The sequence below is a fragment of the Coregonus lavaretus genome (genome assembly GCF_964263955.1).
Source record: "Coregonus lavaretus genome assembly, chromosome: 34".
In the NCBI taxonomy this organism is placed as follows: Eukaryota; Metazoa; Chordata; class Actinopteri; order Salmoniformes; family Salmonidae; genus Coregonus; species Coregonus lavaretus.
Window position 1 is genome coordinate 18,041,817 of NC_140021.1, and position 264,650 is coordinate 18,306,466.

General features: G+C 42.7%; 2 protein-coding genes across 3 annotated transcripts; one reads left to right on the forward strand and one right to left on the reverse strand.

Annotated features, from left to right (window-relative positions):
* The first annotated feature begins 64,185 nt into the window (after positions 1-64,185).
* On the forward strand, positions 64,186-101,469 carry snx7 (sorting nexin 7). Of its 2 annotated transcripts, XM_084152045.1 has the most exons (10): positions 64,186-64,419; positions 68,608-68,796; positions 68,956-69,066; positions 69,170-69,334; positions 72,013-72,211; positions 72,797-72,996; positions 73,324-73,410; positions 74,680-74,781; positions 78,711-78,863; positions 100,931-101,469. In XM_084152045.1, exons 1-10 carry the CDS (start codon positions 64,303-64,305, stop codon positions 101,009-101,011), a joined length of 1,404 nt encoding a protein of 467 aa, XP_084008171.1. In that variant the 5' UTR covers positions 64,186-64,302; the 3' UTR covers positions 101,012-101,469. The 2 variants fall into 2 exon arrangements, with proteins under 2 accessions (XP_084008171.1, XP_084008172.1); XM_084152046.1 differs by lacking the exon at positions 74,680-74,781.
* A 27,995-nt stretch (positions 101,470-129,464) lies between these two features.
* Positions 129,465-220,733, reverse strand: plppr5b (phospholipid phosphatase related 5b; the record flags this gene model as incomplete). Its single annotated transcript, XM_084151890.1, has 6 exons — positions 129,465-129,494; positions 133,672-133,806; positions 150,149-150,325; positions 176,372-176,622; positions 196,277-196,409; positions 220,503-220,733. 6 exons carry the CDS (start codon positions 220,731-220,733, stop codon positions 129,465-129,467), a joined length of 957 nt encoding a protein of 318 aa, XP_084008016.1.
* Between the last annotated feature and the right edge of the window lie 43,917 nt (positions 220,734-264,650).

Genomic DNA, 264,650 nt, shown 5'->3' on the forward strand with positions numbered 1-264,650 from the left:
ATGTCACATGAAACAGAATATTAGATAAAAGTCTTTATTTTTCCACATAACATTTATTTGGGTGAAAGTGTGAAACATATTTTTCTCACAAAATAATTTGGGTGGTGGTGGTGGTTGCAGTGATTAGGATAAATAATAGTCTAATGTATGCAGAAATAGGCAAAATGTCTTACAAAACAAACAAACGATTATCAAAAATGATTTTCTCCAAAGAAATCAAATTCAAAATGAACTCAAGCCCAAATCAGGATTTGGCCTAAAATTAGGCTATGGGTTGGCTACTGTGAAGACAAAATAGGCCTACAGCCTACCTACAAGGACACCCTCCCCAACATAATTTACAGAACACTAGCAAAGCCGGGTACAATCATCTTGAGCCACTCACTGGACAAAACCAATTGCCTCAACAAGCAGGGGTGCACATTACCTCCTGATTCAAAATGACAGAACCCACGGAAAAAAGTGGTGTGCGCTTCTCAAGCATCTGTGGTCGAATATCTGGGCAACTTAGTAGTGTGTGTGTGTCACGTGACTTCCGTCTCGCTTCCGCATTGTCTCCGTGCTGCTCTGCTGTTTGTTGCTACTTGGCTACCTGCCAAACTATTCACGTTTTACTTTTAATAAACGTTTAATCAATCTCTGTGTTCAACAAATTTACCAACTTTTTAGTTTTGTCCTCACTCATCTTTTTTCGTTAAACTTTTTCACCCCGGACGTTTATCCCGAGACAGAAGAGTCATTTTCCTGTGCGTTTTAGCTGCCAACTTTACGTTATTTTCCTTTTTTCCATCGCAACTTTTTTCCCTTATTCAACTTTTTCACTCCGGACGCTTTATCTGGACATGGTTCATCAACATCTTCAACAGCCGAAGCTAAGTAGTAATATTAACATGATGTCTTCTAATTGCAGTCGCTGTACTCATAATATACAGGAGAATTCTCGCCTTACGGCGAGAATAGCTGTGCTACAAGCCCAGCTTCAGACGCAATCGTTAGGCAAGGGTAATATCAGTGTAGGAAAGGAAGAAACAGCGTCTGTGCCACCAGTAAGTACAGACAGTAACGTTAGTATAAATCCCCCCGCACAGTCCCCGCAGCCGGACAACTTTCTCATGGCTTCTGGAGGGAAATACTGTTGGAATGCTCAACCGGTGTCGCTCATTCAGCCGACAGAAACCTTCAACCGGTTTTCCCCATTATGTAGCGAGTCGGAGTCTGAGTCTGAGTCTTCTCTTGTCTCTACTCCTCCCGTTACGGGGTCTGAGACTCCGAAGGCTCCCACCATTAGCTCTGACAAATTGAAAACCCTAGTCATTGGCGACTCCATTACCCGCAGTATTAGACTTAAAACGAATCACCCAGCGATCATACACTGTTTACCAGGGGGCAGGGCTACCGACGTTAAGGCTAATCTAAAGATGGTGCTGGCTAAAGCTAAAACTGGCGAGTGTAGAGAGTATAGAGATATTGTTATCCACGTCGGCACCAACGATGTTAGGATGAAACAGTCAGAGGTCACCAAGTGCAACATAGCTTCAGCGTGTAAATCAGCTAGAAAGATGTGTCGGCATCGAGTAATTGTCTCTGGCCCCCTCCCAGTTAGGGGAAGTGACGAGCTCTACAGCAGAGTCTCAGCACTCAATCGCTGGTTGAAAACTGTTTTCTGCCCCTCCCAAAAGATAACATTTGTGGATAATTGGCCCTCTTTCTGGGACTCACCCACAAACAGGACCAAGCCTGACCTGCTGAGGAGTGACGGACTCCATCCTAGCCGGAGGGGTGCTCTCCTCTTATCTACCAACATAGATAGGGCTCTAACTCCTCTAGCCCCACAGTGAAATAGGGTGCAGGCCAGGCAGCAGGCTGTTAGCCAACCTGCCAGCTTAGTGGAGTCTGCCAATAGCATAGTCAGTGTAGTCAGCTCAGCCATACCCATTGAGACTGTGTCTGTGCCTCGACCTAGGTTGGGCAAAACTAAACATGGCGGTGTTCACCCTAGCAATCTTATTAGGATAAAGACCTCCTCCATTCCTGCCATTATTGAAAGAGATCGTGATACCTCACATCTCAAAATAGGGTTACTTAATGTTAGATCCCTCACTTCAAAGGCAGTCATAGTCAATGAACTAATCACTGATCATAATCTTGATGTGATTGGCCTGACTGAAACATGGCTTAAGCCTGATGAATTTGCTGTGTTAAATGAGGCCTCACCTCCTGGTTACACTAGTGACCATATTCCCCGTGCATCCCGCAAAGGCGGAGGTGTTGCTAACATTTACGATAGCAAATTTCAATTTACAAAAAAAAAAATGGCGTTTTCATCTTTTGAGCTTCTAGTCATGAAATCTATGCAGCCTACTCAATCACTTTTTATAGCTACTGTTTACAGGCCTCCTGGGCCATATACAGCGTTCCTCTCTGAGTTTCCTGAATTCCTATCAGACCTTGTAGTCATAGCAGATCATATTCTAATTTTTGGTGATTTTAATATTCACATGGAGAAGTCCACAGACCCACTCCAAAAGTCTTTCGGAGCCATTATCGACTCAGTGGGTTTTGTCCAACATGTCTCTGGACCTACTCACTGCCACAGTCATACTCTGGACCTAGTTTTGTCCCATGGAATAAATGTTGTAGATCTTAATGTTTTTCCACAAAATCCTGGACTATCGGACCACCATTTTATTACGTTTGCAATCGCAACAAATAATCTGCTCAGACCCCAACCAAGGAGCATCAAAAGTCGTGCTATAAATTCTCAGACAACACAAAAATTCATTGATGCCCTTCCAGACTCCTTCTGCCTACCCAAGGACGTCAGAGGACAAAAATCAGTTAACCACTTAACTGAGGAACTCAATTTAACCTTGCGCAATACCCTAGATGCAGTTGCACCCCTAAAAACGAAAAACATTTGTCATAAGAAACTAGCTCCCTGGTATACAGAAAATACCCGAGCTTTGAAGCAAGCTTCCAGGAAATTGGAACGGAAATGGCGCCACACCAAACTGGAAGTCTTCCGACTAGCTTGGAAAGACAGTACCGTGCAGTACCGAAGAGCCCTCACTGCTGCTCGATCATCCTACTTTTCCAAATTAATCGAGGAAAATAAGAACAATCCAAAATTTCTTTTTGATACTGTTGCAAAGCTAACTAAAAAGCAGCATTCCCCAAGAGAGGATGGTTTTCACTTCAGCAGTGATAAATTCATGAACTTCTTTGAGGAAAAGATCATGACCATTAGAAAGCAAATTACGGACTCCTCTTTGAATCTGCGTATTCCTCCAGGGCTTAGCTGTCCTGGATCTGCACAGCTCTGCGAGGGCCTGGGATCGGGAGAGACACTTAAGTGTTTTAGTACTATATCTCTTGACACAATGATGAAAATAATCATGGCCTCTAAACCTTCAAGCTGCATACTGGATCCTATTCCTACTAAACTGCTGAAGGAGCTGCTTCCTGTGCTTGGCCCTCCTATGTTGAACATAATAAACAGCTCTCTATCCACCGGATGTGTACCAAACTCACTAAAAGTGGCAGTGATAAAGCCTCTCTTGAAAAAGCCAAACCTTGACCCGGAAAATATAAAAAACTATCGGCCTATATCGAATCTTCCATTCCTCTCAAAAATTTTAGAAAAAGCTGTTGCGCAGCAACTCACTGCCTTTCTGAAGACAAACAATGTATACGAAATGCTTCAGTCTGGTTTTAGACCCCATCATAGCACTGAGACTGCACTTGTGAAGGTGGTAAATGACCTTTTAATGGCGTCAGACCGAGGCTCTGCATCTGTCCTCGTGCTACTAGACCTTAGTGCTGCCTTTGACACCATCGATCACCACATTCTTTTGGAGAGACTGGAAACCCAAATTGGTCTACACGGACAAGTTCTGGCCTGGTTTAGATCCTACCTGTCGGAAAGATATCAGTTTGTCTCTGTGAATGGTCTGTCCTCCGACAAATCAACTGTACATTTCGGTGTTCCTCAAGGTTCCGTTTTAGGACCACTATTGTTTTCACTATATATTTTACCTCTTGGGGATGTTATTCGAAAACATAATGTTAACTTTCACTGCTATGCGGATGACACACAGCTGTACATTTCAATGAAGCATGGTGAAGCCCCAAAATTGCCCTCGCTAGAAGCCTGTGTTTCAGACATAAGGAAGTGGATGGCTGAAAACTTTTTACTTTTAAACTCGGACAAAACAGAGATGCTTGTTCTAGGTCCCAAGAAACAAAGAGATCTTCTGTTAAATCTGACAATTCCTCTTGATGGTTGTAAAGTCGTCTCAAATAAAACTGTGAAGGACCTAGGCGTTACTCTTGACCCTGATCTCTCTTTTGACGAACATATCAAGACTGTTTCAAGGACAGCTTTTTTCCATCTACGTAACATTGCAAAAATCAGAAATTTTCTGTCCAAAAATGATGCAGAAAAATTAATCCATGCATTTGTTACTTCTAGGTTAGACTACTGCAATGCTCTATTTTCCGGCTACCCGGATAAAGCACTAAATAAACTTCAGTTAGTGCTAAATACGGCTGCTAGAATCCTGACTAGAACCAAGAAATTTGATCATATTACTCCAGTGCTAGCTTCCCTACACTGGCTTCCTGTTAAGGCAAGGGCTGATTTCAAGGTTTTACTGTTAACCTATAAAGCGTTACATGGGCTTGCTCCTACCTATCTTTCCGAGTTGGTCCTGCCGTACATACCAATACGTACGCTACGGTCACAAGACGCAGGCCTCCTAATTGTCCCTAGAATTTCTAAGCAAACAGCGGGAGGCAGGGCTTTCTCCTATAGATCTCCATTTTTATGGAACAGTCTGCCTACCCATGTGAGAGACGCAGACTCGGTCTCAACCTTTAAGTCTTTACTGAAGACTTATCTCTTCAGTAGGTCATATGATTGAGTGTAGTCTGGCCCAGGAGTGTGAAGGTGAACGGAAAGGCTGGAGCAACGAACAGCCCTTGCTGTCTCTGCCAGGCCGGTTCCCCTCTCCACTGGGGTTCTCTGCCTCTAACCCTGTTGCAGGGGCTGAGTCACTGGCTTGCTGGTGCTCTTTCATGCCGTCCCTGGGAGGGGTGCGTCACTTGAGTGGGTTGAGTTACTGACGTGATCTTCCTGTCTGGGTTGGCGCCCCCCCCTTGGTTTGTGCTGTGGTGGAGACCTCTGTGGGCTATACTCGGCCTTGTCTCAGGATTGTAAGTTGGTGGTTGGGGATATCCCTCTAGTGGTGCGGGGGCTGTGCTTTGGCGGAGTGGGTGGGGTTATATCCTTCCTGTTTGGCCCTGTCCGGGGGTTTCTTCGGATGGGGCCACAGTGTCTCCGGACCGCTCCTGTCTCAGCCTCCAGTATTTATGCTGCAGTAGTTTATGTGTCGGGGGGCTGGGGTTAGTTGGTTATACCTGGAGTACTTCTCCTGTCTTATCCAGTGTCCTGTGTGAATTTAAGTATGCTCTCTCTAATTCTCTCGTTCTCTCTTTCTCTCTGAGAACCTGAGCCCTAGGACCATACGTCAGGACTACCGGGCATGATGACACCTTGCTGTCCCCAGTCCGCCTGGCCTTGCTGCTATTCCAGTTTCAACTGTTCTGCCTGCGGCTACGAAACCCCTACCTGTCCCAGACCTGCTGTTTTCAACTCTAAATGATCGGCTATGAAAAGCCAACTGAGAGACCTGAGCCCTAGGACCATACGTCGGGACTACCGGCCGTGGTGACTCCTTGCTGTCCCCAGTCCGCCTGGCCTTGCTGCTATTCCAGTTTAAACTGTTCTGCCTGCGGTTATGGAACCCCTACCTGTCCCAGACCTGCTGTTTTAAACTCTAATGATCGGCTATGAAAAGCCAACTGAGATTTATTCCTGATTATTATTTGACCATGCTTGTCACTTATGAACATTTTTGAACATCTTGGCATGGTTCTGTTATAATCTCCACCCGGCACAGCCAGAAGAGGACTGGCCACCCCTCATAGCCTGGTTCCTCTCTAGGTTTCTTCCTAGGTTTTGCCTTTCTAGGGAGTTTTTCCTAGCCACCGTGCTTCTACACCTGCATTACTAGCTGTTTGGGGTTTTAGGCTGGGTTTCTGTACAGCACTTCGAGATATTAGCTGATGTAAGAAGGGCTATATAAAATAAAATTGATTGATTGATTGACTTGCAAAGTCATAAACCCCGCCCATTTCTACCATTTATCTTCTTAAAATCTGATTATAAACCTAACCCTGACCTTAACCACACGGCTAACCTTATGCCTAACCCTAACCTTAAATTAAGACCAAAAAGCACATTTTTGTAAAAAATAAATAATGTTTTCTTCATTTCTACGATATAGCCAATTTTGACTTTGCCGGTTGCCAATCTAGTAAGAACCAGCATCTGTTGATGTACACGCACACTTCTGTGTTGAAAATGTGTGTTACTTTACCCAGAGCCTTCTGTTTACAATAAAGTTACCAGATTTTGGAAATGAAAATCCAGGATTTTTTTTATTCTGCAAGAAAATAAAAAAACAATGGCATGGAACTATATGTCTTCCAGCAAGTGCTATAGTAGTTGGGTGTTACCCATTGGCCCTCTAGTGCCTACCACCCAGAGTCTCAAGGTGCTCTGGGGAGATTTCATCAGACTTTGAAGTCTTTGTTGAGAGCCTACTGCTTTGAGTTTGAGAAAGACTGGGATGAAGGGTCCCTCTTGTGCTGTTTGCAGCGCGGGAGGCTGTTCAGAAATCTCTCGGTTTTAGTCCGAATGAGCTCATGTTTGGAAATCATGTCCGAGGTCCTTTGAGTTTGCTGAGAGAGAGGTTGTTGCAGGGCGACACCTTAAATACAAAAACAAATCTGTTGGAGCACATTAGTGCTTTTCGATATAGATTGTACCGTGCCTGTGAGTTTGCCAGTGAGAATCTAGAGAAGGCACAAATTAAAATGAAAGTATGGTACAATCGAAAGGCCCAAAGCCGCACTTTCGATGTGGGTGACCAAGTACTGGTTTTGTTGCCCGTTCCGGGGTTACCATTGCAAGCTCGTTTTCCAGGCCCTTGCCCCATAGTGACATTTTTTAAATAATCTGGATTACATCATAGCCACACCGGAGCGTAGGAAAAAATCCTGTCTGTGTCATGTCAACATGTTGAAACCATACTTCACCCGCTATGATTGGGCAGAGAAGTCGGTGGAAACCGGTAGTGATGTTCTTCCTGTAGCCTCTGCTGTCACCGTTGGCTATAATCTTCCCTAAGAGCACGAGGAAAGCCCAATACACCCTGTGCCTGTGGGACGGCTGAGTAACTCAGAGATTTTAAAAAAACTTGATGTCTTTGTGACACACCTACCTCCGGAGGAAAAAGGCGACATTGTTGCACTACTTTTAGAATATCAGGGTTCATCCATAGATGTGCCACCTCAGACAAATGCACTAGAGCATGACATTGACATTGGGGACTCTGCCCCAATCAAACAACATGCCTATCGAGTGAATCCTGAAAAGAGAGAGAAACTCAGCAGTGAGGTGGAGTTCATGCTTGAGCACGGCATTGCACAACATGGCAAAAGTCAGTGGAGTTCGCTCGGTATATTAGTACTGAAGGCGGATGGGTCTTCGCGGTTTTGTTCCGATTTTCAGAAACTCAATGCCATTACTAAGTCGGACTTGTACCCGATTGTTGAAGCCCCCATTTCAATTATTGCATTAATTATAACACAGAAGTAGATAACTGCTCCACAACGTTCTTAATCTTAGTCTATCTAGTCATTTTAGAATCCCCAAGTTTGGTAGCCTATGCTGTTGGATGCACTTTCTGGCCATGGGCATGGTTGTTCATGCGGTGGTATCACTGATCAAACATTCTCATAAACAAGTTTGGTATAGGGATATACATATTTTTTACATGCACATCTAATTAGATACAGCATTTGATTATTGAAATATCAGCCTCAATTTAACTTCAGAGTAGCTTTTTTCATTTTGAGGGCTAATTGGGGGGGCCAGCTCTAGCCAGGGACAGGCCATCAAAATCGGGGATGTCTGGTCACCCTAATTTACCATAAAGTGCATTAAATGGCTATACTTTTACCTAGCTAGCCAAATACCATTATGGGGAATTCACATGGTCGTGGGAAGTGGGAAACTGTGAGGTGGGAAGTTATGAATCCAACATGATTGTGTTCAAGTGCTTTTGAAGTTGGAACAATTCTTCATTGAGTAAGATTTTAGGTAGCTTGATAAGCTAGCATACATTGCTAATAATAAAGTTAGCTAGCTTGCTTAACATTGACAATATGGTCAAACTAGCTACATTATTCATATTGATAGCTAAGTTTGTAATTGTCAAAAACTGATTTGTTGTCATCGTTTGGTTTAAAAGGTTAAAGGTCAGTGGTGAAATGTCACAACTCGGCAACTTGGGTAACAACATTTCCCACTTGTAATTCTGACTTGGAGGGTCATTCAAGTGAAACTTCCCAGTCAGAACTATGAACTTCCGATAACTCCGATAGCACGTGAACACCCCAGTAGTGTCCACTGTCCAACCTCGAGACAAAATCCATTATGTTTTCACTTTGACTATTGCTGCGTTCACATGCTCGTCGGATCTTCCTATTTCCTAGTTGTGATGTCGGGAATATTACTTTGTTTCATTCATGTACTTTTTGGTTGGAACAATTCTTCAACTACTAAGATTTTAGCTTGATAAGCTAGCTAACATTGCTTATAATAATAAAGTAAGCTAGCTTGCTTAACATTGACAATATGGTCAAACTAGCTTCATTACCCATATTGTAGTTGTCAAAAATGGATGTGTTGTCATCTTTTGGTTGAAAATGTAAAAGGTCAGTGGTGAAATGTCACAACTCAGCAACTCAGGCCACATCATTTTCTCAGAGTTTCCCTCTTGTAATTCTGACTTGGAGGGTCCTTCAATTGATAGCACGTGAATGCAGCATATTACCAGCTAGCTAGTAAAAAATGTCTAGCTAACGCTTAGCTGAGTTTGCACACATTCATATAAACACGAAACTATGGTGAGTAATGTAATAATTTTCTTTAGAAGATAATATATTTAGTTAAGTAAATGTAGGCCTATGATATGTGATCATTTTAAAATCTGAAACTATTAGAGATTGCTTTTCCCAACTCCGTTCATAAACAAAATGTCAATGCCTGACTTATCTTGGTTAACCCAGAACTAAAGTCTGCTGAATTACGTTCTGGGTCCACACATATTAAAAGAAGGGATGAAGAGATACTAGAACGAGGAGCTCCACTCCCTCTCTTTGCAAGTTACAGGCCTAATGTCCCCTCCCCTTCCAGAATTCGAAAGATGCTAACACCTGCGAATATGTCCAAATAACCAGTGATGAAAAACCCAAACACCGGAACTACTGCTCATTATCCCACGCATCCTATACCTCCCGAAAGATTCCATGGTACCAATTATATTTACGTAGATCTGTCCACAAAAGAGTAATGCCTGATATATACTTGGACAAAGATGTCAATCTATTTGGAATACATTTTGTATAACAGGACACATTTCAATGTATTTTCTTTCCATATGGGTAGTGATACATCTGCAAACTACAGTACAGCACACTGGGCAAATCCCCTGTTTGAATGGTTAATGCAGTGCAGGAAGTGGAACTCCCCAGTCAGAGCAGCGAGAGAGTGAGTGCACCACCCTTTCTAGATGATAAATGTGTTCCATCAAAGGGTAGAAACTAGAAATAAGCATGAATCTGTAAGATGGGGGATCAGGACAGTAGTCTTACAAGCAGACTACACACACACACACACACACACACCATCACAAGCAACCAGATTAGAGTGTGTGCCCCGTGCTGACACAAAGCTTTTTTTCTCTATCATTATGCCCATGGTGGTTGTTCTGCTGGTTGTTGGAGGTGTCAGTGCTTGTTAGGGGGTGAACTGTGCAGTAGGAGTGTACAGAGAGGAAACAGTGTATTTGAACTAGACTGTGAAAGCACAACAAGGTCTTCCATATGTCTTTGAAATGGGTGATTGAAGCCTGGCAGAAGCTCTAGCTGTTGAATATACTGTGATGGGATGTGATGTTCTTAGCCTCCCCTAGGCTACATAGCATTTTCGTTTCATGGTACATATTGTAATTTATAAAAGGCAGAAGCTGCGGTTCTGAAGGTAACAGCCCCGTTCAGCCCCCTGAAAGCCTCTTCCCCAGAGCAAAAAATCAGTGTTCTTTGCACATGTTTCTTTACCTCTACATTATGCCACGTTTTTGTGGTAACCCATCCCTTCACATTTCTCACTGTCAATCCTGAATGCTATATATTTTTTTACCGAATACCTGTGTTTTGTTTCAATCAAAGCACATATTTTGCCTAGTGGAGCGCGTTGTTGAGTTTTGGCCACATGAGAGAGAAATGCGACCAGTCACACAATCATCCTAAAATCTCAACAGAAATGCATTGGTTTTTTTTTGTCTTACAGTAATTAAGCAATAATGAACGAGGAGTTGTGGTATACGGCTAAGGTCAGTTCATACCCACGACGCAACACGGAGTGCCTGGACACAGCACTTAGCCGTGGTATATCAGCCATATACCACAAACCTCAGAGGTGCCTTATTGCTATTATAAACTAGTTACCAACATAATTAGAGCAGTAAAAATAAATGTTTTGTTATACCCGTGGTATACAGACTGATATACCACAGCTCTAAGCCAATCAGCATTCAAGGCTCGAACCACGCAGTTTATGATGTTATGCACTACCAGTAAGTTTTAGAACACCTACTCAAGGGTTTTTCTTTATTTTGACTATTTTCTACATTGTAGAATAATAGTGAAGACATCAAAACTATGAAATAACACATATGGAATCATGTAGAAAATAATACAAATAAAGAAAAACCCTTGAATGAGTAGGTGTTCTAGAACTGTTGACCGGTAGTGTGTATACTATGCTATTATATTTGGTTCTGTTAGGTACAATACTATCTATGTGATCTTGCAGACATTGATTCAGCTTTGAAATTCGCCAGAGTAGCCTGTTCTCTGGGCAGCCGAAGGAGTTAAGCAGAGACTGTGTGTAAAGTAGCGAATCCCGCACATGCGCAGAAGCTTCGGATCTTTAGCTATCAGGAAGAGGGAACCACAGCCACTCCATTTATAAAATGGGTAGTTTAGGTCCTGGATGCTGATTGGTCGATAGGTGTTAGGTATTGATGATAATCCACGGCAAATGCCTTTCAACAGTTCCATTTCAATTACCACTGCCTGCTCTTTGGGGACTAGGCTGGGTCATCTTATTACTGAAAATCACATTTTGATTACAACTTATGTAAAAAAAGGCTTTATAAATACATTTGATTGATTGTTTGATCTCATTCTGAAATGAATTTGGCTGGTGTAAAGAACATTAGGAGTTCAAAGACATGTCACTGAAGCCATCTGAATGTCTACGGTTCTTTAGAAAATCAGAGATAGGCCTACTAATAGCAGTGAACATAAGTCTAATCAATAATAGATGGTATTTACTGGTTGGTGAGGGGTAGAGACTAGAGAGGTAGAAACGTGTTCAGGGAGTTGTCTGTCTTCCCACTTCATCTGGCTGTGTCAGACACACACACACATACACACACACACATACACACACACACACACACACACATACACACACATACAAACACACACACACAATCTGTGTGTGTGACAGGAACCATAACCTGCCCTGAAACCCATCAAGCGATGTGGGATGAAGTGTCATCTCTCTTCCAGACACTTTTCAGAAGTTTCATCTCTGCAGGGAACTGTCATCATCAACTTCCTCTCCCTCTTTTTGTTCCTCCCTCCTTTCTGTCCGTCATGTGGTTTCCTGACACTCTGGCCAGGTCCATCAGATCTCTGCCCAGATCAGAAGCTAATTTCCTGGCTCTCAGCTCAGCAGGTGAGGGGCTCTAAGGCTCGGCTCCAGACCCCCTCCTCGGCTCCTCCAAGACAGGCTTTGTCCTAGGCCACCTGAGTAGTGTCTTAGCCCCAGGCCCTGGGTCCTTCTGGGCCCTCTCAGCTCAGTTCACTGCTCTCCCCCCTCCGTTCCCTGTTCAGAACACAAAGAGAAGAGACACCTTACCTCACACTTATAAAACACGGCACACATACACGGACACACAAACACACACACACACACAGAGCACGCCCATGCATGAACACACACACACACGCACACGCATACACACACACACACTTTTGTTCTTCCTCTCAAGTACATATCTGTGTGTCTAAACAGAAGCCTAAAGGCACATGGTGACCTTGAAGAAGAGAATCATTCTTTAAACAGATTGAATATATAACAATATAATAGAATATGTAGTTGCATGCACTATAGCCCAATGGTAGAGTATGGAGAGGAGGTCATACAGTGCCTCAAGGCGTTTTACCCAATAGTCTTGATATTGACTTTACTTTAGAAATTAATTTGATCTTTGTAGTATAGCCTACCAATTTCTTGATACAATGTTTGAATTGCTGATACATGCACCAGTTCCTTCATTGATTTTGTAATTAGTTGTCCCTGTAGCTTTGACTGTATTGTCTAATATATTTCCAAGACAAATCACAGACCATGGCTAGGTCTTATAATGTTTACAAAGTAAACATACTGTAATCATGGAACAAAGCCAAATATATTAATATCCAAAATATTGCTCATAATAAAACAAATCAGATATGCTAATAAAGAAACTCCAATTGGCTTGTTTGGTTTATCTTTTTATATTTCCATCCTCAGCATTACCACTAACGTTGGGATTTTTTCCTCACAAATCAATTATTGTTTTGTCCTAACTTATCCATCTCTTTCTCTGTGGTTACTGAGATGTTCAACCCTTTACAAGATTAAATGTTATCACAGCGATCTCCCCTCTGCCTGCCACGGAACAGATGTTGGGTCTCAGAGAGTAATCACTCATCGACCCTCCCTGTCCCTCAGTCAATCACAATTACCTGGAAGTCTATAGGCCAGGGCCCTGTAGTCACAAATCGTCTCAGAGTAGGAGTGCTGATCTAGGTTCAGGTCCGTCCATGTAATCTTATTCATTATGATCTAAAACGCTAAACTGATCATATATCAGCACCTACTCTGAGACCCAGAGCTCTGTCCTCTGTCCTCCATGTACCACTGCTGGGTCCTGGATCCAACTGTATGGATCAATACTCACCTCCATGGTGGCTGGTGTTCCATATAGGAGCCTCGTCAATACCTTTGATCAGGTACTGGCCTAGTCTGGGATGAGAGAGGCTGCTAGTAGATCACTGATACCTCAATGTCATGTAGCATACTGTCATGTAATCGTTGGTGGTGTCCCACAGTGTATGAGACATTTGGATTCTTATGCTCAGTATAGTGTCAAAGGGAAGCCAGTACACATATATACTTACAAAGAAGTGTCACATTACTCGCTTGCTAGCTACATAGTTAATAAAATGCACCTCTCCTGATGAACAGCAGGATGAGGCTGTTCATCAGGCTACACATAGCCGAGTAAAGATGATTGCTTGAATTTCAGGAAAGTTGTGTTGTGAATCACCATTTGTTGAATTTTAGATTACAGTGAAGGAACACACAGACTATGTCCATAGTAGCTTTCTAAGACTTTCTTTGTAATAGATAAATAGTATTAAAAGTAGAAACATAATATTTTTTTTTTTCTTTACATTCAACTGAAATCACACACAATCACCTTAATAATCTTGTTTTTTTCCCTATTTAGATTCAAATATTACAACCATTCAATGACAGTTTTAGGCAGCAGTCTGTCATACTAGTTGAATGAAGGATCACTTTCAGCACGTGGCTAAACAAGATTATTTGGCAGATCAATTTAACAAACGCACTTTAATTGTGTAGTGTGGAAATGTAATATCCCCACCATATTGTTTCCCACCAGTGAATAGTTAATAACTGTCTATGCAAATGAGCCCCAACCTCAAATCGAATCAGTGTTATTATAGCTAGAGATAGATTTATCTCACCTTGAATATACTGTGCAGTACGTTACATACACACCTATAAAACCACATACAATAATAATATGTTGCAGTGCTTTGTATAGCCATGAAACATGCAACTGGATACTCAAGGTGCTTTATTCTAAATATAAAGAGAATTAAATGGCTGTTTGATGTACTTTTAATTAAGCTTATATTTGTAGCATGTTGCATTTATTAATTCATTAGCATATAAAGGGGTGGAACTTTTGCTTTTTTGTGATTGCAGCCTTGTGCCTCTGTTCAGGTTCAGATAAATGATCATTAAGGGTGTGGATTGATGTTGCCCAGTGTATAAAAGGTTACTTTTCTATGTCATTGGGGGGATCCCCTTTGCCATGTGAAGATTGGTGTGCCTAGGGAGAATGGAAGCAGTGTTGATGGTTTTAACGAAGGTAGGTATGAAAACTATGAAAGAATTGTAGGCCTAAATGTAGGCTGAATTACTGTTGCATCACTATATCTTTGTCTTATTCCCATACTTCCCTCCCTGATTGTAAAAACCTGTGTGTGTGTTTTAGTTTAGTCCCAAGGACCTCATCTCGTATCAAAAAGGTGGCATAGATTGACTACAGTAGGAATGTTTATTTATGGCTAAATCCCCCACTTTACAAGCAGCATTGAGGAAATAAAAAAAGGTACATTTATAATTTATCAATGTCTCAATGATCCAAGTGCAGAATTAGTGAATGGATAAATGGTAAAAGCAATGGAAAAATTGTTGGAATTCAATTAATTGCTGGAAAGTAAAGACAAACAGAAATATCACTTGTGGAAACACCAAACCTTACAGTGTGGGATTTCAGTGTTCTCTTTTGGTAGTTTTCCCTGTGCAAACAGAAGCAATCCACTATAACAGATTGACACACACTGTGTGTGTGTGTTTGTACAAACACGTGTCAAACATGTCTTTCGCCCTTTTCTCCACTGTTGTATTTGAATAGAGGAAAGCCATCTTCAGGGTAGCAATATAGTCCTCTGACGTCACAGAGTATGTGTCACATACATGTTAGAAATAACTTCCCTTTCCTCCATCTGTCTTCCATCTCCATCATTTCACAAGCTTCTCAGATTCCACCTGCACACTGGGCTGGCAGGTACCACAACACCTCTAAAACACTTACCAAGATAATACTAATTAAAACACAAGTAGCTCAACAGTAGCTCCGCTGCGCCGGGGAAGACAGGTATAGCCCAGCCTAGCTCCTGTACCTACTCCAAAATGAAGTATTAGTGTTAATTGCAGGTCAGTGTGAAACGGATGTGTCAGCTGCCATAACTGCTTATTCATTCGCCAGCTCGGAAAGAAGCGTGTGGTGACACACACACACACACACACTCCGTCTGTTTGTATTTAATCTGCTAGCGAGAGCTGTGCTGCTCGGCCGCGGTCCCATTATGACCGACGGTGTGTGGCTTTAATTAACACTTGTGTATGCAACAAGAGGGAAGCAGATACTTTTATGTTGATGTGAGACGTTAACCTTTTCCCTACTTTGATATAACATTTTATAGAGTTGATAAATAATTGTTATTTTTCTGTAGCCACCAGCATAATGAAGAGTAGACACTTGTTAACATGTGAACAGTGGTGTAAAGTATTACTTAAGTAGTTTTTGGGGTATCTGTACTTTACTATTTCTATTTTTGACAACTTTTACTTTTACTTCACTACATTCCTAAAGGAAATATTGTACTTTTTACTCCATACATTTTCCCTGACAACCAAAAGTACTCGTTACGTTTTGAATGCTTAGCAGGACAGGAAAATTGTCAAATTCACGCACTTATCAAGATAACACTTGGTCATCCCTAATGCCTCTGGGGTGGCGGACTCACTAAACACAAATGCATCTTTTATAAATAATGTCAGAGTGTTGGAGTGTGCCCCTGGCTCTCCGTAAATGTAAAAAACAAGAAAATGGTGCTGTCTGCTTTGCTTAATAGAATGAATTTTTAATTATTTATACTTGTACTTTTACTTTTGATACTTAAGTATATTTTAGCAATTACATTTACTTTTGATACTTAAGTATATTTAAAACCAAATATTTTTAGACTTTTACTCAAGTAGTATTTTACTGGCTGACTTTCACTTTTACTTGAATACGTTTCTATTAAGCTATGTATACTTTTACTCAAGTATGACAATTGGGTACGTTTTCCACCACTGCATGTGAACAAGTATCTTCCGACAGGTGGCGTCACTCAGCGCGAGGCTCGTCCCTCAACCAACAGTGCAGGCGGATCTTCGCATGATCACGTTCATGATTAACAATCAGCAGTTTTTCTTTATCTGTTAATGATTGAAGTGGGCATACCTTCCCTCTAATACCTGCTCATGGACAGTCGTATCAGTATCAGTGACTATGTCAGCGGGGACTCAAACCAAACTGCTAAGTTTGTAGAATAGATCATCCCTCTCCTTGTCAATGCATACACCCTCAGAGCAGACGTCTCATTAAATCCCTCCCACTGAATTCCTCCTCCAGGTCAGCTCAATGAGTCACTCCTTGATCCAGAAAATGCCCACACATCACATGACAACCTGGATGTACTGGAATAAAGGTAACGCCTGGAGCACTCAGTACTGCAGTGAAACCCCATTCAAAGACAGGCTGCATCCCAAATGGCACCCTATTCCCTATGTAGTACACTCCTTTCTACCAGGGCCCATAGGGAATAGGATATCATTTGAGATGTAGCCATAGCCACGAGAGGCTGAGTGGTGCTGTACTGTAGACTGCAGAGGGGAGGTGCAGTGTATTCACTACAGGGTGTAAGTTTACACACTAGTAGGGTTTAGAGGGTTGTTGGTGACTCCGGGTGCTTAGGAAGTACAGTAGACCAGTCCATCCACTACAGGAGAGAGGCTCACCATACTCAATACATGAGTAGGGCCAAAGGAATGGCTAATGTGCCATGTGTCCAGAGAGTGGGTTGGTTGAATTACAGAGATAATCATTATGTATGAGTGGTGCTGGTGATACACAGGAGAATAACCTCAAATAATTCTGTCAAATAAAAGAAAAACGTCTAAATTCTAAGTCTACAGTATATTAGAGCTCTGTGTATAAGCAATGGAGCAGAATATCAATGTATGATTTATGCTTTAGCAGACCTCGCACTCAGCAAAAAAGATAAACATACGTTGCAGCATTATTCTTTGAATAACACGTTTATTAATAACGTTTTATGTTCCAAATACAGTAATAGACTGAACAAATGTAATTTCTATTTTGTTTTGTTTTACAGAAACACTTAAATCTGACCACGCATAACTGAGTACAATACCTTAACAGATTTAAAACAAACACCAACTGAATAAAACAGAAACACACCAAGTGAAGAGGATACAAGAGTCTCACTATCAACATCTTTGTCATGCTTTCCTTACGAACATTCGGTATTAATGATGACATTTCCTTAAATGATTAGAATCGGGATTTCTGAAGGTTTGGTGGTAGCAGATGGCAGCTACTCTACATATACAAAAGTATGTGGACACCCATTGCTGACAGGTGTATAAAATCAAGCACACAGCCATGCAATCTCCAAAGACAAACATTGGCAGTAAAATGGCCTTACTGAAGAGCTCAGTGACTTTCAATGTGGCACTGTCATAGGATGCTACCTTTCCAACAAGTTCAAATGTCTGCCCTGCTAGAGCTGCCCTGGTCAACTGTAAGTGCTACGTCTAGGAGAAACAACTGCTCAGACGCGAAGTGGTAGGCCTCACAAGCTCACAGAACGGGACCGCCGAGTGCTGAAGCGCATGGCACGTAAAAATAATCTGTCCTCGGTTGGAACACACACTACAGAGTTCCAAACTGCCTCTCAAAGCAACATCAGCACAATAAATGTTTGTTGGGAGCTTCATGAAATGGGTTTCCTTGGCCGAGCAGCTGCACACAAGCCTAAGATCACCATGTGCAATGCCAAGGTACTACTGGAATGGTGTAAAGCTCGCCGCCATTGGACTCCGGAGCAGTAGAAATGCATTCTCTGGTGTGATGAATCACGCTTCACCATCCGACGGACGAATCTGGGTTTGGCGGACGCCAGGAGAACGCTAACTGCCACAATGCATAGTGCCAACTGTAAAGTTTGGTGGATGAGAAATAATGGTCTAGGGCTGGTTTTCATGGTTCCCTCTAGGCCCCTTAATTCCACTGAAGGGAAATCTTAACGCTACAGCAAACAATGACATTCAAGACGATTCTGTGCTTCCAACTAAGTGGCAACAGTTTGGGGAAGGTCCTTTCCTGTTTCAGCATGACAATGCCCCCATACACAAAGCGAGGTCCATACAGAAATGGAAGAACTTGACTGACCTGCACAGAGCCCTGACCTCAACCCCATCGAACACCTTTGGGATGAATTGGAACGCCGACTGCGAGCCAGACCTAATCGCCCAACATCAGTGCCCGACCTCACTAATGCTCTTGTGGCTGAATGGAAGCAAGTCCCCGCAGCAATGTTCCAATATCTAGTGGAAAGCCTTCCCAGAAGAGTGGAGGCTGTTATAGCAGTAAAGGGGGGACCAACTTCATATTATGATTTTGGAATGACATGTTCAACGAGCAGGTGTCCACATACTTTTGGTCATGTAGCGTATATTCACACCTCCAGTGAGTGGCCTGGCTGGTGTATAGGGACTCTATACACTCTTAGAAAAAAGTATTATTTGGCTGTCCCCATAGGAGAACCCTTTTTGGTTCCATGTAGAACCCTCTGTGGAAAGGGGTCTACATGGAACCCAAAAGGGCTCTGCCTGGAACCAAAAGGTTTCTACCTGGAACCAAAAAGGGCTCTTCAAAGAGTTATCCTATGGGGACAGCCGAAGAACCCATTTAGGTTCTAGATGGCACTTTTTTTTTCAAAGAGTGTAGATGGCTTTTCTAAGGCTAAGTGGCCTTGCTGGTGTCTAGGGACTTTATAGATGGCCTCTCTAAGGCCAAGTACTGTTGCAAAACATTTTGCAACAGAAACCGTTTACCATTTACTCTAGAAACCATATGAAAGCAAACCTAACGAAACAAGGCACCGAAGCTGATGCACAAGCTAACCTGCAATGACTCACCAACGCTGTTCATTAATCTAACGTTAGATTAATACCAATCAATATCTCCTTTCAACTATCAGATTTGTGGCATACATGGAAATGTATGTACTTCGACCAGACCAGTTTATACACTGTAGCAGACCAGCAGAAAAATATTTTCATATTTTCACAGGATGAATAGGAATGATTATGTTCACCACATGACATAATTTATTGTGATAGACAAAGAGTGCAAAATGATACAACCTAATTAAAATAGAAATGATGGGGAACACATCTCAGCAACAGCACAGGTAGTGTGAGTGGCAAGATGATGACTTGTCATGAGATGCAAAACATGACACTAATCTGCTACCAAAATTGCCACTTCAGATACAAATGTATCACCAAGCAAGGAGTGCTATGTGTAGCTAAGTGTAACCACATGTAGCTACCCCAGAATGTTTGTTTTTAGTGACAACGGTGATTTTACCATGATGGAGAACTCTGAACCAATTGGGAACGAGGGCTAAGAACTTTGATCTACACTCAAATGTTCTCTCAGGAGAAAAAAGTGGTGTATTGAATATCAAATTCACCATCAACTGCTTCCATATTTTCTACCTCCCTCTACTTTCCCTGAGACAACCCCATCATGCCGCTGGTCCTCCCCTCTTCCCCTCCTCCTTTCTTCTGCTCCTTCCTTCGATCCACTGTGTTAGAGGAGTGGGGGTTGTTGCTAGACATTAGACCACCTCCTCCTTGTTAGCCATGCGTCCAGAGTGACGCAGGTTCTCCCCGCTCTGTTGTCATCATGGAAGATGATTGCTGAAACTGGCAATTAACACCCACTGGTCTACGCCACCACAGAGTAGCCAAGCATCTCAGCATCTGACCTGGGTTTGCACTGTCCAACCATTTAGGGAAGAAATATACATTTTATATGTATCTAATATATCTTTCTTACTTTTTTTAAAGATTGAAATTGTAATAAACGGACGATTGCATTAACCATAAATGTATATTAATGAAATCTAATACAAGATTGAAGCATTATTAATGTCGGGTTTATGAGGCTTATTGCCTTTGTTTTTAATCGTCTTTTGGATTATTTATTTGAATTGAATGCGGCGAGAAAGGTTTTTTATTTCAGCTGCTCTCCAAAGAATATTAGTCACAAGAGTTTGTGAAGTGGGGAGCGATAAAGAACTCGAGAGAGTACAATTGCATTTCAGGAATGGGATGAGGGGGTGTCCACTGAGGATCGGACTCCCCCATTCAATCTGTGCAATCTCCAATAGGCTACACTGAGAAATAAATTGCTTTTTAAATAGATTGCTTAGCTCCTATCAGGAAGCCACTGATGTGGATACATTTCATGTCGCCTGTATTTAAACGAGCCGCAGTGAATTTGATAGTGTCCCATTATTAAAGATACTGGTAAGTAAGACTACTTGTTCTGTTGCCCCTCTTGACACCTGAAATGAATCCCCATGAAATAAAAGGTGAAATATTACCGTCACATAAATCAATTAAAAAACACTTGTTCAGAGAGAAAAGTGTCTGAGAAGTGTATGGGTTATTCATCTAACGGTATTTGGTCTATAAGCTCGGCTCTGTTTTTTATTAGAGTCAATAGACCCCAGGAAAATATCTGAATATATGCCTGCCTCGCTGTCTTCATCTCTGTGAGAGGCCCAGGCAGGCAAACGGAAATGCAGCACATTTCCTATTGCAGCACATTTCCAATTGATTAATACTGCAGATCTTGTTTGAGGAAACCACATTATGTTCCTGGAGGAAGGGAGGGGAGGAAAGAGGATGGGGAGTCGTTACCATAATGCACTAGACCAGAGGGAGAAAAAAGGAAAGAAGAAAAAGATGTCTAAAGATCCTTTTCAGGATATGATTATACAATAACCATCATTATTTTCATATCTTATATAATACATTAAATATTGTCTCTGCCTTTAGAGCCATAACAATTTTAGTCAATCCAATTAAATGACTAGAGGTCCTCAGTCTTATATATCCACCTGTAAATTAGAGGGAAGCCTTGTTCCTCTGGCATTTCAACCAGATGAACCAGTACTGTTTCCTGTCGTTAAAGTCCATTTCCTTAATAGTGTGTTAAATAAATAATGAGCGAGAGAGAGAGAGAGAGAGAGAGAGAGAGAGAGAGAGAGAGAGAGAGAGAGAGAGAGAGAGAGAGAGAGAGAGGAGAAAATACAGAGAGAGAAAAGGAGAAAGAGAGGGACCACAAGCCCAATGCATTTCCCTGGAATAAAGGAGAGAGAAAAAACTAATGCACCTCATTTCTTTCAGGCTTGAGCGAGAGAGAGAGAGAGAGAGAGAGAGAGAGAGAGAGAGAGAGAGAGAGAGAGAGAGAGAGAGAGAGAGAGAGAGAGAGAGAGAGAGAGAGAGAGAGAGAGAGAGAGAGAGAGAGAGAGAGAGAGAGAGAGAGAGAGAGAGAGAGAGAGAGAGAGAGAGAGAGAGAGAGAAAGGGAGGCCTGGCTTAAAAAAGGTCTGACAAATATCTAGGTGGGTCCCCTCATCAAACTGCTAACTCTGTAGAAATAGTATGGACTGGACAGGACATTTTAGAGACAGAGAAACTCAATATAGTTCCCATTATTTAGCATCCAAATAAACTAGATCTCATACTTACCTAAAACACAAACGTTAGTTCTATGAATTTAATCATGTTCTGTACATACGTATCTAGCAATGCAATTCCAATAGTTAATGTACAATGGTAATAGAATATATCCCTGTACAATACATCCCTGACCATAATACAATACATTCCTGACCATAATACAATACATCCCTGACCATAATACAATACATCCCTGACCATAATGCAATACATCCCTGACCATAATACAATACATCCCTGATCATAATACAATACATCCCTGATCATACCATCAAATCTATCTTTGGGTATTTCGCATGTAAGGCCATAAAAGAAGGGTTCTACTGGTTAGGGCCCTAGAAAGCATTAAGCGTTTGGCTCTAGTGTAAGTTGTGTACTGGTTAGTGCCCTAGAAAGCATAAAGCGTTTGGCTCTAGTGTGAGGTGTGTACTGGTCAGGGCCCTAGAAAGCATTAAGCGTTTGGCTCTAATGTAAGGTGTGTACTCCAATTACCCTGCTTTAACAGGATTACAACAGATAAAACATACTAAGATGCCCTACGGCTGGGTGCAGAAATGAAATAGGATGTAATAAGGTAATCTGGTGAAGGGTGATAAGAGGATCTAAACAGAAAAGCAACCAACAGTAGATAAGCTATCACTGAACAGGGAACAGGGATGGGCTCTGTCTGAAGGACTGCAAGACAGCACTGGGTTGATGTGATGTCAAGAATGTACATAAACAATGTTGTGTATCTTTTCTGAAATTTTATTTATAGAATAAGGCACTTTTACAATACATGGGTCATTGGCATTGTAGCTTACATTGCAGCTGTGTTTGTGTAATACATTACCACTAAAATAATGATATGCTATGAATTAAACACACCTGAATTAAAAAGGAAAGAATGTAAACTATCAGATAGATATTGGGTTTAATGTAATTGGATTTCCAATGTATATGACTGTAACATATTTAGTGAATTTAAAGGATGTTAATAATTTGTTAGTAATTTTTTAAGATGTTATAAACGTCATATTTGTATGCAAGTATACTTTGTAGGAAAGAAGAACATTGATAGAATATATGAACAGTTAATAGATCCATTTCTAATACTATTCTTGTAAATCAATATGTGCTAAATAAAGGTAATGCTCAATTCACTGAATCTATACATTTTACTATTGTCTATGATATTCTTACTGTCTTTCAGTATAATTGACATTGTCTACTATAATGTAACCGTGACAAGAGAAAATCCCAAAAGCAGGCAGAGGTATTGATCAGGACCATACCACGTGATCATGGTTAAGAGGATTGTGTCAGCAGAAAGGGCCTGGTTTGTTTCAAAACAGTAAATACAGAGATTCATTGAAGCACAACATATTAGACATATGTCCCCCCCCCTCGAGCGAGCCAAGCAGTTAACATATAATTCTGTTCTTTTAAATATCTGAAATGGTGTTAGAATAGCTAGTTTAATTAATTTGTATGATAGTAATCAAGAGCATTTGTTTAGCTGTTGATTTTTTTTTTTTTCTTGTCAATTCCTAAAAGACAAAGAATACTTGTACAAAATAAAAAAAATAAAAAGCTGAAACATTTTAAATATAAATACCATACATTTGGTTTTTTATGCCTTGTATAAATAGGCATACAATTATTTTTTTCTGGGGGGGAATCTTGAGTGTGGCTCTATAAGTTAAGATGTTCCTATTATGGTGTTTAAATGGATTTTACATGGGTGTTAGGGTTCAGAATGCACCACGCATCTGACCAGGGAGACTGACTGATACATATTCATGGAATATACTATACATATGATAACTCGGTTATAGTCCATTTGAGCCTGTGGTAATTGTTATCTAGACCCACTCTCCTCCAATGCATAAATTGAGCTCTCACTAGAGCGGTGGACATTTTGTTGTCTGGGCCCCGGTGTGGCAGCTCTTTCGTGTGGAAAACCCAACGCGATAAATGTCATTTCGAAATCAATTTGCATAAAAAAGGAAAAGGAGGAAAAGAGTGCTTGGTCTGGAGGACTGATAATAAATAGACTGGAGAGATTTGCATGAGAGAGGGCCAGGGCCATGCAGCCTAACCTCTGCTATCACTGCACAACAACACTATCCTGTTGTATCAGAAGCCTATGAAATACACACTCACTGTAGCATTTCTACCACACAATACAAATACATAATGCAGCATGAATATATGCAAATACACTTTCATATACTGGACATGATAATGGTCAAATAAACATGTGACATCTGAAACATCTGGGACAAAACGACAATAACACGGTATAAAAAAAATGATCTGTGAAAAAGGGTGAGGGGGAAAAAAACGCAGACGAGAGTGGTTGGTTGACACTATCTCAAGACTGGACAGCACAATCATCACTGAAACAGATAGGCAGCCGGCAGTGCTCTGTCTGCTTGCTTGATAAATGGGCCTGGATGTCAGTCAGTCTCTAAGATTTGTGTTTCTGTGTGCCAGCCACAACTCCTCAGTATTAAAAGGAAACAGGTAGTGGGGGTACTTTGAGCTGCTTCGATCTGATCAATAGTCCTCAGCTGCAGACGAAGGCAGACGAAGAAGAAGAGGAGGACTCTCCTCGACTACGCGTATTCTTAAGCAATAACAACGTGATCCGTATTATACACCCAAGAATACCCGTCACCGAAGAGAATCTTTAACACAGAGAGGCAATAATAGGAATCGCAAGCAAGCGTGACCGCATCATCAAGTTCCTCAGTCGGTCCCAATGGCAAGCAACACAGAGAGAGACACTGTATCAACATAATTGATTGAAGACGCCTTGAAGCACAACACAAGGCCCCGTCAAAGGTTTTTCTGCAAATAGAAATTAACAACAGAGCATTTTTCAATCCAAAGCCAAAAGAACAAAGTGGTGTAAACTACCTTCTCTTCCAAGTGTCTGCATCTCTCTCTCACACACTCCCTCTCGCATTCTCTCTCTCACACAGGCCAGTGGTCAAATAAATGGAGCTCCATAAGAGAGGAGAGGTAAAGGGGTGGTGTGTGGGGACGCTTGCCCCCTCAGCATGCTCTTACCTGGGCTAGAGGTGGTCTGAAGCCCTGCCCTCCTTGGAAGTCCTGGTGGTCCTGTCCTCCAGGAGCGATCCATAAGGAGAAGGAGATTCCCATTTTAGCCCTGTCCTGCTCTCTCTCTTTTGCTCTCACTCTACACCAGCATATCCACACATAATGAAACCTCCTGGAAACACAGAGATGTAGAGGTTAAGGGACACAACCACAACCACCCATGGCCTTTTAAACCATACATAATACCATAGCCCTAGTACATCCCATTAACATCCCACGGTCAACCCAACCCCCTCCTCCTAAAGAATCTGGTCAAATCAAACAAACTGAGAGAATACCAGGAGGCAGGTATAAAATGGGATTATTTGAAGATAATTTTGTCCTGAATGTCAGACTAACAGAGACAACAAGAGTCACTTGAGATTTTATTCCAAAACATACACCAACTATTCCTATATTTAACATAATCAATTAAATTATATATTTGTATTGGAAAATGTAATCTGCACAAATTTACCAGAATCTAAATAATCTCATTTTTTAAATGATTCTGTATAAAATAAAATTTGAAATGTGTTGTTGATATAAAATGTGAGGTGTGTTGTAGTGAAATGTTAATTCACCAAAGGTCCTGAATTTTTGAAGATAATTTTCCAAATTAAAGTTATAATTAAATGCCGCTATGAAGAAATAAATAATGTATGATAAGTCAAAGCTATTTAATTCCAACCCCATTCTAATTGATTTGCTCACATGAATGCAAATAACAGGCTCCAACTAAGCCTATCCAAAATCATTCCATTGATTTGATGTTTAAAAAAAATAATCTAATCAAGATCTACAATTACTTCATGGATCGTTTTGTAAAAGGAAAATACTTAATCTGCACCTCAATAACCTCCAGATATATTAAGAAACTGTTATTCCCGACTTCACCCTTCAAACCTTAAAAAATGGTATGTCTGTGAATGACATTATGCTTGACTACCTGGATGAAAGTCATACCAGAACTAACGATGGAAAAAGGAAAGCATTTTGGCAGTTTTCCAATGAAATAATCAAAGCAAACAATTTAAAGATAAAAAATAGATCATTACAATCCAGTCTTGGTTGGACCTGAAAGAAAACGCCCTAAAAATATTTTTTTTAAACAGAAATTGGGAAATCACCCTACAGTACTATACTGCTATACCTAATATTCCAAGACAAAATAAATCCTGGACAAACTAACAGGATGGACACAATGAAAACCATGCAGCAATTTGTTCAGCTTACCTAAACCACAATTTAGCCCCCACACAGAGGAAAACAGGGAGATGGAGACAAACAGACAGAGAATGAACGAAAGAAAAAAGAAAGAGGGGGAAAGAGGTGCTAATCCTTAAGTCTCTCATTCTCTCTTCTATCCAGCAGTTTGACCAGGAAGCTGAGGCACGGGGCACAACAATAGCAGCTCTCCAGCATCCCCTCTCCCCTCTTAGGCTGGACCACTTCTCTCTGCTCTCTAAAGCAGCCTGAAAGACCCCCTCCCCTCCCCCTGTGCTGTTGAGAGCTGGGACATACCCCCCACACACCAGCCTTTGTACCCCCCCCCCCGTGCTGTTGAGAGCTGGGACATACCCCCCACACACCAGCCTTTGTACCCCACACCCCCCACACACCCCCCCCCCCCCCCCTAACCCCCCCACCCCCCTCCCCCGCCCCCCACACACACAAGCCCATATCCGGGTGGATAACCCCGTCCATCCACCCCCATCAATCCACCCTCCAGCCCTATGGGTGTTTCCACCCATCTTAGATATACACAGAATAAACTTACCAGGATCATTGATTCACCTATAGAAAATTGAACCAAGAGTGTCTTTACTTAGAAATGATGCTCATCAAAGAATAATTCTAAGGTTAATTTTCACTAACAGATGGATATTCTGTGCTTTTTTTCTACATTATTCAAAGTTCTGCTAGGTATCTTTGGTTTGAACCACATTTTTCAGCTGATTTATTTCAATACTCACAGATGTATACCACTGTACTTAGACCACCATACGTTGGAAGCAGAGATGAAAAGATGAGTAGGAGAACAGAGGGAGAAGAAGAGTGGAAATCTGTGCCGATTTTTTTTTCTGCTGTGGTTGGCCGGAGTCTCTCTGGATGAATCTGTATTCTCTTCCTCACTCCTCGTCCTCTTCGGTCTGAGAGGCTCTCGCCTCGCGCCTCCGCCAGATGAAACCCCCCTTACTTGCTGGACCCATTTTCTTATTGCAATTTAATTGCGGGAGTCCCATAAATATGGTAATACCTCACACCACAGGAGACGAATCCAATGAAAAAAAGAAAGCCACCAGACAGTCAAACACACCAATACACACAACGGGACGACAAAGCACACAAAAAACAAACACCAAGAAAAATGAACACCAAACTCCTTTTGTATGTACATCAATTTTGTACACTGTTGGTCAGTATACAGCAGAGAGAAAAAAAAACATTTCTGCACAAAAAAATCAAGAAAATAAAAATTGATCACAATTTTTACTTCTTTTTGGGATGAAAAAGGAAGAAGAGGGAATTGTGGCACATCCACTTGTGTTGAAGCTCTTACCCTGTGAGTGTTGGTCCAGGCACAGCCTTCCACAGAGCTACTAGCCAGGCTGGTGTCTGATCCCCTGCCTCAGAGCAGATATGCCGTGATTGTAAGGTATACCACCTTGTTTTGGTGTTGTCCACAGTGGAGAGTGGTGGATTTCTATGGGGTTAGCAGCGTGCGCGTCGAACAGCAGCGGTTGTTCACAGGCAGGTGTTCCCCATGCGCAGGCAGCCTCCTCGCAGTCCCAGCATGTAGCAGTAGCGCCTAACGTGTCAGCCAGCCAGCCAGCCAGCCATGGGGTTGTGCAGGTGGATGATGCAGCAGTAGCAGCAGCATCAGCAGCAGCCTCTCAGGGAGGGACGACGCTCAACAAAAGGACCCGACCTCCTCTTTACACCGGAGAGAGACAGTTGTTGCTCGCCACAGCGAATGAACTTACAGCTAGAGAGAGAGCGAGAGGCAGAGAGAGACAGAGAGAGACAGAGAGAGAAAGAGAGGAAAGAGAGAGGGATGGGAGAGAGAGTGACAGAGAGAGGAGAGACTGAGAGAGTGTGCGAGTGGTGTGATGTGTGTGTGAGAGAGAGAGGAGGAGAGAGAGAGGTAGAAAGAGGAGGGAGTGGAGGGAGAGGTGGGGTTGGAGAGGGAGAGAAAGGAGGAGGGAGATAGAGAGAGGGGAGAAATCGCAGCAAACCCACAGCTACAAGTCTGTGGATTGACACTGGATCCTCTCTCCTGCTCCGAGGAAGGGAAAGGAGAGAATAATTAGATTTGAGCTTCACATATGGTTCCAGGAGGCAGGCAGTAAGTCGTGGTGGGTCGCGGATCTCAGGCACCTAATGGTGGATTAATTGAGGGACATGCTGCATGCTCAATGGGCCCCACGTTGACTGCTTCCCAAACAGGGGTAGGGGTGCACGAGGGGCCATGTAACCCCCTGGGGACCAATGTTAGTACAATGAGCTGAAAAAATGCCATCATGAAAATGGTTCTATGTACTGTGTTCTTTCCCTCTCCATCACCAGCATGTGTTGGCTGACAATGTTCAGTTGGATATTTTTTAAAAACAGAGGGATGAAAAGCAGGCCCTTTTCTCTGGGGAGAAGTCAAATGTGTGCTACTGTCATCAGTTGAAGAGGAAAGGAGAGTATTAAAGACGTCCTCAGTGTGATGACGAGTCATTGGATCTTATGAGAGAGAGAGAGAGAGAGAGAGAGAGAGAGAGAGAGAGAGAGAGAGAGAGAGAGAGAGAGAGAGAGAGAGAGAGAGAAGAAAATACAGAGAGAGAAAAGGAGAAAGAGAGGGACCACAAGCCCAATGCATTTCCCTGGAATAAAGGAGAGAGAAAAAACTAATGCACCTCATTTCTTTCAGGCTGATGTAAGGTTGTCTTAATGCCAACAAGCCTTTTAACTTCCCGCAATGGGGCTGACTTTTGAAGCTGACATTTTCAATTACGAAGTCCTGAAATTATTTGAAGAGGGAGTTTTTTTTCTTGGTAATGGTCTGATCAGAGATGATTCCCTGGTGATCAAAGATAAGATCTGTAAACACTCAAGCTGATCAATGGAAAAGTAATTTTGATGTGGCACTGTTCTTAATCTTCTCTCAAAGACAACTTTTCATGTACTTTATTTAGGCTTTCCCATTGTCATACTCACTGTTCTGAAAATCAGTGGCACATATAAATGATTGTTATATTATACACAAAACCTTGTAAAGCTACAATTCAGTCTTAGGTGAGTAAATAAAAAAATCCAGATCTTAATTTAGATAAATTCCTCTTACATTTCACACACAAACAAACACACAAGCTTTAGCCTAACTCTACAAAAACACTTTGTGTGAGGCTAAAATTATTCACCAATCTTAAAGATATGTGGAAAAATTGTATATGCATTATCTTCTAGTATGATTCCAATACAAAGCAGACAAAAGAATCAAATGGGCAGAGTTCCACTCAGAGCACAGCCCTTTACTGCCCCCTATTGACCACTGTGGGTCTCGCATCACAGACCCAGCAGCACCAGGCTCCACTCATTGATATGTCATTTTGAAGGCATTCTACAATTAGAGCTGAATGACAAATAATTCTTTATGAGACAAAAAAACAGCACACAAATGAAACAAAGGAAAGGCATGCAGAAGGTTTTCTCTCTTCTACTGGAAAGGTAAGGAGTGGAAAGGAGAGAGAGGGGGCAGATAGAGAGAGAGAGGGGGCAGATAGAGAGAGAGGGGGCAGATAGATAGAGAGAGGGGGCAGATAGAGAGAGAGGGGGCAGATAGATAGAGAGAGGGGGCAGATAGAGAGAGAGAGGGGGCAGATAGAGAGAGAGAGGGGGCAGATAGATAGAGTTAGAGGAGAGAATGAGAGGGGCAGAGAGCGAGAGAGATGGAAGGAGAGAGATGGTGAGGAGAAGGTTTGAGGTAAGAGTGACTTTTGAGATGTTTCATGGTGGAATGAGTGAGTCAAAATAATAAGTCATTCAGATTTGAAGCGCTGCAAGCTGCAATGCCAAGTCTCTACTCAGCACAACGTGAGCCTTACATCCACACAAAAAAATCCATAAGGCACTTTTTTTTAAAGCAAGGTCGCAATTAATGTGAGTGTGTATGGGTCTACTGGGGGAATGTAAGGGGTTAAATCCTGCTCTCTGTTGTTGTAGCGAACCCCTTGTTTGCTCTCGTTAAGGTAATTGAAATCGACTGTTCTTCATCGATTAGGAAGATACTTATATAATATAATACAACAGGTAAGTCTGCAGCACCTTGGTGTATTTTCATACGCAGCCTTTACTGTTCAGAAATACCACTATGCATACCAACTCAGTGGCCTTGTGTTTGGAATGTACACCCTGAGATTTAGTGACTGTCATAAGCAGTGGTGTAGTGAGGGTAAAAGTAAGTAAAAACAGTCGACCCACCCTTCGCTGAAAAATTATATTGAAAATATAGACCAGGTGCTCGGTGCTATCTAGAACCTAAAAGGGTTATTCGGCTGTCCCTTTTTTGGTTCCAGGTAGAACCCTTTTGAGTTCCATGTATAACCCTTTCCACAGAGGGTTCTACATGGAACCAAAAATAGTTACACCTGGAACCAAAAAGTGTTCTCCTATGGGGACAGCCGAAGAACCCTTTTGGAACCCTTTTCTTCTAAGAGTGTAGTTAGGAATGGCGATCAGAGTTTATCCACCTATTTTTTTTTTACCACTACATCACTGGTCATTAGGCAACAACTTCTATTATCACAATCAGTCAGTCCATCTCTATTTACTCTCTCTGATATATTATTATTAATAATGTAATGGCCTGTTATATTATTAATAATACATATTACTAGATTACCTGTATTTACAGCTTACTATTACTACTTATGACATATGACTTGTTACATGACCACTTTTAGCACCTGTACAGATCCCCTGACTACTGTGTAAGGAGAAGTTCCTTGAGTATAAGGAAGAAATGATATATTCAAATTTGATTCACTCAATTAATTCACCTCATGGACCATGATAGCTGCAGGGATGTTCGCCTACCACTACTCCTGCAAAGCATACTGTAGGGACTTGGCAACGTTTCAATTTAACACCCAACATGAGCACAAATGCTACCAATGCGTATCGACACAGATAAACGGTTTGAAATTACTTACAAAGGACACATACAAACACCACACACACCCAGGCACACGCATCCAGGCTCACACACGGGCATACACACACACAGACACACACACAGACACACACACAGACACACACAGACACACACACAGTCTTGTACAACTAACCTTGTGGGGACACACAATTCAGTCCCATTCAAAATCCTATTTTCCCTTAACCCTAAACCTAAACCTAAACCTAAACCTAAACCTAAACCTAACCCTAACCCGTACCCTAACCCTAGCTCCTACCCCTAAACCTGATTCTAACCCTAGCACTTATTCTAACCTTAACCCCCTAGAAATAGCATTTGACCTTGTGGGGACCAACAAAATGTCCCCAGTTTGTCAAAAAAAAATATATATAGTTAAACACGTCCACACATACACACACACACACACACAAATCTGAACCATTGCAGGTCCAGTACATAGCCTTCGCTCCACATATTTAAACGGACACAAGGGATAGAGAGATGAGAAGGATATGCCGCAAAGGCTAAACACAATGCAGCTGTAACATAATGGCCTTACATTCGTTCCATTGCATTATTAAAGAGAGAGAGAAAGAATGCCTCAGGCTATGGCTGAGGGGAGAGGTAACAACAAACAAGAGAAAATGCACACACTTGAAAACAGACACTTAGAACATTTACCAGTGCAGCAGGTGAATATGCAGCCTGCAGTAGGTAGTGGGTATGATGACACAATAGATAGATAGGCCTACCTGACATTACCCCACAGATACTAGTGCAAAAGGCTCATGGCAACAAAGCACTGGGTACCCCTGTCTAACATGGCAATATCCTGCATAGCAACATCAACACACACTGCACTACACTACACTCTATTCTGCATCTCAAATGGCACCTTACTCCCTATATACAGTATTGCACTACTTTTGACCAGGACCAAATGTAGTGCACTATGTAGGGAATATGGTGCCATTTGGGCTGCAGTCTATCTCCCTCTGACCTTTGACCTGTAGAAGGAGAGCTAGATTAAGTCACGGCACATCTGGTGCCATAGAACGACATTAGACCTCAGCACACAGTTGTAGCAGGAAGCCAGCAATATATAGAAGAGGGTGTACTCACCTCGGGTAGTAGTTGGAGAGAGGAGAGAGACAGTCCTTTGTTTCATATACCACTATCAAGTAGAACCAGGAGAAAATGAAGTTTTCACACACACACACACACACACACACACACACAAACACAAACACACACACACAAATTAGGAATGTAAATTGGTCGCTCTCTCATGCAAATTATTTGCGAGTTATGAAAAGAGACTGGGAGACACTCCTCCCTCTTTATTAGATTACACTGGCAGAGAATATGAAGGCTTTTAACAGAGAAGATGGAGGAAAACCTCACAACCAAATACAGAAATATATTGCTTTTATTTGACTCAGTTTAGAATTCCCATGGTGAAACTGTGCCAAATAATCCATTCTATTAGTCTATTTTTTACCTCTCAGGTACGTCAAATAAAACCTCAAGAATCAAGTAGAATCTTTCCTTCAAAATGTCTCTGTCTGGTGTTGTAACCTATCAGTCGTGTGTCCGACAGCGCCCAGCGACGGTCGTCAGGGCGAGCCAACCAATCTCATCCCCCGGTTCCGTCTGTCAATACTGACAAAGAAGAATTATGACATGTCACCAAATATTTATGTCCAGAGAGCTTTAAGCATACAGGATTGTTCCATATTATTTGCGTCTACTGTCCATAAATTGACCCGTGGATTGACCCCTGCCAGCTGCCATAAGTCCTGCTGCCTCAGACATGTCGTAACTCTGGTGTCGGTGGGGCGATAACAGCCATAAATCATCAGCCATATAAAAGGCTCCAACCTGACGCCATACTTAGAGAGCCAGCCGCCACAGCAGCAGAAGTATTGTGTGTGTTTGCGTACATGTGTGTACTGTGTACCCAGACAAGTGCTAGGACCCAGCATAGAGAATATAGTGTCATTATCTAATGAGGCACACCAATGGGGAAACGTATGCATGCATTTCATAATCATTCTGCCATTTGTTACAGTCTCAGTGTGGCCTGCAGAAAGCCCTTCTTTGATTGATGCTATGTTTTCTCTCTGCATGGATGAGATGCTGTGTGAGTGAATGTGCTAATCAAGATTTGTGTCAGGGTGAGGTCAGTCAAACACAATAGCATGCTGTGTGCGTGCGTGTGTGTGTGGTGTGTGTTTATTTTTGAGCATCCATGCAAAGGTGTGTGTAACGGTTCTGTAGATACATGTGCAGGAGTAGGGTTTTCATACATGCATAGGCACACGTGGGATGTAAATATCTTCTTATGCATGGCTTAGCTGGAATGAGAATATATTGCCTTGATTGGCATGCATTGCTATTGTATGTTTGCCATTGAATGTTATTGCTAGAATTCTGTTTACAAAAAAGTTGTTTAGGCATTTTGAAAAGGTAAACCGTCAAATTTAGCTAACTAACCATTGCATAGAGCTGCATCACCCAGTCAGTCAGTGTCTGCTATCTGCATTGTGTCGTCAGTCTCTCCATGGCTCATTACTGCAGTACCGGAGCCAGACTATCATACTGTGTGAAACCCAGAAACCAGGATGACATTTTCTCAAGACGGACAAGCAAGAAATGAGCTCTGCCAACTCCATGTTGTAGATAGAGAAGGGTGCGTCCCAAATGGCACCACATTCCTTATTTAGTGCACTACTTTTGACCAGAGCCCATAAAAAGTAGTGCACTATACAGGGAATAGGGTGCCATTTGGGCCGCACACAAGGTGTAACTCTAACTCTGGCTAGAACTTGTGAAGCTTCTTTGTATGGTTGTACTTACTGACTCAGTTGTCGACTGGATTCAGGAATCTGTCCCTGAAGATGATATAACAGAGAAAACTCAAACTCACTCATTGGCTCTGATTGCTTAACACTAGAGTTAATTAACTGTCACAGTCCCTGCAATTCTTTCATTATTTTTGTTTTTTATTTTTTGCCTTTACTGCATGATTTCTGTCTTATTATTTGTTGACACATTTACTCGTCATGTTTATACCCATGAACGATAAATTATCAATCGTGCAGGAGTAAGAAAATGGAGTTGAAGTGCAACCAATTTCTTGACTCGTCTTTGATATGTGCTGGCGGTTGGGGTGACATGATGCGATGTCACCAAGCAAAGCATCAACATCTAAACTATGTCTTAAACATTTCCAAAACATGTCCAAAACATGAAACTATCCCTTAGTATTAAGATTGGAAAAAGTTAAATGGCAGCTGAGCACAAACTGAATGGCAGTCTTGAAATGCTTACATACTTTAATGAAATTTGCATACACATGGCATTTCACGTTTCATGTGTAACCTCATATTACCCAAATATATTTTGGCCTACTGTTGGTGTCACGCCCTGACTCAGGGGGTGTATTTTCTGTGTTGTGTTCTGCTATGTTGATTTTCTATGTTTAGATCTAGAATGTGTAGATCTATGTTGGCCGGGGTGGTTCCCAATCAGAGGCAGCTGTAGCTCGTTGTCTCTGATTGGGGACCATACTTAGGCAGCCTATTGGCACTAGTGGGTTGTGGGATCTTGTTCCGTGTTAAGGTATGTTGTGTTGTGCTGCCTTGGCCTTCACGTATCGTTTGTTTATTGTTTTGTCGTTGTGTTTATTCATTAATAAACATGTATGCATATCACGCTGCGCCTTGGTCCGTCCCGTTCGTCAACGATCGTGACAGAAGATCCCACCAAACGAGGACCAAGCAGCGTGCCCAGGAAGAGCGTATAGCGATGTCACAGGTGGGCAAATGGTGGTCATGGGAGGAGATATTCACGGGGAAAGGGCCATGGGCGAAGGTAAATGCCCAGGCAGGAGAGGAACGATGGCAACACGGAAGCCGGCCGAGGAGGAGGCCCGAGAAGCAGCCCCAAGATAATTTTTTTGGGGGGCTAAAGGAGTGGTCGGGGAGCGATAGAGAAGAGCCCTGACCACTGCACCCGGTTGGGTTTCGGATTGGGTCCCTACGACCTTGGGAAGAGGAGTGGGAACAGTACTACACTGAGGAGTCGGAGGATGACGACGAGTGTCTGTTCCCTAACTCGTGGGGGCTCCCGGAGGAGTCCTCACGGGAAGAGGAGTGCCGACGACGGAGACCCGAGAGGCAACCCCAAGAAAAACTTTTTTTGGGGGGGGCACACGGTGTGGACGACGAGGCAGCAGGAGGCAGCGACAGGGCGGATCTGCAGGTTGTGAGAGGAGGCCACCAGGTTACGGGGGCTGTTGGTTCAGAGGGAGCAGGAGTTATTAGGTCAGAGGGAGGCGTTACAGGAGGCTATAAGGGAGAAGGAGAGTGTAGAGGCACGGCGAGAGGAGCTGGTTAGGCAGAAGAAGAAGAACCAAGCAAGTGGTGCGTGTCGTCAGTCCGGTCCGGCCTGTTCCTGCTCCCTGCACTAAGCCAGTGGTGTGTGTTCCCAGTACGGTTCGGTCCGTTCCTGCTCCTCGCATCAAGCCAGTGGTGCGCGTCGCCAGCCCGGCCCGGCCTGTTCCTGCCCCTCGCACCAAGCCAGTGGTGCGCGTCGCCAGCCCGGTCCGGCCTGTTCCTGCCCCTCGCACCAAGCCAGTGGTGCGCGTCGCCAGCCCGGTCCGGCCTGTTCCTGTCCCTCGCACCAAGCCAGTGGTGCACGTCGCCAGCCCGGTCCGGCCTGTTCCTGTCCCTCGCACCAAGCCAGTGGTGCGTGTCGCCAGCCCGGCCCGGCCTGTTCCTGCCCCTCGCACCAAGCCAGTGGTGCGTGTGTCCAGTCCGGCACGGCCCGTGCCTGGTCAGCTGCTCCACTCCGGAGCCAGAGCAATCCGCTCCACCGGGGTCCAGTCCAGCTCCGGTCAGCTGCTCCACTCCGGAGCCAGAGCAATCCGCTCCACCGGTGCCTGGTCCAGCTCCGGTCAGCGGCTCCACTCCGGAGCCAGAGCAGTTCGATCCACCGTCGTTGGGTCCAGCTCCAGTCAGCGGTTCCAGTCCAGACCCAGACGTTAGCCCCTCTCCAGGTTCGGGGTCTCCCACACCAGGGTCCAGACAGGGCTTGGTACGTCGTGGGAGGAAGGAGAGGGGAAGCAGCGCGCCGAGGTCCAGACCAGACCAGGGGCGCAACAGGGAGGTGGAGAGTAAGTGGTGGTCACGCCCGGAGCCGGATCCGCCTCCGAGGCGGAATGCCCACCCGGCCCCTACCCTGTTATGTTTATGTGGCGCGGTCGGAGTCCGCACCTTTGGGGGGGGGGGGGGGGGGTACTGTCACGCCCTGACTCAGGGGACTCGTATTTGTTGAGTCAGGGTGTGTATTTTCTGTGTTGTGTTCTGCTATGTATGATTTTCTATGTTTAGATCTAGAATGTGTAGATCTATGTTGGCCGGGGTGGTTCCCAATCAGAGGCAGCTGTAGCTCGTTGTCTCTGATTGGGGACCATACTTAGGCAGCCTATTGGCACTAGTGGGTGGTGGGATCTTGTTCCGTGTTAAGGTATGGTGTGTTGTGCTGCCTTGGACTTCACGTATCGTTTGTTTATTGTTTTGTCGTTGTGTTTATTCGATATCACGCTGCGCCTTGGTCCGTCCCGTTCTTCAACGATCGTGACAGTTGGGTTTGGCTGTGCAGTCAATGCCCTGGAGGTAGCCTACCTAAGCATGCCAAAGAAATGACAATAGCTGCTCTATCCATTTGAAATGAGACACTGAACAGTGAGGCAGCTTCTGCATTTGGACTGATGAGTTCACTTCTCCCTGTTTGTGTCCCAAATGGCACCCTATTCCCTATATAGTGCACAACTTTTGACCAGGGCGCATATAGCTCTGGTCAAAAGAAGTGCACTATGTAGGGAATAGGGTGCCATTTGGGATGTACCCTATCTAACTTGACCTCTCTCTCCGCCCTGCCGGCAGATTGTGCTGACACAACATTAAAATCACAATGACCTAATTTGACATCATCATGTCATCCTGTCTGTGGACTAATACCTACTCAGAGTACAGACATGTGTAATCCAGCTATACAGTCTATCCTACCTGCACATACTGTACCTCCCTGCTTGTATCTTGCTAGACTCTTCACATCAGTGTCCATTTGAGTCTAATACCATTTTCACACTACTGAGTCGAGTCAGGCTGAACCAAGCTGAGCCACACAGTAGTTGCTGGAAATGTGCTGAAAAGGACAATGTGAAGAGAAGGTATTTGAGCCAGTACAGTATCGTATGGTTAGGTTCGGCACGATAGTGTGAACATGATTTTGTGGGCCATGGTATAACCTCTCTCCTAATTGATGCTGTGACTGTGAGGCACGGTGAATCACGGTGATATCAGTGAGAGAGTGCATGGTGACGCCGGTGTGACGGCATCTTCCCGGAACACAGCCGTGACTCACCCAGAAGATGGCTGACAGAAACATGGCACCCTGGAGGATTACACAGAAAGCCATCTCCACAACTCCCTGATGTAACAGGCCCTGCCTGCCTGCCTGCCTGCCTGCCTGCCTGCCTGCCTGCCTGCCTGCCTGCCTGCCTGCCTGCCTGCCTGCCTGTCTGTCTGTCTGTCTGTCTGTCTGTCTGTCTGTCTGTCTGTCTATCTTCCTGTCTGCCTGTCTGCCTGCCTTTCTGTCTACCTGCTGTAACAAGTATTTCCATACTAGACCTGCTCTACTCCCTCCAACATTCTTAGGTACTTTCTCACCTTCCTTTCTCTCTCAGTATTTCTGCCATATTAATATTTTGAATGTTCTAGATGTACTGTAAGTATTTCAAGCCAATACAGGTACAAGCATCTTTGCAACGTCACTACAGCCCTGTGCTACTGGTGAAAGGGAGTAAGAAGACTGCAACTATATACAGTACCCTCTCTCTCTCTCTCTCTCTCTCTCTCTCTCTCTCTCTCTCTCTCTCTCTCTCTCTCTCTCTCTCTCTCTCTCTCTCTCTCTCTCTCTCTCTCTCTCTCTCTCTCTCTCTCTCTCTCTCTCTCTCTCTCTCTCTCTCTCTCTCTCTCTCGCTCCTTCTCTCTCTCTCTCTCCCCCACTCTCATTCTCCCATTTCTCTCTTTTTATCTCTCAGCCTCTCTCTCTCTCAGCCCCTTTTCGCTAGTCGTGATTGATCCCCTTGTGTTTATCAACTCTAATTAAACATTTAGAGCCATGGGCTCCCTGTTGTTCAATGTAATTTCCTCTAAATTCAAAAGTGGAGCAGCCCGAGAAATCTTTATTATTGGCAATGAAGGCTGAGCGATAATGAGCGAATGGGATGAAACGCCCAGTTTAGCGAGACTCCAGCCGGCACTGTCTGAGAGAGCACTGATGAGAGAGGGAGAAGGAGGAGGGAGATGGGGAAGGGAAGAGGAGGAGGATGGGAGGAGATGGGATGGGGAGGTGTGGAGGGGTAGTGAAGGAAGAAGAAGAGACGAGTCACAGATGTGACTCCCTTATCACTCAGAGAGAAGATCAGAGAGAGGAAGAGCCCAGTCGATGACACCCTACATAGCAGGGAACATTTACATTCATGCAGATATCACTACTCTATGTGCCTTACATCATATCAAGTCATTCACATATAGAATAACATGGCTTGTTTCAGGCTAACAGTGTTACACCGAAATACCTTGGTATGATGTGGCTATCAAGCAAACAACAAAAAATCCTATGTCCAGATTAGGGTTAGAATATCCTAGAATCTGATAGAGGGTAGATGTTGTATGTAACATAAAACCTCAGAGTATTGCTCAGCTTTTGGGACCTTCTCCTGGGATTTTGGCAATCTCCTATTGGGCCAGACAACACAGACCAATAAACCACGAAACTTTTGGAGATGTGGAAATGTGATCAATAATGATCAGAGTGTTATTCAATTGGTCGTAGATAATCTAGACTGCCATTTTCAACGTCTGGTGGGTCTCCCCAGTCTCCAGACATAGCCGGCTGCAACTTACAAACAAGAGTAACAGAATGGAACAGAATGCATTTCAAACAGATGTCCGATTTGTTAAGCAAACTTGAACAAACAATGTTATGGCCATTTTACTGGAACAGATCTGATTAATCATTCTAGGAAAAGACGGACTATGACCCATCTCTTTGCATGTTGGTCTGAGCTATAAACCGGTATTAGACTGAAAACAATGGATACAATAATGAATAAAACATGTATCACAATAATACACACACGTATATACGCTATATATACACAAATGTGGACACTCCTTCAAATTAATGGATTTGGCTACTTCAGCCACACCCGTTGCTGACAGGTGCATAAAATTGTCTACACAGCCATGCAATTTCCATAGATAAACACTGGCAGTAGAATGACCTTACTGAAGAGCTCAGTGACTTTGAACGTGGCCCCGTCACAGGATGCCACCTTTTCAACAAGTCAGTTGGTCAAATTTCTGCCCTGCTAGAGCTGCCCTGGTAAACTGTAAGTGCTGTTATTGTGAAGTGGAAACGTCTAGGAGCAACAACGGCTCAGACTGCGACCGCTGAGTGCTTGTGATGAGGTGTGAATGAAGGAGTCAGGCGCAGGAGGTAAAACACCGAAGTCCAGAGTTTATACCATTTACATAAATAAAAACGTGCCAAGCGTCAAAACGAAACTATCACAAGGGAAACATTCCACCTTGGCAATAACAAATGGAAGAGTAGCTCAACTGAGCTACTCGCTCTCACAATGAAACAATCACTCACAAAGACAAGGGAACAGAGGGAACACTTATACACATACTAATTAGGGGAATGAGCACTAGGTGTGTGTGATTGACAAGACAAGACATGACAAGTGGAGTGATGAGAATGGGATCGGCAGTAGCTAGTAAGCCGGTGACGACAAACGCCGAAACCTGCCCGAACAAGGAGGGGAGGCAGCCTCGGCGGAAGTCGTGACAGTGCTGAAGCGGGTAGCGCGTAACAATAGTCTCTCCTTGGTTGCAACACTCACTACAGAGTTCCAAACTGCCTCTGGATGAAACGTCAGCACAATAACTGCTCGTCGGGAGCTTCATGAAATGGGTTTCCATGGCCGAGCAGCCGCACACAAGGCTAAGATTACCATGTGCAATGCCAAGCGTCAGCTGGAGTGGTGTAAAGCTTGCCGCCATTGGACTCTGGACCAGTGGAAACGCGTTCTCTGGAGTGATGAATCACGCTTTACCATCTGGCAGTCTGACGGAGGAATCTGGGTTTGGCGGATGCCAGGAGAATTCTACCTGCCTGAATGCATAGTGCCAACTGTAAAATTTGGTGGAGGAGGAATAATGGTCTGAGGCTGTTTTTCATGGTTCGGGCTAGGCCCCTTAATTCCAGCATACAATTACATTTTTGATGATTCTGTGCTTCCAACTTTGTGGCAACAGTTTGGGGAAGGTCCTTTCCTGTTTCAGCATGACATTCCCCCCATACACAAAGCGAGGTCCATACAGAAATGATTTGTCGAGATGGGTGTGGAAGAATTTGACTGGCCTGCACAGAGCCCTGACTTCAACCCCATATTACACCTTTGGGATTAATTGGAATGCCGACTGCGAGCCAGGCCTAATCGCCAACATCAGTGCCCGACCTCACTAATGCTCTTGGCGCTGAATGGAAGTAAGTCCCTGCAGCAATGTTTCACCATCTAGTGGAAAGCCTTCCCAGAAGAGTGGAGGCTGTTATAGCAGCAAAGGGGTGGACCAACTCCATATTAATATCCATGATTTTGGAATGAGATGTTTGACGAGCAGGTGTCCACATACTTTTGGTCATGTAGTGTATATACTGTATATACATATTGTCAAACAACATGCAAAATACTATAAGGCTTGCCACTTGTCTTCCTTCTAAGTAACGTTGAGATGGCAACACCATCACCCCTACTGTATTCTGCTGTTATTACCATGGGGACATTTTATCAAATGCATATGTGTGTCTGCAGCCAATTTCACGAATCCAACACCAGAGCAGCCTCCTCCAGCCTTCTTCCCCTAGTTTTCCCATTAATATTATTAAAGTCAATCTGATGGTTGGAGGGGTTAGCAGGAGGATGAGCACGGGACTATCTGTCTTTATCTCTCCCAGTGTGGGGCCTAATGGCTCTGATTGGCCTCCAAATTAAATTTAGACAGGATATTACTGTTACATGAGCTCTTTTCAACAATGCCATTTCCTTTTGCTTACACAGTACATTACCCAGCTCTCTCTACACTGCTCCCTGCTCTTCAGCGTCCTCTCTCTCTCTCTCTCTCTCTCTCTCTCTCTCTCTCTCTCTCTCTCTCTCTCTCTCTCTCTCTCTCTCTCTCTCTCTCTCTCTCTCTCTCTCCGTCTCTCTGCTAAAACAAAAACAGGTCCAGAGCAATCTTACAGCCTCATGAACAATGGTGCAATGATTGGTGATATGAAACTGAATTTAAGAGCGTTTAAAATTTAAATTCCTGTCGCAAAGCATGCTGAATTGATTTGAGTTTGACGCATTTGCATCATTCAAACATGAAACTAATTAAATAGTGGTAAGAATGACATTTCAGGAGGGGTGGAAATATGAGAAGAGAAAGAGGATGTCCTAGAATACACATAATATTAATCAAAAACACACTTGTTAATGAACGAGAGAGAGAATGAGAGAATGAGAGTGAGGGTGAATGAAACACTTCACACTTCATAGTCGCCAGGGTCCATTGTGATTGGTCCTGGTGCTGCACAGGCAGAACACAAGTTGCCTAGGCGAACCAGCCATTTGCCAGGCACCAGGTACTGATTGCATTAACAAATAGCATTCCTATTCAAGTCAACAGAAAGGTTTTCAATGACAGCGCGCAGGACAAAAGGTCAGGGGAAGGCTTTGCGCCGTTAATTAAGTAAAATTGGTGAATGTCAGATCCACAAAGGTCACCACTAATCTCCTCATATTGTCATTCCTTCCTTGCTCATACGATGTGGGTTGCCAGATAATTTCATTCCTTCCTAGATCATGCCATGTGGGTTGCCAGATGTTTCTCAATCCTTCCAACATCATACAATGTGGGTTGCCAGATACTGTCAATCCTTCAGGTATCATACAATGTAGTTGCCATGCAGGGTGGTCGAAGCTACAACTTTATATCATTGAAATGATTACACATGGCATCCACGTTCACTGACTATTTAAAGATGAATGCAGCTAGAACAACTAAATCACCTGCAATGCAAGGAAAGAAAGACCTCTGTTAACAGTAATACATTCAGACATCATGGATACAGATAAGCACTGTACAGATGTTAAAGGGTATATATTTTCTCATTATATCAAACCAACATGTGGAGTTCCTCCGTGATCCATAACCAACATCATAATTATACAGTCGTACGGGATCTATCTATCTTTATCCAGAACTGAAGATAGATCATCTCTATATTATTATTGATAACAAAATAATACTGTCCAATTTAGGAGCCATATTAGAGAGCGTGAGAGACAGTCCTGGGACTACAGGGATAGGTGGTGATTGGTTAGTGATGGTGATGGTGATGTATGTTGGCATCCTGTTTGATTATTGAGCCCCTCAGGGGACGCGGTGACATCGTGAGCCACATGTAGTTTATAATGAGACACAGAGCAGCTCTCTACTGGGATCTGTTATTGATCATTATCCTTCTGGGCAACACTGGTTGCGTCCCAAATTGCACACTATTCAATAAATAGAGCATTTCTTTTGATTACTGCACTATATAGGGAATAAGCTGCCATTTGGTACGCTGCCACTGTCATTTCTTATAGGATAAGATTGCTTGCTATCTCTCTCTTCAGAATGGTAACTATCTCCATGTCGGTCGAGTTAGCAGATACCAGTGTTTGAGTTTGCGGTTCATCTAGGTGTAAATTCATGAGTAACAAGAAGGAGCAGGTGACCTTTGAACTTCTCATTAGTTGTCTGGTGGCGTATTATGATTCAAAAGTTCAAATCTAAATCGGGGAATTGCTGTATGTTTGTAGGTGTTATAATTTGAGGATTCATGCTGCCTTTGTCTTCTTCCTTGTTGCAGTTTTTATGAGGGACAGACAGACAGACATTGAGAGAGTGTGTCCATGGTATAGTATTTTGTCAAGGGCTTTCAGTGTGTTCTCAGTCAGACATTACCCCTGTATTGGTTGTGAGTGGAGTTGTATTGTATTGGTGGTGAGTGGGTTTGTATTGTATTGGTGGTGAGTGGGCTTGTTTGTATTGGTTGTAAGTGGGGCTGTCTTAGGTCTGAGAAGGTATTGTTGTGCTCGACAGCTGGGGGCCTGTGTAGCACTGTGTTGCCTCGGTTTCCTCAGTGCAGAGCGGAAAGTGCATTAACTCATCAGGAGATCTGACAATCACACAATGGCTGACTACCAGCTGCTGGCCACAACCTAACCGCTAGCTCCACACTTGTACAAACCTACTTTACATCACAATCAAAACAAATGGATTCAGGAGGATGTTTGCACTGCAGGGGTCTAATGTTGCATCCCTCCTGGTCTCATATTGTGGTTATATAGGTGGCCACGTCCTTGTCCACCACCCACCTGTCCTCCTACACGTGTGTGTGTGTGTGTTGTCCCTGTGGTTGTATGTTTTCTGCATTTTCTGCATTCATTGAAATGCTCTTGCAGCATTGGAGCGTGAAGCTACGCTATGCATTCATATAGATGAACATGTTACTAGGTGTGGGCGCTCGTTAACCTCTATGGGATTGGTGTCCCGTATACGGGACGGTTGAGCTAACGTGCGCTAATGTGATTAGCATGACTGTTGTAAGTAACAGCAAACTTTCCAGGACATAGACATGTCTTATATGGGCAGAACGCTTAAAGTCTTGTTCATCTAACTGCACTGTCCAATTTACAGTAGCTAATACAGTGAAAAAATACCATGCTATTGTTTGAGGAGAGTGCACAACAACAAAAAACGTATCACGGCAACTGATGGCAACAATGATAACACTGCCTCACTCTCCCTAATGAGGCTTTTGTAGCACAGTTTTGCTTGATAAAATCAATTTTTATATTCAGATGTAGGAACTGGGTTCTACAGTTTGAACCCCTGCTGTCTCTGGCTCCACACCCACCCCGCCCGGCCATCTAGATGTGTGAAAGTTAGTGTATAAGCTAATGATCCATCATGTATGACATTCCTGGGAGTGTGTAAACTTACATTTTGTATTACCATATCATTTTTGTATGTTCTCTATAGTTATGTACTTGAAAATGTATCAATTGACCAATTCGGCACATTTGGGCAGACTTGATACAAAATAGTCCAGTATTGCAATGCTTCACTGGATCAATCTGAAACTTTGCACACACACCGCTAAATCTAAATTGCGCCTAAACTGCAATATTATATTGTGGCCTTTCTCTTGCATTTCAAAGATTTTTTGTTTGTATTATCTTTTACCAGATCTAATGTGTTATATTCTCCTACATTCATTTCACATTTCCAAAAACTTCAAAGTGTTCCCTTTCAAATGGTATCAAGAATATGCATATCCTTGCTTCAGGTCCTGAGCTACAGGCAGTTAGATTGTCATTTTAGGCGAAAATTGAAAAAAAAGGGTCCAATCCTTAAGAGGTTAACAGCTCTTTGTGGTCACCAACAAGGACAACGTAAGCTTACAACACTTCCATTTCTCTCAAATCCACACTATCAATGTCCTCTGATCAGTCAAACACAGCTGGAGAACACCATCCAGCCTCCAACCAGTCTGTTCTCAACCCAAACCACTCTGGCGCAGAATAGCAACATACAGAGCAGAGCTCATATATTTGGATGGTTGGATGGGCTGACGCTCAACAACAGCTTGGCCCTTCACTGCCTATGGACGCCATCCCAGATCTGTATTCTCTTAATCTACAATACAGTGAGAGAGAGAAAGAGCGAGGGAGAGGGAGTATGAGAGAGAGAGAGAGAGAGAGAGAGAGAGAGAGAGAGAGAGAGGTTATTTACAATTATGCTGGTCTACAACCCCGGGGACAAGGCCAGTCAATGTGAACGAACTAACATCCTTTATGATCCTGGGCCACGTGCGTTGGTTGCAGTAATTTCGAAAAACGTGTTTTTCTCTCACTCAGCATTTAAGCATGCATTATTTAAGCAGGTGCCCCAATGTATTTTTAATAATTAGACACATTTAACATTGAACAGGGCTCCTTTCATTAATTACTGTCTGCAGGGAGAATATTTCCTTTACTCCTGTGTACATTTGACTCCAAACTGTAATTGCTCATTTTTGCAGCCAATGATTAGAGGCCCTTGCTCCCAGTACACTACAGGAACAGGAGGAATGTGGAGAAAATAAAATGATTAGTACTGCATTGCAAATCTAATTTGGGAAGCAATACAGAGAGAGTTATCTTAGCCAGGGAGGGAACAGAACACTGCATGTGTTTCTGTGTTGATTAAGTCAGGTTTTTCAGACCTTTAGCATTCCATGAAGTGACTCTGGTCATTAGGGGTATTTTTTATGGGAAACAGACAGAACCCTAATGGTAAAACTAGCAAAATGTGATCTTGTTCTATACCTTTAAATCAGAAGAAAATAGGAAGGAAATGTCCCGTTCGTTTTTTTACGATAACAACATGTACACAAAGGCAAGCATTATTCTACTGGGAGTTAGAAACAGCTGTGATGTGTCTGCTGTTGGAAATGCTAGTTTTAGACGGTGTGTTTGGACAGTGTGTGTGTTCGTTTTGGATGAGGTGTGTGAGCGAGATGTTTATTCTCAGATGGGCTGCCAAACACTTTTCTGCCCTCCCTCTCGCACCTCCCACCTTCCTCTCCACCCTCCGTCCGTTCATAAATAATGCACCGGGTGCTCTGCTCATCTCCATCCAAGACAGCACCAATGTTATGAAGTGCAAGTTAATGGATGAACTAATTTCAATAAACAGGAGTGGTTTTTAATGCGCCTGGGCACTCTAATAGTGAAAACAGCACTAATTAGGGAGTGTTAGTGGTGTGACAGGGGGTGAGGGCGAGAGGGGGACGAGGGGTGTGGGGAGGGATGAGGGGGGGGTGTCAGTGGAGAGAGGGGAGACATGGTAGCCTCTCTGCTAATCTTCTTCATCGACAGACAGAACTGGGTGCATCTCTCAAAGGGCTCTCATTTTCTCTTTCCCATTGATCGGCTCTTAGCGTACCCAACACCCGCCAGGGACAAGACAGATAGGTGCAGCCCGCCATTGTCATAAAAGTGCTTTGACCTCTCCGTCACTCCCACAACACACACATAAGCACTCATACGGTACACACACACACACACACACACACGCACACACAATACAAAGTACACACACGAAAGCCAGTACAAGTACTAATGATATTGACCTCTCCATACACTCTCATTGCTTTTTGATGAGGGATTCGTTCAGAAAGCTAGCTTCTGTGATGTGGTCTCACTACGCTGGTCCTTATTTGCATTAGGACCATCCAGGTACTGTAGCCTGGGTAATGGCTTTGTGGTTCAGGAGCAACACAAGTCTTTGATGTTAGAGATTCAATGAGCCTCTTCACAACATCATACCCTCACAGAGAAGACTTCTGGGCCCATTTAGGCCAGGGCCATGAAACACACATAAAAGTAAGAGAGAACAAAATAAAGCAGGGAAGAATACAGCCTTGGGTATTTTCTTCTCTCCCGAGGTCGACTACAACACATTCTGTTTCTCATTGGGATTCAATATTGTGCATGTGGGATGCAATAACAGTTATCATCAATGTGTTTTAGGTCAATTTTAGAGAGGAACTATAATTGTAAATAAGACCTTAACAACTGATCCATAAACGACACAATCTCAATTGCACTCAACACTGCCCTCACCCACCTACAGTAGATAAAAGGAATACCTATGTGAGAATGCTGTTCACTGACTACAGCTCAGTGTTCAACACTACTGTCCCCTGCAAGCTCGTCACCAAGCTTAGGACCCTGGTACTGAACACCTCCCTCTGCAACTGGATCCTGAACTTCCTGATGGGCCGACCCAAGGTGGTGAGGGTAGGCAACATCACCTCTGCCATGTTGACCCTCCAGGGGTGTGTGCTTAGTCCCCTCCTGTACTCTAGATGCTTAGAGTTGGAAGATTGCACACCTCTCAATGGATTCAAGGACTTGGAGATGGACTGAAGTGGTTCTGGTTGCTGTATTTATTTGTAAACATGTACTACACATCTAACAGTGAATGCTAACTTCTTCCTTGACCCACTGACTAAGATACCACTTTCTTTGAGATAGTTTGAAGCAGAGTTTAGTTTAAAGTGTTACAAAGATATGAATGGTTTCATCATTGTATTAAATTATGATATTATCACATGATGAATGTAGAGAAGTGGTTGTATGAAAATGTATGCACTCACTAACTGTAAGTCGCTCTGGATAAGAGCGTCTGCTAAATGACTAAAATGTAAAATGTAAAATGTACTCCCTGTTTACCTACGGCTGCGTGGCCACGCACGACTCCAACAACATCATCAAGATTGCTGATGACACAACGGTGGTAGGCCTGATCACCAGCGACGATGAGACAGCTAACAGGGAGGAGGTCAGAGACCTGGCAGTGTGATGCCAGGACAACAACCTCTCCCTCAACGTCAATAATACCAAGGAGCTGATCATGGACTATCAAAATTATCCAAATCACTAAGGTCTTAAGTCCCCTGTAGCTCAGTTGGTAGAGCATGGCACTTGCAACGCCAGGGTTGTGGGTTCGTTTCCCACGGGGGGCCAGTATGAAAATGTATGCACTCACTAACTGTAAGTCGCTCTGGATAAGATCGTCTGCTAAATGACTAAAATGTAAATGTTAACAAATCCAGAGCCTACTGACAAGCTAATGTAAAAGCTTCTCTTTTGGGAGAGGTTGTTCATGTTTAACTGTGGCTAAAGGGACAATTTGTATAAAAGCACTGAGCTCCCCAGCACATCCCCAGACCCTCAGCACTAGCCCTAACCCCATCGCTAGGTCCTGCCCAGACTCAGACCAAGAGCCAGCCTTGTCTGTATGCTAATGCTACAGTGTCTTGACTTTGTCATCAGTTCATTGCTAGCCCCAAATGTCTTTAGATTAGGAGGCAGGTTATGTAGCATCTTAAAGCTGGGAGAGAGCTAAGGCAGGCCCCAGTGGATGTGTTGGTGTCAGAGCACCCTGCACCAGATTAACATAACTGGGATGACATGCCAACACCGAGCTAACATCAGGCCCTGTTCCTAGGGAGGCTAATTACACATCCACAGACGCTTGCACACATGCACATGCACACGCACACACACAGTTTAGATCAATCCCACTGAGAGAACTCTGCTGCGCCACTACAAAAATCCACCCAAATTACACAGGGCTCTTTTCTCTTCCAAAAGCCTCATTAGGGAGAGTGAGGCAGTGTTATCATTGTTGCCATCAGTGCCTCTCTCTTTCTCTCTGACTCTCTCTGTCTATCTCTGTCTCTCTCTCTCTCTCTTCTTATTATCTCTTTACGCTGTGTCTAATGCCACCCAATTTGCTCGTTGTCTCAGCCGCGGCCCTCCTCTCCTTCCTAATACGCTGCTTTACATTTTAATGCTTTGGAGTTGATACTGGAGGGTTGGGGAGGTTGGGACGGGCCCCATAAAGGCAGAGAGCAGGAGCCAGATGCCCATCATCAGTGCCCCCAGAAGGATGTGGAAGTATTACATTAGATGGTAAATCAACACCGGCCTTGTTAATTATTTAGGGAAACAAAGTGCTGCAGTCCTAGACACTCTGCTGTGAGCCTGGCAATGTTTAATCCACATAATGTATCTGGAGGAAGAAAAAAGAGGAGGTAGGGAAGGAGGGAGAGAGGGAAAGAGGGAGAGAGAAGAGGGAGGTAGCAGCCAGAGGGAAGGGATATGGGGGCAAAAGAGTGATAAGAGAGAGAAGTGCAATAGGGGGCAGTAGAGGAGTAACATGCGGTAAAAGGATGAAGTGAAAGAGGGAGATGAGCAATGACATGGTAAAGAGGGAAGAAAAACAGTGGGAAGAGAAAGGATGGAGGGATAGATACAATCTATGGAGAAGAGGTTTTAAAAGAGGAAAGAGAGGGGCAAAAAAGGAGACAAGATACAGTTGTTTTATGAGGGAGAGAGAGCACGTGAAGGGCAGTTAAAACCTCTTCATAAAGCCACAAACCACAGAATACTTTCTTGTCTTTAATCCTACTATTGTGTTAAAAGCCCTCTATGCCTTGCTTCACTGAACACAGACATGTAATTGGCAATATGTTTAACAGTCACTGTAATAACATAGAAAACAAAGAAAACTATCATAATCAGACATTTTAGGATTTGCCATTCTTTACTGCTTTCTGTAGCGTAGCTACTTTATGTCTTAAAATAAGTTGGGTCGAGTTAGTCTCTCAGTTCAATGGCTCTGTGTGCTGTATGAGGAATGCATAACTTACGAATACAGATAATGCCTCTCACTTCAGCAATATATTGAAGGAATCATATTTTGCAAAATCACACTACCGCATAGGCAAAGACATTACACCCAGACTGGACATACTGGTACTGTAGAATAGATGACCACCATCATGCGTATCCCAATATGCAGAATCTAGTGTGTGTTAAATTAGAGCGAGAGAGAGAGAGAGAGAGAGAGAGAGAGAGAGAGAGAGAGAGAGAGAGAGAGAGAGAGAGAGAGAGAGAGTGTGTAGTGGAAGGATAATTTGTCTCATGGTCTAGAAAATGACTAAATATAGGAAAGGACAAAGAGAGGTGTGCAGTGTAGAAGCCATATTCCAAATCTTTGAAATAATCTCTCTCTCTCTCTCTCTCTCTCTCTCTCTCTCTCTCTCTCTCTCTCTCTCTCTCTCTCTCTCTCTCTCTCTCTCTCTCTCTCTCTCTCTCTCTCTCCAGCCCTGTGTGTCTGGTTACATGTAGCTACTATCTGCCTTCTGTTGACTGCATTCGTCTCGTCAACTCACTGTGACCCCTCCGTCTGTCTGCCACTTCAACTAAGTTTGGAGAGGAAAAATAAAACCAAAGGGAAAAATGGTCTGTTGGGATAACTATTTACCATGTTGCATATCTATTGTGCCAGTCAATGGTATTTCTTTCTTTCAGAACTAGTTCACTGGTTTTGTAGTGATTTTGAATAGTGAGCTGCAATTTCAGTTATGGTTAATCTCGTTTTCTGTTATTTTCTTTTCGACACCATGCTTATTCCAACCTGAACAATTTATTATATAACCAATTTTACTGTCTACCTGATGAACTTCACGTGTAGGATAATTCTAAATAATTCCACATGGTGAGTGCTGCACTCTGGTGCATGTTATGCTTTCTGTTATCTCTCCAGTTCAGCTCTCAATCATTGCATTTGCTATTTTAATTTATCTTATTTCTGCCTGATTGATTAGTAATGCTGTTTTTGTTTGTTTCTTCAGGAGCCTTAATTAGATTTGGCAGGTTAAAGGTCTACGTACTGAAAGTTCAAGATAATTATTTCTCTTTTAATTGGGAGGCTGTCGTTGTTTTTATTTCATTTTCAAAACTGAACAGATCAGAGCCTTTCATTGGTGTGTGTCCCTGCTATCTGTGTGTGTGATGGAGGGAGGGAGCCGAGGTGGTAGGTGTATGTGTACGTGTGTGTTTCAGTCCTGCACTATGAATAGCCAAAACAATGTTTGAAAAACAATGTTTGAAAAGTCCCAAGAAAGGCAGACACCATTTTACTCACCTCACACAGGCCACGAGGGAAAGAACAGAAGAATAGGAAGCCTTATTTAGACTATTGGAATACAGCCACAGACAGAATCATAGTGAAACTAGTGGAATGAGAGCAGTGCACTGTGACTGATCATTTACATGACATAAGTATAAGCTATAAATGTTCATAATGACAATGATAATCATGCCACACTTACTGCATTGGACACCTGGCAGGAATATAGGAATTTAGATGTCTTCCCATTTAAAACACATTTAGCTCCTCAATCGCCTGTAATGGTCCTCGCCTGAATTCTGTGCACCATATATAATAATGAAACCAGGTAAACAATGGGTGGAAAATGTGATAATCAGAATAAAACAGAAACACAGATATGAAACAATGCTTGGAACAACAGTGTGCCCTCAGAAAAACAGAGCAGTCCCACTGGCTCCAATGCAGATTTAATTGGAAAGAAAAGCTTTTTTGACAGTAAATATATTTTTTATTGTTCACATCCCGCATTCGTCCAGGTGGCCAAGTCTACGATTTGTTATATGTCTCTCCCCCCCACCCCCACCCCCCTCTCTCTCTCTGTATTTTTTTTATTATTCTTTTTCCACTTTATTTAATGCAACATATTTGGAGCTGAGACAGAGGCAGAGTAATATATTTAACATTGGGAGGAGGGTAGGGGAAAAGAAAGAAGAGGAAGCAGAAAAATAAGAGTTTGGGCCTAATTGTCTGCAATGCTTTTTGCGTTACCCATTTTAGGACAGCACAGAGAAAACAGCCGAGCAGATTTTTTCTAAAGACACTCTGGTCGGACACACTAATGGCCCTTTCAGGGGGTAAATGCAATTTGAAAGAGCTGATCTATGTAAACCATTGTTGAGGAGGAGGAGGAGGAGTGGTGTGTGTGTGTGTTTGTGCCAGTGTGTGTGTGCCAAGGTTATTATAGTAAACGAAAACTGAAACTAAAATAAAAACTACAATTGAAAAGACGATTTAGACAACTGAACTAAAAAACGGTTCAAAAACTAAAACTATACAGAAACTGCTATCGATGACTGCAAAACGAACTAAAATAAAATAAAAACCATCATAAATTATGTTTGGTTTTAGTTATTTATCAAGCATTTTTTTTATGGGGTTTTTGAGCTTCTAAATCGGGCGGGTAAATGCTGCCAGCAGATGCCGATGTTTCAAATAGGACTATGGAGCCGTTCGCAATCCACACTGACTAACTTGCTGACAAGTGACTGGGCCAAGCTATAGCAGCTTGTGAAGTTGCCACACTGACGAACTTCAAACTGACAGCCAGTCGCTGTCTGATGTGGTGCCGTGCCTTCTCAACCTTGAGGCACACATGCAGTCAACTACTGTTGCAAAACAGTTGCATGCATACTGAATCCTCTGGCAGCCAACTTCAATAAATGCAGAAAATCAGCAATCAAAATAAAATGCTCTACCACAGCGACCATATTATTTTGGGGAAGTTCGTATGTGATTTTTTTTATTTTTATACTATATACTGTGAGGGAAAAAAGTATTTGATCCCCTGCTGATTTTGTACGTTTTCCCACTGACAAAGAAATGATCAGTCTATAATTTTAATGGTAGGTTTATTTGAACAGTGAGAGACAGAATAACAACAACAAAAAATCCAGAAAAACGCATGTCAAAAATGTTATAAATTAATTTGCATTTTAATGAGGGAAATAAGTATTTGACCCCCTCTCAATCAGAAAGATTTCTGGCTCCCAGGTGTCTTTTATACAGGTAACTCTTAAAGGGAGTGCTCCTAATCTCAGCTTGTTACCTGTATAAAAGACACCTGTCCACAGAAGCAATCAATCAATCAGATTCCAAACTCTCCACCATGGCCAAGACCAAAGAGCTCTCCAAGGATGTCAGGGACAAGATTGTAGACCTACACAAGGCTGGAATGGGCTACAAGACCATCGCCAAGCAGCTTGGTGAGAAGGTGACAACAGTTGGTGCGATTATTCGCAAATGGAAGAAACACAAAATAACTGTCAATCTCCCTCGGCCTGGGGCTCCATGCAAGATCTCACCTCGTGGAGTTGCAATGATCATGAGAATGGTGAGGAATCAGCCCAGAACTACATGGAAGGATCGTGTCAATGATCTCAAGGCAGCTGGGACCATAGTCACCAAGAAAACTATTGGTAACACACTACGCCGTGAAGGACTGAAATCCTGCAGTGCCCGCAAGGTCCCCCTGCTCAAGAAAGCACATATACAGGCCCGTCTGAAGTTTGAATCTGAATGATTCAGAGGAGAACTGGGTGAAAGTGTTGTGGTCAGATGAGACCAAAATCGAGCTCTTTGGCATCAACTCAACTCGCCGTGTTTGGAGGAGGAGGAATGCTGCCTATGACCCCAAGAACACCATCCCCACCGTCAAACATGGAGGTGGAAACATTATGCTTTGGGGGTGTTTTTCTGCTAAGGGGACAGGACAACTTCACCGCATCAAAGGGACGATAGACAGGGCCATGTACCGTCAAATCTTGGGTGAGAACCTCCTTCCCTCAGCCAGGGCATTGAAAATGGGTCGTGGATGGGTATTCCAGCATGACAATGACCCAAAACACACGGCCAAGGCAACAAAGGAGTGGCTCAAGAAGCTGGTAGAGCACGGCGCTTGTAACTTCAGGGTAGTGGGTTCGATCCCCGGGACCACCCATACACAAAAATGTATGCACGCATGACTGTAAGTCGCTTTGGATAAAAGCGTCTGCTAAATGGCATATTATTATTATTATAAGCACATTAAGGTCCTGGATTGGCCTAGCCAGTCTCCAGACCTTAATCCCATAGAAAATCTGTGGAGGGAGCTGAAAGTTCGAGTTGCCAAACGTCAGCCTCGAAACCTTAATGACATGGAGAAGATCTGCAAAGAGGAGTGGGACAAAATCCCTCCTGAGATGTGTGCAAACCTGGTGGCCAACTGCAAGAAACGTCTGACCTCTGTGATTGCCAACAAGGGTTTTGCCACCAAGTACTAAGTCATGTTTTGCAGAGGGGTCAAATACTTATTTCCCTCATTAAAATGCAAATCAATTTATAACATTTTTGACATGCGTTTTTCTGGATTGTTTTGTTGTTATTCTGTCTCTCACTGTTCAAATAAACCTACCATTATAATTATAGACTGATCATGTCTTTGTCAGTGAGCAAACGTACAACATCAGCAGGGGATCAAATACTTTTTTCCCTCACTGTATATATATATATATATATACACTACCGTTGAAAAGTTTGGGGTCACTTAGAAATGTCCTTGTTTTTGAAAGAAAAGCACTTTTTTTGTCCATTAAAATAACATCAAATTGATCAGAAATACAGTGTAGACATTGTTAATGTTGTAAATGGCTATTGTAGCTGGAAACGGCTGATTTTTTATGGAATATCTATATAGGCGTATAAAGGCCCATTATCAACAACCATCAGTCCTGTGTTCCAATGGCATGTTGTGTTTGCTAATCCAAGTTTATCCTTTTAAAAGGCTAATTGATCATTAGAAAACCCTTTTGCAATTATGTTAGCACAGCTGAAAACTGTTGTGCTGATTAAAGAAGCAATAAAACTGGCCTTCTTGAGACTAGTTGAGTATCTGGAGCATCAGCAATTGTGGGTTCAATTACAGGCTCAAAATGGCCAGAAACAAATAACTTTGTTCTGAAACTCGTCAGTCTATTCTTGTTCTGAGAAATTAAGGCTATTCCATGCAAGAAATTGCCATGCTATTTCAATATTTCAATAATAAATCACTAAATTTCTCCATTGTGTTAATGATGGCGCATTGAATGATTTCCAAGTTTTTAGTATACGTTTTTTCAAGATTAGTGATGAGAAGAGAATCGTCCAGCCCATTGGGTATCTGACTACACCCCTATATGCCATGTCTATGTGAAAACGACTTCTAAGACGCATACATTCAAGTGTTCCGAACTCACTTCACTCGCGCTTAAGAGGGAGGCTCGCTCGGTTTGTGCTTGCACATGCGCAGATCAAATACTCAGCTGGAACACCGATTAAGGTGTTTACATGTCCTAATAATTAAAAAGATTGCTCAGAAAATCGGCATATGCTTACTTCAATTTTGATCTTATGCCGATTAAGATAAGCAGAGTAAGGTGTTACATGCCTATTGCATAATCTGCCTACTGCCATAATCAGTTTACCATTGAATAATTAGTGTGCATGTTATCTTACTCACTGATGAGGGAAGAAGAGTATTTTGTACTTCAGCAAATTAGAGAGTACAGCAGTGAAGCAGCCGGATCCCCCGCAAGATGCCAGCACGTTGAATCCAGCAAGCATCTCGACCACAGTTCTTCAGAAATATAGCTTCCTTGCGTCGAAGATTGTGTCTGAGGTTACTGTCCTGCCAGAGGGTCAACCTGGCAGGGTATTAAGTGCCCCGTGTGAGCTGCGGAAATACCTGGAAGAGGTAATGGGGGGCATGTTACAGAGTCACTTCTCCAGTTCTGGCAGGCAAGGATGGCTGTTTATCCAAAGCTGTGCCCTGTGGCACTGGATCTGGTTTCTGCCCTTGCATCCCAAGCCTTCGTGGAGAGAATATTCAGCCTGTCATCAGGCTTGAGAAACCAAACAACCGCCTCTCTGGAACAAAGAGTCTTCTTGAAGATAAACCAAAAAATCTTGTTTGGTTTAACAGAAACACAAACATACACAAGCTGCCTGGCTGTGAACTTATATATTTGTGAAGAAGTGTTGTATTGCTTATGTTTTTGCTGTTGTTGCAGCTGTTTCTATTAACCCTATTTGAAGGGGTTAGTCAGTGATACATGTTTAATACTACATAAACATAACACGTCAAATGTGCCATGAATTTTTCCTCTCTCTTGCTGTCAGATAAAAGTAAAGGTTCTTGATTCTTCTTAATTATACTACTAAAGCAATAGCAATAAAAAACAATAACATTGGAGTGGTGTAAACATGGGCAAGAGAGTTTCCTTACACCATATTTCTTGCACCAGTCTAGGTGCTTATCCTTTCTTAAATCCAAGTCACATTAGGATTTTTTTGTAATTTAAACCTAACCAAACCTATGTCCTGGCCATGGAGTTGTATGGAGTCCCCTAGTGGCCAAAAGTCTGTGTTAGCATGGGCAGCGTCATTGAGGACTTTCACCATTTTGGTTTAGTCAACTGGGCGGGACTTCCAACTTGATTGGCTGATCCCTCCTGATGACCCAGTTGGCATGACCTAATGACCTGATTGGATTCGTGACACCCGGGTCATCATGAGGGATCAGCCAATTAATTTTACTTGTGAAGAAGAAAATGTTATATTTCAAGATGGAGATGGCCTCAATGGCACTGCCCATGCTCTCACAGACACCATTATGAAACAGATACAGAGATGTTATGTCTAGGGTCAATAAATTCCAGGAACTTTCAACAAATTCCCTGGTTTTCCAGAAATCCTGGTTGGAGGCTTTTGGATTTCCTGCTTGTTCCCTCCTGATTCCAGGAATCCTCCAAATGGGATTTTATTTAAAGTTCCCAGAATTTTGCAACCCTAGTTATATCATATCTATTGAAGTCTATGGTCCTGGCCCATAACCTTATGTATTACTGCCCTCCAGTGGCAAGAATTGACAACATAAATGGCTCCTAGCCTCCCATGCATAGGCTACTTTCTATCCCTAACACTCAAACTAAAACTGAAACTAAATAATATAAAAATGAAATAGAAATGTTTCTATCAAACTGAAACTAAATACAAACTAGTAAATCAAGTATGAAAACGAACTGAAGCTAAACTGAATTTCAAATAAAAATATAAAAACTAATAAAAACTAAAAAAAAATATTAAATCACAAAACTATAATAACCTTGGTGTGTGCACTTACTAGTGTGTGTGAGTGTGCATGCCATTGTGTGTATCAGTGTGTGTGTGCATGTGCAGAGGGTAATGCTGATCTAATTATTTCATGCTGCTGATGGAGCTGCAGCTACCTCTCTACTAGGAGATGAGAGCTGTGGAGTGGGCACGCTTTGGGACAGGGCCAAGACGGGGACAATGGGGCATCTCTTTAGGCTTCCAAGTTAGTAGGGGGCCAGTGGTGAATGGGTGTCAGGATGGGTGCCAGCCCAGCCTAGTCAGGGGTTTGTCTTAAATGGCACCCTATTCGCCAACCAGGCGATCAAAAACTATAGACTTACTTAACATTAGATATCGCGCACCAGCTATTGTTAGCAAAGAGACACACCTCTTCCCCTCTCAGTTTACCCGACTGATCTAGACGATGCATGGAAAAGTCAGCGAGGTGTATATTTTTCATGTCCTTGTTCACCCATGACTCAGTGAAACATATGCTACTACAGTTCTTCAAGTCTCGTTGATAGGATAGTCTCAAACAAAGCCCGTCCAGTTTGTTCTCTAGTGATTTTACATTCGCCAACAAAACAGAGGGCAATGGCGGTCTAGATGCTCGACTGACGTAGTGTAATCATGACGCCGCCTAGCTTGCCATTCTTTTGCCGCCGCTTCCTCTTTTGAATCCTCTTTCTCTTTTGGCCCAGGTGGTGAAGGTAGGCAACATTACCTCCTCTACACTGATTCTCAAGACGGGGGCCCCTCAAGGGTGCATCCTCAGTCCCCTCCTGTATTCCCTGTATACCCATGACTGCGTGGCCTCACACAGTTCCAACTCCATCATCAAGTTTGCTAATGACACAACAGTAGTAGGCCTGATTACCAACAACGACGAGACAGCGCAGTGGTCTAAGGCACTGCATCGCAGTGCTAACTGTGCCACTAGAGATCCTGGTTCGAATCCAGGCTCTGTCGCCGCCGGCCGCGACTGGGAGACTCATGGGCGGCGCACAATTGGCCCAGCGTCGTCCAGGGTAGGGGAGGGAATGGCCGGCAGGGATGTCGCTCAGTTGATAGAGCATGGCGTTTGCAACGCCAGGGTTGTGGGTTCGATTCCCACGGGGGGCCAGTATAAAAAAAATATGTATTCACTAACTGTAAGTCGCTCTGGATAAGAGCGTCTGCTAAATGACTAAAATGTAAATGTAAAATGTACAGGGAGGAGGTAGGCACTCTGACGGCGTGGTGCCAGGTAAACAACCTCTCCTTCAACGTTAGCAAAACAAAGGAGCTGACTGTGGACTACAACACCAGGTGTCGCAGGAAGCCCAAGAAGATCATCAGGGACCCCAGCCACCCAAGCCATGCCCTGTTCTCCCCCACTTCAATCACTCAGACGTGGGCAGTACAAGGGCATCATGACAAAAACTGGAAGACTGGCCAATAGTTTCTACCCTCAGACCATCAGGCTGCTGAATAGCCACCAGTAGTCAGCTACCTCCTCCCCCTCCCAGTCCCCCTATGGACATTTCCCCCCCGCTACTCCCCCTATGGACATTTCCCCCCCGCTACTCCCCCTATGGACATTTCTCCCCCACACCCACTCAACGGTCACTTACCTTAAACGCTGCTCCCCCTATGGACATTTCCCCCCCAATTGATTTTTACTCTGCCTCCACCCCAACGACATGCATCACTGTTGCAGTATTTATATTATAATAATTTTTTATAATAATTTGTATTGTTTTTATTTTACTTGGTCATTCCCCCCCACCCCCTCAACAGTCTTTACTCTGCCTCCATCCCAACTGACATGTATTTATTGATCACTGCTACAGTTATGATGTATATAGTGATATTTCTATTTCTATTGTTGTTGTTTATAATTACCATTTTCATGCTTTTATTTCACTTGGAGCTCGGACCTTAAGATTTTCACTGTACCCTGCAATCACACCTGCAACCCTGTACATGTGACTATTAAACACTCTGAATCTGAATCTGAATCCCGGGGATCAGGGTCTGGTCCGGGGTAAGCATAACATCCAGAGCTGCCGACTCGTTGAAGTAGAAATGTTCATCCAAATCGAGGTTAGTGATCGCTGTTCTGATGTCCAGAAGCTGTTTTCGTCATGGCGGGAACATTATGTAAAACATTTTTTTTTTATCAGTGTAAAAAAACACTGCAGCTATCCACTGCAGTGCCATCTTTATGTGTCAGCATGTCACCTGTGCAACTAGAGGCAACACAACTCTAGATCACCTTTACTCCACACACAGAAACACATACAAGGCACTACCTCGCCCTCCATTTGGCAAATCTGACCATAAGTCTATCCTCCTGATTCCTGCTACAAGCAAAAACTCAAACAGGAAGTACCAGTGACACGCTCAATTAGGAAGTTGTCAAATGAAGTGAACGCTAAGCTACAGGACTGCTTCGCTAGCACAGACTGAATATGTTCCGGGATTCATCCGATGACATTTAAGAGTTTACAACATCAGTCACCGGCTTCATTAATAAATGCATCGACAACATCGTCCCCACAGTGACCATACGTACATATCCCAACAAAAAGGCATGGATTACAGGCAACATCCACACTGAGTTAAAGGCTAGAGCTGCTGCCCAGTGACGCGAGCCTACCAGACGAGCTAAAGGACTTTCTCTGCTCACTTTGAGGAAAGCAAAACTGAACAATGCATGAGAGCACCAGCTGTTCCAGATGACTATGTGATTTTGCTCTCCGTAGCCGATGTGAGTAAGACCTTTAAAAAAGGTTAAAATTCACAAGGCCGTGGGGACAGACGGTTTACCAGAACGTGTGCTCAGAGCATGCTCTGACCAGCTGGTGGGTGTCTTTGCTGACATTTTCAACCTCTCCCTGACCCAGTCTGTAATACCTACAGTACGTTTCAAGCAGATCACCATAGTCCCTATGCACAAGAACGTCTAATTGACTATCGCCCCATATCACTCATATCTGTAGCCATGAAATGCTTTGAAAGGCTGGTCATGGTTCACATCAACACCATCATCCCAGACACCCTGGACCGACTCCAATTCGCACACCGCCCCAACAGATCCAAAGATGATGCAATCTCTATTGCACTCCACACTGCCTTCTCCCACCGGGACAAGAGGAACACCTATGTGAGAATACTGTTCATTGACTACAGCTCAGCGTTCAACACCATAGTGCCCTCCAAGCTCATCACTAACCTCGGACCCTGGGACTGAACACCTCTGCAACTGGATCCTGGACTTCCTGATGGACCGCCCCCATGTGGTGAGGGTAGGCAACAACACATCCACCACGCTGACCCTCAACACGGGGGCCCATCAGGGGTGCGTGCTTAGTCCCCTCCTGTACTCCCTGTTCACCCACGACTGCCTGGCAGTGTACGACTCCAACACCATCATTAAGTTTGCTGACAACACGACAGTGTTAGGCCTGATCTCTGACGGTGATGAGACCGCCTATAGAAAGGAGGGCAATGTGGTGCCACGACAACAAACTTTTCTCAACGTCAGCAAGACAAAGGAGCTGATCATAGACTACAGGAAATGGAGGGCAGAGCACGCCCCCATCCACATTGACAGGGCTGTAGTGGAGCAGGTCGAGAGCTTCAAGTTTTTCGGTGTCCATATCACTAAAAGGAATTAACATGGACCACAGGAGGCTGAAAAGATTTGGCATGGGCCCTCAGATCCTCAACAAGTTCTACATCTGCACCATTGAGAGCATCTTGACTGGCTGCATCACCGCTTGGTATGGCAACTGCTTGGCATCCGACCGCAAGGCGCTACAGAGGGTAAGCGTGTGGCCTAGTACATCACTGGGGCCGAGCTCCTTGCCTTCCAGGAGCTCTATACAAGGCGGTGTCAGAGGAATGCCCTAAAAATTGTCAAAGACACCAGCCACCAAAGTCATAGACTGTTCTCTCTGCTACCGCACAGCAAGCGGTAGCGATGCACCAAGTCTGGAACCAATAGGACCCTGAACAGCTTCTACCCCCAAGCAATAAGACAACTAAATAGTTAACCAAATAGCTACCCGGACTATCTGCATTCTTGCACTATAACTCTTTTGACTTATCACATACGCTGTTGCTACTGTTTATTATCTATCCCATTGCCTAGTCACTTTACCCCTACCTATATGTACATATCTACCTCAATTACCTCATACCCCTGCACATCGGTACTGGTACCCTGTGTATATAGCCAAGTGATCGTTACTCATTGTGTATTTATTCCTCATGTTATTATTTTTCTATATTTTCCTCTTTCGTAAGAAAGCATTTCACCTGTTGTTTACAAAGCATGTAACAAATAAAATTTGATTTGGAATAGGGTGTCATTTGGGACGCAGCGAGGATGTATTTGTTTGACCGTCTCGTACCGTACAGTCACAGTGTCATGCCACTGGCATGATGGCATCTCTAGTATTAAGCACTCTCTGTTAAATGTTGACGGATGAAAATGCACTTTCATAGCGTAATATTATTAAGGTCCTTATTATTCTGTATCTGCATTAGATAAGAGCCCAAGCGTCCCATGTTCTATTTTACTAAAATGTCACCATATTTTGCAAAGATATTGAATCAACACAGCATTATATTCATCCATTTCAGCCACTTTACTCTGGAAAAATAGTAACATACTGTAATGGCCTATTTCCTACACTTTTTGTCATCATGTCTCAATACACATTCTTCACATGCAGCTGGAAATCAATCAGCGATAAACAGAAATGATATGAAATATAAAATGGCAGCCGCCATTGAGATAATATGAATGTGCTGCCTGTATGTGCTCTAACTGTCTAGATTCCACCCAGCAAAACCCTGACCTTTGTAGAATCATTATAATACCTTCTAATCTGAATAGTTGCTGTGGATATGGCCTTCCCTTTCCTGCTTGGTGGAAAGGGTACGCAGGATGATAATGGGAACATTTCAAGGGCTTCCTGCCTCTCTCTCTGCCTGCATGTGGGAATTAATGCCCGCCGGAATGAAATTGACACAATATTTGAGTGTCACCCAGCATCATTATCATGTACATTTCAAAATGTACAGATAAGAGAGAGCATTTGAATATGCTTTTTTTCTCACTAGACCCATAGTAGTGTGTTGGTGTCATCATGCGTTCAGCATGCAAACATTCTGTTTAAAGCTAAAGAGGCTGTTGTATGTAGTGATTACAGTCATGGCTATAGTCCATGCCATCATTGTAAATACAGTGTCTTGTGAAAGTATTCACCCCCCTTGGCATTTTTCCTATTTTGTTGCCTTACAACCTGGAATTAAAATAGATTTTTGGTGGTGTGTATCATTTGATTTACACAACATGCCTACCACTTTGAAGATGCAAAATATTTTTTATTGTGAAACAAACAAGAAATAAGACAAAAAAACAGAAAACTTGAGCGTGCATAACTATTCGGGATGATGAGAGGTGTTGGGTTTGCGCTAGACATAGCGTTTTCCTTGATGTCCAAAAAGCTCAATTTTAGTCTCATCTGACCAGAGTACCTTCTTCCATATGTTTGGGGAGTCTCCCACATGCCTTTTGGCGAACACCAAACGTGTTTGCTTATTTTTTTCTTTAAGCAATGGCTTTTTTCTGGCCACTCTTCCGTAAAACCCAGCTCTGTGGAGTGTACGGCTTGAAGTGGTCCTATAGACAGATACTCCAATCTCCGCTGTGGAGCTTTGCAGCTCCTTCAGGGTTATCTTTGGTCTCTTTGTTGCCTCTCTGATTAATGTCCTTGCCTGGTCTGTGAGTTTTGGTGGGCGGCCCTCTCTTGGCAGGCTTGTTGTGGTGCCATATTCTTTCCATTTTTTAATAATGGATTAAATGGTGCTCCGTGGGATGTTCAAAGTTTCAGATATTTTCTATAACCCAACCCTGATCTGTATAACCCAACCCTGATCTGTACTTCTCCACAACTTTGACCTGTTTGGAGAGCTCCTTGGTCTTCATGGTTCTGCTTGCTTGGTGGTGCCCCTTGCTTAGTGGTGTTGCAGACTCTGGGGCCTTTCAGAACATGTGTATATATACTGAGATCATGTGACAGATCATGTGACACTTAGATTGCACACAGGTGGACTTTATTTAACTAATTATGTGACTTCTGAAGGTAATTGGTTGCACCAGACCTTATTTAGGGGCTTCATAGCAAAGGGGGTGAATACATATGCACACACCACTTTTCCGTTATTTATTTTAAATTACAGGTTGTAATGTAACAAAATAGGAAAAACGCAAAGGGGGATGAATACTTTTGCAAGGCACTGTAAGAATTTGTTCTTAATTAACCTTTCTGGTAAAATAATGATAAAATAAATAAAATAAAATAAATAGGTTGTTGTTAAGCACAAGGTGAAGAAGCTGTGGTGTGTTTTGCTGCATAAACCTACCATTAATTAACAACTTTGAAATTATCCATGAATTTGGAATGATCAACACAAGTAGTTGGGATAGAAACGTAGCCTACATCTTGTGGCCATTGAAAACGATCATTGACACATTCCATTAAATGTTTTATCTTCGTGAAATGGACAACATTTCAGAAACAAGATCAATTTTCGTAATAATAATAAAGTCCTGACACCTTGGTATCAGATAGCCAATGCCTCTCTTGCTCTGTATCGCTTTCGGTTTCGGCCACATAGCCTATCCCTCAGAGAAAAATAAAGAATATCCTTTGTGCAACAGTGACATCTTTTGGTTAAATATATCCCTGCTTGGAGTTGTGGAGAATGTGTGAGGTCCAGGTCCACAAATCATCAATAATATTCTGTATTAGGCTATTATGCTTTTATTTAGACACCAAATTTTGATCTAAAGATACATAACTAATCATAGAGAAATAAGAAACACCAATGCATCCAGTAGCCTTTAAAATAAATTGTTACCTGTGTAATAATTGCACTGTAATTTCTATAGTAACAATATTGTAATAACTAGGGTAAATGAAGTGTAATCTATTCTAGCCTAATCTCGGTTAACCCAGAACTCAAATCTCGCGTGATTGGTCAACTACCTTTTATGTTTTGGTGGTCTGCCCACCGTTTCCACAAGCTACCACAGCCACAAAGTCAAAATGGGCTATATCGTAATAATTCATGAAAATAGAAATGAGCTTTTTGGGTTTAATTTAAAGTTAGGGTTAGGTATAAGGTTAGCAGTGGGGTTAGGGTTAGGTTTAAAGTCAAATTTTAAAGAAAATACATTGTAGAAATAGGCGGGGTTTATGACTTTGTGGCTGTGGTAACTAGTATCTGCCCACAATAAAACTTGGTTTGAAAGACTATAGACGTAAATCCATTGCTATTCAAATGAAGGCTATTCAAATGAAGGCTAGTGCTTCATCCTTCACACAGATCACGGTCATGACATGTAGGCCTCCTCTCCTACTATGGACAAAGGCTACATTTAGTTGCTTCTTCTATTCATAACAGTGACACGTAGCTATGTCCTCTGGCATATAACATTTATGTCACATACTTCTACAGATATAATCTGAGATGTCAGCTATCCATATCCTGACCTATCCTATTCAATTAATCCGTGGCCAACCCTCTCCTTTTCCCAGTGGTACTTCCGTTTCTGCGCAGTAAATTGAATTCACTCAAATTCTGAAGTTATACTGAGTTTCAGCAGCAGCGACTGCTGATGATATCCCCGTAGCCTACGTTGTCGGTGTAAATCTGGGCAGCTATGAGCGGAACTATCGACGGTGTTGTGTCCCCCACCCAAACAATTACAATACCTGCCGACATCTCCGGACAGATGTTAGATCTAGACGAGGATGACGATTTAGAAGTTTTCAGCAAGGTAAAAAGAACACTAGCCTAGCCTACTAATGTGGAACGTACGGGGAAGTTTAGAAACTGAGTTGGCGCAGGGGGTTGATGCGATATGTCTGTGCTACGTGGATAGCCTACATTTGACACTCAGTTCTGAGTTAATCGTTTAGGGAAGGTTGCATTGCTTTTGTAAATCCAATTAACTTCAGGCAGAAACGTGCATTGTTACGGTGCGTGCCACTTGGATAGTCTAAAATGTATCTTTTACCAGTTTAAATCACAGTATTTTACGTAGTCTACATTAATGCACCATAACTACATCTTAAAAGTATATTTTATATCAGACATTGGCTCGAAAAAAGTATTGACGTATCACCCTTTTCAATTATCTGCTGATGTTAGGCATGTTTTTGTCCGTTTCAAAGGTCACTCGATCAGGTGCTGTCATGCAAATAGTATTAGGACTAATGCCGCGTTCAAACAACTGGGAACTCGGAAAAATACGGGGTCAAATCATGACGTCAGTGATCTTCTGCTCGGAAAGTCGGAGCTCTAGAAAGTGGCCCGAGTTCCCGAATTGGAATTCCGAGTTGGATCACCGTTCAAATCGATTTTTCCCAGTCGAAGCTCGTTTTTTTCCCGCGTTCCCAGTTGTTTTGAACGCAATGAAGTCTGAAGTCGGAGATTTCTGAGTTCCAAGCGACCAGTTGTTTTGAACACGGCATACTTAATCTCGTTGCCATACACAGAGGCGTCATGCCCATAGGGGGCACGTGCCCCCTTAAATTAGTCCTGTAATTTTTATTTTATTTTTTACAAATGTTGTTTCTCTGTGATACTACTAGCCATCTAGCAATTTTATGAAGTTGGCTTTAGCTAGCCCAGATAGGTTCCCAACGTCATAACTAGCTACCAAGAAGCCATTTCAGGCAATCAATGAAGATAGAGTAGCTTTCTTGTCTACCATAGCTGGCATGGCTGCTGGCAAGATTGGTAGACTTTAGAAAAGCAAACAATTACTAAATGTTAGTGCTGAGCGATTAACTGAAATGTCAGTTATTTTTTTATTTTTAAAGAACTAATTGACCGAAGTCCGTTAAATTATTTGAATTTCATTTAGTTCGTTTTTTTCTGTGAACTCAATGCGCACATTGCGCTGCAATTTCTCTAGAGCTAAATCAGATCAAGCACGAACTGTGCGATCTTGTAGGGAGTTGTAGTTTCCAATGTTCCACATAGTTTAGTGCAGAAAATCTGGTAATTAACTACAAAGACCATAATCCATTGCGCGCCTATTTGTCCGGTCTGTTTCTTTTACACCTGCTACGTAAAAGAGAGAAGAATGTGCGATCAAGAGGGATAGAAAGCAGTTGCTTCGCGACGTATCTCTACCTGAACATATACTTTTTTCTTCTTCATAGAATTAAGCATAATGATTATGACTAGATTGAAGGAAAACGGTGTTTGAAAAATGCAAAATGCTCCAATTTACAGACGTGGGCCTAAACCCGATTTTCCCCAGCCATCTTCACTTTTGTACCCCCTCAGATTGTTGGGGTGCATGATGCCCCTGTTGCCTAATGTAGCAATGTTTTTGATACTCTGTCACATTTTGTTGCCAAATCTGATTGTTGCATTATCATTGCTGGATGAAAGTTGTGGCCGCCAAGATCTCACAACTAAGTTACAGGGTTTTTGAAGTTCTTTCATCTGTCAGACTAGCAGAAGAAACAGACACATTTTGCAATGAACTTTCTGCCTTTCAGCAAGAAAGCCGCTCATGGTGCCAACTAAAACTGCCATGAGGGGACAGGAAATCAAATCAAGTGCATATTTGATCTAAATCGAATTGTTTATTTGTAGCCTATTATTTTTGCAACATCACAGAGAAAGCAGTTAAAATAGTTACATCGTTGTTGTTTCAGGTTGTGCTGTTCCCATTGTTTTGCGGTGCATATCGCAGCCAGGGGAGTAGCCTAGGCAGCAGGCTATGCATTCTGCTGACTACAGTAGCCTCTCAGTTCAGTGTTATTACAGGAAGCGTCATGAAAGGACAATGATAAAAGAGTGTCATGCTGCTCCCTGTGAACAATGGCACATCAGTTCAAGTCCGCTGAAACGTTTGTATGTTGTAGATGGCCTGTCCATGATTTGACTATGACACTACCATGGGTTGTTGACATCGGATTGTGGAAAGGTGAATAAATGATTTGCAAATGGTGCCATATATTTCTTGACAAACTGCATATGGAGAGGAAGTTCAGGGACCATTAAATACAACTGACAGTTGAAAGTTCCTTATCACAAACAAACTCGGTAGGATAGCCTACAGGTAGGTAGGACTGTTAGCCATTTTATAGGATCTGAGGACATCCCTCAGATGATAAATGCATTAAACTTACCTGACCCATCACATGTGACCTGTTGGACAAAAATGTGATGAATGCACAAATTGTCACAAATGATGTGCTACCTTGTCCCGGACCTGCTGTCTCGACCTCGGAATGGTCGGCTATGAAAAGCCAACTGACATTTACTCCTGAGGTGCTGACCTGTTACACTCTCTATAAACACCATTACTATTATTTGACCCTGCTGGTCATCGATGAACGTTTGAACAACTTGAGGAACGATCTGACCTAAATGGCCATGTACTCTTATCGCCACCCGGCACTGCCAGAAGAGGACTGGCCACCCCTCAGAGCCTAGATCCTCTCTAGGTTTCTCCCTAGGTTCCTGCCTTTCTAGGGAGTTTTTCCTAGCCACTGTGCTTCTACAACTGCATTGCTTGCTCTTTGGGGTTTTAGGCTGGGTATCTGTATAAGCACTTTGTGACAACTGTTGATGTAAAAAGGGCTTTATAAAATACATTTGATAAGGGTTGACCAAGCAGGCAATGAGAGAACTGAGTAGGGTGATAATATACATTTACATTTACATTTTAGTCATTTAGCAGACGCTCTTATCCAGAGCGACTTACAGTTAGTGAATACATATTTTTTTTATACTGGCCCCCCGTGGGAATCGAACCCACAACCCTGGCGTTGCAAACGCCATGCTCTATCAACTGAGCTACATCCCTGCCGGCCATTCCCTCCCCTACCCTGGACAACGCTGGGCCAATTGTGCGCCGCCCATGAGTCTCCCGGTCGCGGCCGGCTGCGACAGAGCCTGGATTTGAACCAGAATCTCTAGTGGCACAGTTAGCACTGCGATGCAGTGCCTTAGACCACTGCGCCACTCAGGAGCCTCAGGAGCCCCCCAAACTTGAAGTTTTTTACAGATTAAGAGAAATAAAAAAAACAGTGCATAAAAAGGGTACTTAAAGGTCTGTAAATTAATTAAAGTAAAACTGTTTCAACACCTCAAACATAGATACATGTATAAGTGAGGTCTACATGGCATAACAGGAGCAACTCCAAGGGTTAACTCCAGCCATAATGTTAGAGCACAGAATATAAAGGGATGGCCAGTTCCAAATATCTGAGGCAGGATGCACATAAATGCACACAAAAGATGCACATAAATGATCAAGGATCTGTTCTTAAATGTTTTAGCATAAACATGATTTTAAGCATACATATTATTATTGTATTTTTTATGATGCATTTTAAATATATGCATTTTGAATAGAAAATTCTAGCATAACATTTTAAACTGGGGAACTCCATTTCCCCTATGCTGGACAGCGGTGGTATCAGCTGACACGCCCCTCAATTTCAGGATAATAGGACGTGCCAATTAGCAGCATGCCCTCTAACAAGCGCACCTGGCCTTCATGCTGCAGACAAGGCACCCGAAAAGATCTGCAGAAACTCAAATGGTAAAACCTAGAAATAATTGCTGGATTTAGATGTTACAAATATAAATCAAAGAGCGTGCACTCAACTTAAAATTAATATATGCAACAATTCAATAAAGATGTCTTTGATATTTGAAATGGAAACCACGTGTTGGGTCATTATTTGATTGGACACAATGTTTGGTGCAAATGAATGTTAAAGTGCAAAGGAAAGGGCTTCTTAGCTGTGTGGCTACATGTGGCCGTCACATCACAAGATGGTGCCGCGTAACAATCTCATACACTATGTACTGTATGGTATTTACTGTAGTCTGTTGTGACAGAAGTAACTGGCCAGCGCATGTGAGTTTTGGTTCTGGGTTCCTCCTCCAGATTATTTAAATCAGTTCTGCCCTTCATGATTTGTTTTTCTAGGATGCGACCCTTGCGGACGGGAGTATGTTCAACGCCTCCATGCAAACATCCCCAGGCTCCATGGTCAACCAGTATAAGTTTGAGGAGGACGAGGAGGGTGACTCTAAAGACATTTTCATTACCGTGGACAACCCAGAAAGTCATGTGACTGCCATTGAGACCTTCATCACCTACAGAGTTCTGACCAAGGTGGGGGGGGGTGTCCTCATTGTGGGCATGTGTAATGTACTGTATGTCCTCTAGAAATTGAATTGCATCGATTGTACAGTATATACCAGATTGTGTATTTGCCAATAGGATTGAGTTAATCGGGTTCTAACTGTGTTTCTCTCCCTCGGCCTCCCTCAGACCACACGGAGTGAGTTTGACAACTCTGAGTATGAAGTCCGCAGGCGCTACCAAGACTTCCTCTGGCTCAAAGGGAAACTGGAGGAGGCCCACTCCACTCTCATTGTTCATGTATGTAGTGTCTGACCTGTGAAGGAATTGAGAATTTGGTTAAACTCCACACTATCGATCCACTGTATATATTTCTGAGCTTAATCCTCCTTCCTGTCCTCAGCCTCTGCCAGAGAAGTTTGTGGTGAAGGGGATGGTGGAGAGGTTCAATGGTGATTTCATCGAGACACGGAGGAAAGCTCTCCACAAGTTCCTTAACCGTATCGCTGATCACCCCATTCTGTCCTGCAGCGACGACTTCAAAGTCTTCCTTACTGCTCAAGCCTGGGTAAGCAAGCATATACCAAACTCGTACATAACAAACCACACCAAACACATACTCCATAAAAACTTTCAGAGAGCACACAAAAGACATACACGTTACGCAGTCAGACTACACACACCTGCTACGTCAAGCTAGTCTAATAACTCGCACATGGTGTAGTCACGCTGCCCTACCACAACCTGATTAGCCTACTAGTTTAATGCCTAGACTTTAACTCTGTGAATGAATGCTTCCCTTGTGTCCCAGTGTCTTTTTAGAATGTTATCAGTTCACAGATCAAATCAAATCGTATTGGTCACATGCGCCGAATACAACAGGTGCAGACATTACAGTGAAATGCTTACTTACAGCCCTTAACCAACAGTGCATTTATTTTAAACAAAAAAGTAAGAATAAAACAACAACAAAAAAAAGTGTTGAGAAAAAAAGAGCAGAAGTAAAATAAAGTGACAGTAGGGAGGCTATATATACAGGGGGGTACCGTTGCAGAGTCAATGTGCGGGGGCACCGGCTAGTTGAGGTAATATGTACATGTGGGTAGAGTTAAAGTGACTATGCATAAATACTTAACAGAGTAGCAGCAGCGTAAAAAGGATGGGGTGGGGGGGCAGTGCAAATAGTCCGGGTAGCCATGATTAGCTGTTCAGGAGTCTTATGGCTTGGGGGTAGAAGCTGTTGAGAAGTCTTTTGGACCTAGACTTGGCACTCCGGTACCGCTTGCCGTGCGGTAGCAGAGAGAACAGTCTATGACTAGGGTGGCTGGAGTCTTTGACAATTTTGAGGGCCTTCCTCTGACACCGCCTGGTATAGAGGTCCTGGATGGCAGGAAGCTTTGCCCCAGTGATGTACTGGGCCGTACGCACTACCCTCTGTAGTGCCTTGCGGTCGGAGGCCAAGCAGTTGCCATACCAGGCGGTGATGCAACCAGTCAGGATGCTCTCGATGGTGCAGCTGTAGAATTTTTTGAGGATCTGAGGACCCATGCCAAATCTTTTTAGTCTCCTGAGGGGGAATAGGCTTTGTCGTGCCCTCTTCACGACTGTCTTGGTGTGTTTGGACCATGATAGTTCGTTGGTGATGTGGACACCAAGGAACTTGAAGCTCTCAACCTGTTCCACTACAGCCCCGTCGATGAGAATGGGGGCGTGCTCAGTCCTATTTTTTTTTCCTGTAGTCCACAATCATCTCCTTTGTCTTGGTCACGTTGAGGGAGAGGTTGTTGTCCTGGCACCACACGGCCAGATCTCTGACCTCCTCCCTATAGGCTGTCTCATCGTTGTCGGTGATCAGGCCTACCACTGTTGTGTCGTCGGCAAACTTAATGATGGTGTTGGAGTCGTGCCTGGCCATGCAGTCATGGGTGAACAGAGAGTACAGGAGGGGACTGAGCACGCACCCCTGAGGGGCCCCCGTGTTGAGGATCAGTGTGGCAGATGTGTTGTTACCTACCCTTACCACCTGGGGGCGGCCCGTCAGGAAGTCCAGGATCCAGTTGCAGAGGGAGGTGTTTAGTCCCAGGATCCTTAGCTTAGTGATGAGCTTAGAGGGCACTATGGTGTTGAATGCTGAGCTGTAGTCAATGAATAGCATTCTCACGTAGGTGTTCCTCTTGTCCAGGTGGGAAAGGGCAGTGTGGAGTGCGATAGAGATTGCATCATCTGTGGATCTGTTGGGGCGGTATGCAAATTGGAGTGGGTCTAGGGTTTCTGGGATAATGCTGTTGATGTGAGCCATGACCAGCCTTTCAAAGCACTTCATGGCTACAGACGTCAGTGCTACGGGTCGATAGTCATTTAGGCAGGTTATCTTAGAGTCCTTGGGCACGGGGACTATGGTGGTCTGCTTGAAACATGTTGGTATTACAGACTCAGTCAGGGACATGTTGAAAATGTCAGTGAAGACACTTGCCAGTTGGTCAGCACATGCTCGGAGTACACGTCCTGGTAATCCGTCTGGCCCCGCGGCCTTGTGAATGTTGACCTGCTTAAAAGTCTTACTCACATCGGCTACGGAGAGCGTGATCACATAGTCATCCGGAACAGCTGGTGCTCTCATGCATGCTTCAGTGTTGCTTGCCTCGAAGCGAGCATAGAAGTGGTTTAGCTCGTCTGGTAGGCTTGTGTCACTGGGCAGCTCGCGGCTGTGCTTCCCTTTGTAGTCTGTAATAGTTTTCAAGCCCTGCCACATCCGACGAGTTCTTAAGAGGATCAAGTTTAGACAACGCATATTATACTCTGTCATTTCAATGAGAACAGGGATACAACCACTGGATTGTAGTTTAGGTTGAAGGGGAATTTTCTCATCTTATCAGGCACTTGGTGTGTGGTTTGAGTTTGTAGAACATAACATTTAATTCAAGGTCAATTTGACATGAAAGCCATTTCTGTAACTTGATGACAGTGGAATGTTCTAATCTAGAGCACATGTTATTGTAGGAATGAAAGGATAGGATACAGTATCTGTCTCTGACATACTTAATTTATGTCTATCGATATTATGTAAATCTCACTCCTTCCAATGTAAAGCATAAGTAAGATCAATGAATATAATTTGCTGCAATCTGCCATACTACAGGATGGGACTTTGTCAAAGATCATTTATTGTTCTAAAGCCTTTATTTGACCCCTGTTTGTGTGCATGCATGCTTGCGCATGTGTCTGTCCATCCGTCTGTCCCTGTAGGAGCTGACAACCTATAAGAAGCAAGGACCGGGGTTCTTGAGCAGGATGGGGGAGACGGTGCGAGCGGTGGCTAACTCCGTCAGAGGGGTGAAGAACCGGCCAGAGGAGTTTACTGCCATCCAAGAGTACGTAGAGGATTTCAGCAACAAGATCACCTCCCTGGACAAAGTCACCCAAAGGATCGTCAAAGAACAGAAAGGTAAGACCACAGAGTTAAATAGAACTCTATAAACGTACCACCACCTCACTGGATTACATGGGAATGTAGCGTTTTCAATCAGACTTGTACATTATGGGTAGTTGACCGTACATCTCTTCGTTTCAAACATGGAGAATGATAGAGGACTCTTGTTCTTTGTATCTGTACCATTATGGTGTCTGTGAGCGCACGTGCAGCGACATTGAGGCAATCTCCATTTTGAAGTAGTACATTTTCTTCTACTACTTCTGAGTTGGTAAACAAACTGCAAGGGTGCATACAACCACCTGGAGTGTGTTTGAACAGGTATAAAGCCAAGCTTGGATATTTACTGCCACCTCCAGTTATGGAATATTTGCTCACAAGGATAATTCATTGGCTGATGACCCCGATGGAATTATGTGATCCTTTATTAACCCATAGGAAGTCCCACCCAGTTGACTACTTAAAAATTGTGAAAGTCCTCAATGCCGCTGCCCATGCTAGAACAGAGTCCTCTATGGTCTCAAAGTACCTGGAGGAGCTGAAAGGTAGTGCATTGTGGGTAGTGTAGTTGACAGTACATATCCCTGTTTGTGTCGCAAGAGTATCTGGAGGAGCTAAAGGAGTATGGTCCCACGTACACCCTGTGGTCGGGCTCAGAGGAGGAGCTAGTGGAGCAGTTAAAAGGTGTAGCCGGCTGCATAGAAAGGTGCTGTAAAGAGACAGAGGAACAGGTCGGCCATCTCTCAGACACCCTGGTGCCTGCTTTACACGAGTACGTCCTGTGTGCTGAGACACTCAAGGTAAGACCACTCCTCTGCAGTAAGACAGTAAAGGAAGTCGTTTAAGCGGCTGTTAAGTGGCGTTTAAGACGTCATGACAGCCCAGCACTGTGCAGTTGGCAAAATGACAGCCCAGCACTGTGCAGTACTTGCTAAACCTGTATTATGTTGATGAAACCATGAAAGGCTTTGACTTAACTTGCCCCCATCACCCACACATATTTACATAGTCTACATACACAAACATACTTACTGCGTAGATAATATCAAGCCTAATGCATCGTTTTGTTGGTGTTTCAGGAATAAGCAATGATCACTGCTAGATTATTTTATTTTCCTTTTCTCTAGGCAGTATTGAGACGGAGGGATAACATCCAGGCAGAATTTGAGGCCAAGAATGAAGCTCTGGCCACCAAGAAAGTCGACCGAGATGCAGTAAGTGCAATACTGACTCTTTGTAAATGTAACATGGTCAGTAAGCTAGTCAGTGGGGGGGGGGGGGGTTCAAGTGAGTGTTAGTTTAGGAAAGGCAATTTTTTATTCTAGAATTTTTTTTATATGCACCTTCTATAAGCCACCAGTCGGCCTACCTGATGCTTCAGTGCAATTTCCCAGAGATTAGGAGTAATAAAGCTGTGCTGTCTGAACTGCCTCCTCGTCACCTCTCATTTGAAATCAAGCGGTCTTAAGCCAGAGGAGGAGCTTTGGCGATATTGGAAAAGGCCTCCTCTGAGGATTATCTAAATATCTCCGGATAGTTCAGGATGTCCCTCTTGAGCTCCTGGCAGACTTCAGGAAACTGGGTGGTAAATATTGTCTAATATAGCCTTGATAATCACTGCGTAATGAAAACTCCCACATCTATCGACGTCTTACATCGAAATGCCACTGACTGGTGGTAAGATCTGATATGGATGGAGAATGAAGAATGGAAAGGGATTGAGAGGACAGAACTGTTTGGGATAATTGCTGTTCAAATCCTGTGGGTGTCCCTGGTTCCTTCCTAGCTTAGCAGTGACCTTTTACCCTGAGATTTTAATTAGGTTGCTGGCTGAGAAATCACCTGTGGATTTCCAACAATGCACTGTAGTAGCGTGTGTTTAAACAATGGGATCTAGAGTTCTAGAACAATGAAGGACTGTGAGGATGAGGTTTACAGTGCTTTGTGAATGAGTCAATGTCAAATGTATGCCTTTGTAGCAGGTCCCAGTGTTTCACCAAACACAATAACTGAGTAAGATCTTTCATGTAGTTTCACCTGGAAAGACTATATGCAAAATAAGATTAGGCTACATTCATGTGACAGTCCAACGCAGTGTGACACGTACATTTATGTCATACAGACAATTCTGAAATATTCAGCTAGGCATGTACAAATGTTGACAACTTGAATATTTTGTCATTAGTAATAACATAGTTGTAACTATTGTCTGTGAAAATGAGACAGCAGAGGGGCACAGCATACAGGCCCAAACTACAACACCTACTAGTGTTTCCCCTAGGTACAGATCTGGGATCAGCTTCCCCTTCTCCAATCCTAACCTTAACATTTTAGCTGAGAAAAGGACAAAACTGATCCAAGATCAGCATCTAAGGGCAACGTCATCCTACACCATGCAGACATGAGCATTCATTCCTGTTCCTGTTGTGGCTTTTGCCCTCTGACCTCTGTGACATCTTGAACTCCCTGTGATGTGACTGGAGGAGTCTAGTGATCTAGGTTTTGTGTGGGGGAGCCTGCTGGGTAAAAACCCCGAAGAAGCCAGACATCAGAGGCAGGAGAGACTTGATGTGGAGATTGAAGAGGTACAGCGAACTGTGGACCATGCAACTGTAGTAAACAGCTTCTGCTTAACTTTGCTTTGAGTGGAGCTTTTAGCTTTCCCTTTGCTGAATGGACATGTTTGAGATGTTAACGTTTTCAAAATGAGCAAAAATATAAAGCTAGAAAGTCAAATGGGCTTAACATTATTTTGTTTGTCTTTTTAGTAATTTTGTATTAACACAAATTAAAATGCTACCAACTATCGACTTGTCCATTCAAGCAAGCAGTGGTTGAGCAAGTCCCACCTTTCTAACAGCTTGTTTGTGCTGTACATAGTTCGCTGGATGGTAGTTCTAGATTATCCTGACCCTAACCTCTAACACTTTGGCTGGGTTTGCTGGATGTTGTTTATCTGGCCTAACTCATAGATAGTGCATTTAACATTGACTGGCTGTGGTTTGAAGCAGAATGTCATGTTTCCATTTCCCAGCACAACCGGTCTGGAGATGGGATGTTGAATTGTGCTTTTCTCACGGCCTTGCCAAGGTGTGGGTCCCGTGTAGCTCAGTTGGTAGAGCAAAAATGTATGCACTCACTAACTGTAAGTCGCTCTGGATAAGAGCGTCTGCTAAATGACTAAAATGTGCATGAAACTGGGAAACGACTGGACATACAATTGTAATGTAGTATTTGAACCAGTAGATGGCAGAGATGCTTCAATCAAGAAACAAAGCCCAGAAAAAAACAATGAAACGTCTTCTGTCAATTGTTCACGTTCCACCCAACTTGTAATGATTTGAGAAGAGAAGGGAATCTTTTGGGTTGCAATTATGGAAAAGGTTAACATAAGTGTGTGTGTGTGCGACCCTGTGTGTGTGTGTGTGCGACCCTGTGTGTGTGTGCGCGACCCTGTGTGTGTGTGCGACCCTGTGTGTCAAATCAAAATCAAATCATATTTTATTTGTCACATACATGTGTTTAGCAGATGTTATAGCGGGTGTAGCGAAATGCTTGTAAAATTAGTTTTCCCCGGCTGTATGTAACGATACAAAACACTTTCTGAGCTAATAATGTAAAAAGTAATACATAAAAAAACAAAATACTGCAAAGTTTCCTAAGAGCTAGTCGCGAGGCCGCCATCTTCATCTGCGCCGGTACTGTGCATCCCTGTGTGTGTGCGCGACCGTGTGCAACCCTGTGCGTGTGTGTGTGTGCGACCCTGTGTGTGTGGTAATGACAGTGAGGATGAGTCCACATTGTCACCTGGGAGATAGTTGCTGGTCCAGACAGCCAGCCAGACATAGCAGCTAAGCCTTTACCCACGGTCTGTTGGTCTCCCCAACCACCCTCTTGTTACACATGACAAGCTCTCCTAATCAACACACAGCCCGTCAAGTCTCGCGTCGATCCCCTTCTAAACAGGACCAGAGCGCTAACGCCGCACAACCCTTATCAGCTCCACCTGTCAATATCCACCTCGTCTCAAATGGAGCCATGCATATCTGAGCACTGCTAATTTGAGACCAAGGTCTCCCTCAGGACCCTGTATTATCTTATCCCTGTGTATCTGATTAATTATTCAATAAGTTCCTCTCTGTGTGTGTTCTGACAGACAGTCATATGTTTGGGGGCAACGGACTGAGACTGTTGTACTCCAGAGGGAGCGCTTGTTTAAATGAGAGACAGGCATTGGGCTGGTTAGGTAGGACCATGAGGTAGCTGATGAATCAATAACACTGCAGTAACCTTACAAACAGGACCATTGAGAGAGATGGCTCTCCAGAGGGGTGTATGTATCACAAAGTAGCAGGAACAGCAAAGTTGACCAGCTAACTTTGATAAACATTTACTGGATCACAAAGCAGTAGCATCTAACTTGGATAAACATTTACTGGATCACAAAGCAGTAGCAGCTAACTTGGATACACTGATGTATAGTCTCTTTTCATATGTTTTACATGTCAACTGTCAGACCAGGATTAGTAAGTTAGCTAACTTTGATAAACATTCACATAAAGGTCTTGATCATTAGGCTATATCACACGTGTACACACAACCATAGGATATGCCAAATAATAAACCACAAGCTTAATGGTTTTCGTTTTTATGTCAATGAAATGACAACACAAATGTATTAACATTGGAAGGCCTGATATGGGTGCTATCCAAGGAGGAAATCCTCTTAATTAGCCTTGCCTATGAATCAGTTAGTTTATAACGCTATGTTACATTTACTACTACTGTCCCTGCGTGGTGAGACGATTTAATGCTTCCATCAGACCAGAAATTATTTATCAGCAGTTTTCAGGGGCACAGTGGTCGTGTCCGAATAACCATACTAGCGTACTACATACTTAAACTACATACTACACTGAAAAATATAAATGCAAAATGCAACAATTTCAAAGATTTTACTGAGTTACAGTTCATATAAGGAAATCAGTTAATTGAAATAAATTAATTTGGCTCTAATCTATGTATTTCACATGACTGGGAATACAGATATGCATATGTTGGTCATAGATACCTTTTAAAAAAATTTTAGGGACATGGATCAGAAAACCTATCAGTATCTGGTGTGATCACCATTTGCCTCATGCAGCGCAAGACATCTCCTTCACATATAATTGATCAGGCTGTTGATTGTGGAATGTTGTCCCACTCCTCTTCAATGGCTGTGCGAAGTTGCTGGATATTGGCGGGAACTGGAACAGGCTGACGTACACATCGATCCAGAGCATCCCAAACAAGCTCAATGGTTGACATGTCTGGTGAGTATCGAGGCCATTGAAGAACTGGGACATTTTCAGCTTCCAGGAATTGTGTACAGATTCTTGCGACATGGGGCTATGCATTATCATGCTGAAACATGAGGTGATTGCGGCGGATTAATGGCATGTCAATGGGCCTCAGGATCTCGTCACAGTATCTCTGTGCATTCAAATCACCATCGATAAAATGCAATTGTGTTTGTTGGTCGCAAACCCACAGTTTCATCAGGTGTCTGGGTAGCTGGTCTCAGACGATCCTGCAGATGAAGAAGCCGGATGTGGAGAGATTAATCCGTGAAGAGCACACTTCTCCAGCGTGCCGGTGGCCATCGTAGGTGAGCATTTGCCCACTGAAATCGGTTATGATGCAAAACTGCAGTCAGGTCAAGACCTGATGAGCACGCAGATGAGCTTCCCTGAGACGTTTTCTGACAGTTTGCAGAAATGTTTTGGTTGTGCAAACCCACAGTTTCATCAGCTGTCCGGGTGGCTGGTCTCAGACGATTCCGCAGGTGAAGAAGCTGGATGTGGAGGTCCTGGGTTGGCGTGGTTACACGTGAGGCCGGTTGGATGTACTTCCAAATTCTCTAAAATGACGTTGGGAGGCGGCTTATGGTGGAGAAATGAACATTCAATTCTCTGGCAACAGCTCTGGTAAACATTCCTGTAGTCAGCATGCCAATTGCACGCTCCCTCAAAACATGATCTGTGGCGTTGACAGAACTGCATGATCATTACACAGGTGCACCTTGTGCTGGGGACAAAAGGCTGCTAAAATGTGCAGTTCTGTCACACAACACAATGCTACAGATGCCTCAAGTTTTGAGGGAGCGTTCAATTGGCATGCAGACTGCAGGAATGGCCACCAGAGCTGTTGCCAGAATACTTTATTTCAATTGACTTATTTCCTTATGTACCGTAACTCAATAAAATCTTCTGAAGTTGTTGCATGTTGTGTTTTTTATTTTTGTTCAGTATATTTAGGACTTAAGTATGGATATTCGGACATGGCCACTGTCTTAAATAAAACTGGCCCCATCACGTGATTTCTTTGTGTGAAGGTCTTCTTGCTTTAAGTGTTCTGTATGTCCAGGTTGTTGTGGTTGATGTGAAGGGATATTGCACTGTAATATGTAATGTTGGTAAGAGGAGGCGGATGATGATGATGATGATGATGGTTGTGTGTGTGTGTGTGTTAGCTGAAGGAGGAGATTGATAAACTGGAGGACCGTGTGGAATGGGCCAACAATGCACTGAAGGGTGACTGGGGCCGATGGCAGAGGAGCATGAGAGGAGACCTCAAATCAGCCTTTCTCTCCACCGCAGAGAAGAACGTAGACTACTACGAGAAGGTGAGATACTCTGACTGGTTAGCGGGATGGATGGAGGGAGGGAAATTTGGATAGAGACACTATTGATATGGGAGATAGTTGGAGACTGGAGTCAAATAAGAAAGAGAAGCATGTGGGTGGGGGTGGGGCGCAGAGTGGGAGTTGGAGGCAATGGAAGAGAATAAGAAAATATTAAATTAGAGAGCCAGAAAAGCACTTGGAGAGAATGTGAGAGAGACTATATAAATTGTGTCAGGGAGAGAACTCCCGAGAACCAAAACTAAAATGGTTATAGTGGTAATTTACGATGTCATCTTTTATAGTTTTGGGATGGATTATAACCGTAAGTCCTTCAATGCAATTTGGGCAGAAATATGGTTGTCTGTGCTGTGTATTTCTAGTCACTGTCTGGACAACTGCCAGTAGAGGGGGTAGTACTTCATCTTTATTCATACTCACAAATTACTGTCAGTTCATAGAGGTTGTCAATGCAGATAATTGCAGTATAAATTGATGCTTCATCTTATGGATACCTTAAATACACTGCTCAAAAAAATAAAGGGAACACTTAAACAACACAATGTAACTCCAAGTCAATCACACTTCTGTGAAATCAAACCACTGTCCACTTAGGAAGCAACACTGATTGACAATAAATTTCACATGCTGTTGTGCAAATGGAATAGACAACAATAAATGACTGGTTTTGCAGGTGGTGACCACAGACCACTTCTCAGTTCCTATGCTTCCTGGCTGATGTTTTGGTCACTTTTGAATGCTGGCGGTGCTTTCACTCTAGTGGTAGCATGAGACGGAGTCTACAACCCACACAAGTGGCTCAGGTAGTGCAGCTCATCCAGGATGGCACATCAATGCGAGCTGTGGCAAGAAGGTTTGCTGTGTCTGACAGTGTAGTGTCCAGAGCATGGAGGCGCTACCAGGAAACAGGCCAGTACATCAGGAGACGTGGAGGAGGCCGTAGGAGGGCAGCAACCCAGCAGCAGGACTGCTACCTCCGCCTTTGTGCAAGGAGGAGCAGGAAGAGCACTGCCAGAGCCCTGCAAAATGACCTCTAGCAGGCCACATATGTGCATGTGTCTGCTCAAACGGTCAGAAACAGACTCCATGAGGGTGGTATGAGGGCCCGACGTCCACAGGTGGGGGTTGGACGTTTGGCATTTGCCAGAGAACACCAAGATTGGCAAATTCGCCACTGGCGCCCTGTGCTCTTCACAGATGAAAGCAGGTTCACACTGAGCACGTGACAGAGTCTGGAGACGCCGTGGAGAACGTTCTGCTGCCTGCAACATCCTCCAGCATGACTGGTTTGGCGGTGGGTCAGTCATGGTGTGGGGTGGCATTTCTTTGGGGGGCCGCACAGCCCTCCATGTGCTCGCCAGAGGTAGCCTGACTGCCATTAGGTACAGAGATGAGATCCTCAGACCCCTTGTGAGACCATATGCTGGTGCGGTTGGCCCTGGGTTCCTCCTAATGCAAGACAATGCTAGACCTCATGTGGCTGGAGTGTGTCAGCAGTTCCTGCAAGAGGAAGGCATTGATGCTACGGACTGGCCTGCCCGTTCCCCAGACCTGAATCCAATTGAGCACATCTGGGACATCATGTCTCGCTCCATCCACCAACGCCACATTGCACCACAGACTGTCCAGGAGTTGGCGGATGCTTTAGTCCAGGTCTGGGAGGAGATCCCTCAGGAGACCATTCGCCACCTCATCAGGAGCATGCCCAGGCGTTGTAGGGAGGTCATACAGGCAAGTGGAGGCCACACACACTACTGAGCCTCATTTTGACTTGTTTTAAGGACATTACATCAAAGTTGGATCAGTCTGTAGTGTGGTTTTCCACTTTAATTTTGAGGGTGACTCCAAAAAATGAGCATGGCCTTATTTCTATTAAAACATATTGGATGACTGTCATTCATATTTCATTCACCCAGCTCTATGTAACATTGATAGGTTTAGGCTACTACGTGATATAAAAAATGTCCTGATACCCATCATGAGGTTGCTACAACCTAGCCTGTAAATGAAAGTTTACAACGTAGGTGCGCAGGTCGAGAGAAATCTGAGTAATCAAGGTGACAGACATTGACAAATTCAATACCGCCTTGCACAATCTTGCCTGCATCTAATTTAGCTGATCTCGAGTGTAATTATTAGTCCAACAGTTGCAAATTAGAGTTTCAAGTGGACAAATTCAGGTATGTTTATCCCAGTTTTGTTCCGTTTGCTTCCGTTTTAAGAAATGTTTTTCAACAGAATCGGCGGAATGAATTCACCCCTAATAACACGCAAACACAGTTCACTTTCATAGCAGCCACATACGAACAGCATGATCCCTTCTACAATGATTTTTGTTGTTGTTGATGCGACACGATTTGGGCGTCCGCATGGTCCTAAAGCACACCGCTGCCTCGTTTTATATCACATTCCAATGATAAAACTGGGGGGGACAAAAATGCAATTTCAGAATGTGGGGGGTATATGTCCCCCGTCCCCAGTGAAAGTTGCACCCCTGATTATTACCCTGCAAGAAAGGAGTCTTGTCTAGACAAGCCTGTCAAGATCCATATCCGATAAGCCCATCGCTCATATGTTTTCTTGTATGGCCTGAAGTTCGCATCATTGTTTAATGCAATAACATAGTGTGGGGGGAAAAACACTTCCATTATGGGATACTTTGAGACAGAGCAGACGATTTAAGTCCTCAGCTGGTTATAATACATACAGTTGAAGTCGGAAGTTTACATACACTTTCTTGTTAACAAACTATAGTTTTGGCAAGTCGGTTAGGACATCTACTTTGTGCATGACACAAGTAATTTTTCCAACAGTTGTTTACAGACAGATTATTTCACTTATAATTCACTGTATCACAATTCCAGTGGGTCAGAAGTTTACATACACTAAGTTGACTGTGCCTTTTAAACAGCTTGTAAAATTCCAGAAAATTATGTCATGGCTTTAGAAGCTTCTGATAGGCTAATTGACATAATTTGAGTCAATTGGAGGTGTACCTGTGGATGTATTTCAAGGCCTACCTTCAAACTCAGTGCCTCTTTGCTTGACATCATGGGAAAATCAAAAGAAATCAGCCAAGACCTCAGAAAAGAAAATGTAGACCTCCACAAGTCTGGTTCATCCTTGGGAGCAATTTCCAAACGCCTGAAGGTACCACGTTCATCTGTACAAACAATAGTACGCAAGTATAAACACCATGGGACCACGCAGTGTGAAGATGCTGGAGGAAACGGGTACAAAAGTATCTATATCCACAGTAAAACGAGTCCTATATCGACAACCTGAAAGGCCGCTCAGCAAGGAAGAAGCCACTGCTCCAAAACCGCCATAAAAAAGCTAGACTACGGTTTGCAACTGCACATGGGGACAAAGATTGTACTTGTTGGAGAAATGTCCTCTGGTCTGATGAAACAAAAATAGAACTGTTTGGCCATAATGACCATTTATGCTTGGAGGAAAAAGGGGGAGCGCTTGCAAGCCGAAGAACACCATCCCAACCGTGAAGCACGGGGGTGGCAGCATCATGTTGTGGGGGTGCTTTGCTGCAGGAGGGACTGGTGCACTTCACAAAATAGATTGCATTATGAGGAAGGGAAATTATGTGGATATATTGAAGCAACATCTCAAGACATCAGTCAGGAAGTTGAAGCTTGGTCGCAAACGGGTCTTCCAAATGGACAATGACCCCAAGTATACTTCCAAAGTTGTGGCAAAATGGCTTAAGGACAACAAAGCCAAGGTATTGGAGTGGCCATCACAAAGCCCTGACCTCAATCCTATAGAAAATTTGTGGGCAGAACTGAAAAAGTGTGTGCGCGCAAGGAGACCTACAAACCTGACTCAGTTACACCAGCTCTGTCAGGAGGAATGCGCCAAAATTCACCCAACTTATTGTGGGAAGCTTGTGGAAGGCTACACAAAACGTTTGACCCAAGTTAAACAATTTAAAGGCAATGCTACCAAATACTAATTGAGTGTATGTAAACTTCTGACCCACTGGGAATGTGATGAAAGAAATAAAAGCTGAAATAAATCATTCTTTCTACTATTATTCTGACATTTCACATTCTTAAAATAAAGTGGTGATCCTAACTGACCTAAGACAGGGAATTTTTACTAGGATTAAACGTGAGGAATTGTGATAAACTGAGTTTAAATGTATTTGGCTAAGGTGTATGTAAACTTCCGACTTCAACTGTAAATGTATCTTTAAACAGTGCAATGGGTTTGTTGTGTAGCAGAAACGGAGGTAATTTGTCTTGACTGGTTCTCGCTGGTGAATTGGTGCACCAAGTAAAGACTCCACCTGCGTCCCAAATGGCACCCTATTCCACTTATAGTGCACTACTTTTGACTAGGATCCATAGGGCTCTGATCAAAAGTAGTGCACTATATAGAGAATACGGTGCCATTTGGGACGCATCCTTTGTCAGGGATTGAAGTGGTGGGACTTTGAATAAATTGGAAACAGCATATCCTGAGGCCGCATTCGTTGTAGCTGGGGATTTTAACAAAGGAAATGTAAGAAATTCTCCCGAATTTCCACCAACACATCTTGCCCCACTCATGGGAGAAATCATTTACATCGGAACATTGTTATTCTCCATTCCGAGACCGATTTAAAAGAGGACTGGTTGATTCAAGTAGGAAAATGTGTTCCAACAACGAGCTGCAGTTTTTGAATAATGGTGTCCGTCTATTGTTTTTTGCTGAATGAATGAATGAATTACATGTTATTTTTGTGTCAAATCGCAAGTTGGCAACCCATCCCTTACGGGATTAATTGACACATTAACAAACATTTTAAATAATTCAGTAATAATTATTCCGGTGTTCTGTGCAGTGCACATCGCATAAAGGGTGAAAAATAAATCAATACATAATAGTAAATACGTTTATCCAAGCAATAATTATAACCCTAGAGCTGTCAAAATAATAAAAATACGTAGATAAATGAACCCAGTCTGGCACTAAGAGAAGGTTCAAGTGTGAGACAAGCCTACACACAGTCTATATACAGTGGGGGGAAAAAAGGATTTAGTCAGACACCAATTGTGCAAGTTCTCCCACTTAAAAAGATGAGAGGCCTGTAATTTTCATCATAGGTACACGTCAACTATGACAGACAAATTGAGAATTTTTTTCTCCAGAAAATCACATTGTAGGATTTTTTATGAATTTATTTGCAAATTATGGTGGAAAATAAGTATTTGGTCAATAACAAACAAGCAAGATTTCTGTCTCTCACAGACCTGTAACTTCTTCTTTAAGAGGCTCCTCTGTCCTCCACTCGTTACCTGTATTAATGGCACCTGTTTGAACTTGTTATCAGTATAAAAGACACCTGTCCACAACCTCACACAGTCACACTCCAAACTCCACTATGGCCAAGACCAAAGAGCTGTCAAAGGACACCAGAAACAAAATTGTAGACCTGCACCAGGCTGGGAAGACTGAATCTGCAATAGGTAAGCAGCTTGGCAATTATTAGGAAATGGAAGACATACAAGACCACTGATAATCTCCCTCGATCTGGGGCTCCACGCAAGATCTCACCCCGTGGAGTCAACATGATCACAAGAACGGTGAGCAAAAATCCCAGAACCACACGGGGGGACCTAGTGAATGACCTGCAGAGAGCTGGGACCAAAGTAACAAAGCCTACCATCAGTAACACACTACGCCGCCAGGGACTCAAATCCTGCAGTGCGAGATGTCCCCCTGCTTAAGCCAGTACATGTCCAGGCCCGTCTGAAGTTTGCTAGAGTGCATTTGGATGATCCAGAAGAGGATTGGGAGAATGTCATATGGTTAGATTAAACCAAAATAGAACTTTTTGGTAAAAACTCAACTCGTCGTGTTTGGAGGACAAAGAATGCTGAGTTGTATCCAAAGAACACCATACCTACTGTGAAGCATGGGGGTGGAAACATCATGCTTTGGGGCTGTTTTTCTGCAAAGGGACCAGGACGACTGATCCGTGTAAAGGAAAGAATGAATGGGGCCATGTATCGTGTGATTTTGAGTGAAAACCTCCTTCCATCAGCAAGGGCATTGAAGATGAAACGTGGCTGGGTCTTTCAGCATGACAATGATCCCAAACACACTGCCCGGGCAACGAAGGAATGGCTTCGTAAGAAGCATTTCAAGGTCCTGGAGTGGCCTAGCCAGTCTCCAGAACTCAACCCCATAGAAAATCTTTGGAGGGAGTTGAAAGTCCGTGTTGCCCAGCGACAGCCCCAAAACATCACTGCTCTAGAGGAGATCTGCATGGAGGAATGGGCCAAAATACCAGCAACAGTGTGTGAAAACCTTGTGAAGACTTACAGAAAACGTTTGACCTGTGTCATTGCCAACAAAGGGTATCTAACCAAGTATTGAGAATCTTTTGTTATTGACCAAATACTTATTTTCCACCATAATTTGCAAATAAATTCATTAAAAATCCTACAATGTGATTTTCTGGATTTTTCTTTTCTCATTTTGTCTGTCATAGTTGACGTGTACCTATGATGAAAATTACAGGCCTCTCAACTTTTTAAGTGGGAGAACTTGCACAATTGGTGGCTGACTAAATACTTTTTTCCCCACTGTACTGTACACACATGCCATTTGCTATATATATATTTCTTATAATTTAATTATAGGTCGCCCATTTTCTTTTATTCCAGGCTTTATCTTAAAATTCCGCGAACGGAAATACACAATGGACAAAAAAACGATTTCAGTTTCTCCTCATGGCTCAGCCACATAATGCCAGGTTATATCTGGTGGGCTTTCTGGAATAAGGACAAGCATATAATGTGGTAGAAAGGGCAATAGAGGATAAAATTAATTTATTTTTCGATTTATTTGAGGTCACAATAGTTACATAGTCTTTCCTCTTCCATTTCACCATTATACCAACCTGTTTTGATATGCAGGGATAATATCCCTGATCTTCCCTGTGCACTTAGCGATATCTTGCTTTTAGGTAGGTTATACATAATACACACTACATAGCTGAAAGTATGTGGACACCCTTTAAAAGCGAGGTCCATACAGAAATGGTTTGTTGATAGGTGTGGAAGAACTTGACTGGCCTGCACAGAGCCCTGACCTCAACCCCATTGAACACCTTCGGGATGAATTTGAATGCGAGCCTGGCCTAATCACCGAACATAAGTGCCCGACCTCACTAATGCTATTGTAGCTGACTGGAAGCAAATCCCCGCAGCAATGTTCCAACATCTAGTGGAAAGCCTTCCCAGAAGAGTGGATGCTGTTATAGCAGCAAAGGAGGGACCAACTCCATATTAATGCCCATGATTTTGGAATTAAATGTTTGAGCAGGTATCCACATACTTTTGGCCATGTAGTGTATCGCTCGCACACATTCACCCTTAATCAAAAGGTTTTGAATTTGGGTTTATGATTAATCTCCTCCACCAATTTATTTTCATATTTTGTCTGTTTTTTAATAGCGCCTATGTCTCCCTTAATTTGGTTTTCGTTCAATTGTTCAGTCACTGTTGGAAAAGGTCAGACATTTCTGTGGCCCAGGCCCTTATGGAGAGATCCCATTAAAAACTTTGCTGACTGTTCTGCCAATTGGCATATCCAACAGTCTATTCCAAAGTCTCACCATACACGCCTTCCATCTCACCTCACAGGGTTCCCAGTCCATGTCCCCAGTTATTACCAGTATAGGTGCAAACTTGTTGATACCTAAAAAATAACGTACTGCTCTGTTATGGATGTGTTTGTTTCTTAGATACATCTTAGCACCCCACACTCCTGCTGAGAAGTCCAGAACAGGACACGCATGTCTGATACAGTTTGGAATACGTGGCATAACCAATATCTTTGTGTGTTTTGGTTTTGCACCAATTGACTGTACATAAAACAGAGGCAGTGGTAAGGCGTCTCCTTGTTTTACACCTCAAGGTGTGAGAAACCAATCTGTACCATATTCATTAACACGCTCACAGGCAGTTGGTGCTTTGTGGAGACTGGATTGCGTGATAACATTTCCTATTACAAAATCGAAGGTGTTCTGGAAATCAATGAAACATACAAAAGTAGGCTTATCTTCCTGTAATATATTTCTGACTATTGTGAAGATATGATCTATACAGGCTCTGGATTTACAAAAACCATTTTGTTCTTCCACCAGAATGTTTTGATCCTCCAAAAAGATTATTAGCCTACTGTTGAGGATGGATGACTAATTTTATAGACCGTACTTCGTAAACGTATGCCTCTACAGTCGTGGTCAAAAGTTTTGAGAATGACACAAGTATTGGTCTTCACAAAGTTTGCTGCTATGGTATACTGAAGTATAATTACAAGCATTCCATAAGTGTCAAAGGCTTTTATTGACAATTACATTAAGTTTATGCAGAGTCAATATTTGCAGTGTTGACCCTTCTTTTTCAAGACCTCTGTAATCCGCCCTGGCATGCTGTCAATTAACTTCTGGGCCACATCCTGACTGATGGCAGCCCATTCTTGCATAATCAATGCTTGGAGTTTGTCAGAATTTGTGGGTTTTTGTTTGTCCACCCGCCTCTTGAGGATTGACCACAAGTTCTCAATGGGATTTAGGTCTGGGGAGTTTCCTGGCCATGGACCCAAAATGTCAATGTTTTGTTCCCCGAGCCACTTAGTTATCACTTTTGCCTTATGGCAAGGTGCTCCATCATGCTGGAAAAGGCATTGTTCGTCACCAAACTGTTCTTGGATGGTTGGGAGAAGTTGCTCTCGGAGGATGTGTTGGTACCATTCTTTATTCATGGCTGTGTTCTTAGGCAAAATTGTGAGTGAGCCCACTCCCTTGGCTGAGAAGCAACCCCACACATGAATGGTCTTAGGATGCTTTACTGTTGTTTTTCCTGGAGAGAAGTGGCTTCCTCGCTGCCCTTCTTGACTCCAGGCCATCCTCAAATTCTTCGCCTCACTGTGCGTGCAGATGGGGCGGCAGGTAGCTTAGTGGTTAAGAGCGTTGTGCCAGTAACCGAAAGGTTGCTGGTTCTAATCCCTGAGCCGACTAGGTGAGAAATCTGTCGGTGCCCTTGAGCAAGGCACTTAACCCTTATTTCTCCTGTAAGTGGCTCTGGATAAGAGCATCTGCTAAATGACTAAAATGTAAAATGCACTCACACCTGCCTGCTGCCATTCCGGAGCAAGCTCTGCACTGGTGGTGCCCCAATCCCGCAGCTGAATCAACTTTAGGAGACGGTCCTGGCGTTTGCTGGACTTTCTTGGGCACCCTGAAGCCTTCTTCACAATTGAACCTCTCTCCTTGAAGTTCCTGATGATCCGATAAATGGTTGATTTAGGTGCAATCTTACTAGCAGCAATATCCTTGCCTGTGAAGCCCTTTTTGTGCAAAGCAATGATGACGGCACGCGTATCCTTGCAGGTAACCATGGTTAACAGAGGAAGAACAATGATTTCAAGCACCACCCTCCTTTTAAAGCTTCCAGTCTGTTATTCTAACTCAATCAGCATGACAGTGATCTCCAGCCTTGTCCTCGTCAACACTCTCACCTGTGTTAACGAGAGAATCACTGACATGATGTCAGCTGGTCCTTTTGTGGCAGGGCTGAAATGCAGTGGAAATGTTTTTGGGGGATTAAGTTCATTTTCATGGCAGAGTGTGACTTTGCAATTAATTGCAATTCATCTGATCACTCTTCATAACATTCTGGAGTATATGAAAATTGCCATCATAAAAACTGAGGCAGCAGACTTTGAAAATTAATATTTGTCATTCTCAACCTTTGACCACGACTGTACAGTTCAGTGGCATTTTTTAAAAAGATTTGGGAATGGGATTCATTATATACTTATACCAAGTGGATGACGGTATACTGTACTCAAAACAAATTTGTAGCGAATCTTGTAGAACTTCAGTTAATTTAGGTGATTTTAACACTTCATTACAGTAAATCAATGCCAAATGCTTTCCCATTTTTTGCAGCGTCAATCACCTTAGCTTCTGCCACAGACAGCACCTCATTTAGTTATAGGTTACATATACAGTTGAAGTCAGAAGTTTACATACACCTTAGCCAAATACATTTAAACTCAGTTTTTCTCAATTCCTGACATTTAATCCTAGTAAGAAGTCTTAGGTCAGTTAGGATCACCACTTTATTTTAAGAATGTGAAATATCAGAATAATAGTAGAAAGATTTATTTCAGCTTCTATTTCTTTCATCACATTCCCAGTGGGTCAGAAGTTTACATCCACTCAATTAGTATTTGGTAGCATTGCCTTTTAAATTGTTTAACTTGGGTCAAACGTTTCGGGTAGCCTTCCACAAGCTTCCCACAATAAGTTGGGTGAATTTTGGCCCATTCATCCTGACAGAGCTGGTGTAACTGAGTCAGGTTTGTAGGCCTCCTTGCACGCACACGCTTTTTCAGTTCTGCCCACACATTTTCTATAGGATTGAGGTCAGGGCTTTGTGATGACCACTGCAATACCTTGACTTTGTTGTCCTTAAGCCATTTTGCCACAACTTTGGAAGTATGCTTGGGGTCATTGTCCTTTTGGAAGACCCATTTGCAACCAAGCTTGAACTTCCTGACTTGTTTTGAGAGGTTGCTTCAATATATCCACATAATTTTCCTTCCTCATGATGCCATCTATTTTGTGAAGTGCACCAGTCCCTCCTGCCGCAAAGCACCCCCACAGCATGATACTGCCACCCCCGTACTTCACGGTTGGGATGATGTTCTTCGGCTTGCAAGCAACCCCCTTTTTCCTCCAAACATAACGATGGGCATTTTGGCCAAACAGTTCTATTTTTGTTACATCAGACCAGAGGACATTTCTCCAAAGAGTACGATCTTTGTCCCCATGTGCAGTTGCAAACCGTAGTCTGGCTTTTTTATGGCGGTTTTGGAGCAGTGGCTTCTTCCTTGCTGAGCGGCCTTTCAGGTTATGTCGATATATGACTCGTTTTACTGTGGATATAGATACTTTTGTACCTGTTTCCTCCAGCATCTTCACAAGGTTCTTTGCTGCTGTTCTGGGATAGATTTGCACTTTTCGCACCAAAGTACGTTAATCTCTAGGATACAGAACGCGTCTCCTTCCTCAGCGGTATGACGGCTGCGTGGTACCAAGGTGTTCACACTTGCATACTATTGGAAATTGCTCCCAAGGATGAGCCAGACTTGTGGAGGTCTACAATTTGTTTTGAGGTCTTGGCTGATTTCTTTTGATTTTCCCATGATGTCAAGCAAAGAGGCACTGAGTTTGAAGGTAAGCCTTGAAATACATCCATAGGTACACCTCCACAACCTAAGTGTATGTAAACTTCCGACTTCAGTGTGTGTGTTTATATATCGATAAGTCACTTATTAAATCATTCAATCATAGTCTCATTCTGAACGTCGCATACTCCTTGATATCTGCAAGAACCCTGTCCTTATGAGTCAGCAATACACAAATTGGCTTAATTATTTGAGTGTCCTATCCCACTTCGGTGAGACTCGGCTTGTCTTCGAGTGGAGTGTTCGTTAGAATAGATACTTCAGATGTACCAACGGTTGTCTGAGATGGGTTTGTCCTTCCCAACTCGTGTCTTTAGTAAGCGTTCTAGACTACTTTACTTGCCAGCTGCAGACTGGTAATTCTACGGTCTAGTAAGTTTCTTGTGTAGAGTTTGAGTTTCTCACCATTTCAAACGTGTGGACTAACGTCTCACGTTTCCTGGTCTTTGTGTCAACCATTTGTAACGTTCAGCTCCCGCTGCACTTCGGCTGGTCTTTTTGGTCAAACCATTTTAAGCCGTGTAGCCACAGCTCCACGCTTCTTGGTCTTTCTCATTCAAAGTTCTAACCATTCTAAACGTGCAGTCGCCACTCTCGTTTTCTAGTCTAAATGTACATTTCGTTACAAAGGCTTTTATCCTCGGGTAAAAAGGGGGCGTTCGATCATGCCGACCGAATGTCTGTGCTCACTTGGGCGTGGTTACTGACTGGGCAAAAGTTTATATAGAACAATTATCTCATTAGAAGAATAAAATCACATTGCAATCTTCACAAAAGTACTCTCATAGTTAATCATATAGTTGATCAACATTTAGATGTAAACTTGATAAATGGAACGTGTACACTTTCAGAGTTAGTTATTCCGTTATACCATCCTTAATGACATCACAAACTAATAAACAATATGACATGATTATTCTTTAGGTCCACACTGACCATTCCAAACATTTGGAGGTCAGGAATAATGTTCCAATGTCCACTTTTATTGACGTAAGAGTTTTTAGGCAGCAAAGAGTCTCTGGAACAAAGAAAATCTCAGTCTTCCCATTCTAGAGACCTATTTATGACCGGCTATTAAGTCATACAACTGGCCCAACTCCCCCTTCTCCTCTCCTGTGGTAGAGCTGGGGGTCTGGCTATCTGTCAGCCATTTGCCAAAAGTCTGGAACCTTTGATCCTCACCAAGGAGAGAGTCATGACACATTAAATGATCTGGCAACAGCTTTGGTGGACATTCCTGCGGTCAGCATGGTAATTGCATAATCACTCAACTTGAGACATCTGTGACATTGTGTTGTGTGACAAAACTGCACAATTTAGTGGCCTTTTATTGTCCCCAGCACAAGGTGCACTTGTGTAATGATCATGCTGTTTAATCAGCTTCTTGAAATACCACACCTGTCAGTTGGCTGGATTTTCTTGGCAAAGGAGAACAGCTCTCTACAGGGATGTAAACAAATTTGTGCACAAAATTTTAGATAAATAAGCTGTTTGTGTGTATGGAACATTTCTATGATCTTTTATTTCAGCTCATGAAAAATGGGACCAACACTTTACAGGTTGCGTTTATATTTTTGTTCAGTATGTGTCGGTCGGTCGGAATGCCTCCCTGTGCAACTGGATCCTAGATTTCCTGACGGCCCGACCTCAGGTGGTGAGGGTAGGCAACAACACCTCCGCCACACTGATCCTCAACACGGTCCTGTACTCCCTGTTCACCTATGACTACGACTCCAACTCAATCATCAAGTTTGCTGACCACACGAGAGTGGTAGGCCTGATTTACCAACATCGACGAGACAGCCGACAGAGGATGTCAGAGCCCTGGCGGAATGGTCTCACCACACCTTGGTGAAGGCGCAACAGCGCCTCTACAACCTGAGGCAGCTGAAGAAATTCGGCAAGAGCCCTAAGACCCTCATAAACCTCTACAGATGCACTATTGAGAGCATTCTGATTGACTGCATCACCGCCTGCTACGGAAACTGCACCTCCCTCAACCGCATGGCTCTCCAGAGGGTGGTGCGGTCAGCCCAACGTATCATCTGGGGCCCGCTACCTGCCCTCCAGGATATTTACAGCACTTACAGTCGTGGTCAAAAGTTTAGAGAGACAAATATTAATTTTCACAAAGTCTGCTGCCTCAGTTTTTATGATGGTAATTTGCATATACTCCAGAATGTTATGAAGAGTGATCAGATGAATTGCAATTAATTGCAAAGTCCCTCTTTGCCATGAAAAATGAATTTAATCACAAAAAAACATTTCCACTGCATTTCAGCCCTGCCACAAAAGGACCAGCTGCCATAATGTCAGTGATTCTCTCGTTAACACAGGTGAGAGTGTTGACGAGGACAAGGCTGGAGATCACTGTCATGTTGATTTGAGTTAGAATAACAGACTGGAAGCTTTAAAAGGAGGGTGGTGCTTGAAATCATTGTTCTTCCTCTGTTAACCATGGTTACCTGCAAGGAAACACGTGCCGTCATCATTGCTTTGCACAAAAAGGGCTTCACAGGCAAGGATATTGCTGCTAGTAAGATTGCACCTAAATCAACCATTTATCGGATCTTCAATGAGAGAGGTTCAATTGTTGTGAAGAAGGCTTCAGGGTGCCCAAGAAAGTCCAGCAAGCGCCAGGACCGTCTCCTAAAGTTGATTCAGCTGCGGGATCGGGACACCACCAGTGCAGAGCTTGCTCGGGAATGGCAGCAGGCAGGTGTGAGTGCATCTGCACGCACAATGAGGTGAAGACTTTTGGAGGATGGCCTGGTGTCAAGAAGGGCAGCGAGGAAGCCACTTCTCTCCAGGAAAAACATCAGGGACAGACTGATATTCTGCAAAAGGTACAGGGATTGGACTGCTGAGGACTGGGGTTAAGTCGTTTTCTCTGATGAATCCCCTTTCCGATTGTTTGGGACATCTGGAAAAAAGCTTGTCCAGAGAAGACAAGGTGAGCGCCACCATCAGTCCTGTGTCACTTCTCCCAACCATCCAAGAACAGTTTGGTGACGAACAATGCCTTTTCCAGCATGATGGAGCACCTTGCCATAAGGCAAAAGTGATAACTAAGTGGCTCTGGGAACAAAACATCGACATTTTGGGTCCATGGCCAGGAAACTCCCCAAACCTTAATCCCATTGAGAACTTGTGGTCGATCCTCAAAAGGCGGGTGGACAAACAAAAACCCACAAATTCTGACAAACTCCAAGCATTGATTATGCAAGAATGGGCTGCCATCAGTCAGGATGTGGCCCAGAAGTTAATTGACAGCATGCCAGGGTGGATTGCAGAGGTCTTGAAAAAGAAGGGTCAACACTGCAAATATTGACTCTTTGCACAAACTTAATGTAATTGTCAATAAAAGCCTTTGACACTTATGGAATGCTTGTAATTATACTTCAGTATACCATAGTAACAGCTGACAAAAGTATCTAAAAACACTGAAGCAGCAAACTTTGAAGACCAATACTTGTGTAATTCTCAAAACTTTTGACCACGACTGTAGTATCAAAAGAAGTCCAAGAAGATCATTAAGGACCTCAGTCACCCGAGCCATGGACTGTTTACTTGGCAACCGTCTAGCAGACAGTCAGTACAGATGCATCAGTGCCAAGACAGGGAGACTAAGAAACCGCTTCTATTTCCAGGCCATCAGACTGTTGGACAGACAATCACTAGCAGTCTACCAGGTGATGCTCACTCGCACAAAACGCCCAGAATGTTTTTTGTGTTATTACATACAGCTGGAAATAACTTTTTACAAGCATTTTGCTACACTCGCAATAACATCTGCTAAATTTGTATGCGACCAATACAATTAGATTAGAAACCTCATAGTCACAAACGCGCGCACACACACTCACAAATACTGTATTCCCGACATGGCTCATTCTAATATTTCTACTACTATACTTTGTATTTAGTTACACTGTTTATATACATCACATATTTTTTGATATACTCTCTTCTTGACATAGCTCACTAATACATCTGCTGCTGTACGTATCATTCTTAGTATATCTTGTGGAAATGATTTTCGGTGTACATAGTGCCTTCAGAAAGTATTCACACCCCTTGACTTTTTCTTACTGCCTGAATTTCAAATGGATTAAATTGAGATTTTGTCATTGGCTTACACACAATACCCCATAATTTCAAAATGAAATTATGTTTTTAGAAATGTTTAGAAATTAAAAATGAAAAGCTGAAATGTCTTGAGTCAAGTATTCAACTCCTTTTGTTATGGCAAGCTTAAATAAGTTCAGGAGTAAAAATGCGCTTAGGTTGCATGGAATCACTCTGTGCAATAATAGTGTTTAACATGATTTTTTTTTATGACTACCTCATCTCTGTACCCCACACATACAATTATCTGTAAGGTCCCTCAGTCGAGCAGTGATTTTCAAACACAGATTCAACAACTAAGACCAGGGAGGTTTTCCAATGCCTCGGAAAGAAGGGCACCTATTGGTAGATGGGTAAAATAAAAAAGCAGACATTGAATATCCCTTTGAGCATGGTGAATGTATTAATTACACTTTGGATGGTGTATCAATACACCCAGTCACTACAAAGATACAGGAGTCCTTCCTAACCACTCAGGGATTTCACCGTGAGGCCAATGGTGACTTTAAAACAGTTTGAGTTTAGTGTCTGTGATATGAGAACTGAGGATGGATCAACAACATTGTAGTTTCTCCAGAATACTAACCTAAATGACAGTGAACAGAAGGAAGCCTGTACAGAAACCTTTTTATTCCAAAACATGCATCCTGTTTGCAATAAGGCACTAAAGTAAAACTGCATAACATGTGGCAAATAAATTAACTTTATGTCCTGAATACAAAGTGTTATGTTTGGGGGAAAATCTAACACCACATTATTGTGTACCACTCTTCATATTTTCAAGCATGGTGGTGGCTGCATCGTTATGCTTTTCATCAGCAAGGACTAGGGAGTGTTTTTGGGATAAAAATAAACTGAGCTAAGCACAGGCAAAATCCTAGAGGAAAACCTGGTTGTCTTTCCAACAGACACTCGGAGACATTCACCTTTCAGCAGGACAATAACCTAAAACACAAGGCAAAATATACATAAGTTGCTTACCAAAACGACATTGAATGTTCCTGAGTGGCCTAGTTACAGTTTTGACTTAAATCTATGACAATACTTGAAAATGGCTGTCTAGCAATGATCAACAACCAACTTGACAGCGCTTGAATCGTTTTTAAAAGAATGTGCAAGTATTGTACAATCTAGGTGCGCAAAGCTCTTAGACTTACCCAGCAAGATTCACAGCTGTAACCGCTGACAAAGGTGACTCTAACATGAATTGACTCAGGGGTGTGAATACTTATGTAAATTAGATTTTTGTATGTAATTTTCAATACATTTGCAAACATTTCTAGAAACATATTTTCACTGTCATTATGGGGTATTGTGTGTAGATCAATTTAATCCATTTTGAATTCGGGCTATAACACAACAATATGTATGAATACTTTCTGCAGGCACCGTGTATAAATTGCATTTTGATTACTCTTAGTGCTATTTGGGTTAATTGGATTCGTCCCGACTATCTTGATCTCTTGTTTTTTTGTACTAATTTTACTTGTTACTTATTTGTGTACTTTACTGCATTCTTAAGAGCTAGGAACATAAGCATTTCTCTGCAGCCACTATAACATCTGCTAAGCTGTGTACGCAACCAATAAACTTTAATTAGATTTTATTCAGGTGTTGAAGGTGGCTGGATGATGAGTGTGCCGTGGGCTTTGTGAAAGATTTATGTAAGACCTTTAATAAGAGAAGAGTCTCGGAGGTCCACAATGGACACTGATAATCCAGAATGAGAGGTGTGAGGGGTGGCAGCAGTAAGCCTGGGAGGGAATGCTCTGTGCTCCCCATCTCCCTCTCATCACCACTCTACCGCATTCTTCACCCTGTGGTACCGTCAATGCAATAACCTGGCCCTACTGCCGAGACTGCAAAGGAGAGCAGGGATGGATGCGTGACCGTGAGAGAGCGGTAGATAAAGGGAGGAGTGAGATGGAGGAACTGGGTGAAGGAAGAGGGGATGAATGGAGGTTCAGACTGGGGAAGGGTGGGGAGAGATTGGGTTGTACTCTGTGGACACTGAGGTGTTTGCTATTCCTGAGATGGAATATTAACATCAATTATGAGCTTGGATAAATCTCAGGGTGCATGCTTGTCTGTGAATCATCAGTTTGCCTGGAGGGCATAGACCCATTTGCCATACTTTATTCCATACCTGTCACATTCCGTCTTATGACTGGAACCATACTGAGATACACAGAGCTGCAGAGCTAGGTCACACAGTTTGATCCTTAGAAAGGTGATGGTGGAGGTCATAGTTCAATTCTCCAACTATTACTGTACTGTAATATAGACATATTATTACTAGAATGTGAAAAGCCCCTCAGACCAGGGATTCTATTTCTATGACTGTAATCACCTTGTACCTTTTATTTCCAATCCAATGCCCTCTCAAATTGTGTATATAACCAGGATTCATTTTTTCCTACAGATATCGTGTTTATGCGTACACGCTGATGGAGAACCATGAATAGTTTAGATATGTATCTATTCTAATCGTAATGGTCCTTTGGTGTAATACACTGCTCAAAAAAATAAAGGGAACACTTAAACAATACATCCTAGATCTGAATGAATGAAATAATCTTATTAAATACTTTTTTCTTTACATAGTTGAATGTGCTGACAACAAAATCACACAAAAATGATCAATGGAAATCAAATTTATCAACCCATGGAGGTCTGGATTTGGAGTCACCCTCAAAATTAAAGTGGAAAACCACACTACAGGCTGATCCAACTTTGATGTAATGTCCTTAAAACAAGTCAAAATGAGGCTCAGTAGTGTGTGTGGCCTCCACGTGCCTGTATGACCTCCCTACAACGCCTGGGCATGCTCCTGATGAGATGGTGGATGGTCTCCTGAGGGATCTCCTCCCAGACCTGGACTAAAGCATCCGCCAACTCCTGGACAGTCTGTGGTGCAACGTGGCGTTGGTGGATGGAGCGAGACATGATGTCCCAGATGTGCTCAATTGGATTCAGGTCTGGGGAACGGGCGGGCCAGTCCATAGCATAAATGCCTTCCTCTTGCAGGAACTGCTGACACACTCCAGCCACATGAGGTCTAGCATTGTCTTGCGTTAGGAGGAACCCAGGGCCAACCGCACCAGCATATGGTCTCACAAGGGGTCTGAGGATCTCATCTCTGTACCTAATGGCAGTCGGGCTACCTCTGGCGAGCACATGGAGGGCTGTGCGGCCCCCCAAATAAATGCCACCCCACACCATGACTGACCCACCGCCAAACCGGTCATGCTAGAGGATGTTGCAGGCAGCAGAACGTTCTCCACGGCGTCTCCAGACTCTGTCACGTCTGTCACATGTGCTCAGTGTGAACCTGCTTTCATCTGTGAAGAGCACAGGGCGCCAGTGGCGAATTTGCCAATCTTTGTGTTCTCTGGCAAATGCCAAATGTCCTGCACGGTGTTGGGCTGTAAGCACAACCCCCACCTGTGGACGTCGGGCCCTCATACCACCCTCATGGAGTCTGTTTCTGACCGTTTGAGCAGACACATGCACATTTGTGGCCTGCTGGAGGTCATTTTGCAGGGCTCTGGCAGTGCTCCTCCTTGCACAAAGGCGGAGGTAGCGGTCCTGCTGCTGGGTTGTTGCCCTCCTACGGCCTCCTCCACGTCTCCTGATGTACTGGCCTGTCTCCTGGTAGCGCCTCCATGCTCTGGACACTACGCTGACAGACACAGCAAACCTTCTTGCCACAGCTCGCATTGATGTACCATCCTGGATGAGCTGCACTACCTGAGCCACTTGTGTGGGTTGTAGACTCCGTCTCATGCTACCACTAGAGTGAAAGCACCGCCAGCATTCAAAAGTGACCAAAACATCAGCCAGGAAGCATAGGAACTGAGAAATGGTCTGTGGTCACCACCTGCAAAACCAGTCCTTTATTGGGGGTGTCTTGCTAATTGCCTATAATTCCCACCTGTTGTCTATTCCATTTGCACAACAGCATGTGCAATGTATTGTCAATCAGTGTTGCTTCCTAAGTGGACAGTTTGATTTCACAGAAGTGTGATTGACTTGGAGTTTTGAGCAGTGTATGAATTCTATATGCATTCGATTTAGAATCTGCCTGTTCCTCACTGTGTACCCTCTCTGCATACAGCACAGCAGCTGTGCATCGTACTGTTAGGTGGCAACATCAGAGGATCGCCATGGTTACTCCATAGCAATTACTGTTTCTTCATGATATTGTTATAAACTAGACATGGTTTTACTAACAAGGCGGTGTTCTAGATTCACAATAATTATCAACCTTGTTCTTGTCACCGCTCTTGTGCATAAAGACGTGACTACGTATGCGTGTGCCAGTTTGCTTGTGCATGCGTTTTTGCAACCCCTGGTGTTCATATGTAATGCTGCCTGATTATCTCTGTTTACCTGTCCTCCGGCTAAACCACTGGAACCTAGAGGAAGAAAAAGAGGATTGTTAACGAGGCTAGCCGTCTCTTCCCCCCCCTTAACAATCTCCTTAATTAGCACGTTAGCCACCGCTGCTACGCAGGTCCCATTACCTCAGCTGGTGCTGTCACAGGCCGTGTCAGGAACACAGCACTGATGGAGCACCTCCACAGATAAACACACACACACACACACACACACACAGAGGCACTCCCCCGTTGGTGGCAGAGTGTGTATTGACATTTGCCTGTTTGGTAATGCACCGATAGCCACCCCTGATTGGACGGCGACTTATCATCCCCGTGGAGCTCTACGTCAGTGCACACGTCAGTCCAGACGGGCTGGAACCAAGGACAGATTACCCTTCGATTTTGGGTCCAATTATTCACTTCGTTATAGTTCAGGTCCCTGTACCTGTTGGTCATGTCATATTAAAGATACACAGGGTATTATTTGTGAAGGTGAAAGTTATGAAACGAGACACACCATAATGAACATCGGTCGTGCGCAGTAGATCACCTGCTGGGTGTCGACAAACTGTGATTATTCAACGTGACCGCCGACGTTCTGTGGTCAGAGGTGATAGGATTGCCAACCGCTGCACACGGTCAATGTTCGTTATGTGTCTTGTCCTTTTAGTTGTGCTCAGGTGTGAAGTTCCTCTCTCTGCCTCACACTGTACTGCCACAGGTGTTTTAGGCTGCAGAGCAGACTAGTGTTGCTTTAATCAGACCGTCATCCTCACAGCTCCAGTGCAAGGTATGAACTTAAAGGACTTTGTTGTCGATCTTTGGAGTCTCCGGGAAGAATGCTGTGTTGGCAGCAGGGTTGTAGCTCCCTACCAGTCGGGTCCTTAAATGGATTTAGCCGTCCCCTGATTCTCCTGAATGTTTTATTCAACAGTCTGTTGTCTTATCTGTGTTTTGAGGGCTTAAACACCATCCGTCTGGAAGGAAGGATGTTGCACTAAGTATGTATCGCTTTCTTCAACCACAATCTTCAACACATGTAGTCTGTTATCTTGATAAGTACTATTCAAACCTGTTGATTGATCCCAAAACATGCTATATCATTAAGAATATGCTTTCAAGTTTGAATAAACTCTACTCCAAGAAGGAGTTAGCTGTCAAAGTGAATGGAACGTTTTAATTTTTTTATTTTATTTTAAGTTCAGCCAACGTTGTTTCACCTCTTTCCTCTGTCTGTCTTGGTCTTTCCTGTGATCAGCTCTGTGCATCTGCTCTCATTTAGTATTCTAGCCAGCTGCTGAGTCATACAGACAAATCTACTTATATTCGCAATGTTTTCCCTCTGCTCGTGTGTTCTGTATACCCTGTGTAGCTCACAGCAGCTCTGTCCCTGTGCAGCTTGTGGCCCCTGGTCTAGTCTACGGTAACTCTTCCAGGCCCCTCGCTTCTCGCCCCTCTCCCTGTGCTGTAGTTGGCACTGCTCTGCTCTCTCTGTCCCTGTCCTTGTATAACCATGGCCTCTGGTGTACAGCAACTCTGTCCCGGTTCTCTGGTTAGCTCTGTCCCTGTATAACCTATTGTCCATACTCTGGTTAGCGCTGCGCTCTCTGTAGTGCCCTGTCAGTGATGGGTAAAGATCAGACTGGGTCTGTGTCCCATGGTGAAGGTGTCATCATGATTAAGCACTAGTGACATGGCAGTCAGCTGGCTACCCACCGAGAGCCTCCTGCCACTGTCTTGTTGGCTAAGTTTGAAGAGGAGAGAAGGGTGGAGTGAAGGGGTGGTTTGGGTGTGTGTGGAAGATTGGGGAGAGAGGAGAGGAGGCATGGTGAGAGTGGGAAGGGGATGTTTAGGTGTTGGCTGGAGGGGGAGGATTGAGACAGGGAATTGTGCTGTTTGGGTGGGTGCTTTGCTCTGTTTGGGTCAGAACATTAATCACAACCTTGTCAAGTGACATAGATGAGACCGGAGTCCAGGGAGCAGCCGGAGCCTGTGAACGAAATTGTCTGCTGAATTGAGGCATGCCATGTGTGTCTGACTTACGGCGGCCATTAAACGGACAGCTATTACTTTGGAAGTTTAGATGACAGCGCGGAAGGTTTTATTGATGTGTGGAAACATACTGTGGAAACATACTGACTTGCTCGGAAGTTCAGACCTGCCATTTCAACTGAATGATTGTGTGCTCTCGTGTCTGGTGTGTGTGTGTGTGTGTGTGTCTTACCGGTCTGTCATAACCTGATGACGTGGGTGTTCTCTCCTCTCCTCCAGTGTCTGGCAGTGTGGGAGACCTTCCTTCTCTCCCAGAGAACAGAACCCAGCGAGGAGACTGACAGAGACGACACCTCCTAACCCCCACGATGCACCTATTCCACAACCCTCTGCCCACCACCCCTACCCTACCCAGGGGGCACAGCCAAAGACACTTTTCAACACAACCCGGAGGACTCCTGGAATTTAACCCTAATCATTCCAATGAAGCTTCACTTTAAAGTCACTTTAGCACAGACCGTGATAAATCGGAGAGATCTTTAAATATGCATGATCAGCCAGCTTCTGTTTAGTACAGCCATAGGATCTGAGGGTAGATATACTGAAAACACTATGATGGATCCACCATGATGACTTTCACAGCGATACGATGACATACTTGTTTACCTGTTTTACAATGACTCACTATGGTATTTTGATAACAGAAAATAAACTAAAGAGTGTCACTTTTTTTTAATACTATACACTTATTTTTCTCTTTGTAAAGCTTTAAATTGGGTTTTTAAGATGTTGGCATAATAAAATGGATTGATACGTTGCGCTTGCTCAGTACATGGTGTTTTATGAAAGCCTAAGCTATTGGCTTGTAGTTAGTCTTAAGAGCGTGCAGCAGCAGTCTCTAGTACTTCTCTTTTGGACATCAATATGTTCTTTTCATGTAGGTGCTTTTCATGATATTACGATCCGCAATGCTTATGACGGAACACTACTGTCTGAAAAGAAAACCATACTAAACTCTTGAGAAAGAAATGCCATCTTTTCCATTGATCCCAAAATATAATGCATAATACATTTTCACATCAATGTCTCATTACATCAAACCAGAATCGCTCTACTCTAAACACCATAGTGCGAATTGTAATCAGAAATAATTTTTGTGGCATACGTTTTGTTTTTGTCGGTTGGGGGATTTTCATGCTGTACGTGTGTGAGAACGGACAGAGTAGAGATGCATGTTCCCTGCTTAACTAGGTTACCCACTAAAGGCCTAATCACATGAAACATTAAAGAACCCTCTTAAAATAACAGTGCCCTGAAATTAGGCCCTTTATCTGCATTTTATTGAATGTAGAATGAGCAGCGAGAGGAAAGAAAAACACATTATGCTTGTTAACCAAGACCTGAGCTATAACCAGATATGTGTCTCAAATGGCACCAAATTCCCTACATAGTGCACTACTTATGACATAGGGCTGTGGTCAAAAGTCGACCTACAGTTGAAGTCGGAAGTTTACATACACTTAGGTTGGAGTCATTAAAACACGTTTTTCAACCACTCCACAAATGTCTTGTTAACAAACTATAGTTTTGGCAAGTCGGGTAGGACATCTACTTTGTGCATGACAATTGTTTACAGACAGATTATTTCACTTATAATTCACTGTATCACAATTCCAGTGGGTGAGAGGTTTACATACACTAAGTTGACTGTGCCTTTAAACAAATTTCCAGAAAATGATGTCATGGCTTTAGAAGCTTCTGATAGGCTAATTGACATCATTTGAGTCAATTGGAGGTGTACCTGTGGATGTATTTCAAGGCCTACCTTCAAACTCAGTGCCTCTTTGCTTGGTGTCATGGGAAAATCTAAAGAAATCAGCCAAGACCTCAGAAAATAAATTATAGACCTCCACAAGTCTGGTTCATCCTTGGGAGAAATTTCCAATAGTATGCAAGTGTGAACACCATGGTACCACGCAGCCGTCATACCGCTGAGGAAGGAGACGCGTTCTGTATCCTAGAGATGAACGTACTTTGGTGTGAAAAGTGCAAATCAATCCCAGAACAACAGCAAAGGACCTTGTGAAGATGCTGGAGGAAACAGGTACAAAATAATCTATATCCATAGTAAAACGAGTCCTATATCGACATAACCTGAAAGGCCGCTCAGTAAGGAAGAAGCCACTGCTCCGAAACCGCCATAAAAAAGCCAGACTACGGTTTGCAACTGCACATGAGGACAAAGATTGTACTTTCTTGGAGAAATGTCCTCTGGTTTGATGAAACAAAAATAGAACTGTTTGGCCATAATGACCATCGTTATGTTTGGAGGAAAAAGGGGGTGGCTTGCAAGCCGAAGAACACCATCCCAACCGTGAAGCACGGGGGTGACAGCATCATGCTGTGGGGATGCTTTGTCTGGGCACTTCACAAAATAGATGGCATCATGAGGAAGGAAAATTATGTGGATATATTAAGGCAACATCTCAAGACATCAGTCAGGAAGTTAAAGCTTGGTCGCAAATGGGTCTTCCAAATGGACAATGACCCCAAGCATACTTCCAAAGTTGTGGCAAAATGGCTTAAGGACAACAAAGTCAAGGTATCTGAGTGGCCATCACAAAGCCCTGACCTCAATCCTATAGAAAATGTGTGGGCAGAACTGAAAAAGTGTGTGCGAGCAAGGAGGCCTACAAACCTGACTCAGTTACACCAGCTCTGTTATGAGAAATGGGCCAAAATTCACCCAATTTTTTGTGGGAAGCTTGTGGAAGGCTACCCGAAACGTTTGACCCAAGTTAAACAATTTAAAGGCAATGCTACCAAATACTAATTGAGTGTATGTAAACTTCTGACCCACTGGGAATGTGATGAAATGAATAAAAGCTTAAATAAATCATTCTTTCTACTATTATTCTGACATTTCACATTCTTAAAATAAAGTGGTGATCCTAACTGACCTAAGACAGGGAATTTTTACTAGGATTAAATGTCAGGAATTGTGAAAAACTTGAGTTTAAATGTATTTGGCTAAGGTGTGTGTAAACCTCCGACTTCAACTGTATATAGGGAGCCATTTGGGACAGATCAGAACTGGCTTCAATACAGTGTTAAAAAGCATCCAGTTAGAATATAATATTAGATTGCATATGTCTGTTAATCAAGTTTAAACAATGGACCATGTTTGGTTGTTTCTCACTGACTCCTCTACCTTATCCACAGTTCCAACCCATTCCTTTTGATCATGCTGATTGTTCTGAAAAACTAATAGTATAGACTGGGTGGTTCGAGCCCTGAATGCTGATTGGCTGACAGCCGTGGTATATCAGACCGTATACCACGGGTATGACAAAATATTTATTTTTACTGCTCTAATTACGTTGGTAACCAGTTTATAATAGCAATAAGGCACCTCGGATGTTTGTGGTATATAGCCAATATACCACGGCTAAGGGCTGTATCCAGGCACTCTACATTGCATTGTGCGTAAGAACAGCCCTTAGCCATGGTATATTGGCCATATACCACACCTCCTCGTGCCTTATTGCTTAGGTATACCCTTGAGGTGAGGAGGATACAGTGGGGGAAAAGAAGTATTTAGTCAGCCACCAATTGTGCAAGTTCTCCCACTTACAAAGATGAGAGAGGCCTGTAATTTTCATCATAGGTACACGTCAACTATGACAGACAAATTGAGAAAAAAAATTCCAGAAAATCACATTGTAGGATATTTAATGAATTTATTTGCAAATTATGGTGGAAAATAAGTATTTGGTCACCTACAAACAAGCAAGATTTCTGGCTCTCACAGACCTGTAACTTCTTCTTTAAGAGGCTCCTCTGTCCTCCACTCGTTACCTGTATTAATGGCACCTGTTTGAACTTGTTATCAGTATAAAAGACACCTGTCCACAACCTCAAACAGTCACACTCCAAACTCCACTATGGCCAAGACCAAAGAGCTGTCAAAGGACACCAGAAATAAAATTGTAGACCTGCACCAGGCTGGGAAGACTGAATCTGCAATAGGTAAGCAGCTTGGTTTGAAGAAATCAACTGTGGGAGCAATTATTAGGAAATGGAAGACATACAAGACCACTGATAATCTCCCTCGATCTGGGGCTCTACACAAGATTTCACCCCGTGGGGTCAAAATGATCAAAAATGATCACAAAAATCCCAGAACCACACGGGGGTCCTAGTGAATGACCTGCAGAGAGCTGGGACCAAAGTAACAAAGCCTACCATCAGTAACACACTACGCCGCCAGGGACTCAAATCCTGCAGTGCCAGACGTGTCCCCCTGCTTAAGCCAGTACATGTCCAGGCCCGTCTGAAGTTTGCTAGAGTGCATTTGGATGATCCAGAAGAGGATTGGGAGAATGTCATATTGTCAGATTAAACCAAAATATAACTTTTTGGTAAAAACTCAACTCGTCGTGTTTGGAGGACAAAGAATGCTGAGTTGCATCCAAAGAACACCATACCTACTGTGAAGCATGGGGGTGGAAACATCATGCTTTGGGGCTGTTTTTCTGCAAAGGGACCAGGACGACTGATCCGTGTAAAGGAAAGAATGAATGGGGTCATGTATCGTGAGATTTTTTGTGAAAACCTCCTTCCATCAGCAAGGGCATTGAAGATGAAACGTGGCTGGGTCTTTCAGCATGACAATGATCCCAAACACACCGCCCGGGCAACGAAGGAGTGGCTTCGTAAGAAGCATTTCAAGGTCCTGGAGTGTCCTAGCCAGTCTCCAGATCTCAACCCCATAGAAAATCTTTGGAGGGAGTTGAAAGTCCGTGTTGCCCAGCGACAGCCACAAAACATCACTGCTCTAGAGGAGATCTGCATGGAGGAATGGGCCAAAATACCAGCAACAGTGTGTGAAAACCTTGTGAAGACTTACAGAAAACGTTTGACCTGTGTCATTGCCAACAAAGGGTATATAACAAAGTATTGAGAAACTTTTGTTATTGACCAAATACTTATTTTCCACCATAATTTGCAAATATATTAATTAAAAATCCTACAATGTGATTTTCTGGAGAAAAAAAATCTCATTTTGTCTGTCATAGTTGACGTGTACCTATGATGAAAATTACAGGCCTCTCTCATCTTTTTAAGTGGGAGAACTTGCACAATTGGTGGCTGACTAAATACATTTTTTCCCCACTGTACATTTACTACCTCAGCAGACAACCTGCACCTGAAATGGCACCCTATTCCCTTTTTAGTGCACTACTTTTGACCAGGACCCATAGGACTCTGGTCGAAAGTAGCGCACTATATAAGGGATTGGGTGCTATAAGGGACACATTTAACCAGATTTCTCTTTCTGTGGCTATACTGTAGTGAACGCTGGCCCTGTCCCTGCCATGTGGGTATGAATATTCCAGTAGCTCAGATGAACTTCCATGCGATGCGAGGCTGTGAGCAGCCAAGCCAAGCATGGCAGTATGGCAGGGCTTTCCAGGATGCCCGCCTGCCTGCCCCACTGCCGGGTTAAGGAGGAGGGGTGAAGGGGGCGTCTTCCTCCATTCGCCATCTGATTTAACATTAGTCAAGCTGGAGACAGGAAGCTGATGAATGAATGGAGATGGTGAGGTTTAGCTCTATTAGGATGCATCCATAATGGCACCCTATTCCATTTATAGTGCACTACTTTTGACCAGGGCCCATAGGGCTCTGGTTTAATATAGGGAACTATAAAGGGAATCGGCTGCCATTAGACTCTGCTAATGACTACCTGAGGGATGGATGTGTTCAAGTGTCTTTGCCATGTGTAATGGATACATTGAAAATCTTACTCATGCAATGCTCACACAACAACCATAAGAAATATAGGCTATAAATATACCAGTGCAACAACCAGCAATGAAATCAGTAATAAAAACCAACCAGCAAAATAATAAAACTGATATAAATCAAACAATGCATTGACTGGAGGGCTTTCTCACAGAGACGGTGTTCAATAAACAATACTTTATCTTTTTGACATATACTCCTCTCAGAAGTCATCATCTGTGTTTACACAATACAAACATTGACATTTTTGCTTTGGGGAGAGCAGAGATGGGCACATGAACACGCTGTTTTAGACAGTTGGTGCCCAAAACAGTCACCGTAGTTACTCCTAGTGAAAACATTTGCATTTGATTAATACAAGAGGGCTATAATGGCAACAGAAGTGCCTATCATCATCAGCATTAAGTGTGCTCCAGTAAGGCTGCTGAGGGGAGGACTGCTCATAATAATGCCTGGAATGGAGCAAATGGAATGGCATCAAACTATTGTTCCATTTCATTTTTTGTCTTATTAAAATACCTGCACCAGCTCCTTTCCTCTCGCTCTCTGATCCCTCTGGCTCGGAGCGTCAAGCCAACTGTAACTGTGGCTAACTTCCTGGTTTCTGTTGTGTGTTGCGGTAATTAGAGTGGTGGGTGTGAAATTGATGCGTGGCGGTGGCAGGCGCTGGCAGGCATCGTGGTCATGTCAAATCCCTGGAATGCTCCAATGTGCAGACAGCAGGAGACTGTTATGACAGAGAGACAGAGATGGGCTCTGGTAAAGGACAGCCTAAAGGGGGGGAAAGGTAGAAGCTTATATTTTCTTATTATTTATTTGTCTATTGTTGTCTCTGGGTGTGATTTTTTCAATATGTCAAAATATGCCTGTATACAACATGATGAAGCAATGGAAAAATTCACTTCTAGGAACTAATCAGTTAGTAATTGACCTTATCTAATCCTGCTATCGAAATAAATCAGAAAATAAATGTGTGCTTATCATTCAGTGCTGACATGGATAAATATAACAGATGTTCTAATGTAATCAGAATATTAAATCCTGGTCAGTGTACAGAGTTTGTCCTAAAGGCAGAAGACCAGACTCCTGACATAATAGGACATAATGAACTGGACCCACTAGGCCCATGATGAAGCACTGCTGTATTTCCACTGTCATTGGTGTCGCTCTGATCTTCTTCAATGAGCTTCTATTAGACAGTGGTTGCGTTCCGAACGACACCCTATTCTCTATAGTGCCATTTGGGACGAGCCCACTGAGTCTGGGTAATGCTGCCTTCCACAATCTGATATCCTCACAGATTGCGGGTCTTCTCTAACCATTTAGTACAAATATCAACCCCAGGAGAAAACTACTGGTAGCCTATTTAGCATTATAAACAGCTTTTTGCTGTTTATAACTAACTTCCTTAGAATGGCAGTCAGCCAGTTCGCCATTGGTGTAGACCAGAGGAGCTGTTACCAACACAATGGTACAACCTGACACCAGTGGTAGCCATTGTGAGGACAATAGAGAAAGTTTGGCATACACACAGTACACGTACCTTCTATACATCTACTGTTAACATTCAAGTTTAAATTCATACAGCCTGTTGAGGAGCTGGATAGAATGAATGAGCAAGGACTTACAAGGGATAAAGATAGTATTTTCTCACATCATGAAAATAAGCTTCTGAGTGTTCAATTCTTGAGGTGTTTCCTGATAGGCATTAGAATGTTTCATAGTACTATTTACAACAGCATCATCTTGTGTAAAACAATGTGTTGTTCACTTGACACACTTAAGGACTAACTGCTGTGGTGATTTGAAACCTAATTGACAGGGATTTTCCGAATGCATTTCTCCATATCCATCTTCTCAGAAAATATGAAAAGAGAGAAGGAGACTCCTCTGTGCAGCGCTTGGGAGGGCTCCGAGCCAGATAATGGACCCAGTGGTAAGTAATCAGACTTTTTCAGTCAGTCACCATCATTCAGTCTCAGAGCCTAACAAACCTCATAATCCTTATTCCTGCCTTTCCTGGAAGCGAAGCTGAACATTGGATAATGCAAAGCTCCATAACACCAGAATAAAAGGTAAACACATCATCGTGTTCAGTAAATGTAACATGAATGGCTCATAAAGGTAGTCAACAGATGTCCCCATGGTTCTTTTTAGCATGGCTGTGTGTGTGTGTGTGTGTGTGTGTGTGTGTGTGTGTGTGTGTGTGTGTGTGTGTGTGTGTGTGTGTGTGTGTGTGTGTGTGTGTGTGTGTGTGTGTGTGTGTGTGTGTGTGTGTGTGTGTGTGTGTGTGTGTGCGCTTGTTGACTGACTGACGTCCTCATGGCACTCTTATTTAGCGTAGCTCTGTGTATGAACAGCGGGAGAAAGTGTAATATCCAATACAGTGTGTGTGTGTGGCTAGGCCCAACTTCAGCATGACACTGTAATTACACTGTGGGATGGTTCGCCTGCTGGGATAAATTATACCTTGGAACCAGGACACAGCTATTATGAACAGAAACACCCATATTACCGATGCAGCTTCAGCCACCCAGCAAAACCAATCTTGACCTTCCAGAATACAACAAACACGTTTTCCACTGCCAAGGAGGCTCAAGACTTCTTCAGATAAGCACATCAAGCACAATACACAAGGGGACGAGCTGACAGATCTAGGGTAACCCCAATTTGACTGGCTCAATATTCAGGTATGCTATCCACGCACAATCACGCAGCCTAGCTTATGGCTGTGATGCTTCCCTCAGCATAAGACAATGATGAGAAAACCCCCTCAATGGGGTAAAATTATTAGTATTATTGTTGTTGCTGAACATTGGACTTTGTTATTATTATATTGCCTATGTTCCAGGACATTTAGACAATGATGACCCCACGCCAGTTAATGAACAATGGACAATATATTGAAGTGCCATACAGACTGGGGTTGCTTCCTTGTGGGGCTACAGCACATTGCATCCCTATGGGCTAAACTGTTTAGGATAGATCGCCAGTCCCCTATGGGCTTCCACACAATTCGTTTATTTTATTTTTATGTTTAACTTAATTTAGACCATATTGCTAATAATAATTAGGATATTTGTGACCCACCACCTGGATTCAGTCCTATGTAGAAAAATTTGAAATTGTGTTTTTTACATTGGATAAAAGACACAGAGCTAGAAAATTGTAGATCATACACTGCAGTTGAGGAACAATGGGAAAGTAATTCTGCTTTGAAAGTTGATAAAACTTGTAGCCCCACTTTTGAGAAAATGACCCGTGAATGTTCTGGTACACCAACTGGAGAGCTCTTTGTCTACACCCATTCAGCATCGTTCACACCTTCTTAAGCCTTAGCCCCACCCATCTCTTTAAGGATTCACATGTGAGGCCATGTGCTAAACAGAGTGAATACGGTAGTGTAGCAAACAACCAAAGATTTCAAGACTAAAAATGGTGAAAGTAGTAGCAAAAAGTAGTAGTAAAAATACACTTGATCTAGTCCTTGGCCTATATACTAATCTGACTTTGGTGCAGGTCATGTTGTTCTTCACATTACTGTCTCTGGTAAACACACACTATATCAAATAAAATCAATGTTTATTTGACACATGCACAGGATGCAGAAGGTGTAAACGGTATAGTGAAATGATTACTTGCATAGTCAAGTCTTTAGCTAGCAACAACTCATACTACCATGCACCTTGCATGAATCTGCAGGTAGCTAAAGCTAACCAACTGAACAAAAGTATAAACGTAACATGCAACAATTTCAAAGATTTTACTAAGTTACAGTTCATATAAAGAAATCAGTCAATTGAAATAAATTAATTAGGCCCTATCTGTTAGCCACAGATACCTTTTTTAAAAAGGTAGGGGCGTGGATCAGAAAACCAGTCAGTATCTGGTGTGACCACGATTTGCCTCATGCAGTGCGACACATCTCCTTAGCATAGAGTTGATCAGGCTGTTGATTTTGGCCTGTGGAATGTTGTCCCACTCCTCTTCAATGGCTGTGCAAAGTTGCTGGATATTGGCTGGAACTGGAACACGCTGTCGTACATGTCGATCCAGAGCATCCCAAACATGGTCAATGGGTGACATGTCTGGTGAGTATGCAGACCATGGAAGAACTGGGACATTTTCAGCTTCAAGGAATTGTGTACAGATCCTTGCGACAATGGGCCTCAGGATCTCGTCACGGTATCTCTGTGCATTCAAATTGCCATAGATAAAATGCAATTGTGTTCGTTGTCCGTAGCTTATGCCTGCCCATACCATAACCCCACAGCCACCATGGGGCACTCTGTTCACAAAATGACATCAGCATCATTCTGCCATCTGCCCGGTACAGTTGAAACTGGGATTCATCCGTGAAGAGCACACTTCTCCAGCGTGCCAGTGGCCATCGAAGGTGAGCATTTGCCCACTGAAATCAGTTAAAATGTCAAGACCCTGATGAGAACGATGAGCACGCAGATGAGCTTCCCTGAGATGGTTTCTGACAGTTTTGCAGAAATCCTTTGGTTGCGCAAACCCACAGTTTCATCAGCTGTCCAGGTGGCTGGTCTCAGACGATCCCGCAGGTGAAGAAGCCGGATGTGGAGGTCCTGGGTTGGCGTGGTTACACATGGTCTGCGGTTGTGAGGCCAGTTGGACGTACTGCCAAATTCAAAAAAACGACGTTGGAGGCAGCTTATGATAGAGAAATGAACATTAATTTCTCAGGCAACAGCTCTGGTGGACATTCCTGCATTCAGCATGCCAATTGCACGCTCCCTCAAAACTTGAGACATCTGTGGCATTGTGTTTTGTGACAAAACTGCACATTTTAGAGTAGCTTTTTATTGTCCCCAGCACAAGGTGCACCTTTGTAATGATTATGCTGTTTAATCAGCTTCTTGATATGCCAGAACTGTCAGGTGGAAGGATTATCTTGGCAAATAAGAAATGCTCACTAACAGGGATGTAAACAAATGTGTGCACAAAATTAGAGAGAAATAAGCTTTTTGTGCATATGGAAAATGTCTGGGATATTTTATTTCAGCTCATGAAACATGTGATCAAAACTTTACATGTTGCATTTATATTTTTGTTCAGTGTAGTTGAACATTTGTGCCGCAAATATAAATTGTGTGATCAATAATAGGACCAAAGCGTAGTTTACTTTGTTCAAATCAAATCCAATTTTATTTGTCACATACACGTGTTTAGCAGATGTTATTGCGGGTGTAGCGAAATGCTTGTGCTTCTAGCTCCGACAGTGCAGTAATATCTAACAAAAAAGATCTAACAATTTCACAACATATACCCAATACACACAAATCTAAGTAAGGAATGGAATTAAGAATATATACATATATGGACAAGCAATGACAGAGTGGCATGGACTAAGATACAGTAGAATATTATAGAATACAGTATATACATATGAGATGAGTAATGCAAGATATGTAAACATTGTTAAAGTGACTAGTGTTCCATTTCTTAAAGTCGCCAGTGATTTCAATAGGCAGCAGCAGCCTCTAATGTGCTAGTGATGGCTATTTAACAGTCTGATGGCCTTGAGATAGAAGCTGTTTTTCATTCTTTCGGTCCCAGCTTTGATGCACCTGTACTGACTTCGCCTTCTGGATGATAGCGGGGTGAACAGGCAGTGGCTCGGGTGGTTGATGTCCTTGATGATCTTTTTGGCCTTCCTGTGACATCGGGTGCTGTAGGTGTCTTGGAGGGCGGGATGTTTACCCCCGGTAATGCGTTCGGCAGACAGCACCACCCTCTGGAGAGCCCTGCGGTTGCGGGCGGTGCAGTTGCCATACCAGGCGGTGATACAGCCTGACAGGATGCTCTCAATTGTGCATCTGTAAAAGTTTGTGAGGGTTTTAGGTGCCAAGCCAAATTTCTTCAGCCTCCTGAAATTGAAAAGGCTCTGTTGCGCCTTCTTCACCACACTGTCTGCGTGGACCATTTCAGTTTGTCAGTGAACTGGATATACAGTTGAAGTCAGAAGTTTACATAAACCTTAGCCAAATACATTTAAACTCAGTTTTTCACAATTCCTGACATTTAATCCTAGTAAAAAAAAATCCTGTCTTAGGTCAGTTAGGATCACCACTTTATTTTAAGAATGTGAAATGTCAGAATATTAGTAGAGAGAATGATTTATCACCTTTTATTTCTTTCATCACATTCCCAGTGGGTCAGAAGTTTACATATACTCAGTTAGTATTTGGTAGCGTTGCCTTTAAATTGTTTAACTTGGGTCAAACGTTTCGGGTAGCCTTCCACAAGCTCCTGACAGAGCTGGTGTAACAGAGTCAGGTTTGTAGGCCTCCTTGCTCACACACGCCTTTTCAGTTCTGCCCACACATTTTCTGTAGGATTGAGGTCAGGGCTTTGTGATGGCCACTCCAATACCTTGACTTTGTTGTCCTTAAGCCATTTTGCCACAACTTTGGAAGTATGTTTGGGGTCATTGTCCATTTGGAAGACCCATTTGTGACCAAGCTTTAACTTCCTGACTGTTGTCTTGAGATGTTGCTTCAATATATCCACATAATTTTCCTTCCTCATGATGCCATCTATTTTGTGAAGTGCACCAGTCTCTCCTGCAGCAAAGCACCCCAACAGCATGATGCTGCCACCCCCGTGCTTCATGGTTGAGATGGTGTTCTTCGGCTTGCAAGCACCCCCTTTTTCCTCCAAACATAACGATGGTCATTATGGCCAAACAGTTCTATATTTGTTTCATCAGACCAGAGTACATTTCTCCAAAAAGTACGATCTTTGTCCCCATGTGCAGTTGCAAACCGTAGTCTGGCTTTTTTATGGCGGTTTTGGAGCAGTGGCTTCTTCCTTACTGAGCGGCCTTTCAGGTTATGTCGATATAGGACTAGTTTTACTGTGGATATAGATACTTTTGTACCTGTTTCTTCCAGCATCTTCACAAGGTCCTTTGCTGTTGTTCTGGGATTGATTTGCACTTTTCACACCAAAGTACGGTCATCTCTAGGAGACAGAACACGTCTCCATCCTGAGCGGTATGACGGCTGCGTGGTCCCATGGTGTTTATACTTGCGTACTATTGTTTGTACACAGGGGCGGTGTGTTCAATAGGGCGATATGGGCGACGCACTGCCAAACGGGAAAAGGAAGGGATTTTTTTTCTAATCAATTATATCACGGCAACAGTAGTTATCAGTGTTGTAATCTAGACGTCTGATCTGCCACAGTGCCACTAAATGTCCAATCAGGCTAAAGTCGTGCTTCAAATGCCCCCCCCCCCCCTTTTGGGGCGATTTCAGTCAGGTTGAAAATCGCCCAGAAGTCTGTCATAGACTCCCATGTAAAATCTATTTTTTTCAAATATCAGAGCTTTCAATACAATCTCTATGGGTTTCTGAGGGCTTGCACTTACGCGCTTTCGTCATACGTAACATAACCATGAACGTAACTAAGAAAAGAGCGGGTAGCATCGTCAATCAATTCACTACTACTATCAAAATGGCTAGGCTTCAGTGCAACTCGATTGTGTCTTTGAAAGAAGTTCCTTTTTGTCGGCGAACAAATGAAGATAAATTGGCAACGAAACAATTAGGACCTCCCAGACCAAATTTAATAATTCAACAGGTTTCTACTAAAGGGGGGAAGTCCTACACCCGAGGATTTTCCAAAAATTGGTACGAACGAAAAACCTGGCTAGCAGGCTGCGATGTAGCTAATGCAGTCTTCTGCTACCCCCTGCTTACTCTTTCACCCTGAAGGCGGCACGGCAGACAGCACCGCTTGGACAGCGACTGGTGTGTAACGGACATGCACCATCTTTCAGGAAAGATTAAGAAACATGAGCTGTCAAAGACCCACATGGATAGCTGTTTGAGATTGTCTGCTTTGGGGAGAGTGAACATTCCCACTCAACTGGATGAGGGATACAGGCTAGCTGTCCGCCGCCACAACGATGAGGTTAGTGTTGATAATCACAAGTTTACTGGAGAACTGAAACTGACAAGGCTGACAAGATAGGACCCTTTTGTCCATTGTTATTGGATAGGAACAGAACTTATAACCAGCTCCTGACCTAAATAGATCTTAGCACAACATTTTACTCAACATATCATATTCCATATTCACTATAACAAATATATTTACTACGACATTAGCAAGAACCGCCACATCCTCAGCCGGCTAATCCAGTGTGTGAAGTTTTGCGGAGTGTTTGAGTTAGCTTTGCGAGGCAAAGATGAAACTGAGGGCTCCACCAACCCTGGTAAGCCAACACTTTTGAGTTCAGTCAATAAATGCTTCTGGTATTGACTTATATGCTGCCCCTGTCTTCATGTTGTTGCTGGACATATCTTTTTTAAAATGTGTGTAGGTCACCTAAATCATCAGAAAAATTGCCCCCCCTGAGAATTTTTTCAGGAGCCGCCACTGTTTGTACAGATGAACGTGGTACCTTCAGGCGTTGATTTATTTTGATTTTCCCATGATGTCAAGCAAAGAGGCACTGCATTTGAAGATAGGCCTTGAAATACATCCACAGGTACACCTCCAATTGACTAAAATGATGTCAATTAGCCTATCAGAAGCTTCTAAAGCCAGTAATTTTCTGGAGATTTCCAAGTTGTTTAAAGGCACAGTCAACTTAGTGTATGTAAACTTCTGACCCACTGGAATTGTGATACAGTGAATTATAAGTGAAATAATCTGTCTGTAAACAATTGTTGGAAAAATTACTTGTGTCATGCACAAATTAGATGTCCTAACCGACTTGCCAAAACTATAGTTTGTTAACAAGAAATTTGTGGAGTGGTTGAAAAACTAGCTTTAATGACCTAAGTGTATGTAAACGTTCAACTTCAACTGTATAAGTGAGGGATATATAAGTGAAGACCACCTCTTCCAGGGCAATAGGAGACACCATATGTCTCTCTACACTCAGCCAGGGGGCTGAGGAATCATGTCTAAACCAATTTATGATGGAGCGAAATGCTATTGCCTGGAAAATTAAAGTTAGGTACAGATAGTCCTCCTACATCTTTCCCACTTTCTACATTTTATCCAGGATCGTTTACCTTGCCATATATATTTTTAAACTGCACTATGAATTTTATCTCAATAGCCAGGAGGGGGAGTCATGGGAAGCATTGAACTATATGAAATTCAGACGTGGCAATATATTCATTTTGACAATAGATATTCTGCCAGTTAAAGGAACTGGGATATTATTCCATCTACTGAGGTCGGATTGAATTGATTTGAGCGTTCTGTTAAAGTTTCTGGCAATGGTTTTATCTAAAAAGGGAATTGTATCTACTTCCAAATATTTAAAATGGGAAACGATTGGGATTCCATAAGTAGAGATGGGGTCCTCCAACGGGGTATTGAGAGGCACTAGGGCTGATTTGGTTAGATTCATTTTATAACTTGAGATGAAGCTAAATGTATCTATGAGCTTCAATGCGTTTGGGAGTGATTGAGATACATTGTCTAGATATATAAAAATATTGCTCTGCGTATAATGAGATGAATTCATCAGTAGATTTTTGAGAAATTGGTGTTATTTCCTTCAATTTACGAATTGCATGGGCCAGGGGTTCCATGGATAAAAAGAATAGCAGAGGCAAAATTGGATCGCCTTCTGAATGGAGCAGAGCAGATATTGCCTGTTATAACTATGGCTGAGGGATTAGCATATAGTATTTTAATTATATTAATGAAATTGGAGCCAATTCCCATATGTTCCAAGACAGACCAGAAATATGACCAATTTAGGTGTATCAAAAGCTTTTTCTGCATTCAGATAGCTGTTGTTTCTGATTAACCATCTAAGGTATGTAATAGACGACGGAGGTTATCCGAGGATAATGTTTTTTAACAAACCCGCTTTGGTCAGTGTGGATCAATTTGGGTAAGTATGTCTCGAGACAGGACGACAACATTTTGGAAAACAGTTTAATATCTGTGTTTATCAAAGATAGGGGGCGATAGTGAGAACACTGGGTGGCATCCTTACCTATTTTGAATAAAAGCTAAATTAGTGCTGTAATCACATCTCTCCCAAATGAACCTTTGTGGATGGCTGTATTATTGATTTCGAGTGATAGTGGACCTAATTGATTCCAACATTTTAAATAGACAGGAGGAATACCGTTCCATCCAGGTGATTTCCTGTTATTCATTCATTCACTGTAACTTGTTGCATGATGCATTTATATTTTTGTTCAGTATATGTAATTGGGAATCAAAATGGCATGCCCATACTCCAATATGTCACAATAATGCCTTGCGATCTGGAGGGTGGCCATTTGCATCCCCCCAATGGTCCAGATGTGGAATCCGTACCCATACCGATATAATGGACAGTAATGGTTTGTAAATTATCTGGGCTCCCGAAAGGACTGATCTCTATAATATATAAACAACTTTTTGGAAAGCTCATATTCTGAGCTAGCCATTAAAAAAGTATGGTCCACAGATCTAATTGATTCTGAACCACCCTTTAACTGGAACAGAATATGGAAAAATATGACCTTGGCATCCCGTAATCCGAACCACCAATTTAAACATTTTAAGTTTGTTCACAGACTGTATTTAACACCAAGGAAATGTTTTACGATGAAATTGGCATCAACTCCCAACTGTTCACTGTGTCCCCTAAATCAGGTAGGCACATTCCTTCACATGATGTGGGAGTGCCCTGTAGTTAAATGCTTCAGAGGCAAAGTTACAAAATTAATTTAGAAGTGCATGAATTTAAAGTGGAACGGACAGCGTTTTAACTACTTTGCAGATATGAAACAAACAGACAATCATAATATCAGTCAAAAAGATTAAATTCCCAGTTTATGCTACAAAACCAACTTTATAAGAGGTTTTAAAATAGGTTCTATTCGGCTCAAAATTCAATGACGTACAGTATGGCAGAATTGTTGTCAGAATATATGGATGCATTTCAATGCATGATTAATATAATTAAAAAAATATTGCTATCAGGTTGTAAAGCACAGCTGGCCTGGTACATTGTTTGCTTCCTCCACCCATAAATTCACTCTGGCTTACTCCAATTTCAGAGCACTTTTCTGAGTGTGCCAGAGCGCAGAATAATTGATGAATTTATGAACATGCAACACCCGCTGATTATGACTGGCATAAAAAGTTATTAAATTGTTGCCAGCAGCACAGTTAGTCCCTCACGCTCTAGATAACATGAAAACAGCCTAACCAGGTCTGCTAGGCCGTGTAAAATGTTCAGAGTGAGGTGTTCTCTCATTTGTGTCTGGAAATAGCTAGCAAGCTAGCCAACTTTAGCCAGTTAGTTTGGGTGCTTGACTGCCAACACTGTGAGGAACACTCGGATCAACCCTACTCCTCGGCCAGAGAGTCCAGTGTCAATAGTGCAGTGGGTACCTGAACGCTCGGAGAGCGGAACGCTCTGAATTTAACAACAGACATCTGACAATGCTCTGAATTAGGAACGACTCAGAGCGTACTCTGACACACTGGATTTACGCACCCTTAGTTGTCAATCATATGTATTTGGCATCGATCAAATGAGTGGGCAGGCAGGCAAGTTCCCATTCAGTTGTCAAAATGTGGGTTGTGACAAGCATGCAATGGCAGGCAAGCTGCAGAAGGATGAGCAGGCTGCTATTCCCATCGTTTATCAGTGCAATTTTGATGGCCAACTAGCTGAAAAAGTTTGAGAGGGTTTAATGTTCCCTCATTAGATTTTAGCTCATCTCACTCTGGCCAGCATTAGTTGTTGATCTTGTTGTTGTTGGTGTGCATAACTGAGGGAGAGAGCCTACCTTTTCATGGTTGTTTGAGCAATAGGACTGTAAAGTTCCCAAATCTAAGAGGACTCCCGTGGTATTGACATATTTGCAGAAATCCATTCAGGTGTATTCTGTGGCTTTTGGTGAATGCGTTCTGATGATCTAAAGTTGTGCTGTTGCTACTGCCTGTAAACACACAGTCCAGTTGAAAGTGAAGGATGGCAGGCCCGTGTGGAAAATGGCTTATTTGCATAAAGGCCTACTGTAGCTCTGATTGGCTATGGCGCACCGGTCTGCGTTAACTCCGGTCCTGGACTAGACAGATGTTTTTCTTAGGTTTTATTTACTACAGTGTCTATCAATTGTCCGAACGCACGGCCGCTTTCCCACTCTATATTGCTATATCATTTTTACAAATACAGTGGGGAAAAAAAGTATTTAGTCAGCCACCAATTGTGCAAGTTCTCCCACTTAAAAATATGAGAGAGGCCTGTAATTTTCATCATAGGTACACGTCAACAATGACAGACAAATTGAGAAAAAAAATTCCAGAAAATCCCATTGTAGGATTTTTTATGAATTTATTTGCAAATTATGGTGGAAAATAAGTATTTGGTCACCTACAAACAAGCAAGATTTCTGGCTCTCACAGACCTGTAACTTCTTCTTTAAGAGGCTCCTCTGTCCTCCACTCGTTACCTGTATTAATGGCACCTGTTTGAACTTGTTATCAGTATAAAAGACACCTGTCCACAACCTCAAACAGTCACACTCCAAACTCCACAATGGCCAAGACCAAAGAGCTGTCAAAGGACACCAAAAACAAAATTGTAGACCTGCACCAGGCTGGGAAGACTGAATCTGCAATAGGTAAGCAGCTTGGTTTGAAGAAATCAACTGTGGGAGCAATTATTAGGAAATGGAAGACATACAAGACCACTGATAATCTCCCTCGATCTGGGGCTCCACGCAAGATCTCACCCCGTGGGGTCAAAATGATCACAAGAACGGTGAGCAAAAATCCCAGAACCACACAGGGGGACCTAGTGAATGACCTGCAGAGAGCTGGGACCAAAGTAACAAAGCCTACCATCAGTAACACACTACGCCGCCAGGCACTCAAATCCTGCAGTGCGAGACGTGTCCCCCTGCTTAAGCCAGTACATGTCCAGGCCCGTCTGAAGTGCATTTGGATGATCCAGAAGAGGATTGGGAGAATGTCATATGGTCAGATGAAACCAAAATATAACTTTTTGGTAAAAACTCAACTCGTCATGTTTGGAGGACAAAGAATGCTGAGTTGCATCCAAAGAACACCATACCTACTGTGAAGCATGGGGTTGGAAACATCATGCTTTGGGGCTGTTTTTCTGCAAAGGGACCAGGACGACTGATCCGTGTAAAGGAAAGAATGAATGGGGCCATGTATCGTGAGATTTTGAGTGAAACCCTCCTTCCATCAGCAAGGGCATTGAAGATGAAACGTGGCTGGGTCTTTCAGCATGACAATGATCCCAAACACACTGCCCGGGCAACGAAGGAGTGGCTTCGTAAGAAGCATTTCAAGGTCCTGGAGTGGCCTAGCCAGTCTCCAGATCTCAACCCCATAGAAAATCTTTGGAGGGAGTTTAAAGTCTGTGTTGCCCAGCGACAGCCCCAAAACATCACTGCTCTAGAGGAGATCTGCATGGAGGAATGGGCCAAAATACCAGCAACAGTGTGTGAAAACCTTGTGAAGACTTACAGAAAACGTTTGACCTGTGTCATTGCCAACAAAGGATGTATAACAAAGTATTGAGAAACTTTTGTTATTGACCAAATACTTATTTTCCACCATCATATGCCAATAAATTCATTAAAAATCCTACAATGTGATTTTCTGGATTTTTTTCTCATTTTGTCTGTCATAGTTGACGTGTACCTATGATGAAAATTACAGGCCTCTCTCATCTTTTTAAGTGGGAGAACTTGCACAATTGGTGGCTGACTAAATACTTTTTTTCCCCACTGTATCTTACTCTACGTGATTCCCAAACATTCTATGAATTTATGAAAACCTGAAAATGACCATATCTAAGTGCTCGCTTGTCAGAAAATGTAAAAAAGGTGTCATATTCTTCCTGGGGGTGTATATTAACAGATTTTAATTAGATTTAATGCTGCTAAAACGCTGTCAGTTCCTCTTTAAATATTCAATGCATTCCATCTATTATGTTACTTGATGATAATGATGATAGACCCTTGAATCTCTTAATCAATCAGAGAAGATTACTGCTGACAGGCAGCACTGCTGCGATAAAAAGCATGGTTTCCTGGTGGGGAGGGAGGATGCGGGTGGGTGGATGGGGACTGAGGTTTAACTTTGTATGCATTTATTTGATTGTTTCTGTACATGTAACCCCCCTCTGAAAAAGAAAAATGACAAAACTGAATAAAAAGTTGGTCACAAAAAAAAAGATACACCAATATTACTGGGCCTGTACATGTCGCTATGTTCAGAAACACTGTACCTTATATTACTGTCCCAATATTACACCTTTGTACCTAAAAGTACTGTTCCATATTACACCTTTGTACCAAAAAGTACTGTCCCATATTACACCGTTGTACCAAAAAGTACTGTCCCTATAGGATCCTAACAGTAACCCTCACCTGCACTGCAGCAGGTGAAGGGTTAAATAGAGTGTGCCGTTGTCTATAAAACACTCCTAATTTATTATCCTGTGGTGGGATGGGAGCTTTAAGAGCTGTCTTGTCCAGAGCCTTCTGTGGTGGACCAACCAGGCTACTGTTCCAGATGAAGGCCTTTGGCTTGAGTAAGTCATCGATCAGTGTTTGGGCCTGTGTGGACACAGCACTGTAATTATAGCCAGGCTCAGTGATTCATCATGACTGCAACAGGACCAGGTTGTCTCAGCCATTCAAATGGGGCTCTCTCACTCTGTAGCTGGATCCAGTCAGTGGGGGAGGAAATAAGGTTATGGGAAAAGACCCACTGCTCTTATGATGTAATAGAATAAAAAATGAAGAGAGCAATAATTAGGGGAAATTATTTCGATCAAGGTTGCAAGCCCTTATGGAAAAAGCACATGATTTCACGAGACTTTGGGATTTTCTCGTGGTCAAATAACCTTTCATATGTGAAATCATGTGAAGCCATGTGGTTTTGGAACACTTCACATGCGATGATATTTCACATGAAGTTTCACGTGGATATTTTTCACATGAGATTTCACAGGTGATGCCCAGCAAACAAAAATGAGTCGTTAAGATGTCCCCGGAACGTCACGCAGTCGCAGTGTTTTCAATTTACATACACTATATATACAAAAGTATGTGGACACAACTTCAAATGAGTGGATTCGGCTATTTCAGCCACACCCATTCCTGACAAGTGTATAAAATCAAGCTCACAGCCATGCAATCTCCATAGAAACATTGACAGTAGAATGTCCCGTACTGAAGAGCACAGTGACTTACAACATGGCACTGTCATAGGATGCAAACTTTCCAACAAGTCAGTGCGTCACATTTCTGCCCTGCTAGAGCTGCCCTGGTCAACTAAGTGCTGTTATTGTGAAGTGGAAACGTCTAGGAGCAACAACGTCTCAGCCGTGAAGTGGTAGGCTACACAAGCTCACAAAACGGGACCGCCGAGTGCTGAAGCGCGTAGCGCGTAAGAATCATCGGTCCTCAGTTGCAACTGTCACTACAGAGTTCCAAACTGCCTCTGGAAGCAACGTTAGCACAATAACTGTTAGTCAGGAGCTTCATGAAATGGGTTTCCATGGCCGAGCAGCCGCACACAAGCCTAAGATCACCATGCACAATGCCAAGCGTCGGCTGGAGTGATGTAAAGCTCGCCACCATTGGACTCTGGAGCAGTGGAAATGCGTTCTCTGGAGTGATGAATCACGCTTCACCATCTGGCAGTCTGACGGACAAATCTGGGTTTGGCGGATGCCAGGAGAACGTTTTTCATGGTTCGGGCTAGGCCCCTTAGTTCCAGTGAAGGGAAATCTTAATGCTACATCATACAATGACATTCTAGATGATTCTGTGCTTCCAACTTTGTGGCAACAGTTTGGGGAAGGTCCTTTCCTGTTACAGCTTGACAATGCCCCAATGCACAAAGCGAGGTCCATACAGAAATGGTTTGTCAAGATTGGTGTGAAAGAACTTGACTGGCCTGCACAGAGCCCTGACCTCAACCCCGTCGAAGACCTTTGGGATGAATTGGAACACCAATGAATTGGCCTAATTGCCAGCATCAGTGCCCGACCTCACTAAAGCTCTTGTGGCTGAATGGAAGCAAGGTCCCACAGCAATGTTCCAACATCTAGTGGAAAGCCTTCCCAGAAGAGTGGAGTCTGTTATAGCAGCAAAGGGGGGACCAACTCCATATTAATGCCCATGATTTTGGAATGAGATGTTCGACATGCAGATGACCACATACTTTTGGTCATGTAGTGTATTTGACACACTGACATACATTGTGTATGTTTATTTATACAGTAATTATTATTCAACATGTCCTCATCTGGGATTTGAAATCACAACCTCTTGGTTGACGGCATTTCGATCTTCCTGCTACACCACCATGTCTGTGTCAATAACAGACTTCACTTGGATTCCTACACTTTAGACTTCAAAGTAAATCTCAGCTTTGTTAAAAATACACTCAAGAAAAACGATTACATTTATCATAGTGATTCAGGAGTAACATTAAAACAGAATCATATGCCCCACCAACATTAGACAATTATACAGAAAACCCTCAAATTACTGAAATAAGTAAATTAAATCAATGATGAGAGAATAGTCAGATTAACTGATAACTAAAATAGCAGTGCAGATGGCACTATTTTGCTAAGAGATGTAGTATAGGTAATGAATCTGTAGGTGACTTCTGAGAATGCTACAGAGTTTGTGGCACAGGAGAAAGATCAGCATACTCCAAATTATTTTGAACAGTCAGCACTAAGTGATGTCAAATGTAATCATATTGATTAAAGATGTTTACACTATTTTAGCTGAACAGCGTACCACCTACCTTAAAACCCCCATACCATTTTATCATATTTTCACATGTGAAATAGCTGTTTTCACATGTTGAGCTGAAATGTTCACATGTGAAACCATATATTCACATGTATTACATTTAGAGTTCACATGTTAGCACCACCTTTTCACATGTGAGGAGAGTAACATGTTTTCACCATTTCAAAAACATTCACATGTGAAAATCTTACTCTCACATGTGGAATTGCATTTTCACATTTGAAAAACATTCACGTGAAAACTTTCAGATGTTGGTGAAATATTGCATCCCCATGTTGTCACATTTCTTTCACGAGATCATGTTTTCACGTGTAGCTTCATGTTATCACATTAACTTCACATGAGATCACGTGAAATTCATGTGTTTTTTCCGTAAGGGTGGTAACACTCATTTGGCTTTTGGGTCTGTTTGCTTGAGGGTATTTTTTTTCTATGCTATTTTTATGTTATTCTTTCTAAAGAATGTTTGCGATCAGCTAAAAAGCTGAGGGTAAACGTCACTGACATTGGTGTCAAGGCTTTGTAGTATGGCTGAGAATAAACATACCTATCCTGTCTTATCATTAAATCCCTAATGATGTCATTTTCTCCATGTAAATTATTCACTTTGACTTCTATGCCTTTTACATATATAATGAACTGATTTCAACATGTTGGTTTGAGGGCTCGCGCTGTAGTCTAACACACTGCCACAGCTGAGTAGCGTGACAAGATTAGAGCCGTAAACATGAACATTCTCCCATACTTTTTTCTCCCCCAGATGATAATGAATTTCACGGACGCCAGAGGGCTAGAAGTGAGTTCAATCTGAACTGCAGATGTTTGGATGTGAGGAATATCGTAGCGTCGTCCCATTTGATAACTGAGCCATGGTCCTATGCAGTAGAAGAAGTGGGGGATGGGATGGAGATAGTGGAGAAGCTCACTGCCGATCTCGTTCCTCTCCCAGTGAAATCTCCCAGACAGCTCCAAACCAACCCCTGCTGGGAGAGATTTAACACGTCCAATTCCAACTGTGCTCAGATGCATTCCCAAACGGGCGCCGATGATCCTCCGCCTCAGAAGAACAGAAACGTTGCTCAAAGCCCAAAATGTTCTTCAGCGCAGTCTGAACAAAAAAACATCAAACAACAGAGACTGAAGCAGCGACCGCTACCACTGACCAGGTCCCATTGGGGCCCAGCCTCTTCATCTGTTTCACTGACCAGGTCCCATTGGGGCCCAGCCTCTTCATGTGTTTCATGTGTAGAGCAATCTGCAGAGGAACAGGAATTAGCAGTGCCATGGCGGTGTAGGGCGATGGTGGCACAGAACCCTGAACCATCTCGGCTCCCTTCCAGAATCTTGCCAAACCTTCAGAATACAGTCGAAGCATCTGGCTGTGAGATACTGGAGCTGTGCCAACGTATGTCCTCTAGGATGAACTATATGAACCATGTGAGCCCGACCACATCTGGAGCTGGACACAGACCGGTGGGTTGGAGGTTGCTGGGGAAGCCCGTCGGTGACAGGGGAGCACAGGTGCGGGTCGGTCAACCAAAACACCACTCCAGGAAAGTGACAAAGTTCTCTGGGGCATCAGTTGACAGCCACAGTCTCACCAGCCTTAGGCATAATAGTGATTGGGGTTCTGGTGTATCCAGGGGCAGCCAGACCCAGACACATCATCCAGATACTGGGCTCTCTGGCTGGGCTAAAGACAGCAAAGGAGCCAGCCAACAGCATGGATGGAAGGTCAGTGGCTCCAGGAGGGACCAGAGAGGTGGAGGTGGGGTTGGAAAAGGGAGACAGATGCCCAGAGAAGAATCCTTGCGGTGGGGTGAAAAATCAACATGGCCCTGGGTGAGTATTTCCACGGCGACTCTCTCTGTCACTCCACTCAGAGTGTACACATTAAGTACTGCCACCACTAGTTGTATGTGCATAACAGAAGCTGCCCATCTGTCAACCACTCCTGTATTCTTCACCTCCAAATCAAATTGGAATGTAATTATCGCTGGAAAATCTCAATTCTAAATTGAGACATCACATTGATACATTCTAATTTCTGTCGTCTATGTAAATGGCTGTGAATAGAAACATAATGACACCCTACTTTACTGTAATAATGCTACTATTCTTCCAGCTTCCTCGTCGAACATTAAGTATTCTCAGCAGCACCCTTTACAAAACGTTTCCCTCTCAATTGAAACAGGTGCTTTCAGCTCGCAACAAAGATCACAAGGACATTGTTTAACTTAGAACTGCTTCAAGTGAACACGATTCAAGACCAGAATATGAATTTCTTTCTTTCTGTAGTATATTTTCATAGGTTTGTAATAACTCTATAGGATTTTTAGAAACACCAGGATCCATTTGGTCCAATACATAATTAATTTCCATGGCAACACAAAGTGGATCAAGTGGATCAAACCGCACATATGGTTGGAAAGTCTGAAGATTTGAAGTTCACATGTGGATGAATGTTCGCATAGAGATTGAATGGGTGCGATTTTTTAAATTGAAGACATTGTATTCAGAACGACAGGGAAACTTCCAAGTCATGCAGAGGGGCTGTATGTATCAAATGTCTCAGAGTAGGAGTGCTGATCTAGGATCAGATCCCCACATCTATGTAGTCTTATTAATTGTGATCTAACAGGAAAAACTGATCATAAATCAGCACTCCTTCGAGACACTTGATACATCCCACAGGGGACAGATAAGACAGATCAGTGTGCCAGGAGATTCTATAGAATCAAATGAGGGAAACTTGTATGTCCCAAATGACAACCTATATCCTATTTAGTGCACTACTTTTGACCAAATCCCATAAGGGTTTTGGTGTCATTTGGGAGGCAGACAACAGCTTCAGAAATGCTCTGTCCTACAGCATGTCCCTCTACTCTGGTGATTGACTGTTATAAATGAATCTCTGCCGCTCGTTCCCTCTTGTGATGGATGGCTTGTTTGTTTGTTTGTTTGTCTTCCATAGGACTCCGAGAGTCAGTCAAGGAACCAGCGGCAGAACGAGTCCCCAACAGACTGGGATGTCACCCTACTGCACATTGTGCATCTTTTACAGTGTAGGTCAGTCAATCTGTCTCAGGGAGGAAGTACAATGTGGAGATGATTTTCAACACATAATTCACAACAGACAAACATGACTCAAGCAAATAGCAATATATTTAGTATTCAGAGTAGGTTAGTGAATGCATAGGAGGAGCGAGCAATTTTGATTGAATAATATTTTATTCCAAGACTGTAAACTTCATTTTGTCTACAGTGTAAAAGGTCATGATAAAAAGACAAAGGAATTAAATAGAAGTATGGTAAAACAACTGGGTGACCAGAATATTAACAACATCCATACAAAATTATTCACTATTCTAAATAATGACAATGTAACAGTCTGACTTCAAAACAGGGAACAATAAGAAGAATTATCAGTCATTTAAAACAAAAAACAGTAGCTAGGTTGCATGAAAGTCTTGTCTATCGACCAAAAGTTTAAGAAAAAGGTATGAATATAATATGCCATTTAGCAGACGCTTTTATCCAAAGCGACTTACAGTCATGTGTGCATACATTTTTACGTATGGGTGGTCCCGGGGATTGAACCCACTACCCTGGCGTTACAAGCGCCATGCTCTACCAATTGAGCTATAGAGGACCACTATATAATATATAACTATATAATATGTAGTTTAACAAAAAGGTATGAATGTGTAGTACAACAAAAAGTTCTGAGTATGTAGTAGAGGTTGTAAAACAACATAAATAGAGGAAATATTAACTCTATTCACAAGTCAGAGTATAAAAAAATCGGAACATAGTCATGTGTACTTTTATAACATGGTATAGCTATGTAAAAGTAATAATAGTCCGTTGATCAAATAAACATGTAACACATGTACTGTACTTTTTGTGAACAAACACACACATACATACAGTGCACAACCATAAGAAAATAGACAGCCATAATGTTTGACAGAAGGATATTGACCTACATTTTATACAGTTCATTTTCATCATTTGAATATAATAACACTAACAGTTAGGTCTTGCAATGCACATGTTAGCAGATTTTACAAATCCTGAATGTTCTAGATATAATTATGTATATTTTCCAAGCAGCAGCGGTATGGGCGGCCATCTTGCCTGCGTTTTTGAGTTAAGCTTGATTTTAAAGTGCTGCTGTTGTCATGTTCCTGTGTCGTTGTGTCCTTTATGATAATTAAGTGCTTTAGTGATCATTACAAAAATATAGATTTCAGGGGCAACATAATGGGGACATCAATATTATGCTCTGCTCTTCTCTACTCATGGGCAAAACAGTCACAAAATGAATGTTATTGCTCCTCTTAAAACTATTTTCGCATTGACTGGGGTTGGTCGATCGAATTGCAGCTTGCATCCCAAAGTGCAATTTTTTTTCTGCATACTCTGAGGTGTCTTAGGTCGAAAGACTCTTTTCAGATTTCACCACACGCTTGAACAAACAAAAGTGACAGATGCGGTATTGTTGAACCTAAGTTACATACATTCATATCTGAGAGATAGTAAGACAATGACGTTTTGACCATAACACAACAAATCTCAATATTGGCCTGTGAGACAGTGACACAGTCCCCTGTCACATGCATTCATATGTATCAACAATAGACTTAAACTAATTCTTAAACGATTAGCGACATTGTGCTCCTTTCGCTGTATCACTTCCACACCAGAGAGAGAGAGTTGAATAAAGAGTGTGTGTGTGTGTGTGTGTGTGTGTGTGTGTGTGTGTGTGTGTGTGTGTGTGTGTGTGTGTGTGTGTGTGTGTGTGTGTGTGTGTGTGTGTGTGGGTGTATGTGTGTGTGTGTGTGTGTGTGTGTGTGTGTGTGTGTGTGTGTGTGTGTGTGTGTGTGTGTGTGTGTGTGTGAGAGAGAGAGAGTGAGTGAGTGAAAGTGAGTGAGAGAGGAGCTGGTGATTGTCTGCTGCAGTTTATCTACCCTTTATGGATTTGTGAGTGTGGCAGAAAGGGTAAAAGGGGATACCTAGTCAGTTGCACAACTGAATGCATTAAACCGAAATGTGTCTTCCGCATTTAACCCAACCCCTCTGAATCAGAGAGGTGCGGGGGGCTGCCTTAAACGACATCCACGTCAATACACACAGCTCAAGGCTTCACAACTCGCACACACACACGCAAACACAAACACACGCTGACACACAGATGATAACCAACCCCTCTTCGAGCTCCAGCTGATGGCGCATCGGCTTTAGGAACTACCACATGAAGCAACATGAATAAAAGTGAAGCAACATGAAGCAACATTAATAAAAGTGAAGCAACATGAAACAACATGAATCAAAGTGAAGCAACATGAAGCAACATGAATAAAAGTGAAGCAACATGAAGCAACATGAATAAAAGTGAAGCAACATGAAGCAACATGAATAAAAGTGAAGCAACATGAAGCAACATGAATCAAAGTGAAGCAACATGAAGCAATATGAATAAAAGTGAAGCAACATGAAGCAACATGAATCAAAGTCTAACCAACATCATAGGTATGGATTTCTCATAATCTGGGGTTGAAATATATGTCCCTGTATGTGGCAACAGGGCCATTTTGAATCTACAAATCTACAAATTCAACACAACATAGGCTACCTATCGTCCCATTATTTAGGATACTGATTCTTACAATGTAACAATGCTTATTGGAAGTGTACACAAAAACGAGTCCAATGATGAAATATAATTGACATGAAGCGATGGCAGAATGAATAAGAACATATCTGACCAACATTGTGGGAAAATGGATCAGTCACTTCCATGATGAAGTCCTCTCTTCTACAGTATAAAGTGGCATCTGGGTCACAGCGTGTCAGCATTTCTGCTTATAATGACAAGTCAAGTTAATTCAAGTTGAATCAGGTCGATTTTCTTCATTTGGGGATTAAGTCCAAAAATAGATCAAATAAATGCAGTAAATAGATGGAGAAACACAGTAAAGGACCTTCCATCAAGCTATTGAGGAGTTTTTACATGACTGCGGCATAGGATTGGATACAGGGACCGACAAGACAACAACACAGACAGACCTTATACAGTAGCCGTACATAATGAGTTAGCGTTGCACCCCGACTATTAGATTTTTGATTGGACGGTGAAGAGCGTTGATGTCCAATGGGTTTGCAAAACGGCCGATTCAACGTCATGTGACTTCAGCGAAGGTGATGTGATTCTAAAAGGAGGAAAGAAAAAAACAATGATGTAAGACGAGTTACACAAAGATTATTGTCTTTTTTATCTCAGAAGAAATGAAAGCTTTTGAAACGAGGCAGGGTTAAGTAAGTCGTTAAGAAGCTGAACATCATCTGCTCTAGATTCTAGTTGCTCTGTTCTAGTAGTATAAAGCCCATGTTTTCCCCCATGTGGATATGGGAAACAACATGTCAGTTTATTTCCTGGTTCTTTCATGAAACGTTAATGCATTATGATAGATACTGCTTCTGCTGCTTTCATCAATGAAGACTAGGGATGCTGTACTCTATGCCTATAAGCAGGGAGGGAGTCATCATCAGGCAGCTTTTCTCAAAACAGCTCTGGCAGTAAAGCAAGGGAGAGGGGGAATCCGAGTGTATTTTAGTGGTCATACAGTACGCTTTCAAAAGTAGCCAAAAGTGGCACTTCAAGATTAATGTGAGAGCCTTAGAATGACCCATACTAACGCAAGAGGGTGGGGGTGGGATGGTGGGGGAGGGGGAGGGGGGGGCGCCATGCAGCAACAGGCAGGGCAGCTGTGGGTAAATAGGGGGGTGCAGGGATGTACTGTAGCTATGTGCTACCTTGATAATGTGGTTCAACTGCCATATAACCCCTGTACCCTCCTGCCCAGATCTGAAACCAACGAAACGAAATTAATGTGTCAGATGCAGTGGTCTCATTTTAAGCAAACTACAACTTGTAAAGGCTTCATATGGCATTCATAAAGTCTTCATAAGCGCCTTATAGAAGTTTTATGAAGGCTTCATTAAGCCTTAAAAGTTGTAGTTTGTTTAAAATGGGACTGATGCTGTTTTTTGTCAGTGTTGCTGGGTAAAGAGATGGTGGAAGAATTACCCCACCTGCTGTAGTTGAACAGGCTGGTAATACGTCACATCACATTATCCATAGCGCTGCTCACTAGCTAGTCGCTAGAATTTGCAGATGTTTTTTTCTTCCAAAAAGGTTTCTTTGGCATACATTTGTGCACGCTGAGGTTGTTGTCAGATGTCTTGAGGCTATGTTTAGAAGAGGTAATTTTCCTGCTGAGGGTGTCATTGGTAATGATGAGACATTGCTAGCTATTTTATGGCATACCAAATTGAAGATGTGGATTCAATCAACACCCATAAAACAGTGTTAATGTTGACTTCTGCAAGTGTTAATTATTCAAGTACAACAACCTGTCATAGCAGCTGATTGAATATACACTACATGGCCAAAAGTATGTGGACACACCTTCAAATGAGTGGATTCTACTATTTCAGCCACACCCATGGCTAACAGGTGTGTAAAATCAAGCACACAGCCATGCAATCTCCATAACTAAACATTGGCAATAGAATGTCCCATGCTGAAGAGCTCAGTGACTTTCAATGTGGCACATTCATAGGATGCCACCTTTCCAACAAGTCAGTTTGTGCAGCATGTAAAAATCGTCTGTCCTCGGTTGCAACACTAACTGCTGAGTTCCAAACTCCAATCTAGGTTTGGCGGATGCCAGGAGAATGCTACCTGCCCCAATGCATAGTGCCAACTGTAAAGTTTGGTGGAGGAGGCATAATGGTCTGCGGCTGTTTTTCATGGTTCGGGCTAGGCTCCTTAATTCCAGTGAAGGGGAAATCTTAACAGTACAGCATACAATGTCATTCTAGACGATTCTGTGCTTCCAACTTTTGGGGAAGGCCCTTTGCTGTTTCAGCATGACAATGCCCCCGTGCACAAAGCAAGGTCCATACAGAAATGATTTGTTGAGATCGGTGTGGAAGAACTTGACTGGCCTGCACAGAGCCCTGACCTCAACCCCATCTAACAACTTTGGGATTAATTGGAATGCCGACTGCGAGCCAGGCCTAATCGCCCAACATCAGTGCCTGACCTCACTAATGCTCTTGTGGCTGAATGGAAGCAAGTCCCCTCAGCAATGTTCCAATGTGCCATCTATAAATCACTGCTAGGCAAATCCCCGTCTTATCTTAGCTCACTGGTCACCATAGCAACACCCACCCATAGTCTGCACTCTAGCAGGTATATCTCACTGGTCATCCCCAAAGCCAACACCTCCTTTGGCCGCCGTTCCTTCCAGTTCTCTGCTGCCAATGACTGGAACGAACTGCAAAAATCTCTGAAGCTGGAGACTCTTATCTCCCTCACTAACTTTAAGCGTCAGTTGTCAGAGCAGCTTACCGATCACTGCACCTGTACACAGCCATTCTGAAATTAGCCCACCCAACTACCTCATCCCCATATTATTATTTATTTTGCTAATTTGCACCCCAGTATCTCTATTTGCACATCATATTTTGCACATCTATCATTCCAGTGTTAATACGAAATTGTAACTATTTTGGACTATGGCCTATTTATTGCCTTACCTCCATAACTTACTATATTCGCACACACTGTATATATATTTTCTGTTGTATTTTTTTACTTTATGTTTTGTTTACCCCATATGTAACTCTGTGTTGTTGTTTTTATCGCACTGCTTTGCTTTATCTTGGCCAGGTCGCAGTTGTAAATGAGAACTTGTTCTCAACTGGCTTACCTGGTTAAATAAAGGTTAAAAAAAATAAAAATAATAATAATAATCTAGTAGAAAACCTTCCCAGAAGAGTAGAGGCCGTTAACGCAGCAAAGAAGGGAACAACTCCATATTAATGCCCATGATTTTGGAATGAGATGTTTGACGAGCAGGTGTCCACATACTTTTGGCCATGTCGTTTATATCAACAGAAACTCATCAGAAAGGAAAAGAGAAAGAAGGAAAAGAAAGCACTTCAACCAGGAGTTGCCAAATACTATGGACACTGAATCATCATATTCATCTTGGCCTGATTGGAATCTCCTTTGGCCCATTGGCTGCCTGTCTAACAGGCCCAGTTGGTCAGATGGTCAGCCAGTCTGTCTGTGTAGTGTTCTGCATCCCAAATGACACCCTATTCCCTACATAGAGCACTACTTTTGAACAGACTTTTGACCAAGTAGTGCACTATAAAGAGAATAGGGTGCCATTTGGGATGCAGCCAATGTGTTCCAGAGAGTTGGCAGGCAGGCTCGGAGCCCTCACAAAAACGGGTGCATACGTTTATTGCCTTGTGTTCTGCAGGTGCTCGAAGCGCCCAAAGCGCCCTCTGATCCAGCGAAAGAACCCCAGAATGCGCTCTTTGAACGACTGAGGAGGCTCATCCTCATCTGTCTCCTACAGGAGTTTAATGGTATGGATATGTACAGAATGTTTAAGTTACACTGAGTGTACAAAACATTAGCAACACATGATATAGACTGATCAGGTGAAAGCTATGATCCCTTATTGATGTCAAATGTCAAATCCACTTCAATCAGTGTAGATGAAGGGGAGGAGACAGGTTAAAGAATGATTTTTAACCCTTGAGACAATTGAGACGTGGACTGTGCATGTGTGCCATTTAGAGGGTGAATGGGCAAGACAACATATTTAAGTGCCTTTGAACGAGGTATGGTAGTAGGTGCCAGAGTATTCTTAAACTCCACTCCACACAGCTTAGTTGTCAGTAGCCTAATCAATGACATGTTCAAATAAACCAGTGTGGTAACACTTCAAATGGACAGCTAGTATGACCCATATCACTGAGTTCAAAACGTTATCTATATGATCAAAACAACCATGTTAAGAGTTTGACAGTATAGCAATCCTAGAGTATATTCATAGTGTACATAGGGTGTAGGGCAGGGGTACTCAACTCTTACCCTACGAGGTCCGGAGCCTGCTGGTTTTCTGTTCTACTTGATAATTAATTGCACCCACCTGGTGTCCCAGGTCAAAATCAGTCCCTGAATAGAGAGTGAACAAACACAGTGGAACTGGCTTCGAGGTCCAGAGTTGAGTTTGAGGGGTGTAGGGGATAGGGTGTGCCCATAGGGTGTAGGGCAGGGATGGGCAACTCCTCGGTGGCCTGATTGGTGTCACACTTTTGCCCCAGCCCCAGCTAACAAACCTTACTCCAATAATTAACTAATCTTCAGTTTAGAATGCAATTAGTTTAATCAGCTGTTAATCAGCTTTTGCTAGGGATGGGGGAAAAGTGTTACACCACTCCGGCCCCCGAGGACTGGAGTTGCCCATCCCTGGTGTAGGGTGTAGTAGGGAATAGTATATAGGCCATAGGGTTGAGTACCTGCGAGGCGATGTACTTCTCCAGTGGGCTCTCCACTCTGGACATGTTCATCATGGGAGCGTTAGGCATGTTGTCCTGCGGGGGGTCTTCACTGAGCAACAGCTTGCCTTTGAAGTTATGCACCACACACACCACCTAGAACACACACACACACACAGGGTGGTAGGGAGAGACAATAGTCTCTATCAACATAACCATTCTCACACAGACAGGAGAGGAGACCTACATATAGAATCATATAGGATTCTGCACTCCTCAATTCCATGATTCCTTTATGAAACGTTTCAATCTGCAATGGCTTGAAGCCAGAAGAAATTGCTGTAAAAATATGTGTGTGTGTGTGTGTGCACATGCACTCATGCCCAATATGTGTGTATGCGTGTCTGATGTGTGAGAGTTGGCCTCTTTAAGCTTGATATGCGTGCCTATCCTGAAGCGAGTTAGCTCTCACAATGCATGGTGTATGACACACTCCAGTAAAGGCCAAAACCAGGCTTTGAGCTTCAAAATGAGGTGATCAATCTTACAGTTGGAGGTTGGAGTTAACAGAACAGTGTGTGTGTGTGTGTGTGTGTGTGTGTGTGTGTGTGTGTGTGTGTGTGTGTGCAATTCCCTCCAGTTCTCATTCTTCTATACTGCATGCGTTTCACCCTGCGGTGATAGGAGGAGAATAGAATACATATCTGAGCCCTTTGTTGATGTAAATCAGTTGATTTCTTCCCTTTCTCCTCTTTTGTTTCCCCAAGCCAAACCATTCCTTTATGCAACACACCATTCCATAGCCTTTCAACATCCTAAAGCTTTTTGCTCCCAATATATTATCTAGCTCCTACTGAGCAGGAAGGTGTTGATAATTGGAACAATAAAAAGCACAAAGCAAACAGTCAGGTAATCTATACTATTTATTTTTTACCATTTCCTCAACAACAACAACCATTGTTTTTCAGCATTGTTTTTGTTGGACGGCGTTGACTGTGATGGTAGTGGTATTGCAGTGTGAGGAGAGGAAGACGAAGAGGGTAGTTCTTGCCAACGGTGGGTGTAGGTAGGAGCACTGGTCGTATTGGAGCCCCGGTCGCTTTACCCTCTGGTAAGGAGAAAGATATCTACAGTTCCAAATGAGCTCCAGCACTCCCTAAAGCTAGGGTTGTTACGGTATGGTACTCAATTGTTGCAACATAGGGGACCGGGGGCTGTGACACAGCGATGCCATAGTGTTGTAGTGGAAAAAATATATCTATATTACTTCTCACATTTTCATATCTCCTCTTGCACTTCTTGTTTAAGGAAGACTTGAATGATTCGTTAATGAGGTGACTTACAGTCAGTCACTAAGTAAAACACTTCTATAAGACTGTCTGCCCTAGATTCTCTGTTTGATCCATCGTGATATGAACAGAAATCAGACAGATTAATTACTATACTTAATCAAATCATCAATCAATGTGAATCAGAGACACCTTGTTAAAGTAGCATCTGATGATCTAGTCTCCCGAGTGGCGCAGTGGTCTAAGGCACTGCAGCACAGTGCTAGCTGTGTCGTAGCCGGCCGCGACCGGGAGACCCATGGGGCGGCGCGCAATTGGTCCAGGGTAGGGATGTAGCTCAGTTGATAGAGCATGGTGTTTGCAACGCCAGGGTTGTGGGTTCGTTTCCCACAGGGGGTATGAAAATAAAAATAATGTATGCACTGTAAGTCGCTCTGGATAAGAGCGTCTGCTAAATGACTAAAATGTAAATGTAAAATGATCAATCATATGCTTGAGCACCAACCTTGGAACGGTAAGTAGTAGCATCATGCCACAATAAGAGTTAAATCGATTTAAACTTCTTTCATTTCAATGCAATCCTGAGAGGCAGCAAGGATGCTCTGTCTATAAGGATTATTTTAAGAATAGAAAACATTCACTATTATTCAAATCACATGAGGCTAACTCTCCTTATACGATAACCAATGGAAACCTTAGAAGTAGAAGGATAGGATATAAATGGAGGGATCTAATGTGTTCGGCTTGCACCAAGTTTGATCCATTAGAATAATCTATGAAAGGTGGTACTTTCTAGCATTGAACAGTGAGCACTAACATCACCCAACAGTCTGGTGGGTTCAGCTTTAATGAAGAGATCTCTCTTTAGAGTAAATAGCATACTCTCCTAGCCTATCCCAGCCCACTTCCCTATTCATCTCACTCCCTAGTGCTAGAGAGAGAGAGAGAAAGAGAGAGAGAGAGAGAGGCGGATAGAAGAGGAGGAGAGGCGGTTTGATCTTATTTCTCTGGATCCCCTATCTCTTTCATCCGCTGATTACTGGAACTCTCACATGCGTGTCTCACACTCTAACATGCATGCAGCACAGACTGTGCACAGAGAGTGTTAGAAACAACACACCTGCACATGCATTGCAGTGCATTCGGAAAGTATTCAGACAGCTTTACTTTTTCCACATTTTGTTATGTTACAACATTATTATAAAATGGATTAAATACATATTTTTCCTCCTCAATCTACACACAATGCCCCATAATGACAAAGCGAAAACAGGGTTTTCGATTCTTTTGCAAATATATAAAAAATAAAAAACAGAAATACCTTATTTACATGAGTATTCAGACCCTTTGCTATGAGACTCGAAATTGACCTCAGGTACATCCTGTTTCCATTGATCATCCTTTATTTTTTTATTTATTTTTATTTCACCTTTATTTAACCAGGTAAACCAGTTGAGAACAAGTTCTCATTTACAACTGCGACCTGGCCAAGATAAAGCAAAGCAGTGCGATAAAAACAACAACACAGAGTTACATATGGGGTAAAACAAAACAAAGTCAAAAATACAACAGAAATACATATAATATACAGTGTGCAAATTTAGCAAGTTATGGAGGTAAGGCAATAAAATAGGCTATAGTGCAAAATAATTACAATTTAGTATTAACACTGGAATGATGTGCAAGAGATGATGTGCAAATAGAGATACTGGGGTACAAATGAGCAAAATAAATAACAATATAGGGATGAGGTAGTTGGGCGGGCTAATTTCAGATGGGCTGTGTACAGGTGCAGTGATCGGTAAGGTGCTCTGACAACTGATGCTTAAAGTTAGTGAGGGAGATAAGTGTCTCCAGCTTCAGAGATTTTTGCAATTTGTTCCAGTCATTGGCAGCAGAGAACTGGAAGGAATTGCGGCCAAAGGAGGTGTTGGCTTTGGGGATGACCAGTGAGATATACCCGCTGGAGCGCAGACTACGGGTGGGTGTTGCTATGGTGACCAATGAGCTAAGATAAGGCGGGGATTTGCCTAGCAGTGATTTATAGATGGCCTGGAGCCAGTGGGTTTGGCGACTAATATGTAGTGAGGACCAGCCAACAAGAGCGTACAGGTCACAGTGGTGGGTATTATATGGGGCTTTGGAGACAAAACGGATGGCACTGTGATAGACAACATCCAATTTTGCTGAGTAGAGTGTTGGAGGCTATTTTGTAAATGACATCGCCGAAGTCAAGGATCGGTAGGATAGTCAGTTTTACGAGGGCATGTTTGGCAGCATGAGTGAAGGAGGCTTTGTTGCGAAATAGGAAACCGATTCTAGATTTAACTTTGGATTGGAGATTCTTAATGTGAGTCTGGAAGGAGAGTTTACAGTCTAACCAGACACCTAGATATTTGTAGTTGTCCACATACTCTAGGTCAGACCCGTCTAGAGTAGTGATTCTAGTCGGGTGGGCGGGTGCAAGCAGCGTTCGGTTGAAGAGCATGCATTTAGTTTTACTAGTGTTTAAGAGCAGTTGGAGGCTACTGAAGGAGTGTTGTATGGAATTGAAGCTCGTTTGGAGGTTTGTTAACACAGTGTCCAATGAAGGGCCAGATGTATACAAAATGGTGTCGTCTGCGTAGAGGTGGATCTGAGAGTCACCAGCAGCAAGAGCGACGTCATTGATATACACAGAGAAAAGAGTTGGCCCAAGAATTGAACCCTGTGGCACCCCCATAGAGACTGCCATAGGTCCAGACAACAGGCCCTCCGATTTGACACATTGAACTCTATCTGAGAAGTAGTTGGTGAACCAGACGAGGCAGTCATTTGAGAAACCAAGGCTATTTAGTCTGCCAATAAGAATGCGGTGGTTGACAGAGTCGAAAGCCTTGGCCAGGTCAATGAAAACGGCTGCACAGTACTGTCTATTATCGATCGCAGTTATAATATCGTTTACGACCTTGAGCGTGGCTGAAGTGCACCCATGACCAGCTCGGAAACCGGATTGCATAGCGGAGAAGGTACGGTGGGATTCGAAATGGTCGGTGATCTGTTTGTTGACTTGGCTTTCAAAAACTTTTGAAAGGCAGGGCAGGATGGATATGGGTCTGTAACAGTTTGGATCTAGAGTGTCACCCCCTTTGAAGAGGGGGATGACCGCGGCAGCTTTCCAATCTCTGGGGATCTCAGACGTTACGAAAGAGAGGTTGAACAGGCTAGTAATAGGGGTTGCGACAATTTCGGCGGCTAGTTTTAGAAAGAAAGGGTCCAGATTGTCTAGCCCAGATGATTTGTAGGGGTCCAGATTTTGCAGCTCTTTCAGAACATCAGCTGTCTGGATTTGTGTGAAGGAGAAGCGGGGGGGGCATGGGCAAGTTGCAGCGGAGGGTGCAGAGCTGGTGGCCGGGGTAGTGGTAGCCAGGTGGAAAGCATGGCCAGCCGTAGCAAAATGCTTGTTGAAATTCTCGATTATTGTAGATTTATCGGTGGTGATAGTGTTTCCTATCCTCAGTGCAGTGGGCAGCTGGGAGGAAGTGCTCTTATTTTCCATGGACTTTACAGTGTCCCAAAACTTTTTGGAGTTAGTGCTACAGGATGCAAATTTCTGTTTGAAAAAGTTAGCCTTTGCTTTCCTAACTGCTTGTGTATATTGGTTCCTAACTTCCCTGAAAAGTTGCATATCGCGGGGGCTATTTGATGCTAATGCAGTACGCCACAGGATGTTTTTGTGCTGGTCAAGGGCAGTCAAGTCTGAGGAGAACCAGGGGCTATATCTGTTCTTAGTTCTGTATTTTTTGAATGGGGCATGTCTATTTAAGATTGAGAGGAAATTACTTTTAAAGAACAACCAGGCATCCTCTACTGACGGAATGAGATCTATATCCATCCAGGATACCTGGGCCAGGTCAATTAGGAAGGCCTGCTCGCTGAAGTGTTTTTGGGAGCGTTTGACAGTGATGAGGGGTGGTCGTTTGACCGCGGTCCTGTTACGGACGCAGGCAATAAGGCAGTGATCGCTGAGATCCTGGTTGAAGACAGCGGAGGTGTATTTAGAGGGTAAGTTAGTCAGGATGATATCTATGAGGGTACCCATGTTTACGGATTTAGGGTTGTACCTGGTAGGTTCGTTGATAATTTGTGTGAGATTGAGGGCATCTAGTTTAGATTGTAGGATGGCCGGGGTGTTAAGCATATCCCAATTTAGGTCACCAAGCAGTACGAACTCTGAGGATAGATGGGGGGTAATCAATTCACATATGGTGTCCAGGGCACAGCTGGGGGCTGAGGGGGGTCTGTAGCAAGCGGCAACAGTGAGAGATTTATTTCTGGAAAGGTGGATTTTTAGAAGTAGAAGCTCAAACTGTTTGGGCACAGACCTGGATAGTATGATGGAGCTCTGTAGGCTATCTCTACAGTAGATTGCAACTCCACCCCCTTTGGCAGTTCTATCTAGACGGAAAATGTTATAGTTGGGGATGGAAATTTCAGAATTTTTGGTGGCCTTCCTAAGCCAGGATTCAGACACTGCTAGAACATCAGGGTTGGCGGAGTGTGCTAACGCAGTGAATAACTCAAACTTAGGAAGGAGGCTTCTGATATTTATGTGCAGAAAACCAAGACTTTTACGGTTACAGAAGTCAACAAATGATAGCTCCTGGGGAGTAGGAGTGATACTGGGGGCTGCAGGGCCTGGGTTAGCCTCTACATCACCAGAGGAACAGAGGAGGACTAGAATAAGGATACGACTAAAGGCTTTAAGAACTGGTCTTCTAGTGCGTTGGGTACATAGAATAAAGGGGGCAGTTCTCCGGGCGTTGTAGAAAAGATTCAGGGCATTATGTACAGAAAAGGATATGGAAGGATATGAGTACAGTTCAGGTAACCCTAAGCGTTGGGTAACAATGAAAGAGATAGCGTCATTGGAGGCATCGATTGAGCCGGTCTCGGCGTGTATGGGGGGAGGAACAAAGGAACTATATGAGGCAGTTTGAGAGGGACTAGGGGTTCTACATTGAAATTGTATAATAAGAACTAACCCAAACAGCAATAGGCAAGGCATAATTGACATGGGAGAGAGGCATAAAGCAGTCACATGTGTTATTAGAGAGAGCTAAGACACAACTGGAAATAGCGATAACGTTTGGGCTAAGACTAAACAGAATAAACAGGACAGGGTACCGTGTAAAGGAACAGTCCAGCAGGCATCAGCTGTGCAGCTGAGTGATCATAAGGTCCAGTGAACAGCAATATGTGAGTCCGAGAGCAGTTCAAATTGGTGCTTCAGCACAGCTAGCAGGGAGCACAGTTGTAGTTTGCGTGTGCTAGCGGGCCGGGGCTGGCAGATGGATCTTCGTGGTCGTCGCAACGGGAAGCCTGTTGAAACCACATCAGACTATTTCGTCGGCAAACCAGTCGTGTTGGATCGGCGGGGCTCAGTGTCAACACTAGGAGGTCCCGTCCGGTTGACAGAGAGGTAGATAGCCGGGAGATGGGCCTGAGGCTAGCTCAAGGCTAACTGGTGCTTGCTATAGGGCAATGGTAATGGTAATCAGCCAACAACAGGTTGCAGCTAGCTAGCTGGTTGTGATGATCCGGCGCTAGGGTCCAGTGATTCCGGCAGAAAGTCCAATAAGCTCTGGGTCGATAGCACGCTGGGTCGATAGCACGCTGTGCAGACTGGCCGACGAATTGTCCAGGCTAGAGCTAGAGCTCTTGAGATGTTTCTACAACTTGATTGGAGTCCACCTGTGGTAAATTCAATTGATTGGGCATGATTAGGAAAGGCATGCACCTGTCTACATAAGGTCCCAAAGTTGACAGTGGATGTCAGAGCAAAAACCAAGTCATGAGGTCGAAGGAATTGTCCTTAGAGCTCCGAGACAGGATTGTGTCGAGGCACAGATCTGGGGAAGAACACCAAAACATTTCTGCAGCATTGAAGGTCCCCAAGAACACAGTGGCCTCCATCATTCTTAAATGGAAGAAGTTTGGAACCACCAAGACTCTTCCTAGATCTGGCCGCCCGGCTAAACTGAGCAATTGGGGCGAAGGGCCTTGGTCAGGAAGGTGACCAATAACTAGATGGTCACTCTGAAGGAGCTCCAGAGTTCCTGTGGAGATGGGAGAATATCTACAGCACTCCACCAATCAGGCCTTTATAGAGTGGGCAGACGGAAGCCACTCCTCAGTAAAAGGCACATGACAGCCCACTTGGAGTTTGCCAAAAGGCACCTAAAGACTCTCAGACCATGAGAAACAAGATTCTCTGGTCTGATGAAACCAAGATTGAAGTGAATGCCAATCGTCACGTCTGGAGGAGTCCTGGCACCATCCCTACGGTGAAGCATGGTAGTGGCAGCATCATGCTGTGGGGATATCTTTTAGCGGCAGGGACTAGGAGACTAGTCAGGATCGAGGGAAAGATGAACTGAGCAAAGTACAGAGAGATCCTTGATGAAAACCTGCTCCAGAGTGCTCAGGACCTCAGACTGGGGCGAAGGTTCACCTTCCAACAGGACAACGACACTAAGCACACAGTCAAGACAATGCAGGAGTGGCTTTGGGACAAGTGAATGTCCTTGAGTGGTCCAGCCAGAGCCCGGACTTGAACTCGATCAAACATCTCTGGAGAGACCTGAAAATAGCTGTGCAGCGACGCTCCCATCCAACCTGACGTAGCTTGAGAGGATGTGCAGAGAAGAATGGGAGAAATACATGTGTGCCAAGCTTGTAGCGTCATACCCAAGAAGACTGGTTGAGCACGGCGCTTGTAACGCCAAGGTAGTGGGTTCGATCCCCGGGACCACCCATACACAAAAAAAATGTATGCACGCATGACTGTAAGTCGCTTTGGATAAAAGCGTCTGCTAAATGGCATATTATTATTATATTATTATAAGACTCGAGGCTGTAATCGCTGCCAGAGGTGCTTCAACAAAGTACTGAGTAAATTTTATATGTACATTTGATATTTCCGTTTTTATTTTTAATAACTTTGCTGAAATTTCTAAAAACCTGTTTTTGCTTTGTCATTGTGGGGTATTGTGTGTAGATTGAGGAGAAAAAGAAAAACAATAATCAATTTCAGAATAAGGCTGTAACGTAACAACATGTGGAAAAAGTCAAGGGGTATGAATACTTTCTGAAAGCACTGTACATTAACATGAGTGTCAACATACACAAGCCAGTAGCATACACAGAGACATGTACACAGATGCGAAGTGGAGTAGCTACTTTGAAGAATCTAAAATAGAAAATATATTTTGATTTGTTTAACACTTTTTGGATTACTACATGATTCCATATGTGTTATTTCATAGTAGGTGTGCCCAAACTTTTGACTGGTACTGTATATACACTCATTCCTGGGTTTTTCTTTATTTTTACTATTCTTTACATTGTAGAATAATAGTGAAGATGTCAAAACTATGAAATAACACATATGGAATCACCCTTTGCCTTGATGACAGCTTTGCACACTCTTGGCATTCTCTGAACCAGCTTCATGAGGTAGTCACTTAGAATGCATTTCAATTAACAGGTGTGCGTTCTTAAAAGCTAATTTGTAAGGCCGAGGGAGATTGACAGTTATTTTGTGTTTCTTCCATTTGCGAATAATCGCACCAACTGTTGTCACCTTCTCACCAAGCTGCTTGGCGATGGTCTTGTAGCCCATTCCAGCCTTGTGTAGGTCTACAATCTTGTCCCTGACATCCTTGGAGAGCTCTTTGGTCTTGGCCATGGTGGAGAGTTTGGAATCTGATTGATTGATTGCTTCTGTGGACAGGTGTCTTTTATACAAGTAACAAACTGAGATTAGGAGCACTCCCTTTAAGAGTGTGCTCCTAATCTCAGCTCGTTACCTGTATAAAAGACACCTGGGAGCCAGAAATCTTTCTGATTGAGAGGGGGTCAAATACTTATTTCCCTCATTAAAATGCAAATCAATTTATAACATTTTTGACATGCGTTTTCTGAATTATTTTGTTGTTATTCTGTCTCTCACTGTTCAAATAAACCTACCATTAACATTTTAGACTGATCATTTCGTTGTCAGTGGGCAAACGTACAAAATCAGCAGGGGATCAAATACTTTGTTCCCTCACTGTATACAAAATATATCCCTTTTGGTAAAAGACCAAGTCCATATAATGTCAAGAACAGCTCAAATGAGCAAAGAGAAATGACAGTCCATCATTATTTTAAGACATGAAGGTCAGTCAATACGGAACATTTCAAGAACTTTGAAAGTTTCTTCAAGTGCAGTCGCAAAAATCCATTCAAGCGCTACGATGAAACTGGATCTCATGAGGACCACCACAGGAATGGAAGACCCAGAGTTACCTCTGCTGCAGAGGATAAGTTCATTAGAGTTAACAGCCTCAGAAATTGCAGCCCAAATAAATACTTCACAGAGTTCAAGTCACAGAGACATCTCAACATCAACTGTTCAGAGGGGACTGTGTGAATCACATGGTCGAATTGCTGCAAAGAAACCACTACTAAAGGACACCAATAAGAAGAAGAGACCTGCTTGGGCCAAGAAACATGAGCAATGGACATTAGACCGGTGGAAATGTGTCCTTTGGTCTGGAGTCCAAATTGGAGATTTTTGGTTGAACGGATGATCTCCGCATGTGTAGTTCCCACCGTAAAGCATGGAGCAGGAGGTGTTTTGGTGTGGGGGTGCTTTTCTGGTGACACTGTCTGTGATTTATTTAGAATTCAAGGCACACTTAACCAGCGTGGCTACCACAGCATTCTGCAGCGATATGACTTCCCATCTGGTTTGGGCTTAGTGGGACTATCATTTGTTTTTCAACAGGACAATGATCCAACACACCTCCAGGCTGTGTAAGGGCTATTTTACCAAGAAGGAGAGTGATGGAGTGCTGCATCACATGACCTGGCCTCCACAATCCCCCGACCTCAACCCAATTGAGATGGTTTGGGATGAGTCGGAAGGAAAAGCAGCCAACAAGTGCTCAGCATATGTGGGAACTCCTTCAAGACTGTTGGAAAAGCATTCCAGGTGAAGCTGGTTGAGAGAATGCCAAGAGTGTGCAAAGCTGTCATCAAGGCAAAGGGTGGCTATTTGAAGAATCTCAAATTGTCACGGTTTCGGCCGAGGCTGCCTCTCTTCCTTGTTCGGGCAGGCTTCGGCGTTCGTTGTCTCCGGAATACTAGCTGCCACCGTTGTATGTTTCATGTTCGTTTGATTTTGGTCTGTCGTGTGTTGGGCTTATTTAGCTACTTCGCTCGGTTGAGCTTCCCTCCACTGCGTTGGAGTGTTTACGCACCTGTTTAGTGCGCTTTTGTTTGTTCGCCTTCGTGCGTAATTTCGCCTTCGGGCAAGTCGTGTCGTATTTTCCTTGTTGGAGATTTACTAAAGTCTGTTGGACTATACTTCGGTGTCCTGCGTTTGATTCCACCACTACACCCACCTACAGCACTCGTGACAGAATAACACACCTTAAAGAATGGAATCAGCAGGAGCCGCAGCAGCCCAGGCGACGCTGGAGGACAAGGTCCGGGAACAAAGGGACCAGATCCTGCAGATGGGGACCGCACTGCAGGAGGTGATCACCACCATCCGAGGCTGGGGGACGCCTCCACCGCCACCCACCCTGCCAGCACCATCGGCCAGTCAGCCCATTCCCGCACCGGAACCCCGAGGAGTCCGACTCTCGCTCCCGAGGGCCTACGATGGGACCGCGGCCGGGTGTCAGGGATTCCTTCTCCAGGTGGAGCTGTACCTGGCCACCGTGCACCCGGCGCCCTCGGGACATGAGAGCGTGTCCGCCCTGATCTCCTGCCTTTCCGGGAAGGCGTTGGAATGGGCCAACGCGGAGTGGAGGAGGATCGACGCGGACACCATCACATACGACGAGATCTCCCGCCGCTTCAGGGCTGTGTTTGACCATCCCCCGGAGGGGAAAGCGGCGGGGGAGCGTCTGATCTTCCTCCGGCAGGGGAGGAGGAGTGCCCAGGAGTTCGCCCTCGAATTCCGTACTCTAGCGGCAGATGCAGGGTGGAATGATCGGGCTCTCGTCGATCACTACAGATGTAGTCTACGAGAGGACGTCCGTCGGGAGCTGGCCTGTAGGGACACCAGCCTCTCGTTCGACCAGTTGGTCGACATGTCCATCAGGCTGGATAACCTGCTAGCTACCCGCGGACGTCCCGAGGGGGGTCCGTCCATTTCACCCTCCAGCGCCTCCGAGCCGTGCCCCATGGAGCTCGGGGGCGCTGGCGCTAGAGAGAGGAGGGGTCGGCTTACTAGGGGGTCCATCTCCTGCACCAACTGTGGTCGGGGAGGACACACCGCGGCTAGGTGCTGGGGATGGCCTCCTAGGGGAGAGGACGACAGGTCCCGCACTGGGGATTCCTTCCAGGTGAGTAGGCGCCCCACTCACCCAGAGCTCTCTGTTGCACATTTCTGTATACCTGTGAGTTTTCCACAGGTAGCACCTCATTCCCAGCATAAGGCGCTGGTAGATTCAGGCGCGGCTGGGAATTTTGTTGATAAGAAGTTTTGTTTAGCCTTAGGGATTCCCCTTCTTCCTGTTGATGTCCCTTTCCCCGTTCATGCCCTAGATAGCCGTCCGTTGGGTGCGGGCTTGATCAGGGAAGTCACTGCGCCACTTAGGATGTGTGCGCAGGGGGGTCATCAGGAGATGATTCAGCTATTTCTGATTGACTCGCCTGCGTATCCGGTGGTGCTGGGCATGCCCTGGTTGAGTACCCATAACCCATCTATTTCGTGGCAGGAGAGGGCTCTGATGGAGTGGTCTGCCCAGTGTGTGGGTCGATGTTTGGGCGTTTCCGTAGGGGCTACCTCGGTGGAGAGTCCAAACCAGGTGCCCGCATTGCATGTTCCCCCTGAGTATGGGGATTTGGCTATCGCGTTTAGTAAGTCGAGGGCGACGCGGTTGCCACCCCATAGGCAGGGAGATTGTGCGATAGACCTCCAGGCAGGAGCTACGCTCCCACGGAGCCATGTGTATCCTCTGTCTCAGGAGGAGAAGAAAGCTATGGAGACTTACATAGACGAATCTCTGAGACAAGGATACATACGGCCTTCCACTTCCCCTGCGTCCTCGAGTTTCTTTTTTGTGAAGAAGAAGGATGGTGGTTTACGCCCGTGCATCGATTACCGTGGTCTCAATCAGATCACGGTGAAGTACAGTTATCCACTCCCGCTGATTGCGACCATGACTGAGTCCTTGCATGGGGCGCGTTTCTTCACTAAATTAGATCTCAGGAGCGCGTACAACTTGGTGCGCATCAGGGAGGGTGATGAATGGAAGACTGCCTTTAGTACCACCTCGGGCCATTACGAGTATCTTGTCATGCCATACGGGTTGATGAACGCTCCGTCAGTTTTCCAATCATTCGTGGATGAGATCTTCAGGGACATGCAGGGGCAGGGGGTCGTTGTGTACATAGATGACATTCTCGTGTACTCGCCTACCCGTGTCGAGCATGTGGCCCTGGTGCGCAGAGTGTTGCGGAGGCTGGTGGAGCACGACCTGTATGTTAAGGCAGAGAAGTGTCTGTTTTTCCAGGAGTCTGTCTCCTTTTTGGGGTATCAGTTGTCTGCGTCAGGGGTAAAGATGGAGGTAGACCGGGTGTCAGCCGTGCGTAATTGGCAAACACCAACCACTGTGAAGGAGGTGCAGCAGTTTTTGGGGTTTGCGAATTACTACCGGAGGTTTATCCGGGGTTTTGGACAGGTGGCAGCTCCCATCACGTCTCTTTTGAAGGGGGGTCCAGTGCGTCTGCAGTGGTCTGCCGAGGCGGACAGGGCGTTTGGGAGGCTGAAGGACCTGTTTACCTCGGCTCCGGTGCTGGCGCATCCGGATCCCTCTTTACCATTTCAGGTAGAGGTGGACGCGTCTGAGGCCGGTATAGAAGCCGTGCTTTCACAACGGTCAGGCGCGCCACCTAAACTCCGCCCCTGTGCCTTTTATTCCAAGAAGCTCAGTCCGGCGGAGCGAAACTATGACGTAGGGGACAGGGAGCTGTTAGCCGTGGTACAGGCCCTAAAGGTGTGGAGGCACTGGCTCGAGGGGGCTCAACACCCTTTCCTCATTTTGACGGACCACCGTAACCTGGAGTACATCCGGGCAGCGAGGAGGCTAAACCCTCGGCAGGCAAGATGGAATATGTTTTTGACCCGGTTTACATTTAAGATCACGTACATCCCTGGGTCACAGAACGGTAAGGCAGATGCGCTGTCTCGGCGGTATGACACGGAGGAGAGGTCCGTGGAGCCCACTCCCATACTGCCGGAGTCGTGTCTGGTGGCACCGGTAGTGTGGGAGGTCGATGCTGAGCTCGAGCGGGCGTTACGCACCGACCCTAGTCCACCGCAATGCCCGGAGGGTCGGAAGTACGTTCCGCTCAAGGTTCGGGATCGATTGATCTATTGGGCTCACACGTCACCCTCCTCTGGACACCCGGGTATCGGCCGGACAGTGCACTGTCTTAGTGCCAAGTACTGGTGGCCCACGTTGGCAAGGGATGTGAGGGTTTATGTTTCCTCCTGCTCGGTGTGCGCCCAGTGTAAGGCGCCTAGACATCTGCCTAGGGGTAAGTTACTACCCCTGCCCGTTCCACAACGACCATGGTCCCACCTCTCGGTGGATTTCCTTACTGACCTTCCTCCTTCACAGGGGAATACCACTATACTGGTCGTTGTGGACCGGTTTTCTAAGGCCTGTCGTTTGCTCCCCATGCCGGGCCTTCCTACCGCCCTGCAAACTGCCGAAGCCCTATTCACCCATGTGTTCCGGCACTACGGGGTACCCGAGGATATTGTGTCTGATCGAGGTCCCCAATTTACCTCCAGAGTCTGGAGAGCTTTTATGGAGCGGTTGGGGGTCTCGGTGAGCCTCACCTCTGGTTACCACCCGGAGAGTAATGGGCAGGTGGAACGTGTGAACCAGGATGTGGGTAGGTTTCTTAGAACATACTGCCAGGACCGGCCGGAGGAGTGGGCAAGGTACGTTCCCTGGGCCGAAATGGCCCAGAATTCCCTACGCCATTCCTCCACTAACCTAACCCCTTTCCAATGTGTGTTAGGTTACCAGCCGGTTCTGGCACCTTGGCAGCAGAGCCAGATCGAGGCTCCTGCGGTGGATGAGTGGGCGCGGCGCTCGGAGGAGACATGGAACGCTGCACACGTCCACCTGCAGCGGGCCCTCCGACGTCATAAGGCGAGCGCCGATCTCCACCGCAGTGAGGGACCGGTGTACGCACCTGGTGATCGAGTCTGGCTCTCTACAAGAAACCTGCCCCTCCGCCTGCCCTGTCGGAAACTGGGTCGGCGGTTTGTAGGGCCATTTAAAGTCCTGGGAAGGTTGAACGAGGTATGTTACAAATTACAACTACCTGTTGAATATAAAAGTATTAACCCCTCGTTCCATGTGTCCCTTCTCAGGCCGGTGGTAGCTGGCCCACTCCAAGAAAGTGAGATCAGGGAGACTCCTCCGCCCCCATTGGACATCGAGGGGGCACCGGCGTACTCCGTGAGGTCCATCTTGGATTCGAGACGTCGGATGGGGGGTCTCCAATATCTAGTGGAGTGGGAGGGGTACGGTCCGGAGGAGCGGTGCTGGGTGCCGAGGAGAGACATTTTGGACCCGTCTCTCCTGACGGAATTCCATCGTGGGCACCCGACGCACCCTGCTCCGCGTCCTCCGGGTCGTCCCCGAGGCCGGAGTCGGCGCACGTCTGGAGCCGCGCGTCAAGGGGGGGGTACTGTCACGGTTTCGGCCGAGGCTGCCTCTCTTCCTTGTTCGGGCAGGCTTCGGCGTTCGTTGTCTCCGGAATACTAGCTGCCACCGTTGTATGTTTCATGTTCGTTTGATTTTGGTCTGTCGTGTGTTGGGCTTATTTAGCTACTTCGCTCGGTTGAGCTTCCCTCCACTGCGTTGGAGTGTTTACGCACCTGTTTAGTGCGCTTTTGTTTGTTCGCCTTCGTGCGTAATTTCGCCTTCGGGCAAGTCATGTCGTATTTTCCTTGTTGGAGATTTACTAAAGTCTGTTGGACTATACTTCGGTGTCCTGCGTTTGATTCCACCACTACACCCACCTACAGCACTCGTGACACAAATATAAAATATATTTTGATTTGTTAAACACTTTTTTGGTTCCTACATGATTCCACGTGTTATTTCATCGTTTTATTGTACAATGTAGAAAATAGTAAAAACAAAGAAAATCCCTGGAATGAGTAGGTGTGTCCAAACTGTTGACTGGTACTGTATATATATATATATATATATATATATATATATATATATATATATATATATATATATATATATATATATATATATATATGGGTGTGTGTGTGCACGTGCGTGCGTGTGCATGCGGTTTTGTGTGATGGGATGTGTAGACATGGACAGTATATGGATAGAATATCAAATAAAATTGTATTGGTCACATACACAGATATATGTAGTATATCTGAAGAATACTTGGATAGTATATACACAGAAATAGTTTAATAGGATGGCCTTGACTAGAAAACAGTATATACATATGAACTGGGTAAAAGTCCCCTGTAGCTCAGTTGGTAGAGCATGGCGCTTGCAACGCCAGGGTTGTGGGTTCGTTTCCCACAGGGGGCCAGTATGAAAATGTATGCACTCACTAACTGTAAGTCGCTCTGGATAAGAGTGTCTGCTAAATGACTAAAATGTAAATGTAAACATTATTAAAGTGACAGCTCAATTTAAGTAGTGTGTGTGCATGTCTGTTTCTCAGTGAAGGATTTTCATTCAGGCATATTTCCAGGCACCTTAAGTGAGTGCTGTTACAGGTAGGGTATGGGTTAGCAACCATTATAAGCGTTGGCCAATTATCGCTCTTGGTTTATGTCTCAGTACAAGCCCATTAGGCCTAGACAGTTTAAGTGCTAATGATGAACTCAGAGGGGTGATGGAATGCATCATGAATGGCACCCTATTCCCTTTATAGTGCACTACTTTTGACCAGAGCATACCATGGTTTAAAGTAGTGCACTTATAGGGAATAGGGTGCCATGTTGGACACAACCATACTGATGCTGATCCTGGTTCTACAACCCAGTGGTATGGTGTCCAAATTAGGACAGCCTCACAGGTCACAAGAAGTTGGTGTTGATACTGTTCTAATATGCACACTGTACATTGTGACGATTTTGATGCTGCTGCAGAACAGGTTCTTACCAGAAAGGTAGCGATGGCCACTCCTATGATGAAGCCAGCGATGACATCAGACCAGTGGTTCCGATACTCAGCCACTCTGTTGAGTCCCGTGAGGAAGGCCAGACACATCAGACCCAGGGACAGCACAGGCTTGGCTAGCCGCGTCCCTTTGGCTTTCACCGTGCATGTGATGTAACTCTGGAGAGAGGGAAGAAGAAGGTGGGGATGGTTCAATGAACTTCACTGTTATTCTCTCACATTTTCTAGACAAGTAGATGCTTTCAATGAGGGAAAAAAGACGGCAATAAACATACAATTAACATATATTTATATTTATTTACAAACAAGTAGATATCCTCACATGCAGTACTTACATAGCCATAGACTGCACATAGCTAAATCAGTGCTTAATCTTCATTGTACTCATAAGTAATGTCATTGGCGTCATATCTTAAACAGAGTAAATGGGACCACAGACAACATATAATACCATAGACATCTTGAGAATGTCAATACTATATTAATTCAGCAACAACAGAGTGCATCAATGCATGCTACAGTATACAGTGCATTCAGAAAGTATTCAGACCCCTTGACTTTTTCCACATTTTGTTATGTTACAGCCTTATTCTAAAATTGAATACATCGTTTTTTTCCCTCATCAATCTACACACAATACCCCATAATGACAACACAAAAGCAGGTTTTTAGAAATGTTAGCAAATGTATAAAATAAAACTAATCACATTTACATAAGTATTCAGACCCTTTACTCAGTACTTTTTTGAAGCACCTTTGGCAGCGATTACTGCCTCGAGTCTTCTTGGGTATGACGCTGCAAGCTTGGCACACCTGTATTTGGGGAGTTTCTCCCATTTCTCTCTGCAGATCCTCAAAAGCTCTGTCAGGTTGGATGGGGAGTGTTGCTGCACAGCTATTTTCAGGTCTCTCCAGAGATGTTCTATTGGGTTCAAGTCCGGGTTCTGGCTGCGCCAATCAAGGACATTTAGAGACTTGTCCCGAAGCCACTCCTGCGTTGTCTTGGCTGTGTGCTCAAGGTCGTTGTCCTGTTGAAAGGTGGACCTTCGCCCCAATCTGAGGTCCTGAGCACTCTGGAGCAGGTTTTCATCAAGGATCTCTCTGTACTTTGCTCAGTTCATCTTTGCCTCGATCCTGACTCCCAGTCCCTGCCACTGAAAAACATCCCCACAGCATGATTCTGCCACCACCATGCTTCACCGTAGGGATGGTGCCAGGTTTCCTCCAGACGTGACGCTTGGCATTCGGGCCAAAGAGTTCAATCTTGTTTTTTTCAGACCAGAGAATCTTGTTTCACATGGTCTGAGAGTCTTTAGGTGTCTTTTGGCAAACTCCAAGCGGGCTGTCATGTGCCTTTTAATGAGGAGTGGCTTCCAACTGGCCACTCTACCATAAAGGCCTATTGTTGGAATGCTGTAGAGATGGTTGTCCTTCTGGAAGGTTCTCCCGTCTCCACAGAGGAACTCTAGAGCTCTGTCAGAGTGACCATCGGGTTCTTGGTCACCTCCCTGACCAAGGCCCTTCTACCCCGATTGCTCAGTTTGGCCGTGTGGCCAGATCTAGAAAGAGTCTTGGTGATTCCAAACTTCTTCCATTTAAGAATATAGTCCCCTGTAGCTCAGTTGGTAGAGCATGGCGCTTGCAACGCTAGGGTTGTGGGTTCGTTTCCCACGGGGGGCCAGTATGAAAATGTATGCACTCACTAACTGTAAGTCGCTCTGGATAAGAGCGTCTGCTAAATGACTAAAATGTAAGAATGATGGAGGCCACTGTGTTCCTGGGGACCTTCAATGCTGCAGAAATGTTTTGGTACCCTTCCCCAGATCTGTGCCTCGACACAATCTTGTCTCTGAGCTCTACGGACAATTCCTTCGATCTCATGGCTTTTTTTTGCTCTGACATGCACTGTCAACTGTGGGACCTAATATAGACAGGTGTGTGCCTTTCCAAATCATGTCCAATCAATTGAATTTACCACAGGTGGACTCCAATCAAGTTGTAGAAACATCTCAAGGATGATCAATGGAAACAGGATGCACGTGAGCTCAATTTCGAGTCTCATAGCAAAGGGTCTGAATAATTATGTAAATAAGGTATTTCTGTTATTTATTTTTTATACATTTGCTAAAATCCTGTTTTCGTTTTGTCGTTATGGGGTATTGTGTGTAGATTGATGAGGAAAATGTTTTATTTATATATCGGTGTCCCGTATACGGGACGGTTGAGCTAACGTACACTAATGTGATTAGCATGACTGTTGTAAGTAACAGCAAACCTTCCAGGACATATACATGTCTTATATGGGTAGAAAGCTTAAATTCTTGTTCATCTAACTGCACTGTCCAATTTACAGTAGTTATTACAGTGAAGAAATACCATGCTATTGTTTGAGGAGAGTGCTCAACAACAAAAAACGTATCACGGCAACTGGTTTGATACATTCACCTTTGATTTATCATCCTAAGGGTCCCAGAGATAAAATGTAGCATAGTTTTGTTTGATAAAATCAATTTTTATATTCAAATGTAGGAACTGAGTTTTACAGTTTGAACCCCTGCCTTCTCTATAGTTATAGTTATGTATCAATTGACCAATTCGGCACATTTGGGCAGACTTGATACAAAATAGTCCAGTATTGCAATGCTTCACTGGATCATTCTGAAACTTTGCACACACACTGCTTCCATCTAGTGGCCAAAATCTAAATTATGTCTAAACTGCAATATTATATTGTGGCCTTTCTCTTGCATTTCAAACAAAAAATTGAGAACGCATGTTTTTTAAATTGTATTATCTTTTACCAGATCTAATGTGCTATATTCTCCTACATTAATTTCCTACATTAATTTCCACAAAGTGTTTCCTTTCAAATGGTATCAAGAATATGCATATCATTGCTTCTGGTCCTGAGCTACAGGCAGTTAGATTTGGATATGTCATTTTAGGCGAAAATTGAAAAAAAGGGTCCGATCCTTAAGAGGTTAGTCGATTTTAGAATAAGGCTGTAACGTAACAAAATGTGGAAAAAGTCAAGGGGTCTGGATACTTTCCGAAGGCACTGTAGATGTGTCCTCAGTATGAATAGGGCTGTATAGAGCTGGGTTCTATATTCAAGTAAGTGGTTTCTCATCTAAAGTACAGTATATCCCCGGTTGGTAGGGCTGTTGGTGGATGTGTTTTCTAACTAACTGTCACCTCTTTGCCCCCTGCTCTACCTGAGAGGGAGAGACAGATAGTCACAGACTGAGAGAGCGGAGTGTAGGGGTGGAAGAGAAAGAGAGAGACAGACAGAACGAAAGAAAAAGAGGGGTGTGGGTGTGGGAGTGAGAGACAGACAGAGAGAGAGTGAGACAGACAGAGTACACAGCTGCCCCTGTCTCAGTGCTAAATTAGGAAGCCTGAGTCAAGCAGAGAAAAAGTGCCTGGAGCGGCGCCTCCCCTAACCCAGCTGGGACACAGATGATAGAGGGAGACTAGACAGGCCCTGTCACTCCTCATAATTTTTTTATCATTCTGATATGACACGACATGGTAACAGTGGGACTCAAAATTGTCGCAAGTAACTTAAAAGTGACTGCAACATGAACTTAAACATGATGCAAATGAACTTAAAAGGCAATTGAATGGCACTTAAAACGAAAGGAGAGAAAACAAATGCCCATTGTCGTTACATGTCTAGAAAAGTAGAGGAGAGGAAACATGATTAAGAGTTTTGTTTTCCCTTGTTGTAGTCCTCTGATGTGAAGCCGCACGCTTTATAACGAATCCCTCATGTCAGAGTGGCGGACGAGTAATTTTATTTTTCATTAGTGCAAACTCTACGCTCTGAGGGCACATTACACATTTGTATCTCTCTCTCTCTCTATGGACTCAAAGGCTGCATGCACCCTGACCCATTTTCATTCATTTTCTTCTCCGGGGGGTAGAAAGAGATATACAACATTTGATTTGTTCTCTTTCTCTATCTCGCTCTGCGTTAGTTTATGCCATCTCTACATTACATGAGTTGACGTCAAGTAAAAAAATGATGCACTGTTCCAAAGGCAGAATATGTACTATGATAGTTTGACATTTTAAATCAGAGATTTTTTTATCCTATCTAATTTTGTATTGACTTCCGCTGGGTGTGTTTAACGATAGCGGTGATATATCATCGTCATGGTTGATGAACCGCTGCTTTACGACACATTCGTTCCTTCCTGCAGGATAACAAACTATGATGAATACCATCACCACCTCCTTCACTATATCTCCCCATGCAGAAAGAACCTGATTAAAAACAGTTAAGCCCAATGATTTGCTCTTCTGTGTGTAAAATGAAATCCCAGTAAATCTGAAGTGAAATCCCCCCCCATGGCGATTGTGTTTCAGTCTTGCTGCTGATTGACCTTAACATTTGGAATGGTCCGGCCCATTATGTGATGATTCACTGTATCCCCAGAGCTTTCATTAAAACAGTGACTATACTGTGGCCGTGGTCGGGGTGGTGGTGGTGGTGGTGTGTATGTGTGGAGGGAAACTTTCTCCCACTCAGGTCAAGGGCATGGCTCACAGCCCTTCCCAGGCGCCATGGGATGTAAGTTGTCAAAAACGTATACATTTCACACATGACCACACTCTTACTATGTCCCTTCAAAAATGTCCTCCGAGGCAGTAATCCAATCTACCAAACGGGTGAGGTCAACTTGATTTCAACCATCTAATAGCCTTACAGAATGCTTTACACAGGGGTTGAAGCTCCGACCTACATTTTTAATTTAATGTCACATATTAAGTGACATTTGTACTGTCACTAATCAAGGCTTGTCAGATAAATGGGAGTGTGACACTATAAATATATTCTGAAGAGATAAAGAAGAGTGACAATGTCCTTTATAGACAGCCTTTCAAAGATCAATCTCTCCCACAGAGTTAACATGATGTCATACTGTACTGACTGGCTGGATATACTGTCAAACCTGTCCTGTATAGAGGTCAATAAGGTCAACATAGCTGTGCTGATGTTTTAAAACCACACTCTGTACGATTTGCACATAAAGTGTAAGTAAAATTACTTAATTGATTATATTTGGTTGTGCATACCATCAAAGAGTGGACTGCCATTGAATGCCTTTGGACCGCCTTTCAATGGGAACATACCATCCTGAGCCATAAGAAACTAGGTAAGCCTATAATACTGTACATTATACAACGATTAAATTGCCTCATTCAGATTATCCGATACAACAGATTCTAGATGATGTCCACAAGCCAAGCATTTGATCCTACTATGGGCTCATTACCAGCAGCCTGTGATAATGCTACAGACAATGAGGGTATAGCAGGAGTAATCACCAATCTCCATGGTGCTGCTTTACAGTAGCATGCACCAAGCTAACCTCTAACATGGTGCTTTACAGTAGTATGCTAACCATTAAATACAATGGGTTTTACTGTAGATAGCTTACTGGCGCTAACTGCTAATAAACCATGTGCTTTACAGTAGCATGCTAACCGACGCTAACCGCTACAAAATAATCGCACTGCTAACTGACCTACATCTCTAAATGGATCAAGGGGGTAAGAAGAGTCCATGCAAACATCCCTTTAGGCAACCAGTCAGACACTGGAACCAGTAAGAGGGATATTTGGTACGTGGGATTTCAGAAAGTATTCACACCCCTTGAGTTTTTCCACATTTGTGACCGACGTGGCTCGATTTGGTCTTATGTAGCAAAATTTGATGAATGATAAATAGATGTGAAACTTGTATCCCATTATGGTATGTGATGAAATAAGTATAGCCAGTTATAATTGTAATGGCTTAGCAGATAATAACAAAAGAATAACAATATTTACATGGCTCAAAGAGAAAGAATATAATATCTATTGTTTACAGGAAACCCATTCAACAATTCTAGATGAAGTTGCGTGGAAAAAGGAATGGGGGGGGGGGGGGGGCGAAATATACTTCTCCCATGGACAAAGAAACTCAAAAGGGGTGATGATATTAATTAACAGTAATTTCGATCCAAATGTGAAAATTGTCCAAACAGATACGCAAGGTAGATGGATTATTTTAAATATGTTATTGGACCATAAACAGATATGGCTCATTTACCTTTACGGACCAAATAATGATGATCCACACTTCTTTGACATATATATAATAAATGATCAACACTGCAAGCAATTCAAGACTCTATTATTATAGTGGGAGATTATAATACTGTTTTAAATAGCTCAGTGGACAGTAAATGAAATCACACTACAAACAATCACCCTCATGCTCTTAAGGAAATCGTGAATGTCATGGATAGATTAGAACTAGTAGATATATGGAGGCTTAAATATCCTGACCTAGTGAGATATACATGTCGGAGACTCAATCAAGCTAGTCGTCTTGACTTCTTTCTTATGTCATTCTCGTTGGCACCAAAAGTTTAAAAAGTGTTGATAGGGGACAGAATGCGGTCGGACCATCATATAATTGGCATATACATTACTCTTACTGAATTTCCACGTGGGCGAGGATATTGGAAATTAAATCAAAGCCTATTGGATGATAACTTGTTTTTAACTAGGACAGAGGAATTTATAACTGATTTTACATACAGTTGAAGTCGGAAGTTTACATACACTTAGGTTGGAGTCATTAAAACTCATTTTTCAACCACTCCACAAATTTCTTGTTAACAAACTATAGCTTTGGCAAGCCGGTTAGGACATCTACTTTGTGCATGACACAAGTAATTTTTCCAACAATTGTTTAAAGACAGATTATTTCACTTATAATTCACTGTATCACAATTCCAGTGGGTCAGAAGTTTACATACATTAAGTTGACTGTGCCTTTAAACAGCTTGTAAAATTCCAGAAAATGATGTCATGGCTTTAGAAGCTTCTGATAGGCTAATTGACATAATTTGAGTCAATTGGAGGTGTACCTGTGGATGTATTTCAAGGCCTACCTTCAAACTCACTGCCTCTTTGATTGACATCATGGGAAAATCAAAAGAAATCTGTCAAGACCTCAGAAAAAAGATTGTAGACCTCCACAAGTCTGGTTCATCCTTGGGAGCGATTTCCAAACGCCTGAAGGTACCACGTTCATCTGTACAAATAATAGTACGCAAGTATAAACACCATGGGACAACGTAGCTGTCATACCGCTCAGGAAGGAGACGCGTTCTGTCTCCTAGAGATGAACGTTCTTTGGTTCGAAAAGTGCAAATCAATCCCAGAACAACAGCAAAGGACCTTGTGAAGATGCTGGAGGAAACATATACAAAAGTATCTATATCCACATTAAAACGAGTCCTATATCGACATAACCTGAAAGGCCGCTCATCAAGGAAGAAGCCACTGCTCCAAAACCACCATAAAAAAGCCAGACTACGGTTTGGCGAAATGTCCTCTGGTCTGATGAAACAAAAATAGAACTGTTTGGCCATAATGACCATCGTTATGTTTGGAGGAAAAAGGGGGAAGCTTGCAAGCCGAAGAACACCATCCCAACCGTGAAGCACGGGGGTGGCAGCATCATGCTGTGGGGGTGCTTTGCTGCAGGAGGGGCTGGTGCACTTCACAAAATAGATGGCATCATGAGGAAGGAAAATTATGTGGATATATTGAAGCAACATCTCAAGACAACAGTCAGGAAGTTAAAGCTTGGTCGCAAATGGGTCTTCCAAATGGACAATGACCCCAAGTATACTTCCAAAGTTGTGGCAAAATGGCTTAAGGACAACAAAGTCAAGGTATTGGCGTGGCCATCACAAAGCTCTGACCTCAATCCTATAGAAAATGTGTGAGCAGAACTGAAAAAGTGTGTGCGAGCAAGGAGGCCTACAAACCTGATTCAGTTACACCAGCTCTGTCAGGAGGAATGGGCCAAAATTCACCCAACTTATTGTGGGAGGCTTGTAGAAGGCTACCTGAAATGTTTGTCCCAAGTTAAACAATTTAAAGGCAATACTACCAAGTACTAATTGAGTGTATGTAAACTTCTGACCCACTGGGAATGTGATGAAATAAATAAAAGCTGAAATAAATCATTCTCTCTACTATTATTCTGAAATTTCACATTCTTAAAATAAAGTGGTGATCCTAACTGACCTAAGACAGGGAATTTTTACTATGATTAAATGTCAGGAATGGTGAAAAACTGAGTTTAAATGTAATAATAATAATAAATGTATTTGGCTAAGGTGTATGTAAACTTCCGACTTCAACTGTAGGTACAGCAAATCCCCTTATTGTATGGGACACCTTTAAATGTGCCTTTAGAGGCCATGCAATTCAGTACTCATCTCGAAAATAAAAGCAATTTAGGACAAAAGAGTCCACACTAACAAAGGAAATAGAAGGTCTAACAGAACAGATAGATAGCAATAAAAACTGTAACATAGAGGCTCAGAATAAATTAGAGGAAAAACAAAAAGAAATGGAGAAACTTATTCAAGAAACTTCAAATGTAATATATTATAAAGAATAAAGCAAACTGGATGGAATATGGGGAAAAATGCACCAAATTATTTTTTAATCTTCAACATAGGAATGCTACCAAAAATAATTTACTGAAACTGGGTACAAATGACGGAGTCACCCATGATTCACCAAATTATATTTTGAAGGAGGAAACAAAGTACTTTAAGCATATGTTTTCGTTTCAGTCACCGCCATCTCCTCTAACTGAAGCAAATTGTAGAGATTTTTTTTCTATTGATAATGTAAAATTAACAGCTATACAGAAAGACTAATGTGAAGGTGAAATTACAGAGGAGGAACTTCTGGATGCAATTAAAGACTTTAAGTCCGGGAAAACTCCAGGGTTGGATGGCATACCAGTCGAGGTATACCAAACCTTTTTTGATATACTCGGAGGACCGTTATTAGCATGTTTTAACCACTCCTATGTAAATGGTAGATTATCAGACACTCACGAAGAAGGTCTGATTTCATTATTACTGAAACAGGATACAAGTGGAAAATATAAAGATCCAGTCCATTAATAAAATTGGAGGCCCCTTACACTTCAGTGTTGCAAAATGTATAGCGCATAGAATTAAAAAGGTATTGTCGGACATTATTAATTCTAATCAGACAGGTTTTTTACATGGGCGATACATTGGATATAATATAAGGCAAGTACTGTAAACAATAGAACACTATGAAAAATCTGTGAAACCAGTCCTGCTATTCATAGCAGACTTCGAAAGGCATTTGATAAAGTACGACTGGGGTTTATATATAAATGCCTGGAGCATTTCAGTTTTGGACAATCTCTTATAAATTGGGTTAAAATCATGTATAGTAACCCTAGGTGTAAAATAGTTAATAATGGCTATTTCTCAGAAAGTTTTAAACTGTCAAGAGGAGTGAAACAAGATTGTCCACTATCGGCATATCTATTTATTATGGCCACCGAAATGTTAGCTATTAAAATCAGATCCAACAATAATATCAAGGGATTAGAAATCCAGGGCTTAAAAACAAAGGTGTCATTGTACGCTGATGATTCATGTTTTCTTTTAAATCCACAACTTGAATCCCTCCACAGCCTCATAGAGGATCTAGATACATTTTCTAACCTCTCTGGATTACAACCAAATTATGATAAATGTACTATATTACGTATTGGATCACAAAAAAATAAAAATGTTACATTACCATGTAGTTTACCAATACAATTGTCTGATGGCGATGTGGATATACTCGGAATACATATCCCAAATTAAATAAATGATCTCACTCCAATACATTTTAATAGAAGGTTAGCAAAAATAGATAAGATCTTGCTACCATGGAAAGGTAAATACCTGTCAATTTGTGGAAAAATCACCCTGATTAACTCTTTAGTATTATCCCAGTTTACCTATTTGCTTATGGTCTTGCCTACGCCTAGCGAACAGTTTTTTAAATTATATGAGAAAAAAATATTCCATTTTATTTGGAACGGCAAGCCACACAAAATTAAACAGGCCTATTTATATAATGAATATGAATTCGGAGGACAGAAATTATTAAATATTAAAGCATTAGACCTATCACTAAATGCTTCAGTCATACAAAAGTTATACTTAAATCCGAAATGGTTCTCTAGCAAATTAGTGAGATTGTCTCACCCAATGTTCAAGAATGGCCTTTTTCCCTTTATTCAGATTACAACCTCTCACTTTCAGTTATTTGAAAAGGAAATAAGCCCCAAAATATCACTATTTCTAAAACAAGCCATAGAAAGTTGGTTGCAATTTCAATTTAATCCTCCAGAAACGACAGAACAAATATTGCAACAAATATTGTGGTTAAACTCAAATATACTAATTGATTAAAAAAAACATTTTTTTCTGACAAAATGTTTAAAAAGGTATAATCTTTGTAAATTATATTATCGGTAGGAATGGTGGAGTTATGTCACACACGCAGCTAACAAAAACATATGGAAATATCTGCTCTACCCAAAATTAAAACAAAATAATTGCAGCATTACAGCAAAAATGGAAGAGGAAAGTGGAAGGGGGAAAAAGTAAGGAACTTGTCTGTCGGCCTTGCATTAAAGAACTTAATTGGTTAAAGAAAATTGTGATAAATAAAATGTTTTACCAGTTTCATTTAAGGACCAAAGGATTGACAGCTGTCCCATATAGATTGCAAAATAGTTGGGAAGAGATTTTTGACGTACCGATTCGATGGCATAGTTTTTATGAACTGATACACAAATGACGCCGGATTCAAAACTTAGAATTTTTCCATTTAAATTATTATATAAAATTCTTGCTACCAATAGAATGTTATTTGTATGGGGGATACAATCTTCGCAGCTCTGCAGATTTTGCTGCGAAGAGACAGAATCATTAGATCGGGAGGTGTTGAATGGAGCTGAAGGATGGGACTAATAACAACTAACAACAACTAATAACAACAAGATAACTAATGTAAAGCACACTGTATCCATAATAACTATATAGGTTATAGGTTGAGAGCTTTTGTGAAAGAGCACAGTTAGAAAAATATGGCATATAGAAGCAAACCAGATGGACATCATGAAAATGATCAGAGGAAGTTCAGGAGTAAAAACAAACAAAATATAATTATTGTAAAATTTGACCGTGTCCATAAAAGGTATATAGTATGTATAATATGGAAGTAGAGGCCTAAGCATTGTTGTTCACTAGTTTACTCCAATTAGGGAAGGGGTGGTGGGGTTGGAAAGTAATGAAGGGAAATATTATTTAAAAAAGGATATGTACAGTGGGGAGAACAAGTATTTGATACACTGCCGATTTTGCAGGTTTTCCTACTTACAAAGCATGTAGAGGTCTGTAATTTTTATCATAGGTACACTTCAACTGTGAGAGACAGAATAAATAAAAAAATCCAGAAAATCACATTGTATGATTTTTAAGTAATTCATTTGCATTTTATTGCATGACATAAGTATTTGATACATCAGAAAAGCAGAACTTAATATTTGGTACATAAACCTTTGTTTGCAATTACAGAGATCATACGTTTCCTGTAGGTCTTGACCAGGTTTGCACACACTGCAGCAGGGATTTTGGCCTACTCCTCCATACAGACCTTCTCCAGATCCTTCAGGTTTCGGGGCTGTCGCTGGGCAATACGGACTTTCAGCTCCCTCCAAAGATTTTCTATTTGGTTCAGGTCTGGAGACTGGCTAGGCCACTCCAGGACCTTGAGATGCTTCTTACGGAGCCACTCCTTAGTTGCCCTGGCTGTGTGTTTCGGGTCGTTGTCATGCTGGAAGACCCAACCACGACCCATCTTCAATGCTCTTACTGAGGGAAGGAGGTTGTTGGCCAAGATCTCGCGATACATGGCCCCATCCATCCTCTCCTCAATACGGTGCAGTCGTCCTGTCCCCTTTGCAGATAAGCATCCCCAAAGAATGATGTTTCCACCTCCATGCTTCACGGTTGGGATGGTGTTCTTGGGGTTGTACTCATCCTTCTTCTTCCTCCAAACACGGCGAGTGGAGTTTAGACCAAAAAGCTATATTTTTGTCTCATCAGACCACATGACCTTCTCCCATTCCTCCTCTGGATCATCCAGATGGTCATTGGCAAACTTCAGACGGGCCTGGACATGCGCTGGCTTGAGCAGGGGGACCTTGCGTGCGCTGCAGGATTTTAATCCATGACGGCGTAGTGTGTTACTAATGGTTTTCTTTGAGACTGTGGTCCCAGCTCTCTTCAGGTCATTGACCAGGTCCTGCCGTGTAGTTCTGGGCTGACCCCTCACCTTCCTCATGATCATTGATGCCCCACAAGGTGAGATCTTGCATGGAGCCCCAGACCGAGGGTGATTGACCGTCATCTTGAACTTCTTCCATTTTCTAATAATTGCGCCAACAGTTGTTGCCTTCTCACCAAGTTGCTTGCCTATTGTCCTGTAGCCCATCCCAGCCTTGTGCAGGTCTACAATTTTATCCCTGATGTCCTTACACAGCTCTCTGGTCTTGGCCATTGTGGAGAGGTTGGAGTCTGTTTGATTGAGTGTGTGGACAGGTGTCTTTTATACAGGTAACGAGTTCAAACAGGTGCAGTTAATACAGGTAATGAGTGGAGAACAGGAGGGCTTCTTAAAGAAAAACGAACAGGTCTGTGAGAGCCGGAATTCTTACTGGTTGGTAGGTGATCAAATACTTATGTCATGCAATAAAATGCAAATGAATTACTTAAAAATCATACAATGTGATTTTCTGGATTTTTGTTAAAGATTCCGTCTCTCACAGTTGAAGTGTACCTATGATACAAATTACAGACCTCTACATGCTTTGTAAGTAGGAAAACCTGTAAAATCGGCAGTGTATATATATATATGTATATGTGTATGTATATATATATATGTGTATATATATATATGTGTATATATATATATATATATATATATATATATATATATATATATATATTGCTAGAAAAAAAAACATATGGGGGATTGGAAGTGATGCAGACAATTACATTGATGGAAGTTACAATCTATCTGCAATATTAAAGCTGATCCACATTTGTGACCGACGTGGCTCGATTTGGTCTTATGTAGCAACATTTGAAATGTGTTTTTTACAACTACAGTTGATGAACAATGGAAAAGTAATTCTGCTTTGAAAGTTGATAAACTTGTAACCCCACTTTTGAGAAAATGGCCCTTGAATGTTTTTGGTACACCTACACGTGCTATACAGAGTGAGTATGGTAGTGTAGTAAACAACCAAAGATTTCAAGACTAAGGCTGGTTTATACTACAGTACGTCTATCGACATGTCTGTAGACAGTTGGCGCAGTGACATCATGAACATTCTACTGTCGTCCGACATCAAACTTGTCGTTGTCGTTATGAAAAAGTAGAAACACAAAAATGACAGGCTGCATGACATCAGCAGCCTGGTGGTCCAAAATAGTATAACTGGTGTATTTTAACACCAATAAACCCATCCATTTAAAAATGTATTTAGTATATGTCAATCTAGAAAACCAGGCAACTAAAAGCAACTTTCTAAACAATGTTTTGGTTCGTTTCTAGCTTGTTAGCTAGATAGCTAGCTAATGTTAAGTTAGCTGGCTAGCCAGTTCAAATAATGACCACATCATAAGCTGACAAACTCTTAAATTAAGCTAATTTGTATTCGTTATTACAGGAAAATAAACCTACAAGCTCATTCTTTACAAGTTAATGGCAAGCTAATTACAGAAAATAGCTTACGGTTGTGAGTGTGGCCTGACGTTATATCCTAATTTGGCTTTGGTGCAGGTCATGTTGTTCTTCACATTACCGTCTCTGCTAAACACACACTATATCAAATAAAATCAAGATTTATTTGTCACATGCACAGGATACAGAAGGTGTAAACGGTACAGTGAAATGGTTACTTGCATAGTGGAGTCTTTTGTTTAGACATGTAGCTAGCTAGCTAAACATTACACAATGGGTGTGTCTAATCCTGGATGCTGATTGGTTAAAACTGCATTCCAGCCGGTGTCTATTCCACAAATTACCAGCGGCTAAAACTATGACGTTGAAATGCCTATTTACTCTGTTCCATCTCACTGCGCAATCCACTGTCTCATCAGCCCAGCCAGGCAATATACGCCTAGTTTTTCCTGAAACGAATCACATTCTGTTGTTTAATAGCCTGAATTTAACTTATTAAATTGAGATTTTGTGGTTACTGGCCTACACACAATACCCCATAATGTGAAAGTGGAATTATGTTTTTAAAAATGTTTACATATTAATTAAAAATGAAAAGCTGAAATGTCTTGACTCAATAAGTATTCAACCCTTTTGTTATGGCAAGCCTAAATAAGTTCGGGAGTAAAAATGTGCTTAACAAGTCACATAATAGGTTGCATGGACTTTTTAAATGACTATCCCAGCTCTTTACCCCACACATACAATTATCTGCAAGATCCCTCAGTCGAGCAGTGAAATCCAAACACAGATTCAACCACAAAGACCAAGGAGGTTTTCAAATGGTTCGCAAAGAAAGGCACCTATTGGTAGATGGGTAAAAAAAAAGAAGCAGGCATTGATTATTCCTTTGAGCATTGTGCCGTTATTAATTACACTTTGGATGGTGCATCAATACGCCCAGTCACAACAAAGATACAGATGCCCTTCCTAACTCAGTTTCCAGAGAGGAAGGAAACCGCTAAGGGATTTCCTCAATGATGCCAAAGGGGATTTTAAAACAGTTACAGAGTTTAATGGCTGGATGGATTAACAACATTGTAGTTACTCCACAATACTAACATAAATGACAGAGTGAAAAGAAGGAAGCCTGTACAGAATAAAAATATTCCAAAACATGCATCCCGTTTCCAATAAGGCACAAAAGTAATACTGCAAAACAATATGCTAAGAAATGAACTTTTTGTCCTGAATACAAAGCGATATGTTTGGGGCAAATCCAACACAACACATCACTGAGTACCACTTTTCATATTTTCAAGCATGGTGGTGGCTGCATCATGTTATGGGTATGATTGTCATTGGCAAGGACTAGGGAGTTTTTTAGGATAAAAATAAATGGAATAGAGCTAAGCACAGGCAAAATCCTAGAGGAAAAATTGATTCAGTATGCTTTCCAACAGACACTGGGAGACAAATTCACCTTTCAGCAGGACTCCCTAAAACACAAGGCCAAATAATAAGCCATTTAGCAGACGCTTTTATCCAAAGCAACTTACAGTCATAAATTTTTTTTGTGTGTGTATGGGTGGTCCTGGGGATTGAACCCACTACCCTGGCGTTACAAGCGCCATGCTCTACCAGCTGAGCTACAGAGGACCACTGGAGTTGCTTACCAAGATGACATTGAATGTTCCTGATTGGCCTAGTTACAGTTTTGACTTAAATTGGCTTGAAAATCTATGGCAAGACTTTAAAATGGTTGTCTAGCAACGATCAACAACCAAATTGACAGATCTTGAAGAATTTTTAAAAGGATAACGATATAATAGTGTTTTATTTTTTTTATATTTTTTAAATATGTTAGAATTTTTCTTCCACTTTCACATTACACAGTATTTTGTGTAAATCATTGACAAAAAAATTACAATTGCATAAATTTTAATCCCACTTTGTAACACAACAAAATGTGGAAAAAGTCAAGAAGTGTGAACGTTCTGAAGGTACTGTAAACCTTAAGATTATCTAACACATCAGAGATAAGGAAATCTGACAGAGTTTGATCTGGGAAGTGTATTCCCCTGTAGCTGTAGGCTGCAGTGACGTCGTTCCTTATGAAAGACACTGCCATCAGACTGTGGTCCTCTGAACGGGACTCATATTCACATGGTGTCTCAGTGTATGAGTGCTGATCTAGGATCAGTTTTCCCTTTAAAGTCCTACTCCAGTCTTCCTCGTAGCCAAAGAATTCGTAGCCAAGATTTTAAAAAATATACGGTATATCAATATGTTTGTCATGATCTGCTGTCATGTTGGATATATTAACCATCCCACATGAAATACTACAGTTTACTAGAGAATACTACAGTACTTACTATAGTATTCTGTAGTAAACTGTAATATACGGATGAATACTATACTACACACTGAAGTGTTCCTTGATCATGTGTAGTTCTTACTATAGAATGTTGTAGTATACTGTAGAATATTATATAAATACTACAGTATTATCCGCAAAAACACTATAGTAAATACTACAGTAATGTCCACAAAAACACTACAGTCCGCAAAAACACTCTACTTTTTAAAACTATAGTAAATACTACAGTTTTTAATGTGCATATACCCTGCCCATTCCCCTATCACATATCCCAATTGGTGACACCTATAAGTGAGAAACCTATAGACCATATATTGTGTTCCCTACAGGTTATAGAAAAGAGTAGAGGCTCTGAACTATCCGTTCAGACCCCAGTCCTACCTACAGGTTTTGGAAAATGTGCTCTTTTAGTATTTCTCCAGTAGGTTTCCTCAAGGAGGAAGCCTCCACCTCTATGTCAAAGATAATAAAACAAAAACACTACAGTAAATACTACAGTAATGTCCGCAAAAACACCAAAGTAAATACTACAGTATACTACAATCTCCAAAAACACTACATTAATTTTACTGTTTTCACTACTGTTTTCTTTTACCAGAGTATTTATACAAGCATTAACTGTAAATACTACAGTATACTAAAGTAAATACTACAGTATACTAAAGTAAATACTACAGTATTCACTGTAGTGTGTTTGCTGACTTTAGTTCACAAAAATACTACAGTGAATACTACAGAAAAGTCTGCAAAAACACTACAGTGAATACTATAGTATTTTTTCATGTGGGCTGTTCCTGAAATATTTCCAGATTCAGTCTGCATCCCAAAATGCACCCTATTTCCTACATAGTGCCCTGGTAAAAAGTAGTGTACTATATATGTGACTCGTTTCAGGAAACTATTCATATGTCACGCGTCACTACTTCACAAGAGCACCATTTGAACGTAAACATTTTATTTATTTATTACAATGTGTTTTTAGGCAGAAATGCCTTCTGGAACATGTGAACTTTCATGTGCCTTAATAACAAACTTGTATGCCATCTGTAAATATGAATAAAATTGTTAAATTACGAGCCTAGTTGGTTTAGCTATGGAAAAAGACAGCAACCTTCCCGCTAGCCATGATTGGCTGAGATAATGAGTGGGCTGGACATGCTGAGAGATGAGTTCGGATTGGTCTGCCATGTAGCTCGCTTCTGTCTATAATATGAGCTGGTCAGTATGTGTAGGTAATCCTTCGTAACACAGCTTTTTTTTAAAGATATCACATAGTAGAACTGCATAAGTGTTGCTCTCCACTTTCTGGAGGATTGAGTTTTGAAATCAATGGAATTAGAGTATGATAGCTAAGGAGATGGAGACAATTCTGGCGTTTCATTGCAAATATGCAGACGGAGTCGAAAAGAGAACACAGATTATATCTTCAAACTAAGGGCAACCATGGCATCCGTGACAGAGAGGGAGAAGTGTCCATCCATGTATACGGGTAAGAGAGTCAGATATTACACGTTTCTAATTTTGTCAGAAAGTCCTTTTCATTTCAAGTGTACTGTTAGCTAACGTTACGTGTATGATCTGTGTAGTAATATTATTTGTATCTCAGAGCCATGTGCATTGCTAGTTATAGCCTAATGTTAGCTAGCTAACATTGAACCTGGTTGGTTAGCTAACTGCAGATTATTGCAGGGTAGTAACGTTATGAGTTGGGATTATCGTTCATTGTTTAGCTAGCTAGCTACATGTCTAAACAAAAGACTCCACTATGCAAGTAACTATTTCAATAGAATGTTTATGATGTCACTGCAACAACTGTCAATAGACGTAGCTGGTAAATTTGCTCTGGCTATCTACTCAGATTTCAGAGCACTCTCGTCTGAGCAAATTTATGAACGCTCAACACCCGTTGAATATGGCCGGTGTCAGTAAACGTTGGCAAAAAAGCATAATGAAATTGTTGCCAACAGCACAGTTGCAGTCACCAACGCTCTGGATAACATAAAAACAGCCTAACCAGCTCTGCTAGGGCAAGTAAAATGGTCAGAGTGAGCTGTTCTCTCATTTGTGTCTGGAAGTAGCTCGCAAGCTAGCCAACATTAGCCAGTTAGCTTGGGTGCTTGACAGCTGTTGTTAGGTCAGAGCGCTCGGATCAACCCAACTTTTCGGCCAGAGCGTCCAGTGTGTGCTCTGAACGCTCGGAGAGCGAAACGCTCTGAATTTACGAACACCAATCTGACAACGCTCTGAGTTTATGAATGCCCAGAGCACACTCTGGCACTCCAGATTACATTTACGAACTCACCCGTGGTATAAGCCAGCCTTTAGTCTTGAAATCTTTGGTTGTTTAGTACATAGCCTCACATGTGAATCCTTAAAGAGATGGGTGGGGCTAAAGGTTTTAAGAGGGTGTGAACGATGCTGAATGGGTGTAGCCAGTATGAAAATGTATGCACTCACTAACTGTAAGTCGCTCTGGATAAGAGCGTCTGCTAAATGACTAAAATGTAAATGTAACATTTAGACAAAGAAGAGCTCTCCAGTAGGTACCAAAACATTCAAGGGCCATTTTCTCAAAAGTGAGCTTACAAGTTTATCAACTTTCAAAGCAGCAATTACTTTCCCATTGTTCCTCAACTGTAGTGTGTACGTGCGTGCGTGCAGTAGACAAGTGCTTTCTGCTTTCTGGCTTCTGTGTTTGGGCTTATTGGAGCTGATGAACAGAATCTGATCCTATGCTGCCTTCTGTGCCTGCCTTCTTGCCTGCACATCTGCATTCCAAACACAGGCAGCCAAGGCTGATGATGATGTCACTACTACTGCAGGCTAGTCAGATGTGTATACAGTCACCTCCAAAATTATTGGCACCCTTGATAAAGATGAGCAAAAAATACATGAGCTATTTGTATTATTTATTGGGAAATTATAATATTTTATACTTATACAATTGCTCAGAGAAATAGATTTTATTTAACAAGTAATGAATAAAAATAGATAGGTGTCAAAATTACAATGCTTTGTGCACCCTCCCCTTGCGATGATATCGGCACCTTTTTCTTCTGTTTTATGAGATTGGAGAACACATTGGGAAAGATCTTAGACCATTCCTCCATACAGAATCTTTACAGATCCTTGATATCCTTCGGTCTGCGCTTATGGACTGCCCTCTTCAATTCAAACCACAGGTTTTCAATGGGGTTTAAGTCCAGAGACTGAGATGGACATTATTTTTTTTTTGATTATGTGGTCAATTAACAATTTCTTGGTGGATTTTGATGTGTGCTTTGTGTAATTTGCGGCCAAGTTTCAGCCTCGTGGCAGAGGCAACCAGGTTTTTGGCAAAAATATATTGGTACTTGGTAGAGTTCATGATGCCATTGACCTTAACAATTGCCCCAGGACCAGTGGAAGAAAAACAGCCCCATAACATCAACGATCCACCACCATATTTTACAGTAGGCATGAGGTTATTTTCTTCATATGCATCCTTCTTTCGATGCCAAACCCACCACTGATGTGCAAACTCCAGGCGTTTACATTTGGTGGAGGGGACTATGGTTGGTGTTGAATGCTGAGCTGTAGTCAATGAACAGCATTCTTACATAGGTATTTGTTTTGTCCAGATGGGTGAGGGCAGTGTGGAGTGCAATAGAGATTGCGTCATCTGTGGATCTGTTGGGGCAGTATGCGAATTGGAGTGGGTCAAGTGTGTCTGGGATGATGTGAGCCATGAGCAGCCTTTGACTAGCCTTCAGGAGTACCAAGATGGCTGTGTGGTGGCTTCAATACAGCGCACCCTGTCAGTCATCCAGAGTTTATACAAATTATTGGTTCCTCCTCGTGGGGGAAAGATTCAGAATCGCCTCATTGTCCCCCATCAAAATTAGCCTACATTTAAGCTATTGTTTATAATAATGTATTTCAAACTAGTGGGTAGAAATCGGAGTATAATGCTTGTAATTATGTCAACCGCAATACATGTTCATGTCATTGTCACCAATCAACTGCATTACACTTAAAAATGGCTTCAACTACGGCCACGATTTCTATATGCTCTCTTCAACAGTGTCAATGACTGCTTACAAGACAGGGTTTTTTGAAATATTACTCAATCATAAAGCATTTTTCTTTCCCACTACTCGGTGCACACAAAGGAGAGAGAGTGAAAGCACAATGCTGCAAAGCAGCAAGTAGGAACTCGATAGAGTCCAAACGACTGTCTGATTGACTAGTGGGCCACGTACAGTGGGGGAAAAAAGTATTTAGTCAGCCACCAATTGTGCAAGTTCTCCCACTTAAAAAGATGAGAGAGGCCTGTAATTTTCATCATAGGTACACGTCAACTATGACAGACGTCAACTATGACAGACAAAATGAGGAAAAAAAATCCAGAAAATCACATTGTAGGATTTGTTATGAATTTATTTGCAAATTATGGTGGAAAATAAGTATTTGGTCAATAACAAAAGTTTCTCAATACTTTGTTATATACCCTTTGTTGGCAATGACACAGGTCAAACGTTTTCTGTAAGTCTTCACAAGGTTTTCACACACTGTTGCTGGTATTTTGGCCCATTCCTCCATGCAGATCTCCTCTAGAGCAGTGATGTTTTGGGGCTGTCGCTGGGCAACACGGACTTTCAACTCCCTCCAAAGATTTTCTATGGGGTTGAGATCTGGAGACTGGCTAGGCCACTACAGGACCTTGAAATGCTTCTTACGAAGCCACTCCTTTGTTGCCCGGGCGGTGTGTATTTCAAACTAGTGGGTAGAAATCGGAGTATAATGCTTGTAATTATGTCAACCGCAATACATGTTCATGTCATTGTCACCAATCAACTGCATTACACTTAAAAATGGCTTCAACTACGGCCACGATTTCTATATGCTCTCTTCAACAGTGTCAATGACTGCTTACAAGACAGGGTTTTTTGAAATATTACTCAATCATAAAGCATTTTTCTTTCCCACTACTCGGTGCACACAAAGGAGAGAGAGTGAAAGCACAATGCTGCAAAGCAGCAAGTAGGAACTCGATAGAGTCCAAACGACTGTCTGATTGACTAGTGGGCCACGTACAGTGGGGGAAAAAAGTATTTAGTCAGCCACCAATTGTGCAAGTTCTCCCACTTAAAAAGATGAGAGAGGCCTGTAATTTTCATCATAGGTACACGTCAACTATGACAGACGTCAACTATGACAGACAAAATGAGGAAAAAAAATCCAGAAAATCACATTGTAGGATTTTTTATGAATTTATTTGCAAATTATGGTGGAAAATAAGTATTTGGTCAATAACAAAAGTTTCTCAATACTTTGTTATATACCCTTTGTTGGCAATGACACAGGTCAAACGTTTTCTGTAAGTCTTCACAAGGTTTTCACACACTGTTGCTGGTATTTTGGCCCATTCCTCCATGCAGATCTCCTCTAGAGCAGTGATGTTTTGGGGCTGTCGCTGGGCAACACGGACTTTCAACTCCCTCCAAAGATTTTCTATGGGGTTGAGATCTGGAGACTGGCTAGGCCACTACAGGACCTTGAAATGCTTCTTACGAAGCCACTCCTTTGTTGCCCGGGCGGTGTGTTTGGGATCATTGTCATGCTGAAAGACCCAGCCACGTTTCATCTTCAACGCCCTTGCTGATGGAAGGAGGTTTTCACTCAAAATCTCACGATACATGGCTCCATTCATTCTTTCCTTTACACGGATCAGTCGTCCTGGTCCCTTTGCAGAAAAACAGCCCCAAAGCATGATGTTTCCACCCCCATGCTTCACAGTAGGTATGGTGTTATTTGGATGCAACTCAGCATTCTTTGTCCTCCAAACACGACGAGTTGAGTTTTTACCAAAAAGTTCTATTTTGGTTTCATCTGACCATATGACATTCTCCCAATCCTCTTCGTGATCATCCAAATGCACTCTAGCAAACTTCAGACGGGCCTGGACATGTACTGGCTTAAGCAGGGGGACACGTCTGGCACTGCAGGATTTGAGTCCCTGGCGGCGTAGTGTGTTACTGATGGTAGGCTTTGTTACTTTGGTCCCAGCTCTCTGCAGGTCATTCACTAGGTCCCCCCGTGTGGTTCTGGGATTTTTGCTCACCGTTCTTGTGATCATTTTGACCCCACGGGGTGAGATCTTGCGTGGAGCCCCAGATCGAGGGAGATTATCAGTGGTCTTGTATGTCTTCCATTTCCTAATAATTGCTCCCACAGTTGATTTCTTCAAACCAAGCTGCTTACCTATTGCAGATTCAGTCTTCCCAGCCTGGTGCAGGTCTACAATTTTGTTTCTGGTGTCCTTTGACAGCTCTTTGGTCTTGGCCATAGTGGAGTTTGGAGTGTGACTGTTTGAGGTTGTGGACAGGTGTCTTTTATACTGATAACAAGTTCAAACAGGTGCCATTAATACAGGTAACGAGTGGAGGACAGAGGAGCCTCTTAAAGAAGAAGTTACAGGTCTGTGAGAGCCAGAAATCTTGCTTGTTTGTAGGTGACCAAATACTTATTTTCCACCATAATTTGCAAATAAATTCATAAAAAATCCTACAATGTGATTTTCAGGAATTTTTTTCCTCAATTTGTCTGTCATATTTGACGTGTACCTATGATGAAAATTACAGGCCTCTCTCATCTTTTTAAGTGGGAGAACTTGCACAATTGGTGGCTGACTAAATACTTTTTTTCCCCCACTGTATAAATAGTTTGGAACTTTAACCTATTCATTTAATCTCTCGTGGACAGATGAAATGGTGAGAATCTGTCAAGGCTCATGTAGAATTGTGTGAATACGAGCAGTAGTAGTTCCTGGTTTTGGGTTTTCGTCATTGTTTATTTGGATGAGTCAGGTTTGGGAGAAGGCGTTGCTTAAACTGGTGTGATGATTTTCAAGCCTGCGTGAGGATGATCAACGGTTTCCACTAGATTCCACAGCCACAAAGTCAAAATTGGCTATATCTTAACAATTCATGAAAACAAAAATTAGCTTTTTGGCCATGATAAACACGGGTGAAATTAGCAGAAGGAAGGGGTTTGGCCGAGAGTTTCTGTTTGCGTGGGAGACTTCGCTTCCTTCCTTTGCACAAAAGTAATCACAATTGCTAACGGCATTCCCCCCTGAAGTAAAGCAGGAAATGACAAACTTTCGCAAGATATTTTTACTTCTGGGTAACCAAGATTATTAATTCAACCAGTTTGAATGCAAAATAGACAATCCACCCTTAACCCTCTGGGGGGGGGGGGGGGGGGGGGGGTTCTAAGCTTTCATGAAATTGTTTTAAGATGGTCATACCAAGGATATTTTAGCTTGATTTTAAATTTTAAGACCCCTCAAGGTATAAAAACAAATCTAAAAAAATGATTTGATGAAACATTGAATTTGGTATTACTGCTATTAGCCAATAGAAACACATTGAATAACAGATTCACTACATGAAACAACAGATAGTCCCCCAAAAAATCTAAAGGAAGTTTGTTCTGAAGTGTCTGTCCTATAGCTGAGAGACATAAGCAAGATCAGGAAACCAGTGGCGGCTCCTGAAAAAATTCTTAGGGGGGGCAATTTTTCTGATGATTTAGGTGACCTACACACATTTTAAAAAAGATATGTCCAGCAACAACATGAAGACAGGGGCAGCATATAAATCAATACCAGAAGCATTTATTGACTGATCTGGGGAGATGGATTCCAGTTTCTGTGACAGATTATAAATAATCTCTGATGCCTTTGTTATATTAGCTTTTGGTTGAATGTACACAACGGTAACAAACAATTGGGGGAACTCACGGGGCAGATAGTAAGGTCGCAGTGACACAGAAAGCAGTTCAATGTCGGGGGTACAGAGTCGCTCTCTTACCAGGATCGATTTTCCCTGTGACTGTCAGATCGCGGTCCGCTCTGACCAGGGTGAAGCCGGCCGGCTCCACTTCTCTGTCCGGGACTCTGTCATCCAGCCAAGTCTCAGTAAATGCCAGCAAACAGGCCTCCCGATATTCGTGTTGGAAGCGCAGATTCGCTGACAACTCATCCGCTTTCCCCCTCAGTGACTGGGCATTAATCAGCAAGGTGGTGGGTAAGGGAAGTTTGTTCTGCTGTATTGGATTCCGCTGCCAGCAGCGTTTTCATTATTTAGTCCGTTCGTAGCGGGTATGTACACGATCAACAAGATCAGTCCAAAACCCACCACTGGAAATCCATGGTTGGCAGAATGTGTGTAAACTAAGTGTACAAATTAAAAACATAAAATAACGCCACTAAGTGTACAAATTAAAAACATAAGATAACGCCACACTGCAGGTCGCAACAGAGACGCTGCTACCCGCTATTTTCTTAGTTACGTTCATGGTTACGTTACGTATGACGAAAGCGCGTAAGTGCAAGCCCTCAGAAACCCATAGAGATTGTATTGAAAGCTCTGAAATTTGAAAAAAATAGATTTTACATGGGAGTCTATGACAGACTTCTGGGCGATTTTCAACCTGACTGAAATCGCCCCAAAAGGGGGGGGGGGGGGGGGCATTTGAAGCACGACTTTAGCCTGATTGGACATTTAGTGGCAGTCAGATCAGATTAGAACACTGATAACTACTGTTGCCGTGATATAATTGATTAGAAAAAAAATCCCTTCCTTTTCCCGTTTGGCAGTGCGTCGCCCATATCGCCCTATTGAACACACCGCCCCTGCAGGAAACTATATATATTTTATGTATTTATCCCCTTATTTTAGGCACTAAACTATCTCCATATAGTCAGGACCTTCAGATGAGGCTTGTGAGGCTTGTGGGCATCCTAGAGCAAGACGGAGAACACCATCGTGTTCGTGAGAGTCTCAGCTTTCAATAGAGTGGTCATAATAGTTTCAGAAGCTACAGAGATTTCCGTGAGATGTCTCATGGTCTGACAAACACCCCTCTAGCTCTGCCACCTTTCACCACAGATGCGGAAGGGCATTATCAGTGGATGCAGTGGATTGAGACGCAGCCCATGCAAAAAACCACCTATCCCTAGTATAAACAGACGGATTTTGATGAGGATTTTTGTATTATGTTAATTGGATTTCCGCAGGGGCGCGACCATTGTAGGCCAAGGGTTAGTGGGCCATCAGCAGGACAATAGAATCTCTGAGTGCATGTGAGAAGTCTTGATGGTGCGCTAAATGACAGCAGAGCTAACAAAGTTTTATCAAATGTCCTCTTGTTATTTGATAAAGTCATCCCAAATGTAATCAGCTGTTTTTAAGAATGTAACTGTAATCCTATTGTTTTTCCCCCGGCTGATTACAGTTACTTCATTTTTGTAATCGGATCATGTAATGCCTGTTACATGTAATCCATTACAACCCAACCCTGAGCATACAATATAGCTCGGTATTTGTATTATTTATTTTATACAGTCTTTTTTGCTCATCTTTATCAAGGGTGGCAATAGTTTTGGAGGTCACTGTACATACTCCTCCAGCAGAACATCTCAGAGACTTGGAGAAATCCATCTATACGCATATCAGCAGCTGGACAAAAAGACAGAACTGTTTAGAGACTTGGAGATGTCAATTTCTATGTAAATCTACCAGCCAGATTAAAAGCAAAGCTTCAGTCCAAAACCATATAGAGAAAGTAGATCTACATACTGTGTAGGTGATGGAACAAATTTGATAAAAAAAAGTGAAATATCAAATATGAAATCTTCAAACAATTGCATCTTACCAGCAGACACTCTTCGACCAATGAAAGGCTGTGACTCGAAACCAGAGTCCAAAACGAAAACAAGATTATGAGACACGACAGTCTAGTCCAATCTGACAAGAATTGATTAACAGATTATACAGGTTTAGAGACTACCAGGATATATTTTGCAGCGTTCTTCGCATCTAATCTGACTCATAGCCATCAAAGAAACAGCTGAATAGCAGCCCATCCAAGACCTGCATCTATCGGGCCTACTCACTAAATCCACTTGTATCATTAAGGTGTTCTAAAGCCTGTCCCTCACAGAATCTTGGAATTACCCTTTCACCCCTAGATGTCCCAGTGAAGTCTGTACAGGTCCGAAAGCTTACTTTGTATTCCTACTACAACTATATAATCCTAATATGTATTCAATAGTTATTACATTTCATTAGTGAGTAGTTGTAACAGGGACTCACTCACTCACTCACTAAACATGTATCTTTAGTTCCTAGGTTCCCACTCACCGCGAGATAGAGGGCTGCGTAGACGCTGAGAGCAGCCTCTTTGGAGGGGAAGGTTTTGCGTGCACGCAGGATATCCTCCTGATTCCCGGTGCAGGCCTCCTGGTGGCTGATGTAGCGCAGGGCGTGCTGGCAGCCCAGGGCTGTGAAGTTGGGTTTACACACCGTCAGGAAGTGGGGGGACAGGTTCCCCGTCACCACCTGGCCCGCGTTTACAAAGATGTCCACGGTGAACAGCCCGAAAGTGTACACTCCTGGAGAGAGAGCGAGAGATACATGTTAGAGGCTGAACGTGTACACTCCTGGAGAGGGAGAAATACCTGTTAGATGCTTAACGTGAACACTCCTGGAGAGAGGGGGATATGGATAAGGCCTAGATTCTGGTTATCAGTTATCATACTGTGTGGATAGATTGATAGAGTCTGCACACGAAAGGAGGTCGAAAAGGACACTCATCACACTCATTATTGATGGCACACTGAAAGGCAGAAAGATATACAGTACCAGTCAAAAGTGTGGACACACCTACTCATTCAAGGGTTTTTCTTTATTTTTACTATTTTCTACATTGTATAATAATAGTAAAGACATCAAAACTATGAAAAAGGGTTAAACAAATATATATTTTATATTTAAGATTCTTCAAAGTAGCCATCCTTTACCTTGATGACAGCTTTGCACACTCTTTGGCATTCTCTCAAACAGCTTCATGAGGTAGTCACCTGGAATGCATTTCAATTAACAGGTGTACCTTGTTAATTTGTGGAATTTCTTTCCTTCTTAATGCATTTGAGCCAATCAGTTGTGTTGTGACAAGGTAGGGGGGGGGGTATACAGAAGATAGCCCTATTTGGTAAAAGACCAAGTCCATATTACTGGAGTGGCGCAGTGGTCTAAGGCACTGCATCGCAGTGCTAACTGTGCCACTAGAGATCCTGGTTCGAATCCAGGCTCTGTCGCAGCCGGCCGCGACCGGGAGACTCATGGGCGGCGCACAATTGGTCCAGGGTAGGGGAGGGAATGGCCGGCAGGGATGTAGCTCAGTTTGCAACACCAGGGTTGTGGGTTCAATTCCCACGGAGGGCCAGTATAAAAAAAAAAATGTATTCACTAACTGTAAGTCGCTCTGGATAAGAGCGTCTGCTAAATGACAAAAAAATATATATATAAAAAAACAAATATTATGGCAAGAACAGCTCAAATAGGCAAAGAGAAACGGCAGTCTATCATTACTTTAAGACATGAAGGTCAGTCAATCCGGAAAATGTCAAGAACTTTGAACGTTTCTTCAAGTGCAGTCGCAAAAACCATCAAGCGCTATGATGAAACTGGCTCTCATGAGGACCGCCACAGGAAAGGAAGACCCAGAGTTACCTCTGCTGCAGAGGATTAGTTCATTAGAGTTACCAGACTCAGAAATTGCAGCCCAAATAAATGCTTCATAGAGTTCAAGTAACAGACACATCTCAACATCAATTGTTCAGAGAGACTGCGTGAATCAGGCCTTCATTGTAGAATTGCTGCAAAGAAACCACTACTAAAGGACACCAATAAGAAGAAGAGACTTGCTTGGGCCAAGAAACACGAGCAATGGACATTAGACCGGTGGAAATCTGTCCTTTGGTCTGATGAGTCCAAATGTGAGATTTTTGGTTCCAACCACCTTGTCTTTGTGAACGGAGTAGGTGAACGGATGGTCTCCACATGTGTGGTTCCCACTGTGAAGCACGTAGGAGGAGGTGTGACGGTGTGGTGGTGCTTTGCTTGTGACACTGTCAGTGATTTATTTAGAATTCAAGGCACACTTAACCAGCATGGCTACCACAGCATTCTGCAGCGATACGCCATCCCATCTGGTTTGCGCTTAGTGGGAACATCATTTGTTTTTCAACAAGACAATGAACCAACACACCTCCAGGCTCTGTAAGGGCTATTTGACAAAGAAGGAGAGTGATGGAGTGCTGCATCAGATGACCTGGCCTCCACAATCACCGACTTCAACCCAATTGAGATGGTTTGGGATAAGTTGGACCGCAGAGTGAAGGAAAAGCAGCCAACAAGTGCTCAGCGTATGTGGGAAATCCTTCAAGACTGTTTTGAAAAGCATTCCTAATGAAGCTGGTTGAGAGAATGCCAAGAGTGTGCAAAGCTGTCATCAAGGAAAAGGGTGGCTATTTGAAGAATCTCAAATATAAAATATATTTTGATTTGTTTAACACTTTTTTGGATACTACATGATTCCATATGTGTTATTTCATAGTTTTGTTGTCTTCACTATTATTCTACAATGTAGAAAATAGTAAAAATAAAGAAAAACCCTTGAATGAATAGGTGTGTCCAAACCTTTGACTGGTACTGTATATACAGTGCCTTCGGAAAGTATTCAGACCCCTTGACTTTTTCCACATTTTGTTACGTTACAGACATATTCTAAAATTGATTAAATAGTTTTTTTCAATCTACACACAATACCCCGTAATGACAAAGCAGAAAGAGGTTTTTCGAAATGTGTCCTAATTCATTAAAAATAAAAAACGGAAATATTACATTTACATAAGTATTCAGACCCTTTACTCAGTACTTTGTTGAAGCACCTTTGGCTGCGATTACAGACTCGATTCTTCTTGGGTATGATGCTACAAGCTTGGCACACCTGTTTTTGGGGAGTTTCTCCCAATCTTCTCTGCACATCCTCTCAATCGCTGTCAGGTTGGATGGGGAGCATTGCTGCACAGCTATTTTCATGTCTCTCCAGAGATGTTCGATCAGGTTCAAGTCCGGGCTTTGGCTGGGCCACTCAAGGACATTCAGAGACTTGTCCCGAAGCCACTCCTGCGTTGTCTTGGCTGTGTGCTTAGGGTCGTTGTCCTGTTGGAAGGTGAACCTTTATCCAAGTCTGAGGTCCTGAGCGCTCTGGAGCAGGTTTTCTCTCTGTACTTTGCTCCGTTCATCATTGCCTCGATGCTGACTAGTCTCCCAGTCCTGCCGCTGAAAAACATCCCCACAGCATGATACTGCCACCACCATGCTTCACCGTAGGGATGGTGCAAGGTTTCCTCCATATGTGACGCTTGGCATTCAGGCCAAATAGTTCAATCTTGGTTTCATCAGACCAGAGAATCTTGTTTCTCATGGTCTGAGAGTCTTTAGGTGCCTTTTGGCAAACTCCAAACGGGCTGTCGTGCCTTTTACTGAGGAGTGGCACTATATATATATATATGTATATGTATGTATGTATAAATATATATATGTATATGTATGTATGTATATATATATATATATATATATATATATGTATATATACAGTGGGGAGAACAAGTATTTGATACACTGCCGATTTTGCAGGTTTTCCTACTTACAAAGCATGTAGAGGTCTGTAATTTTTATCATAGGTACACTTCAACTGTGAGCGACGGAATCTAAAACAAAAATCCAGAAAATCACATTGTATGATTTTTAAGTAATTCATTTGCATTTTATTGCATGACATAAGTATTTGATACATCAGAAAAGCAGAACTTAATATTTGGTACAGAAACCTTTGTTTGCAATTACAGAGATCATACGTTTCCTGTAGGTCTTGACCAGGTTTGCACACACTGCAGCAGGGATTTTGGCCCACTCCTCCATACAGACCTTCTCCAGATCCTTCAGGTTTCGGGGTTGTCGCTGGGCAATACGGACTTTCAGCTCCCTCCAAAGATTTTCTATTGGGTTCAGGTCTGGAGACTGGCTAGGCCACTCCAGGACCTTGAGATGCTTCTTACGGAGCCACTCCTTAGTTGCCCTGGCTGTGTGTTTTGGGTCGTTGTCATGCTGGAAGACCCAGCCACGACCCATCTTCAATGCTCTTACTGAGGGAAGGAGGTTGTTGGCCAAGATCTCGCGATACATGGCCCCATCCATCCTCCCCTCAATACGGTGCAGTCGTCCTGTCCCCTTTGCAGAAAAGCATCCCCAAAGAATGATGTTTCCACCTCCATGCGTCACGGTTGGGATGGTGTTCTTGGGGTTGTACTCATCCTTCTTCTTCCTCCAAACACGGCGAGTGGAGTTTAGACCAAAAAGCTCTATTTTTGTCTCATCAGACCACATGACCTTCTCCCATTCCTCCTCTGGATCATCCAGATGGTCATTGGCAAACTTCAGACGGGCCTGGACATGCGCTGGCTTGAGCAGGGGGACCTTGCGTGCGCTACAGGATTTTAATTCATGACGGCGTAGTGTGTTACTAATGGTTTTCTTTGAGACTGTGGTGCCAGCTCTCTTCAGGTCATTGACCAGGTCCTGCCGTGTAGTTCTGGGCTGATCCCTCACCTTCCTCATGGTCATTGATGCCCCACGAGGTGAGATCTTGCATGGAGCCCCAGACCGAGGTTGATTGACCGTCATCTTGAACTTCTTCCATTTTCTAATAAATGCACCAACAGTTGTTGCCTTCTCACCAAGCTGCTTGCCTATTGTCCTGTAGCCCATCCCAGCTTTGTGCAGGTCTACAATTTTATCCCTGATGTCCTTACACAGCTCTCTGGTCTTGGCCATTGTGGAGAGGTTGGAGTCTGTTTGATTGAGTGTGTGGACAGTTGTCTTTTATACAGGTAGTGAGTTCAAACAGGTGCAGTTAATACAGGTAATGAGTGGAGAACAGGAGGGCTTCTTAAAGAAAAACTAACAGGTCTGTGAGAGCCGGAATTCTTACTGGTTGGTAGGTGATCAAATACTTATGTCATGCAATAAAATGAAAATGAATTACTTAAAAATCATACAATGTGATTTTCTGGATTTTTAGATTCTGTCTCTCACAGTTGAAGTGTACCTATGATAAAAATTACAGACCTCTACATGCTTTGTAAGTAGGAAAACCTGCAAAATCGGCAGTGTATCAAATACTTGTTCTCCCCACTGTATATATATATATATATATATATATATATATATATATATATATATATATATATATATATATATATATATATATAGAGAGAGAGAGAGAGAGAGAGATAACAATGTGGGTAATGAGCCCTCAGAGCATAGAGTTTGCACTAATGAAAAATACAATTACTCGTCTGAGAGACAGAGACAACGAGAGAGAGACAGAGACAGAGAGACAGATAGGGCGAGATGTATATTCAAACAGAGGGGGTAGAACAAGTGAGGAAGAGTGAGAAATAGCTTTCCCCCACACTCAATCAGTAACAAAACACTGTTTTTCCTGTGGAGTGAGAGATTTAAGGAGACACAGAGATGGATAAATAACATTCTGTAATGAAAGTTACCTTTTTTATATTTTGAGAAGCCCACTGCATGATTCCAAATGCTGTAAATATCACATTATGTCTGAAAGTAGGATTACAAATGACTAGTCTCTTCTCACAGATGCAAATTTTTAGCAACAACCCTGTGTGCCAAACATATGCAAAAAGACATTCTCCTCACGACAGAGCTTTTGTTCCTAGAATTGTGTGAGGACGCATAAAGCTTGATGCTCAAACACACAGGAGTAACATCAGATCCCTTAATAAAACGATGTCCTCAAAGTACATCTCCCAGCTGGACCTACCAACACACACATACACACACACACACACACACACACACACACACACACACACACACACACACACACACACACACACACACACAGGACATGTGTCACAGAGCCAAAAGACATGTGGAGACACCACTGCCCATGACTATTGCTCCTAAACCAACACAGCCAGAATCAGTGTGTCATGTGGTTAGATTGAGAGGCCCAATCAAAAATTATTGTTTTCCCCAAAGGAGAGGAGAGCCCTATAGCTCTGTCTTTCATGCTAAATCTCCACAAACGAGCCCTCGCTAGACACACACACAGAGACACAGCCAGAGACAAAGCCGAAAGCCAGGAGGACGCATTATTTGCTGCAGCAACAATGGGGAGCTTTTGCAATCACTGTCAAGACTCTGTTTCTGCATCTTAATGTGTCTTTCAGTTTTGAATCCAACTTAGCTGGAAGAGCAGAGAGGCAAGGCAAGGCTTCGTTATTGTTGAGAATGTCATTCTGCTTCTTTCACATTCCAGTCACCGCATTCTCTTCTTCTTTACTCTTTCTTAAAGGGAACGAGGGACCTGAGATGAGGAGGGGGTGACAGAAGATGCTGACAGACACATTTTTACTTCTGTCAGATGGATTATTTCAACAGTGACTCACTAGATGAGCATTTGGCAAAGGATTTTAGAAGACATTAGCCTGACGTTGTCCCAATTAGCAGCAAAACATAAGCAGCTGTCCATGGAAATGGCTACGTTTGGAGTTTGGTTTAATGGCAGAAATACATAGCTAGCGAAACTAATTCCTTAGCTGGCACCGTAGACGGGGCGGAAATCGAACTCTTATTAAGCAGATAAATTAAATTAAATTTGCACGGTTCAATAAAAAGCAAAAACGTCAAAGGCTTTATCTTTTCAGTGTCATTGATTCCATTTCTTGTTGTCAGCGTGCGTGTGGTGGGTGGGTGGTTAATAGGAAGGCTGGGTGGGTAGAGGCTGTGTAGCCTTGAAAACGTTCATGCTGACTGAGGTTTCACTGCATCAGACTGCAGCAATAGGACAGGCTCTGGCGTTAGATCAAAGGTGCAGGTGCAATGGCTCACTGACTGTCTCAAACGGCATAAGCACGCACACACACACACACACTCACGCACATACACACATACACACGCACATGTACATGCACGCGCACACATATGCACACACTGGTGGAGGGAGGAGGAGATTAGGTTAAGGTACTGTAGGGATGGTACAGAGTTGAACTTGAGGACACATACAGTACAACACAGAGCTCTTAACAGAAAGGTGAACCTTTTCTATTTTACAAGGAATTTTTCAGAGGCTGACTGTTTAAAGATGATTATTTAGTGCTCGGCTGTGATATAAACCTGCACAGGCTCTAAAGACCAGGATTGCCTACCCCTGCAGACCGTTAGTATTATAGTAATATTTATTGGGATCCACAAGGCAGCGGCTACTCTTCCTGGGGTCCAAACAGGAAACAAAACAACAATTAAAATACATAATATACTGTTTTTTAAAATCACTTTGGTACTATTTTCACAAGTATGTGGTAAAATTTCACAACTCTTAGTACAAAACAGATCATCAAAAAGGCAGTTTTACAACATTTTTTTGCACATTTTCAATTGGCTAAGTACAACACACACAATCACACAAATAACTTTTTCACTAAACCTAATCGGTGTTTAATCTAGAACTAACTTTCATATAACGTTGTTGCCTTTCACAATACAATGCTGACAATACTTTTCATATGATTCTCTTCTCATTAAATACATTTGACCATCACTTAATCCAACTGCGCTTAATGGTTAATCACTTAACCGTTTGGTAAACCTATATATTTTAAACTGGTTTGTCCACTATATATGGATTTTGAGAACTAAAGAAATAAAAGGTGTGTTTGTAAAGTATAAACATCTAAATTACATGTATGATACAGTACATGATAACCATACATAATGAATACTCGTTTTTGCTAATTGATTTCACAAAGTGGTAACCACAATTGGTCACCATATAAAAGGTGGTGTGTGAACACTTGCAATTTCTTTCAACATGGAGAACGATAGACAGCAAGGGAGAGGAAGAAATCAGAGAAGTGGGCATGGGCCCCATCAAAGAGGTCAAAGAGGTGGGCATGGTCCCCGTCAAAGAGATGGGCTTGGGCCCCGTCAAACAGGTGGACATCAGAGAGAGGGAGGCAGACGGCAGGGAACTGTTGTATCAAATGAAGTCCAGGCCATCGTCGTTGACCATATGGTAAACAGAGGCCTTACCATGGCAGAGGCTGCCAGATCACCCCAATCTGAAAAGATCAACTGTCAATTTGATCATGAGAACATTTTGCCAAGAAAACCGGTAAGTCTGCAGGATATCCACTATGCTTTACCATTACATTTACAGTAAATGACATATTGTAATGCATGTAAATTCACAAAACATGTTACAGTATGATCTATTGACAGTATACTCTGTTCTACCCTCAGAATTGACAGAAGACCCCATGATGGTGGCCGTATGCTGACCGACCAGCAGGAGTGGTGGAAATGGTGAGGGTCAGGAATGACATACCGCTGTCCAAAATAAAGCAGGCCATTGAGGAGAACGATGACACCTTTGCCAATGTGGCATCCATCAGCCTACCAACAATTGCCCGCCTTTTGAAGAGGCACCAGGTATCTATGAAACACATTTACCTGGTGCCTTTTGAGAGAAACAGCACTTTATATTGTAATACTGTTACTATTTGATAAACATGCTACTTCACAATATCATATATATCTATACTGTAAAAATAAGTAACCAAAATATATTTTGAGTGGGTGATTGGGCTTGATGCTGCTGTGACCTATCACAAGTGCACTACCGGTCAAAAGTTGTAGAACACCTACTCATTCAAGGGGTTTTCTTTATTTTTACTATTTTCTACATTGTAGAATAATAGTGAATACATCAAAACTATGAAATAACACATATGGAATCATGTAATAACCAAAAAAGTTGTCACGATCGTCATATGGAACAGACCAAGGTGCAGCGTGATGAACAAACATACTTTAATTAGTTAAAGTTTAAACACAAAACAAGAAACGACTCGTGACGTCCAACGGTATCAATGACCGAACACGGAACAAAAACCCACAAACCCAAAGGGAAAAACATACAGTTTAAATATGGCTCCCAATCAGAGACAACCAGCCAACAGCTGACACTCGTTGCCTCTGATTGGGAGTCACTCAGGCAAACATAGAATTAAACACAACAGAATTACCAACATAGAAATACACACATAGAATGAACACACCCTGGCTCAACATAATGAGTCCCAGAGCCAGGGTGTGACAGTACCCCCCCCTAAAGGCGCGGACTGCGACCGCGCCTCAACTGAACAAAACAGGGGAGGGCTGGGCGGGCATACCTCCTCGGCGGCGGTTCTGGCTCCGGCCTTGACCACCACCCTCCAATACACCCCCCATAGCGCCCCTGGTCCAGTCTGGCCCCGCCGGCAGGAGCAGGACTGGACTTAGCAGGAGCGGTTAGCTTCAGCTCCATAGTGGAGCAGTTGACCGGTACCTTACCAGGCACCGGTGACCCAGGCACGGGTTGTGCTGGACTGACGACGCGCATCCCTGGCTTGGTGCGTGGAGGAGGAACGGGCCTTACCAGGCTGACGACGCGCACTCCTGGCTTGGTGCGTGGAGGAGGAACGGGCCTTACCAGGCTGACGACTCACACCCCTGGCTTGGTGCGTGGAGGAGGGACGGGCCTTACCAGGCTGACGACTCGCACCCCTGGCTTGGTGCGTGGAGGAGGAACGGGCCTTACCAGGCTGACATCTCGCACCCCTGGCTTAGTGCGAGTGGCAGGAACAGGCCGGGCCGGGCTGGCGACGCGCACCGTATACTTGGTGCGAGTGGCAGGAACAGGCCGGGCCGGGCTGGCGACGCGCACTGTATACTTGGTGCGAGTGGCAGGAACAAGCCGGGCCGGGCTGGCGACGCGCACCGTAGACTTGGTGCGAGTGGCAGGTTCAGGCCGGGCCGGGCTGGCGACGCGCACCGTATACTTGGTGCGAGTGGCAGGAACAAGCCGGGCCGGGCTGGCGACGCGCACCGTAGACTTGGTGCGAGTGGCAGGAACAGGCCGGGCCGGGCTGGCGACGCGCACCGTATACTTGGTGCGAGTGGCAGGAACAGGCCGGGCCGGGCTGGCGACGCGCACCGTAGGCTTGGTGCGTGGAGCAGGGACAGGTCGGGCTGGGCTGGCGACGCACACCGTAGGCTTGGTGCGTGGAGCAGGGACAGGCCGGACTGGGCTGGCGACGCACACCGTAGGCTTGGTGCGTGGAGCAGGGACAGGTCGGGCTGGGCTGGCGACGCACACCGTAGGCTTGGTGCGTGGAGCAGGGACAGGCCGGACTGGGCTGGCGACGCACACCGTAGGCTTGGTGCGTGGAGCAGGGACAGGCCGGACTGGGCTGGCGACGCACACCGTAGGCTTGGTGCGTGGAGCAGGGACAGGCCGGGCTGGGCTGGCGACGCACACCGTAGGCTTGGTGCGTGGAGCAGGGACAGGCCGAACCGGGCTGTGGAGACGGATAGGAGCCCTGGAGTGAAGAGCGGCCACAACCCGTCCTGGCTGAATGCCTACCCTCACACACTCTGTGTGAGGCATCCGCACAGGACGTACAGGGCGGTGTATCCGTAACCTGGTGGCCTCCAGAATCCGCCCCTCTTTTGCCTCCGTCAGCCCCGTCGTCCATGCCGTGTGCCCCCCCCTAAAAAATTTCTGGGGTTGCTTCTCGACCGCCCGACGACGACCCTGATCACGCCGTTGCTCCTCTCTACGGCGCGCCTCCACCGTCTCTTCTCCCGGCGCTTCCTCCCATGTCCAGCCCAAGAGCTGCCCCTGGACACGCTGCTTGGTCGTTGCATGGTGGGTTTTTCTGTCACGATCGTCATATGGAACAGACCAAGGCGCAGCGTGATGAACAAACATACTTTAATTAGTTAAAGTTTAAACACAAAACAAGAAACGACTCATGACGTCCAACGGTATCAATGACCGAACACGGAACAAAAACCCACAAACCCAAAGGGAAAAACATACAGTTTAAATATGGCTCCCAATCAGAGACAACCAGCCAACAGCTGACACTCGTTGCCTCTGATTGGGAGTCACTCAGGCAAACATAGAATTAAACACAACAGAATTACCAACATAGAAATACACACATAGAATGAACACACCCTGGCTCAACATAATGAGTCCCAGAGCCAGGGTGTGACAAAAGTGTTAAACAAATCAAAAATATATTTTATATTTGAGATTCTTCAAATAGCCACCCTTTGCCTTGATGACAGCTTTGCACACTCTTGGCATTCTCTCAACCAGCTTCACCTGGAATGCTTTTCCAACAGTTTTGAAGGACTTTTTTTTATCAATTAGTATATTTGAGTTTAACCACAATATTTGTTGCAATATTTGTTCTGTTGTTTCTGGAGGATTAAATTGAAATTGCAACCAACTTTCTATGGCTTGTTTTAGAAATAGTGATATTTTGGGGATTATTTCCTTTTCAAATACCTGAAAGTGAGGGGTTGTAATCTGAATAAAGTGAAAAAAGGCCATTCTTGAACATTGGGTGAGACAATCTTACTAATTTGCTAGAACCAGTTTGGATTTAAGTACAACATTTGTATGACTGAAGCTTTTAGTGATAGGTCTAATGCTTTAATATTTAATCATTTCTGTCCTCCGAATTCATACTCATTATATAAATAGGCCCATTTAATTTTGTCTTGCTTGCCGTTCCAAATAAAATGGAATATTTTTTTCTCATATAATTTTAAAAACGGTTCGCTAGGCGTAGGCAAGACCATAAGCAAATAGGTAAACTGGGATAATACTAAAGAGTTAATCAGGGTGATTTTTCCACAAATGTACAGTTATTTACCTTTCCATGGTAGCAAGATCTGATCTTATTTTAGCTAACTTTCTATTAAAATGTATTGGAGTGAGATCATTTATTTAATTTGGGATATGTATTCCGAGTATATCCACATCACCGTCAGACCATTTTATTGGTAAACTACATGGTAATTTAAAATTTGTATTTTTTAGTGATCCAATACGTAATATAGTACATTTATCATAATTTGCTTGTAATCCAGAGAGGTTAGAAATGTATCTAGATCCTCTATGAGGCTGTGGAGGGATTCAAGTTGTGGATTTAAAAGAAAACATGAATCATCAGCGTACAATGACACCTTTGTTTTTAAGCCCTGGATTTCTAATCCCTTGATATTATTGTTGGATCTGAGTTTAATAGCTAACATCTCGATGGCCATAATAAATAGATATGCCGATAGTGGACAACATTGTTTCACTCCTCTTGACAGTTTAAAACTTTCAGAGAAATAGCCATTATTGACTATTTTACACCTAGGGTTACTATACATGATTTTCCAGATTCTCCAATATTGAAATGCTCCAGGCATTTATATATAAACACCAGTCGTACTTTATCAAATGCCTTTTTGAAGTCTGCAATGAATAGCAAGCCTGGTTTCCCTGATTTTTCATTGTGTTCTATTGTTTCCAGTACTTGCCATATATTATATCCAATTACAGTGGGGGAAAAAAGTATTTAGTCAGCCACCAATTGTGCAAGTTCTCCCACTTAAAAAGATGAGAGAGGCCTGTAATTTTCATCATAGGTACACGTCAACTATGACAGACAAATTGAGATTTTTTTCTCCAGAAAATCACATTGTAGGATTTTTAATGAATTTATTTGCAAATTATGGTGGAAAATAAGTATTTGGTCACCTACAAACAAGCAAGATTTCTGGCTCTCACAGACCTGTAACTTCTTCTTTAAGAGGCTCCTCTGTCCTCCACTCGTTACCTGTATTAATGGCACCTGTTTGAACTTGTTATCAGTATAAAAGACACCTGTCCACAACCTCAAACAGTCACACTCCAAACTCCACTATGGCCAAGACCAAAGAGCTGTCAAAGGACCACCAGAAACAAAATTGTAGACCTGCACCAGGCTGGGAAGACTGAATCTGCAATAGGTAAGCAGCTTGGTTTGAAGAAATCAACTGTGGGAGCAATTATTAGGAAATGGAAGACATACAAGACCACTGATAATCTCCCTCGATCTGGGGCTCCACGCAAGATCTCACCCCATGGGGTCAAAATGATCACAAGAACGGTGAGGAAAAATCCCAGAACCACACGGGGGGACCTAGTGAATGACCTGCAGAGAGCTGGGACCAAAGTAACAAAGCCTACCATCAGTAACACACTACGCCGCCAGGTACTCAAATCCTGCAGTGCCAGACATGTCCCCCTGCTTAAGCCAGTACATGTCCAGGCCCGTCTGAAGTTTGCTAGAGTGCATTTGGATGATCCAGAAGAGGATTGGGAGAATGTCATATGGTCAGATGAAACCAAAATATAACTTTTTGGTAAAAACTCAACTCGTCGTGTTTGGAGGACAAAGAATGCTGAGTTGCATCCAAAGAACACCATACCTACTGTGAAGCATGGGGGTGGAAACATCATGCTTTGGGGCTGTTTTTCTGCAAAGGGACCAGGCGACTGATCCGTGTAAAGGAAAGAATGAATGGGGCCATGTATCGTGAGATTTTGAGTGAAAAAGATTTTGAGGATGAAACGTGGCTGGGTCTTTCAGCATGACAATGATCCCAAACACACCGCCCGGGCAACGAAGGAGTGGCTTCGTAAGAAGCATTTATAGGTCCTGGAGTGGCCTAGCCAGTCTCCAGATCTCAACCCCATAGAAAATCTTTGGAGGGAGTTGAAAGTCCGTGTTGCCCAGCGACAGCCCCAAAACATCACTGCTCTAGAGGAGATCTGCATGGAGGAATGAGCCAAAATACCAGCAACAGTGTGTGAAAACCTTGTGAAGACTTACAGAAAACGTTTGACCTGTGTCATTGCCAACAAAGGGTATATAACAAATTATTGAGAAACTTTTGTTATTGACCAAATACTTATTTTCCACCATAATTTGCAAATAAATTCATAAAAAATCCTACAATGTGATTTTCAGGATTTTTTTTCTCATTTTGTCTGTCATAGTTGACGTGTACCTATGATGAAAATTACAGGCCTCTCTCATCTTTTTAAGTGGGAGAACTTGCACAATTGGTGGCTGACTAAATACTTTTTTTCCCCACTGTATGTCCATGTAAAAAACTTGTCTGATTAGAATGAATAATGTCCGACAATACCTTTTTAATTCTATGTGCTATACATTCTGCTAGAATTTTATCATCACAACACTGAAGTTTAAGGAGCCTCCAATTTTTTAAAATGGACTGGATCTTTATATTTTCCACTTGTATCCTGTTTCAGTAATAATGAAATCAGACCTTCTTCTTGACCTTCTTCATTCTCCTTCTTGGTAAAATAGCCCTTTCACAGCCTAGAGGTGTGTTGGGTCATTGTCCTGTTGAAAAACAAATGATAGTCCCACTAAGCCCAAACCAGATGGGATGGCGTATCGCTGCAGAATACTGTGGTAGCCATGCTGGTTAAGTGTGCCTTGAATTCTAAATAAATCACAGACAGTGTCACCAGCAAAGCACCCCCACACCATAACACCTCCTCCATGCGTTACTGTGGGAGATACACATGCGGAGATCATCCGTTCACCCACACCGCGTCTCACAAAGACACAGCGGTTGGAAGCAAAAATCTCAAATTTGGACTCGACCAAAATACACATTTCCACCGGTCTAATGTCCATTGCTCGTGTTTCTTGGCCCAATCAAGTCTCTTCTTCTTATTGGTGTCCTTCGGTAGTGGTTTCTTTGACCATGAAGGCCTGATTCACACAGTTTCTTCTGAACAGTTGATGTTGAGATGTGTCTGTTACTTGAACTCTGTGAAGCATTTATTTGGGCTGCAATTTCTGAGGCTGGTAACTCTAATGAACTTATCCTCTGCAGCAGAGGTAATTCTGGGTCTTCCATTCCTGTGGCGGTTCTCATGAGACCCAGTTTCATCATAGCGCTAGATGGTTTTTGCGACTGCACTTGAAGAAACCTTCAAAGTTCTTGAAATTGTCCGGATTGACTGACCTTCATGTCCTAAAGTATTGATGGAATGTCATTTCTCTTTGCTTATTTGAGCTGTTCTTGCCATAATATGGACCTTGTCACAACACAACTGATTGGCTCAAATGCATTAAGAAGGAAAGAAATTACCCAAATGAACTTTTAAGAAGGCACACCTGTTTATTGAAATGCATTCCAGGTGACTACCTCATGAAGCTGTTTGAGAGAATGCCAAGAGTGTGCAAAGCTGTCATCAAGGCAAAGGGTGGCTGTTTGAAGAATCTCAAATATAAAATATATTTTGAGTTGTTTACCACTTTTTTCGTTACTTCATGATTCCATATGTGTTACAGTGGCTTGCCAAAGTATTCACCCCCCTTGGCATATTTCCTATTTTGTTGCCTTACAACCTGAAATTAAAATTGGGGTTTGTATCATTTGATTTACACAACATGCCTACCACTTTGAAGATGCAAAATACAGAAAACTTGAGCATGCATAACTATTCACCCCCCCAAAGTCAATACTTTGTAGAGCCACCTTTTGCAGCAATTACAGCTGCAAGTCTCTTGGGGTATGTCTCTATAAGCTTGGCACATCTAGCCACTGGGATTTTTACCCATTCTTCAAGGCAAAACTGCTCCAGCTCCTTCAAGTTGGATGGGTTCCGCTGGTGTACAGCAATCTTTAGGTCATACCACAGATTCTCAATTGGATTGAGGTCTGAGTTTTAACTAGGCCATTCCAAGACATTTAAATGTTTCCCCTTAAACCACTTGAGTGTTGCTTTAGCAGTATGCTTAGGGTCATTGTCCTGCTGGAAGGTAAGCCTCTGTCCCAGTCTTAAATCTCTGGAATACTGAAACAGGTTTCCCTCAAGAATTTCCCTGTATTTAGCGCCATCCATCATTCCTTTAATTCTGACCAGTTTCCCAGTCCCTGCCGATTAAAAACATCCACAGCATGATGCTGCCACCACCATGCTTCACTGTGGGGATGGTGTTCTCGGGGTGATGAGAGGTGATGAGAGGTGTTGGGTTTGCGCCAGACATAGCGTTTTCCTTGATGGCCAAAAAGCTCAATTTTAGTCTCATCTGACCAGAGTACCTTATTCCATATGTTTGGGGAGTCTCCCACATGGCTTTTGGCAAACACCAAATGTGTTTGCTTATTTTTTTCTTTAAGCAATGTCTTTTTTCTGGCCACTCTTCCGTATAGCCCAGCTCTGTGGAGTGTACGGCTTAAAGTGGTCCTATGGACATATACTCCAATCTCCGCTGTGGAGCTTTGCAGCTCCTTCAGGGTTATCTTTAGTCTCTTTGTTGCCTCTCTGATTAATGCCCTCATTGCCTGGTCCGTGAGTTTTGGTGGGCGGCCCTCCCTTGGCAGGTTTGTTGTGGTGCCATATTCTTTCAATTTTTTAATAATGGATTTAATGGTGCTCTGTGGGATGTTCAACATTTTCTGATATTTTTTTATAACCCAACCCTGATCTGTTCTTCTCCACAACTTTGTCCCTGACCTGTTTGGAGAGCTCCTTGGTCGTCATGGTGCCCCTTGCTTAGTGGTGTTGCAGACTCTGGGGCCTTTCAGAACAGGTGTATATATACTGAGATCATGTGACAGATCATGTGACACTTAGATTGCACACAGGCAGACTTTATTTAACTAATTATGTGACTTCTGAAGGTAATTGGTTGCACCAGATCTTATTTAGGGGCGTCATAGCAAAGGGGGTGAATACACTTTTCCGTTATTTATTTTTTAGAATTTTTTGAAACAAGTAATTTTTTCATTTGACTTTACCAATTATGACTATTTTGTGTATGTCCATTACATGAAATCCAAATAAAAATCAATTTAAATTACAGGTTGTAATGCAATAAAATAGGAAAAATGCCAAGGGGAATTAATACATTTGCAAGGCACTGTATTTCATAGTTGTTATGTCTTCACTATTATTCTACAATGTAGAAAATATTAAAAAATAAAGAAAAACCCTTGAATGAGTAGGTGTTCTAAAACTTTTGACCGGTAGTGTATATCTTTGTTGATGAAGCAGGCTTCAACCTGGCCAAAACTCGGCGCCGTGGACAACGTGGGGAAACATCTCCATGTGAGCAGCTACAGTATGTCTGAAGATGGTGAGGTAGGACGTAGGCCATTACTTGGATCCTACAATGCTGCACACCTCATTGGGCGGCAGGTATTCTAGCGGGTAGGAGCGTTGGGCCAGTAAGCAAAAGGTTGCTGGATCAAATCCCAGAGCTGACAAGGTAAAAATCTGTTGTTCTGCCCCTGAGCAAGGCAGTTAATCCACTGTTCCCCGGGCGCTGTTGATTAAGGCAGCGGCTCTCTGATTCAGATGGGTTGGGTTAAATGTGGAAGACACATTTCAGTTGAATGCATTCAGTTGTACAACTGACTAGGTATCCCCCTTTCCTTTCCTCATTGTGTTTCTCAATGAAATTGAATAGGCCTGTCAAGGTGAAGGGGTCACATATGTCATTGTGTGGGACAATGTCAGGATCCACCATGCAGAGGTGGTTCAGGCATGGTTTTGGGCCCATCCCCGATTTGTGACCCTATACCTGCCCCCATACACTCCTTTCCTCAACCCTATTGAGGAATGTTTTTCAGCATTGAGGTGGAAGGTGTACGATCACCATCCCTATGAGCGTGCCACCCTCCTTCTGGCCATGGATGAGGCATGTGACGACGTCAATGCAGACCAATGTCAAGCTTGGATTCGCCATGGAAAAAGGTGCATGAACAATGAGGCCATTCACTGTGCTGTGGATGAGAATTGATGGCCAAATGCTCAAGAAAGTCTTGATGCAAATTAATGCGTGCTAAACGTTATGTTTTAATTTCATTCATTTACATTTGATTTATTAATTTTTATTTACATTTGATTACAGACAGCACACCTATGTTGCAAAATATCTGAAAAAACTGTTTCTGCATGAATTATTGTAGAGGATGTCTTCATTGATCACACCTTTGATTACACATTGGATAGATATTACGGAATTATAGATTTTCTGTCAATTTTGTTGGGTAATGTAAGTGTATTGCCTAATGTGAAAACTGTGTAATCTACTGTAATTTACAGTACTGTAGCGTTTCACTTTAGCACCAAAGAGAAAAAAATAAACGGTAACATACATAACACTACATAATACTACATAATCTCCTGCTTCTGCCTCACGCTGCTGAAACAGGAGATGGCTCCTGCCCTATGAGCTGTTCCGGCTGGCACAACCCAATTCTCGTGCAAGGCCACCCACCTACATGATACAACACATAATACAGTGTAAATTACAATACAAAATATATCAAAATGTCTGTCTCTTCACAGTCCCGTTGTGCCGTTAGGTGTTTTTTTATCTGGTTTTTCAATCAGATTTTTTTGCTAGCTTGGGTTACCTGGGGTGGCAGAGAGTTCCATTTATTCATGGCTCTATTTTATACTGTGCGCCTCCCAGCCTCTGTTCTGGACCTGGGGACTGTGAAGAGACCTCTGGCTGCATGTCTTGTGTGGTACCGATGAGTGTCTGAACTGTATGCCAACTGCTTGAACATCAACACATCACACAAAGACTAATAGTGATGCAGTGAGAAATAATAAGTTGGATTTCTCCAAACTGAAGTGGCTTATTTGTGAAGCTATTGTATGCACTGCAAAGTCTTCCTTTGTGTAAGAGTATGTCTTAAGGAGTTCTCTAACAAGTGCACATCAACGCTCTGCCTTGAACCTTGAAAATCTGGTGAGACAACAACAGCAGTGTCTCTCCAGGGTGCCTTTCATCTCGCTGAGAATTTATACTCCTAACACCCCTCCATCTAGCTACCAATAGAGGGGTGCACTCTAAATAGCTGATCCTTTCACAATCAAGGTTCATGAGAGGGTGGAGAAATGCAAAGACTTAAAATCAGGTGGAAAAGTAAGAGTAAGAGTTAAGAGCGAGCTTGTTGTCATGACCCTCGGATATGTTCAAAATGTAATATTTTCCCACAGAGCATTGCAAAGTGAGTCATTATCAATGGAACTCTAAATAAAACAGAAAGATGGGATGGAAGATGGCAGGTCGTGAGATGACTAGTGAGATTACTTGCACGCACACACACACACACACACACACACACACACACACACCTGTGTTTCTCACCTCTCTATAATATGAACTGACTAAACAAATCATGGACAGGGTATAGATGAGAAAAGAGACAGAATCCAAGAGCAGTCAATCAGAAAGTAATCTTCCACAGCACGATAGCTATAGTACATGAGAGAATACAATTATGTTATATCACTGTGATACAGTACCTCTATCTTACATTTGTAAGTACGTGCAATCTTTTTGTTAACCTGTACTGGGCTGGAGAAGTACACTACCATGCTCTGCAGACAGGTGTCTTTGACCTGTGTTGAAATTATCCCATTCTCACTGCAGTCTGCTAGGGAGGCTTAGATGAAAGTAGTATCCCCATCTGATCCCAATGGACAATGCCTTTAAAACCTCTGACACAAATCCCTTGCTCTAGTGACCTCAGTCATCCATACCTCTACAGCAGGTGGCCGTGTTAGCTTCTGCTGGCTACTGGGGCAGACATTATCTGCAGAACTAACTGTAACACCAACATAACAGCAATGGCCTACCGTCTGACAGTCTAACAAAAACAAAGTTGGTCGGTTAGACTGAGTTATCCATTTAACATCCTATATGATGTTTTAGATTATGTCATTTAGAGCAACCTATAATTCATACATATTGTGTATAGTGAGTAAAGGGAGGTTTAGCTGCGAAAGCTCAGAACAGTAAATAATTGTTACAGTGAGAGGAATTGTGGTGTAAATTAAAGATTTAACAGGAAAGAGAGAGAGAGGGTGGGAGGGAGGAGTTTATTCCCTCAGGGATCAGGGTGATATTCCTTTTGGTTTCTGTAGTCTTATCTAAAAGAGGAACTTTTGCGTGAGAGCAGAGGAGACTACATACAGTACTGACTGTACCATTCCTTTCCAAAGGATCCCATTCGTTCCCCTCAGGGCACGTGACAGTGTACGTTTCTGTATGAGGAGACACTGGACATATGGAGCTAGTTTTCAAGGACAAGACAGAGAGAATTTAATGTATGCAATATATGTCAATAAACAGAGGCTTTTATCCGAAGCACAACCTTGTCATTGCACAATTGCCGACTGAGCCACAAAGTTGACTAATGTTTAGATAATATTTAGTCTGTAAGACGTACCCAGAAAGCGAAAGGTCCTGCGCACCAGAGGGTTGAGGTAGCAGCAGTCTCCTGTCAGCATGGTCTTCTCCTGACTGTCCAGCTCTTTGGACGAGTATTGTATCAAGAACAGGACGGTCTCTGAGATCATGATCTAGAAAATAAAGGGGAACAGAAAAGACAAATGAATGATAAACATAAGTGTTGAGTCATGAATCAAATATGGTTTAGTCAGTAAATCCATCACCTCTAACATACTGTAACTCCCAACACACGCACACACAACAAAACAGCATCATAATCTCTCTGAGAGACTGTACACTTCTCAATGGCTGACATCTGCTAGGCACCAGCTCTACTTACTGAGAGACAAGACACAAGTTTTTATTTTATTTTTTAGTACCTTTATTTAACTAGGCAAGTCAGTTAAGAACAAATTCTTATATACAATGACGGCCTACACCGGCCAAACCCTGACGACGCTGGGCCAATTGTGCGCCACCCTATGGGACTCCCAATCACGGCCGGTTGTGATACAGCCTGGAATCGAACCAGGGTCTGTAGTGACGCCTCTAGCGCGGAGATGCAGTGCCTTAGACCGCTGCGCCACTGTGTGTGTGTGTCTGTGTATGTGCGTGGGTTTGCGTGCACGCACGTGTCTGTGTGTGCGTGTGTGTGTGCATGTGTGTTTGTGTGTGTGGTCATTAGGGTTAAAAGGTGAGCAGCAGGTGAATTCCTATTTAAAGAGTATGACACAGTACACTGATGATCTAGAGTGGGTGTAATAATATGATTCCAACACTGTAATAAACAAAAACAAATGATAGCATGTATGTTTCATTGGTGGTATTTACAGGATAGCTTAAAGGCATAAGGATAATGCCTGCCGATGCCTGGTTCTTCAGTCCATGGGTTGGGTTGAGAGGTTAGTCTAAAAAAAGTTATATCCTTGAGCTGTTAACATTTACAGAGGAGTGAAACTGTATAATTAGAATCACATTTGCAGTTGCCATTGGTGACAGACAGAGGGAGAGAGCAGAGGAAGAGAGAGAGAGAGAGAGAGAGAGAGAGAGAGAGAGAGAGAGAGAGAGAGAGAGAGAGAGAGAGAGAGAGAGAGAGAGAGAGAGAGAGAGAGAGATTTAAGCTAATTAAATACTGTAGATGGTAGGGATATGCATCTTTCCCTTTCAAGATGATTTGATACATATCCAGGTACATGAATCCCAATATGATACAGGAAAGATACGTTTTAGTTTGAAATTATTCGGGGCAATTCGGTTTGATTAGAGAGCAAATTGATGCGATTTGGTTCAATGCGATACAATACTATTCGAGGCATTAACATTTGTTGCATAAACACATTCATTTTCCATTCTAAATTAAAATCTGCTGCTGATGGAGCTCATGAGCTGGGCCTCTCTGAGCTGGATCTGTCTGAGCTGACTTATCTGTGTGTGTGTGTGTGTGTGTGTGTGTGTGTGTGTGTGTGTGTGTGTGTGTGTGTGTGTGTGTGTGTGTGTGTGTGTGTGTGTGTGAGAGTGTGTGTGTGTGTGTGTGTGTAAATTATGTATATGTCTATGGTGTAATTAGGCACCTGTGTAATTAGGCACCTGAGCTGAGCCATAAGAGAAAATGGGCATCTACCACCCCATTATCTGATTTGGGGGGGGCAATGTTTGCTTTTTGTCCCCCCACTTTTGATCTGAAATCACCATCACCCACTAATATGTTTGACTTTTTTGTAGATTAAAACTGTTTGAGCTAGTAGTCTATCAATATTTGTCTATGACATAGTCAATGAATATCTAGCACAACTTTGGATTTCACCCTCATCTCAACATTTTTAGTAGACGTTTGGAAGTCTTTAGGAGTGAGCTTCTCTTCTCCTCTGCTTCAGCCATGCAGTGTGGGTAGCAAAAGAGATTACTGTTCTTGTTATGAAATTATCACCTTTATCCTGTATATCTAAAATCTAATGAACAGTAAACCCCGATCAGCAGGTATTGCCAGATTAGATTTGTATCTAGGTCCTGTGTAGCTCAGTTGGAAGAGCATGGTGCTTGCAACGCCAGGGTTGTGGGTTCGATTCCCACGGGGGGCCAGTATGAAAAAAACAAACAAACAAAAAACAATGTATGCACTAACTGTAAGATGCTCTGGATAAGCGTGTCTGCTAAATGACTAAAATGTAAATGTGTCTCGCGGGTATTTTAGGCTACTTAAAGCACAATTTTCAACGGCGCATTTGATAACATTAACCTAGCATATTACATTGGTTGTCAATCAACTAATAAAGCCTAATATTGGGCAAGCCATTTTACAAACATTTGAATGCTGTAGGTGACTCGCAGATGTGCAAGATCAGGAATAGGCCTACCTCTCGTTGGTCAGCGCACAAAGTTGCGCACAGCGTGCAGTTTGAATAAGCTCAGCATGCAAAATGGCTTGTAGATCAATGACTGTCAACACAGTTACATGCTCAGTTCCACACTGAAGGAGAGGATGCATCAGTTGTAACAGAAGATGAGAAGTATTTTCCAAAAGGTAGAAAGAAAGTAATATAAGTAAAACATTTTAGTGAACCGGCGATTCGTAACGATTGAATCAATTTTCTGACTGATGCATGCTATATTTGGATCGATTTTGGGTCCCGCAGACCGATGCACACATATCTTAAACATTTGATCCAGGGATGATGCATATCTGTGAATTGTTACATCCCTAGTAGATGAGTTTGCAGTGTTTGGTTTGCTATCATTGTAGTCCTTTTTAAAATGTATAAATTGGGCACATTACTTTTTAAATAGATATAAATAGATTTCCAGTCTGTTCCGGTAGACTTCCAGTCATTGTGCTATTGCTAATTAGCAATGGACCGCAAAACTACTGTACCTTCAAAATGCACACAGAGACAGAAAAATGTCCATGAATGAAGTATCCATGAATTTATCTGACTCTAGGTAAGTAGAAAAAGGGCTTGATTGCCAAAATCTCGCACTGTCCCTTTAAACCTGCAACCTTGTGGCTCCAATGTCCATATACACACACACGTACGCACACAGATAAAACACACACACACACACACACACACACAGGTCCCCAGGTTGCTGTTTCCGCTTCACTGGCCGCACAGATGTAACAGGATCTGTCAGGGAGTACAGTACTGTATGGGCCGTGGGGCTGCCAGGGAGTCAAAGGGTTCAACACTGGAACTTAGGCTTGTACTGTTTTCCCCCTAGCACAGGCGCTGCTGCCATGAGTGATTAATTTAACACTACTCTGGTGGAGGGAGGGGGAGAGAGAGAGAGGGAGAGAAATGGCCACAGCACTCAAGGGAGTGATTGAAAAAGCTTCTTCCACTTTTCCCAACGAACTAGTGGTTATCTCCACCCTGCTACCATGAAAATACTTTCACCCTGCCACCATACAGCGGGTGAATGCAAGCATTTCGCGAGACTGTGCCACAAAACCTAATGTCTACCTGGCCCACCACTCCACCCTGGACTTGAACAGCCTTTACGACCAGGTCCACCTCTACAAGGCAGCAATCCCAACTTTTGCCAGGACCCTGAAGGACGTCACCCTCAACCGTAGCCCCAGCACCTCACACAGGAGCAACAGAGCAACGGACACCCCGCCCAGACCAGCGAGACACCCTCCCAGACCTGCAAGACCCCCTCCTGAAGGACCTGCACCGAGAGAACCCATGCCAAGAGGACCTACACCCAGACCACAGCATCACCAGCCACACCCCAACCAGCTAAGACCACCTCAAGCAAACCCTGGCCACACCCTGTATAGGCCCCCCCATATCAGACCTATGCCCCTTCTGCCCACCCCATGCCCCCCTACCCCTGCGGCAAGGACCTCAACATGACAGCAGGACATATGCCCAGGCTGTGAGCAGAGCAACAGGCCCAACCCCCACTATTACACCCGCCCAAGCACCATCCTGCGACCTAAGAGGTATGTATCAGATGCTCAACATGCTCTGCTCACACCTACAGTGATGGTCCGGGCCTAAACCACACAAAAACAACACTAGACACTATGGAACAAAAAGCTTTTACTGTCTCATCCTGGAATATACAAGGTCTGAGGTCATCTGCCTTTGGCCTAAAGAGCAGGAACCCAGACTTCATCATGGAAATTGGAAATACAGACATTGTCATCCTACAAGAAACATGGTATAAAGGATACGGACCCACTGGTTGCCCTCTAGGTTACAGAGAGCTGGTAGTCCCATCCAAGAAATTACCAGGTGTGAAACAAGGAAGAGACTAAGGGGGTATGCTAATTTGTTATAAAGCAGACCATTTTACATCTGGCTAGACATTAATAAGGAAATTATCTCAACAGAGAAAAATGTCCTCATGTGTGCTACTCCCAATAGACTCCCCATACTTTAATGATGACAGCTTCTCCAAAGTGGTGTTGGGGGGAAATCCATGTACACAAACAACAAGTGTGTGGTTAAAATTGGCAAAAATCACACACATTTCTTTCAACAGAGCAGGGGGGTGAGACAGGAATGCAGCTTAAGCCCCACCCTCTTCAACATATATATCAACGAATTTGGCGAGGGCACTAGAACAGTCTGCAGCACCTGACCTCACCCTACTAGAATCTGAAGATAAATGTCTACTGTTTGCTGATGATCTGGTGCTTCTGTCCCCAACCAAGGAGGGCCTACAGCAGCACCTAGATCTTCTGCACAGATTCTGTCAGACCTGGGCCCTGACAGTAAATCTCAGTAAGACAAAAATAATGGTGTTCCAAAAAAGGTCCAGTTGCCAGGACAACAAATACAAATTCCATCTAGACACCATTGCCCTAGAGCACACAAAAAACTATACATACCTCAGCCTAAACATCAGCGCCACAGGTAACTTCCACAAAGCTGTGAACGATCTGAGAGACAAGGCACGAAGGGCCTTCTATGCCATCAAAAGGAACATAAAATTCAACATACCAATTAGGACCTGGCTAAAAATACTTGAATCAGTTATGGAACCCATTGCCCTTTATGATTGTGAGGTACAGTGAGGGAAAAAAGTATTTGATCCCCTGCTGATTTTGTACGTTTGCCCACTGACAAAGACATGATCAGTCTATACTTTTAATGGTAGGTTGTTTGAACAGTGAGAGACAGAATAAAAACGAAAAAATCCAGAAAAACGCATGTAAAAAATGTCATAAATTGTTTTACATTTTAATGAGGGAAATAAGTATTTGACCACTCTGCAAAACATGACTTAGTACTTGGTGGCAAAACCCTTGTTGGCTATCACAGAGGTCAGACGTTTCTTGTAGTTGGCCACCAGGTTTGCACACATTTCAGGAGGGATTTTGTTCCACTCCTCTTAGCAGATCTTCTCCAAGTCATTAAGGTTTTGAGGCTGACGTTTGGCAACTCGAACCTTCAGCTCCCTCCACAGATTTTCTATGGGATTAAGGTCTGGAGACTGGCTAGGCCACTCCAGGACCTTAATGTGCTTCTTCTTGAGCCACTCCTTTGTTGCCTTGGCCGTGTGTTTTGGGTCATTGTCATGCTGGAATACCCATCCACGACCCATTTTCAATGCCCTGGCTGAGGGAAGGAGGTTCTCACCCAAGATTTGACGGTACATGGCCCCGTCCATCGTCCCTTTGATGCGGTGAAGTTGTCCTGTCCCCTTAGCAGAAAAACACCCCCAAAGCATAATGTTTCCACCTCCATGTTTGACGGTGGGGATGGTGTTCTTGGGGTCATAGGCAGCATTCTTCCTCCTCCAAACACGGAGAGTTGAGTTAATGCCAAAGAGCTCGATTTTGGTCTCATCTGACCACAACACTTTCACCCAGTTCTCCTCTGAATCATTCAGATGTTCATTGGCAAACTTCAGATGGCCCTGTATATGTGCTTTCTTGAGCAGGGGGACCTTGCGGGCGCTGCAGGATTTCAGTCCTTCACGGCGTAGTGTGTTACCAATTGTATTCTTGGTGACTATGGTCCCAGCTGCCTTGAGATCATTGACGAGATCCTCCCGTGTAGTTCTGGGCTGATTCCTCACCGTTCTCATGATCATTGCAACTCCACGAGGTGAGATCTTGCATGGAGCCCCAGGCCGAGGGAGATTGACAGTACTTTTGTCTTTCTTCCATTTGCGAATAATCACACCAACTGTTGGCACCTTCTCACCAAGCTGCTTGGCGATGGTCTTGTAGCCCATTCCAGCCTTGTGTAGGTCTACAATCTTGTCCCTGACATCCTTGGAGAGCTCTTTGATCTTGACCATGGTGGAGAGTTTGGAATCTGATTGATTGATTGCTTCTGTGGACAGGTGTCTTTTATACAGGTAACAAGCTGAGATTAGGAGCACTCCATTTAAGAGTGTGCTCCTAATCTCAGCTCGTTACCTGTATAAAAGACACCTGGGAGCCAGAAATCTTTCTGATTGAGAGGGGGTCAAATACTTATTTCCCTCATTAAAATGCAAATCAATTTATAACATTTTTGACATGCGTTTTTCTGGATTTTTTTGTTGTTATTCTGTCTCTCACTGTTCAAATAAACCTACCATTAAAATTATAGACTGATCATTTCTTTGTCAGTGGGCAAACGTACAAAATCATCAGGGGATCAAATACTTTTTTCCCTCACTGTATGAGGTCTGCTCACCAACCAAGAATTCACAAAATGGGACAAACACCAAATTATAATATGCTACTTAGCAGACACTTTTATCCAAACGACTTACAGTCATGTGTGCATACATTTTTACGTATGGGTGGTCCCGGGGATCGAACCCACTACCCTGGCGTTACAAGCGCCATGCTCTACCAATTGAGCTACAGAGGACCACATTGAGACTCTGCATGCAGAATTCTGCAAATATATCCTCAGTGTACAACGTAAAACACAAAATAATGCATGCAGAGCAGAATTAGGCTAATACCCGCTAATTATCTAAATCTAGAAAAGAGCTGTTAAATTCTACAGCCACCTAAAAGGAAGCGATTCCCAAACCTTCCATAACAAAGCCATCACCTACAGAGAAATGAACCTGGAGAAGAGTCCCCTATGCAAGCTGGTCCTGGGGCTCTATTCACAAACACAAACAGACCCCACAGATCCCCAGGACAGCAACACAATTAGACCCAACCAAATCATGAGAAAACAAAAAGATAATTACTTGACACATTGGAAAGCAGAGCAAACTAGAATGCTATTTGGCCATAAACAGAGAGTACACAGTGGCAGAATACCTGACCACTGTGACTGACCCGAAATTAAGGAAATCTTTGACTATGTACAGACTCAGTGAGCATAGCCTTGCTATTGAGAAAGGCAGCCGAAGGCAGACCTGGCTCTCAAGAGAAGACAGGCTATGTGCACACTGCCCACAAAATGAGGTGGAAACTGAGCTGCACTTCCTAACTTCCTGCCAAATGTATGACCATATTGGAGACACATATTTCCCTCAGATTACACAGACCCACAAAGAATTCAAAAGCAAATCCAATTTTGATAAACTCCCATATCTATTGGGTGAAATACCACAGTGTGCAATCACAGCAGCAATATTTGTGACCTGTTGCCACAAGAAAAGGGCAACCAGTGAAGAACAAACACCATTGTAAAAAGAACCTATATTTAATGTTGAATTATTTTCCCTTTTGTACTTTAACTATTTGCACATCATTACAACACTGTATATAGCCACAATATGACATTTGAAATGTATTCATTCTTTTGGAACTTTGTGAGTGTAATGTACAGTTAATTTTTTATTGATTATTTAACTTTTGTTTATTATTTATATCACTTGCTTTGGCAATGTAAACATATGTTTTCCATGCCAATAAAGGCCCTTAAATTGAATTGAAATTGAATTGAGAGAGAGAGAGAGAGAGAGAGAGAGAGAGAGAGAGAGAGAGAGAGAGAGAGAGAGAGAGAGAGAGAGAGAGAGAGAGAGAGAGAGAGAGAGAGAGAGAGAGAGAGAGAGAGAGGGAGAGGGAGAGGGAGAGGGAGAGGGAGAGGGAGAGGGAGAGGGAGAGAGAGAGAGAGAGAGAGAGAGAGAGAGAGAGGAGGAAAAAGCTAAGGTCTGCTGTATCAGATCCTAGTTGAGGATACAGTGATAAAGAGCCTTCCATCTCCTCCTGCTCCTCCTCTCAGTGGAACAGAACAGCCCAGGGCCTTGCTGAGGCCCAACACTACTAGAATCGGTTACATCTAGGTTACACACATTGTGCTGCTCTCCAGGCAAACTATGCCACTTCATCAACATTCTCTATGTGCTTCACGGTCTCATGTTTATTTTGTTGGCTTCGAAATATATTTGTAAGGGTGTATAGTAAAGAATCTGATTAATGAGGATATTAAATACTATACTACAGCAGCATAGCTACTTCATAGGCACCATTGCACTTTTTTCGAATATTGCACAATTTCTGTGGAAATTACAATATATTTCGGTATCCACATATGTACAGTGGGGAAAAAAAGTATTTAGTCAGCCACCAATTGTGCAAGTTCTCCCACTTAGAAAGATGAGAGAGGCCTGTAATTTTCATCATAGGTACAGGTCAACTATGACAGACAAAATGAGATTTTTTTTCTCCAGAAAATCACATTGTAGGATTTTTAATGAATTTATTTGCAAATGATGGTGGAAAATAAGTATTTGGTCAATAACAAAAGTTTCTCAATACTTTGTTATATAGCCTTTGTTGGCAATGACACAGGTCAAACGTTTTCTGTAAGTCTTCACAAGGTTTTCACACACTGTTGCTGGTATTTTGGCCCATTCCTCCATGCAGATCTCCTCTAGAGCAGTGATGTTTTGGGGCTGTCGCTGGGCAACACAGACTTTCAACTCCCTCCAAAGATTTTCTATGGGGTTGAGATCTGGAGACTGGCTAGGCCACTCCAGGACCTTGAAATGCTTCTTATGAAGCCACTCTGTCACGGTCGTCTAAGGAGGACCAAGGCGCAGCGTTGAGGGTGAACATATTTATTTAATGAATGATCACACGATCAAAACAACAGACGAAAAACGTGATGTCTACGGTTTACACAACCAAATACGAACAAAACCCACAACCACAAAGGGAAAGACACAGTTTAAATATGGCTCCCAATCAGAGACAACCAGCCCCAGCTGACACTGATTGGGAGTCACTCAGGCCAACATAGAAAATACAAACATAGAACTACACACCCTGGCTCAACATAACAGTGTCCCCAGAGCCAGGGCGTGACACACTCCTTCGTTGCCCAGGCGGTGTGTTTGGGATCATTGTCATGCTGAAAGACCCAGCCACGTTTCATCTTCAATGCCCTTGCTGATGGAAGGAGGTTTTCACTCAAAATCTCACGATACATGGCCCCATTCATTCTTTCCTTTACACGGATCAGTCGTCCTGGTCCCTTTGCAGAAAAACAGCCCCAAAGCATGATATTTCCACCCCCATGCTTCACAGTAGGTATGGTGTTCTTTGGATGCAACTCAGCATTCTTTGTCCTCCAAACACGACAAGTTGAGTTTTTACCAAAAAGTTCTATTTTGGTTTCATCTGACCATATGACATTCTCCCAATCCTCTTCTGGATCATCCAAATGCACTCTAGCAAACTTCAGACGGGCCTGGACATGTACTGGCTTAAGCAGGGGGACACGTCTGTCACTGCAGGATTTGAGTCCCTGGCGGCGTAGTGTGTTACTGATGGTAGGCTTTGTTACTTTGGTCCCAGCTCTCTGCAGGTCATTCACTAGGTCCCCCCGTGTGGTTCTGGGATTTTTGCTCACCGTTCTTGTGATCATTTTGACCCCACAGGGTGAGATCTTGCGTGGAGCCCCAGATCGAGGGAGATTATCAGTGGTCTTGTATGTCTTCCATTTCCTAATAATTGCTCCCACAGTTGATTTCTTCAAACCAAGCTGCTTACCTATTGCAGATTCAGTCTTCCCAGCCTGGTGCAGGTCTACAATTTTGTTTCTGGTGTCCTTTGACAGCTCTTTGGTCTTGGCCATAGTGGAGTTTGGAGTGTGACTGTTTGAGGTTGTGGACAGGTGTCTTTTATACTGATAACAAGTTCAAACAGGTGCCATTAATACAGGTAACGAGTGGAGGACAGAGGAGCCTCTTAAAAAATAAGTTACAGGTCTGTGAGAGCCAGAAATCTTGCTTGTTTGTAGGTGACCAAATACTTATTTGCCACCATAATTTGCAAATAAATTCATTAAAAATCCTACAATGTGATTTTCTGGATTTTTTTTTCTCAATTTGTCTGTCATAGTTGACATGTACCTATGATGAAAATTACAGGCCTCTCTCATCTTTTTAAGTGGGAGAACTTGCACAATTGGTGGCTGACTAAATACTTTTTTCCCCACTGTATGTCTTTGGTTTGCAGTTGAACAAAACTAAAAAATCGGAATAATTTACTAAATGTTAGCTTATTCCGCAAAGAAATCCTAAAATGGCCCGGATAATATTATTGGCACCTTCTAGAAGTAGTTAAAAATTATTTGATTTCAAGCAGGTGATTCTCCTTTACTTTGGAATTGAACTCACCTGTGGTGAGTTGCAGGTGGCTGCAATATAAAAATCACTCATTCAACCAGTTTGACTAGAGAAAAGGACTAATTCTCCTGTTTTGTGTCACTGTGTGTGCCACAATGAGCATGGAGAAAATAAAGTAAAACAGAGAATTATCTGAGGAGGTCAGACACAAGATTGTAGCCAAGCATGGACAATCTCAATGCTACAAGTCAATTTCCAGAGACCTTGATGTTCCTGTTTCCACCATACGTAATGTTATCAAGAAATGTAAGCACCATGCCACTGTCGCCAACCACCCTGGACGTGGCCGTAAGAGAAAACTTAACGGAAGATTGCAGCGAAGGATGGTTCGAATGGTGGAGAAAGCACCCAAATCAACTGCCAAACAGATTCAAGCTGACCTTCAGACACAAGGTATGACAGTTTCAACTCACACCATCCTTCGCCTACTCAATAAAAGAGGGTTATATTGTAGGAGACCCAGGAGGACCCCACTGCTGAGAGAGAGACATAAAGCCCTACTGCAATTTGGCAAAACACACCTGAATATGCCAAAATCCTTCTGGGAGAATGTCCTGTGGACAGATGTGACCAAATTAGTGGCCAGCAATGAGTCTATATCTAAATCCCATTGAAAACTTGTGGAGAGATCTGAAAAAAGCAGTTGGGAGAAGGCACCCTCCAAATATGTGAGAACTGGAGCAGTTTGCACAAGAAGAGTGGGCTAAACTGCCAGTACAGAGGTGCAGGAAGCTCATCGATGGCTATAGGAAGCGCTTGATTGCAATTATTTTGACCAAAGGCTGGGCTACCAAATATTAATTCTAGGGTGTTAACAATTTTGTTAATGCCATTTCTGTTTGTTTTCTGATTTAAATTGATATATTAACTTTTGAATCAAAACAAAGGTTCTGTAATATTATTAATATTAAATACTTTGGTCAATTTCAACTTATTTTTAGGGAAAATTGTGAGTTACTTGAAAAAAGTGCAAGGGTGCCAATATGTTTGGCCATGACTGTACTTATTGTCCTGTTCAAGAGTCTTTATTCCATACCAACAGAGGAATAACATAACAAGATTAGATGGACATGTAAAGCTGCATTATAACTACCACAACGTCAATGCAAAGGACGTAATTACCATCCATACAATATGTATATAGGATATACAGTCACTTCAGAAAGTATTCACGTCCCTTGACTTTTTCAAAGTGGGCATAAAATGGAGTTGCTAGTTGTCTAGAAAGCACTGTGACCATCAGATGCAGGTACCATCAGTCCAGTAAAATAAAAAGCAAATGATTTGCTAATTATTTCAATTTATGCTCAGCTGTGTCTCGGAAGTGCTACACCAACTGATCTATTTTGTTACCAAAGCTTGAGTTTTGAAACATAATATGGCCTGTGAAGAACAATATTGTCAAGCCAGGCATTTAGACAATATGCTGTGATAATGCATTAGGCCTACTGCACAAACCTCTTTCCTACAGAACTGTTTTTATTAGGTTAATGTTACATTTTTTAAGTAATGTTTAAAACAAATCTGAGCGGTAGATCTCGGCTTGATTATGACTGTGAAAGTGATCTTGACTCAGAAAAGGTTGATGACCACTGCTGTAGACCACACTATTTACCGAGAGAGTTTTCATCTATATTTTTCGTAGCTGTCTACTTACCACCACAAACCGATGCTGGCACTAAGACCGCACTCAACCAGCTGTATAGGGCCATAAGCAAATAAGAAAATGCTCACCCAGAGGCAGCGCTCCTAGTGGGCAGGGATTTTAATGCAGGAAAACTGAAATCTGTCTTAACTCATTTCTACCAGCATGTCACCTGTGCAACTAGAGGCGAAAAAACTCTAGATCACCTTTACTCCACACACAGAGATGCATACAAAGCTCTCCCTCGCCCTCCATTTGGAAAATCTGACCATAACTCTATCCTCCTGATTCCTGCTTACAAGAAAAAACTCAAACAGGAAGTACCAGTACCAGAAGTGGTTCGATGAAGCAGATGCTAAGCTACAGGACTGTTTTGCACTGGAATATGTTTGAGGATTCATCCGATGGCGTTGAGGAGTTTACCACATCAGTCACCGGCTTCATTAATAAGGGCATTGACGACGACCGTATGTACATATCCCGACCAGAAGCCATGGATTACAAGTAACATCCATACTGAGTTAAAGGCAAGATTTGCCGCTTTCAAGGAGCGGGACACTAATCCTGACGCTTGTAAGAAATCCTACTATGCCCTCAGACAGAACATCAAACAGGCAAAGCGTCAATACAGGACTAAGATCGAATCCTACTACACCGGCTCTGACGCTCTGTCACGATCGTCGAAAGGAGGAGACCAAAGCGCAGCGTGTTGAGCGAACATCGTAGACTTTATTAATAAGAAACCACGATCAAAAACAACAAACCAAATATGACGAAAGTGAAGTCCAATACTGATATAGACTAACAGCAACAAGGAAACAAAAACCCACAAAACCAAGGTGAAACCACACAGTATAAATATGGCTCCCAATCAGAGATAACGAGCCGACAGCTGACACTCGTTACCTCCGATTGGGAGTCATATGACTAATCAACATAAAACCCAAACATAGAAATGAAACAACTAGATCCCACATAGAAATACACCCAAAAGAAAATGACAACCCTGGCTCACAACTAAGAGTCCCGGAGCCAGAACGTCACAGTACCCCCCCCTAAAGGCGCGGACTGCGACCGCGCCTCACAACCCCACAATAGGGGAGGGCTGGGTGGGTGTTGCTCCCCGGAGGCGGTTCCGGCTCCGGGCTTGACCACCACCCCACTATAGTTACTACCCGCTTTCTTAACCTCCTCCCAATGACCACCCTCCACTTAAACCCACCTGGATTAATGGGCAGCACCGGACTAAGAGGCAGCACCAGGCTAAGGGACAGCACCTGACTAAATGGCGGATCCTGGCTGGCTGGCTCTGGCGGATCCTGGCTGGACGGCTCTGGCGGATCCTGGCTGGACGGCTCTGGCGGATCCTGGCTGGACGGCTCATGGCTGGCGGAAGGCTCTGGCTGATCCCGTCTGGCGGAAGGCTCTGGCTGCTCCTGTCTGGCGGAAGGCTCTGGCTGATCCGGTCTGACGGAAGGCTCTGGCTGCTCCTGTCTGGCGGAAGGCTCTGGCTGATCCTGTCTGGCGGAAGGCTCTGGCTGATCCTGTCTGGCGGAAGGCTCTGGCTGATCCTGTCTGGCGGAAGGCTCTGGCTGATCCTGTCTGGCGGAAGGCTCTGGCTGATCCTGTCTGGCGGAAGGCTCTGGCTGATCCTGTCTGGCGGAGAGCTCTAGCGGCTCCGGTCTGGCGGACGGCTCTGAAGGCTCATGGCAGACGGGCGGCTTTGCAGGCTCAGTACAGACGGGCAGTTCAGACGGCGTTGGGCAGACGGACAGTTCAGACGGCGTTGGGCAGACGGGCAGTTCAGACGGCGTTGGGCAGACGGACAGTTCAGGCCCCGTTGGGCAGACGGCAGACTCTGGCCGTCTGAGGCGCACCGTAGGCCTGGTGCGTGGTGCCGGAACTGGAGGTACCGGGCTGAGGACACGCATCTCAGGGCTAGTGCGGGGAGAAGCAACAGGGCATGCTTGGCCCTGGGGACGCACCGTAGGCCTGATGCGTGGTGCCGGAACTGGAGGTACCGGGCTGAGGACACGCATCTCAGGGCTAGTGCGGGAAGCAGCAACAGGGCATGCTTGGCCCTGGGGACGCACATAAGGCCTAGTGCGGAGAGCAGCAACAGGGCATGCTGGACCCTGGGGACGCACATAAGGCCTAGTGCGGAGAGCAGGAACAGGCCGGGCTGGGCTGGCGACGCGCACCGTATCCCTGGTGCGAGAGGCCGGAACAGGCCGGGCCGGGCTGGCGAAGCGCACCGTATCCCTGGTGCGTGGAGTAGGAACAGGCCGGGCTGGGCTGGCGACGCGCACCGTATCCCTGGTGCGAGTGGCCGGAACAGGCCGGGCCGGGCTGGCGAAGCGCACCCTATCCCTGGTGCGTGGAGCAGGAACAGGCCGGGCTGGGCTGGCGACGCGCACCGCATCCCTGGTGCGAGTGGCCGGAACAGGCCGGGTCGGGCTGGCGTAGCACACCGTGGACCTGGTGCTTGGAGTAGGAACAGGCCGGTCCGTACCGGGAACACACACCACTGGCCTCAACCGAGGATCAGGAACGGGCCGGACCGGACTGGCAACACACATCAGTCCTTCACGCCGTGCCACAAACACTTCCCTCCCTCTACTCGCCAATGGCTCCCGTACTCCGTTAGCCTTCTCTCCTTTTCTCCCTGTGGCAGCCTCCTGCTGCCCAGCCGCCCAAGCCATGTGCCCCCCCCAAAAAACTTTTTGGGGTTGCCTCCCGTCCTTCCGACGATGGCCCTGCCGATGCCGTTGCTCCTCTCCTGCCAGGTTCTCCCCCTTCATCGCCCTCCGGTACCGGACGGCCTCCTCCTGGGTAATATGTCCCCAGCCGAGGAGGACATCCACCAACGTTCTCTCCTGACCCGGCGCCTCCTCCCATGTCCAGACCCTTTGCTCCTGGACGCGCTGCTTGGTCCTTTTGTGGTGGGTTTTTCTGTCACGGTCGTCGAAAGGAGGAGACCAAAGCGCAGCGTGTTGAGCGAACATCGTAGACTTTATTAATAAGAAACCACGATCAAAAACAACAAACCAAATATGACGAAAGTGAAGTCCAATACTGATATAGACTAACAGCAACAAGGAAACAAAAACCCACAAAACCAAGGTGAAACCACACAGTATAAATATGGCTCCCAATCAGAGATAACGAGCCGACAGCTGACACTCGTTACCTCCGATTGGGAGTCATATGACTAATCAACATAAAACCCAAACATAGAAATGAAACAACTAGATCCCACATAGAAATACACCCAAAAGAAAATGACAACCCTGGCTCACAACTAAGAGTCCCGGAGCCAGAACGTCACACGCTCATCGGATGTGGCAGGGCTTGCAAACTATCATGGATTACAAAGGAAAACCCAGGCACGAGCCCAGTCGATCCTACCAGTCAAGCTAAATGCCTTCTATGCACGCTTCAAGGCTAGCAACACTGAACCATGCATGAGAGCACCAGCTGTGTGATCACGCTCTCCGTAGCTGATGTGAGTAAGACCTTTAAACAGGTTAACATTCACAAGGCCACAGGGCCAAACAGATTACCAGGACACGTACTCAGAGCATGAGCTGACCAGCTGACAAGTGTCTTCACTGATATTTTCAACCTCTCTCTGACTCTCTCTCTAATACTTACATGTTTCAAGCAGATCACCATAGTCCCTGTACCCAAGAACGCCAAGGTAACTTGTCTACATAACTATCGTCCGTAGCACTCACATCTGTAGCCATGAAATTATTTGAAAGGCTGGTCATGGCTCACATCAACACCATCATCACAGACACCCTGGATCCACTCCAATTCGCATACCGCCCCAACTGATCTACAGATGACGCAATCTCTATTGCACTCCACACTGCCCTTTCCCACCTGGACAAAAGGAACACCTAAGTAAGAATGCTGTTCATTGACTACAGCTCAGCGTTCAACACTATAGTTCCCTCCAAGCTCATCACTAAGCTAAGGACCCTGGGACTGAACACCTACCTTTGCAACTGGATCCTGGACTTCCTGACGGGACACCCCAGGTGGTGAGGGTAGGCAACAACACATCCGCCCTGCTGACCCTCAACACGGGGGCCCCTCAGGGGTGCGTGCTCAGTCCGCTCCTGTACTCCCTGTTCACCCACGACTGCATTGATGCGCACGACTCCAACACCATCATTACGTTTTCTGATGACACGACAGTGGTAGGCCTGATCACCGACGGCGATGAGACAGCCTATAGGGAGGAGGTCAGAGACCTGGCAGTGTGGTGCAAGGACAACAATGTCTCCCTCAGTGTCAGCAAGACAAAGGAGCTGATCGTGGACTTCAGGAAACGGAGGGCCGAGCACGCCCCCATTCACATCGACAGGGCTGTAGTGGAGCGGGTCGAGAGCTGAAAGTTCCCCGGTGTCCAAATCACTAAGAACCTATCATGGTTCAGGAGGCTGAAAAGATTTGGCATGGGCCCTCAGATCCTTAAAAAGTTCTACAGCTGCACCATTGAGAGCATCTTGACTGGCTGCATCACCGCTTGGTATGGCAACTGCTTGGCACTCGACCGTAAGGCACTACAGAGGGCTACCCTGACTATTTGCATTGACCCCCTTTTTATTTGCTCTCTTGCACCGTCTCTATGCACACTCACTGGACTCTACCCACACCATAACACCTACTACACTGACACTCCAACACACACACATACACACACAATTCATGCGCTAACACACACAAAACACACATGCATATTGACGCCACACACACACTCACACATAGACACTCTTTCACACTCTTCAAATATGCTGCTGCTACTGCTATTATCTATCCTGATTGCCTGGTCACTTTTACCCCTACCTACATGTACATATTACCTCAATTACCTCAACTACCTTGTACCCCTGCACATTACTCTGTACCGGTACTCCTTGTATACAGTGCCTTCAGAAAGTATTCAGACCCCTTGACTTTTTCAACATTTTGTTACATTACTTATTCTAAAATTGATTATATTGTTTATTTTCCACATCAATCTACACACAATACCCCATAATGACAAAGCAAAAATAGTGTTTCAGAATTTTTGCAAATTTATTAAAAATACAAAACTGAAACATCACATTTACATAAGTAATCAGACCCTTTACTCAGTACTATGTTGAAGTGCCTTTGGCAGCAATTACAGCATCAAGTCTTCTTGGGTATGACGCTACAATGGGAGTTTCTCCCATTCTTCTCTGCAGATCCTCTCAAGCTCTGTCAGGTTGGATGGGGAGCATTGCTGCACAGCTATTTACAGGTCTCTCCAGAGATGTTAGATTGGGTTTAAGTCCGGGCTCTGGCTGGGCCACTCAAGGACATTCAGAGACTAGTCCCGAAGCCACTCCTGCGTTGTCTTGGCTGTGTGCTTAGGGTCGTTGTCCTGTTGGAAGGTAAACCTTTGTCCCAGCCTGAGGTCCTGAGCGCTCTGGAGCAGGTTTTCATCTCTGTACTTTGCTCCATTCATCATTGCCTCGATCCTGACTAGTCTCCCAGTCCCTGCTGCTGAAAAACCTCCCCACAGCATGACGCTGCCACCACCATGCTTCAACTTAGGGATGGTGCCAGGTTTCCTCCAGACGTGATGCTTGGCATTCAGGCATAATAGTTCAATCTTGGTTTCATCAGACCAGAGAATCTTGTTTCTCATGGTCTGAGAGTCTTTAGGTGCCTTTTGGCAAACTCCAAGTGGGCTGTCATGTGCCTTTTACTGAAGAGTGGCTTCTGTCTGGCCACTCTACCACAAAGGCCTGATTGGTAGAGTGCTGCAGAGATGGTTGTCCTTCTGGAAGTTTCTCCCATCTCCACAGAGGAACTCTAGAGCTCTGTCAGAGTGACCATCGGGTTGTTGATTACCTCCCTGACCAAGGGCCTTCTCAACCGATTGCCCAATTTGGCTGGGCGGCCAGCTCTAGGAAGATTCTTCCATTTAAGAATGATGGAGGCCACTGTGTTCTTGGGGACCTTCAATGCTGCAGACATTTTCTGGTACCCTTCCCCAGATCTGTGCCTCGAAACAATCCTGTCTCTGAGCTCTACGGACAATTCCTTCATCCTCATGGCTTGGTTTTTGCTCTGACATGCACTGTCAACTGTTGGACCTTATATATATAGGTGTGTGCCTTTCCAAATTATGTCCAATCAATTGAATTTACCACAGGTGGACTCCAATCAATTTGTAGAAACATCTCAAGGATGATCAATGGAAATAGGATGCACCTGAGCTCAATTTCGAGTCTCATAGCAAAGGGTCTGAATTTCTGTTGAATTTTCGCTTTGTCATTATGGGGTATTGTGTGTAGATTGCTGAGGATTTTTATTTATTTAATCCATTTCAGAATAAGGCTGTAACGTAACAAAATGTGGAAAAAGTCAAGGGGTCTGAATACTTTCCGAAGGCACTGTATAGTCTCGTTATTGTTATTTTACTGTGTTACTATTTCCTTTTTAATTTTTTGCTAATTTTTCTTACTCTTTAACTCTGCAAAGGGCTTGTAAATAAGCATTCAATTTCATTCATATAGGGAACTTAGTATATAGTACATATAAAAGGCAGGTTAATAGCATTTGATCTTGCTGATTGAACTGAAACCAGACATTATGTTGGAGAGCAGCTCATCTCCATTTACTGATAATACTCTGAGTTAAATAGGCTCCATGCTAAGATATGACACAAACTGCATTGCTCACCCTGTCACAATCACAATACCACTTCTTATTCCATAACCACAGTGCCTATAGCCTAAATTACAGTCAAGAGCAATTACAGTTTGTTACAGTATCTAAGTAGTATGAAGACAGCAGTTTAACTAGTTAGTGTGGCTGTCTGTGTCTGCTTACACTGACATTACTATGCTGTTTTATGGTGTTTTGCTCAGCTGGCGTTCTAGGTTTTGCTGATGTGATGTGAATGCATTTATTTCCTGGTTGGTGTTAGGCCTGGCCCTTGATCGATACTGTCTTTAACACCATCAAACTGACCCTTGTGCTGTGTGTGTGTGTGCGTGCCAACAGTGATGTGGAATCCAATACTACCATTGCCCCATGCTGATGCAGAGGTGTATGTCGTTTAACACACACACACACACACACATACACACATATACACACACACACATATACACACATATACACACACACACACACACACACACAGCTGTGAACTGAGATGCAGATGGGTAACGGTCACTCTGCTACCCTGGCCCAGTAACATCACTTAGCATCGCATCACCATGACGTGGGAGCGCGACCGCCACGGCCTAACAGGCCAACCATGTCTCCATCCAGACGTCCTTCTCAGCGCTAACACACACACACAGAGAGGAGCCGCTAAATGCCAACTACTGTTCCCTTAGCGACTGAGGCCATTTGTCCCAGTTTCCCGGTGACTTCTAAAGCCTGTCAGGTCCAGGGTGAGAGGAGAGCAAAATGGTGTTTGTTTAACTAGCCCTCTCTCTGGTGGCCTAAGAGGACAATATGACTCAATACGTCTTCATCTAGACCTGAAGTAGTAAACCTGGTGTGATATGTTTGTCCATTGTATCCTAATATGTTTGGCACTGAGAGGCTAAGTCACTGGCTGGACGAAGGATATTTGAAGTTGTCCATGCAGTCAGTCAGGCAGTCAGTTAGTCAGGCAGTCAGACAGTCAGGCAGGCAGGCTTCAAGGCAGCCATCAGTCCAACTGTATTCCATTTTGATGAGCTAGACCCATCACATTGGAGGTTATTAGTGAGGGTTATTGAAGTGTTTCATATGAGGAAAGATATATACTCTGAATATTAATCCTTTGAAAGTTAGCTAGCTAGCTGTGGGGTTGTTGCTCCTTGCTCTTGGGCTAAGCCCCCCCCATCTCTCTCTCGCTCTCTCTCATGACTTTTTAAGCACATCACCACCACACAATGATATTTCATAACCCTAAGCTAAACCATTGTGTGCCCTGAAATGCTAATCACTTGTTCTTAAATGAAGATGGAGATTTGCATATTGGTCATAAATAAAAGATGGCGGTTGAGATTGAGCGGTAAGGGTTTTTTAACCACAACCAAACCCCAGGGGTTAATAGGACTTGCAGCAGAACAGAATCACTGATTGGCTTGGAAGAAAAATGAGAATTATTTATTTATTATGATCAATTATTTATTTATTTTCAGTAGCCAACAGCCAACCTACATACCATGATACTCATCAACCCACCATCAAACTGAAATTAGGAGCTATGAAGGAAGGAAAAGATACCATTGCCCTACATACCCAATACGCTGAATTCAAAGCATTCAATGTGGGCTAAATCAACAACTAGAACAGTAGTACTCTCTTTGAATAAATGACATCATATAATCTTTCCTTGAGAGTTTGAGAAAACATTTTTCCACCCAAAAAGTTCAAACCCATTATGCAGAAATTGCTAAATGTTGCAATCAGACGGTAGGAATAAGCATAAGGCCGACTGTATCTCTACCTTGCATTATTCATGCTGTCTCTTTAAGTGGTGTGTCAAGAAGCGAGCGCTGTTTTAAAGACATTCACCACAACTCAGCTATGCTCTGCTAAAACGCCTAACTACAATTTTCACTACTTCCATGCAAGTGGTGAGAAGTTCTGAGTAAACTGCGTCTGAGATCAAACTGTTGCAGTGTAGGGAGAATGCAGTATTTATTAGTGTCTGTAGAAATACAGTCTCTTACACTGTGTTACACCTCTGGATAAGTAAGTAGAAGAACAAGTACAACTTTAATTAAAACTGAACTGCAACAGGTCTAGTGTTGCAGACATTTGTTTAATACCATGGGTACTACAGTATGTACCACAATGTAGTGTTCCAGGCTAATGCACGATTGGATTGAAACTTTCTTACTTACCCCAGACTTCAACCGCCAATATGCAGTGTTGGCTAAACTGCAATCAATCTAATTTGATTCACCAAAGAGTCTGAGTTTATCCGCTGACTGTCATTAAATTAGGCACTAACAATGGCAGTGTGTTTGTGTGTGTGTGTGTGTGTTTGTGTGCGCATACATGTGTTGTTTTCTTTTGTTTAGAATCAACCACTATGTTCGTTGTCATGCTTTTTTTGTCTAATCCAAACACGCACACATTCTCTAATCCCATGTAAAGACATTCATCAAACATTGATTTTAACTCTTAACAGTTACATTCCAATATATGATCCACACACACACCATACTTATAAATACTTATAACCTGATACTTCTAATCTAAACGATAGGAGTATTTACATCTTAATGTGGTTTACATGTCTGGCGATTATCAAACAAATTGATCATTTTAAATACATTAATATTTCTGGGATGTTTTGATTATGCCAAATGGCAGTCAACCAATTTCTTAATTCAAAAGATCAATGTAAAGGGATATTGTATGTAGGATTGTGCATGGTAGACATGACAACTACAGCGCACTGCAACTGGCCTGCTCAATCTATGCTGAGTCCCAAAAGGCAACCTAATCCCTTTGTAGTGCACTGTTTTTGACCAGGGTCCATGTTCCAAATGGTCCCTGGTCAAAACTAGTGCACTGCATAGGGAATAGGGTGCCAAGAAAGTCTGCAGCACTTACAGTTTTAGTGTCTACCTGCTGTACATACCAATTACAATATATAGGCAACCCCATGTCTATTAAACTTCAGTACACCTTCTGCCGACCAATCAGAATGCTCTGCTTTTACTTCCACTGTAAATCCAATAAGACATTTCTGAGCAGCACATTTTAAGGAGGCAGTATCTTCTCTGCCAACACTGCTTTGTAATAGATCACCACACACACACACACACACACACACACTACGTGGCACCAAAAGAGGTTTTCATCCAGCCTGGGATGGAACTGAATGTGTGATTCTGTTTAGGTCATCATCCATCTTACAGACACTTTCACTCAGTTGGTTTAGTGCGCGTGTGTGTACCTGTTACCACAAAACCCGATATTCGGTCAGTGCTCTCTCGTATAACGACTAGATATTCAACATAGAATATATCAACAAAAGTTTTTGGGATAATACAATTGTATATTTTAGATAACCTCAACGTTAGTGAACTGTAAGAACTTAATGTTGTTTATGAGCATCACACTTACACTACAACATTGAAATAATCATATGTCTCAACACCATCCTCGACTTAACAAAGTGTAAAAAATAATGTCAGACAAATCGAAAAATGGTGGATGGGATCTGAAATATTTAAATGAACGCACAATGCATCTGAATGCATTGGAGACTGGAGATGCCAGTCAGATAGGACTTACAACCATATGATCCTCTACACTCAGTCCAACAGGGAATCCTGACAAGCAGCAACCTCTAAAATATGCCAGTGATAACCTCTTTCAGGAATAGGGAACAAACGCTGCATTGTAGGCTAGAGGGAATGACCGCTATGGGCATCCTGTCCATCAAATGCTTGTCATCTGCAGAGGCATGAATGTCATCCTGCATGGAGAACAGTGGCCAGAAACCATATTGGGTTTGGCTTGCAGAAAGAACCATCAATCTTCATTTAACACTTTTCAAATACAGAAACTTGAGTTGATGTTCTAAAGCATTATTAAACCTTGTTATTAAATATATTACAAATTGTGATCATTAACCTGAGACACAATCCTTCACTCAGTATCTGGGGTGGTAAGAGTAAAGTATAGCCTACAGAATTATCATTGTTACGGCTGATGTATTAGCCTGCATTCTACAGTGTTTTGAAGGAGAGAGTTTCTGTCATAGAGCCTGCTATATTATCTATGGTTTCTATATTAGGTTCCTGACTGTTCTGGAAGTGTGTGGGATGCAGTATGTGGGTGTTGTGATTTGTCTATACAAGAAAAGTCAGGTACAGGTGTCAAAAGAGGAAGAACTCTGTGTACAGTCAGTTCCATGCATGCACATACTGTATAAAAATAACTGGACTATAGCCATAACCTGACCTATGAATGGAAAATATACAGTCAGTGGCATTTTTTAAAGAAGAATGTATCACTAGAACTACATCACCCATTGACTAGAACCCTCAAACTCAACTCTAGACCTAGAAGCCGGTTCCACTGTGTTTGTTCATTGTTCCCCTCTAATCAGTGACTGATTTAGACCTGGGATACCAGGTGGGGGCAATTAATTATCAGGTAGAACAGAAAACCAGCAGGCTCTGGCCCTTGTAAGAGTTGAATACCCCTGGACTAGAACACCCTTTCTATAGACCACAGACCTAGGCTGGGTCTGAAATGGCACCCTATTCCCGTGCACTACTTTACACTTGAGCCCTCTCGTCAAAACGAAAGTAGTGCACTATATAGGGAATAGGGTGACATTTGGGGCGCAGCACTACTGTCTGCAGAGAGTGCAGAAGCTGCATGTTGACAGCTTGAATGGAATGAGGACATCATCTAGTTAATGAAACCAGAAAATAGAGCAGGGCATTGTAATGAAGCCTGTCTGACATCAAAGACTGCATGGCTCCCAAGGTGGTTTAGTTGAGCCTAGCGAAACTTTAATCATATATAGGCACCTAAATCTGTTTAAGAGTATTATTGCCCCTATACATGTGTGTTGTGCCACCACTGATATAAGACTTTTAGCCTTGTACTGATTTTATAACTATTTTGCATGTTTGATCTAGGCCTTTATTTGTCTATGAATTAATGGTCCTGATTTAAAGATACAGAGTACAGTTTCTTGAGGGTCAGTAACATGAAATGCCAGTCTGAAGCAACTTGTATAAGCTACAGTAATTGCTTGCTATGGCAACTCGAGACAGGAATCAATTGCTGTCTGCAAGTGTTTATATTCTAAGCACAGTGTATTTTCATCGATTGCATTATGCAAGTTCATTTCCAATCGACAAGCAAATTAAACAATTGTAACTGAAATTAGGCTATCGAACGTTAACCTCTGGTAGATTTTTTTCTGAAAAATCTTAACAGCATACTTCTGGATCCTATTCAAATATACGCACATCATAGAAATAGTGAATATAGACAAACTCACCACAAGTGTAGGGACCCCTGCCACGAGCGCATACAGTAGAGCGGGAGGGATCGCGCTGGACTCCTCTGGTCCGAGGTACGGCTTCGCGTAGACATTGTCATAGCAGAAGAACCCTTGGACGTGCACGTTGAACGTGTCAGTGTACTCGAAGTAGTATGCCAGCATGACCGTCCCCGCCATGATCACCAGCTGAAAATAAAGCATGTTCGTCAAAGGAAGAGAAAGGAACATTTAACAATCCACTTCACTGAGGAGAGAAAGCCCCGCCACCTCTGTGTTCATTCCGCCTTCTTCGCCCCTAGCCTAGCGCAGCAGCTTGACCATAGCTCCTGTCAGCCCCACATTGCTCCTACTGCCACTAATGCTCGTTATAATGCATTGCTGAATGGTGATGTTCACAGAGCCGTTTTCTGTCACCCCTGGTCGATCACTGGAACCGGAATGAACGAGATAGAGATGAAAACGTGTGGATTGGAGGGAGCGCACGCCTGGGTCTGTGTGTTTGTGCGCAGCAGCAGCCGCGCCGCGCTGCTATTCACCGTGGGCAGCAAATGATGGAAAAAGGAGTGACAACGCACGCACGTTGCTGCTTTTCATCTCTCCTTTCAGCTCCGCAGTGAATGACTCTGAGCAACTTATTAGAGCTTTAGATTCGCCTCCAAGTCATCTTCACCGCAGTCAAAGTCGTGCGTCAGCATTAGTGCCCTTTGGAGAGATACGCACCATTCCTATTCATTGTCATTATGCGAACGTCCGCATGTGTCCTAAAGACTCCAACAACAGAACACAGTAATCAAAGCAGACCTCAACCACATCAGTCTACACACTACACAGCAAATTGGAAAGTGTGATTTTTCATTGTTACATTTCTAGTGTTGATTCAGGAGTTAAATGCACTCTGCAAGATTGAAATTAAGACTGTGGTGTAAAATAACCCCCAGTGTTGGTGTTAATAACCAGAGTTATTCCTTTACACTGTGGATCATAAAACAGTCCCATCAAATCCAGGCCCATTATTATCATATTTCCCAGCATGCTTTACTACAGGTTTATTTTTTAGGATTGTTTTTCACATCAGTGTTTTTGCATGTACCGTACATTGATTGATTGATTAATCTTATGCTACACAAAGATACATAAATAAAATGTTTGTAAACTAATCCAATCAGTTAGTTAGATTTATTGCACCCGTTACTGAAATGGTTGTTCCAGTTTAAATGGTTTCGGTAGCCTCCTTTACCAAATTCCATTATCCTGATAGTCATTCTGAATGCAGGTGGCGGGAGAATAAATATTCCAATGGTTGGATATCCTAACACTGTCTGTATTTCAATAGGAATTACACATCACTTTGCAAGCCAGCATAAAGTGACTTGCAAGCCTGATGTGGCCTGTAAACCACGAGTTTCCTAACACCACTGAGTTAGGATAAACTAGGCCATCAAAGTCCTTATGATATACAATATGTAATGTACAGTGTATTGTCATACTTTGATTTTAATGATAACATTCGCCTTGGAACTCACTTGGTCTAAGGCACTGCATCGCAGTGCTAACTGTGCCACTAGAGATCCTGGTTCGAATCCAGGCTCTGTCGCAGCCGGCCGCGACCGGGAGACTCATGGGCGGCGCACAATTCGTCCAGGGTAGGGGAGGGAATGGCCGGCAGGGATGTAGCTCAGTTGATAGAGCATGGCGTTTGCAACGCCAGGTTTGTGGGTTCGATTCCCACGGGGGGCCAGTATAATTTTTTAAAACAAAAATAATGTATTCACTAACTGTAAGTCGCTCTGGATAAGAGCGTCTGCTAATTGACGTAAATGTAATAAAGGAAAGTATTCAACAACCATGTCTGTGCCACTAACAGTATAGTCATGGGTGGTAACTCTACAATTCACTCAAAAAGAAAAGGCATCCTGGGAAATATGCAAATATAGCTTTACTCCATACATCATTTCATTATAGTAGAGTGAAATACTAATTAGTTCACTCCAGTGATATTGTGAATTTCACACAGCCAGTGTACATTTTCTATTCTGTATAGGGTTACAGAAACACTGTCTAAATGTTAACACTTGAACACTTTTGAAAGTGTGAAATTCGCTCTGTTGAGAGTGGATGCATATACACACACTGCAATAGTGTTAAAATGAACACTACAGCGAGTTAGTTTAACATTTCTGATTTTCCTGTGTAGTCAAAACAACAGTTTTTAAAGTGTTGTAATGCGGTGGGATGCCGAGAAATGTATCTCTTCCTGTCTATTCTTTTCTATTCTATTCTACAGTCATGGTATATGAATCAATGAGGACAAACATACCAAACACTTAGACGCTCCATTCATGGTTCTAATGGTACCATTCAGTTTGGGTGTAATTACAGAAAGATCTAACTATCAAAGGTACACAGAGGAGATGGAGGGATGTCATAAGACCCAGTGTAAAACAGGACTAAGGCAGATCTGTTCTTCAGCTGTGTGTATTGTCTGGATCAGTGGAGGGAAAGGGTATGTGCCATGGTGATTACGGTGCCATCAAGGCTAATGTATATCCTATACCATTAATGCCAGCCTAATGCAGATTTTACAGTCACAAAGAAACAGTCATTTCTGAATGTGCTCAAACAGATCAGGGGTCTTTTAGCCCGAATCAAACTCTCCACGGGAGGCCAGATCCGCTGCCACGGATCCAATCATGCGGAAGGATCTACAAATCTGTCCAATTACTGATCGGGACAGCACATGTCAGCTCTAAGGCACTGAGGTGTCGTGTTTACAAAAAGCACCATCTGAGTGCCACAGTCCATCTGTCACTCCAGAGATGTGAGTGAAGTGTTTTTGTTCCAATGTTGATTTCCTGCTAAATTGGGAGTCCTAAGGTCACAATAAATCCTGTATAAAACTGAGTAAAGATAGAGTAGGACCTTCAGATGTAAAAAATCCTTAAGAGTCTATTGATGCACCCGTGCGTCAATCTAAGTAACAAAACAAAAATAATCCCCATAAAAATCAGTCAGTTTAAGCTAGATATCAGGTTTTTTACATGGGCTGCATCTCAATCCACCTATGTCGGCCTTCCGCATCTGCGTGGGAAGGTGGCCGAGCTACAGCAGTGTTTGTCAGACCATGAGACATCCCAAAAATTGGTATTTTCACAAAAACATCTGTAGAGTCTGAACTGTTATGACCACGATGGTGTTCTCCGTTTTGCTGTATGACACCCACAAGTGTCACGGGACTCATCTGAAGGTAACCCATACAATCGAATGGAGGTAGTTTTGTACAGAAGAGTATTAGGGCCAAGTGAAGAGAATAAATGTTTACTGCGACTGGTGGTGGTACTTGGATTATATTTTTTGCACAATAGTACTTTAAAAAAGTGACCATATTTTGAGATTAAAGGGGCAATATTTCGAGAATAAAGTCAAAATTACATTTTGTGAATAAAGTGGCAATATTTCGAGAATAAAATGACAATATTTAGAGAATATAGTGGAAATTTTTAGAGAATAAAGTACAATTTTTATTTAGAGAATTAAGTCAACATTTTATTTTAATAATAAACTCAATGTAATTTTGAGAATAAAGTCAACATTTTTAGAATAAAGTCTCAGTTATATTTCAAGATAAACGTAAGGGATTTGTTTAAGTGCATGTCTCCCTGGCTCCCTTTTGCTGTGCACGCCCACAACCGTTGAAATGCCTGCAGGTAGACGACCTGGTGAAACTATGCTTTAGAATTGGCTTAAGTAATCTTTTAGCACATAATAACCATATTATTACAGTATAAGTATTAGGACCTGGATAAGGTTATGCCACAGATTATTTTCAGAAGGAGGAACCGTGGTTACATACATAGGTAGAGATGGCCAGGTTGTGTGTGTGTATGCAGGTGTATGTGTGTGTGTGGGCAGTAAAAAGTAGGGGCAAAACAAACAAATGGCCATCAAGTTAATGATCTAATACACTCGTTCAAACAGGCGTCACTACGCACTCATGCTTATCAATCTAATGATCTAATAACTCACACACACACACGCACACACACACACACACACACACACACACACACACACACACACACACACACACACACACACACACACACACACACACACACACACACACACACACATATACACACACACACACACTATAGGCATACACTCTGCTAACAGCCATGGTGTGTTATGAGCACAAACAAAGGCTATGTTGGCTACGTGAGCACACCCAATTAAACACATTATCTTGGGATCCTGGAGACTGGGGGCTATGCGTGTGTAGGTGTCCCATGTCAAGCTGCGCTCCAAATTCGCTACAACACCGCTATTTTACAGCCCATTATAAACCTATAGAGGCCCACTAGATTTAGCACCCTAACCTGTAGGCTAATCATACGTTACAGTAGGCAAATTAAAGTAAATTATAGGCCTGTCCAATGGCTGCGGGAGGAATGAACAATGAAGCAGGGGTTTTACGCAAGTGTCTGTAGGAGGAGAGGCCACTCAAGGACCACTCCTGCATCCGCAAACCAGCTAATCTGAGGCACTGTTTGAATATATGGTAACACTTTACGTGACACCCAGCGTCACAGTCCTAACCATGTCATAATATGTCATAACAGCTGACATAACTTGTCATAACCTGTCATAATATGGTCATAACACTGTCATGACACATATATTTAGACATGTTGTGACATATATTGCGTTTTTCTATGGCTGGTTATGACACCTACATAAGAGTGTCAAAACCCACAAAACCTACAACGGTAGTTCTTTTATGGCTGGTTATGAAACCTACATAAGAGTGTCAAAACCCACAAAATCTACCACACAAGGCAAAACATTCCATTACACCATAGTCTCCTTGTCAACAGTATGTTTATGTTATATAAAATGTTCTGAAATTGACCATATTAAATTATAATTGTAATTGTGCACACATTGATGTCAGACAGGTACCCAGTGCTCTATTTCTGATGACTAGGGTGAATGCAGGAGCAGATTTGAGGAGCAGGACAAGACACCCGCTTTTCGACTGATGACTGATAGGACTATCTGGCTTATATTATTATGATTATGATGGTCACAATGCTTCTTGCCAGTGTCATAAAGTGTATTTCCTTAGTCGAAGTAAAGTGACACAGGATGGTCATAATGCTTTATGACAGTGTCATAAAGTGTATTTTCAACAAGTTATTTCAAATATGATGAAAAACAAACATGACTGTAAATAATTAATTACAACAACAACAAAGGACTTAAGAAACAAACTTTCAAACGAAAGGAAACTTCTTGGCAGGGAAAAAACACATTTGAATAAATGTGGGTTTTGACACTCTTATGTAGGTGTCATACCCAGCCATAAAATAATGCAATATACACTACCGTTCAAAAGTTTGGGGTCACATAGAAATGTCCTTGTTTTCTAAATAAAAAAATGTTTGTTCCCCATTAAAATAACATCAAATTAATCAGAAATACAGTGTAGACATTGTTAATGTTGTAAATGGCTATTGTAGCTGGAAACGGCTGATTGTTAATGGAATATCTACATAGGCATACAGAGGCCCATTATCAGCAACCATTGTCCTGTGTTCCAATGGCACGTTGCGTTTGCTAATCCAAGTTTATCATTTAAAAAAGCTAATTGATCATTAGAAAACCCTTTTGCAATTATGTTAGCACAGCTGAAAACTGTTGTGCTGATTAAAGAAGCAATAAAACTGGCCTTCTTGAGACTAGTTGAGTATCTGGAGCATCAGCAGTTGTGGGTTCGATTACAGGCTCAAAATGGCCAGAAACAAATAACTTTCTTCTGAAACTCGTCAGTCTATTCTTGTTCTGAGAAATGAAGGCTATTCCATGCGAGAAATTGCCAAGAAACTGAAGATCTCGTACAACGCTGTGTACTACTCCCTTCACAGAACAGCGCAAACTGGCTCTAACCAGAATAGAAAGAGGAGTGGGAGGCCCCAGTGCACAGCTGAGCAAGAGGACAAATACATTAGAGTGTCTAGTTTGAGAAACAGACTCCTCACAGGTCCTCAACTGGCAGCTTCATTAAATAGTACCCGCAAAACACCAGTCTCAACGTCAACAGTGAAGAGGCGACTCCGGGATGCTGACCTTCTAGGCAGAGTTGCAAAGAAAAAGCCATATCTCAGACTGGCCAATAAAAATAAAAGATTAAGATGGGCAGTCTGAGATATGGCTTTTTCTTTGTAACTAGAAGGTCAAATATTGCCACTTTATTCTCCAAATATTGCCACTTTTTTCAAAGTAGTATCATGCAAAAAATTAATAATCAAAGTACCACAACCAATGGCTGTTAATTTTTTTTCTCTTCTCTTCAATAAGGGGTAAATATGTGTCAGAAAAAACTAAAACACTTCAAAACCTTATTTCTTATTATTTCTTTTTTTTACTGTGTTTTTTTGTATTTATGAACGTGTTATGCAATGCGTTTTTATGGGCTATAGTAGTAAAGACCTAATTCAATACAAATTCAACGGCTAAGACATTTAGAGGTTTTAAGCCTTATATGATTTAAACATTATTTTCAGATTACATATTACTGTATTATTACCATATAATCTGTTTGTTCGTTTGGTTGTTTGTTGTAAGGTATTGTAATGTATTCCACTGTTCTTAAGCAGGAACTAAATCGATAGTGTTCATCTCTCACAGACATCCAGAATTACATGAACCCTGTAAAACAGCAATTAATTACAGTGTGTGTGTGTCTGTGTCTGTGTCTGTGTGGGCGCTGTGCGCACGTGTGTGTGTGTGTGTGTGTGTGTGTGTGTGTGTTGAGCTGACTCATATGGGTTCAACAGCCTTGACACCTGTCAGCATCTGTTAAGGCTGTTGCAGACTAATGATAAGTACCACGCAGCTGTCTGTCTGTCGTTTGCATTACTGGGCCTGTCATGCTATACAGTACGTTTGGGTCTCTGTCTGTTAAACATACAGTGATTCCAGGCAGTCACCTGCAGAGAAAGGTATCTGATTCCATAACCTGGGGATAGTCAATTGACATCACTGACTGCTCTCCACAGGGCTCTGGTCAAAAATAGTGCACTATATAGGGAATAGGGTGCCATTTGGGACTCAGAAAACTGCGTGCTTATTGAAAGAAACCCCATGACTTCGAAACCATCCAGATAAGTTCACTATCACAATGATTTATAAACCGCTGAATGCTGTGTAGCTGTAACTGTATAACGACTGCACACAAATGCCTTTGCAAATGTTACTATTATTTTTGTCTGAAGAATATGATGGACTGTCACTGCATACGACATGATGCTGAATTGGATATCAAAGGAAATGTCTCTATGCGGTGGGCTCCATTCTGTTCCATCTCCCCTACATGGGGGCTAACTGGGTATCAACTCGTATACCCCAGGGCCAGTTAATGAGCTTTTCCATGTTGTGTGTGTGTGTGTGTGTGTGTGTGTGTGTGTGTGTGTATGTGCGCGTGCGGGTGTGTTACAGAAGCATCCCCAATGGTCCAATTGAAACGGGACTAAATTTAAACATGAAAGGGCTGAGATCATGATTGACAACATCTGGCTGTATCCAGTATGAGACTCCCCTCTGAAAAAAAGGAAGAAAAGAAAACTAATCAAAACGCTTTCAACTTTAAATCTCACGACACGACACCATCATTTGCTATCTACAGTTGAAGTCGGAAGTTTACATACACCTTAGCCAAATACATTTAAACTCAGTTTTTCACAATTCCTGACATTTAATCCTAGTAAACATTCCCTGTCTTAGGTCAGTTAGGATCACCACTTTATTTTAAGAATGTGAAATGACAGAATAATACTGGAGATAATTATTTATTTCAGCTTTTATTTATTTCATCACATTCCCAGTGGGTCAGAAGTTTACATACACTCAATTAGTATTTGGTAACATTGCTTTTAAATTGTTTAACATGGGTCAAACGTTTCGGGTAGCCTTCCACAAGCTTCCCACAATAAGTTGGGTGAATTTTGGCCCATTCCTCCTGACAGAGCTGGTGTAACTGAATCAGGTTTGTAGGCCTCCTTGCTCGCACATGCTTTTTAAGTTCTGCCCACACATTTTCTATAGGATTGAGGTCAGGGCTTTTTGATGGCCAATCCAATACCTTGACTTTGTTGTCCTTAAGCCATTTTGCCACAACTTTGGAAGTATGCTTGGGGTCATTGTCCATTTGGAAGATAAATTTGCGACCAAGCTTTAACTTCCTGGCTGATGTCTTGAGATGTTGCTTCAATATATCCACATAATTTTCCTTCCTCATGATGCCATCTAATTTATGAAGTTCACCAGTCCCTCCTGCAGCAAAGCACCCCCACAGCATGATGCTGCCACCCCAGTGCTTCACGGTTGGGATGGTGTTCTTCGGCTTGCAAGCACCCCCTTTTTCCTCCAAACATAACGATGGTCATTATGGCCAAACAGTTCTATTTTTGTTTCATCCGACCAGAGGACATTTCTCCAAAAAGTACGATTTTTGTCCACATGTGCAGTTGCAAACCGTAGTCTAGCTTTTTTATGGCGGTTTTGGAGCAGTGTCTTCTTCCTTGCTGAGCGGCCTTTCAGGTTATGTCGATATAGGACGTGTTTTACTGTGGATATAGATACTTGTTTACCTGTTTCCTCCAGCATCTTCACAAGGTCCTTTGCTGTTGTTCTGGGATTGATTTGCACTTTTCGCACCAAAGTACGTTCATCTCTAGGAGACAGAACGCGTGTCCTTCCTGAGTGGTATGACGGCTGCGTGGTCCCATGGTGTTTATACTTGCGTACTATTGTTTGTACAGATGAACGTGGTACCTTCAGGCGTTTGGAAATTGCTCCCAAGGATGAACCAGACTTGTGGAGGTCTACAAAATTTTTTCTGAGGTCTTGGCTGATTTCTTTTGATTTCCCCATGATGTCAAGCAAAGAGGCACTGAGTTTGAAGGTAGGCCTTGAAATACATCGACAGGTACACCTCCAATTGACTCAAATGATGTCAATTAGCCTATCAGAAGCTTCTAAAGCCATGACATAATTTTCTGGAATTTCCAAAGCTGTTTAAAGGCACAGTCAAGTTAGTGTATGTAAACTTCTGACCCACTGGAATTGTGATACAGTGAATTATAAGTGAAATAATCTATCTGTTAACAATTGTTGGAAAAATTACTTGTGTCACCAAAACTATAGTTTGTTAACAAGAAATGTGTGGAGTGGTTGAAAAACAAGTTTTAATGACTCCGACCTAAGTGTATGTAAACTTCCGACTTCAACTGTATCTGCAAAACATTCACCATAAATAAGAACTACTGAAAATGACTCTGAGATTCTGTTACCTAAACATATACCATAAATATGGATAATGTTTTGTCCATGAAACAGGCAAAAATACTTACATTAGGTTTCTCTGAAGCAGGGATGGGCATCAATCACAAATTACTATTACAAAATACAACTACAGAATACACTAGAGACCAATGTATCAAAGTGAAATAAAATATAATTTTGCTAAGTATTGTATTAAATTAAAATACATGTATTTTGTATTTTAAAATACAAAAATAAATGTGCAAGTAGCCGGCCGAACAGCAACAACATTCTCAGTAACGGTTATAGAAACTTCTAACTTGCTATGACTGTGATATGTTGTTGTTTATCTACCTTAGTTGAATGCACTGTCACTCTGGATAAGAGTGTCTGCTAAATGACCAAAATGTAAAAACCACTTCAATCAGATGATGAAGAGGAGGAGACAGGTTAAAGAAGGATTTTTAAGCCTTGCCACAATTGAGACATGGATTGTGTATGTGTGCCGTTCAGAGGGTGAATGAGAAGATATGTACATATAGGTAGGGATAAAGTGACTAGGCAACAGGATAGATAATAAAAAGTAGCAGCAGCGTATGTGATGAGTCAAAAAGGCTCAATGCAGATTGTCCGGGTAGCTACTGGTTAACTATTTAATTAACTATTTAGCAGTCTTATGGCTTGGGGTTAGAAGCTGTTCAGGGTCCTGTTGGTTCACACCATAGTGCCATCAGACGTTAGATAGCAATGTAGTGTGAAAGGGGCAGCTATAAAGAAATGGTATAGAAAATACTCAGAAGTAATTAAAATACCTATTTTAAATACATGTAACAGAAATACTGCCCATCTCTACTCTGAAGTAGTATGCCCAAAGCTGTACAATGACCTTGGTATAATTCCTGTATTATACAGAACTTAGAATTCAAGAACGTCTAAACTACAGGGCACATTCTTTTCTTTCAAATGCACGTGCTTGAAAACTATTACAGACTACAAAGGGAAGCACAGCCGCGAGCTGCCCAGTGACACAAGCCTACCAGACGAGCTAAACCACTTCTATGCTCGCTTCGAGGCAAGCAACACTGAAGCAAGCATGAGAGCACCAGCTGTTCCGGATGACTATGTGATCACGCTCTCCGTAGCCGATGTGAGTAAGACTTTTAAGCAGGTCAACATTCACAAGGCCGCAGGGCCAGACGGATTACCAGGACGTGTACTCCGAGCATGTGCTGACCAACTGGCAAGTGTCTTCACTGACATTTTCAACATGTCCCTGACTGAGTCTGTAATACCAACATGTTTCAAGCAGACCACCATAGTCCCCGTGCCCAAGGACTCTAAGATAACCTGCCTAAATGACTACCGACCCGTAGCACTGATGTCTGTAGCCATGAAGTGCTTTGAAAGGCTGGTCATGGCTCACATCAACAGCATTATCCCAGAAACCCTAGACCCACTCCAATTTGCATACCGCCCCAACAGATCCACAGATGATGCAATCTCTATTGCACTCCACACTGCCCTTTCCCACCTGGACAAGAGGAACACCTACGTGAGAATGCTATTCATTGACTACAGCTCAGCATTCAACACCATAGTGCCCTCAAAGCTCATCACTAAGCTAAGGATCCTGGGACTAAACACCTCCCTCTGCAACTGGATCCTGGACTTCCTGACGGGCCGCCCCCAGGTGGTAAGGGTAGGTAACAACACATCTGCCACACTGATCCTCAACACGGGGGCCCCTCAGGGGTGCGTGCTCAGTCCCCTCCTGTACTCCCTGTTCACCCATGACTGCATGGCCAGGCACGACTCCAACACCATCATTAAGTTTGCCGACGACACAACAGTGGTAGGCCTGATCACCGACAACGATGAGACAGCCTATAGGGAGGAGGTCAGAGACCTGGCCGTGTGGTGCCTGGACAACAACCTCTCCCTCAACGTGACCAAGACAAAGGAGATGATTGTGGACTACAGGAAAAAAAAGAGGACTGAGCACGCCCCCATTCTCATCGACGGGGCTGTAGTGGAACAGGTTGAGAGCTTCAAGTTCCTTGGTGTCCACATCACCAACGAACTATCATGGTCCAAACACACCAAGACAGTCGTGAAGAGGGCATGACAAAGCCTATTCCCCCTCAGGAGACTGAAAAGATTTGGCATGGGTCCTCAGATCCTCAAAAAATTCTACAGCTGCACCATCGAGAGCATCCTGACTGGTTGCATCACCGCCTGGTATGGCAACTGCTTGGCCTCCGACTGCAAGGCACTACAGAGGGTAGTGCGTACGGCCCAGTACATCACTGGGGCCAAGCTTCCTGCCATCCAGGACCTCTATACCAGGCGGTGTCAGAGGAAGGCCCTCAAAATTGTCAAAGACTCCAGCCACCCTAGTCATAGACTGTTCTCTCTGCTACCGCACGGCAAGCGGTACCGGAGTGCCAAGTCTAGATCCAAAAGACTTCTCAACAGCTTCTACCCCCAAGCCATAAGACTCCTGAACAGCTAATCATGGCTACCCGGAGTATTTGCACTGCCCCCCCACCCCATCCTTTTACGCTGCTGCTACTCTGTTAATTATTTATGCATAGTCACTTTAACTCTACCCACATGTACATATTACTTCAACTACCTCAACTAGCCGGTGCCCCCGCACATTGACTCTGCACCGGTACCCCCCGGTACCCCCCCCGATAGCCTCCCTACTGTTATTTTATTTTACTTCTGCTCTTGTTGTTGTTTTATTTGTACTTTTTTGTTAAAAATAAATGCACTGTTGGTTAAGGGCTGTAAGTAAGCATTTCACTGTAATGTCTGCACCTGTTGTATTCGGCGCATGTGGCCAATAAAATTTGATTTGATTTGATTTGACTTCTTCAACAACATAGCCAACTATATACCTCATGTAATTAAATCAGGAAGGTTAAAAATAGACTGTAGCTAAACACGTCTATAACTAAACAAGATGACACCTTCAGTCTATCCACCATGCCGTTTACTGTTCAGCATATAATTGATTTCATCACCACATCTGAATAAACACCAATTATAAGAAGGCGAAGCAACAGAGGACAACTTCAAAGTTGCACGCTTCAAGCAGATGAGGCTTATATTCCATGCCACACTTCAAAAGAAATGCATTACACTGTCTTTAACACAACCTAGAAGATTTGAAGGGATCCTGTTAGCTATTTTATTGAATGTAAATATTAGTGGCAGCCAGGCTGAGGAATAGTGAAACCAAGAAACATTGGGAGAAATGGAAAAGGTTAATGCTCTCCTGTTGTCACTGTAATGGGAGAGTCAGAGGCAGTTTGACACCTGAATCTGTAATGTGACTGCTGGGAATGCATAAACATGTTGTGGTGCCTCTTTCTGTGATGTCTGTTATTATTAGCATTGCCTGTGAATCTTAATGAGCTAAACAAGGGTAAATCATTTATATACTGTGAAATTGGCACTTAAATATTATTAGAAGTACTCTGTCACTAGTTTATAACAACTGCTTACTTTATGGCAAATAACCAACATGTCTGTTTGTTGCATTTACAGTTTTCACAGTCTATTTTGTGTGATCATGCAACATAGAACTATATATGTACAGTATAGTGGTTTATACCGATACAGTACTGGTTCAATCTGGTTGTGTTAGCAAAACTACAACCTACACAGCACATACTGTGTTATTTAATTGAATAGACGGTTGCTCATTCTTTACACAATATATTAGTTCAGAGACATGGTAAAGGAGACGAAGGTCATGTGGCTTGGTTTAGATTGTAAACATACTGTATTAGGTATCTCGCCCCTGGTCTCTATCGCTATGTCTATTTCTATCTCTGTCTTGGTGTAGACACCAAGGTGGCCTGGCGGGTAGGAGCGTTGGGCCAGTAACCGAAAGGTTGCTGGATCGAATCCCTGAGATGACAAGTACAAAAATATGTTGTTCTGCCCCTGAGCAAGGCAGTTAATCCACTGTTCCCTGGGCGCTGATGACGTGGATGTCGATTAAGGCAGCCCCCCGCACCTGTAGTCTATGTCTATCTTGGTGTAGACATCTCTGTTGTAGCAGGGATTTTTCCTAGTGACTGATAGATACTGCAAGAAGTTAATTACTAAGTAGATCAAGCTCATCAAGACTCATCCCTGGGGTCATTAACTCTATAATTAATAATACATGCAAATATGTTGAACGCTCCAAGCTAACTTATTTTCTCTCTGCCTGTTTACGTGCAGTTTGGCGTCTCCTTCCATTGTGCAAAGCTTCATTCTGTGGAGACTTAGAACATGGGAGAACACATATGGAACATCTACAGTTCTAAGAATGTAGAAATGATACCAGACATTCTACTTGTTGTCTCAACAGGAAAGGGTTTCAGATTCAGTTACAGATTTCAATCATGATTACAATCTCTACCACTGTGGATCTTGATTCTGTGTTTGCCTTAAGCCATTATTACCAAGATCAAACAACCTTCCTTCAACAATCACATCCATAATAGGTATTGCAATAGACATATTCTTTATTGGACAAAATTGTGTTTGGGCAGCAATTCAAATTTGTTCTGCAGAATCTCCAAGAACGAACAATTATCTTACATGATAAGATTATGTATTGCCTTTATCTTGGAGGTGCAATATTTGACCCAAAATATTGGGGATTTTGCAAAGGGAAAACTAGTTGTGACCACCATTGTGGTGCAGGACCTTTCCTGCCTTTTCCCTCTGCAATAACACCCACCACCAACCACTCTGTGTAGGAAATGTCACCTACAGAGAACATTCATTACCACAAAGGTACAATGTATTATTGGAGAAAGACTGATGCAGTCTTGTTGGGTGATTCTATAGTTATGTGAATGGGATGGTAAAGTTACATAAAGTTGCATGATAAAGATACATAAGAAAAGCAGGTTTTGCCAGTTATTTTCCTATTCAGAAATAAATTGCCTATGTACTATAGAATTACATATGCGCAATCTCACTCTTACGGAACACAAAATTAAACGAGATATGGAATAACCATTTTGAGAAGATAATGGTAGACTGCTACTTTCAATATGAAGCCTACATATTATAGACGCGACGATTGGTTGAAGCTCAGTGTTAAATTCTAATCTCTCTACCTTCATAGCTTACATTTACATTTTAGTCATTTAGCAGACGCTCTTATCCAGAGCGACTTACAGTTAGTGAATACATATATTTTTATACTGCCCCCCGTGGGAATCGAACCCACAACCCTGGCGTTGCAAACGCCATGCTCTATCAACTGAGCTACATCCCTGCCGGCCATTCCCTCCCCTACCCTGGACGACGCTGGGCCAATTGTGCGCCGCCCATGAGTCTCCCGGTCGCGGCCGGCTGCGACAGAGCCTGGATTCGAACCAGGATCTCTAGTGGCACAGTTAGCACTGCGATGCAGTGCCTTAGACCACTGCGCCACTCAGGAGTAGCTAAACCATTATGACACCAATCTTGATGAAAATGCTCAAATCAACTTGATTGGAGGTACACAACATACTCCCCGCCTCTCGTCATAAGCAGTCCGTCTATTAACGAGAACCACATACCAGATTTTTTATAGGGTCATTAGCATTAGGGTCATCATACAATTTTGTTGCCCAGAACTAGCTAATATCTAGCCGTCGAATAAGAACGAGACTACATAAAGTGACCATTAGACTTGCCACCTTCTGGACTAAATAAGTTTGTTGGGGCAACAGTTTTGATTACATTGATATTTTATCGCTCTCACATGCTCATTTTTGTTCGTTAAGAACCAACGATGTGCTACCTTTCTGTAGCATTTCTGACAATGCAAAAAAGAAATCTGCCAAATCTCAGAGTTCTAACACTGGGTCGGTTGCTCAGCAACAACACAGCTGCTTGTACCATGCTGGCAGTCATAATAAGTGTATGCGAAAAAACCTAGGCTACTGTATATAGCTAGATATATCGTGGTATTCAAGCTGAGGTTAATCAATAAATGCAAGCAGATATTTTGATTAGCTAGGTAGCTAACTAGCTAATGTTACCTAGCTAACGTTAGCTTGCTTGTACAAAGTCCAGCAGCTATCCTCTGTAGCTAGCTAACACCAGTCAGCTGAAAGCTAGCTAGCAAACAAACAGGAAAATAAAGGTAGCTAGCCAATAAATGAGCTTTTGTTTTGATTAGCTAGGTAGCTAGCTAGCTAACTAGTTAGCTAATGTTATACCAGCCAGATGAGAGCTAACGTTGGCTAGGTAGCTAACCAACAAACAAGGAAAGCTAGGCATAATGGGACCCATGTCGTCCAAAAAGTTATACTTTAGACTCATCTGTCCATAGAACATTCTTCCAATAGTCTTGATGAGCATCCAGGTGCTTCCAGGTGCTTTTTGGCAAACTTTAGTTAACTTTTTGGACGAGATGGGTCCCATTATGTCTGGCGAAAACCAAACACTGCATTCCACAGTAAGAACCTCATACCAACGGTCAAGCATGGTGATGGTAGTGTGATAGTTTGGGGATACTTTGCTGCCTCAGGACCTGGACGACTTGCCTTTATAGAAGGAACCATGAATTCTGCTCTGTATCAAATAATTATACAGGAGAATGTCAGGCCAACTGTGAGCTGAAGCTGAAGCACCGCTGGCTCAAACACACAATCAAGTCTACATGAAAATTGTTAAAAAGCAAAAGATTTGAAGTTTTGGTATGGCCTAGTCAAAGTCCAGACCTAATCCCAATTCAGATGTTGTGGCAGGACTTGAAACGAGCAGTTCATGCTTGAAAACCCACAAAGTTTGAGTTAAAGCAGTTCTGCATGGAAGAGTTGTCCAAAATCCTCCACGTAATGTGAGAGACTGATCAACAACTACAGGAAGCATTTGGTTGAAGTCATTTTTTTTGTTATTTGTAAACTCAGGTTCCCTTTATATGATATTAGGTTTTGATTGAAGATCTGATAACATTCAGTATAAAAAATATGCAAAAATAGAGAAAATCAGAAAGGGGGCAAATACTTTTTCACAGCATTGTATGTCTATCATTTCTCTTAAGAGTGTTGTAGTTGTCTAATGACTTTGTGTTTTGCAGGTGTTTCTCAGCAGTTTGCCATTTGTTACAGTGTTTGTATCAGAAGTTATCAAAATTGCTCTTGAAGATCCACAGGGTTATGCAGGCTTTTTTGTTCAAGCCCAGTGCTACTGTAACAGGAGTCAGTACTGTGATGAATATTCACCAAATCACACATTGTTCCTCATTTGTTTTTGGTTGAATCTCCTACTGGTATTTTGTTGGGGTCTGTGTGTGACGTCAGCGCTGTGCACACAAGCTCGTTCAATCTGAACGAGGTAGGCTGTGTTCTCTCCCGCCCTCACTAAATGGACATTGTAACCTCCGAAAACATTGTACTTTTGGTCACATATTGTGTAAACGATGTCTTTGTGTGGTGTCAGGATGTCATGTTATAAGTTTGTCTTCCTGAGGTAATACGACGAAGCTTGTTTGCCGGCTTGCTAGCAGGCTAATGTTAGCGCCTCGCTCGCTAGCGTTCAGTGTTCGGTGGCTAGCTACCGTTGGTTCAGTTTCGCTTCCATCTTCTGACAGGGGAGGCACAGCAAATATATAGCCTGTACGACGTCCAGCCCTGATGTCCCATTTCCTTTTGCCCTGTGATCCAGGTATGGCGATTCTGTATGAAATATGTGTGGGCAGGTTTTTGTCTATTAATGAATCAATTCTGTGTCAGATTCAATAGCCATTTGGCTAATTGGCTCATTCATTGAGCCTAGGTTACAAGGTTTTTTCGTTGAACCTCCATTTTAACATGGGATTTTGATATTCTATTGATGGTAGTAGTTGAGAACATGGTTCCTATTTGTATCTGTGATTTCATAACTCTTTGTAATCATATTGTGGGTCATTTAAATTGTATTGAGGGGCTTTATTATTGTGAAACACAGTCTATTTGCCCTATTCTGTATTCTATTATATTGTGAAATGTTTGTATCACATAGAAAGTAATTTTATATCACTAATTCCTATTCATTCATCTATATGGTCTATTCATATTTCAACATTGGTGCCTTATTCTATTAGCTATTGATCTTAAAGCCTCTTTTTAAATTGTAATGTTATATCTATACCTATTGTTGTTTATTATATGATACATTTAGAATGTATAGCAGAGCTGTTTCCATCTGAACGAGGGGAGGCACAGCAAATATATAGCCTGTACGACGTCCAGCCCTGATGTCCCCTTTCCTTTTGCCCTGTGATCCAGAGCTGTCAATAAAGTCAACCCTCAGACCCTCAGCATGACTCCTCTTTTAAGGCACCAGAACACAACGTAACACACCATCTGACATAGGCGCAGCACGCCGGCTACACTACCACACCTGATTACCAGTTTACTTCATATTGGCTTAAATGGGTTTCTGGTTTTTCGCTTCCCTCTGGAAAATCAGCTGTTAATATTAAGTAAATACTAACAACTACATTGTTTCTGTTGCCATTTGTCATGATTGTTTGGTTTTACTTACATTTTATTGCTGTGTTATTCTGTATTATAATGTTATTCTGTATTATAATGTTATGCTGTATTATAATGTTATGCTGTATTATAATGTTTTATACATAGCTACAGTAGCTATGTGTAGGATTGTGTAGGATGTGTTTTGATATGTGTAGGATTTGATTTGATTTGAGGCAGGTTGCTTAGGATTCAAACCCTCTCAAACAGCCTAAGTCATACTCTTCAGAGGAATAATGGACTTTACAGTGGCCTGCTATAAAAATTATGTATACCGGTATATATATACTGAGTATACCAAAAATTAGGAACACCTTCCTAATATTGAGTCCCTTTTGCCCTCAGAACAGCCTCAATTCTTTGGGGTATGGACTCTACAAAGTGTTGAAAGTGTTCCACAGGGATGCTGGCCCTGTTGACTCCGATGCTTGCCATGGATTCACCTGGTCAGTCTATGTCATGGAAAGAGCAGGTGTCCTTAATGTTTTGTACACTCAGTGTATATCATTTGGCTGTATGTATTTTTAGATGTAGGCCTATTGTAAATGTGTATTATTGTTGCATCGCCATCTTTATTGCAAAAATAAATTCAAGTACAAAAATAACTTTAAGTGACATATTATTTTGACAGAGGTAATGAACTGTCCAGTGATCAGCACAGCAATTGATAAAACAGGACCATGTTTGAAACACAATTGGTCCTGAGCTTATGTCAATATTACACAGGTAAGCTAACATTTACAGAAATCAGGAATGTAGACAGGCTCTATCTATCTGAGCTACCGTGTCCAACACACCACCACCTGTTGTGATGTTGGGCACCTACTGACCAAAAAAGGATGTTATTATGATTTTTTTTTCAGTGACATGTATTACTAAAATACATGTTTAAGGAAATACATGCATGCATCACATTATTACAAGACAAAACAGCTCAATGAAGCCTGATGGTCTTGTAAGTATAAAAACAAAGTTGCTTTCATTTAATAAAAAAAAAGCATGAAAAGGAAGCGTAATGGGAAAATATTTTACTGTGGCTTGTGAAGAATCCAATACTTTACCTTGTATGTGGTACACAGGACATTATTGTGAAGCACCTCCTCTAAGAGTATGAATTAGGCTGTTTGAGAAGGTCTGAATCCTAAGCAACCTGCCTATACATTGATGGAAGTACAATAGACCAACATTGCTACTGTAGTAGGTCAAAGCTGTGTGCTGGAAAACCTTGGTAGAACATGGGTGGAATAGGAATTGTGGTGCTCGTGAATTTCCTTTCTTTTTCGGCTTCTGACCAATGCCTATTCTCACTTAAAACGTAGTTTTTTGTTTTTAATTGTGTAATATATCGAATATAGTACATTTGGGACCTTTGCCTAACAAGCTTGAAATAATTTAGTGAGAAGCATTATGCTTCTTCACATCGCACTCAGATTAATGAGGTGAATGAGAATGTACTAAAGTCTTATAAAGTCGCGTGGATAATCTGTTTTCAAGTGCATGAGACAAGTGTGAAATTCCACAACCTCATAAGCTGAGTCAATGAAAGCGCAAGAGCAATGCCACAGTATTTTACTTTTATTCATAACTAGACTATGTTTGATAGATTAAATAAAGAGTTAATCTAGTGTTGTGCTGGCCATGTGATACAGTCCCAGTGAGATGTATGAGGTAAGGTCTTGGTGACTATGTACATAGCTTAAAGGGGAGTAACAAATGCATTTGTTATATCTTACTCTCTTTAAAGAGGTCTCCACAGTGCAACGCTGGATTATATTGGAGGAAAATTAATTCCAGTCTATAATGTTACATATACTGTATATTGTGCATATATACATTATAACTATATGAATAGAAATGAAACACACCCTTGTTCATCATTGCTGTAATATTTCAGAGGCAAATGAGAGAAATACAGAACAGCAGTGCAAATGGTGCAACCTCCAGTGGATTAAGACTGAAATGCAGATACAGTGCCTTCAGAAAGTATTCACACACCTTGACTTTTTCCACATTTTGTTGTACAGCCTCAATTTAAAATTGATTAAATTGAGATTTCTGTCACCGGCCTACACACAATATCCCATAATATCCCATAATGTGGAATTATGTTTGTCGAAAGTTTTATAAATTAATAAAAAATGAAATGCTGAAATGTCTTGAGTCAACCCCTTTGTTATGGCAAGCCTAAATAACTTTAGGAGTAAAGTCACATAACAAGTTGCATGGACTCACTCTGTGTGCAATAATAGTTACATTTTTATTTTTTTATTTTTTGAATGACTACTGTACCCCACAAATACTGTACAATTATATGTAATGTACCTCAGTCAAACAGTGAATTTCAAACACAGATTCAACCACCTATTGGTAGGGTAAAAAAAAAGCAGACAATTAATATCCCTTTGAGCATGGTGAAGTTATTAATTACACTTTGGATGGTGTATCAATACACCCAGTCACTACAAAGATACAGGCGCCCTTCCTAACTCAGTTGCCGGAGAGGAAGGAAACCACTCAGGGATTTCACCATGAGGCCAATGGTGACTTTAAAATAGTTACAGAGTTTAATGGCTGTGATAAGAGAAAACTGAGGATGGATCAACAACATTGTAGTTACTCCACAATACTAACCAAATTGACAGAGTGAAAAGAAGGAAGCCAAAACATGCATCCTGTTTGCAACAAGGCACTAAAGTAATACTGCAAACAAATTGGCAAATCCAATACAACACATAACTGAGTACCACTCTCCATATTTGCAAGCATAATGGTGGCTGCATCATGTTATGGGTATGCTTGCAATTGTTAAGGACTTGGGAGTTTAAGAAACGGAATGGAGCTAAACACAGGCAAAATCCTAGAGGAAAACCTTGTTCAGTCTGCTTTCCACTAGACACTGGGAGATGAATTCACCTTTCAGCAGGACAATAACCTAAAACACAAGGCCAAATCTAATCTGGAGTTGCATACCAAAAAGACAGTGAATGTTCATGAGTGTCTTAGTTACAGTTTTGACTTAAATCTGCTTGAAAATATATGGCAAGACCTGAAAATGGTTGTCTAGCAATGATCAACAACCAATTTGACAGAGCTTGAAGAATTTTTATAAGAATAATGGGCAAATGTTGCACAATCCAGGTGGTGGAAAGTTCTTAGAGACTTACCCAGAAAGACTGACGGCTGTAATTGCTGCCAAAGGTGATTTGAACATGTATTGACTCAATGGGTTGAATACTTACATATCTAATCAAGATATACTACCTGTCAAAAGTTTGGACACACCTACTCATTCAAGGGTTTTTCTTTATTTTTTACTCTTTTTACATTGTAAAATCAGGCCTTTATGGTCGAATTGCTGCAAAGAAACCACTACTAAAGGACACGAATAAGAAGAAGAGACTTGCTTGGGCCAAGAAAAAAGAGCAATGGACATTAGACTGGTGTAAATCTGTCCTTTGGTCTGATGAGTCCAAATTTGACATTTTTGGTTCAAACCGCCATGGCTTTGTGAGACGCGGTGTGGGTGAACGGATTATCCCCACATGTGTAGTTCCCACCGTAAAGCATGGAGGAGGAGGTGTTATGGTGTGGAGGTGCTTTGCTGGTGACACTGTCTGTGATTTATTTAGAATTCAAGGCACACTTAACCAGCATCGCAACCACAGCATTCTGCAGCAATACGCCATCCCATCTGGTTTGGGCTTAGTGGGACTATCATTTGTTTTTCAACAGGACTATGACCCAACACACCTCCAGGCTGTTTAAGGGCTATTTGACCAAGAAGGAGAGTGATGGAGTGCTGCATCAGATGACCTGGCCTCCACAATCACCCGACCTCAACCCAATTGAGATGGTTTGGGATGAGTCGGACGGCAGAGTCAAGGAAAAGCAGCCAACAAGTTCTCAGCATATGTGGGAAAAGACTGTTGGAAAAGCATTCCAGGTGAAGCTGGTTGAGAGAATGCCAAGAGTGTGCAAAGCTGTCATCAAGGCAAAGGGTGGCTATTTAAAGAATCTCAAATATAAAATATATTTTGATTTGTTTAACACTTTTTTGGTTACTACATGATTCCATATGTGTGCCTCTGTAGCTCAATTGGTAGAGCATTGCGCTTTTAACGCCAGGGTAGTGGGTTCGATCCCCGGGACCACCCATACGTATAAATGTATGCGCACATGACTGTAAGTCGCTTTGGATAAAAGCGTCTGCTAAAATGGCATAATATTTCATGGTTTGGATGTCTTCACTATTATTCTACAATGTAGAAAATAGTAAAAATAAAGAAAAACCCTTGAATGAGTAGGTGTGTCCAAACTTTTGACTGGTACTGTATATTTGTGCTTTATTCATGTTAGAATTTTTCTTTCACTTTGACATTACAGAGAATTTTGTGTAGTTCGTTGACAAAAAAATGACAATTAAATCAATTTTAATCCCACTTTGTAAAACAACAAAATGTGGAAAAGGTCAAGGGATGTTAATACTTTCTGAAGGCACATTGATGCCTGACATGAAAAAGGAGGACAAATGTACTTGTCACGTAGACACTAAAATAATTAAATATTAAATGAAAGACAATATATTCAGCATTTTGTCTTAATTCATTTAGCATAGGTGTACAGTGCCTTTGGAAAATATTCAGACCCCTTGACCTTTTCCACATTTTGTTACATTACAGCCTTATTCTAAAATGGATTAAATAAAACAATTTCCTCAGCAATCTACACACAATACCCCATAATGACAAAGCAAAAACAGGTTTTAGAAATGTTTGCAAATTTAAAAAAAATGTATTCAGACCCTTTGCTATGAGACTCGAAATTGAGCTCAGGTGCATCCTGTTTCCATTGATCATCCTTGAGATGTTTCTACAACTTGATTGGAGTCCACCTGTCCACAATTCAATTTATTGGACATGATTTGGAAAGGCACACACCTGTTTGGAAAGGTCCCGCAGTTGACAGTGCATGTCAGAGCAAAAACCAAGCCATGAGGTCGAAGGAATTGTGTGCCTTTGTGTCGAGGCACAGATCTGGGGAAGGGTACTAAAACATTTCTGCAGCATTGAAGGTCCCCAAGAACAAAGTGGCCTCTATCATTCTTAAATGGAAGAAGTTTGGAACCACCAAGACTCTTCCTAGAGCTGGCCACCCGGCAAAACTGAGCAATCGGGGGAGAAGGGCCTTGGTCAGGGAGGTGACGAAGAACCTGATGGTCACTCTGACAGAGCTCTAGAGTTCCTCTGTAGAGATGGTAGAACCTTCCAGAAGGACAACCATCTCTGCAGCACTCCACCAATTAGGCCTTATGGTAGAGTGGCCAGACGGAAGACACTCCTCAGTAAAAGGCACATGACAGCCCGCTTCGAGTTTGCTCTCAGACCATGAGAAACAAGATTCTCTGGTCTGATGAAACCAAGATTGAACAATTTTGCCTGAATGCCAAGCGTCACGTCTGGAGGAAACCTGGCACCATCCCTACAGTGAAGAATGGTGGTGGCAACATCATGCTGTGGGGATGTTTTTCAGCGGCAGGGACTAGGAGACTTGTCAGGATCGAGGCAACGAAGAACAGAGCAAAGTACAGAGAGATCCTTGATGAAAACCTGATCCAGAGCGCTCAGGACCTAAGACTAGGGCGAAGGTTCACCCTCCAACAGGACAACGAACCGAAGCACACAGCCAAGACAACGCAGGAGTGGCTTCTGGACAAGTCTCTGAATGTCATTGAGTGGCCCAGCCAGAGCCCGGACTTGAACCCGATTTAACATCTCTGGAGACACCTGAAAATAGTTGTGCATCAACGCACCCCATCCAACCTGACAGGATCTGCAGAGAAGAATGGGAGAAACTCCCCAAATATAGGTGTGCCAATCTTGTAGCGTCATACCCAAGAAGACACAAGGCTGTAATCGCTGCCAAAGGTGCTTCAACAAAGTACTGAGTAAAGGGTCTGAATACTTATGCAAATATAATATTTCATTTTATTTATTTGACAAATTTGCTACAATTTCTAAAAACCAGTTGTTGCTTTGTCATTATGGGGTATTGTGTGTAGATTGATGAGAAAAAAAAACAATTTAATCAATTTTAGAATATGGCTGTAACGTAACAAAATGTGGAAAAAGTCAAGCAGTCTGAATACTTAAAAAATATATATATATTACTTTACAACCCCACCACCCCTTCCCTAATTGGAGTAAACTAGTGAACAACAATGCTTAGGCCTCTACTTCCAGGTTATACATACTATATACATTTAATGGACACAGTCAATTTTACAATAATTCTATTTTGTTTGTTTTTACTCCTGAACTTCCTCTACCCTCAACTTCTCAGATCATTTTCATGATGTCCATCTGGTTTGCTTCTATATGCCATATCTTTCTAACTGTGCTCTTTCACAAAAGCTCTCAACCTATAACCTATATACTTATTATGGACACAGTATGCTTTGCATTAGTTATCTTGTTGTTATTAGTTGTTGTTAGTTGTTATTAGTCCCATCCTTCAACTCCATTCAACACCTCCCATCTATCTCTTAACACCATCCATATTGGATTTCTATTTGCCATATATTTTTCAACTGTACTGTGATGTTTTACAAAAGTTCTGAACCCTTGTTCATTGTTTCTACAGATTGTAAATTGAAAATAAACATTTTCGCTAAAAGTATTATTATATTATTGATTGATTGACTATGACTTTTCAGATCACCCAGTAGTGCTATCTGCAGGGTTAGCTCCAGGTAAATATTGCAATCCTTTAGCCATTCCTGGACATGTGTCCAAAAACAAGCTACAAATGGACAGTACCAAAACAAATGATGGGGTCTGAATACTTTCCGAAGGCACTAGTTTAGAAGAGAATCGCTGGGAATCACACCCATTGGCATATGAAGTTCATCATGATCAAGCAATAGCTAAAAAGTAATCACCATCTGAAATGAGTTGAACTGAGTTGATAGAGCCTGGCAAAAATCATTTCCATTGAACACATAATTCATCCCACTAATCACACATTCCAGGGGAGGATTCTATGAGTTCATAATGCCCCAGTACTCTGATGTAGCACAATCTGGCCTTCGTAATTATGATCACCACTTGCAATTGATAGCCAAGGCGGATTACAAATATTTACTATCTATCGTTTCCCTGCTTGTTTTGGGATCGCAAACCACCATGTCATTCCAGCAGGCCTTAGTCTGCCACTGCAACACCCAGATTAATGAGAGGGAGAGAGAGATGGATATACTGTGTATATATATATATATATATATATATATATATATATATATATATATATATAGAGAGGGGGGGGGGGGGTGTACTGTATATAGAGATAGAAAGATAACATTTTACGGGGGGGGGGGGGGGGGTGTACTGTATATAGGGATAGAAAGAGAACATTTTACATTTACATTTCAGTCATTTAGCAGACGCTCTTATCCAGAGCGACTTACAGGAGCAATTAGGGTTAAGTGCCTTGCTTAAGGGCACATCGACAGATTTTTTCACCTAGTCGGCTCGGGGATTAGAACCAGCGCTCTTACCCACTAAACTACCTGCCGAACAAGAGCGAGAACAAGAGAGAGATGACTAGGCATTTCATTAGAAGCGGACAACAACAGCATTTAGTATGGAGACCCCAAGTACCAGCGAGAGAGAATTGGATTATAGACACAATAAATAAAAAATATAGAACCAGATAGGGGTTGTTTGGCTTGTATCCATAGCAGAACACTTTTTGGTGCTATACAGAACCCTTTTTTTGAAGGTTCTATAAAGAACCATGCTCATAAGGTTATAAATGGAACCTTTATGGTCTGAATCATGGCTTAGGAAGGCCACCAAAAATTCAGAAATGTCCATCCCCAACTACAACATTTTTCATCTAGATAGAACTGCCAAAGGGGGCGGAGTTGCAATCTACTGTAGAGATAGCCTGCAGAGCTCTATCATACTATCCAGGTCTGTGCCCAAACAGTTTGAGCTTCTACTTCTAAAAATACACCTTTCCAGAAATAAGTATCTCAATGTTGCCGCTTGCTACAGACCCCCCTCAGCCCCCAGCTGTGCCCTGGACATCATATGTGAATTGATTGCCCCCCATCTATCCTCAGAGTTCATACTGCTTGGTGACCTAAACTGGGATATGCTTAACACCCCGGCCGTCCTACAATCTAAACTAGATGCCCTCAATCTCACACAAATTATCAAGGAACCTACCAGGTATAACCCTATATCTGTAAACATGGGCACCCTCATAGAGATCATCCTGACTAATTTACCCTCTAAATACACCTCCACTGTCTTCAACCAGGATCTTAGCGATCACTGCCTCATTGCCTGCGTCCGTAATGGGTCCGTGGTCAAACGACCACCCCTCATCACTGTCAAACGCTCCCTAAAACACTTTAGCGAGCAGGCCTTTCTAATTGACCTGGCCCGGGTATCCTGGATGGATATTGACCTCATTCCATCAGTAGAGGATGCCTGGTTGTTCTTTAAAAGTGCTTTCCTCTCCATCTTAAATAAGCATGCCCCATTCAAAAAATGCAGAACTAAGAACAGATATAGCCCCTGGTTCACCCCAGACTTGACTGCCCTTGACCAGTACAAAAACATACTGTGTTGTACTGCATTAGCATCGAACAGCCCCCGCGATATGCAACTTTTCAGGGAAGTCAGGAACCAATATACACAATCAGTTAGGAAAGCAAAGGCTAGCTTTTTCAAACAGAAATGTGCATCCTGTAGCACTAACTCCAAAAAGTTTTGGGACACTGTAAAGTCCATGGAGAATAAGAGCACCTCCTCCCAGCTGCCCACTGCACTGAGGCTAGGAAACACTGTCACCACTGATAAATCTACGATAATCAAGAATTTCAACAAGCATTTTGCTACGGCTGGCCATGCTTTCCACCTGGCTACCCCTACCCCGGCCACCAGCTCTGCATCCTCCGCTGCAACTTGCCCATGCCCCCCCCCAACTTCTCCTTCAGCCAAATTCAGACAGCTGATGTTCTGAAAGAGCTGCAAAATCTGGACCCCTACAAATCAGCTGGGCTAGACAATCTGGACCCTTTCTTTCTAAAATTAGCCGCCAAAATTGTCGCAACCCCTATTACCAGCCTGTTCAACCTCTCTTTCGTATCATCTGAGATCCCCAGAGATTGGAAAGCTGCCGCGGTCATCCCCCTCTTCAAAGGGGGTGACACTCTAGATTTAAACTGTTAAAGACCTATATCTATCCTGCCCTGCCTTTCGAAAGTATTTGAAAGCCAAGTTAACAAACAGATCACCGACCATTTCGAATCCCACCGTACCTTCTCCGCTATGAAATCCGGTTTCCGAGCTGGTCATAATAATAAAGGAAATAAAGGAAACTACAAAAAAAACAAATCCTCACAAAGAGTTGATATTATAACCGCGATCGATAAAAGACAGTACTGTGCAGCCGTCTTCATCGACCTGGCCAAGGCTTTCGACTTTGTCAATTCTTACAGTTTTTCTCGATTGCTAAGACACATTTCTTGAAACCTTCACCCATTTTCTCAAAACTTTAAACACAAAACCTAATATTCAAACTACATTCACAAAACCCCTGACTCTTCTGGCAAAATCAAACAATCGCCTCAAAACCATTTATTCTGTGCTCAAAATCAAACAATGCTTTCAGATCATACACACAGCCAGTCAATATATAAACACTACAGAGCGTTCATTAGACACTACATAAAAAAATGGAGAACACAGCGTCCAGGACATGTAGTTACAGATTTTTTTTTTATTATTGTATATAGTAAACGCATTTTGCAATTAAAACAAAAAGTATAGTAATCACAACTTAGTACAGTGAATATATTGTATACTGTAAGTACTGCAAGTAATACAGTATTGAATGTCTGTATATTCAGCACTTGCATAAAAATGCACTCAATTAGTATTTGGTAGCATTGCTTTTAAATTGTTTAACTTGGGTCAAACGTTTCGGGTAGCCTTCCACAAGCTTCCCACAATAAATTGGGTGAATTTTGGCCCATTCCTCCTGACAGAGCTGGTGTAACTGAATCAGGTTTGTAGGCCTCCTTGCTCGCACATGCTTTTTCAGTTCTGCCCACACATTTTCTATAGGATTGAGGTCAGGGCTTTGTGATGGCCAATCCAATACCTTGACTTTGTTGTCCTTAAGCCATTTTGCCACAACTTTGGAAGTATGCTTGGGGTCATTGTCCATTTGGAAGACCCATTTGCGACCAAACTTTAACATCCTGACTGATGTCTTGAAATGTTGCTTCAATATATCCACATAATTTTCCTTCATTTTTACATTTACATTCCTTCCTCATGATGCCATCTATTTTGTGAAGTGCACCAATCCCTCCTGCAGCAAAGCACCCCCACAGCATGATGCTTCCACCCCCGTGCTTCACGGTTGGGATGGGGTTCTTCGGCTTGCAAGCAACCCCCTTTTTCCTCCAAACATAACAATGGTCATTATGGCCAAACAGTTCTATTTTTGTTTCATCAGACCAGGGGACATTTCTCCAAAAAGTACGATCTTTGTCCACATGTGCAGTTGCAAACCGTAGTCTGTCTTTTTTATGGCGGTTTTGGAGCAGTGGCTTCTTCCTTGCTGAGCGGCCTTTCAGGTTATGTCGATATAGGACTTGTTTTACTGTGGATATAGATACTTGTTTACCTGTTTCCTTCCTCCTTCCTGGGTGGTATGACGGCTGCGTGGTCCCATGGTGTTTATACTTGCATACTATTGTTTGTACAGATGAACGTGGTACCTTCAGGCGTTTGGAAATTGCTCCCAAGGATGAACCAGACTTGTGGAGGTCTACACATTTTTTTCTGAGTTCTTGGCTGATTTCTTTTGATTTTCCCATGATGTCAAGCAAAGAGGCACTGAGTTTGAAGGTAGGCCTTGAAATACATCCACAGGTACACCTCCAATTGACTCAAAAGCTTCTAAAGCCATTACATTTTCTGGAATTTTCCAAGCTGTTTAAAGGCACAGTCAACTTAGTGTATGTAAACTTCTGACCCACTGGAATTGTGATACAGTGAATTATAAGTGAAATAATCTGTCTGTTAACAATTGTTGGAAAAATTACTTGTGTCATGCACAAAGTAGATGTCCTAACCGACTTACCAAAACTATAGTTTGTTAACAAGAAATGTGTGGAGTGGTTGAAAAATGAGTTTTAATGACTCCGACCTAAGTGTATGTAAACTTCCAACTTCAACTGTATGTCACCACAGGCCAATTCCATTGCCTGTAAGAGATTTTCCCTGGTATATGGGGTTTCGGTCATAGACCTTCCACCGCCACGCAGAGAAAAACTATTCTATTGGGTTGAGGAAAGGGCTGTATGGTGGAAGGCAAACATTTATGAATCGCTGGTTGATGTTGAACCACTCGCGTATCCAGACACCACGTTGAAAGCTGACATTGTCCCAAACCACGACATAGACAGGATGCACTGCCTGCTGATGATCCTGCTGCTCACACTCAAACAAAACATCCCGAAGACCACCCAGAAATGTAAGAAGATCTTCAGTGTTATATGGCCCCAGGGTTGCATGACGGTGGAGAACCCCACGATTACTTATGGCTGCACAAAGGGTGACATTGCCACCACGCTGGCCAGGGACTTCCACAATGGCACGTTGGCCAATTATGTTCCTGCCTCTCCTTCTCCTCTTCGCCAGATTGAACCCTGCTTCATCTACAAAAATGTATTCATGGGGCCTTTCCATGGAATCCAATTCAAACACTCTCTATATATCAAAATAGATAAATAAGTAGTTTAGTAAGTGATACAGAAAGACAGACTTCTGCAATAGTGCATTTGTATGCACTCCTGATTTACATACACTACAATATAGTGCAGTCTACAGTAACAGTAGGCTAGCAGCATAGCATTGTACTGTAAGCATCAGCGCTGAAAGTGTCTGAGTGTACACTTACTTGCACATACTGAAATCGTAGATCTTTGACCCTTTCTGAGTTGCGCTCAAAGGGTACTCTGTACACTTGCTTCATGCATACCCTGTTGCGCTGGAGGACACGGTCAATGGTAGAAAGGCTGACACTGTTGATTCCTTCAAAGTTTACATTGTGTTCAACAACTCTTTGCTGTATTTCACGCAGTCGGTTGGCATTGTTTTGAAGGACCATATCAACAATGAGAGCCTCTTGCTGTTGGGAGAACATAGCAGGCATTTCACCCTCATGTGGTAGTCTTGCAATTCTACAAAAAGGGAAAATTCACTTACAAACATATACATACAGTAAAAATAGTAATGGACATTACTTCTATACGTAAAATATTTTATGGTAAGAAAATTATTCTTTTTTTCCCCAGTCCCCTTTCTATTGACAAAGTGATGTACTGAATCAAATGTATACAGTAAACTTTCAATGTGTAGCTCAATTGGTAGAGCATGGCGCTTGTAATGCCAGGGTAGTGGGTTCGATCCCCGGGACCACCCATACGTAAAAATGTATGCACGCATGACTGTAAGTCGCTTTGGATAAAAGCGTCTGCTAAATGGCATATTATTTATTATATTATTATAAAAAGAAACAATTACCTGTTCTCTTCTCTGAATGTCCTGATTATGGTGGCCAATGAGAATCTGCTCAAATTGGGTTGTACTCTTTGTCCTGCTTCCCTCATTGTCATTCCATTAACAACAACATGGTCTATCACAGTTGCTCAAATTTCTTCTGAAATTACTGTTCTTAGTCTTGCTCTTCCTCGTCCTCATACTCTTCCTCCTCGTCCATCACCTCTTACACGTACTCTTCCTCCTCTGCCTCTCAGATTGTTTCCATCCATTGTTGGTATCAACATTCAACGCACCTGTGCCACCTGTGCACTCTGAACTGGCTTATATTTGATCACATCATTAGAAACAAGTGTGAACAATTTGGAGTCGTTGTGTGTAAACGATGACAACTGTGTTGTAGTTGTGTTTAACTTTTGCCGCCTGTGTTTACCATTTTGTAACACAAGTGCATCACAATGCGAAATGTGTTTTAGTGAGTGAGAATGTGTTTAGAGTTTTGCAAAAAGACTGATTGATTCGTCAAATGGGTTTAGGCCACTGAGCATTTGGTTCAGAGAATGGGGTTTAGTGTTTTAGCAATTCAGAAAAACTGTATTGCAGACTAAATAGCCTTGGTTTCTCAAATGACTGCCTCGCCTGGTTCACCAACTACTTCTCAGATAGAGTTCAAAGTGTCAAATCGGAGGACCCTGTTGTCTGGACCTCTGGCAGTCTCTATGTAGGTGCCACAGGGTTACATTCTCGGGTTGACTCTATTCTCTGTGTATATGAATGATGTCGCTCTTGCTGCTGGTGACTCTCAGATCCACCTCTACGCAGACGACACCATTTTGTATACATCTGGCCCTTCATTGGACACTGTGTTAACAAACCTCCAAACGAGCTTCAATGCCATACAACACTCCTTCCGTAGCCTCCAACTGCTCTTAAACGCTAGTAAAACTAAATGCATGCTCTTCAATCGAACGCTGCTTGCACCCGCCCGCCTGATTAGAATCACTACTCTCGGCGGGTCTGACTTAGAATATGTGGACAACTACAAATACCTAGGTGTCTGGTTAGACCGTAAACTCTCCTTCCAGACTCACATTAAGCATCTCCAATCCAAAGTTTAATCTAGAATTGGCTTCCTATTTCGCAACAAAGCCTCCTTCACTCATGCTGCCAAACATGCCCTCGTGAAACTGACTATCCTACCGATCCTTGACTTCGGCGATGTAATTTACAAAATAGCCTCCAACACTCTACTCAGCAAATTGGATGTAGTCTATCACAGTGCCATCCGTTTTGTCACCAAAGCCCCATATACTACCCACCATTGTGACCTGTACGCTCTCTTTGGCTGGCCCTCACTACATATTCGTCGCCAAACCCACTGGCTCCAGGTCATCTATAAATCACTGCTAGGCAAATCCCCGCCTTATCTTAGCTCATTGGTCATCATAGCAACACCCACCCGTAGTATGTGCTCCAGCAGGTATATCTCACAGGTCATCCCCAAAGCCAACACCTCCTTTGGCCGCCATTCCTTCAAGTTCTCTGCTGCCAATGACTGGAACGAACTGCAAAAATCTCTGAAGCTGGAGACTCTTATCTCCCTCACTAACTTTAAGCATCAGTTGTCAGAGCAGCTTACCGATCACTGCACCTGTACACAGCCCATCTGTAATTAGCCCACCCAACTACCTATTTATTTTGCTAATTTGCACCCCAGTATCTCTATTTGCACATCATCTTCTGCACATCTATCACTCCAGTGTTCATACTAAATTGTAATTATTTTGCGCTATGGCCTATTTATTGCCTTACCTCCATAACTACATTTGCACACACTGTATATAGATTTTCTATTGTGTTTTTGATTGTACTTTCTGTTCATCCCATATGTAACTCTGTGTTGTTGTTGTTGTTTTTATTGCACTGCTTTGCTTTATCTTGGCCAGGTCGCAGTTGTAAATGAGAACTTGTTCTCAACTGGCTTACCTGGTTAAATAAAGGTTAAATAAAATAAAAAAATAAAAAAAGAACCCTTTCCTAATGTTCTATAAAGAACCATTAATAATGGTTCTATTATAGCACCAAAAAAGGGTTATTCTATGGTAACAACCCTTTTTGGGGCTCCATAGAACCCTTTTTTATGGTTCTTTATAGAACCTTTATGGAGAATGGTTCTATAAATAACCTTTATCAATCTGAAAGGTTCTTTGTTGGTCCTTTTGAAAACCATACAGGTTTTTTATTCTGGTCAGCCATATTATATTGTTATAATTCAATTGGTGTTATTATTGTGTAAAATTGAAGTTGAATCTAGTGCGCTAACTCTGGAACAGCTGGGGGTTCCTGAGGGGAGAACTGAGAACCACTGACTGATTTAGTCAACCGTTCTTAATTGACACAAGGCCATACATGAGTCTTTCACAAGATACCTGCACTGGCCATAGTCCTATATAATATGTAATGGCATAAAACAACACATTAGATCAACTGGAATGACACACTCACTCACGGTTGCACCGAGCTGTGAGCAAACCACTCCCCAAAATATTTGAATGAGCCGCCTCTCCTACATTTTTATTATCACTAAAAGAGCAAAGAACTATTGAAGTGCTCAAAGGGTTCTTTGAGTCATTATGGTTCCACATAGAAGAGAGACTAATAGAGAGACTAATAGAAAGACTGTCACTAGCTTGGACCTCCTGGGCCATCTCGTGTATCCTTCTTCTCTTTTGAAGTGCTTGCTGTCTGAGTGGAGTTAGGCTGCTGAGGGAGTGAGCTGGGAGCTAGCGGGAGAGGATTGGCCTCTGTGGTGTCTTTTACAAAGGAAGCGAGGAGGAGAGCTGTGTGGAGCTTCCAGGGAGCCCTTAAGTTGATGGAGGTTTGTGAGGATCTAATAATGTATTAAAAAGGCCTGGCTGTTCTGTGCTACCGAGAGCCCAGAGAGGCTTGGTATTACGTTGTCTGGGAGAGGGCCCCTGTGTCCTTCTGTACTGGCAGATTCAACACTTCAAATGTAGGCTGCTAAGGTACAGTGGGCATGAATGCGCTGAATGTACTGTATACAAGCTCGTCAGAGGCCAGCATTTCTGAATATATACAAATAGTTAATGGAATGTTTCTGAGATAATAGCCAGGCATGGTGTCCACAGTTTAGATGATCAGTGATAACAATAACCTACAATACATGCAAGGAAAAACAGAGAAAGCAATATGCTCATCTCCAACATCCAAGCAGCTTTGGCACGTGTGTTTTTCTGTTGCACATTAGAAAAATGAAATTCATTCTTGGAGGTGTGTTTTCTAACCGATTCCACGTTTGGTTAATGATGTTTGTCCCCCATGAGACACTGTAGAGGCAGAAGCCTATTTCAATGCCTCAAAATCCCCAGAATGAATCTAAGATAAGAAATCTGTAATTCATTTAGAAGTGTTTGACGAGGATGTTTTAGTTACATCTAACTAAGGTGTTTGGTGCAGTATTTCTCAAGTAGAAAAATGTGTGATGACGTGTTGTCTTATGTAAACAAAGTTGGGCTGCTGGGCAGGTCTGTCTCACTATGCTATTGGATAGAGAGCAATCACCGCAGCTGTTCACCCCATGTTAGTGGGCAAATGGACATCGTCAAATCAAAACCCAACCATAATTTACCCGTTGTGATGCACAGATGTTCCAAACTATCCTAATTACACTTTGTAGCATTTTGACACTAGAATAACTGTGCTTTTTAAAGGCAGTCGCTCTTTAAAGAAAATATAAAATATTTGACTGTCAGACTCTTCTGCCCCCTCAACCATGTGTTGAGGGGACAGACTGGTCCCCCCTCTCTATCTCTTTCTCCAGAGCCAGCTCTGTTATGTGTTGTTTCTGTTCTTCCTTCTGGGCTGAGGGGGAGAGGAGAGGAGCGGTGGGACCAGTCAGCCTCTGCTTCAACCTCTTAGGATCTCTTTTGCTCCCACTCCCACTCCCACCCCCACATCCCTAGCCCCCCTAACCCCTCAGAGGACCACAAGAGTGAAGCTTCAGGGGTAGAATGATGTGCAGCATTTACTGCACCAACAAGGCTTGTGCTACAGAAGAGTGGGTCTATCTTTGAGTTGACAATGACCTTCAGTTCACTTCTCACCCCCACATCCCCAGCCTAACCCCTCAGAGGAACACAGGAACAACTCAACGCCTTCAGTAGCCCCTAAACCCCTCATAGCACATGCCTGGTTGGCCCAGTAGGTACTGCAGCACATCAGTATGAAAAATGTATGCACTCACTAACTGGAAGTCGCTCTGGATAAGAGCGTCTGCTAAATGACTAAAATGTAAAAATGTAAAAATGTCAGTCTCCTACTCCCAGCATATGTACGTGGGCTGTCTTTACCCAGCGGTCTACAGTACACTCACATCTCCTCACACGGCGGAGCCATTTCTCACTGATGCTTTCTTTGCCTCCTTGTTTCATTAAAATGACATTATACATGTGTGGCATTATACAGTATAGGCAAATTATGGACAGGAACCTTGCATGACATGCACATAATTCATATGTATTGGGATGTTATATTTTCTGAGTGGGGAGTAACTGAAACACATACACAGATCTATTTATAGATGCCAAGCACAGTAGATGCATGGTAAAGATGCATAGATGAAGTAAGATTCACTGAATTCATAGATACTGGTGCATAACTGTGATATCTTTCATTTAAACTTACAGAGGAACTTTGGTGTACACAACAGGACTTTTCTCTCAGTAAACATGATGATATTTAAGTGGGTTTTGTTAGCAAAGATCTGTTTGTGTTGGTTCTCAATCATTTGTGAGGACGCCAAAGTGGGCTATAATTGCTCACACTACTGGCAAATAGAGAGGAGGAGAAGAGAGAAGGAGCAGGTTCATTTCACACCTAATGTGAAACGATTAGGCCGATGGTTTTGGTGGTGTCCAATTATGATGATGATGGTGATGATGTTCTTTCAGAGAACATGCGATACTAATAGAGTGGTGATTAAACAGCCTTACCTATTCTGCAGGTGAAAATCACAGCGTTAATAACCCACAGAGCCAGCTCAGTTAATTTGATGTGACATTTTCACATATCCCGTCTCCTCGTTCTCTCTCATAAATATGTGCAGAGATGAGTAACATTGCTGAGTAATACTGAGAAGTGTAAGGCTACATCATTGTGTTTATTGTGTTCAGTGTTTCCTAAGGGTACAGGAAATTAAATGAAGAGGAAATATTTTCACAATGGAGCTGAAGTTGTTAAGAATTAATTTAGATTTACAGATGCTCCAATTAACAGAAAATAAACTGTATGAACAGTTTGAAAACTATAACCCTGACAGAAAAACCACATGATTTCACAACACAAAATATGTGTTTTTGGAACATTTCACGTGACATTTCAAATGTGAATTCATGTGTTTTTGGAACACCTCACGTGGCATAAATGAGTCATTATGATACACACAGTGCTTTTAACAGAGTTTTTTCATTCTACACATTTGACACACTTTGACATACATGACTACATTGTGTATGTTTATTTATACAGTACTTATTATTCAATGCGTCCTCACCTGGGCTTTGAACTCACAAGTTACAACCTCTTGGTTCACGGCATTCCGATATTTCTGCTATGCTACCATGTCTGTGTCAATGGCTGGTTTCACCTGTATTCATACACTTTTGACTTCAAAGTAAATGTCAGCTTGGTTAAAAATACACTCAAAAATAACTATTATATTTGTATTTGTGATTCAGGAGTAACATTGAAACAGAATAATATGCCACATTTAGACAACTATACAGAAACCCCTTAAATTGCTAAAATATGTAAAGGAAATCAATGATGAGAGAATAGTCCGATTAAGTCCTGACTAAAATAGCAGTGCAGATGGCACTCTTTAGCTATGTGCAGAGATGTATTATAGGTAATGAATGTGTAGAGGAATGCTACAGACTTTGCAGAACAGCAGAAAGATCAGCACACCTTGAATCCAGAGGTTGTGTGTTCAAATCCCAGGTGGAGTCATAATTTAGATGAACAGCGTACCACTTACTTTAAAACTCAATACCATTTCATTATTTTACTTATAATGGTTTGGGACCATCTGGGACCATCACGTGACTTCCTGACGACTGGTAAACAAATGTCTTGAGAACAGCTTACAAAAATCCTAACATGGTCCTTACCCTTATGGAAAAACAACATGAATTTCACATGATCATGTGTTTCACATGTTAATGTTAAGTTAATGTGATAACATGTGACAAAATGTAAAGCAACGTGTGATAACATGAAACTAAATATGTGAAAATATAGAAGGAGTTCTATTAACCTGAGTGCACCCGGCTATGGCCCGTGATGTTAACGGGAAAACGTGGTAAGGGAGGAGCACCCTTCTCATATCGAACAGTAATCGGCGCCGCTCGGTCATGTTGTCAACAAGGCAGCATGGTGCATCATACAGAAACATACAACATATTTTCCATAAAATCTATGTTAGAAATTTCAAACTACTTTTCATTGGGAAGGCAGGTAAAGCATTTTTATCAAAAGCAATCACTTTTGCATGTGAAAACACAGAATTCAACTTGTTACTTCACGTGCTTAACCTACGTCACTTTTGTTTTGAGCCGACTTCGCCATGGGCTTTGAACGGGGAACCTGGCTCACCTGGCTCTAACTGTGATTTTAGCTGTGCTTTTGTATGTGTGCTAATGGATATGCTGTGTATATGCTTCTGTGTATGGTGTGTTTTTAGAGTAAACTTTTATGTGATGTGTATGTTTTTATTGATTTTATGGAACCCAAGACTCTCTGGAAAACAATGGTAATTGTTACTGAGTGGAATATCCTGGCTAAAATAAATACAAATTGAGAAAAGAAATGCCCGGGGGGCAGCCCGGTTCCAAAACTAATGCAATCACTTTTCACCCGGTGCAAACTCCTCCCTCCTCCCACTGGGGCAACCTGTGCCAGATAATCGAATCCCCACATTATCTCACGTAAAGTGATACAAAAACACATTTGTGCATGATTTCACATGTGAAATTTCACTTGCACATGATTTCACATGTGAAATTTCACAAATGTGAAGTATTACAAAAACACATGGTTTCACATGATTTCATATGTGAAATGTCACATGTAAAATGTTCCAAAAACACATTTTCATGATTTTACATGTGAAATGTGTAGTTTCATGGTATCACATGTTGACATTTTGCATCCCCATGTTGTCACATTTATTTAACATGAGATTATGTTGTCACATGTAGTTTCATGTTATCACATGTTGCATGTTGCTTCACATGTTGTCACATGTTATCACATTAACTTCACATAAAATCATATGTGATCACATGAGATCACACAAGATCACATGTTAACATGTGGAATTCATGTGTTTTTTTTTCAGTAAACGGGAACAATTCTCCATAATAATTACATCTTACCTCCACAAGCAGGTAAGTGAAGAATTTCCGCTTATCTCTTGGCTCCCATCTTTCTGCGACTGCAGGCATGTTTCTGTACACCAAAATGTGGCATTAACTGTAAAATGGTATAAACAGGGACACTAATTAGATTTCCATTCAAAAAAATGTATGGCGTCTAAACCTTTACTTACAACATCTACAGTCAACCACTAGATGGAGCCTGTAACCAATCTTTGACATGTTTTCTCTACCAAAATAGAAATCAAAAGGTTTTCCTCCTTTAGAAACCTGGGGCCATATTCATAAAACAACTCAGAGTAGAAGTGCTGATCCCCACACCCCCCCCCCCCCCAACACTTTATGATTGCAGGTCAAGTACAGGTCATCTCACTGATTAAAAAATAAATAAAAAATTCAATGTACTCATTCTAAATGTTTGCCATGGGTTTATAGGATGTGTTGTTGATTCTCTATATGAGTTTTTGACAGGATCACACATTATTCTGTCCCTTAGCAGCAGGCTATACATTGCTATCATATTCATTACCACAAGGGGGCATTGGGAAGATAGGTAAAAACTATCTGTCATATACAGGGCCCAGTTTTGATGTACAACATATTTCAGTGAATAACCTTGTGTTCAACTTCTCATGAGAGAGAGAGAGAGAGAGAGAGAGAGAGAGAGAGAGAGAGAGAGAGAGAGAGAGAGAGAGAGAAATGTATTTGTTTGGTTTAGTAGCTCAAGGAAACAGGTTCTACTTACACAATCAGGCTACAATTGTTACAGGTATAAAGCACCTTCATATGAGTGATGTGAATTGAATGAGCAAATGTAAAATTAAACATAACAAAATAACACTGACCATTTTCGACCAATTGAGGATGGATTCAAGTCCAACAAACTTAAAGTGAATCACTGTGCTTTGCCTCTGGGGCACTACATTTTTAACCTTGGCCCTGTGGTTTAGTGTGCAGCATGCATCTCAATATCGTCTGTGATGTTATGCATATTAACCAAGCAGACAAGCATGGTGCATCTAAAAGCAGAGACCTGATTCTAATTCCACAGCAGAATACATACTCCAGTAATTACCAGCACAGAATGAGATGGGGAATCATTGTGATTCAGTCTATTCCAGGACCCTTCCATAACTATGCTATTCTTATCAACTGTCTCCTCATGGTTTAAACATATTCTGATTCTACTGTATGTGGTGGGCCAAACCCTGCTCTTTAAAGAGGAGAGATTCTTTACTTGTCTTTTATTTCAGAAGGCAAAAGCTAAGTACATCAGACCAGACCAGATCACACCAAACGAGATCAGACCAGACCAGGGCCTGGTTTCCCAAAATAAACCAGGCCCTGACCAGCCCTGGAACAATATGTGAGCAGACTGTTTTTTTTTTTGCAGTGCACTACTAATGCAGACAGAGTGGGTGTGTGGTGTACCCCGGTTTCAAATGCTATGTACTATAGGAAAGGTCAAGATGGGAAAAGAGTGTTCTCCTAAGACACAACTTTTGTCTGGTTCTCTGAGGAAGAATTCCATTTTGAGCAAGATTACTATTGTATTGTTTTGTATTGTATTGTATTGTATTGTATTGTATTCAATCATATGCATTTTTGTCATGAGAAGCCTGGGAAAAGGGTTCAATTTGGGACACAAAACAGTCTCTCTCACCTCACCAGAGAGCTGTACATTTTAGCCTTGAGTTATTATGGTGTTTCCATCTACCTCAAGAGCTTCTGTATCTCAGCTTGTGGCAGTCTTTAATCAATTTCCACGGTACCCAGATCATTAATCTCCTGTGTTTTATCACCTAGCTTTAGGTAGAAAGTTATCTCAATCTCTAGAGATTCTACAACTCCTAGATCTAACGTAGTTTTTTTTCCCATCGTGTTTGAGATACAGTATAAGGTTCTTATTCCATTGTGTCATGAAAGTACATTATCAGTAGCTATCTCTACACACACAGTGCCTTCTAGGCTGAACTGATCATTCTTAGGCATATTTGTTATGTTCACCTTGTGTCAGGAAAAAGTATTGTGGGTCAAATATGAAGATGTATTAACTGTCTAAACCTTAAAATAGCAATCAGCAGTAGAAACAATAACAAAGCGTGTTCCCCGCCTTTGTTTCGGTAAAAATATAAGGGATTAGGCATGAAACATTAAGAGTGTATTTCAACTTTCATTGCATTTTTGTCCCCCCCAGTTGTATCATTGAAATGTGATACAAAATGAGGCAACAGTGTGCTTTAGGACCATGCGGATGCCTCCCAGCGGCCGGGTAGGCTGTTTGGAGTGTTTATCCGACTGCATAAAAAAATTATATATATATTATGTCCCCCCCACATCTAAAACCAAAGTTGTGCCCCTGCAAAACGCTATATCCATTGTTTAGCTGGAATGGAATGTTTGTATTATGTATATTTGACTGTAATATGTGATTGTCTCACCTAGATATCTTATAATGCATACACTTACTGTAAGTCACTCTGTATAAGAGCATCTGCTAAATGACTAAAATATCAAATGGAAATGTTTTACATACAGATCTCACAGTACTGTATTGAATTATTTTATATAAAAATATATACTGTATACAGTGCCTTCAGAAAGTATTCACACCCCTTGACTTCTTCCACATTTTGTTGTGTTACAGCCTGAATTTAACATTTATTTGATTTTTTGGTCAATGGCTTAGAACTTACTTCTTATTTACAGTGCATTCGGAAAGTTACAGCCTTATTCTAAAATGGATTAAATTATTATTTTTGTCTCATCAATCTACACATAATACCCCATAATAACAAAGAGAAAACAGGTTTTTAGAAATTTTAGCTAATTTATAAAAAATAATAACAGAAAAACCTTTTTTACATAAGTATTCAGACACTTTGCTATGAGACTTAAAATGTAGCTCAGGTGCATCCTGTTTCCATTGATCATCCTTAAGATGTTTCTACAACTTGATTGGAGTCCATCTGTGGTAAATTCATTTGATTGGACATGATTTGGAAAGGCACATACCTGTTTATATAAGATCCCACATTTTACAGTGCACGTCAGAGCAAAAATCAAGCCATGAGGTCAAAGGAATTGTCCATAGAGCTCCGAGACGGGATTGTGTCGAGGCACAGATATGGGGACCAAAACATTTCTGCAGAATTGGAGGTCCCCAAGAACATAGTGGCCTCCATAATTCTTCAATGGAAGAAGTTTGGAACCATCAAGATTCTTCCTAGAGCTGGCCACCAGGACAAACTGAGCAATCGGGGAAGAAGGGCCTTGGTCAGGGCGGTGACCAAGAACCCTATGGTCACTCTGACAGAGCTCCAGAGTTCCAGAGATGGGAGAACCTTCCAGAAGGACAACCATCTCTGCAGCACTCCAACAATCCGGCCTTTATGGTACAGTGGCCAGACGGAAGCCACTCCTCAGTAAAAGGCACATGACAGCCCGCTTGGAGTTTGCCAAAAGTCACCTAAAGACTCTCAGACCATGAGAATCAAGATTCTCTAGTCTGATGAAACCAAGATTGAACTCGTTGGCCAGAATGCCCAGCGTCACGTCAGGAGGAAACCTAGCACTATCCCTACGGTGAGGCATGGTGGTGGTAGCATCATGCTGTGGGGATGTTTTTAAGCAGCAGGGACTGGGAGACTAGTCAGGCTTGAGGGAAAGATGAATTAAGCAAAGTACAGAGTGATCCTTGATGAAAACCTGCTCCAGAGCGCTCAGGACCTCAGAATTGGGTGAAGGTTCACCTTCCAACAGGACAACGACCCTAAGCACACAGCCAAGACAACGCAGGTGTGGCTTCGGGACAAGTCTCTGAATGTCCTTGAGTGGCCCAGCCAGAGCCCGGACTTGAACCCGATCGAACATCTCTGGAGAGACCTGAGAATAGCTGTGCAGCGATGCTCCCCATCCAACCTGACAGAGCTTGAGAGGATCTGCAAAGAACAACGGGAAAAACTCCCCAAATGCAGGTTTGTAGATTGTAGCTTCATACCCAAGAAGACTCAAGTCTGTAATCGCTGCCAAAGGTGCTTCAACAAATTACTGAGTAAAGGGTCTGAATACTTATGTAAATGTGATATTTCCGTGTTTTATTTTTTATAAATGTGCAAAAATTGGTTATTGTGTGCAGATTGATTTAATCCATTTTAGAATAAGGCTGTAACGAAAAAAATGTGGAAGAAGTCAAGGGGTTTGAATACTTTCGGAAGGCACTGTATATATGTTTTATATTCATTATAAATGCTGAAATGTCTTGAGTCAATAAGTATTCAACCCCTTTGTTATGGTAAGCCTAAATAAGTTCAGGATAAAAAATGTGCTTAACAAGTCACATAATAAGTTGCATGTAATAATAGTGTTTAACATTATTTTTTATTGACTACCTCATTTCTGTACCCCACACATACAATTATCTGTAAGGAGCAGTGAATTTCAAACACAGATTCAACCACAAAGACCAGGGAGGTTTTCCAATGCCTCACAAAGAAGGGCACCTTGGTAGATGGGTCAACAACAACAAAAATGCTGACATTTGAGCATGGTCACTGCAAAGATACAGGCATCCTTCCTAACTCAGTTGCCGGAGAGGAAGGAAACTGCTCAGGGATTTCACCATGAGGCCAATGGTGACTTTAAAAGAGTTACATAATTTAATGGCTGTGATAGGAGAAAACTGAGGATGTATCAACAACATTGTAGTTACTCCACAATACTAACCTAATTGACAGAGTGAAAAGAAGGAAGCCTGTACAGAATAAAAATATTCCAAAACATGCATCCTGTTTGCAACAAGGCACTAAAGTAATTCTGGAAAAAAATTGGCAAATCCAATTCAACATATCACTAAGTACCACTCTCCATATTTTCAAGAATAGTGGTGTCTGTATCATGTTTTATGGGTATGCTTGTAATTGTTAAGGACTGTGGAGTTTTCAGGATAAAAAGTAAACAGAATAGAGCTAAACTGAGGCAAAATCCTAGAGGAAAACCTGGTTCAGTCTGCTTTCCACCAGACACTGGGAGATGAATTCATATTTCAGCAGGACAATAACCTAAAACACAAAGGCCAAATCTACACTGGAGTTGCTTACCAAGAAAACAGTGAATGTTCCTGAGTGGCTGAGTCACAGTTTTGACTTAAGTCTACTTGAAAATCTATGGCAAGACCTGAAAATTGTTGTCTACCAACCAATTTGACAGAGCATGAAGATTTTTATTAAAGAATAATGGGCAAATTATGCACAATCCAGGTGTGGAAAGCTCTTAGAGACTTACCCAGAAAGACTCACAGCTGTAATCGCTGCCAAAGGTGCTTCTACAAAGTATTGACTCAGAGCTGTGAATACTTATGTAAATGAAATATTTCTGTATTTCATTTTCAGTAAATGTAAAGAAAGAAAAAAATAATAATATGTTTTCACTTCGTCATTATTGATTATTGTGTGTAGATGGGTGAGAAATATTTTTTATTTCATCAATTTTGAATTCAGGCTGTAACACAACAAAATGTGGAATAAATCAAGGGGTATGAATACTTTCTGAAGGCACTGTATACTGTATTGATGTCACAAATGTATCATTTGTACATTTATTTCTTCATAAAGTAGATATGTGTTACATTTGACTGTGTAAAACCTATTAGTACTACTTATTTATCTGAGAGTGAGGTGAATATATAGCATTTAGCAAAAAACATGATTATTTGTCTCTCTGTAATGAAACCATCAAGTGATACATTTTAAACAAATACATGTCTGTCATTGAACAACCCTATGCCATGATTAGATAGTGAAAAAACATATCTCTTTAATGATTTATTTAAAAAATAAAAGCTAATGTACTAACATTTTTGAAAATGGATATACAGTGATTTGAAATGAAACCCTTCAAATGTAACCACTCTCAAATTCATAGACAGACCTATGGATGCAAGGACTGACCATCCATGATATCAAAATTATAGTTTTAATCATGTTTTAAGGCTATATAGTATTGGTTTGCAAATATTGGAGTAAAACAAGCTTCTATATTGGGTTTTGATGGGGTATGACAGTTGAACTAAACTCATGCCATGTATAAGTTATATTCTTCAATAATCAATGGGTACATATTTAATTTAAGTCCAAAAATGGATGTAGCAACTGCTGATTGCCCCTTTAAGAGAATATTCAAATACGTCTATAAACTGCTACAGATGAATTGCATCATCAATGTTTTACTGTGCACTGTGCAGTGTAGGCTGAAGATTGTATCAGG

Coding starts and splice junctions, on each gene's coding strand:
- snx7 (XM_084152045.1), top strand. CDS start 64,303: ATGAGCGGAACTATCGACGGTGTTGTGTCCCCCACCCAAACAATTACA. Junction 68,797..68,955: donor CCTACAGAGTTCTGACCAAG/GTGGGGGGGGGT, acceptor GGCCTCCCTCAG/ACCACACGGAGTGAGTTTGA. Junction 69,067..69,169: donor ACTCCACTCTCATTGTTCAT/GTATGTAGTGTC, acceptor TCCTGTCCTCAG/CCTCTGCCAGAGAAGTTTGT.